Source organism: Ursus arctos, unplaced genomic scaffold (genome assembly GCF_023065955.2).
Source record: "Ursus arctos isolate Adak ecotype North America unplaced genomic scaffold, UrsArc2.0 scaffold_4, whole genome shotgun sequence".
NCBI classification, from domain to species: Eukaryota; Metazoa; Chordata; class Mammalia; order Carnivora; family Ursidae; genus Ursus; species Ursus arctos.
Genome location: NW_026623056.1, coordinates 45,235,427 through 45,523,784, shown reverse-complemented (window position 1 = coordinate 45,523,784; position 288,358 = coordinate 45,235,427). Strand labels below are relative to the sequence as shown.

Here is a 288,358-nt window from a genome sequence, read left to right as displayed (position 1 = left end):
ACCCCTTCTTATCATTACATTAAACAGTTTACTTAAGAAATGTATGCTTCATGGGGTACCTGGGTGGCTCAGTTAGTTAAGCATCTGCTTTTGTCTCAGGTCATGATCCCAGGGTCCTGGGATCAAGCCCCACGTCAGGCTCCCTGCTCAATGGAGAGTCTGCTTCTCCCTCTCTCTCTCCCCCCTCCAGTGCTTGTGCTCTCTCTTTCTGTTTATGTCTCTCTCTCTCAAATAAAAAAATAAAATCTTTTTTTAAAAAAGAAATTTATGCTTCAGGTACTTGAAGCTTGGTGAATTTGGTGGTCTCTGTGCCTAAGAGAGGTGTTGTTCCACTAGGGAACACAGTTATGGTTATCTTAAATGGTAGCTCAGACTGGCAGGTGGTTATTTTGTGTGCCACATTAAACCAACTACGAGAGAAAGACTCACTGATTGGGTGATTGATCTCAGTTAACAAGTAGAAATTGGTTTTCTGCCTCACAATAAGGGAAAGGAGGATGATGGCTTGAACTTAGGGATTCACTGGGCACCTCGCAGTACTCCCTTGCCCAATACCCTGGCTAATGGTAAACAATCTAACAAATACGGAGCCAGTAAAAATGAATACTCTTGGATTTGCATTACTCAGGATGGTAAAAACCTCAGTCAGAGTGCTGATAAATAGTAAGGGGATTGTGCTACTTTATCCGAAATACACTGGTGATGGTTAATGATTTATATTTCTGAGGAAAAGTGTGACTGAATTAATACCACCCCATTCCTGTGTAGGGACTCAAGATTTTCATTCAGACAAAGCATTGAGAGTGAATGCTGAGAAGCAACAGAGTAGTCTGTGATGGATATTCTGTCCCATGAACTTCAGCCTACATCCTTCTTCACCCTACTTCTTGCTCTGGAAATGTCCCCTTTTTGTGGTTTCTATTTGGGTTTAGTTGATGGAAGGCACTAAGGCAAAAGACATCGGCAAAGGCTATTTCCTCTTCCATAGGCTACAGCTCTCGTCAGGCTTCTCTCTCCCTCAGCTCTGATAGCCGCTGCCTCCCCTTGTCCTTCATGCACAGGAGTGGTAATATCTTCCTGATGTTTCTAGCCCCAGGGTGCTTCACCACCCTTGTTAGTTTCACTTAACCCTGTCCACAAATGTAAATCATGGCTTCATTAAACTCTTTTCAATCACCCTTTTGAGGATGCCATCTGTTTCCAACAGGAAGAATATTCCAGGAAGTGACCTGCTATATTCTAGGAACAGTTATCCTCATATTTAAACTACCAACCTATTATCACCTATATCCATACCTAAAGGTGCTGTATTTATATGAACATGGTTAGGTGGTTCTTACCCCAATAACCTGGAGCTTGGCCAGCTCTGCAAAAGATGAAAATTGGATACAGGTAGCATTGTCACTCCTTCAGGGATTAATGATTTCTTAATGCCTCTTAAATTAGCCATGATTGCAAAAACCAACAAGCAAAGTCAAAAGAATTGCAATTAAAAATGAAAGGAGCTCAACTGAAAGGTGACCTTAAGTCATCATGCTTATAAATTAGAAGGATACGAATTTGAATTTGTGACTTCTGGGGGAGATGACAGAGTTGCAGGACCCTAAGCTCACCTAGTCCTACAGATACAACTAGATAACACCTACATAATTATAAATAACCCAGAAAACAAAAGAAATAATGGCAGAACAGACTCTCCAGAACTAAATGTAGAGAAGAAGCCACACTGAAGAAAATAGGAAGAGCAGAGATATGGTAGGGAGCTAAATGACCTATGAGACTGGAGTGGGGGGCACCACTGACTCAGAGAGGGGAAAGCAATAGACTCTCACAACATGGAGCTTGCATGGGGAATTCCCATAACATTTGGCTTTGAAAACTGGAGGGACCAAATTTGAATTTTGCAAGTTCTCAGAATCAGCAGGACTTAAAACTGGGAACTTTAAAATTCAGCAGTCTCATCTCTGGAGAGTCAGGAGGGTGAGGGGGAACCAAGTCCTCAGCCTTAAAGAGACAGCATAACAAACAGCCCCACAGATATACAACATAGAAACAGCAGTTTGAAAAAGGCCAGGGGTATATGGAGAGAGATTTGTTTACTAATCTCAGAACATGTGCTGGAGGGGCAGGCATCTTTAAGAGATTCTCCAGAAACAAAGAATACACAGATACCCAGGAACTGGTGTGGGGCCAACACTAACTATCTACCTTTCTAACAGTGCCCTGCACCTGTGTTCTACTGCAAACATGCCCCCTCCAGCCAGGACTGAGCTCCAGGTCCCCCTCACATTGGGCCAGTGCAAAACTTGCTAACACCACTCATTCCGCCCCCATGTTCTCCTGCAGTCCTGCCCCATCCAATATGCTCTTGGCCTGAGTCCTTCCAAAGTGGTGTCACTAGCTTGTCAGGATGCAAGCACCACAACAGGGGTCAGCACCACTCCAAAGTGACACCTGCCCTGGGGGGAGGGGAAGATAGCTACACATAGCAGTCTTCCTGCACCTCCAGTGTTGGGCTGGGGACAGACATCTGATCCGAATGCAGGCTACACCAACCAATGAAAGCTTCTCAGGGGACAAAACAGAAAAAGTGCCCTGAAGTTTGATGCTACTGCATCTCTGGCGAATGCCTCGTCTGACCCAACTCAAACCCAGTGTGGCCCCAGACTGGCCCAGTAACAACACAGGGACCAAACACTGACCACAGCAGGCAAAGAAAGCCATTGAAGACAACTGGACTGAAGGCAAAAGCAGCTCATCCACAACAGAAAGACACATAAAACACACAAGGTGCCCTTGAAGCACCAGATTCTGATGAACAAGAGACATTACACTGCAGAGCACTACAGACTTCTTCTTCATAAGGACACTATTCTCAAGAGCAGGAAATATAGCTGACTTTCCTAACACACAGAAACAGATACAGAGAGTTAGAAAAAATGAGGGGGCAGAAGAATATGTCCCAAAATGAAAGAACAGGACAAAATCACAGCAAGACACCTAAACAAAATGTATATAAGTAATGTGTGTGACAGAGTATTTAAAGTAATGGTCATAAAGATACTCACTGGACCACAAAAGAGTGGAGGACCTCAGTGAGACTCTTAACAAAAAGATAAAAAACATAAAAAACAAAACCAATCAGAGATGAAGAAATCAACAACTAAAATTAAAAACACACTGGATGGAATAAATAGTAGACTAGAGGAAGCGGAAGACCAGATCAGTGACCTGGAGGACAAAGTAATGGAAAGTAATCAAGCTAAACAGGAGACAGGATAAAAATGAAAATAAATTTAGGGAACACAGCAATACCATCAAGCATATGGGAATTATAGGGATCTTAGAAGGAGAAGAGAGAGAAACGGGTAGAAAATTTATTTGAAGACACAATAGCTGAAAATTTCCCAAATCTGGGGAAGCAAACAGAAATCTAGACCAGGAGGAACAGAGAGTCCCCAACAAAATCAACCCAAGGAAATTTATACCAAGTCACAAAGTAATTAAAATGGCAAAAAGTAATGATAAAGAGAGAATTTTGAAAGTAGCAAGAGAAAAGAAAGCAGTTACATACAAAAAAAATAAAAAGTAAAAACAAGTATATCTATAAAAATTAGTCAAAGGATTCACAAAATAAAAGGATGTAAAATATGATGCCATATACTTAAAATGTGGAAAGGGGAGGAGGAGTAAAGAATGGGTTCACGGGCACCTGAGTGGTCCAGGCCATTAACCATCCCACTCTTGCTTTCTGTGCAGGTCATGATCTCAGGGTTGTGAGATCGAGCCCCACAGTAAAAATTTTCCCAATGTAGAGCCTGCTTAAGACTCTCTTTTTCTCTCTCTGCCCCTCCCCTTCACTCACATGTTCTTGCTAAAAAGAAAGAAAGAAAGAAAGAAAGAAAGAAAGAAAGAAAGAAAGAAAGAAAGGAAAAAGAAAGGAAACGAAAGAAAAAAGAAAAAGAAAAGAAACAAAGTTCATATATGAAAAAAACCATGTCTAACATCATACTCAATGGTGAAAAACTGAGAGCTTTTCCCCTAAAGTCAGGAACGAGACAAAGATGTCCACTCTCACCACTTTTATTCAAAATAGTACTGGAAGTCCTAGCCACAGCAATCAGACAAGAAAAAGAAATAGAAGGGACACAAATTAGTGAGGAAGCAGTAAAACTTTCACTAGTTGCAGATGACCTGATACTATATATAGTAAACCCTAAAAACTTCACCAAAAAAACTACTAGAACCGATAAATGAATTCAGTAAAGTCTCAGGATACAAAATCATTATACAGAAATCTGTTACATTTCTATACACTAATAATGAAATAGCAGAAAGAGAAATAGATAAAACAATCTCATTTACAATTGCATCGAAAATAGTAAAATATTTAAGAATATATCTAATCAAAGAGGTAAAAGATTTGTACTCTGAAAACTATAAATGATGAAAGAAATTGAACATGACACAAATAAATGGAAAGACGTTCCATTCCGTGCTCACGGACTGGAAGAACAAATATTATTAAAATTCTATACTAACCAAAACAATCTACAAATTTAATGCAATCCCTACCAAAATACCAATAGCATTTTTCATAGAATTATAACAAATAATCCTAAACTTTGTATGGAACCACAAAAGACCCTGATAGCCAAAGCAATCTTGAAAAAGAAGAATCAAACTAGAGCTACCACAATCCCAGATTCCAAGGTACATTACAAAGCTATAGTAATCAAAATAGTATGGTACTGGCACAAAAATAGACACGTAGATCAATGGAACAGAATAGAAAACCCAGAAACAAACCCACAATTACATGGTCAATTAATCTTTGACAAGGAAGGCAAGAATATACAATAGTAAAAAGTCTCTACCACAAATGGTGTTGGGAAAACCAAACAGCTATATGGAAAAGATTGAAACTGGATCACTTTCTTACACCACACAAAAATAAACTCAAAATGGATTAAGGACCTAAATGTGAGACATGAAACCATAAAAATCCTAGAAGAGAGTACAGGCAGTAATTTCTCTGACATCAGCTATGACAACATTTTTCTAAATACGTCTCCTAAGACAAGGGAAGCAAAAGCAAAATAAACTATTTGGGCTACATCAAAATAAAAAGCTTCTGCACAGCAAAGGAAACCATAAATCAAACAAAAAGGCAACTTACCAAATGGGAGAAAATATTTGCAAATGATATATCAAATAAAGGGTTATTATTAACATGTATAAAGAACTGATACAACTCAATACCAGAAAAAATAATCCAATTAAAAAATGGGCAGAAGAGTTGAACAGACATTTCTCCGAAGAAGACATCCAGATGGCCAATAGACACATAAAAAGATGCTCAACATCACTGATCATCAGGGAAATGCAAATCAAAGTCACAATGAAATGTCACCTCAGACCTGTCAGAATGGCTAAAGTGAAAACACAAGAAACAAGTGTTGGGCAAGTATGCAGACAAAAAGGAACTCTTGTATACTGTTGGTGGGAGTGCCAACTGGTGCAGCCACAGTGGAAAATAGTATGGAGGTCCCTCAAAAAATTAAAAATAGGGGTGCCAGTCAGTAAAGCATCTGCCTTCAGCTCAGGTCATGATCCTGGGGTCTTGGGACAGAACTCTGCATCAGGCTCTCTGCTCAACAGGGAGTCTGCTTCTCCCTCTCTCCCTCCCCTCATTCATGCTTGTGCACTCTCTCTTTCTCTCTCTCTGGAATAGATAAATACAATATTTAAAAAAAATTAAATATAAGGGTGCTTGGGTGACTTGGTCGTTGAGCATCTGCCTTCCTCTTGGGTCATGATCCTGGAGTACCGGGATCAAGCCCTGCAACAGGCTCCCTGCTCAGCCTAGAGCCTGGTTCTCCCTCTGTCTTTCACCCAGCTCATGCTCTCTCTCTCAAGTAAATAAATAAAATATTTAATAAAAAAAAATAAAAATAAAAAATTATAGAACTACCATATAACCCGGTAATTCCACTACTAGATATTTACCCCCAAAATACAAAAACACTAATTAGAGAAGATATATATATACCTCTATGTTTATTGCAGCATTACTTACAATAGCCAAATTATGGAATGAGCCCAAGTATCCATTGATACATGAATGGATAAAGAAGAGGTGGTATATATATACAATGGTATGCTACTCAGCCATAAAAAAGAATGAAATCTTGCCATGTGCAATAACATGGGTGGATCTAGAGAATATAATGCTAGGTAAAATAAGTCAGACAGAGAAATACAAATACCATGTAATTTCACTTATATGTGGAATTTAAGAAACAAAACAAATGAGCAAAGAAAAAATGAGACAACCAAAAAAGAGTCTTAAATATAGAGAATAAACTGATTGTTACTAGAGGGGAGATGGGAGGGGACATGGGGAAATAGGTGAAGGAGATTAAGAGTACATTTATCTTGATGAGTAATGTATAGAATTATTGAATCACTATGTTGTATATCTGAAACTAATACAATAGTGCACGTTAATTATACTGGAATTAAAATTAGGAAATATAAAATAATTTTTTTTAAGATTTTTTTATTTAGAGAAAGGGAGAGCATGTGAGAGCATAAGCAAGGGGAGAGGCAGAGAGGAAGAGAGAGAATCTCAAGCAGACTCCATGCTGAGCACTCAGAGACTGATGTGGGGCTTGATCTCATAACCCTGAGATCATGACCTGAGCCAAAACCAAGAGTCAAACACTTAACCCACTGAGCCACCCAGGCGCCCCAGAAAATATAAAATAATTCTTTAAAAAAGAAATTTGAATTTGTTATTCCGAAACAACTACATACTCAAAATATGCAAATTTTAATTTAAAATAAAACAACAAATTTCTAAATTAAGTACCAATTTAAATCAATAACACGAGTAGAAGAAGTTGAAAAATTGCTAATAGTTTTAAACTAATTTTTTTTAAACTTTCAGAGAAAATTAATTCTAGGACTCTAGCTTAATGTCCTAAGAAAGCAATCGTGTAGAATATACAGGCTGCAATGCAGTGTGCCGTGTGGGACCTCCCATGCCCCGCCTACTGTGCAACTGCTAACGGACGGTTATGGGTGCAGAGGACACAGATGATACTAAATAAAAGGGTCTCTCTGAAAATAGGCTAAATATTTTCAATAATACATCCTTCTGAACATGGGAATGCCTTGATTTCAGTGAGTACCCAGCTTTGCCCTTCCTCCCACCCAAGGTTAAAATAGGAAAAACCTGAGGTTTCTCACTAACCACATCAAATCATAGGTTTCTGTGCATCCAATTCTACAGAAGATATGAATTACACATCGATGTTGTGTTGAAGCATTTCTGAGACAAATTAAGGAATGAACATGTAGGATAAACACTCCACTTTCAGATAATCAGATGGAAAACAGAATTTATATTTTAGTCTTTATTGTTTTAAGTCAAACACTTATTGTCTAGCACAGGCTGCACCTTACTGACAGTTTACACCTATTAAGATATAATGAAATGGAAATCCCTCTGTATGAGTTCTTTTTAAAGAGTCAAGGAAAGACCATGCATAGAACCAGGTATATTCACATATGATGGAATAAATGTAAATTTCTTCAAGTTTATTATGCCATGTTGAATTGTTGTTTTTTTTATGCCATGTTGAATTCTTATGCATCATAAACAATAGGTTACAAACATGACAGTGTACGAATTCATATCTGCTAAGTTTTACTTTTCTTGTTTAGGGCAGATTCATGTATGTATAATATGGAGGATAAACCATAGCAGAAGGTCTGATCCCAGTCCCTCCTCCTGTCTCTGAGTTCTACATCATTTTCTTATAGCAAGTATCCTTATTTTTTTAAAGATTTTATTTATTTATTTGAGAGAAAGAGAACACAAGCGGGTGGGGGGAACAAAGGAAGAGGGAGAAGCATACTTTCTGCAGAGACTCAATTCCAGGACCCTGAGATCATGACCTGAGCTGAAGTCAGACACTTAACTGACTGAGCCACCCAGGCACCCCCTTATGGCAGGTATACTTAAAGGGACCATCAACAATAGCCTTTAGTGAGGGAAAGTTTAATACAAAATGACAAAGATGGGAACTACAGAATGAGAGTTTGGCAGTCTGGTCCTTTTCACTTGATGATGTAATGAGAGTTAGTCTTATGGGTATTATTCTGAAATTGTAACAATATAACAATATATGTGATCTAAGGAAATCATATCTAGTGATAAATTTTGCTACTACATGTGGGTTTTCTCATAATTTTTTTTATCCTGATTTTTTTAATAAAGTGGGAAAACCTCATAGGATGCTTAAGGGAATGTTTTGAAATATATTCCTGCTAGCGACAAAAAAAAAAAAAAAAAAGATTCCAACTTCTGGCATGGATCTGTTGTATGGAAATAAAGTTTCTAGGATTAAGATATCCTGGAATGAAGTCTTTTCTCCATTTTTGTAGGTATTTTCTTATATTCAGCATGTACTTCTGTAAAAGTTTGTAGAATTTTTCTAACAGAATTCTTCTGTTTGTAGAGCCTGGAAACCAGCATGACTGAAGTCACTGAGATTAGTAAGACATTCTGGAGGGAGGGAGTGATATATATTTCTTGTAGGGAGAAAATTTGTTAGTGTTCATTCTTAACTCTTTACAAAGGGCTCATAAAAAAATTATAAGAAGTAAATAAAAAGAGCAGTAAAAAGATGAAACTATTTGAGAAATAAGTTAATGAGTTAACAAGTTATGATGAGTTAATAAGTTAAGATATCATGACTTTATAGCATATTTTGCTTATTTCCACAACCATTTCAAAATGGAATATAAGAAGCATGCAATAGAGTTGAGACTAAATCACAATGAAGTGATTGTGAATAAGCATCAACTGGCTGGCCACTTCCAAAAACCATTCTTAATGATATTACACACACTTAGCCTTTCAGTTTCCAAGGATATGCTAGAAAATGGAAAATAAATGAGGAAATTTCTGCACAATAACAAATATAATAACTAAAAATTAATCCCTGGATACTTTGAAATAACCAAATAGTAGGAACCATAGAGATAGAGACAAAATTCTGCAACCTTGACTTCCTAAATTTCATCAAATTACAAAATGGGTGAACTACATCTTTTTCATTTGTTTTATTGGAAATGACCCCATATTTTCACAAAAGCTCTACATTTAAAGATGAGGAAAATGAGTCACAAATTTTAGGTTGGTAACATATCTAGCTTTGATCTCTCTGTCTACCTAGCCAGCTCCCGAAGTCAGTTATAGTACTCACCATGTGAATGGGATCAGAGAAAACCAACTACCTAGACAAGTTTTTTTTTTTCTTTCTTTTTTTTTGGGAGGGATTGGTGTATTCAGACTAATCAGGAATATCTCCTACGTATCTTTATCAAGTAAGAGGCAATACCAAGAAGCTCAGAGAGGATAAGCGATTTGCCTAAGGTGGCAAAGCCAGTAAAAATGCTATGTCCAGTGTTCTTCACCATTGATATAAGTATGGGAAGAGCCTTCAATAGTTTAACAAAACTGGAACATCAATCTCTGGATTGATTGTCAGTGAATTGGATAAAAATTACATGAAATGAATCAGACTCCTTTTTTTGTGTGAACGCTGAAAATAATTACAGATAACTGCAAATGGAGCCTGCATATTTGATGTGACCAGGAGGTTTAAAAAAAAGAAAACAATTTAAAATAGTTTGGCAGCGAGTCTTATCTTAATTAGCTTAAATAGTGTCCATAGACAATATCAAGATACAAGAAAAAAATTAAAAATTGAAACATGTCCTCATTTTTTTCCATGGTGCTTTATACCTGCAGCACAAAGGGGCAACTTGGTTTCAACTAAACACTCAAACTCCTCATTGAGTAGCTTGACCTGTGGATTACATTTTATTGTGTATATCATAGAATTCTATAAATTCTATGTAATTCCTCAAGTGTACTCTGAATACTTCATATGTACCAAACATAGTGGTGGGGATTGGCATATTAGAAAAAAATTCAAAGTATGATGGTGTTGCTATATATTCACCTCCTCTGGATTTTGAATGAATTTATCAGAATTCTGTGGCAAAAAAAAAATATGAAAAGAACCAATGATAGCTGACAGTAGTAAAACATGACTGAGTTTTGATCGATTAGTCTCACAGTTATACACAAGAGAGGCTTTCCTTCAGTGTTCACTATGAGAACATTAATAAAAACATAACACAAAAATGGTCAGCTCTAGACTGCTGCCAAAATATAAAGAAAACATAGGTAATTTTTCTACAGGTATTGCTAGCCACCATTACTCATCTTTTTCTTCCAGGGCAAACATTACATTTAGGTCTACCTCTTGGTGTTTGGAAATACGGTTTGTGGTTTCTGTGTGTTATTCAAAAGGCCCGGATTCATATTTGGTGGAACAAATCTTACGTGTATTATAAAAGGCCAGTAATTTTGATGTCCAATGATTCTCTCCCCCCTCGGCTGCCCACCTTCACTTTCTACACAATACCGTCTAGTGCAGTGCTTATCAAACTCTGGTCTACGTCAGAGTTTCCCCCAGGAAAAACTGTCAAAGCCCAGACTTCAGAGACATACCCAGAAATTCTGATTCATTTGCTCTTAGGTGACAATCAAGAATTTTGCATTTTCTACAAGTTGATACGAATGCTGCCAGTCCTCCAGTCAAATTTTGAGTGGCGCTGCTCTAGTGGTTTACTACTGCATGTGTGCTCAGCAAACCAACAGAACCACCACCACCTTGAAATTTGTTAGGAATTCAGAATCTTGGACTCCACTATAGATGTTTTCCTCAAACAGTACCATGAGGGGAAAATACACACCCATACAGAAAAATCTGTCATTACTCAAGAATACACAGTGAAGACTCTTTAGGTGTCAAGGATCTGCTCAGTTTGCTTGCTTCCAGTTTAGGTTTCTATTATCAAATACACTTCTTGAGTGCTTGTGGTAGTTTATAAAATTAGCCATTATACTTGTAGCTCCTCCCAACAAGAGATGGAGTCTGTTTTCTCACTTCTTTAATCAGGGCTGGCTATGTAATTGGTTTGGATCAATAGAATGTGCTGGAATTGACACTGTGACTATTACAAACCAAGGCCTCAAAAAGCCTCAGTTTCTTCTTCTACTGTTCTAGAAACTTCAGCTGCTGCGACCATGAAAAGAAGCTGAGGCTAAAGCCGTCAGGATGTTGTGGAACATGTGTACCACTGTTGCCTCAATCAACAACCAGCCAACCTGCAGAAACAGAGCTAGCTGACTGGCAGCTGAATTCAGGTACATGCAAGAATCCAGCCAAGATCAACAGAAGAATCACCTAGTTGATTGCGACCAGTACAGCTAAGCCAAAAACTTACGAGCTAAATAAATGGGTGTTGATTTTTACCAGTAAGATTTTTGGTGGTTTTGTACAAGGAAAAGGTACTGATACATGCTTCACCTTAATAATTCTTTTTAAGACCTATAAAGACTAAAGAGTATTATGATAGAGCAAGCTCTGAGATTTCTGTTATTTCTAGTTGCTTGGCTCTGTTTTTCCTCACTAAGGCAAGACATAATCATTGACAATGGATCAAAGACCGAATCATAATTCTTCTAGCAAATAAACAAACAGCAACTTAAAAAAAAACTTCTTATTTTTGTACATGACATAGAGGAAAAATATCAATCTTTGAATATGTTCCTGAGGAATATGCAAGAACTAGTTTGTATATCTTAGGAAATCCAAGTCGGTGACCCGGAGAAGCCTCAAGTGTGGCTGACATATAGGCACTCATAGCCTCTTATTTCTTGGAGTCTCTTCAGTACCTAGGGCTTGGAAGCTCTCACTCATTTACTCAGGTTCGTTTGGGAAAGTTTAGCTTCAGGGCTGGATATGTTTCTCGTACAAGATAGTATTAAATATAAAAAGGCACCAATTATTCTCAAATAAATTCCTTGTATTAGCAAAATTACCACCAATATTCTAATGATTTTTTTTTCAAGTAGAAAAGCTAATGTTTGAGCTCATTTTGGTAATATAAACAGGTGGAAATAACTTAAAGAAAAGAATTTTAAACAATAGTGATAATGGAGAATTAACCTGAGAAAATACTACAAATAATAAAAGCTACTAAAATTAAATCAATGTAAAATTTTTCAACAATAGAAAAATTAATATTTAAAACTAATACCTGAAATTAGACCCTATTCTATCTGAGAACTGAACATATGATAAAGGATACATCATAAATCTGCATTCTATAACATGTTGAAAATAGTATGAAGCTATACTTCTCCAATAATGTACTACTGTTGCTTGAGTAGAAAGACAGAACGATAAAAAAGAATACAGATTAGAACATGACTAATTAAGTATATGTTAAATGAAGTTGACATTTTACATAAGTGGATTAAAAATGACTTGGTCAGGGGTGTCTGGGTGGCTCAGTCTGTTGAGTGTGTGACTCTTGATTTTGGTTCAGGTCATGATCTCAGGGTCATGGGATAGAGCCCTGTGTCAGGCTCTGTGCTTAGTGTGGAGTCCGCTTGAGATTTTCTTCCTCCCTCTCGCTCTGTTTCCCTCTCCCCATACATTTTCTCTCTCTCTCTCTCAAATTAATAAATAAATCTTTTTAAGAATGACTTGGTCATTAAACAGTATTCCGACAACTGGGTACACATCTGAAAAAATTGTTATTTTCTATCATGTCTTGCATATAAAATACATTCAGATAATAAAGATTTAAATCTTAAAAGAAAAAAGTTAAATATTTAAAATGGAGAGACTGGAAGAATCGTCCTTATTATTCAACTTGAAAAGACATTATAGAGTATGACAATAAAATCAGAAGCTATTAAAGAAAAAATGATATAATAAACTACACAAATAAAACATCTGCTTGGCAAAACATAGTATAAATAAAATCCAAAGGAAAAAAAGAATAAATCTTGAAATACATAAAAAAGAAATTTTTCTCACAGAAAAAGAAATACAATGGCTCTCAAATATATATGAAGATGTTAGAATCTCATTCACAATAAATGAAAAATTTAAAAAAAATATTCATTTTGTTTTGTCAGATAAGCAAAGATCAAAAACTTTTATTATTCAGGGGATATAGGGAAACATGAGAAAGTAAACTGGTATAACCTCACAGACAGCAATCTGAAAATATCTAACAAAATTGCAATCCATACGTCTTTTACTCAGACTTTTAATTTGTGTCCTGATTCCCCCATGCCCGCTCCTCAGGACACAAATTAATTAACAGAAAATGAAAACAAATGGGAATTCACCAAAAAAGGAAATCCAGTGACGAAATATATTTAAAAAATTCACCCAAATTTATCATTACAAAATAAAAATTAAAGTAATAATAATTTTCCTATAAAATTAGCAAAAATTTTTAAAAATCAAATTAACCCTAAAACACTGTAGTTACATATATTTTTAAAGAAAATGATCAGGCAATATATAATAACTCTGACAAATATTTCTCTTCTCTGAATCTCTACTCATGAAATTAACTAATAATTTTAAAGAATTTGTACATGCAGATATTCATAGTAATTTTATTTGTATTATCAAACAGCTGGAAACAACTGAATAACTATTAAAAAATAATATGTCATTACAGGTAATTAGAGTTGGGATTTAAGTTTGGTTAGAGAAGAATTAATTCAACCATTCTCTACCAAATTACTTTATTGTCAAAAGCAGAGTATATAAAAATCAGAAACGCAGGTCCATTGGCGTGTAACCTTGAATCAGAAAAATAGTAAGACTGAGATAGCCCAACCCAGTCTATTGCAGTTGAGTATTTTGAAGAAAATCAAGAACATGTTATATAAGTTTTGCTGGGTTAACACGTAGGTGTCCTCATTTATAATAACTCCCTTACTTAGTGACTCTCAGCTTTTCCTCAAAGTCCCAAATTCTGATTTGGTATGTTAATATCAAACAGCTCCTAATTTTTCAACAGAGTCTTTGCTGATGACAATTGTTTATCACTTTCTGACCTGGCCAATAGGTGCATAGGAAGGTAAGAGTCAACTATCTCAATTAGGAGATGTATATATACAATGGAATATTTTGCAATCATTAAGCGTTATGTTTGCAAGGAGTTTTTAATAATATGGAAAAATATGCCATCAATAAAAACAACTTATAAAGGAAGAAAAACATTAAAAAGAATTAGCAGTAGCAATCTGCGATGGCAAGAATTATAATTTATTATATAAACAACTTTTCAAAATGTATGTATTAGTTTTAGAATAAAATTATGTTTCATTTTTAAGTTTTAAAGTGAGATTTTTTAATAATTTTGATTTTGAGGACTGGTCAATGAAGATTTTGATTTTAAGATTTTGAGGATTGGCCAGTGAAGAAAACTTTGGCAAGATGTGAAGGAAATAATGAAAGATGTTGACAAATGGTTGTTGTCTCATAACCCTGGGTCCTCTTTCTGACTTTCCACCACTCTTCCCATTTCTCTGCCATTCTCAATTATTTTTCCTTGTTAATTGGTTAGTTCCACGGTTTTCATTTTTGCTCCTTTTTCAAAGTCATAACCAACTATGAGAGTTTCCTGATTCTAATGTCAGAGCCAATCTGGCATTCATTTTTCCTTCTGGAATATATTCTCAATAAATATTTTCATGAATAGCAAATTTTATGAGTAATGGGAAATATTCTTCTATTTTAAACAAATTATATCTTCGCCTACATTGTCTTTGTTCCCTGATTCTGGAATTCTTATAAGGAGAATATTGGCTTTAAAAAGTCATCTTGAATAGCACTTCACTTTTCTTTCATATTTACCATCTCTTTGGCACATTTTCACCTATGTTAGGGGAGATTTCCTTGATTTTAACTTCCAGATTGCCAGTTTGGTCATTAGTCTTAATCAGTTATTATTTCATCTGTTCATTAATTTTATTTTCAAATTTTAACTAACTTTTTAATTTTATTTTTAATCTTCATAATCAGATTTTTAATTTCAAAGAACTCTTCACCATTTTTTGCTCCTTTTTCATGGTCTTTTCTAGTTTTACTACTGAAACATGTTCTCAAATATCTCAGATCATTTTAAGTTCTCTCCTTCATCCTCCAGGAGCAGTTGTTTATCTTGACACTCTTATTCATGCTATGACTATGACTTAACCATTTGTGCATATTGCTGCATTAAGGACCACTAAATAATAGATGGCACAGGTTTCATTTACATTGTGTAAGTCTATTTCCCCAATAGGTCTCCTCCATAAATGGGAAAACTGAAAGCACTAGATTTTCTCCTTGGGCAACCCTGGAAATGACTGTTCACATCTCCAGTGTTTTAGATTCTTCTGTTTCCTCAATTGTTTTCCCTAGTGGCCCTGTCTTCTGTCTTCCAAGGTTTTCTCAAGATTTCTGTTCTTCTCTTGATTCCTTTCTTGGTTTTCAATGGTTAGGGTTTTATTCTTTTTCTTCATTTATATATTTTCTCCCACTTTACTTAGACTTTCAAGGGAGATGAGATAGATGAATATTCTCAATCTAGTATCTTTATAGGTCTATGTATATTTCATAAGTTACTTATCACATTCTGTTTTGTATTATGTTTAATATATGTGTGTCATCTAGCAGACATAAGTCTCTTGACCTTTCTGGCTCATTATATCTTTTTTTTTTTTTTTCTCTCAAAACATATATTTTATCACTCCTCTCCGCACAACTTTGAGCACCTTTGTCTGGCTCATTATATCTTAATCACCATACCAAACAGAATACTGAGAAAAAAGTTTCTACTAACTAAATGCTAACTGCCAAGTCCTCCCAATGCTATCTCTAAAATATATTTTTCAGATTTATTTATTTATTTGAAAGAGAGAGAGCATACACGCACATGTGCCAGTGGGGGGAGGGGCAGAGGGAGAGAATCTTAAGCACACTCCCCGCCGAGTGCAGAGCCCCACATGGGGCTCGATCTAGATCTAATGACCCATGAGATCATGACCTGAGCCAAAGCCACAACTTTTAACCAACTGAGCCACCCAAGTGCCCCTATTTCTAAAATATTTTTATATTTAGTTCTTTCATTTCATCCCCCTTACAATCTTCAAACTTTGATCACCTATTTCTTGACATATTTAAACAGCCTCCAATTGTTCTCATCACTTCCAATCTCTCCTCTCTCCAGGCCCTCTTCTATACCACTGCCAAGGTTAATCATCCTGAAACCCAACACCAATTATATAAATGTATAATATTTATAATTTATATATAATGTATATAAATAAACACGTTTATTTATGTATACACTTATACATAAATGAATATAAGTTATAATCTATAGTATTGTATACAATATATAACTATAATATATAACATATGTAAATATATAATACAATAAAGTATATAATATATAATATAAAATATTAATATATTATATAATATATGCATTTATTTTTATATAAATGTATATATAAATAATATATATAAATCATAACCTATGATATTATATATAATATATATATTTGCTCCAAAGTCTCTATGACCTATTACAGCAATTCCAAAAATTTAGTCTAATATCCAAAATTCTCTGTCACCTAAGTCCAAAAAGTTTTGCCACTTAAATTCTGAAGATTAAGATTGCCCTGCAAATTGCCTTTTTAACAAAGTACTTTCTTCTCAAACAACCCCCGTCCATTCTGCCTTGCCCATTTTCACACGTCCAAATCCTGCCAGCCTTCAAGTGAAACTCAAATGCCACCACCTCCACAAAACTTCCTCATCTCTTCTGTAATCTTTCCTTTCTCTGAACCTACATAGCTCCTAATCAGTATTACTGCTATAAAACTTCTTCCTTTTGGAGGATTTTTTAAATGTATATGTCTGATAGCCAATCTCTGACAACAGGCTTCTTGTCTGAGTCACTATTTATACCAATCATACACGCTAACACAGGAACTTGTAGGGTTAAAAATAATTTTCATTAAAAAACAATAAAATCAGATATCAATTACTTGCCTTAATAAATGGAATAACTCAGTTAGAAATTATTAAAATCCAGGTAATCCCAACTTTATTAATCATTGGCCTCCAAATCATTCACTATTCACCCTTCATAAACTATGCATATTAGAAGCAAAAAAAAAAAGAAGAGAAATTAAAGAGCTAATTTATTAACTGATCTTCTTTTGAATAATAAAATGCACTTCTTTTTACACATAGTAGAATCCTGGAGGACACAGTCTTTCATTATTCACAGTTACATAGACCTCTGGTTATTCATGTTTGTTTGTTGGTTTGTTTATTTGTTGTACTCCTTACATTTATAAGCAGTCAAAATGTGTAATACAAAATGAAATTTCACTCAGTCATTGGCTTTACCAAAGAAACATACTATAAAAGCTTCAAGCATAATCTTTGGCAGATACTGCTCAATAAGTGTTGACTATGATTGTAAATTCTTGTGTAAGTATTCTTCACTTTGAAACAAAGCAACACATTAAAAAACACGTTTGCAACAATGATAAAGATTAAAATTATTAGATTCCATCAGCAGTGGGCTCTTGCTCCCTTAAGTCTAAGATGGAAAGGGCAACATAGGAGCCTCATGAACTCACTTCCTCCCATGGATACACAGAATCTACATTGCACATGGAGAAATTCACTCTGAAAGAAATGCAGAGCCTAGCTGAGTGACTCCTACACTTTGGGCGAATGAGAAAATATCCATATCACCCACACTGAAATGTGTAGGACAGGCTGAGACACACTGTCATCATAAATTCCACCCCTGACACAGTGCTATCAGGAGGAAACTCTCAATTCCCAGCTTCTTCTGAGGAACAAAGTGGTTGGGCCCTGCATCTAGCATCCCAGCTTGTAAGACTCCCACATGAAGCATAGGCCCCCAAAACAACTAGCTCTGTAAGCCAATGGTGCTTGCACCCAGACAACCCACAAGACTATTGCAAACTAAGAAACAGATTTTAAGGGGCTTTCTAAGGACTCGCAGTGGCTATCCCACCAGGGCTTAGCACAGAGGGAACAGACAGAAAACCAGTCTCCTAGTTTTCCCTTCAAGGAGGTCTATTGGTATACTTTAAACGCTGCTGCTTGAGGAGGTCAGACTTCTAATTTAACATGCATTTAGGTTCAGACTGTGATCTTCCCCAGCGACCAGGGAAGCCTCTGGATGCCTCCTTCTCCCTCTAGGCTGCTCCAGTTGCCACAACATCTCTGGAAAGAGCCCACACATATGTCTGGCACCTCAGCTTTTTGTGGCTACAGACCAAAGGATGGGCTGCTGGATCACCTGCCTCTGATGGCCAAAAGGGCTTGCATTCACGAATCCCACAGAGCTATAGCAAACAAAAAGGCAGTTATTACAGATGCAGGAACATCATAACCACTCCCCATCCTCACAGCTAAATACCAGGCCCAAGACAGAGGAAATAGGCCAAAAAAGCTCACCTCTCAGTTTCTTCATTTATCTTAAATGTAAGTGGACTAAATTCTCCAATCAAAAGATATAGAGGGGGTAAATGGATAAAAAGAAGAAGACCTATCTGTACACTGCCTACAAGAGACACATTAAATGTAAGGACACACACAAACTGAAAGTGAAGAAATCAGAAAATATATTCCATGCAAATGGAAACCAAAACAAAGCAGTGGTAGCTATACTTATATCAAACAATATAAGTTTTAAGACAGAAACCATAAGAGACAAAGAAGGTCATTACATAATGACTAAAGGGTCAATCCAACAAGAGGATATAACATTTGTAAATATTTATGCATCCATATAGGAGCACCTAAATATATAAAGCAGTATTAATAGACCTGAAGGGAGAAATAGACAGCAATACAATAATAGTAGGGATGTCAGTACCCTACCTTCAGTGATTGATAGATCATCCAGAAAGAAAATCGATAAAGAAACATTGGACTTAAACTACATTAAGACCAGATGTACTTAACAGATACTTACAGAACATTCCAACCAACAGCAGCAGAATATACATTCTTCCCGAGCACATATGGAATATTTTCCAGAATAGATCATATGTTAGGCCACAAAACAAGTCTTAGAAAATTTAAGATTGAAATCATATCAAGCATCATCTTCTACCACAGGGTAAGAAACTAGAAATTAATTATAAGAAAGTAAAAATTCACAGTAAAATAGAGATTAAACAACATGCTACTGGATAACCAATGGGTCAAAGAAGAAATCAAAATAGAAGTCAAAAATTATCTAGAGACAAATGGAAATGCAAAATTTATAGGATACAACAAAAGCAGTTCTAAAAGTGAAGTCTATAGTGATAAATGCCTACATTAAAAAGAGAAGAAGCAGAAGAAAGATCATAAATAAACAACCTAACTTTATACCTCAAGGAATTAGAAAAAGAAACTAAGCCTAAAGTTAATACAGGGAAGGAAATAACAAAGAGCACAGTGGAAATAAATTAAATGGAGACTAAGAAGACAATAGAAAAGACCAATAAAACTAAGAGCTTATTTTTTTGAAAAGATAAACAAAACAGACAAATCTTTAGTTAGCCTTACCAAGAAAAAAAGAGAACTCAAATAAATAAAATTAGAAATGAGAGAGGAGGCATTACAACAGATTCCACAGAAATACAAAAGATCGTAAGGACCACAATGAACAATTACTTATACTCCAAGAAATTGGATGACCTAAAAGAAGTGGATAAATTCTTAGAAATATACAACTACCAAGACTAAGTCATGAAGAAAGAGAAAATCTGAGTAGAGCAATTACTAGTAAGGATATTGACTTAGTAATCAAAAACTTTCCAAAAAACAAAAATCTAGGACCAGATGGCTTCACTGGTGAATTCTACCAAACATTTCAAGAAGACTAATACCAGTCCTTCTCAAACTCTTCCAAAAAATAGAAGAGGAAGGAATACTTGCAAACCATTTTGTGAGGCCATCATTACCCTGTTACCACAACCAGACAAGGACACTACAAGAAGAGAACACTGCAGGCCAATATCCCTAATGAACACAGATGAAAAAATTGTAAACAAAAATCCTCAACAAAAATATTAATAAGCTGGGATGCATGAGTGGTTCAGTCAGTTAAGCGTCTGCCTTCAGCTCAGGTCATGTTCCCAGGGTCCTGGCATCAAGCCCCATACTGGGCTCCTTGCTTAGCAGGGAGCCTGCTTCTCCCTCTGCCTGCCACTCTCCCTGCTTGTGCTTTCTCTCTCTCTCTGACAAATAAATAAATAAAATCTTTAGAAAAACATACTAGCAAACTGAGTTCAACAATACATTGAAAGGATCATAAACCATGATTAAGTAGGATTTATTCCAGATATGCAAGGATAGTTCAACATTCATCAATCAATCAATGTAAGAGACCACACTAAGAAAATGAAGGATAAAAGTCATATGAGCACTTCAATAGATGCAGAATAAAGATTTGGCAAAATGCAACATTCATTTGTGATAAAAACACTCAACAAACTGAGTATTGAGGGATGTACCTCAACACAATAAAGGCAATTTATGACAATCCCACAGCTAACATCATACTCAACAGTGTAAAGCTAAAAGCTTTATCTCTAAGCTCAGGAATAAGATAAGAATGCCTTCTCTCATCATCTTTATTCAATGTAGTACTGGAAGTCCTCGCCAGAACAAGAAGGCAAGAAAAAGAAATAAAAGGCCTCCAAACCAACAAAATGAAAGGCAACCTATAGAATGGGAGAAAATATTTGCAAAGCATCTGTCAGATAAGAGGTGAATATGCAAAATATATAAGGATATCATGCAACTCAATAACAAAAACAATCAGACTAAAAAATTGTCAGAGGACTTGAGTAGATAGTTTGCCAAAGAAGATATACATATGGCCAACAGGTACATTTAAACATATCCAACGTTACTAATCTTCGGGGAAATGTAAATCAAAACCACAATAAGATATCACCTGACACTTGTTGGAATGGCTATCACCAAAAATACAAGTGATAAGAAATGCTGGCAAGGGCATGGAGAAAAGGAAACCTTGCTCTATTGGTGGGAAAGTAAACTGGTACGACCACTATGGAAAACAATATGGAGTTTTCTCAAAAAATTGAGAGCAAAACTTCTACATGATCCAGCAATTACACTTCTGGATAACTATCCAATTAAAATTAAATCACTATTTCAAAGCCTTATCTGCACCCAGATGTTCACTGCAGCATTATTTACAATAGCCAAGACATGGAAACAACCTAAGTGTTCAAGGATGGATGAATGGATTAAAAAATAAACCTACAATGAAGTGTCACTGGCTACAATAAAAAAGGAAATCCTTCAATGTGCAACAACATGAATGAACCTTGAGGGCATTACATTAAGTGAAATAAGTCAGACAGAGAAAGAAAAATGCTGTATGATCTCACTTTTATGAGGAATCTAAGAGAAACAAACTCATGGAATTAGAGAATAGATTGATAGTTGCCAAGGGTAACGGGTGGAGGAAATGGGTGAAGGTGGCAAAAGAATATAAACTTCCAGTTTTAAGATGAATAAGTTGTGGAGATGGAATGTACACCGTGGTGACTATAGTTAAGAGTACTGAATCGTTCACTGAAAGTTGCTAAGATCTTAAAAGTTCTCACCACAAAGAAAAAAAAGAGATAGCTATAGGAAATGATAGATGTGTTAACTAATCTTCTTGTGGTAATCATTTCACAATATATATATCAAATTATCACTTGTGCACCTTAAAATTGCACTATATTATATGTCAATTATATCTCAATGAAGTTTGAATAAAAAAGAAAATTTTAAGACAAAACACAGACTGGCCTAGAGTATATAAAAAAATACATGTCTAAGAAAGATTTTTATTTATGTATGTATAAAGAATTTTTACAGAATCTTGAATGTATAAAGAATTTGTATCAGAACAAAACTAACACTTAAAAATGGACAAAATATTTGAACAAACATTGTATCAAAGAATATATACAGAGGTGAGAAGTAAATACTTATAAAGATGCTCAAAATCTTTAGTCACCAGGGACTTTTCAGCAGAAATAATCTTGAGGAAAAGTGTTTTAACTTTTACATAATTAATGATATATTCTTATGTTCAGTCTTTTTCGTAAAAAGAAAATGAAGAACAGTGGGTAACCTATTGCGTGTGTTTGCATTTATCTTTTAGAAGTATAGCTATTGAAAATGCAACTATTGAAAAACCCCTGGAACCCTGCGCAAATACATTATATATTCTGAGGTCAGTCGATTCATCCAGAATGAACTATTGTTAAATATGAAAAATGCCAGTGATCATTAACTGATAACATGCTGTAATTCTTCAAATGTTTAGTGATCATGTCATCTCAGAAATGAATGTGTTGAAAATATAAAGGCAACCCTCTACTAAAGTTTCTAGGAAAGATGCCTCTCTTATTCTCCCATTTTTATTTGGGCAAGTTTTGGCAAATATCTGCTAGAAGCATCTGGAAGGACACAAAAGATGATATGGGTTTCCAAGAACAAGCTAGACCAGCTGGCTTGCCAAATGTCAGCATATGGGGGTGGGGAGGGCTGTTTTTTTGATTTATAATGGTTATGCTCTGTGGGACGAGTGGTGAATACCTCTGTTAAAGAATACCACTGTATATCTAAGTTTAAATTCATCCTCATAGTTGTATAAACGACTTAAAAGTGCAAATAAAGACGTAACTTCCCCACGCGGAAATTATTGCTAAAAACCAATATTCTTATTAAAATAGTCAACAACATATGGCAGGCCTAAATGTCAGTTACACATTTATGCCAGTAAATATTACTTTAGGGTCTACAAATAAAATGATACTGCTGGCAACTTCTTTAGAATGGATTTTCAATCACAGCACTTTATGAAGATGAAAAAACCTTTTTTTTTTTCCAAGTTGACAGGTTGGTGGTGGTGCTACCATCAGAAAAGTGCTTTCGCGAAGTAAATCTATGTCCAGATTGAACGCTACTGTGACAGGAGAGATGTTCAGCAGACTGTCTGAGTCCCACAGTATACTTCCTGGGAAAATATATTCAATTCTGATTTACCAAAGGTATAGGGAAAGTGTCTAAGACATACAGCTGTTTACCACTTTGTGGTGAACAGCTAGACACCAGCCGGGATGCAAATTAATTTGTGAAGCAGTTCAGTATAGGCATACAACCCAGTAATGATGTAACAAGGAAATGTATACTCGGAACACATTGTCTAATGGATTTGGAGATATCCTCACTGAATACTAAAAAATAAAGACAGCAGGAATGAGAAAAAGCTTTTCAATTGTGGAAAATGCACATAAGAGACTCTCAATTTTTTTGGCAACTGTAGTGATAAATGCTTTTTCCCCATGAAATATTGACACCGAAAGAGAAATGTCATTGCTTCCTGCAGAACCACCTCATGTCCTGGATTTTCCTAGAAGAGAGAAGTCATATGTCAAGCAAAATATACTGTCACCCTGGTGACTGAAATATTGCAAAAACGATTTCAAAAACAAGTGTACTGTTTGTGGCCTGGAAAACTCCCACACGTGGCACATTCTTTTAGGAAATTCCAAACTTTGCCTTTCTATAGAATATTTGCATCCAACAACAACAACAAAAATGACATGTTTCTAAACATATCCCTTTAGTGCATGCAGTGTCTCAAACTTTACTGTGCCTAAGAATCACATAAGACTATTTTTTAAATGCAGATGCTAATTCAGCAGGATCAAGGTAGGGCCCAGGACCGCATTTCTGATCAACTCTTAGTTGATATCGATGCTGCTGGTCTGCGGATGCACTTTGAACAACAAGGCTTTAGAATATTCTACACTGATGGCTGAATACTGTAAAATCTATCATCTATTTGGGCAGTAGCATTCTGTTAGTATTGAGGAGCTTTTGTTGTTAAGAAAATAATATTTGAAAATACAGCAGCCTATTCACTTGAAAAGTATGTAACTGGGAGTTGATAGGAAGGATGAGGACTAAAGTGGACTCCAGAGCCTTAGAAGGACTCACAGGGAAAGCCTTGGCTGTGAATACGAAATGGCCACAGTCAGTATACCATCCTTCTTTGTTTCCCAAAATGATTGAATGTAATTTAATCTCGATCTCCCTCTATACTTCTGTGCCGCTGCTTGAAACCCTTTTAATCGTGCATGTTTTCTGGGGCTGCATAACAAAGTACCACAGACTGGGTGGCTTAAAAGAAAAATTATTTTCTCACAGTGTTGAGGCTAGGAGTCTGAGATTAAGATGTCAGCAAGACTGGTTCCTTCTCAGGCCTCTCTCCTTGGTATGTAGATGGCCCTCTTCTCCCTAAATTTTCACATTGTCTTCCAGCCATATATGTCTGTGTCCCAACCTCTTCTTCTTATAAAAACTTATAAAGACATATTGGATTAGGGCCCAATCTTACGACCTCATTTTAAGTTAACTAACTCTTGAGGACCCTATCTCCAAAAACAGTCACATTCTAAGTACTGGTGATTAAGACTTCAACATACAAATTTTGAGAGAACACAATTTATGTCGTAACAGTCCATATACATATAGAAAACTGTAAAGGTAAATTATTGGTGTATATTTGCATGGGTACACTGACTAAATTATACTGGCCGAAACTAATTAAATTAACATGAAACTATAATAAAAAATGATATCAGAGTCTTCATGGTTCTCCTGGTCTTGGTGCCTAAAATGAGGACTTATAAAGTGTGATCTATCTGATCTGCAAAGTAGTAGAAAATGGGAGGCTTTAGGTGACATAGACAATAGACATGTTCTTGTTACTCTGTCCCAAATCTCTGAATTCAAATTTCACATAATAGTTTACCAGCTCATTTAGTTTTCCAAACATAAGACATAGCAGTTTATAATAATACTAAGATATTGCTTGCCTGTTTCACTGTGTTAATATTTGCTCTGACGCTACAAAAACCAAGAGTGGGTGAAACTATGGATGCCTAAGTACAAAACAAAGCAGTGACACCAAATAGAATTAGTCATCATTATATTCTTCACTGCTACACATTTGCAGTAAAAATGTCAGTTTCACTTAGGAATGTCCTTAATGAAGCAGTAAAAATTATTAATTTTATTTCATTCCAACCCTTGAGTGCATGACTTCTTAAATATAAATCACTTTTGCTGTAAACTGACATATGATGGTTATCTGAAGGAAAAAGCTCTTGTGCAATTGTTGGAGTTGCAAGCTGAACTAGCTGCTTTTTTCATGGAGCACTAAATTTACTGGGAAAGACCATGGACAGATAAACCACGGTTATTCAAACTTGGGCATTTGGCAGATATTTTCTGAAAAATGAACATAGTGAGCCTGACACTCAAAGGAGACAACTGACAGCATTTATTGGCAAAGATAAAATTTGAGCTTTCAAGCAAAGACCAGGATTTTGAAAAATTTATATTTGTCTCTATGAGCTGACACCTTGTCAATACAGAAAGACTTTTCTAATGAGATTAACAAATGTTACTATTTAATAATGCATAATAAAATGTTTCAACATTTGGAAATCTGCATAATTCAATGGGCCAACATTTTCCAAATGACAAATGCATGATGTTACAAAGTCAACCATGGTAGACTATGCAAAGATGGTCTAATGATTTTAATGTAACAGAGTCAAAAAGCTCATTGATAAGGTTTGAGTTTATACACCGCAAGTAACTTCTAAGAAATGACCCACTTGTAGAGTGGGGTAATGTGAAAAGAGTATACAAAAATTGCTTCAAAAAAACTATTAAAATATTTCTTCCTTTTCCAAAGACATATCTTTGTAATCTTGGCTTTACTTTGTTTATTGCACCAAAACAACATATCTTAATCAACTGAATGCAGAAGCAGCTATGTGAATACAGCCGCCTTCTATGAAATCAAATATTAAGTAAATTTGAAAAAAAAGTAAAATAATGCCACTATACTCATCTTTTTTGCTTTGGAAAAAAAAGTTATCTTCACAAAATAGTTTTTATAGTAACATGTAATAGGTTAATTATTGCTATTTTCAAATGAGTTAATTTTTAATTTTTCAATATTAACTTCTAGTACAGTAAATATTAGTAACTATAATCCACATAAACAAAACTCTGTCATCTTCAATAATTTTTAAGGGTCCTCAAGGCCAAAAAGTTTGCAAATCACTGCTCCAAGTTAATGCACTCTTTTATTCTGGTCAGGGATTCTGCATAAATTCCTATGTAGCCTCCCTTTCTTATGATATGAAGTAGACCAAGCATGAAGTTCAAAGAGCTCCTTTTATATCTCTTTTCCCCCAAACAAAATAGAGCTTGCTCCTTCCTTTCCCCAAGAGTAAACCAACCGTAGTTGTCTTTTCAGAGCTGGCAAAAGGCTCAGAGAAAAAGGCCTGTTCAATCTAAAACCTTGTTCTCCAATGAGAAAAAGAAAACCTCTAACACTTATTATACTTCTCTCTGAAAACATAGTACAGAATTATTCCTGAGGAAGACTTTGTTCTTCCTTCCTGGGCCTATTCAGCTTTCTAAAGGCAGGTGTTTCCTCAATGAAAAGCTAAGAATAAAGCACCATAGTAAGAGTCGAAGAGATTTTGAAGGAAGAGAGACTTGTCCTCACCTGGGTCTACTTTCATCATCACTGTCATAATCCTCACCGTCATCACCACCACCACCTACCACACCCATTTACACAATACTCATAGCTACTGAGTCTTGTATCTTACCTTCCAGGCACTGTGCTAAGTACTTTATAAGAATTAACTCATTTAATCTTTACCACAATCCTAGAAGGCAGATATATCATTTCCACTTTTCAGATAGGAAACTGAAACTGGGAGGTTAAATAAATAGCTCACAGCCTCAGCTAATAAGTGGGGTTATCTGGGATTTAATTAAACCAGAGTCTTAACTACTCAGTAGAAAAGCTCCACTGCTTCCTATCAAGTTTATGTACAGGGGGATTAATGAACATCATTCTGAGAGGCCTCACTTGCATTTTGTTTTTGTCAAAGCCCCATTTCCCTAAAGGATGGGTAAGAAAAGGGGTTGCATTCAAAAATCAATGTTTACAACTTTGAGAAGTTATTCTGGGAGACTCCTTGTTATGACAGAAGCTTTATTTCAAATAATTTTTTCTATTTTTTAATTTTATTATGTTATGTTAGTCACCATACAGTACATCCTTAGTTTTTGATGTAGTGTTCCATGATTCATTGTTTGCGTATAACTTTTGTTTCTTTGTTTACATACTAACATTGTAAATGAGACCCATTGTTGCATGTGGCTTTCACTTGCTGGTAAAAAGAAGCATAAAAGTTTGCCTGGTAAGACATTTCTTTTATCAACACAGAATTTAAGGAGGTCTTTATCATGTGGAGTCTTCTATGAGAGATTCCAGGTTACATAATGGACAATGTCTTCAACTATCATTTCTCAAGCAATAAAGAAGTGTTGTTCAAATGGCCATTTCTTATATCGACCCTCTATAAAAGCTGAGAGCATAACATTAAATCATATATCCATGAAAGTATTTCTGAAAGGAACTAAGCTAATATCGCTCAGGTATGTTATTCTGGCTGACCTGACTTGATACAGAGACTTAGCTCAGAAAACCTAGAGAAATGAATAGTTAATATATTCTTAGCCTCCATTATTACAACTCCATAGAGCTGATGATAAGTGTTGGCTCACAGTCAACTCTTGATTAGACTTCCTGACATTGCCTGAAGAGGTGATATTATGTTTTGTTTATTAGAAGAAATCCCATGCTTTAGATGCCAAACATTCAGGCAGCCAGAAAATCCGTTTTAAAAATTTAGGAGCCTGTCATATTCTTAGCACAAGAAACATTCTGAACTATACCTGGTAAATCTTAGGCATACCTTGGGGTTTAGCCTCACTTTTTTTCTCTCAGAGGGACAGACATTGAATCTATCTAAATCCTCCATATAGACATGGAATAGCCCCAGACGCTGAGCCCGAGTTAGGGTGAGACTGGCCCTGAAGGGGCAGATTATAGAAGGAAGGATGCCTGGAGTAAAACGCGATCAAAGAATCACTGAAGTTTCCATCAGAAGGGGCTCAGTGGAGAGGCGGAACCCCAGGAAAAGTCAGCGAGACAGAAAGCAAAGTTACCACAGTGGATAAAGGGCTTCCAAATAAGGAGGAGATGCTGGGGCCAAGGTTCATTTTCAAATGTCTCCAGGCCCATTGTATTTGAAGAAAGGGATTTGTAGCTATGACAAGACTGCTCAAACAAAATCAGATTACAATCTCAAAGAAATACTCAGTTGAGACCACCATCACTACCAAGTCTCCCTTCCTCACCCAGGGAAATAGGGAAGAGAAAGTCTTATTATTTCCAGAATAAAATCTTATTGGGACAGGTTAAGCTAAGGATTATAAACGTCAAATATTTTTATTTGAACTTACTTAAAATTAGCAGGAAAAATCTTGAGGCTACAGAATACAGTAATGCCTGCTATATTAGTTTCCTAGTGCTGCTGTAACAGATTACCACAAAGTCAGTGAGTTAAAACCATACAAATTTATTACTTTATAGTTCTGGAAGTTAGAAGGCTGAAATGACCATCACTGGGCTAAAATCAAGGTTTTGGCAGGGTTGCACTTCTTTCTGGGGGAAGCTCTGGAGGAAATTCCATTTCCCTGCTTTAAAAAAAAAAAAAGATTTTATTTATTTATTTGAGAGAGAGAGAGAGAGGGCTTGGGCACTTGAGTGGGGGGAGGGCCAGAGGGACAAGCAAACTCCCCTCTGAGCGCGGGCCAATCCACCCTGGGCTAGACACCAGGCTCCATCCCAAGACTCTGAGACCATGATCTAAACCGAAGTCAGCCTCTTAACTGACTGAGCCCCCCAGGTGCCCCTCCCTGCCTTTTTTAACTTTAGAGGCTGCCTTCATTTACTTCCGGCTTCCTCGTTTACGTATAAGGACCCTTGTGATTACATTGGGCCCACCTGGATAACCTAGGAAGCTCTCCCCATCTCAGATTAACTGATGAGCCACCTTAATTCCATCTGCTACCTCAGTACTTCTTTTCCATGCAACAAAATACATTCTCAGGTTTCATTATAAGGAGGCCATTATTCAACCTACCAATAAAATTTACTTAATGATGTTTATTAAAATGAGGCCATAACCACAAGCCAGTAGAGGGAGATTTGAAGGGATGTAAGAGCTTTTGACAATGCATTTGCTCCTTGAATCTATTAAAACAAACCTTTCTTTATGATAGGAAAGCTCTTTGACCTCTGGCAAACAAAGAAATTCAAATTTATCTTAAGAAGATACAGCGTAAGTACAAAGTTAACTTAAATGTTGTAATTAACTCATGTCAAGATCCCACATATTAATGAATAGATAGTTCCTGACTATATATCAATAAACTTGTGAAAGACCCTTACATTGCTCTTATATTCCTCTTAACATAGTTTTATACATTTTTTGCATTATAAACAATTTTAATATTGATTTATTCATATAATGTGTCAGTAGTCAATAATGGATTATAGGTATGTAGTCATTGTGGAAGATAGTATGTCAAGATTCTATCTTAAAATTTGTTGAGAGGGGTGCCTGGGTGGTTCAGTCAGTTGAGTCTCTGTCTTTAGCTCAGGTCATGATCCCAAGGTCCTGGGACTGAGCCCCTCAATGGGCTCCCTGCACCCCTGGGAGCCTGTTTCTCCCTCTCCTTCTGCCTGCCACTCCCCCTGCTTGTGCTCTCTCTCTCTCTGTCAAATAAATAAATAAATACATAAATAAATAAATCTTAAAAAATTGTTTTTGTTGAGAAAGATGTTAGAATTGCATTATGTGGGAATATCAGGATAAAGTGGCATTCTAATCTGGAGTAGATAAAGAATTTTTCATTAATATTAAGTATACTAAACTTTGAGTCCATCTCGAAGAAAATATGTCTGATTTTTACTTACGGCAACAGATATGGTCTAATCATTTAGTTTGAGACTGAGAAATTCTTTTGACAAAAAAAATTCTTACATCCTTTTCAGCTTTAAAATTTTAAAATCAATGAGGTTACTGGATCAAGCTGTAAGAAAATCCTGGAAGTTAAGAAATGCAAATGAATATGTCATAAAACTGTAAAACCTAGAGAAATAGTATGCCTAGTCATCATTAGATGATTTCAATCAATCATTTATCTTCAGAAGTAATTCCACGAGAAATAGCATTCCCCATTGTACCTTCATTATTGAATTGGAACTGATGGCTGAGCCCAAGACTCCCATTGATTTAATTCAATTTTTTAAAGAATAAGTTACTTATAAAAGGATTTTAACCTAATACATTTATGTGTGACTTCATCTGAATTCCATTTGAGGTGTTGTCCCTCTAACTTTGCCAATTATTTTCATTCTATTTTGTTTTATTTTTTTTTTCAACTTCCTGGAAGTCTTGATCAAGAAATGGGGTTGGGAGAGACAGTTTAAGCACAGGGCAGTCAAAATTAATTTATTGACAGTTCTTTCTAAAACACAACTGAGAGGATTTGTCATAATTCCTTGGACTCAGAATGTTATTTGTGAAACTAAAGCAACCATTTCTCTATTTTAACTTTCTTCTGTCCTTTGGTCAGACCAAGTGACAATATGGAGGAAAAGATTAACAGTTATGGGGATTGTGGTCATTTTCAACCTTGACTAAAATATTGCTTTCTAGAATTAAACCAACCAAACAAACAAAAAGATTATTAATATTAAGAAATAGTATTAGGCTTCTAGTTGGAAATAAACCTTTAGATTTACCCCATACAACATCTGTTGGAGAGATACAATTTTTAGTGCACATTGGTAATTAGTCACCTGATGCCCAACTATGTGCATCAAAACCGCCTTTCCTTACTTCAGTGTTCCAATTTCACTGGGCTTTCACCTTCTTGCATGCAGTCATGTGCTCAAGGAAGGTGACTTGATCCCCAGCCCCAATTCCTGCTCCCTTCCCCATGAGCAAGATGAAAGCTATAACATGGACTCCATTATCATTTCTCCTGTTGTTTACAAAGCCCTCAAATGCATGTAAACTGTGGAAGACCTTGAAAAGAATACATGAGTCAAGACAGCAAAATAAACAGTGTTCCTCTACTCTTTCACTGTCACCTTCAAACTACCTTCTTCCTTTTATATATCTGCATGAATCATTAAGTCATAAATGCTTGTCTCAACCTTGTAACAGAAGTAGGGACACAAAAGAGGTTAAGTTACTTACTGTATTTCTCAAAAGTATTTTAAGTTGCTTAGCTTCTAATTCTTTCATTTCTAGCCAGTCTTTTTTATAGTAACTACCCAAACACCTGCTGAGCGCTTGGGAACTCTCATTCTTAGCAGGGCAAGGCTCTGCAGTTGCTTCAGCTTGAAGACAAGAGAAGTTGGCAACTCGGTTGACATACACCTTTTCATAGTGTAGTAGAAAGGGGGAGAAATCCTACATAAGTAAAAAGGTGATGGCAGACACTTTCATTGAAGAAAACCCTTTGATGAGCCATGGCAGATCTTTCAGGATAAGAAGTATCAATATGCCTAGACAACTCGAGTTGTAGTAGCCTCCACAGTAACAGGAAGGCAATACAAGAGAGGAAGTGTACAAGGAGAAAAAAGGGAGAAAGAGACAAAGAGAAAAAGAAACCTGATTAGCAGTCTTCTTGCTACCTATCAAACCCTTCCAGCACAACTCTAGTTCAGTCCAGAAGAAAACTTTAAGGGTCATAGAATATAAATTGCCTCTTTGTTTGCTGTGATTTAAACAAAAACACAAGAAAAAGAAAGAGCAACAGCAATAGCACCACAGCCTCTATTGCTAAGATCAAAAGTCCAATATTTTAGAGACTGAATTCTAAGCATCTGTAAATAGAAGTAGTTTCATTACAATGAACATATCAACTTGAATTGGACCAGAATGGATAACATGGGATACAGGAGGAACAACATGGATTGAAGAAACAAAAAGACCAAAGACTATACAAGAGGTAACAGATCTGGACAGCTACACTAGTAGATTCACCAAGTAAGCAAGAAACAATCTGTACAAAAAAGCAGTGTAGTACAATAAACTGGACATGGGTTTTGTCTTAGACCTGAAACAGGTCTGGGATTAAAATGTTATTGTTAAATATTTGCACTCATAACCAGACACCTCTGGTTTTTTTTACAAATCTGTATTTATATTTTGCTTCATATATTTTTATTTATATTAACAGACCAGTTTTATATAATTGATTAAAATGTATTTATATTGACTAATCCTTTTGTTGCCAGTATATCATTCTGGGATAAAGAACAACTTCAGCTCTTGCTAAGGAGAGGTAGTTAACTGTGTTGGACTTAACCAACATCTCTTTACCCTGGTGCCCTAACTGGGTAGATATATCCCTTACATTTCATTTCACCACAGGGCTGTGGGCTTGAGAAAGGATAACCTGAGGCATTCTGTATGTTCCTGATGTATATTAAGCCTTAATAAATTATGTCATCTTTATGCTGCAGAAACCCCTTGAACAACATTTGTGCTAAAATTTAACATAACATATACCAAGGGTTGCCTGGGTGACTCGGCTGAGAATCTGACTCTTGATTTCAGTTCAAGTCATGATCTCAAGGCCATGATCTCAGGGTTCTGAGATTGAGCCCCGCCTCAGGCTCCAAGCTGGACCTGAAGCCGGCTTAAGATTCTCTCTCTCCCTCTCCCTCTACCCCTACCCACCCCCCACTGCTCGAGATGGCTTTCTCTTTCTCTCAAAACAAACAAACAAAAACATAACATATACCAAAACATTTCATCCATTTACAAATCTGTCCTCATATAGATTTTCACTGTCTCTCTTTAGTACAGCTTTTACTGGCTGACAACTATCAGTTGTCTGAAAACAAGCTCTGGCATACTCTTTACAATGTAGACATGTGCCATGAAAGGGTAGAACTTAGAGTTGATAAACTGATACTAAGACATATTATTTCAAATGAAATTGTTACAGTTGTGTGTGCTTTTCTCAACCGACCCTGCCCTCTAGTATCTTTCACAACTCCCCTACCCTGTCTGCCAATATTCAGCTTATTAGATTTGATTGAAATCCTTTGATTTGCATTAAACAGTTTTTGTTTGTTTCTTTTGGCTTGAGATTCTGTGATCATTGAAAAAATGCTAATGTCGTGTAGACCAGCCAAACACTTTTGCTCATAAATATTGGATGTGCTAGTATTTTGCATGTTTCATACTTCTTTTAAATTTAAATTTAAATTTAAACGGAGCATAGTGTCATTTACTCTCATTGCTCACTGAACAAGAAATAGAAGTGTAAAAATGACGATATGATTGTGATCTTTTTAATATTAAATATCAGTAATTTTGTGAGAATAAAAAAGAAAAATATATACTTCTCTTTGTGCTTAGGTAAGGCAGAAATGTCTTGAAAAGAAAACATTACTTGCTGACATTGTTTGCCAAAAATTTCAGTAAATTATTTTACTAAGGATAACATTATTTATCTTCCACTCAATCATCATTCTCTTCAATGATTTTTTTTCATGTTTAAAAAAATCTCGATTTTTGGTCAACGGCTTGGCTTCATTCATTATCTACAATGTCCCTGAATTAGTAATAAAGTAGGAAGTTGCATACCAGAGGCTTTGTAATATTCTTAAGTACTTATATGAAGCTCTGTATATGACAAGCAATTTATAATATTTTATATTTCTTCTGAACATCCTAATCTATAACCCATATTTTAAAACAAAAGCCAATGGAAGGCTATATTATTTTCAACAGGATAATAAATGGTAATATCTTACAATAATATAAAAATTTCACAAATGCAGGTTATGTTTTCAATTTAACAGTAGCAGTATGATAGAGCTACATAAATAGACACTCATTTCATCCATCTATTCTATTTTCCCCAAATATTCTCAATTTGATTATCTATGTACATATTTGCCATGATTTCCAACTCACTCTGGACTCAGAACATTGCAGAACAGTGTTGCCTTCAGATTCTTCCCTGAAGAAAACCTAGAAAGTTCTAAATGGCCACTCAGACAAACAGACCTGGAAAAGGAGGCCTCTGAGCCCCTCCTGCAGTACACCACCAGATACAAGACGGCACTCTCATAGCACTGGAGTCAGCAGCCTCAGCCTAGTGAGAAACGGTGTGTGTGTGCCCAAGCTTATGTGACCCTCAGTTTTTTCAAGGCCCCTGGAGGCGGAGGGAACATGTTTCATCACCACCTACTGACTGAGGTTGAATAGTGAAGTGGACAAGAATAAGAAGTGAGTGTAGCTGCATATGGTTCCTGGTTCTGGCACTTACTTTGTGCCTATTGACAACTTGTTTAGCTTTTCTGAACCTCTGATTCTCCCAGTATGTAAGCTGGAAAAACTTCTATCTAATTAGTTCTTTCTGATAATGAAATAAGAAAATAGATGTACAGGATAGCTGCCAGAAAAACTTCAATAAACACTAGCAATTATAGCGTTTACCATTATAACACCATTAGGGACCCTCGCATTAGTGTAAGTCATGAACCTGGACCTTAAGTTACTTATCATCCACTCGGGAGCCTTAAAACCTTAAAACTTGTATTTCATTGCTTTCATGTTTTTGGTATATCCACTTGATCAAGGATTTTATTAAGTGCTGATATCACAATACAAGGCAAAAGACTCCAGCATATAGTGGAAAATGACACTTCTGGAGTCAAATATTTTGAATATCAGATCTGTCTCTTACATGTGATTTGGGAAATAATTTAAATATCCTAGTTTAAATATTCCTAATTTTCTCTCCTTTAAAACAGGAGTCATAATAGGGATTCTTTTTGAGGATTGAGATAATGTACTTATTTAATATACAATAAACATGAAATTAATATTATAGAACAGATGGAAAAAAGAGAAAGATGAAATGTATGACACAAACTATAGGATTTAAGAGAAACAAGAGACCACATAGGCCAGCATTACTGAGGGAAATAGCATTAAAAGGTAATATCATTACTGGGCTTTAAAGCCAGAATAGAATTTGCAAGCAAAGATGGGGCCAGGCTACAGAAGCAAATTACAATGTGAAATCAGATTGTGGACCATCTTGAATGACCCACTTGAGAAGAGTGGATTCAAACTCCATTATCCACTGCTTCACTGAGTCATGTGGACTAGGCTTTCACTTTCAAGTCCTGTTCAAGCAGAAGGCAGTGATCTTCTCTTCTGTTGCCAACACTAGCCTTTCCATTATGCTGGATTGTGCCGATTTTTTAGTTTAGAAATAGCAATAAGATTCTAAGTGCCCAAGGTAGTGTTCGTGACATTATTACTCCCGAATAACCACAAAAATGTCTCTAAGATTACTTCCCTGGGATGAGTGTTAATTTCTATAAATTGCTTACTGGTTTAGTGTTAACAGTTTTCAAAATTCATCTTTTAAAAAGGAATCCTTTGAAGCCATGGAAAAATACCTAAGATTTAAATGGAAATAATTGTGAAATGTTTCTTCTGTCTGAAAGAATTTTTCAGACTCCTTAGTATTACTACTCAGATGCTGAGAAGTAAGGATGGCATTTCATTTACAAGCTATCACTAATCTTGTGGGTAAGAAGTATTATCATGTGTACACCCAGAACACAACTTGTCAGTGGTATAATATGCTGACTTTAGACTGTTTTCCTATAATTATGGTATGGGGTACTTTGAAATAAATTACAACAATTAAAGAAAAAATGTTCTACCTAAATTGTTTTTAAAATGGAGACTATAGAAATAATCATAATTAATGTTATTTCTTAAATCACTGAAAATTATGACAACCGTGTAATTGTTAGTCACAATGATACATATTCTGAGTATTTCCCTTAACAGTGTTATCAATTAATATAAATATCCTGCTAATGAAGTGATATATACTTATATTCATTACTACTTACTGCATTATGAATATCATATATGTCCTTGTTTTATAATACAATAGACATAGATATATTGAAAAGTAAGAAATCCTCAGGAAATATGGAATATTTACTAAACAGTACTGTCTTTAATAAATATCTAAAATAGTCTATAAAAACTGGATATATTTCTGTAGAAAAATCAATGAAGCTTTACCCATCCACTAATTTGACTGGCATTTTGTTTTTGAAAGAGCAATTGAATAGGAGATTACTTAAAGGCTTATTTTGTGCCCTGATTCCTGTGAATATGAATATGAAAGCAGGGGGTGATATATGTGAGCAGATTTAACTTCACTAATTTATTCAGATTAATCAGGGTTGATTATCAACAATGTACAAAGAATCTTAATAACATGAAAAAATATATGGGTAATTGCCAGGCATTGTCTTGTTAGAATAAATAGTAGTTTATAACACAAAGTGACTCATCAAAAGAAAATTAGAAAACATGCAACATACCCAGGAGATACAAGTTATCAGCAACATCTCCTGAATGGTTTTATCCTAGATTTCCTTAAATCATGGTGTCTGTAACAGAGCAAATGCTGTTACTGCTACTTTTCCATGGTCATAACCTATTTTCTAATTTTATTTGTCATGATCTGGGGATTTATACTCAATCTCTTATTTTAATGCCTTAATACATTTATTCTTCCTAATGCCAGAGTGGTAGCCCAGTTTAACATGGATCCTTTTACCACTTTCCCTTCTAATGCCTCAACTTCTACTTTATTGCTTTGAAAATAAAATATGGAGGAGAAAAAAACTGCCTTCCGTGTCCTGCTACATTACATCATCAACTACCACAATCTTGCAGGTTTATTTACTGGTCTTCAAAAACATAGGAGCCAGGGGTGCCTGGGTGGCTCAGGGAGTTAAGCGACCTACCCTACCCACTCTCGGTTTCCGCTCAGGCCCTAATCTCAGGGTCAGCATTGAGCCCTGCCTCAGGCTCCTCCCTCAGCCTGGAGTCAGCTTGAGATTCTCTCCCTTACTCCGTCCCTTCCCCTCTGCCCCTCCCCCTGCCCCTCTCCAGGCTTGCCTGTGAGCATGCTCTCTCTCGCTCTCTCTCAAAATAAATCAATAAAATCTAAAAAAACCAAAAAAACAATGAGCCAGAGTCTTCAATTAACAAAAGGGGAAGCAGCTTGTTGTTTCAGGTATTTCTATTTATCTCATCACAATACCCTTTTGATACCTTCTTTGTTGTAAAAATCCAGTGGTTTTTGTTGTTGTTGTTTTTTCCCCAACTCATTTAAAATTCCCAGTGATATCTAGCTTATCTTTCTGAGTTTCGTACCATATGTTCTTAGTCACTCATTCAAGTCTGCATCTGCTCATTATCTAGTATACCATGTCCTCAATACCAACTCTGAAACAACTGGAGTTTAGTGTTAAGTATTTGTGTGTTGCAGTAATGAATCAACTTCTGCTTCAATTTACTATGGTTTTTTTTTCCTTAGAGAGAATTACAGCAGTATACTTAGTATATTAGTGAGTTATATTAGTACATACTTGGTATATTAGTGAGTTTTGACATAGTATTTCAACCTGGGAAGTTCAGCTACAGGGAAATTCATTATCATTACCCTTCTCTGAACTTTATACTATTGTATCATTCATTATCTCTACTTGAAATATAATGAATAGTATATAAATATATTTTTCCTGATCTCTCTTAGGTTCCTGTCAACCAAAATATTTTTAAAAATTGAAAGATGTTTGAATATATACTTTAGAAGTAGGGCATGCTTACAGACTTTGTTCTCACTTTTTTCAAAAAATGGTAATTCTGATGTGAAAGCAAACATTTGAGCATGATACCTCAGTTCCCCTTTAAGAGGGCTAAGTATTAAAAAAAAAGAGTTCTGAATATTTCATATATTTTAGTTACATACATAGGCAAATTGTATCTGAGGCACCAATACAAATTTCCAGAAAAAAATTATTAAAGAATATAACAATAGAAGTTAGATTTTTAGATATAATAGTTTCAGTCTGTCATTTTCACAGGTGTCTGCTAACACCTTTAGTGGTTCACAGAACCTTAATACGTATTTGTTGAATGAATGAATGAATGAATGAATGAATCTTAGGGTGATTCTGGCTTTGTCTGGAATCTGGGATTCTTTGAGGTTCTGCATCTGGTGATATGCAAATTGCCCACTTTAAACTTGTGACGTATTGGGCAACCCAGACATATGGGAGAATGAACTTGTACAGAAGGCTTGGGACTCGGGAGAGGCAAGCAAAATTCAAGTGCTTGTAAAAAACTCAGTCATCAGGAAAAAGTATATTTTAATGCAATATTTTTTTAAAAATAAAATTAATGTGAAAACATACAAAATGAAAAAAAAAATTAGAACGTTAAATGATGGCTGTTCCCATTACTTTGAGGATCAGATGAAGTGCTGGCCTATGGGTTCCAGAGAACAATCCGGAAGTGCAGAGAGTGGTAACATCCAATGGGTCTCACTTTAACCAATGAAAGACAAGAGGTAAGAAAGAAGGAAGCAAACAAACTCTCAGTTCTTCTTCCTCCAGCTGACATGATTCTTCCAAGTTGTACTGTTTCTATATGGCTGCCCTGAAAGATACCCCCTGAGGCTGAGTAGCCAGCTGTGTCATCTTGTGAAGCTGTTCACAGCTCAAAACAATGGTCTAATACTTTCTTTCCCTCCTTTCCTGTCCTACTTCCTCTTTCACACACTCTTTCTGCCCTGAAATCGCACCTTTCTATAAAGTATAGCGCATAACAGATTGTTTTGTAGGGAACCCTACCAGCTAAGACTACAGGTGAGTACGACATTGTCCCTGCCCTCAGCGGTTTAACTGCCAAGTGAAATCTACCACAGATAAATTCAATAGATAAATTCAATGTGGTGCAATTGTGAGCTCTGTGAGCCCTCATGAAGAAGAACCAGGCACGAGGTGAGATGAGTGAGTTTTGAAGAATGAAAAAGAGTTTACAGACAAAGAACCAGCAGGTTAAGTATATTGCAAGCCGAGAAGGAGAGTAAACAAAAGCAGAGGAGCTGGCAGGAAACAGCATCTAGAAGAGCTTATTATGTTCTCATGCATTACAAGGTGCTTGATTAAAATATCTTTCTAGAGACCTCATTCTCATTAGCTCTAAAACAAAGATTAGAATATGTCTACTCCATAGTATTACTAATTGATTAAATAAGGGAATACATGAAAAAGCCCTTAAAAAAGTGGCAAATACCAAGATTCTCTCCCAGCTTCCATATGTGGCTGATACACTTTTAAAATCTTATTTTCAAAGAAATACACTGAGATTGCCACTCCATCGAGTCTTTTCCATCTTTGGACAAACCGTATTGCATGTTAGTAATTTGAGCTATTTTAATATGCATTTCCATTTAAAACTGACTAGTAAACATCTGTTGAACCGCCTAGAAAATGGATTCTGAAAATGAACTTAGTGACTTAATTTAATAATGTGCAGGAAGTCATCTAGCTATCAAACCTCAAACTTGACATAAATAAATTTTTTGACATTTGTGCTTTTCCATTTTTACTTTTTTATTAAAAGAATCTATACTTGTGCTTTATGGACCACTGAGCAAAAATTACTAATGCTGCAACTCTGTGCTGTTTTCTCTTGTTTTAATAATCACTTTCTGAAATTATTTTTACCATGTAACTTTTTTTGTTTGCTTTGTAGGAAACAGAAGTGCCAAAAAGTGGGGTTTTTTAACCTATAATTTTTCTGGTTAAAAATATCTTTAATAAATTAATGTATATACCTATTCTTTTCTACTAAAGTGCAAAACATCAACATACCTTGTAGAGGCTTTATGTTGGCTAAACAACTCTTGTGTTTTCATTACTTCATTCGATAAATATTAATTGCTAGGTTCAGTACGAGGTTGTGGGGGTTTTTTAGTATACATTCCCTTATATCAGTTAAGTTCTTTGGATCTGAAATATGGAAACCTGTTTAGAGAATTTAAATAAAAAGCAGGATGTGACAAAAATGAATGTTACGAATAATTATGCTTCAAGGGTTTAAAATAAGATACTGCTATGGACTGAAGCCCAGGAAGATGATACATGAAATAAGAGTAACATAAACACAGTTGAAAAGATATTCTAGCTGCAAGTTGTAAATCCACATAATCTGTCACATGATTATTATCTAAAGTGGGAAAATACCTGAAACAATAATGGGCTGATGCTGCTTTATGTATTTTCATGGTTTAATCTCAAACACACTGGGAATATGCATGTGAACTGGTAAAAGTATTAAGCACTTTCCTAAAAAAAGAAAAAAAATCGAATAATCTAGGGTCTGTATATATTCTACTACTAGGTATTTGCCCTTATAGGAAACCAAATAGTAGACACTTAAAAAGAGGTTGTGGGAGAGAAATTAATTCTATAATATGTCTTGTGGGTTTGAATTTACCTTTCTCCTCTTTTTTCCCTAATCCTTTTGAAGATTTTTTCATCACATTATTATAAGGAATCCAGGAAAAATAAATAATCTGCAATAACATAAATTCATAGATCTTGTATGCAAACTCTAAGTAATCTATACTTAGTTTCTCCATGCATGAAGAAACAGCAGTAAATCTTGCAGATGTTTTTTCTAATATCCCTATCTATACCAGTAATTACAAGCAATATCTCAAAAACACAGTTGCCGTGTTTACACCCATGTTATAATATCAAGCTTCTGTAATCATAGCTTAGTAAGTTAGGAAAGAATTCAAATAGGATTTTTGATTCCAACAAAAATTAAGTTCTGAATATTCCACTGTTGGTTTGCAAATTGGCCCCTGTACACAGAACACGAGGAGAGACAAGAGAGAGGCAGCCACTCCTGATTGGCAGGCGGCGGGTTTAAGGCGCAAGGAATTTACAGGCTAGTCTCCGCAGCCACAAGAGGACCTCTGCATCCACACTGCAGAAACTTAAAAGTTTACATGGAGGCCTTACCTGGGTTAAGCCAAGTGTAGCATCCAGGTGGTCTCAGCTCTCTCACGACTGTGTCCCGGGAAATGGCTCTGGCACTGGGAACAAGGGCTGAACGGGCATTCCAAGGATGGGATGGGGGAGGAGCTCCCATCCCCCGCGGCCAGTTTATGGGTCAACCCGCGGTCATGTCCTCTCAATGACCCCCCTCCAACACTCCACCCGCAGGGACCAGCTCTTACACTCTTACACACACCCCTCTTCCGCAATGGGCCCTGAGCTGTCAGAAACGGTTTTCATTAGCCTGGAGGTGACTCTTCGGGCGGCTCTCTGGCTATAATGGAGGATAACCACCCCAACCTATGGGCACGTGCAGGAGAAAACACAAGTAAGATAATGATTCCCAAAATAGGTAACAAGTGTTTCCACCAAGAGCTGCATGATCCGAACCACTGATTTATTAAGTCCCCTAAGCTGAGGTTTGGTCACTCAGGGTGTTCACTTGTGTGATTTAATAAAGATGATACATTAGCAAACTCATCAGGTATGAACGCACAACATCCTGTTTAGATAATAGCAAAGGTGCCTCCTTGAGAGGCAGTAATAACATCCGAGGCCGCTCTATTTGGAGGACAACTTTTCTCACTAGAGACATTTCAGTCTTCAGTACAGAGCGCCTTGTGCCTTTACCGACTATGATTTTTTTTTTTTTTTAAGATTTTATTTACGTATTTGGGAGAGAGAAAGCGAGCAAGAGAGAGCACCAGCAGGGGAAGGGGGAAAGGGAGAAGCAGACTCGCCACTGACAGGGAGACCCAGGTGGGGCTCCATCCCAGGACCCTGAGGTCATGGCCCCATCTGAAGGCAGATACTTAGTGGACTGAGCCACCCAGGTACCCCACTGGTCATCTTGTTTAGTGTTTGCTGGGTGAATTTTTTAAAGGGCTCCTATGTGTGCTGTAACACCCTTCGAGGCCAATGGAGCGAACGAGGATGCCGGCCAAATGATTGTAGCAGTGGAGAACAATGTGTCCATCTGGCTTTGAGGAGAGGGAAGTTGGCAGCTTTAGGAACTTAACCTGGCTGTATATGCCATACATGTTGGCTGGGGAAGCAGCATTGTCAGGCAGTGTACTGGGAGTGGGATGTGCCAGACCAGGACTCCCAACTTCTCCCATCTTTCAATGGTGTCTGTTCCATTCCAGGTATAGTATGTTTAAACAGGGCCAGCTTGCAGCCAGACAATAGGATCTCAATGGAGACTGAGTAGTTCCCCCTCATCTAGGAGTGCAAAGTAAATCACCCATCCCAGTGGGACATCCTATTGAAAATTCCAGTAGATAACACCTTTCCCAGGCATAATGGGGCTTGGTGCTCTCAGCAGCATAACTTATCGAACCAATGTGAGAGTCTGGGCAATGGCTACTTCCTGAGATTTCTGTAACTGTATGGTGCTGGATACCTCAGCAGAGGTCCCCAGTCTGGCATATGGAGCAACAGGCCTACTGGTTGATCATTCATATGTATTAAAGCCTCGAAGAGCACATTAGTCAACCCAACCTAGGTGGTTTTACCTATTAGTAATTTAATCTGCTGCTTTAATATTCCATTTTCTTTTCTGCCAACCATGCTGCTTGTGGGTTATAGGCAAGACAGAATCTCCATTTGGTGTCATGTTCTTTTGTCCAGTCTTGCATATTATGACCTTTGAAATGTGACCCCTGGGGCACCTGGGTGTCTCAGTCAGTTAAGCATCTGATTCTTGATTTTGGTTCAGGTCATGATCTCAGGGTGGTGAGATCAAGCCTCACATTAGTTTCCGTGCTGGGCCTGGAGCCCGTTTAAAATTCTCCTCTCCCTCTCTTCCCCTCCCCCTCACCCCCACACACTCGCACGCGCTCTCTCTCTCTATAAAAAAAAAGAAAAAGTGACCCCTGCTCACTGTCTATTCAACAAGGGTAACTGTATATACTGTACGTGGCACTCAGCTTCTTTAATCCCCTAATGGTGGCAGCCTGGTTTGTGCAATTAGAACCCTCACTTGGGTGGGGGCAACATAATCAACCCCTCACTGGTTAGGAACTCCAGTGGATGGCCCCAGAGTCCTTTGGCAGTTGCCTTGGGTTTTGTTTAGAATACACAGGACGTGCTGTGACTGCATTAATTAAGTCACTGTATTTCAAGGGCAATCCAGCATCTCTGGCAATACACCATCCCACCCAGACTCTACAGTGGTCACTCTGGCTTTGCACCCAATCTACTGCAAGGTCAGTTGCCCAGGTCAATTGTACCAAGCTAGGGTAGCAGTTTCCTGATTGCCAGGGAGCATCAGTGCCTTATGAGCTGAGACATGGAAGAGAGTGAAGACTGCATCAGGCTCTTGCAGGTGAACACAAATGTCTTTCCACATATCCTGACCCCACAAGGGCTTATTCATGATTATCAATCCTGTGGCTTCCCATTGTCCAAGTCATAGGGTTAATCCCTTTAGAACAGCCCAAATGTCAGAACAAAGGGGTAACAGGCAGGGCTCAGGAGTGATCACCAGCCAGTCTGCTCTGACCTCAGCCCGCTGGCTACGGCGGTTGGCTTCTGTTTCCATCGTGATGGTGTTGGGCTGAATAGTGGCTGCAGTCCCCGGGGGCGGGTTGCCCTGAACTAGACTGAGTGTTTACCAGGCATCAGTGGGAATCACCCCTCTCCCCTACAGGCCGCAGGGGCCCCCACAGGAAGAAGGGCTGGGGCATTTGGAGGCCCTACCTACTCTACAGGGCTTGGTTTCGAGAGACAGCGGCCCCCAGAAAGGCTGTTCCTGTGCTGCAGATGGACAGGCATGCCACCTCGTCTAAGTGGGAGTTTGAGCCATGGCTGAGGTCGGTCAACAGAGCATATTCTCCATCCACACCTCGACAGAAGGAAGTTCTTACCATGACAGGCTATTCCTTCACCAGAGGCTCTACCTGGAGGAGCACCGTGTACTCTGCTAGGAGCTGGTGCTCTGTGAGGCTGTACCACATGTCTGCCCCTTCCAGAGCGGGGACCAAAGTCCTAGGGGTTCTCTCTCATCTGTTGTCTCTGCTAGTGCCCCCCCCCCATACCTCCTGGAGTCACAGATACATCTAACTTAAATGGTAGCCCAGAGCTCTACTCTGCATCACCAGTATTTCTGCCTGCTCAAAGGCAGCTGGCTGCTCTGATCCCCAGTCCCACAGGCCCTTTCTTTACAAACTACAGAAGGGGCAGAGGCACTGCCCCAGGTGAGGAATCCACGTCATCCAAAACCCCCAATTCCCTATGGAAGGCTTGTACCTCTTTCATGTTCTTAGGGGTTGGATAGGCTTATACCTCCAACCATAGCTTCTAGGACAACAGAACCCTTACCCAACCAACGCTCCCCAAAACTTGATGGCAGTGCCTGGACCTTGACTTTCCTGTTTCACTGCTTTTCCTCTCCCTCACAGATGTGCAAGAAAGTCTGCACAGTGTCCTGCAGCAGGGGCAAGACTTCATGTGTTAACATACTGACATCTGGAAGAAAATCAGGGACAGATCTCAGGCTACCATCCCGTGACATACCGGGGGCTGTGTAGCCGTGGGGAAGCAAGGTACACTGTTGCCCTTCTCACATGAAGGCAACCTTATCTTGTGACTCAGCGGCCAGGAGTATACTGAAAAAAGCATTTGCTAAGCCCAGTACAGGCTGGCACAGGCCAAGGAGCATGGCCAAGGTCTCTAAGATGGTGGCAATGCTGGGCACAGCCGCCTGGATGGGAGGCACTGCCTTGTTCAATTCTCAGTAGTCCACAGTCATTCGCCATGAGCAGATCATCTGGCTTTCTTATCGCCCATACCAGGCTGTTGAAAGCACAAGGGGCAGGGCATAAAATACCCACTCAGTGCAGTTCTTGGGTAGTTTCTACAATTTCCTTATGCCCCCCAGGCAACTGATATTGTTAGACAATTAACATTTTTTGTGAGTTCAGTAGACTTAGTGGTTCCCAGTTGGCTCTTCCCCTTAGCATTAGTTTGATTACTGTAACCCAAAGGTACACTTTGCTGAAGAGATTTGCAGAGCTTGGTCTTGTAAGTTATCAATGCTCAATATGTTCTCTGGTATTAGAATGATAAAGCCTCATATTCTCATGGAAGAGAACACCCAATTTGCAGTGTCAAAGGGACCTTTCTGATCATATCGTTTGCCCCTCAAAACCCATAGATGGTGTTGAGGGGGCCAGAAAATTTGAGGGTTTGTTACCTTGTATTACAGTACCTTTGGCTCCAGTAGCAACAGGAACCAGCATATTTTTTTTAAAGAATTTATTTATTTATTTGAGGGAGAGAGAGCACAAGCAGGGGGAGGAGTGGGGGAGAAGCAGACTCCTGGCTGAGCAGGGAGCCCGATGTGGGGCTTGATCCCAGGATCCTGAGACCATGACCTGAGCTGAAGGCAGACGCTTAACAGACTGAGCCACCGAGGCACCCAGGAGCCATCATTTTTAATTTCTGCATGGATATTAGCATCCCATGCCAAGTGCTAGGGCAGACTAGTGTATCTTGGCTTTCATTCTTGTACTGACCGTGGCCTAATCAGGCCCTTCAAAAAACAGGGGCATAGGTTGCCTGTCTCATTCCCAACACCCTAAGGATTTGTTATACAACCTCTATAGATTTCCAGGATCCCACATGCCCAGTTAGATCCCCCCTCATTGGACCAAGCATTCCTGCAGGCTAGAATAATACAATTTATAAGGAAGTGAGTTCCTTGAACCACTGAGAACCCTTCAGGTGTTGCCAGAGGGCAGTGAGTGGTAATGTTTTCCTTTTCTCTGCCTTCTGCCCAGTCAGAGAAATGCCATCGTCCCCCATATCCCATAGCCAATTAATCATGCTGGGATAGTTTCCTGGGCTTTTTGCTGGAACTTGGTAGCTATATCAATAAACTTAGAAAGAGTATATTCTCTCATGAACATTTCCTGAATTAAAGGCTGCACCCTAGCTGGGATTGTTGCTGCTGGGCTTTTCTTCTCCTTTGTATTAGGGGTCAACCTGCACAGGGCTTTGCGTCTGTTTCATTGTCCATTACATCCTCCTCTTTGTTCTCCTCACTTTCCCAGGGATTCCACCTCTTAGTGTCCCAATCAGGCTTTGTCACATGTGCTTGGACCTTAATCCACAGCAGCTTGAACCCCACTGGCTTTGCAAAACAGCCAGCTAAGGTCTCCAGTCTATTATCCTGCTCTCCCACCTTGTCTGCCGGCCCCGAAGCTAGCATAGTAGTAGACACCTGCATGTCCTTCTCTGACCTCAGATCTTCCTCCAGCTTTCTAACTTGAGCTTCAGCCTCTAGTTGGGCATCAGTATCCAGCCAAAATGCCCACATAGAGGTCAGCCCTCTGCAGCTCCATTCACTTCCTTCTCTGCCTCAGTGCACTGTGCACAGTTCATCAAATAAACTCATTAGACCAGCCAGCATTATTGGGGCATCTGTACTCACACAAGGGTCCACAAGCATCTAACATAAGGGCTACCCCCCCAATAGAGAGGTCAGTGGCCAACGTGGGGTTTCCCCCAGGAAGCCTCTTTCCCAAAACCCGTTTCTTACGTATCCTGGCTGGCTCACCAATTGTTGGTTCTCCAAACTAGCCCCAGAGACAAAGGGCAACAGAGACTAAAGAAAGAGGCACATCTCTCCAGATTGGTAGGTGGCAGTTTTAATAAGCAAGGGAACTTACATCTGAGGCTTGTCTTGGGCAGCTGGAAGTATATCTCGTCATCTGCCCACCAAAATCTCAAGAGTTTATGTAGAGGCCTTCACTGAGTTCAGTCTTGTATTCAGCCCAGATGGTCTCAGCAACACCTACTCTGAAGACTATGTCCTTGCAACGGCTCCAGCTATGGGCAGACATACATCCCAAGGACAGGGAAGGCCGTGAGGAACCTCTGGTTGCCTGGGTCTAGCTCACAGGTCAACCAGTGATCACGTCTTCTCAGTAACTTAACCATCATTAACTATATTTGACTAATCTTTATTTATATATTTAGTTGTTTGTTCTATTTTTCTTCTTTCTTTTTTTGCCTTCTTTAAACATAAAATCAACTCCATTTTGTACATTATCTAGGGATGAACCATTTGCTCATTATATACGGTTCTTAATTACCTCTCTCTGCGTACCCATTTATTCAGAATTTAAAGAGTTCAAAAATAACACAACTGATCACACCATATATTGCAGTTCTGAATTAGGCTGGCCTACTATATCATTCATTAGCTATGTGATCCCAAATTCCTTAACTTCTCAGAGTCTCAGCTTCTTCAATATACAGGGGAAAAGTAAATCTACCTCATGGAGTCACCATGAGCAGATGAAATGAGATTACACACATTAAGTAGCACCAGGCCTAGCACAAAGCACACTCAATACATTTTAACCATTGTCATTATTTTTTCAAGTATTAATTATTCTAAAGCACTTTTTATCAGAGTGGACATTAAAAGTTTAGTACAACTCAACTCAACAATAGAGAAAACACATTTTAAAATAAAATCCTGTGAAATATCATAGCTAAGCATCATTAATTTAAATAACCATTTGTTAGTATGTTAATAGGAACTCAATACAGTTTAACATTATTGTTGTCATTATTTTTAAAACTATCCAAGCCACAGCCCCTTTTTTGTTAAAGTAGACAGTTGAGAGCTGAGTACAAGAAATTACATTAGAGAAAACAAACGGTCTATTACAGTTGCTGTGGTACATTAACATGAACATGTGCATACACATGGGCGCGTATCTGATTGTTGGCATATTGCCAAATCAACGGCTGGTAAACAGCAGGATTTGTCTTTCAGATAATGTAATAGGATTTATCAATAGCCAACTATATTTATCCAGGAAACTGTGAATTCTATCTCTGTACTCTACTGTTCCAGTATACCTAATAAAAAACAAAAACAAAAGCAAAAACTTTTGACAAACATTTTCTTCTGCTCCTTATACTAAACCTGATTCTGATGATTATTTCAGATCCTCAGAATAGCAATGATCACTCAGAGCAATCATACTCACTACTCTGGGGGTACGGGCATCACTTAAGAAGGCTAGAGGATATTTTAGCCAATATAGTTCCAAGAATTTGAAAGTAAAGTGATTTTGCAACAAACTAGAAAATCAATACATAACAACAGTGATTAAATGCTAAATCACCTGAAAGAGACCCAAGGATCTTGATAAAATATAGTATCTTATCTATATATTTATTTATGTCTATGGTATTTAGTATAATATATCCACAGTATACTATATATATCTATAATATCTCTATACATTCATAGTATATATAAATATATGTATAATTTATAGTATACTCTCTATATACTATATGTAAATATAAATATATACACATCTATATATTATATATACCATACTTATCTTTAGACATATATGTATATAAACTATGTGGAAAGGTAAATATGTATTTATACTCATATATATCTGTACTATATATAGCTATACTATATATACATATACACATCTATATATACTATACATATATCTATATATAGCGAGATACATAAATATGTATATACAAATGGATATATACACATAGCTATAGTTGTTCAGTCCTGTATATATAGTCATGTGTGTATATATATAGATAGATACAGATATACTATAGATAGTATAGTACCTGCCTGCCAACAACAAGCAACAACTTGCTAGCCATGTGAGTGAGCCATCTTGGAACGGGGATCCTTCAGGTTCAGTCAAGCCTTCACATGATTGTAACCATAGCCAACATTTTCTCTTAGCCTCATGGGAGACTAAGAATTGCTAAACCAAGCCACTCTCAAATTATTGATCTACAAAAAAACAGAGATAACAAGTGTTAACTTTTACTAAGCATTAGGGTAATGTGTTATACAGCAGGAAGTAACTAATACATCATTCTAGTTGGTTTTTCCAAGTAATGAAACTATAACCAACTGTGAAACACTAAATTTGTATTCTCAAAGAGATCAATGAAATTATACAATATTTCATAGTACTTCAACATGCTGCTGTGTTGAGAACCACATTACTGTCTAGGTTCTATCATTTTGTAACAACCCCCTAATACCCCACAGGGGTATTAGCCCTTTTAGCAATAAACATAAAATCATCTTTTGCTTCCATTTCTTTCTCCTTGTTTCATTAGCCTACTCCAGTTATTTCAAACACAATATCCTAGGAAAGGGTGGACTTCGACATCTTTATCACACTGTTTCACCCCATAGCTTTTAAAGTGGCTCTGTTTTTTTGATATGAGAAAGTTCTTCACAATAGAGCTCAGAAACTTCCTATATACCATCTACCATGCAGTTGTCTCAAGTTAAAAATTAAGCTGGGGAGAGTCAGGGGTCTTGACTGCTCCAAACTCCACTCTGGGCTACCACAGGGTCTGTAGCCAAGAGTTCCAAAATTCTAACTGATGGAAGTACTTAAGGCACATTGTTTCTATGCTTCCACTCACTAACAACATTGGATTGAACATCTTTATGTGCCAGGTACTGTGTTAAGTACTGGAGACCCGGCAATCTTAAGGATCCTTGGTTTTATTTTCAATTGCTTTTTCTTTTTTCCCTTTCCTGTAAAGTGCAAAGGACAGAAAAAGGAAAGCAGAATTATTTTCAAATGTATATAAAGAAACATATTGTTAAAAATTATTAAAATTTTTATAACGTGTTATTTATAGCATTTATAATGCAGTACTCACTTCATAATGCATTAATGCATTACAGGGATTAGTGCAGGTAAGCGGCCCCTCCGGCCTCAGTATGTCATCATTTGCTGTCAATAGCTGGCAATTGCCATCAATGCCAAATGAAACCCTGACAGAAAATTGCCAATAAGGTGGGGCTATTTATGACAAAAATGAAACAATCACCATTCTGTGACCAATACAAATATCAATGAGAAGAGTACAATGGGGAACAACTGAAAATTGTGAAAGTAAACGGACCATAAATACTTAAATGGATTTTCAAAGATTTTTTCCTGCCGTGTCTCCAGATTTGATTGATCTATACTACCTGCCATATAAGCATCTAGGAATTTATTTTGCTTATTTTTTATCAAACAGAAGAATCCCATAGAGTTATCATTGGCAGAATTAATTATGCCTTAACATCTATAAGGGTGTTGGAATTCACTCTAGAAATATTTAAGATTCTTTCCTATCTGCACTGCAAACAGCAAGAAAGCGTTTATTTGCTGATAGTAGATATCTCTCAAGTCTTAATCTAATGTAGGTAGCACCTTATGAAGGAATGAATTTTGAAAGTGATCAGTCATTCCAAAGAAGAACTACTAATTTCCTGTTCTAGCCACCTCAGAAAGACGTCGTTGATGTCATACAAACTATCCAAGCTTAACATCCAAATGAGCATTGCCGGAGCCATGAAATTGCTGGTCAGACAGCATGACAGACAGTGGTAACATTCAAAACAATTAGCAAAGTGAATGGCATTGGCATCAACCAATCAAAATTGTCATTGATTACAGTGCTAAAGTGGGGTTTGAGACCTCTTGCTATCCCATGAGTTAGTCCAGTGTAGGGATGAGGCAGCTGAAGTTGGGGAAAACATATTCAGGGGAATTTAGGTCAGGAAATATTAGTAATAGGTACAGAGTTATTTCAATATTTGAATAACTGGTATGGCTATACCACATATGGGTGGAGTCAACATGGTTTGATTAAAGGCAAAAAGGAGTCTTTAAAATTTTTCCAAAGATATCGTCACTGCCTAAACTATGTGTGGAATTCCTTTTTGGAAATGCCTTTAGAGCCAGTTTACAAGCTTGTACAAGTAAATGTCTCATTATTTCATCACAACCCATTTTTGACCAAAAATGGTATTATACAACTTGTTCATTTATATTATTCACTATACTTGGCTCTGAGTGGCTTTTAGCTATTTCCAAAAATCTGACTCAAATTCCAAAGACAAAGATATATTGAGGATTTATTTTACAGTGCTTTATATAGCATCTAAAGCAAATACGAGTGAGGAAAAATCAAGTTTACTAAGTTCCTATTACATACTACTATAGTAATAGAAGCTTATGTATAGTTATCTCATTTAATTTTACATTATTTTATTTTACACTGTTGATCCCTTGGGATTCTGACCTCCAGACATAAACAAAAATTTCAGAACGAAAATTTATAACTCTCTAGAGAGATTGACTTTCTCTTGTAGGATATTCTACTTCCTAATTATAACTTGTGACTCTAATTAGTAGATTCGTGGCTAATAACATATTGAAAGAAACAGGACAAAGCTTCCAAATATCTTAAAATAAAAGGCAGCTAAGATTTATTGAGTGCCCATTACATGCCAGGACTATCACATGTTACAACTAGTTATTGCACATATGTAACAAATTTTAGAAGACTCTATATTTGGCCTGGCAGTGTGTTACATTTCTTCATCTCTTGGTATTAACCAATTGCTAACTGAAAAAAAGTTTCTATTGTTGTATTTTTTAACTTAACATTTTTAAACACCTACTATATAATAGACATGTGTGAAATTATTAAACATTATATTATTTAACCTCCACAATAAACCTCTATAAAGTAGGTATTAAACTATTAAAATCCCCATTTGATAGATGAAGAAAGGGAGACCTAGTGATGTTGAGAAAATTCTCTATGGTTACAAGGCAGAACCAGGAGTTTAACCCAGATACCTGATTCTAGAACCATGTTCTCATCACTACACTGCATCAAAGGAATCAAGGAGAACATTGACATAAGCTTGCAACTTGTTAAAATCAGAATTGTTGGTTATATGCTTAGTACAGACTTAGTGCTCTGTTGTATGACTTGCATACAGATGGGCACAGATGAGTTGACCTACCTGGAGGACAGATGAGAGAAAGATGGAGCTTGCATTATGTGATAGAAAGAGTACTGAGGTGCCTGGGCTGCTCAGTCAGTTAAGCATCCGACTCTGGGTTTCAGCTCAGGTCATGCTATCAGGATCCTGGGATCAAGTCCTGTGTCAGGCTCCACACTCAGCAGGGAACTCTGCTTGGGATTCTCTCCTGCTCCCTCTCCATCTGCCCCTCCCCCTGCTCATGCTCACGTGCTATCTCTCCTCTAAAATAAATAAATAAATCTTAAAAAGAAAGAAAGAAAGAAAGAAAGAAAGAAAGAAAGAAAGAAAGAAAAAGAGAAGAAGGAAGGAAGGAAGGAAGGAAGGAAGGAAGGAAGGAAGGAAGGAAGGAAGGGGAAGGGAAGGAAAAGAAGGAAGGAAGGAAGGAAGGAAGGAAGGAAGGAAGGGGAAGGGAAGGAAAAGAAGGAAGGAAGGAAGGAAGGAAGGAAGGAAGGAAGGAAGGAAGGAAGGAAAGAAAGGAAAGAAAGAAAGAAACTCCCCAACATCCCCAAAGTATCTTCTCTGACATCTGGTCCCAGATTGGCTAAAATTCTCTCTATGAATCCATCTTCTGGGTAAAATGATGATTATGCTGTCTTGACACATGTATTGAGAACTGCATGTCACAAATAATTAGTTACTTATGTACTTCAAATACAGAGTTTTGAAAATTGTTTACTTTTTAAATCTGTTTTTTCAGAAAAGGTTTTGTTATTCAATATATACACTCAGAAAAGAAGAAATTTATGTAATCACCACCCAGTAAATAAGTACATCAATGCTAGTAATATTGAATGCTTTTTCCAAATCTTTTCTACTCCCTTCTGCACAAAGACAGCTACTCATTATCGTAACTTTTGAGATTTCGTCTCTAATTTTTCTTCAGTTTACTATTCATGTAGTTATTCCTAAACATTAAATTTTTTAGTTTTGCCCTTTTTTATAAAACTTTATGCAAACAGAATCATCCAAAGTATATTCTATGACTTTCTTATTTTTTAGCATTTCTGTGACATTCATCTATGTTGATGTGTAGCTTTATTTATTTTTGTGCCTATATGGTATTTTGTTGTACATCTCCATTCACTTATTCTGTCTATTATTGATGGATAATTTAATTATTTCCAGATTTTTTGTTAGTAAAACAATGCTGCTATGAATATTCTTGCACAAAGTCTTCAGGTGCACATTTAGAAATAAGTCTTTCGAGTACATACCTACAAATAAAATTGCTCTGTCATAAGATATGGTGGAGATTCCTCATTACTATCCACTCTCTTCCTATTCTATGAACACAGAACACTAAAGAAGACATTTCCCAGCCTTCTTACAGCCATTTGCCGTCATGTGACTAAGTTCTTGTCAATGGAGTCTAAGTAAAATGGAAATAAGACTTTCTAATCTAGAACTTAACAAATTGATGTGTACTTCCTTGTACTCTCATTCACCTTCCCTCACTCTGGGACATTGATATGCCTGCAATCCAGGTTATAGACCATACCAACATGGACTGTAGCCTAAGAAAGGGTCAACTAATGAGACAGATGAATTCTCAAATGACTGTGGAAGAGGTCCCCCAAAAAACTGACTACTGACTTGGAACTATTATATGAAAGGCGAACACCACTGGGATTTTATTTTATAGCCTCTTGGCCTCTTTACTATGTAATATATTGCATATGCTCATGTTTAATTTGACTAGTTCATGTGCAAATATTTTCCAAACTGGTTTTGTCAGTTGGCACTCCCATCACTAGACTATGAGAGCTCCCATTACTGTAACTCTTCCCTTATATTTGGTACTGTCATTCATTTTAACTTTACAGCTCCAGTGGGTATCAAATGCTAGCTAGCTCACTGAGTTTTAAATTACATTTCCTTGATTACTATTGCTAAGTTTTTTCAAATGATTTTCATCCAAGCACATTTCTTCTTCTGTGAAGTACATGTTTAAGTCTTTTTGCCCATTTTTCCATTGATCATCTTTCTCTTAATAACTTGTAAAAATTCTTCATAACTTGGGGGAATATACTAGTCTTTTGTCAAATATATATATTGTAAATGTCTTTCATTCTGTTTATGTGGATTGGTGATGTCTTTGTTTTAATGAAACCAAATGTCTCAGCTTCTTCCTTCATTATCTGTGCTTTCTTTCTTCCTTTTTGACACTGTGGAAGAAATTCTTTTCTTCCCTAACACCATGAAGATATTAACTGATGTAATCTTCTAAAAGCTTCAGGCTATTGCTTTTCACATTTAGTTCTTTGGTTTACTCCCTCAAATTGTGATATGCTTTTTTACACGTAATAGTAAAGGATGGAATTAAACTGGCAGATAGAAATTTCAAATAATCATGGGTGTGCCCATGGGCAACTGTATTTCACATGAACAGTCATTAATGTGTATTGAAAGGGGGGGGGGAGATTAGGAACAAAAGGTTGAAGGCATTGTCTCCAGAATTTTCTTCATTGTGAATGAATAGAAATAAATATTAAACACCGCTGCTAGATTACTCATGTACAGAACAAGCTGGACCTGGCTTATCAGTGCCTCATGTGAAAAAGATGTGGGGTTCTTACTCCACTTCTAACTTGTTGACAAGCTAGACAACTCCCAGCTGTGTGACATGATTGTCAAGAAATCTAATACATTCTCAGCCTCCATTAAGAATAGAATGCCCAGATCATGGAAGATAATATCTTCCCTGTAATCTGTACTAGTTAAGACAACAATTAGGCTATTGCATCTTTGTCTGGTTTAGCTCTTGAAGAGGCACAGAGGTAAACTAGATATTATCATGAGGAGAGAAGTCAGTTAGTGATGGGGTGAGAAACCACTATAGGTAAAGGGCAGTGGAAGGAATTGGAAAATCATAGCTTGCAATGAAGAAGATAGGGATGGGCTATAATCACTGTATTTAGAAATTTCAAAGATTTTCTTATGAAAGAGAGGGCACATGTCTTAGTCAGCTCAGGCTACTATAACAAAATACCATAAACTGGGTGGCTTAAAAAACAGATGTTTATTTCTCACCATTTTAGAGGCTGGGCATTCTAAGCCAAAGTGCCAGCAGATTGGTTCTTTGTGGGGGCTCTCTTCCTGGTTTGCAATGGCCCCCACTTTGCTGTATGTTCATATGTCCTTTCCTCAGTGTGTATTTATGGAGAGCAAGCTCTCTTGTCTCTTCCTCTTTCTTTAGGGCACTAATCCCTCATGAGAGCACCACTCTCATGACATCATGTAAATTTAATGACCTGCCCAAACCCCATTTCTAAATAAGATCACATTGAGAGTTAGGGCTTCAATGTATGAATTTAGGAGGACACAAATGTTCAGTCCATAGCAGCACATGTATATACTATGTTTCTCCAAGTAAACACTGGGGACGGATGGAGGGAAGCTATCAGGAAGCAGGTTATTATAAAGGGTCTTTATAGAAGGTGGACAATATGTCTTCAAATAGAACTAGTTGACTCAAGAAAGTAGTGATCTCCTTCCCCAACATTGATAGCATTGAAATTGAGTCTGAAAGACCGTTTGTCAAAGATGTTATTAGTCACAGGTTATATTTATTAGTGGTGGCTACTGGCAAGGAATTATTCCATGCACTCTCCCTGAATTTTCCCATTTAATAGTCACAGTGGCCCTAGGAGATAAGATCTATTTTTACACCATTCTTAAATGAAGGTCCTGAAGCTTAAAGAGATTAAGTAATTTGCCCAAAGTCACATAATTTGTAAAAGGCAGAAAGCACATCTGTCTTATGTCCAGAGACTGAATTCTTACCCACACTGCTTTTCACTCGCCCATGTTGTAGAAAGATTTGCTTCACTAGGAGAGAAGCCGTAATATGTGGCCTTCCAATTCTGAGACTATTTGATTCTAACAAAATAAAAATATATTACCTAGGAAGCATAAAACCGTATGGAAAGCAGACACCAGAGAGAATGGAAAAAGGGACAGGTAAAATTTAATGAGAGAGGAAAAAGTCTGGAAAGATCCAAAGTAAAAGGCACTGGTCCAGGAAAAATACATTCCTGGCTGGGTGTAGGCAGGGGGTATTTCCTGAGGGTTGTGCACATCTGAGAGCAAAATGAAGGGGGAGTAGGCAGCAAAGACATAAGACATACAAAAATACTCCCTGCCCATAGCAAGAGGCATCATGGGAAGATCTGAAATTAGATTCCGAATGCCGCCTTTTACTGATACTCAGAAAGAACTAAGGGAAACATCTCCATATCAAGGGTCCAGGGACCTTCAAGGGCTTATTTTTATTTATTTTTCTTGTAATTAATTAATTAGAACCCCTCAATTACAAAAAGCAGTAGCAGAAAGATGTTAATCAGATTCAAATGGACAAGTGGACCATTTTCGAGCATTCATTCATTCATTCACGTTGTGTATTCATTTAACAAATATTTACTGAGTGCCTTCTATTTGCTAAGTACTTTTTTTTGGCACTGGGGATACAGCAGAAAAAAAGGTGGTACCCACCTGCACCTCCCCGCCTAAAATAATTCCTTATCTTCACTGAGTGTATTCTCTGGAGCAGAAAAGACATGTGTGAAAAACCAAGATGAAAATGTAAAATGTAAAGTGCATTAAAGTGCTAAGAAGAAAAACAAAACAAGGGAAAAGAACAGGAAGTGAGCATGTATGGAGAATTGTTGAAAATTCTGAAAGATTTTCAGTTAAATATTCAAATTAAAAAGGAGAAAGGAAAATGGTTTAGAAAAGGATGTGTTGCACCTGGGTGGCTCAGTCGACCGACTCTTGATCCCAGCTCAAGTCTTGATCTCAGCTCAGGTCTGGATCTCAGGGTCATGAGTTCAAGCTCCACACTGGGATCCATAATGGGCATGGAGCCTACTTATAAAAAAGGGGAAGATGTGTTGAAGTCCATGTGGTTTTAAAGTTCATACTTATGAATCACAAAAACTAAAAGATTTTTGTGGCAAAGTGAAAAGTACAATGGGAAAATCGCTTCCCTTATCTTTTTAGAAGATTTTATTTATTTATTTGAGAAAGAGAGAAGAGAGAGCAGGAGCGGAGGAGGGGAGAGGGGTGGAGGAAGAGGGAGGAGCAGACTCCCCGCTGAGGGCAGAGCCCAACTCAACGTGGGGCTCCAACCTAGGACCCTGAGACCATGACCTGAGCTGAGGACAGACGCTTAACCAACTGAGCCACATAGACCCCCTCACTTCCCTTGTTTTATCCACATTTCCTCATCTTTAAAATGGGAATGCTAACATTAGCCCTCAAGGCAACACAGGTGTGTGTATATCTCAAATGGACATGGCCTTCAAAATATAAAACAATGTATACATGTTACTTCACTTTACAACAAAAAATAACTTACATTTTTGAAAATGTCCTCTGAATCTCTGAATACATCATGCATATATATATATATTCAACTATATATATACATATATTTACTCTGAATCTCTGAATATGTAGATACATATACACTCACACATACACACAAGCCCACACACATGTTGCATCCATCCCATCTCATAGCTCATATAATCCACCTAGTACCAGTATTCTGACAAGGAATAGGCACCTCTGTGTTGGAATCGGATCCTTTGAGGCTTCCAGGAATCTCTCAGCAGACCAAGAGCAGCTCATTCCTTCCCCCCTCAGGTCTTCCTGGATTACTGAACACTTTGCACTTTGCAAGCGTTTTTAGTCACCTCTTGAAAAGCTGGTTTCCTTCCTCCATCCAAGATACTCAACAAAATGGAACTTGTCAACTGTGCTTATGGTAATAAATCTCCTTTCCAGCATTTCTCCTGACATTCTAATGCCTTCCTGAACATAATAAAAAGGTCATTTTCCACCTGAATTCATCTTCTCCAAGCTACTTTATATTTCTGCAAATCCAAGTTTCAACAAGTTTGATTTCATTTCTTCTACAGTATTTTATTTGCTTTAACCAAGCAAAAGATCCCCACTGCAACTGCAACCCTGCGCTCTCCTCTAATTGCTTGAGTGGGGATTATGTTTTATTGGCTGACTGTATAATGTGGATACACTGTGAAAGCCGAACTGTTCCTTTTTTTGAGTGGCAGAGAATTAAATGCTCCCTTTCAGATATTGTCCAAGGATTTCTTATGATTTTGTTTCCCACATCAGTTCAATAACTTTCTATGTATCAATTATGCCATGATCAGTATTCTCACCTAAACATAGAACAATCTCCCAGAACCACTCAGACATGAGCAGGCTTTTCACTTTGTGCCATCAACTCCGCTGTACTGTCAGGTATTACAAGTCTGTCTCCGGTTTCGGTTTGGAGAGGAGCAATTCAAACAGCAGCCTTCCAGAAGTTGCATATTCTTGGTTCCCAAGGAGTTCCTTCCAATTAAAGTAGCTGCATGTATCCTTTGCAGGTCCAGGTATCCATTTCAGTGAGATCATTGGTAGACATTATTATCTGGAAAATAACTCCACTTGTAATGGACGTTTATGAGGTGAGTGGGGCTCCTAGGAGCACTCCCAGGCAAAAAATTGGGAAAACCTTGGACTTCTTCTTGCCAGTGATAATGACAGGACACACACAGTACTTGTTTATTCTGTTTAATACGTTGGTGACATTCCTCTCTGTAGGTCAGTCCATCCACTTTCGGGACATGATGAATCGATGACTTCTGAGAAAGCAGGTGTGGTGGCCCTTCACTTAGAGGAATAGGATCCCAGGACAATTTGCCCAGACCTCTGCTGCTCGAAGCAGGAGCCACGCGATCCTGGGGGCGGGCGGTGCCCCAGGCGACCGGCCCAGCGCGTCCACCGCTAGGGCGCCCCCAGCCGGGCCCTCCCGGGGTCCAGCCGGTGCCTCCGCCCTCCCGACCTGTCAGCCAAGGACGACGGTCGGCGTCTGTCCCGCGGGATATGGACGGGACGGTCCTCGGCCTTGCAAATCACTCTTTCTTGACGAGGAAGGTGGGAGTACCCTGCCAACTCTCCAGTAGTATCGGCCGGTCCTCCTTCCGGCCTCCGGGCTCCAGGGACCCGCGCGGAGCGGAGGGAAGGAACGGGGAGGGAAGGACAGAAAGCCGGAGGGGGAGAGAACTAGGTTAGCGTCCTGGCCTGTGCGGACTCCGCACCAAACCCAAGTTTGGTCTGTAGCAACGGTACAGTGGCAAGCTGCTGGGGGCCGGGAAAGACGCAAGCCTTGGACAGCAAAGGGGAAGAAAACCCTAAGACTCTGTTGCAAGAAAGGAGGAAGAAGAGAAGACGAAAGCATCCCTCTTTTTCTTGTTTTTTTTTTCTTCTCTTCTTCCCCCCACCTTTTTTTTTTTTTTTTAAGCTACCAAGTGCAAAAGGGAATCAGCCGCCACTCTTGAACTGGGGAACATCCCTTATTTAATGAAAACAGGAAAGCGTTTTTTCTTTTTCTTCTTCTTCGTCTTTGAAATAAATAGAGTAGCACTGCTTCTCTCTCTACCTCCTCATTCTTCTGCCCCAATTTATTTTCTCATATACCACCCTCACCGCACCCCTAGTCTAATTCCCTGGTCTTTCCGACTAATTGAAAGAATTTGTCTCAGTTTTTAAGTCCTGTGTATCAGGTTTTTATCTGCTTAAATGCCTTCAGAGTAAGCTATTCCACTAACTTGGACTTCCATTAGTCCAAGGGTTTTCATTAATAAGTGAGCTCTGTCCCTCCCTCCAACCCCTCCTTCCCTGCAGGAACACACATTTTCATTCCAAGCCCCATGCATTCCAACCCCTTGCTGGGTTGCTTGCTGTTTTGCCCTCAGGCTCTCCAGGCACTTCAAAGAAGTTTGCTTTGACTGTCCTTAGACCCAGGTGGTGCCTAGTGGTGGGGCTGCTCTCCAGACTGGGAATCCGCACCTCTTCATACTTTTTTTTTTTCTTCCTGATGCCTGTTTCAGTTCCTGATAACACAAACAATTGAAATACTTAGACAAAGCTGTGAAGCAGGGTGATTCAACTTGTGATCTGCACTCCCAGATCTCTCCTCCTCTCCTCTCTCCAATCTCTCCCCCCTCCCCTCCTTTTCATCCTCTACTCCCCCCTCTCCATCAGCACCTCAGTTTCTGGCATCCCAGAAGTTAATTCAAAATCGTGGACTCACATAAGAGAAAAGAGCTGGTAACTATCACTTCAGCTGTGCTGTAAAGTAGCACAACATTCAATCAAGAAACATGCGTTGCACACTTCCTAGGTGCCAGACACTGGGAAGTGGTCCAGCGACTGGTAAGTGTGTTTCTTTTTTTCATCACTCTTTCTCCTCCTGCCACTCTCCTAGCTCTCCTACCTCCCCTATTGTTATCATCAACATTATATTTATAATATTCATTCAGCCCTTAAAGTATGCCAGGCATACAGGTAGGAGCTTTACACACATTTTCTTTTTTAATTATTATGCAGACTTTTATAATGGAGGATTCCATTTTATAGGTGAGAAAACTCTAGATTAAAGAAGTTGAGTAGCTTCCTCAAGCTCATATACATAGTGTGTACTGGTGCAGGGGTTTGTCAACCAGACAGTCTGACTCCAGAAGTGGTACATCGCTTCTAAGGAGTCAATGGAGGAGCCAGACTTGTAAACAGATAAATATAATTCAAAGAGGTAAGTGCTAGCATTGTAGAAATACAGAAGCAGCATGACTAACACTGCCTAGGGGGATCAGGAAAGGCTTAAAAGCCAACTGACTTGTGAGGTGGGTCTTGAAATAGGAGTAGGAGTAGCCCAGGAAAACAAAGAGGCGGGGGTGGTTGGTGCATTTCAGGCTGAGGAGCTATATATGCAATGCCTCAAGTTGAGAAAGGCTGCCTTGGTATGTTTAGGAAGCAGTCAGTTCAAGCTGATTACAGCATAGGGCTCATGAGACAGTGTTGTGATATGAAAGTAAGATTGTCAAATAGGAAACTAGGGGCAAGAAGGTCAAGGACTAGAGAGTTTGCTGGGAAGTTTAACATTCATCTTAGAGGTAACATTATTACAATGGAGATTTTAAAGAAAGGGAGTGATACTCTCAAATTTGTCTTTCTGTCAGACTGTCCATCTTAAGATGACCAGGGGAAGTCTGGAAAAGGGAAAGTAGAGCCAGATGGCAGGGTACTGGTTGGAAACTTGCTGTACAGATGATGGAGTCCTGAGCTAGGAGTTGTGAGACTGGAAAGGGGGGATTTTGTTCACCAAAGAATATTGGCATTAAATGTGCTACCTGTTTCTAGAACAAAGAACTCAGGCACAGAGAATTTTGTTCAAAATAAAAAAGGCCTTTTAAGAGAGCACCAAACCAGCCCTTTTACTTTTATAGGCATAGTGAAAGTCTGTGAAGCTTAGGAAGATTAAACCACACAATCAACTAGTGGAAGAATGATCATAGCCACCTTTTATTTAGAGACTACTCTCCACATACGTAGCGTCTTTTAAAACATTTGACCCTCCTAACTTTTAAAAGTATAAAGCTACTCTTAAGTCCATTTAACAGAAGAGGAAGCTGAGGTCAGTAACTTGGTAAAGCCTGCAGAGATAATTAGAGACAGAATGGGGATTCAAAACTAGAGTTATCTGATCCCAGAGTTCCCACAGTTTTTCTATGTTACACACTGGGATTGAAATTTAGACATCCTTACTCCTACACTGCTGTTCTCTTCACTAGCTGTTGCTTCCTTTCTCTCCTGCAATGTGCTGTTTAGGAATCATTGGGCACACATTCCTGATATCTGAATACCTATGCTGTAAATATGCCCTAAAGTAGCATTTATTGGGGATTCATTGTCTATCACATACACTAAGCAAGATACTATGATGATCCATTTTTAAAACTGTGGCTTTTACAGTGAAAGAAAGAGCAAATTACAAGTGACATCAATATGCAACCAGAAACATAGCTGATCAACACTTGGAATGGTACAGACAGGAAGAATCAGGGCTATTGGAGAAATAGCTGATGTTAGTCAGCACTCTCCTGTGCCAGGGGCTTGATGTGTATTATTTTAATTAAGAAACACTGACTTAGGTGAAATAATTTGCTCAGTGTCACATAAATACTAAATGGATGAGCCAGAATTGGAACTCTAGTTTATCTGACACCCAGCTCGGGCCCTTCAGCTCTGTTGGAGAGGTTGGTGAAGACTGAAGTTGGTTTCATGGACAGTAGTACCCCGTAAATGTCTCACAACCAGCTCTCAAACATGAAAGTCAAAACAGCTCTGGTTTGTAGTGCAGCCAATTCCAGTTTCCAGAGAGTATAAGTAGCCCAGTTACTTATAGTAGATTTCACGCTGTCAGTGTGACATCACTGAAGTCTGCATTGGGAAGTGATGGGGGGGGGGGGTCTACAGTACATGCAGCTGTAACACGGAGGAGGAGGAGACCCTTGGGCAGTATGTTAGAAGAGAAGTAGATTTGGGGTGATTCTGGGAGAAAGAAAGGGTAGTGAGCTGGAATGAGGATTGGGTTAGTTATATTCAAAGAAAGTGGACAGATTGAGCTAATTTGTGGTTAGATCAAATAGAAAGTGTGATTTAGAATTGGCTGGGGGCAGCTACTTGCTTAAACTTTGTTATTGCTGAGGGTGGAAATTTGCTTGAAAAAAGAGACCTAAAGGTTGACTTATCTGAAACTTTCAGCAGACACTTGCCTAAAAGACTGATACAACTGAAAATATACTCAAAAGACTGAAATCAGGGCTAGATGAATCAAAAATATTGGCCAATATGGATTTCTGGCTAGTTATCTACTTTTTTCTTTCTTTATGGCAAGGACAACAGCAGAATGATGAAGGTTATAAACTGATGGAAAATGAACCTTAGCAAATATACAGACAATAAAGATGAATAAAGTTACTCAGTGCTCACTTTCAAAAGAGGTCCTAAGGGGTACCTGACTAGCTTAGTCAGTAGAGCATTTGACTCTTGATCTTGGGGTTGTGTGAGTTTAGCCCCACACTGAGTGTAGAGATTACTTAAAAATAAAAAATCTTTAAAAAAAGAAAGAAAGAAGGAAAAATACAAGACAAAAGAGGTTCTGAAGAGACAGGTTTGCTCTGTGAGACCATCTGAATGTACCTTATAGTGACCTCGTATCCACAGGAAATCAGTATATTTGCAAATACTTCAGATATTTATCTTGTTACTTTAATTCACATCTTTTGGAGCATAAAGCAACACCAATGCTTCTCTTATTCCTACATAAACAGATAGTGCATAGAATAGTAAGGAGAAAAAAATGTTAGCAAGTACCTGCAAATGATGCCTGTTTTCCCTCTGTGGCAATAATCTAGCCCTTTAAAAGGAGAAAGGATGAAAATAAAATTAGTTACCTCGTGATGCAAAAGATTTCTGTCCCCTCCCCGATTCCCCAATAACCAAATGTTCTTATGCACAATCTCAGCAGAAAACATAATGATCCTAAGAACCAATAAAAAATAATATAAAGGAAATGAAGTGGAGGTCTACTGTTTTTGCCTGCTCTTTGGAGAATGGCCCCCATACCTGTGATTCTGAAATATCGTCAAGGATGCTGCCCACCTGCCCTGGGTTCAGGGGTGGACATTTGCCGCGGGCCTGGTCAGTCATGGTTCTGGATCTTCGAATTCACAGTAAATTACTCAAGTCATGAACAAAACCACTCAAACTTTTTTTTAATGAATGAGAGGGTATCTCTTCCTTTAGAATCTCAATCTCTGTGGGTATAGGTTTAGGTCTGAAAAGAATCATCTTTTTAGTATGTGGGCTGCAAAAGAGGAAATTGAGAAAATAGTCGAAGACAAGCAAAAGCATGTCAAGCTAAGTTATAGAAAAAGAGCAAAGAGCCTTGACAGCTTTGCTCAAATGCCTTGACCCTGCTATGCCTAAACATATACATACTTTTGGAATTCCCAGTCATTTAATCCAATAGGTTACCTCTTGGTTGCTTTTTTTTTTTTTTTTTTTTGTTAAACTCCTTGGACTAGAGTTTTTGTCGCTTTTAGTTGAAAGTAATCTGGCTATTAAAAAAACCTTAGTAAAATGTCCCCAACCTGATGATAAACTCCTGCTGGCAGACTGGAATTATGAAAATAATGTCTCCCTAACTTAAAAAAAAAAAGCGGAGGAGAGGGAATGGGAAATACCAAGAGCTGTATTTCTTTCTTGGCCTGTATTCTAAGATAGGTTAATTTATTTTATTTTATTTCTCTGATCTGTGACTCATCTCTCTTTGGACATCTCTTTCTTTCATTGGCACACAGACCACAATACAGTCATTTCTTTATTCATAAATTATCATGGCTTTGTTATCTACCTCAAAATGCTGAGCCCTTCACAGAACAGGCAAAAGACAAGGTATTAAGTTGGGAGGGAAAGAAAGGAGAAAGAGATGCTGATCATTTTAGAACTGAAAGAACAACTCAGCACCAGCTCCTTTCTTTTTAAATTTCATGGCAGATACTTGAGCAGATGGTGAAGAATCACCTCAACATAGAGTCATTTGGGATTTTTCTTAGTTTTTCTGAGAAGATCCCAGAAGTTGAAGACTGTAGGAGGGACAAAGTGATAATAGAAGATGATGTCGTCCTGGTCTGAGGAAAAGACCCAAGTAACTAAGGGCTACTTTCTCAGGCCCCGTGAGTATAATTCCCCCTCTAATCAAGCTTCTCAAGTTGCCCTTTGTTGTGTCTTTGCCTTTAAAGGTTGAATTTAGTGTCTATTTAGTCCTGAAGTCAAAATTTGTCTAAGCCCTGAAAAAAAATCTAAGAAATAACTCTGGACCTTTCACTCTTTTGAAATGTCCTTGAGCCTAGGAAAAATAATTGAGAGTTATACTCTTTGGGGATTCTCTTGTAACTCAATATGTTAACCGCCTCTGGACAAAATACTTCACTCTATAACTTATGTCATCCTCTATAAAAAAGCAAATCACTTTCCTTAGGAGATGTATCAATTAACCAGTTTTAACAGAATTTCAAAACTGGAAGCAATAGCCAAAAATTATTTAATTTACCAGCTAGAATACATCACAGAATTCTGCCAGCTAGACTACATCACAGATTCTGGTGATTTCAATGAAAGCAGGTACATGTTTATAAATCTTTTCATGCTTTGGCTTATATAGCTTTTTAAATATGCACTGCATTTTCTCACAAGCTTTTCACCTTGAAGTACAATTATTAAGTGAATTTCTTGCCCTTACAAAGAAAAGTAAACACATTAAACACCTCCATGCAAAGTTAAAATGCTGGACATTAGATTAAATATTTGTCCTATAGCACTGTTAACTTAATAGGTTATGAATCATGTGTGTTTGTGGAATACATTGCTTTATACTTTAATTTTGCCAAATCCACCCTGTAAAGAACAAAGTATAAAGAACATTGAGGCTTAAGATCTTGAATACTGAACCGCCTCTGTAGACTTTGCAATATTGATACTGCATCCATAGTCGTGCCTTAGTGAAATGTTATTCAGAACATTATTCAGAATATTTGTTCTGAAAAGAGTTTGGATAAATGCACCGTATTTGAAATTGATTAATGCTGTCTGATATGCATCCAAATTTTTTATTATTCTGAAAATTTGACTTAAAAGTTATAGGGTATCTTGTGTATTTACTGTAACTGAAAGTGGATCATTTGCATTTGAGCATAAGTGGTAGCCAAAGCTGTGTTAATTTTGGTTAACACTTCTGACTTCTGGGACCTGTGTTACCTCATCTGTCATATGATGTAGTTGGATTGGCCCAGTGTTGGTTTTTTTTTTAAATTTCTTTCTTTTTAAAGTTTATTTATTATTGAAATATTGTTGACATACAATGTTAAACTAGTTTCAGGTATACAGTATTAGTGATTTGACAATTTTATGTATTACTCAATGCTCAGCAGAAGTACAGTCACCATCTGTCATCATACAACATTGTTACAATATTATTGACTATATTCCTATTCTGTACTTTTAATCTCCATGACTTACTTATCTTATAACAGGAAGTGTGTACCTCTTAATCCCCTTCACCTCTTTTGTCCATCCTCCCATTCCTCTCCACTCTGGCAACCACCAGTTTATTCTCTGTATGTATAAGTCTGTTTCTATTTGTTTGTTTGCTTGTTTGTTTTGCTTTTTAGATTTCACATATAAGTGAAATCATATTGTATTTGTCTTTCTCTGTCTGACTTATGTCACTAGACATAATACCCTACAGATCCATCTATATTGTCACAAAAGGAAAGATTTCGTTCTTTTTTATGACTGAGTAATATCCCATTGTGTATATATACCACATCTTCTTTCTCCATTCATCTGTAGATGAACATTGGGTTGCTTCCATATCTTAATTGTTGTAAATAATGCTGCAATAAACATAGGGGTGCATATATCTTTTCAAATTAATGTTTTTGTTTTCTTTGGGTAAATACCTGGAAGTGAAATTACTGGATCACATGGTATTTCAATTTTCAATTTTATGAGAAACCTCCATATCATTTTCCACTGTGACTGTACCAATTTACCTTCCCACCAACAGTGCACAAGTGTTCCTTTTTTTCCATACCCTTGCCAACACTTACTATTTCTTATCTTTTTTTTTTAAGATTCTATTTACTTATTTTTATTTTAGAGAGAGAGAGAGAGAGAAAGAGAGTGTGAGTGGGTGGGGAGACAGAGGAAGAGAGAATCTCAGGCAGACTCCATGCTCAGTGTGGAGCCTGACAAAGTGCTCGATCTAATGACCCTGAGATCATGACCTGAGCCCAAACCGAGTCAGATACCCAACTGACTGAACCCCCCAGGTGCCCCTTTTGTCTTTTGAGTCTAGCTATTCTGACAGGTGTGAAGTGATATCTCTTTGTGGCTTTGATTTGCATTTCCCTGATGATTAGTGATGTTGAGCATTTTTTCACATGTCTGTTGGCCATTTGAATAGACATTTGGGAAAATGTCTATTCAGGTCTTCTGCCCATTTTTTTAATCAGGTAGTTTTTTGGTGTTGAGTTGCATAAGTTCTTTGTATGTTTTGTATATTAATGCCTTATCAGATAGATCATTTGCAAATATCTTTTCCCTTTCAACATGTGCCTTTTTGTTTGGATTTTCTAACTATTCTGAAAAGCCTTAAAGTCTGAGGGAGGCAGTAAAACTTCAGGTTGCTTGTAAAACTTTAGCTAAAGAAGCCCTACCTGTATCAGTTTATTAATTACCTTGCATAATCATTTATTATTCATCCATGTATTTATGAATTGATCAAGTAATTAATCAATTAGTATTGTGTGCCTACTATATGTCTGCCTATTCTATGCATATAGCAGACATAAATTTTTGTTCTTGAGTTTTCAGTCTAGTACACAGAGGCAGATATTCAATATTCAGTGTTCAAGATATATAAGTTAAATATATATTATGTTATATGGTGATAGAGTCTATGGAGAATAAAAATGAAGCAGAAAAGGGGATAGAATATTGGGGCTGGGGATTGAAATTTTATTTATTTATTTATTTATTTATTTATTTATTTATTTATTTTTAAGAGAGGGAGTGGGGGAGGGTAGGAGAGGGAGAGAGAATCTTTTTTTTTTTTTTTTTTTAAGATTTTATTTATTTGACAGAGAGGCATCGAGAGAGGGAACACAAGCAGGGGGAGTGGGAGAGGGAAAAGCAGGCTTCCTGCTGAGCAGGGAGCCCGATGTGGGGCTTGATCCCAGAACGCTGGAATCACAACCTGAGCCGAAGGCAGACCCTTAACGACTGAGCCACCCAGGCGCCCCGAGAGAGAGAGCCTTAGGCAGGCTCCACTCCCAGCCTGGAACCCCTCATGGGGCTAGATCTCACAATCCTGAGATGTGACCTGAGCCAAAATCAAGGGTCAGATGCTTAGCTGACTGAGCCACCCAGGTGTCCTTCGGGATTGAAATTTTAAATAGTTGCTCATGGAAAGGGTCAATAAGAAGGTAACCTTTGAGGAAATACCTTGAAAGAGATGATGGAGTAAGTCTCACTAATAGCTGTGGAAAAAAACCCCAAGGATTAGAAACAGCAAATGCAAAGTCTCTGACGTGGGGATGTGGCAGGTATATTTAGGAATAGTGAGGAGACCACCATGGTTTGAATGATTAAACAAGGGGGAAACAAGAATTTGGACTTCAGAATAAGCCTACCTTAAAAGAAAAAGGTTTATATTTAAATAAAGTTTGAAAACTCTTCACCTAAATTACTTGTGAAGCTCTGAAAAGCATTAAAATTTTAAGACTCTTTCTTATATTGCATAATCAATGAGCCTTTATTCAGTGTTATTAAGCCTCCCCCCCCCTAATTATTATCACTCTTTCAGGATTATATGTTTATCTAAGTATTTCTTCTTCATACTTTCCTTAAAGTCAACTATCTTACTTGTTTTAAGGGGAAACAGTATGGATAAACTGAAACTTGTATTTAATTAATTTTACTTCCCATAAGTCCACTAAATCCATGGTGATTTGCTGGTTTTTTTTTTTAATCAAATATACATTGTTTTCATATTTCTATAGTCATTATATGTCCACCTCAAATTCCTGAATGGAATTTTCATAGATTGCAATGGCTAGTAGGTACGTGACAAAGTAAGTAGAGATAACTCTGGAAAACTTCATGAGAATAATCAAGTTAAAATTTCCTTTAACATATCAAGCATCTGAATAACCACATTTTGAGTCATGTTTTACTTATTCAAAACTGAAAGAGCTATTTATTTCAGTTGAAAGTTGAAAATATACAGAGAACTTTGAAGAGAAACTCTCAAGTTATAAGGTGAAAATAAACTGGTATACTTTTTGAGTAAGTTTTATGCACCTACTGAAATCACTAATGAATTATAAGAGTTTGATACATGAAGAGTTTTTGACGTTCATTTTATTGTTATAGCTAAGTTTCATGGTTAAATAGCTTAGCAAGACTCTTTCTTCCATTCCTCATGTCTAAGACAAGAAGGAAAATGACTAAGTGGATTTCTACTTTGAAATAGCTATGCATTTCTTTTTGTACCCACACATTGAGCAATCTACTGTCTGAAATAAGAACATAGTGTTTACCATAGGCTTTGGAAATTTTTGCCCTCCTGAGCTCCAGGGATAAATCTTTATTAGCTAGAATTATTGAGGACATGAGTTGCAAGATTTTATTAATACAATGACTGATATTAATGTTAACAATTGAAATTAAACAATAAAATTCAAGGGAATATTTCTTAGTACGATGGATACCCATCTGTCCTCCAATCCATATCTAGAGTGATTTTAGGAACTACTGACTTTAAAAAATCTTGGGGTCAGAAATAAAACAGTTTTATCTTATACCTACATAATCTCTATGACTCTTTAAAATAGTTGTATCTTCCTAGACTTAATATAAATCCAATTTAGCCTTCTGTTTCAATCTTTGTCATCAGTGCATTAACACAGGTCCTTGCCCATCTCCTGTCTAGTCATTTAGAAATTTTGCTAGTCAAGCTTCTATTCTCAGCATGCTGCCCCCCTTCCCCCCACCCCTGTCCTTTTTTTAAACAAGAGGCATGTCCCTTTATGTTTTATTCTCATTAATGTCAAATAGTTTTTAATCACTCTCTTCCTCCCATAGATTAAGTTTCTTCACTTTACATTTCAAAGTTTTCACTATGGTGACTAAGACTTGACTCATTCCCCTTGCCTTTCCTAAACTTTAGTCTGCCTAGTTGTGATATTGTGATTTATAACAAGAAATACGTATCTGGTCTTGGACCCATTCCAGTCACAGAGCTCATAAAACCCTTGGAATTTTTTAAGCGATAAGAGTGATAAAGGTGTCTTTTGTTATGTTAAGGAATTACTTTGGGAAAGCCCTGGGGTAATCTAAGGAAGGAGGCTGGTTGCTAGGAGACCATGTGACTAGAGGGTTGGAACTTTTAGTCCCACCCCTCCTGGGAGGAGTGAGGGGCTCAGAGACTGAGTCAAATCACCAGTGGGCAATTATTTAATCAGTCATGTCTGTGTAATGAAGCCTCTACAAAAACCCAAAGGACAGGGCTTCTAGGTTGTTGAATATGTGGAGATGTGGGGAGTTGTGTGCTCAGAGAGCATGAAAGCTCTGCTTTCCTTCTCACACACCTTGCCATAACGTATCTCTTCCATCAGGCTGATGGTATCTCCAGAGAGATACTGTCAGAATTGAGTTGAACTGTAGGACGTCCAGCTAGTGTCTGAGAATTGATTGCTGGTGTGGGGAAAAAAAAACTACACATTGGAATTGATACCAGAATCATACTAGTCTAATCATTTAAGATCCAGTTGAAACCCCTTTCATCTCTTTATATCATTCTTCTTTATAAGTTTGTTTCAAGGTTTATGTTCTACAAAAAATAATAAAATAAAACAAAACCCAGCAACCCAACTCTTTCTCATCACTTACCATTCAAACATAAATATTTATAGAGTGCTCAGTGTATTTGCAAAGTATTAGGTAGAAATGTGTAATCACCAATGGGGAGGTGGGGGGAAGAAGGTGAATTAAATTTGTTGCATGCTCTTGAACTGCATACAAATTTTGTTCAAAAACTAGGATGACACACAGAGCCCTGTGATATAAGGTGGTAGGAACAAATGTCACAAGTCTCCAGTGCCATCTCTGGTGAAATTTCATTTCCAGTGAGAAATTGTTTACATTAGAACAATAACAACAAAAAATCATCTCAACTTTTCAAATGTTCACATGGCTGACTTGACTATGTTGTCACATACTGTTGGTTAATGTTTTAATAGAGGGCAAAGCGTCCTGGTCTGAAGCTTAGGGGTCCTGGGTCCTAAGTTCTCATCTCAGTGGATTCTAAGTACTGTGCTGTGTCACTGCTTTGAACATACTGTCCTGACTGATTTCTTTTATACTGACGATGCAAAACTCTTTTCACGTTCTTGGTAATGTGAAATATGTTTTTCTCTGGCTGAACATTGTTCATTTTGTCTCTTGTAGTAAGAAGCACCCAGCATGATGCTCTGATGCATGACTAAACTGGTAAATATTATTGGAGTACTACGTATTCTCAGTTGTAACAAAAGCAATTGTGATCCAGATGCGGCTGGAAAAGTTCTTCCTCTTAAGAACAAGAGAAGATGGATCCAATCCTCCATTCCCCAGATTTTGAAGGACAAAGACTCTCTTCGCTACATTATTTTGTGGGGCTTATATTCTCAAGTTCCTTAACTCTGAGTTTTTGCTTATGGTAAATGATTTCAGTGTAGAAATGGCCTTGACATCTCATATGCACTGTACCTGGCTCATACAGATAGGATGCACTGCCTGATTAGTTAATTTCCCCAAGGAAAATGTGTTTGAGTGTAGGAGATTTTATTAAAGTTTTCAGAAAATGAAGAAATTTATATCTAAATCAAGCCTCCCAAACAAAAAAAAAAGTCATAAATTTGTTGTTAGACATCTCTGGTAAGCAAAGTGGATAATGATGAGCAAAGTGGATAGGGATGAAGCTCTAAAATCAAATATGTTTTCCTCTGGCTGAACATTATTCATCTGACCTCTTGTAGTAAGAAGTAGCCATTATGATGCTGTGATGCATGACTAAACTGGCTGGTAAATATCATTGGAATCATCTAGAATCAAAGGGCCTGGGGTAGAAAAGACGCTTTACCAATACTCCGAATCATTATGTGACCTTCATGTCTCTGGGCTTCAGTTTCTTCATGATTAAAATGAAGATGCCAACAGCACCTACCTCATAGGATTTTTTTGGGGGGGAATTATTTCATTAGTTCATATATATTGCTTAGAATAACCTAACATACTGTAAGTGATCAATAACTGTAACTAATTAATTAAAGTATATTTAGAAGCCTTCAACCATTTCCAACTCATATGATTTAGTCCTTGTCCCCTCCTTTCTCTATCTTCCCTTTTACTCCCCTGTTAAACTCATTTTTTTTTTTTAAAGATTTTACTTATTTATTTGACAGAGAGAGACAGCCAGAGAGAGAGAGGGAACACAAGCAGGGCAGTAGGAGAGGAAGAAGCAGGCTCCCAGCGGAGGAGCCCGACGAGGGGCTCAATCCCATAACGCAGGGATCACGCCCTGAGCTGAAGGCAGACGCCTAACGACTGAGCCACCCTGTTAAACTCCTATTTATTTTTATTATTTTGTAATTCCTATTTTGATTTTTATTATGTTGTCTGATATAGAGAGTAGTATGACCATCCCTTTTGTGGCCTTAACTATATATTAACTAATAGCCCTTGGAGTTACTGTTAAAAGTAGCTTATCAAGGCATTTTCCTAAACTCTGACATATTCCTCTGTAAAAGGGACTCTAAAAGCAAGTGACTCTACAAATATGTATTATACATACACATATGTGTGTGCATATATGTTGCTTTCAGAATTCCATACATGTGCATGGATGTGCAAAATATTTTTAATGTATAGAATATATTTTGATCCAATCTAGCTGTACACCTTGGTACTCTACTATGTCATCAGACTTTAATTATGAAAGACTTTTGTTCAAGGTCGGTCACTGAGTAAGTGCAGAACAGAGATTTTAGCTAGACTTGGACTACTCTCCAAAGCCAGAGCTCCTTCTATTATACCTAGCCAGTTATTTGTGTGATCTCGGTTAATCCTCACCAGTCTCAAGAGGGTGGCACTATTGTTACCACTTTTTACAATTAAAGACACTAGGCTTTGAGAGGTTAAGTGAGTTGACCAAGATCATGCAGCTAGTAAATGTCAGAGCCCAAGTCTGTCTGTCTTTTACAGATCTACTTTTTAGCAATTATGCTGTTTTAACTCCCACCCCAAAACAAAGGGGGTCAGGTAGACAGAGTGGGGGCCCCAGGTTGAATATATAGTTAGGATGATTTGTTGTAGTAGAAGCTACTTAAAGTTGCTGTTAAAAGAAAAACAATTTCCTGAAGGAATTCTAGGAGATCCCTTCGGAATGCTAACAATTCAAACTTAGCTTATGAAACACTGAATTAAGAGGCATCCACCTCCCAGCATTAGCCTTCCTATTGGTTCACAAGATGCAAATAAAATGTTAATGTTAAATCCAAGCAGGAAAAACTACTTATTTTGAAAGGAAAAATATAAGAGCTCTACTCTAGAATACTGTTGCTATAAAGAGAACCGGGAGGACAAGACAGGCAGGCTTTTGAGAAAAATCATAACTGAAGATGGAGCTTAATAGTTTCCAGCATAAAAAGATAAAAGAATTCAGCGATCACTGTGTGTGTATATGTGTGTGTGCGCGCATGTGTATGCTTGTTTTAATAAGCTTCTCCTGCCGCCAACTCCCCTCACCCCCATCTAGCTGGTGACTTGAAGCCTTCTGATGAAAGCGCAGCATGTGACGATTACTAGTTGGCATTCTCTGCTAGAGACTAGCCTCACACAGGGGTGACCCTGTGATGCACGAAGGGCTATTTAATGCCCCGGCGAAGTGGTTCAGGGACCACGATTTTATTATGCTTCCGGGATTAGAGTTGTGATCCCGCATCCCTGATTTACAGCCACTTAGGGCTCCGACAGCTCCACCCCGGAGTTCCAGAGGAAGGTACTCCTTCATGGTCTCTGTCTGATCCGAAAAAGACACAGCTTCCCGATGTTCCGCCTGAGAGATGGTTTAATCTTTAGAAACTGCCAGAGAAGCCTGTCCATCTGCTGGGATGCCTGGCTTTCTGGAACGGACGAGGAGGAGCTTGGCTTTTAAAATGAGTAACTTGAGAGGATTTTCTGTTTGTAACTTAAAAATCGCCGCTTAATTCAAAATAAAAAAAGACGCACGCTCTGGCAAGTAGACACTGGGAAAATCCGTGTGACGAAGTCTGGTCTAGAAATTCCTCATTTAATTTCCCCCGGGAAAGAGTAAATGTTTTCTATTTGGTACCGGGCAGTCGACTCAAGTGATCTGCCTTCAAAAGAAGGTGTATTCGAGAGGTGGGTTGGGGGGAGGAATTAGCCCAGTATTTGGATTGCCCCCGGCCGAACAGTAGCTGTTCCAGTTAACTCTCAGGAGACGAGAGTCCACTTCTGCCACCCCCTCCAGACTTTTCTTCCTTCTCCGCTCCCGCCCTTAGACCCAAGTCGCGCCCCCCTCTCCGCCTCGGTGAATTCTCCACCCCCACGGTCCTGCCCCACTACTCTTCATTGAAGATGGAGGCTGCAACATCATCGCCGAATAATCCCTGAGGAGCGAGCCACTGGAATAGGAGTCTGGGGCAAGCGTTTTTTGAACCCTGGCGAGGTTCGGCGGCCACCAAGAAATAGTAGTCCGCACCGAGAGGGCGAAGGTGAACGCACTGGAAAAAAGCAGTCCCACGGTCCCACCCCAGCGCGCGCGGCTCCTGTGTCTGCTCCCTATTGGCGAGCGCGGCCCCGGGGGCGGAGCTACAGGAAAGCCCCTCCTACTCGGGGCCCAGGGATCCGGCGAGCACCTCCCCCGCCAAGTGCCAGAGCCGGACTCGGTCTGCGACTCGGTCCTGCAGCGCCTCTAGGCTGCAGGTCGGTGCTCCAACCACCTGCTCGGCGCTGAGTCCTGGGAAGCGGGGAGGAGAGAGGAGGGAGGAGGGAGGGAGGAGGGAGGAGGAGAAAGGCGGCTTACACACGCCTCCCAGTCCCTCCACTCAGCAGCCCGAAGACCGCTGCCGCCGCCGCCGCTTTCGCTGCTACCGCTCTGCCACCTGAGGAGACCGCCTGGACTTGCCGCCCGTGTTGCCACCCTGGGCGATTCCTTCTTAGCACCGGGCTTTTTATGCACACTGCCACTACCATTATTATTATTATTCCAAGAAAAGGAGAATAACAGACCAGCCTAAAAGAACCACGTACACCTTTCCGAAATACTCAAGTGTCTCCAGGGAAGAGAAGGTCCTCGGTGCCGGGAGGAGCAGCCCGGGGGCCAAGGGCAGGTGCTGAAGGGGAGGGAGGAAGAGTTGGGGCACTGCGTGGTGGAAAGTTGCTTGCGGCGGAGACCCAAAGGTCCAGCGCCCACAGCCCAGGGGGGCGGTGTGTCTGGGAGAAGCCGCTGCCCCTGCGTTCGGACCTGCGAGCTCGCGGGCAGCGCGGGGCCGGGGACGACGCCCCCTCCTGCGGCGCGGACTCTGTCGGTGGCCCCCGAGGAGGAGGAGGAATATGGAATCGAAGGCGGGCCCCTCCTGCCGTCTAGTCTTCTGCCTCTTAATCTCCGCCGCTGTCCTCAGGCCAGGTGAGCAGGCGCCTCAGAGCAGCCCCAGGCCGATGTGGGCCGGGGGTAATTTCCTACGTTCCCCGCCGGGGCCTCGCACCTCCGGGGCTGTGCGCCCGGGCGTTTGGGGGAGGTAAGGGGACGGCGGTGCGGGCACAGAGCTGGCCCTGGGTTCAGTCACCTGTGCCGTACGTTTGGGCCCGGCCGGTTGGCTCAAGTTTGGGCAGCGACTGGGGGCATTGGGTAAATCTGCAGGAACTTTGGGTGCTGCGGGGGTTGGGGCTCCAGGGGCCGGTGGGCAGGATTCTTCTGGTTCTCTCCCCTTACCCTGCGGCTCCCGCCCAGGCGGCGAGACCCTGCCCTCTGACAATTCCAGAGCCTAGGCGGCGAGACCCTGCCCTCTGACAATTCCTTCAGTCTCTGGGTATCAAACTCCACGTCACTGTGCTCGGGGCAGTTTTCCTTTCGCTTAGCTCGGAGGCAGTAACTGCCCGCACTTTTTCGTATTAAATCCCCTGGTAACTTCCCCTTGGTGAGAGGTGAAGAAGGGAGGGGTGGAAGAGAAAGGGAGGACTTTGATCACTCCCTTAAAAACCTCGAACAGCTTAAATCGTGGTTTGAACGCCCCTCCCCCATTGTCTGGGTGGGTAGTGAGTGTAGGGGTGGGTGGTGGTAGGCACAGAACACAGCCTGAACTGGAATTTGCAGCCAGGGTTGTGAGACCTTAGTGAGCGATTTGTGGATTTTTTAGGACCTGTGATTCAACCTCGGTTTTCAGTTATGTACTGAGCCTCAGAAGAAAAATAGGCAAAATCCCCAATAACTAAAATATCTAGCCGGGAATCCCTTTCCTACCCTAGGGACGGCCCCTGGGGCTGTCATCCTGAGACCCACCGGTCGGCTGACGCGAGTTGGTCCTTACAGGGCATCTTGTATGTTCGCCATCGGTTGATGGAGCATCAGGTTCATTTTATCACTAGACGTGAGGATTTTTTTGGAATTTTTTTCTCCCTTTGAAGTTTATCTCTAGCCCTTCGTAGATAGACATTTGCAAGTGAAACTCCTACTTCCTGGTGGGGTTTTTTTTTCCCGGCTTCTGTTTGTTCTCGTGCCCTTTTGTTTAGTTTTTATTAAAGAAAGACTCACTTCCCTTTAGCATCTCTAATTTCTGCACGTCCCTTCAGTTGTTGGCAAACTGAGGCCAAAAACAGGTTTGAAAGCCTCTGGATCTCTCCCAGGAAGAGAGGGAAAGTGAGGCTGGGGGCTAGAGTCTGAAGATCACAAGTGTTTGTGAACTGTGTCGGCTAGTGGTGGTGGTGTGGGGGAGGGGGGTGCCCTCTCCGGATCTCTTTATGATAAAGTTACATTTCTGGGTGAGGTAATGAGCTCACCTGCGGTTCTGAGGCTAGAGAAAGAGGTGTCTGTGACAAATCTCTGGCTCTGGGGCGGAGCCTGTGAAACGCGAGTAGAACCGGATTTAAAGCAGGTGGGGTGGCTAAGAACACCCGGTGGTGGGAAGGGGAGACCCCCTTGACTTTGGCAACATTGTGTATTTCACTTTTTCAAGATCCCATTGTCCGATGTGGGAGGGAAGGGTACTCACTCGGGAGCCCAGGGGAGAGGAGGGTTGATGGGGTGAGGTCGTTAGTAAAATGCAAAGATCCGCCCTCCCACAGTTGGTTTTCATTTCAACCCTCCCGTAACTTTGAGAGTGCAATCTCACCTACACCCACACCCCGGGACCACTCGCACACGCCCAGTTCCCTTTTCCGTGCGGTCGCTTTGCGATTTATTTTCCGTTGAGCCACCTCGGGGGACAAATTTTTCCTCACATGTAACTGCTAAAAGGGGAAAGCTTCCGCTTTCAGACTTCCTTCTGCGTGATTCTTTTGGAGCCGCAAGCTCGCGTTTCCAGCCAGTACCCGGCTGCGCGCTTTCGGTGAGCTGGGAGTGTTCGCGCCGCGCTGCCGACCTCGGCTGATCCGAGGGTCAGAAACCTCAGCCCCTCCGATCAGTGGTTTCTTTGAATTTATCAGGCTGGCATATGCGCGGAATTCTCGGTGCCGTGTCACCGTGTTTTAAAAGAAAGGGTAGCACTAAAAGCCCCTTGTCCAGACTCGGGACACAAGTCCTGCAAGGGAAGTGCGCCTCCTTCGGAGCGTCAGCATAGCTGAGCCCGGTGGGGCCGCAGTGCCAATGGCTGGCTTAATCAAAGACGCTAACTGACTTACCCGCCTGCAGCCCTTCATTTCCGGAGCACTTTTCCTACTCTGTGTGGAGATGTAGAGAACAGAAATTCGAGTTTGTGAAACTGCTCCCGCAGGTCTTTTGGTCTGTAGTCTCCACATAGTTATTGATATGGTTTAGGCAAGACATGTTACCTGTTTTGAAGGGAGTGGGAGAATACGCATGAACCACAGAAACTGAATTCGGAGATAAAGGCAATGAAATAAGTGCTCAACATCCGAGGAAACAAGAATCTCATTATCCTTGTAGAAAGAGCGTCAGCCTGTGGTGACATTTTGTATTGCTTTAAAAAATGCTTTCCTTGATTATTTACAACAAGGAGGTGGGACCCTGCAGTTAACTGTTTCTTCTCTTGGGTCATTTGTGTGCACCCCCCTCAGGATTTTTTCTTAATTTCTCACTGATACAAGGTTAATGCCAAGACATAAGCACACTTAAAGTTTTTTTCTCCCCACAGTGGGATATTAAGTTCTCAACACATTGAGTTTTACCTCAGTAGGCCTTGGGGAAAGCATCAACTCAGATAATGCCCTTGCAGACTGCCTGGTGTGGGACTACCAAAATTTATTAATTTAAAAACTGCAAACTGCTTAGTTGCCAGTAAATATTGCTTTTTCCTTTATGATTTATTTAATCCAATAGCAATTTACAACTTAATGGGGTACTATTTTCAGTAAACTGCTTTTCTAGGCTTGGCTCAGCATCATTCATCTTTGGGCACTTGAGCAAGTTATTTCACATATTCGGGCTTCTGCTTTCTCATGTGTAAGTAAAACAATGGACTAAGGATCTACTCTCTGAGATCTCGTTAGCTCAAAATTGTTTCTAGTGACCTAAGGTAAAAAACTGATTTGGGCAAGGCAGAGTCATTTTCTAATGCTTTCAGACAGACTGAATGGATACAGTTCATATAAATTGTGTTGCTAGAAAACGTCAGTGGAACCCAATTTCGTATTTTCCATCGTTTTTCCTACTTGTATAAATCTATTATAATATCTTGTGCTTACTCCTCCAGGCCTGAACAGGTCTATTAAAAAAAGAAAAAAGTGTGGTAGAGAGAAATTAGTCTCTCACTGTCCTGGGAAAAAAAGACCCCAACAGTGGGAAAGATTTTTAGGTCTCAAAAAACCCCATTAGGGTAACCCATTCCTCCTGGAAGATTGCCTCTATTTAAACTGCGTATGTGGTTCCTAGAATGAGATGTTAAGTGATGGTTGATGCTAATATGTTCCTGTGACAAAGCCTGTATGTACATCCCAAAGATGCCCCTAAACAAAATAGTTGATTTGCAAGGTGGTTTTAAGTGCAATATAGAAAGAAATAGAAAATAGTAAAGTTTTACTGTGACTTTAAAATCTATACAAATGCAAAATATTTTTGTGACAATTCCAAACTTTTTCCGACTTTTTAGAAAATTCAACCTAGCTTATCTTTTTAAATAGAATTTTGGAAGAGAATGCTTGTTTGCTGTTAACTTATTATAAAGAGGAAAATCAATAAAAACCTACTTCAGTAGTCTTAAGTGTTACCAGAAATTACTCTTTTTTATTGGAGTGAACACTCATGTGTTTATTTTTCAGTTACTCCATATAAGAATGTTCTGACTTTGGGAAAGCTATTTTTCTGTTCCTTCTTATTTCCCATTTGTAAAATTTTCTCAATTTGTAATGCATGGTTCTGATTTTGATGAAACTAGTAATTCCCTTGCTCAGCATTTTGAATTTTTCAACTAAAACATGCTATATTAATTAAGACTTTTATTATATTGTTAATAGAAAAACACTATTACATTTAATTATCACAATTGTTTTAAGTCAGGCAAAAATGTCTGCTTTTTTTCCCTTTTTTCTCCTTTTTCTTTTTTTCCCCTCAAGTTTTCATGTCACTAAACATAGGCCTTTGTAAAATTGAGCACTAAGTTGTCAGCATTACTTGGTGTTAGACGGCCGTATTTTGTCATACAGTATCTTAAATGCTTTATAATCACCTTGTTTCATAGTCTTAAACACATTTCTTTCTATTCTGGCCATTTATTTAGTAAAAAACACCAAAGAGTTCTAGCTCTCTGAAGCTGTTAACTCAGGCAGACACATGCATATATATCCCAAATATGCAGAAAAGCAACGTAAGTGCAGCTATGATGAAATAGCATGTATATGGGGCCTGGGTGGCTCAGTCGGTTAAGCATCTGCCTTTGGCTCAGGTCATGATCTCAGGTTCCTGGGATTGAGCCGCGCATTGGCCTCTCTCCCTATGTGATCTCTCTCACTCTCTCTCAAGTAAATAAAGAAAATCTTTTGAAAAAATTTTAAAAATAGCATGTTCACATAAAAACTTGAATTTAACTTTCCTAGTCAATTTTATTCTTCATTGTTAGGTTTTCACAAAGGCCCATTTCATTTCTTATACATGAATGTATGTGGCATATTAAGAAATGAGCTAACTCACTGGAATATTAAAGGAAGTTTCCTTAAGAGTGATATATGATGACTTAATATTTATTTATTTATTTACTTACTCTTGGATATCAGCTCCTTTTTATTTTCAACAAGAGATAAAAAAGGACTGGAAAAATGTTCATTTATATTTCTCATTTTTTTAAATTGGGGTAGAATTTTCCCTATGGAGAACAAAGTCACGACTAACATGTCTTTTATATTTAAGAAGAGGATATTATAGACTATTGGATAAGGTTAAATCCTACAGTTATTGCAAGTATCCTTATAGTGTACAAAGTATTATTATATATTTGGAGTTACTAATATTTTCCACCAGTTGATTTCTCTCTTTAAATAACAAAATTTGTATGCTTCCCTGCCCACCTTATTACTAGATGTAATATCATATATATTTCAGCTAGGACTAGTTCCAAATGTGCTGTGGTATTCGGTAATTGTTTTATGGTAACCTGTTATCATGGTCCATTATTGTAGTATGTGTTCCAAGAATGAAAGTAGCTTTTAGTACTTACTCTCTTATTTATCTAGTCAGTTCTCAATTATCCATAACATTCAGGGGGAAATCAGTCCAATCCAAAACAGTTCTAATCAAAGGATTACTTAATTTGACTTTGAGTTGAAGTATTTCAATGAACATGCCTGTGTCTAAGAATTAATAGTATTGCAACATAATGAAACGAAACTGCAGGAGAATAGATTCATCAGAAATTAGACCCCTGTCCGCCTTCTCTGGCTTGCTAGCCACCCCCCCCCCCCCCCGCCGCCTTACACCTTTTTTCCCTAAAACTGCCTCCTCTATTACTCCATGAGCCATACATCCCAGTATAGCCACAGCAGTCCTGGTTTATCCTGATGTCCTGATTCAATTATTAATGGTACCCTGTTTCACCCTCGAAAGTGCAGTTTGGATGACAAATTACATAGCCACCATAATTATTAATGGCTTGCTTGTTGGTATGTCTGTCTTAGACTACTTAACTGTAAGTACTCTCATCCTGACAAAGTGCATTTTCTAACTTGTTTTATCTATCAGGTACAATGAAGTATCAATAAGAGGCCACAAGCCCCTTTAATGTCAAGTATAGGAGAGATGTGAGGTTATAGCCTGGAACCTCAGTATGTTGTAGTGGGTATAAAACATTAAGGATCCCATGGTTTGGAATGGAGACCAAATTGACCTGAGATACCAAGAGAATAATGGTGTTTGAAATTTACCTGGGAGCTATACTCCTTGTCTAGGGAAGGCTGATTTCAGTCTGATTCTGACATCCTCTCAGCCATTTGAACAATTCCCATTCTGTTTTTCTTTGAGGTTTCTCGGTAGCTCCACTATTAATTTGGATTTAAAAATAATTATCAGGGATACCTATGCAAATGAAGGAAGCTCTTAAGTCTTTTTGTACATGTATCAGTTACAACTGATCACCTGACTTGGGGCAGCCAACAATATGGCTAGGACAATTCCTGCCAAGACTGACTATTCCTAATTAGGCACCCCTGTATTATTTGGTCCATCTATATAAGTGTTTCAGGTACTCAGAAAACCCTAAAAGGGAATGGAGGTAGGAGAGGTTGAGAGAATATTATCTAAGCACACAAAGTAAAGGATGCCATGGTTTTGTCCTCATTAATAAGTCAGAATGAAGGGAGAGGGCATTCGTTGCTGTGGGTAAAACTCTTGTCAGCACATTCCCAAGTATTTTCCCTAACGGTCGGAGGGTTTATGGGTATGGAGTTTACCTAGTTCCAAATCAAGAAGAAGACATAAAAATACGTGTAGCTAGCTACTCTTATTAAATTTTGAACCATAGTATATCAATTAACTATGCTGTGTAATAGCAACTCCAAAACATAGTTGTTTAAACAGCAGCCATTTTATGCAGTTCATTATTTTGCATTCTGGCAACTTAGTCTGGAGAGTTGGGTGTTTTTCTGATTTTAGATATCTTCATTTTACTATAATCTGCTCCGCGTCAGGCTAGGCAGCTTTGCTTCTGGGAGTTGGCTGGGTGTTCAGGGAAAATTGACTCTTCTCCGTGGTCTTTCATTCTCTAATAGGCTTCCCTAGGCTTGTTCTCTTGGTGGAAGCAGGGTTCTGAGAGAAAACAGAAATACGGAAAGCTTCTTCTGGCAAACCATCACTTCTGCCATAATCAGTTGGTGAAGACAAGTCCTAAGCCAGCTCAGATTCAAGGGTGGGGGAATCATCTCCTCCTACTGAATGGAAGGAGCTAAAAAACACTTGGCAAATAGTGTGGATAAAGACCAGGAGAGGGAATTAGTACCATTTTTGTAGTCAGTCAGCCAGTGGGGGATTTGACAGCAGTGAGTATCCTTACTTAGCCCCGTATTCATTGTTTTCACCTTCCTCTTCCCAGATCCTTTGGCAAGATCTATGAGAGATTATAGAGGCTCAAGCAGTGTTAATAAAACCACTATTCTATGCCTGAACCCTATCTTCTCCTGGAATAAAATTATGGAAAGTTAAGTGTGTGTGTGTGTGTGTGTGTGTGTGAGAGAGAGAGAGAGAGAGAGAGAGAGAGAGAGAAAAGAGAGAGAGGGAGGGAGGGAGAGAGCACACACAATTTTGAAGGGTTAAAGGCATGCAAATCATGGTCAGAAGTAAAATGTGATAGAAGAGGTATTTTTTTTTAAAGATTTTTATTTATTTATTTGAGAGAGAGGGAGAGAGGGAGAGAGCACAGAGGGAGAGTGAGAGGGAGAAGCAGACTCCCTGCTGAGCAGAGCACCCGATGCAGCTTGATCCCAGGACCCTGAGATCATGACCTGAGCCAAAGGCTGATGCTTAACTGACTGAGCCACCCAGGCACCCCAGAAGAGATATTGTTGGAAAAAATGAGAAATTGCCTTAGACGTTCATCTGGTTCGGTTCTCTTATTTGACAGCTGAGATAGGTGAAGCCACAGCTTAAAAGATTACCTAAGATTCTATAGGAAATTAGCCAGTTTCTTGAGACAACAATGTTCTTAGTTTCATTTATGCCTTAACTCATTGATTCAAGGTTTGGAGTTATAAAGGACCTTAAAATTACTTAGGTACTTGCCCAAGTGTCACATTGTTGGCCAGTCCAAGGTTAAAACTCATGTTAATTAACTAGAAACTAATATATCACTGTATGTAAACTAAATGGAATTAAAATAAAAACTTAAAAAAACTTGTAAAAATTAACCATTCAGCATATGTAACAGCATTCAATAAATGCTTATTGAGTGCTCAGTATGTGCAAAGCATTGTGCTTGGTGCAGGGGATACTGCAATAAACTAGTTACTACACAGTTAGGGTCTTGTCTCTCCAAGAAATTATGTGCTCTCTGGGAAATAGACATCAATCAACTAATTATATAACTTGCTAGAAGTTTTGCTAGGTACTACAAGAACAAATAAAGAGCATTTTACATCAGAATGGCCAGATTTGGCCTGGACTGTAGGAAAAATTTGGAAAGGTTCTTTCAGGAAGTAACATCTGAGGTATGTGTTGAGGAATAATCAAGCAAAAGATACGGGCTGAGAGAATAGCATGAGTTAAGATGTCATCATGGGAAGGAACATGGCTTCTTTTTTTTTTTTTTTTTAAGATTTTATTTATTTATTTGACAGAGATAGAGACAGCCAGCGAGAGAGGGAACACAAGCAGGGGGAGTGGGAGAGGAAGAAGCAGGCTCCTAGTGGAGGAGCCTGACGTGGGGCTCGATCCCATAACGCCAGGATCACGCCCTGAGCCAAGGCAGACGCTTAACCGCTGTGCCACCCAGGCGCCCCTGGAACATGGCTTCTAACTCCTGGAGGTCACCAGGAATTCGTTGAAGTCCTTCAAATACTTTCCTGTAATTTCCCTACTTTACTCACCAGTTGAGGAGTTAAGAGAGGATCTACTTGATCTTATTCAAATTCTCATATATAAGTAAATATTTGCATATATACTTCCCCCCTTTAAAAAATCAAATGGGAATATAATATAAATGCCATTTTGTACCTTTCCTTTTTTACTTAACAGCACATTTTGGAGAATAAGGGTTTACCCCATATCAGCACATATAGCTCTACCTCATTTTTGAAGGTGTATTGGATTTTATTGTACACACCGTAATTAATTTAACCATTTCCCCAGTTCTTGGAAATGGAGAATGTTAATAGTCTTTTTGTTACAAACACAACTGTAGTGAACATCCTAAAACACGTTCTTGTTCATATATGCCATTATGTTGGTAGGAAATGTCCTGAATGTGAAATTGCTGAGTCAAAGAATATGTGCATTTTTCATTTAGAAAGAAATCCTGAAATTACAGTTCAAAGAGTATATACTGTATTGTATATTTGGAAGCTGCTAAGAGAAAAGATCTTTAAAGTTCTTATCACAAGAAAAAAATTGCAACTGTGTGGTGATGAGATGTTAACCAAATTTGTGATAATCATTTTGCAATATATGCATATATCACTGTGTTATACACTTAAAACTAATACAATGCTATATGTCAGTTATATCTCAATTAAAAAAGAGTGTATATCTTTAAAATCCCAATGAGCATATGGGGATGCCCCTTCTCATATTAATAGTACAGACTTAGGGAGGGAGTATAACTTTAAAGAAAAACAGGATAATAGGTTGATTCTTATGTATTTATAACTATGGGGAAAATGAGAATTATAGTAATAATAGGCACACACATGCTCGTATATAAGGCAAAAGCTTTAGATAGTTTGGTGCGTAACTTTATGACACATGTATAGGGGCTGAAAATGAGTAAAAGAAGTGCATTTATTATGAATTCTTGTCATCGCTCTTTCCACAGAAGATGGCTAACTTTTAGAACATAAACTATATAAGTGTAAGTTCATATTTCCTTTCATTTTGGAAGGTTCATACTCTATGGGATCAGATTAACTAAAGCAGTGGATTAAAAGACAACAACATGTGAGCCTTAAGAATGATACTGTTTTATATTATACCAATGGTTTCCAAATATTTGTGTTAGTTCATTGTAGGTACAATATACATTGTGTAGGCGGATTAACCAATGCCATTTTGTAAACCCTGCATAACAGGTCTTACTAAACAGATTTCAGTTATTTTTAAGTAAGTCATATTTTAAACAATTCTTCCAACAAGTTTGTTTTAAAAGGCTCGTCACAATTGCTTACTAGTGGATAAAAGTATCATTTTCTGTAAATTTCGTGTCATTAAATATGTTTTACCCTGTAATTTTTATACCTATTATGGAAAGGAGTAAAACATTTTTTATTACAACTTCTATATAAAAAATATAACACTATGTCTATGAAGAGTTTTCAGCAAGTATGTGCTGAGAATATATATATATATATATATATTTTAAAGATTTTTATTTATTTATTTGACAGAGATAGAGACAGTCAGCGAGAGAGGGAACACAAGCAGGGGGAGTGGGAGAGGAAGAAGCAGGCTCTTAGCGGAGGAGCCTGATGTGGGGCTCGATTCCAGAATGCTGGGATCACGCCCTGAGCCGAAGGCAGACGCTTAACGACTGTGCCACCCAGGCGCCGCTGAGAATATATTTTTTAAACAAGGCAACAAATACTCATAATGGAATTAATATTAGTATGCACAAACTGTAATTTCAAAAATAAAGCAGTTTCTGCCTAGCATTTAGTTTTAAATATTTCAGCTTGTGGCATTTTTACGTTATTCTGCAAGCATTTTCTCTACCTGGTGATAGGTACGACACTTTCCAAGAAAAACGCTTCTGTTGTTTATAAGACATAGGTTTTATATTTTTGCAGAGATGGGCTTGGCTCTAAATATGAATAATGCTTTTGCTGTCTAAGAGTAAAATGTAATACATGTTTGGATTTACCCTGTTGGATTAATCCTTTACTCAACCCAACTCTAGTGGATGGTAATCTAGTTCTCACATAGAAATTTTCTTTTGGAAATGACTGTTTAGTATGAGATAAAATAGCTTTTCTTATCACACTAGAATGACAAATAAGTATCTGTTTATTAAAACAAAACCTGCATCTGCTCAGCTGTTTTTCTCTTTGCTGATAAGAAATATGTCTCCTTTCTAAAATAAATGATAAAACAATAAAAAAAGAGTAGAGTTTCAGGGCATGGTTTAGAGGTTATCATTTTTTAGAATTGATCCAAAATGTTTGGTTAGAAAAGATTTGAACTGCTTGGATAGTGATTTTATTATAGACAGTATGGTGATACCTCTATGATATTAAAAAAAAATAATTCTCTGCTTAATTTTTATGGAATGTCAGTGCTCATGGATTTCACAGACTGTTAATACATAGCCTAGGTCCTGTTGCACCAGAGTCCAAGTGCTTGGGTGGTGGATCTGAGCATTAGTTTGATTTTCTAGCTCTTGTCTCTGTTTTCTGATTTGTAATATGAGGATAACAATATTACCAGGTTCATTTGATACGGATATTCCAATAAGGTAATGAGTGTATAGCATTTCTCAGTGCCTGACACATAGTGGACTCTTAGCCAGTAATTGTTATGAATCACATTTTTTAGTAATCATTTAACTATAATAATGTCACTTTATTCACATAGAAAAATATGTGAAAATACCTCATTTTACTGATTCAAAGATATATTTCAGTTCCATCTAAGTACATTTTGGGGGATTTCCATAACAAAGTTGGACTTCATATTCTTATTAGAATGTTTCATAGTCCCAATATCTGTCAAGCAATTTCAGTTTTATCAACTCAAGGAAAACAAAAGAAAAAAAAAACCCACAAATTGAAAATTACAATCTTAAATGTGATTCCTGCAAGCCAAAACTATTAAGAAAGAATACATGCTCTAAAATTATAAGGACATCTTTAGTTTATAAAATTATCCTTAGAAATTGATATTATATATGTGTTTCTATAATTTGAAAGATATTAGACCTTAGAAAGAGAAAAAATTTTACTATTATAATAATTTTGATGATAAAATTATGATTTTATATACAAGGCACATTTTCTCAACTATAATTCAATAGAGGGAGCTTCACTACATTCCTTTTGTGAACACTGTAGGGTGCTTCTATTTATTATGATTTTCTGGTGGTGTCTTATTTATTTATTTATTTATTTATTTATTTATTTATTTTTTAATATTTTATTTATTTATTCGACAGATAGAGACAGCCAGCGAGAGAGGGAACACAAGCAGGGGGAGTGGGAGAGGGAGAAGCAGGCTCATAGCGGAGGAGCCTGATGTGGGGCTCGATCCCATAACGCCGGGATCACGCCCTGAGCCGAAGGCAGACGCTTAACCACTGTGCCACCCAGGCGCCCCGGTGTCTAATTTAATAGTGAAATTATTAAGGATCTATAATTTGAATGTTAACGGTATTTTAGAAATTGAGCAATATCCTTATTAATGGGATTCAAAAATGTTTCTACAAATAATATATGCTTTAAAATCCTAGTTTTTAGTTCTCTGTATCCTTTGGATAATAAATCACTAGAAGAAATTAAAATAGCTATATTCCTGTAAAGCAAACTTCACTCTAATGTAGCAAGGCATCAAAGGAGAACAAAGTTTATTTCTAATGATAAAATACTGAATTTTTTGATACTACTTTTGTGTTATCTATTAAATGGAAATGGCTGTATATTTGAATAAGAGAGAAGAAATAGCTGGTATTTTTCTCAGTTACTCTGCCTAGATTTTTTTTTTAATTTAAATTCAATTAGCCAATATATAGTACATCATTAGTTTCAGATGTAGCGTTCAGTGATTCATCAGTTGCATATACACCCAGGGCTCATCAAATCATGTGCTCTCCTTAATACCCATCATCGAGTTACCCCATCCCTCCACCAATCTCCCCTTCTGCAACTCTCAATTTGTTTCCCAGAGTCAAGAGTCTCTCATGGTTTGTCTCTCCCTCTGATTTCTTCCCGTTCAGTTTCCCTTCCCTTCCCCTATGATTCTCTGTGCTATTTCTTACATTCCTCATATGAGTGAAACCATATGATAATTGTCTTTCTCTGATTGACTTATTTCACTTAGTATAATAACCTCCAGTTCCATCCACGTTGATGTAAATGGTAGGTATTTATCCTTTTTGTTGGCAATGCCTAGATTTTTAACCAAACAATTATAGATTTCTACATGGAACCAGTCTACACTCACGTCTTTCTCTCTCTTTTATTTTCCCTACTGTCCCCTTGATTTAGATACTCCAGCTATATTGTCAGTCTAAGTTGATTCATCACCTGTGTGTGACCCAGACAGTTAATTTACCTTTTATGAGATTCACTTTTGTCACAGAAGTATTGTATCGTATGATTTCTAAGATCTTTGAAGCTTAAAGATTCTAAGATTCAAAGTTATACGTTGATTTAGAGAAATTTGTATAGGTTTGAATTGATGGTAAGCAGTAACTTTTATTGGAGGTCCAATTAAGAAAAAACCATTTAAAATGATGATCCCCAGTTTTTAAATTCAAAATAGAAATTATTTTATTGCGTTTTGCAGAAAATTGTATAATCCCACACATTAGACCTCCTAACTTATTACTGAAATGCTATCAGTTAAAGAAATGGCCCAGTTCTCTCGCATATTTAAGAATCGCCAATGCAGAGGCAGCTTTTAAACATTTCATCTTGAAATAAAATGCGCTGTTAAGAGAGCAGCCTGGGGATTGAGGCCTGTAGCTTACTCATTATAGTTTTAAGGATTCTTTAAAGTAAGTAATTGTTTTATTGTGCTTACTTTCCATTATAGATCAGAGTTTGAGAATGTGGCTCTGGAGCCAAATTGTGTGGTTTTGGAGCCCATGTCTCTATTCTCTACCTAAGAATCAGGTGATATGGTCAAATGGCTTAACCCTTCTCCTGTCCTAACCTGTGCAGTAGGGAGAAGCTCATTCAACAGTGGTTGTCAAATAATAAGCTCTCTATAAATTGTTAGTATTATTCAATTATTTAATCTCAGTTAATCTTTCCACCTTCCCCAAAATATGATTATAAATCCAATTTACTCCCATGAGTACATAAAAAAGAGAGGCCTCAGGTTGTTCAAAATTATGAAATTGCCAGCTGTAGCTCCTCTTCACTACACCTTTCTCCCCCATGCAAGAAATGACGTATAAATGACAGTGACGGCATACTATAACCTTGAATCTACTCACTTTATAACACAAATAAGTCATCCACAAATTCCCAAACTTTGTCCACTAATTAGAAGTATCATATTCATTATAACATAATTCTCATCTGATAATGAAACATCATTGCATTGCAGTTCTGAAGTTGAAACTTTAATTAATTAATTAAAAGATTTTATTTATTTGACAGAGAGAGACACAGCGAGAGAGGGAACATAACCAGGGGGAGTGGGAGAGGGAGAAGCAGGCTTCCCACTGAGCAGGGAGCGTGATGTGGGGCTCGATCCCAAGACCCTGAGATCATGACCTGAGTGGAAGGCAGATGCTTAACGACTGAGCCACCCAGGCGCCCCTGAGGTTGAAACCTAAATTTAAAGGTGAAAACGAGACACCTTGCAAGCTGTTGTTCACAGCATCTGAGAACATACTGTTTTAGGTCATTAGTGTAAGTAGTCAAGAAGTAACTTAGGAGTATGAAAGCATGTGTGTTTAAGATAAGTCTATGGCTCCCCATTAGAATAAGGATAAAATACAAAATCCTTAGCATAGCCTTAAAGGTTCTAGTTGCATTTTTCAACACAATTTCTTGGAATTCCATGACCCAGCCATACTTCTAAATGTGCCATTGCCTTCTTCTTCCCTGGCACTGTCTTATTCTAGAACACTCTCTGTCACACCCTCTCCCATCACCTTTTCTTTGCCTGAATAACTAGTACCCCCATCCTTCAGAACAGAGTTTAGATTCCATCTCCTCCAAAAATTCTTCCCCGATCTTGGTAAAGCATCCATCCTCTGTAGTTTCAGAGCTCTCTCTACTTATTGCCTATTTATTCTTGCGATTCTTCCCTTAAGAAGATTTTGAGATCATCCAAGCAGGGGCTATGTCTTTTTAATCTTTTTGAAACTCCGTGTCTGCTGATATATAACATATCCCCAGAACATATATGATGATTGAATAAATGGATTAATAAAAATTAGAGATCTTGATTAATGAAACTTATTTAAAATTGCAAAATATATTCACAAATGAATAAGAAATATTTATAGTGACATAAATTTTCGATTGCTTTTAGAAACTTAATTCGAGAATGATGTCTCCTGCATTATGGTTCTTAACAAAACTCCCAAAAACAATATTTGCCATAGTCTACTCAAGCTATGCAGATGACGTATAAAAAAGAAATGGAATTGAGTTAGTATCCATCCAAAGATATTCTATGCTTATGGTTTGGAAGAACCAATATTATTAAAATGTCCATACCACCCAAAGCAATCTACAGATGTAATGCAATCTCTATCAGAGTACCAAGAGAACTGGAGTTTCACAGAACTAGAACAAGTAATACTAAAATTTGTGTGGAACCACAAAAGATCCTGAATAGCCAAAGTGATCTTGACAAAGAAGGACCAAGTTTGAGGTATCATAATCCCAGATTTCAAGATCACTACAGTGCTGTAGTAATCAAAGCATTATGGTACTGGCACAAAAGTAGATATATAGATCAATGGAACAGAATATAGAGCCCAGAAATAAACCCATGCATAAATAGTCAATTAATCTTCAATAAAGGAGGTAAGAATATACACTGGTGAAGAGACAGTCTCTTCAACAAATGGTGCTGGGAACCTGGACAGCTGCAAAAGAATGGAACTGGACCACTTTCTTAAACTATGCCCCCAACTTAACTCAAAGTTGATTAGACCTAAATGAGACATAAACATAAACACAAAACAACATTTCTAGAAGAATACATAGGCAATAATTTTTTTGACATCAGCCGTAGAAACATTTTTCTAGATATGTCTCCTCAGGCAAGGGAAACAAAAGCAAAGTTAACCTACGTAAGTAAAGTAAACAGCTTTTAATTATAAAAAGCACAGCAAAGGAAATCAACATAATGACAAGGCAACCTACTGAATGGGAGAAGATATTTGGAAATGATATATCTTATAGAATTAATATCCAAAACATATAAAGAACTTATAAACTGAACACCAAACAAAACAAAACAAAACATCCAATTAAAAAATGGGCAGAGGACCTGAATAGATATTTTCCCAAGATGTACAAATGGCCAAAAGACACATGGAAAGATGCTCAACATCACTCATCATGGAAATGCAAATATAAACCACAATGAGATACTCAAGTCAGAATGGCTAGAATAAAAAAGACAAGAAATAAGAAGTGTCTGCAAGGATGTGGTGAAAAGGAAACCCCGCAGTTGGTGGAAATGTAAATTGGTACAGCCACTGTGGAGAACTGTGGAGGTTCCTCAAAAAATTAAAAATGGAATTACTATATGATTCAGTAATTCCACTACTGGGTATTTACCCAAAGAAAGCAAAAACATTAACTTGAAAAGATATATGCACCCCATATCTATTGCAGCATTATTTACGACAGCAAAAATATGGAAGCAACCCAAATGTCCATCCACAGATGAATGGATAAAGAAGATGTGGGGTGTATATATCTATATCTATATATTACTCAGATGTATGAAGAATGAGATCTTGCCATTTGCAGCAACACGGGTGAACCTAGAGGGTATAATGCTAGGTGAAATAAGTCAGAGAAAGACAAATACCATGAAATTTCAACTCATGTGGATTTTAAGAAATAAATGAACAAAGAGAAAAAGAGACAAAAATCAAGACTCTTAAAATACAGAGAACAAACTGGAGGTTGCCAGAGGGAAGGTGGAGGGAAGGGATGGGTAAGATAGATAAAGGGGCTTAAGAATACACTTACAGTGATGAGCACTGAGTAATGGACAGAATAAAAGGAGAAGGAGGAGGAGAGGAGGGAGGGTGAGAGAGAAGAAAGGTGGGAGGAAGGAAGGAGAAGAAAAAGAAAGAAATGGAAAAATGGAATTGAGTTAGCCTAGTTTTTCTTCCAGTTGCCAATCCAGGCTAACATAAAATAAAACTTTGATAACTGTGTTCTTCTAGAGCTTCTGTAAACATTGAATATTAGATGTAAGATCATCCAGAGAAATAGAGAAATTAATTTAAACTAACTTATTTTTAAAACTGCCAGTTTTCCTTGAATAACTCTAAGGATACCTTTTCAATAGGCAGTACATGAGAGGTAATATTTTTATTTCTCTTATTTTTAATTCTTAGATTAAACCTGTGGATCGGGATGTTTTCCAGAATATGGCAAGAAAGAATATAGAAAAGATTTCATGAGAAAGTTAACCAGTCATGCAGGCAATATTTAATATATCTGTACCACAGAAAATACATGTGTATTGTAGGTCATCCCTTGAATGCTGTTAACAGTAAAATATTAGCAATAATTTGGAGAAAGTCTGGTATTACTTTTGCAAAAGCATTTTCTGTTGAAGAATTTTTAAAATTCAGACACAAACCCAAGAAAAATTCATGAAAAAAATGGAAATACTTTATTTTTACTGCAAAACAAAACTTGTGCTCTTGCAACTAACATATCATTTTAAGAAATAGGCCATTACTGATTTTAAAAAAAGTTTAGAATTGGAGTTATCACTGTATCTCATTATTTGATGATATTTGATAGATGCAAATGTAATAATTTTAAGTCTGATGCCTCTTCCCTGGGCAAAATAATTTTGATATCTACAGTCTTTTTACTTAAAGCTTTTTTCAGAGGTCTTAATTTATTTCTTTACCTTACTTTGTATCCTTCCCAGTTACTCTGAATTTTAACATCTCTTGTTCCTTATAAAAAATCCTTTTAGGAATCTTTTACTTCTTAAGTCTTACAGTCAAGTTGTCTCCTGAGTTCCCACCCAGAAATTTTTACATTTTTGTAATATGTTATGAGAGTATTTATCCAGATAAACCAGTATAAATCCAGCACGTTGTCAGTGGTAGGTCCCATTTATTGAAAACCTTCTATACTACATATATAATAGTACTTCACAAAAGAATTACCAATATATTTGTATAACCAATTTTAAGTTTAACAACAGTACTTTTTTGTTTTTTGAATTATAAAATCAAATCCCACTTTTAGCCTTTTCAATATAGGACTTTGAATGCTGTATGGCATATGCATCAAAAAGTAGTCAAAGCTATTATCAAATAAAGGCCAAGTAAGTGGAACTTTCTCTTTCTTCAAATATATAGAAACTGGTTGGGCTATATCAATGACCTCTCAAGAGTCTGGATTAATCAAATAGGCTACATGACAATTAAAAAACATTTTTTTTACCACTAGAAAAAATGTTATTCTTACATTATTCCAAATGTTATTCCATTCTTATGACAAATATTGCCTGGATTCTTGGATTCTTGGCATCTAATGTAAGTTTCACATTAACAGTGTATGACCCCACAAAATAATCTTCCTATAAACATGTAAGACAATATATAAACAATTGAGTTCTCGATTTTCTATGGAAACAGGGTCCAGGGTTAATGTGGTGAAATAATTTTCATCATCAACAAGCCCTATTTTATTCTATGTAAATAGGTTTGAAAAGTTAAGTTTTACAGTAAAGGATGTGATCACAGGAAAAGTGAGTATTCTGTAACGAGAGAGGACAAGTGATGTTTAAGAGGATAGATTGTTCTGCTGAGGGAGGTACAGGAGGGAATGAGAGGACCTCTCTACAGAAAAAAGAGAAAGACGAGACCTGGAGACTAGCATGAAAGGGAAATTGCTATTTAAAAAAAAAAAAAAGATACGGCCACAGATTATTTATGTGGGTCAGTAGCATTATACTATAAAACAATTTTTCTTTTTTGGCGTTGCTGAGACACCTAATTGTTAGTACATTCTAGTAATTCCAAATTTGCATCTCTCCTGTTAGTAATAATCACTACATTTCTTACCTTGAAGGGGGAAGAGCAATGGCTGTCTAGAAACTTCTTACAGAGAAATTTTGATGCAAAGCTCTCTTGAAATCCTAAGAATTATTGACCAAATTTAGTAGTGCTTGTCAAATGAATTTATGGTTCTTTATCAAAGTTTAGAAATCTGAACGGCATTAGTTTGCTAAATGCTAGAGATAAACTGAAGCTGAGTTAAGTAATGGTAGGGAATATCATTAGTAATATAATTAAGTAAATATGCAATATGCCTATAAGTTTCCAACTGACCGTATGTGTGTATACTCAGGTCTGTGGGGAGTGCGGAAGGCTTGTCCATACAGGCTCATGGCTGAGCCAGTGAGAATGTAGGAAGACAGTGTTTTTGAAATTCCTTCCCCACTGAGGGATGGAGCATATATTATTAATACACTATTGAATGAGCTGCTCTAAACCCAGGGATCAGTGTGTCTGAGGTAAACTTGAGCGTTGAGCTTCTTCTTGCCTTTCCCCAAAGAGTGGGGCTAGGGCTGGAATAGAATTTACTTCCCAAGTTTGTAGAGGAAGTTAAAATTAGAGAAATGAGTGTAAGAGAGAGATACGTGGGTGATTGCTCAAATTCTAGGAAGGGAAGTCTGATGACTGAACAAATTTGAAGGAACAAGAAATGGACATTGGAGACGCAGAGTTAGGAAGACAAAGAAAGACTGGTTTAGAACAGGTGCCTGCGCATCTGCTTGGAACCAACTGCACAATGGTTCATGCATGGGCCAACTGAATAGAAATATTCAAGGCCAGCATGAACGAGAAATTTGGTCCTAGTTACCCTTTCTTTTCCTTGGTTTATTCACAAATAGAGCCCGATGAAATCCATTTTCATTGGCTAGGGACATTATTTCCCATGCTTAGATTTTGCAAGACTATCCCTCACACCCCACCTTCCTACTCCTTGCCTCATATTCCCTACCCCTAGATATTGACTCTGTTTCCTGACAGTCTAGACCTGTCATCACATTAAAGTAAATATATACATTTATATTTACTTGCTTTCTCAATGAGTTGTGGACTTTTTTCTATAAAAAATTAAATTAATATGGAAAGGTATGTTATATTTTTTCCTATCGAGTTAGGCACATCTATGAGAAGCATGATTGCTTCTCACACATGAAGCTGTAATTCAGGAACTACGAAATGATTGGTATCTTTCCTTCTTCAAGCACAGTCTCCAATATTTAGAATGCTGTCCTTCTGAACTTAATCCTTTAATTTGAAAACAAACATCAAAGGTACTGGGAGCAAATCACGCAGTAAACATGGATTTTCCCAGTACTTTGAATCTCACTCTGGTTAATATCATATTAAGTGTTAATGATATTTCAAACTGACACATTTTGAGTTTTGACTCCTCTTTTTACACCAGGTCATTTTTAAAATAGAAATTTAGGGATTTCTCCGTAAGAGAAATAGAATAACAGAGAAGTAATTACATCTTCCACAGCAGTATTTAGTAGTCAAACAGGCTAAGCTTCCAAATGAGTTTGCTATAGGAACGGCAGGCGGAAATAAAAATAAAATAGGCTTCTCCACCCACAGAAAGAAAAAAAAACACAAACCAAGAAACCATCAAACAAAACCCAGAAACAACTTCAAGCATAAGATCATCTTTTACTTTACTTTTTTGTTGGTTATTTACTTTGCCTTCTGGAAATATTGCACAATCTATTAGCTTTTTCTCTTTGGATGTTGCAGGATACAAAATGTACTGCTAACTTTTAAAAAATAAACATTGATTCTCACAACGGAACCAGTGAGGACTTTTTAACCACATAACTACATTGTTCAATGTAGTTGCTTCACAAATAATAAAATAAAATGAAAAAAAAGTTACAGAACACAGGCCCCATTCAAACACTCCATACACTCTACTAACTTACTATTTTGTGATTAAACTAGAATACATTTAATAGTGAGTGTTGGTTTATCACTGTTGAATCAATAGCAGTAACCAGGACTAGGAACTTTGCTTCTCAGTGAGGTCTGACTTCCAGTGAGCTTTGGCAGATAAGGCAGATGACTGGAGAGGGAATATGAGCCCCAGGTTTCAGTTCTGCCTTTGTCAGCAGCCCTGAGATTTTGGTTAGTCACTTCTTATTTCTGTTTTCTGTTTCTTTGCTTATTCAATGACGATATTAGGTTAGAACTGAGTGGGCGTCCTTCCATGTGATTATGAGTATTGTGTGATTTTATTCCACTGCCAAATAAAAGTAATCTTTCCATTGTCTCTTTTTGTATGATTTATACTTCTTTTGTTCTCATCAGTATGCTCAATTAAGAGCTAGCCATGTAACATTTTCCAGATTGAGATTCCCAGTCACAGTGGACCATAAATAAAATAATTGAGCCATAGAAATAAAGAATACAATATAGGCAAGTGTTAACAGAGTGTGAAATTATGATAGACAAAGAGGCATACAACTTGTGCTTTAGTCAACACTGGACAAACTTTATAAGAGTACAGTATTATATTTCATTTCAGTCTCCCTGTTTTAAATAAAGATACAGAGAAGTTGAATTGGTTCAAGAGAAAAGCAGTAAGATTGTTTAAACCTTGTATAATAGAGGTGTTGAGAAGAAGGGTCTGAATGAAGAAGGAAGGGAAGAGGTGAATTAATAGCTGTGATGAGGATACTGATTCTTGAGTTCCTGTCTCCATGGACAGCTGTCCCACAACAATAATAACAAAACAGGATTCAGCTGCTGAAGGAAAAAGCTGGTCTCTTGACTTTGAATTTGCTACTTTTGGACAAGACTCAGAAACTGCTATCTCTGATAGTGTTACAAAGTGTTAAAGCCACTTGTCTGTCTGGGATTTTTATATGTATTCCATACTCTAGTCAGAGATTTTCTGATGTTTCTTTCAACTTACAGACGAGTATAAAAGAATAATAAATGTGTTGATGAATGCTTCTTATCTGTAAAGTGATAGGAAGAAACTAACTTATTTGGTTCGAATGTTCTATGATCGTTGAGTATTGGGATGTTGAATCTAAACCTTAGCTTAATATTGGATTATAGAAATATTCTAGGAAAACCTATTTTAGCTTAAGGAATCAGGCTTTTTTTTTTCTTTTTCTTTTAAAATATAAAATGGGTATATTTGGAACTCAGTAATTGGATTCTAGATGGTTCTAACCACACCCTGTGGGTCTTTTGTTCTTCAGGGCTCGAAGTCCTGAGACTTTATAGTCAAGACTTACAGACTGTAAAATTAAATGGTTATATTAAGGATTTTGTGAAAGAAAAGAGGAAGAATGAATAAGTATAATAAATTACTTAAGTGTGCAAGTAACATGGTGTTCCTGTCAGTTTCCTTATCTGTAAAATGAAAGGAATAACAGTAATTACATCAGAGGTTTGTTGAAAGTACTAAGTGAGATAATCTTTGTAAAGTGATTAGCGAAATGAATGGCAAGTAGTACAGGCTTTGGAAATTTTAACTGTTATTATTATTGCCATTATTGTCAACATCTTAAACTGGATTTTTTTTTTTTAAGATTTTATTTTTTTATTTGAGAGAGAGAGCGCGCATGAGTGGCGGGGAGAGGCAGAGGCAGAGGGAGAAGCAGACTCCCAGCTGAGCAGGGAACCTAACATGGGGCTTGATCCCAGGGTCCCAGAAGCATGATCCCAGCTGAAGGCAGAAGCTTGAGGGACTGAGCCACCCAGGTGCCCCTAAACTGAATATTTTAATATACTGTACCTTCCAAGAGAAAGTTCAATATGACACATATTCAAGTATAATAGGAAAGTGGAAAAAATTACCAGGTAAAGTGGAAAATTATCCTACTACTTTTCTTTATTCTTTGTTATTTTCTCTATTTTTCTCTATTCTTATTTATTAAAAATATAATGTGAATGGGTCGCCTGGGTGACTTAGCCGGTTGAGCCTCCACTCTTCATTTCGGCTCAGGTCATGATTTCAGGTTGTGGGATGGAGCCCCGTGTTGAGCTCCATGCTCAGCCCAGAATCTGCCTGAGATTCTCTCTCTCTCACTCAACTAAATATGTATTTAAAGATTATATTTATTTATAAGGTTGAATAGTAAGAAGAAAGGAGTGGCAGGACAATATGTATGGTGTGCTCATTTGCAGGAAAATGTATTTAAAGAGACATAATCATTTAACATGTTTGTGTATGCATTGGTATTTTCTCCTGAAAAATATACAAGAAGCTTTAATATGGCTATCTGTGAAAGGAGAGAGTGAGGATAGGAGATAGGAGGGAAGCCTTTTAAAAAAACTACATACTCTTTTTTAACCAGATCATTCTTCCTGTGATGTGACTATTTATAATGTGCACATTATTTTTAAATGAACTACTAGTGGGAAGATAATTTTAACAATGATGCTATTACCAAAACTGTTGAAGAGATACCCCTCCCAAGTAGTAATTTACTTATTTTGAATTAAGAAATTAGGACTTTTAGGGGCGCCTGGGTGGCTCAGTCGTCAGTCGTTAAGCGCCTGTCTTTGGCTCAGGTCATGATCCCAGCTTTCTGGGATCCAGCCCCGCATCAGGCTCCCTGCTCAGCGGGAAGCCTGCTTCTCCCTCTCCCACTCCCCCTGCTTATGTTCCCTCTCTCGCTACGTCTCTCTCTGTCAAATAAATCAATAAAATCTTAAAAAAAAAGAAATTAAGACATTTAATTACATGTAGTGCTATCCATAATTATGAAATTTTAGAATACCAGTTATACTCATTTTTATGTTTCTTGCTTCTCTTTCCCTTCCTTTGGCACATGAAAGTTTTCTGATTTAATATGATAAACCTACAAACATATTGGAATTAAAATGATCCTTCATGTTTATTAGCATTTAAAGAAACATCAGTCCACATTTAAGTTTAAATCACATTTAAGATGAGATTACAGAGTTTGCTTGCTGATTGGTGTTTTGAAGTGATTTGCGAATGTAAAATTGTAAGCCTATTTGATGACTTGTGAAAGATTGCTCAAACATATCCTTAACAGATTTACACCTGTGATGGCTGACAAGCAAGTATGAGAAGAAAACATGCAATGAAAGGAATTTAAATTTTTTATCAGTAATAATTTTTTAATACAAAGGTTATTGAACTATGTTTAATGGAATGGATTATTTTAGCAGCTGGTGGCATAGTAGTCCCAGAGAAATGTTTCCCAAATTCTTGTGATCCCAGTAATGAGACCATGATCAAATTCATTTGTGAAATGGTGTATACATACTTACACTTACTCTTGGGATTCACAATACAAGTAAGCTTTGCTAGTTCCTGATGTAAAGAAATTTGTTTAACATTGTTTTATCTGATGTCTAATTGGAGACACTTGAGGAACCAGTGTGTAGGAAACATTACTGTAGTCATGTCTACAAATAAAATACATTATATTAATATATTACATAAATGAAACATGTTATCCAGATTTAGGATTATTTAATTTCTGGCATTTTCTAGAATTATATTTCTGCATTATAAAAAATAATATGGCAATATAGAAGAACAAAACAAAAGAAACCAACTGTTCATTTGTATGAAAATGCAAGTAAGATTTCTGCATGATTTGGAATTTATTCATCCAAATTTTAATTTTATGCTTACCTAAATATGGGTAATTTTATTTTATTTTTTTAAAGATTTTATTTATTTATTTGAGAGAGAGAGAAAGAGAGAGCGAGCATGAGAGGGGGAAGGGTCAGAGGGAGAAGCAGACTCCCTGCTGAGCAGGGAGCCTGATGCAGGACTGGATCCCCGTTCCCAGACTCCAGGATCATGACCTGAGCCAAAGGCAGTCGCTTAACCAACTGAGCCACCCAGGCACCCCTAAATATGGGTAATTTTAAATTTGAGGAAGTAGCCAATAAGAATGATATTATTAAAAACAATAATAATTATTATTAATATAATAATTATAATTAATAATAGAATTATTATTTTTTGCCTGGTGTCTTGAATACTTCACATCTGGATGCTAGAGGCCTCAGAGATTTTTAAAGATACAACCTTACTACACAGAATATAGAAAACTATTTTTCTCAATCATAGAAAGTTTCAAAGCATAGGTATCTATAAGTAAAACATTTTTGTTATTCTAATTTAAGGATTGCTTAGAGAAGTAGAGTACTGTTAGATATTATCTTTTCATTAGAGTTTCAGTGGAGGAATTTATCTAGAAATCTTTGCAACATTAAGGTTGATTCTTTTTAAGTATAGATTCATAAAAAAACATATTTATAACTTACCTCATTTAAAAAGACACCACTTGGCCACAGTCTCCTTGTAGCTATTACCTCTGGCATTTTTCAGATCACTCATAAAATGATACTTTTAGATTCTGGCAGTCCCAGTGATGGTGTCTTACTTTTAGATCGTGTTCTGGCATTAGAAATCCAAATTGTTCTGATTTCTAGGTCCTCCTTTGTATCTGAGATTTAGTTTACAGCTAGTAAAGAGCTAATTTAAAAGAAATTAGACTTTGAAACATATGTGAACATGTTTTAAAAGAAACAGCCGAAGGAATAAAATATTATAATTAAGACAAGGAGTGAAAGTTTTGTTGTTTTGTTGTTTGTTTTAAATTTAAAAAATATAATGAACACCTGCTTGTAAGTAATCAACAATTCCAGAGTATTTAAATTGACCTCACTGTCAAGCATTGAAGCCAGGCCTATTTAAGTAAAAGTGCTTTAAATTTATGAGCTGGGATGAATAGTTTATGAAGGGCACTAGGAATCCCCTCAAACTGCAATAGTAATCTAGCAGCTATAGGAGCAAACAAAAAGGCTTGGTGTGTTTTCACATATAGTTCTGGTCCATTTCCCCAAGAATGCCCCATCAGTAGCCAGGGTACCCCGACACTTTCACTAAGTGTGGTAACAACATGTGAAACACTTTAAACTGAGAAGAATTAAAAGTAATCCTTAGATAATTGAACCCTCTAAGAAAGTACAGACTAGTTTGGGACAGTAGGTTGATTGTATTTCGTTCTTTTACTTCTCCATGTGTGCCCATAACACTCGACTCACTACCTATGTCTGTCTGTGTCTGAGATGTCAGACTGGATGTGTGAGGAAGGGGAAGCACAGACATTTTGAAACATTTCTGGTTTCTTGTTGCAGACACACACAGTCATGTTCAGGAAGTCGCTGCTTTCACTCCAGATACCTAGGCTTTTCTAAATCCCTGATTCCATCTTCAAGAAGCCCATAGAACATTTTCTGTTTCTTTGCTGCCATTTACATTTACTAAGGCCTCAGAGATTTTCTTTGACTCCTTCAACCTAGGCTGACTTTGGAAAACTGACCTTTGTCCCAGAGGGTTTTTAAAAAACTATCATTTTTTTCCCCTTTGTTCTTAACTATAGAGAACAAACTGATGGTTACCAGAAGGAAGATGGGTGGGGGGGATGGGCTAAATAGGGGATGGGGATTAAGGAGTGCATTTGTTGTGGTGGTGAGTACTGGGTGATGTATGGAAAGGCTGAATCACTATATTATACACCTGAAACTAATATTATGCTGTATGTTAACTAACTGGAATTTAAATAAAAACTTTAAAAAAATTTAAGAAAGTGCAAGACATAAAGCGTATTCCACAAAGTACTCCTGAAAATTATTTACCTAATTTCATAGTTACATTGAGTATACTTAAAACTGTGCAGTTCTGTGGCCTCCGGGAACTCATGCGTTTATTGCCAGGAGCATTTATTTAGTCTGGGAAATGATTGGTTTTTTTCGTTTTGAGATTAACTGCAGCCATACAGAAAGTGTGGCAAGCCAATGACTACATTTTGGAAAATAATTTAATAATTCAGTAGCTTACAGAGATTGCCTTTGCTTTTTCTGAATTCATCATAGTGGATTGGTAAGGTTTTGGCCAGTGTAGTTATCCTTTCCATTAATGTGGAAAGTACATTTTATAATTGGTGAAACAAATGCAGGGTAGGTAATATTGATCATGGTTTATATAGTTTTTCACAATATAATTAGAAGCATAGTAAATAAAGTATGTATCACATGCCATAAATATTAAACCCAAAGCTTATACCTTTATCAAATGACCTTCCTGCCAGCTTGTTGACAAAGGATTTGTACTATAAAATTTTTTAATGGTTCCTTTGGCCCCCTTATATTTTTGCATTAAAAAATATGGTTAGTATTCACAAGGAAGTATGATTTTACATTTTAGTTGAACAGTATTCAATGGATCTTTTTTAGAATGATGTCCCATACATTGTCATCCTAATCCTATGTAGTATAATAAATATCTAGAAACTTTTGTCCTTGGAGAATATACAGAAATACAGAAATCCAAAGCAACAGTTAGGTTTCCACTTCTCACATGTTGATACACTTTCTTACTAAATTGTTCTCTGTGTATGCTGATGTGATATATTTTTTCTATATGATTTCAAGTGACTTTTCTACATTAGCTTTCTATTTAGATTATTTTCCCTGGAAATATGCTTTTCTTTTATTAAGTTAAAAGCAAATAACTAGATATGACCCATGATTCTGGTACCTGTATTATTTAGGATATTTTATTGCAGTGACATATAGGATCTGGTCTATAGGATCTAGTCTAAACAAAAATGAGGAATATATTATAATATATTTTATATAATGTGTTTTATTTAATAATGTATTTTACATAGTAATATATTTTACATAATGTATTTTATAATATAACATAATATGATATGATATAATCTCTAGGAACTAATTAGAATCAAGGGCATGATTGCTTCCAGGTCTCTCAATCTCTTGTTTCTCAGTTCTTTTTACATGCCTTCTTCTGTCTTTTTGTAGACTATCATATTTTGAGTATAATGTCATATGGTGGTCTGTAGCTCCTGAATTTAGTTTTCTTCCACTAACAAACTAACCACCATCTTGGTTTGCCTAGTTTTGATTCCAGATTTGCATAGAAAAAATTCTGATTGGCTCAGTTTGGGTCAGGGACCAATCAACTATTACTGTAGGAGGAGAAGTTGGCAGATTTCTGTGCAGTTTCAGAAAAACTGAGGTTGTGGTAACAGAAAGGACTAGGCAGGCAAAATAACACTTGCTTACTATAGCACCTTTTAATTTAATTAACTTAGTATTTATGGAATCTCTACTATAAGCAAGTCATTGCATATAGCTATTATGCTGGATAAAGATGAGTAAGACATAGTATCTGTATTCAGAAAGTGTAGGAGGACACAGCTGCTGCACAGGTCATTAGAGTATGGTGCAGACAGAGAACGGAGTTTGGTGATGGTCAGAGGGAGAGAAATAGGAGGTTAAGAAGGTAAGAGGTTTGATCATCTTGAGGATTTTTGGAATAGAAGAGATCTAAATATGTGTGGGGCCCAACAGAAAAAGGAGCAAGCCAAAGGGGCAGAATTAAACTTGGAAACAAATGGGGATAGATTGATCAAAGTGTTAAAAATTGGAGGAAGTGGAGGAGCCAGGAAATGGAAGACTGCTTAGGAATTTGTTGGGCTTCTTCAAATATGAAACCAAGCGATGGATAAAGGCATTAGTAACAGTTGAGTCATGAAGTAGAGTTGTGCACTTGATAAAATTTTGGACATTCTTCAGCATTATCTATTACCTAGGATATAAAATATCATGGAACCATAGCTTCCCCACTGCCTGGTCCTCTGTTTCTTTGGTTCTTTTCCCCTGTTCTTGATGCTCAAGAACTGTTGGCATGGTTAATCCTAGAGATGACATCCAGGAAAATAGATTGTCTCCTTATGGGTTACCATTTCTTTGCAAAGATCATGGTTTCTAGATTCATTTCTTAGCAGTTCTTTTGTTACATGTTAGCATGTGAAATAATATTTATAAAAAGGATATGCATATCACTAGGTGGCATTAAAGTGTTTGTTAACTTACTATTTGTTGGCCTTCAGACAACTTTTAGCTCATGGTGACAGGTTTCCTATTGCAGATGAATTGAATTAATTTTTTAAAGTAACATTTTCTGGTGAGACTTTATCAAATGGTATGTTAGAGTTCAAATGTATTACTTTGCCAAATTTCTCATTTTTCTACTAACGTTTATAATTCAAACAAAAAGTACAATAAAAGCATGTCTTTGAAAATTGTACTTTGAGGAATGATGATGGCCATTACTCTCCCCTTGAGGTTCATAAATTTTCTTCTTGGCATTGTTCCCTTATTTAACTGGCAATATAAGTTTACAGTTTACAGATACAAATCCTATTTTTTCAGGTTTTTATTTCCATTTTCTATAAACAATTATTTTGAAAAAATAACGCATATCTTTTGCAGGTTGTACACATGTATATGTGAATTTGCCCATACACAAATTTAAAACTATGTACTATGTAATGATTTTCACAATACCTTTTTAAAGAATACTTTGTTTTTCAAATCCAGCTGACTCTGAATTTGAGTAAGAATTGACCCATTTTAATGAAGTCTTTAAAGAAGTTTAATTTATGTTCTATAAGTAAAATTATTTGCCAGCACTAAAAATACCAAATTTTTTTTAAGAAAAGTTTTTCTTTTTAATTAAATCAGTCAACAAATATTTATTATTTGGGGTTAGCTATTGTGCTAGGCTGAGCTCTGGGGATACAGCAGTGTGGTCCCGTGGGACTTTCATTTCGGTGGAGCGGTGGTTCTCAAACTTGAACACATATTAGAATCACCTGGAGAGGTTGCTAAAATGTAGATTGTTGGGCCCAACCCTTAGAGTTTCCAGTTCAGTATTTTGGTGTGGGCTCCAGAATTTGCATTTCCAACAAGTTCCCATATGTGTCTCATGCTGCTGGTCCTGGAACCACACTTTCAGAACAGCTGTACTAGAGGAAGACAGTGCTGTCTGTCCACCAGTCTACCCTCTGCCCACCCACACCCACTGCAGGACCCCCTTTGTACTTACTTCCAGGAATAAAATGTTTTCTATAAATGCAATTTGGTGTGTGGATAGTGGCACAAATTACGTAGGTGCTTACCAATTACCGAGAAATTTAAAGGTCAGAGAGATGTAACTTTCAAAGACAAAGCTACCTTGTTAATCCCAATGTATAAAAATGTATAATCAGATATGGCCTGATTTCTAATTTAATCATCACTTTATTTCAACATAAAGCTTTTCTTTCTGATCTTTTGGTAACCCTCCAGTTTTCCATAGTCTTTTAAAAGTGATGGCCAGCGGTTCATTTACTGCAATAATTAAGATGGAAAGCGGCATGCCAGCTGGAATGACTACACTTGTGTTTGTTGTATAAATGATTTTCCTAGTATGAAAGGCTCTTGTATGGTTCTTTATTTGGTCATATCTTTTGTACCCTAAACCATTAAACATAGCATGTTTAGGAGAGATATTTATAAAGAAGCTGATAATATTTACCAATTTTTAATCACCATTAATTCATGTCTGCATTTTTCTTAGCACTGGAGATTGCCTTTCACTGTGTTTCTTCCGCCAAGAGCAGCAGAAAGGCCTTCTAGCCTTCATAAACACCCCCCCCCCGCCTTTTTTTTACTACCTTTACACTCTCTTTATTTTGTTCCGATTCTCAACCCTTTCCCTTGTGAATTTTAAGTGACTTTGGGCAGTTCACCCAAAGTACATAGAAACACAGCTTCCAATGTGAATTTCTTACAAGGCATATTGAAATTCCCTTAAAACACAGATAGCAGTAGACTTTTATCATTTAAAAAAAGGCTACTTGAGTTTGATGGTCTTTTCCATTACAAAAATAAACACATCTTAGATTCAACAGAAATTATTCAGATAAAGTTTGGACACTGGTCACCTTATTTCTGTATCTGTCATAGTACCTAATACATTTCAGTATGTATTTGCTGACCTGACTTTTTTGTTCTATGCATTTTAGCTTCAAAGGAAATTGCATGTCTGTTGTCATTCTGAGACTTAAGATAGTCATTGTTGCTATATTTACAATACTCATCTCCATTTTAAAATGATAAATCTGAAAAGATAAATAAAAATACAACACTATGTCTGAATATTAATTTAGTTATTATCCATATGCCAAATAACTAGTTAAATTAATTTATAGTAGCTAACAAGAAACATTTAGTTGCAGTAAGTATATATTATTGTGTATATACACATATTAGACCTAAGTAGATTTATTGTCTGCAACTCTTGAAATGTCCTTATCAGATTTCAGTATAAAGAAAAACAGTGAATGAAATAAACAAAAGACTGTACTTATTGTCATTAATATTAATTATTATTAATTATATTAATATTAATATTAATTTCTCTATCTTATAACTATCTCTATATTATGATAGTTTTGTGCCTTTGGTCCAACCTTGCAGGTTAGATTTTCTGACCACCCAAACCTTGAATATTTGCCTGCCTTGGAAAATCTGAAAGAGCTGGTCAGTTCACACAAAGACAACAAGGGTCAGTCTGTTTGGAAAACTTTGGCTTTCTTTCAGCAGAGTAGCTATTGGCCTAAGAATACAGAGTATTCTTACTCCGGTTAAAATTAACTTGTTTAGCAGACAGGCTGTATCCCTTTATGTAAACACTTTTTTTAAAGTAGCAAACATTGTCCTAAATCACCTTATCCCATCTCCTACTACCTTCACTTACTTTCTCTTACTGACTTGGCAATATCTTTATTCTTATTCTTATATCAAATCTGTTATGTTGTCATTACCCCTGTTTTCAAATAATTGAAGTTAAAAGCATAAAGCTTAAAGGAGTAACTGCATTGTTTTGTGAAGGTGGACAAAGTTAACTTAGGTGTCTTAAAAGTATAAAGGAAGAATAAAAAAAGTAAGTCTCCCTCTTTTGGATCATTAATGAGAAGATGAAGTATTCTTCTTACAGGATGTAGATACCTGAAATCTTCTAATTTGCCATTGGTAAAACAGATGTTTTATTATTAGGTTTTAAAAACTGTTTTTTGACATCTGCTCTAAATGTCATTTAATTAATAAATAACAAACAGAAACAAAGGATAGTCGTTGTGGCACTACAGTTTTTTAAAATTTAATATAAAAATTTTTAACGTTACTCATTAAGTAGTGGTGAAGGAGAACATTTCGGTAATAGACTGATCAAGCATACATAATATATCCTTTTTTCCTTAGCTTGATTTAAATATAATTGACATGTAACCTTATAAATTGCAAAATGATTATCACCGTAGCATTAGCTACCATCTCTATTCTGTCACATAGTTACCGTTTCTTTCTTATTATGAGAATATTTGAAGTCTACTCTTGGCAATATTCAAGTATATGGTACAGTAGTATTAGCTACAATCACCATGCTGTGCATTAGATCCCAAACTTGTTCATTTTAAAACTTGGAAGTTTATACTCTTTGAGCAACATCTCCCCTTTTCCTCCACCCTCAACTTTTGGCAACTACCACTTTACTCCCTGCTCCTCTGAGCTTGTCTCTTTTAAATTTCACATACAAGTGATACTATTTAGTATTTGTCTTTCTCAGTCTAACTTATTTGAGTTAGCCTAACACCCTTCAGGCCCACCCATGTTGTCACAGATGGCAGGATTTCCTTCTTTCTTGGGTAATAATCCATTGTGTGTGTGTGTGTGTGTGTGTGTGTGTGTGTGTGTGTGTGTGCGCGCGTGCATACATGCCACATCTTCTTTATCTATTCATCCATTGACAGACTTATATGACAAAATGTCTATCTAGAAGAATTGGCACATTTTAAGACAGAATTTTCCATGAGTATAAATGAAATCACTAGATTTTCTAAGAGTAAGTTGTTTTACTTACTTTCCATATCTTGGCTATTGTGAATAATGCTACAATAAAGAGAGGAGTGCCAATATCCTTTTGAAATCCTGTTTTCATTTTCTTGGATATATACCCAGAAGTGAGAATGCTGGATCATAGTACTGCTGTTTTTAATTTTTTGAGGAATCTCTATACTGTTTTTCATAGTGGTTGTGCGCAGCATAGTGTATCCCTTGCATTTATATAATCATTTTGTTAATGCTTTTCTGTAATTTGATAGATTCAGAAAAGCAATGCAATGATAATAAGAATGTTTAACATTTTTCAGTCACAGCTTCAGAGATGAGTAATAAAAGGCCCCCAGAAGTTTGATATAGAGGAAGAACTCTTCCCAGACAGAATTGAAGAAATATTCAAATGAAAGATTTTCTGAAGATGGGATGGTGGTAGGTAGTGGAGGTGATGGTGGAATTTGTTGGGTCAGCAAGAAGAAAAGAGAAACTGTTGCTCAGAGACTGGGCTCAGACAGACCAGGGATTAAATTCCTGCCCATTCATCAGCTAGCCATGTGCTTTTGAGAAAGTTACTTCAACCTTTTGATCCTTTTATTCCCATCTCTAAAATGAGGAAGGTAATACCTTTTTATGATGTTATTTGGATCATTAAACTTTTTAAATGTGTGTTAAAGCATTTTACACATGCATTAGGCACTCGCTAATGAGAGCTATTATTAAAGACTCTTATTATTAAAAAGAAAAGAGAGCAAACTACCATGAAGGAAAAAGGAACAATTTCTGAACTGTCAGAATTATATAGCACATGTAAGATATTTCCCATGGAAGTTGGACCTTAATTAGAGTATAATGAAGAATTGCTGTAAGCATCGATGATTTCTTAGAAATTGACAACTGGCTTCACAAGGAAGACCCACATCCTGTTCAGTGGTGATTCCCTTTTGTGTTGAATAGAGATGACTGGAATTAGACATTAAATTGCAAATTGAGATGAGTCATCTCCCTGGCATTTATATCTTATATTTGATGGAGCGCCACTGAGACTTATGAACCTTCCTGACTTCTGCATACAACTACTTGGGAAGCTCCTTCAGGGATGACACAGGAGCAGTGGAGCAGAGAAACAGGACAGAATTTTCAGGAGAAAGTAGTATTCAGATGCCTTTGTCATAAGAAATGTGTTTTGCTCCCAGTGCATTCGTGGTGGCTATCAATATGGTTGTTTGTTCATTCATTTGTTCAGTAAATTTTTATCAGGGGTTTATGTTATTAATGAGGAGCTTTGTTTGGAAATACAATAATAACCAAGATAGCAATAGTCCCTGCTTTCAACATTATAGAGTGTCTAAAAATTTTTTAAAAAATTATTCCAACTCTTTCAGAGGGCATTCTGCATACTAGGTAGAAGAAATTATGTAAAGTTGCCACTCCCTTCTTATAACGCTTTTAATGACCACTGCCTTTCTCATTATTAGGTGTGACTGGGTGACTTAGATGTTCTGAAGCAAAGTAAATGCCTCTAGATCAGTGGTTTTCAACCCTGCACTTTGAGGGTTTTAAAGAATACCAATACCTGAGTCTCACCACAGACAATTATATAAGAATCCTGAGGCCTAGGGTCCAGGCATCAGTATTTTTTTTTTTTTAAAGCTTGGAGTTGATTCTAATGTGTAGTCATGATTGAGAACTACTTCTTTTTGTTTGTTTGTTTGTTTTTAAGATTTTATTTATTTGAGAGAGAGAGAGAGAGCATGAGTGAGAGAGAGAGAGCACAAGGAGGGGGAGGGGCAGGGGACAGGGAGAAGCAGACTCCCCGCTGAGCAGGGAGCCCATGCAGAGCTCGATCCCAGGACCACCACACCATGACTTGAGCCAAAGGCAGGCACTTAACCAAGTGAGCCACCCGGGCGCTCCAGGAACCACTTCTTGAGAGAGAAAAATAGAAAAGAGAAACAGCAACAACTATATAATTCTGGATAGTGAATAATGACAAACACCAAGATGATAAAAGTAATACTTCTGAAACTTTGCCAAACTTCCCTCTCTTGTGTTTCAAGTAGATGGCTTATGCAGAAAGCAAGGAAAACAACTTACTCGTAGGTAACCTAGTGATTTCATTTATACTCAGTGAAAATTTCTGTCAAGAAATGTATCAGTTGTAGACACTTTGTCATCTTAGGCATTTCCTATCTATCCAATAAGTGGGTGACTGTGCCGTACTTGGTCAACAGGAGCTATATGATTACAATGGATTTAGGCCAGACTGATCTATATATTTAAGATAATAATACCTACATGAATTTGAATTTGGCACTTGTAACTTTAAACTACTGGCTTTATTTGATCTTCAGAGTCACCTTTGGTGTTGTAACAGGGCCCTCTGAACAGTAGTACCATTTGCAATTTCAGTCTCTAAGGTCGCCAATCTGGGTCACCCAGAATTAGCACAATGGAAAAGGCAGGCTGAACAGGCTGCGTTAGAAATTACAAAGGCAGGTTGTCTTAAGCTGGAGGAAAGGAGGTGGTGTCTGCTGTGATGAGCACCATAAAATCCATCAGAGACTCGCTTCAAAGCCAATCATGGCAGACGAATTAACGTTCACTTCTCCTTTGTGTGTGTATGTGTGTGTGTGTTTGTATGGTGTGTATGTGTGTGTGTACCCCAGTATTGTTTGTGCCTCCATGGAGATAGGCTTTACTAACTTGGTTTATGGTCCACTGTTGGTTTATTTGTAAATCTGAATGCTAACTCATTTATTCTGTTTACCTTCTTGAGGCAAGCAGGCTTCAATTCACTTAACAGCATGCTAGCGACTCAGAGAGTGTGAAATCTAATCACATTTTGACCCATCCTTCAATTGCTTCATATCCACACTTTAGACTTTTTATCTGTGAAAAAATGTTTGATGATGCCATACTCCCCCATGGGGATTTGTTTGAGGAAATATTAAAATGATTGTGGGGCACTTTGAAAATACAAATTGTTATGAAAAAGTAAATTTTCAAAGTTTTCTTTGATATCAACCTACAGAGAAAAAAGGTAATATTTCCCATTATAGGCCTTTTAGAGTAATTTAATATTTGGTTTCTCTTTATAATTTTCTACATACTTGCGTACAATACTTCTCCTAAACCATTAATGGAGTTGGTAAACATCGTATAATATTGAAGGATATTTCTGTTAGGCAAACTTTCAATTATTCATGTTAATGGGAGAACGTTAATGCAGCTCTTACAAAATGACAGACTGTCACAAGATCTCAGGAAGGATGAAGGGCCAGAAAACCTTAGAGGCCCTGATTTGTATATTTGTTGTACTGTTTTTGTCAACTGTGGATAATAATTGTGGTAAAGGTCTTGTGATCAGGGAGAACCCAGCTCAACTGGCCAAGAGGAGCTGGGAATTGGGAAAAGGTGAACCCTAACCCTCCAAGGCATTCCAGTTTACTCTGAATGCCCCCCTTGATAGAAGAAAGTTAATCTATTAGGGTATAATAACAGTAGGCCAGAAATCAAAGACGTAATAGTATTAGTAATAGTAGCAGTACTAATAGTAGCAGTAGTAGTAGAAGTAGTAGTAATAGCAGTAGTAGTAGTAGTAGTAGTAGTAGTAGTAGTAGTAGTAGTAGCAGCAGCAGCAGCAACAACAGTACGACAGTATTTGGAGCAGTAAGAATAGTATCAGCGGCAACAGGAGAAAATAGCTAACATTTATTAAACTATTTATTTACTACTATGTGCCAGGCATGTTTCTAAGCTCTGTACTTATTCTAACTCATTTAATTCTCACAATAGTCTGTGCAACATGGGCTGTTCCCACTTTATGGGATATTATGCATGAGAACATTATTCATCAAACACAGCAAAGGGCTAAAGGGAAAATTGGTGTTCAAAGTTTAGAGATGCTGGTTGGTCATCTGAAGAGACCTTTACAGGGACTTCTTAGTCCTGCTGCCTTTAGGGTAGCAGAAGTGCTCAGGTCATTCTCTGAGTACATGGCATAGACAGCTTCCAATGCCAAAGAGCAGAACCTTGTAGAAATCTCTGCAGTCCTCTCTTTGGGGTCTCATAACCTAGGAGAGAAATATAACCTAAAATGTAGGAGTAAAACATATTTTACCCTGAAGATGAAAAGTATAAGAAGTGACTTAATCACACGTGAAAACTTATATTGTAAATAGGAACAAAGGGGAAAAATTTCATAGTGGGAAGGGCGTTTCATGAACTGAAACAGATTGTCGAAAGAGGAAATGGAATCTTTTTCCCTGGAGATATTTAATGTCAGGACTAATGGCATTGGTATAGGATGATATGAGTAAAACCTGGAGAAAGAAGGATGAACCTCTAGAGTCCTTTCAGACCTATGATTTTATAAAGTAATTCATGCATTTTTAATGTCTTGGAGTAGTACTTATAATGGAAGAAAGAGATCCATGTGTCCAAATAATTAGAACTTCAGTTTCCTTCAGCATTCTACCTGAACAACCTTGAAGACTGTGGCAAAAGAAAATAATGTGAAGGTCACAAAGCATTAGAAATAAATGTGCTTTATTCTCACTGTGAACTCATACGGGAGATAATGTTTGAATTATATAATTATAATTAATATGAAATGTAGTACTCAAAGTTTAAACCAGTGTATTTCCACAGTAAAACTATTACAGTAAAACGAAGTAGAGTGATTTGTAATTAAAACCAGTGAAATTAGTGATCAATAGCACTTATTTTCATGCAGGCTATTAATCTTGTACTTTTATATTTGGGAAATACCGAACTACAATTTAAAATTGTATTTTTTAAAGTGCCATATTATTTCCTTTACACATGAGATGATTTACAATCTTAAGTGCTATGTTCTACCGAAGAAAAATGACTTAGATATAGTATCAGAAGTCAACATGAGCAGAAAACAAATGAGGATTTTGTTTAGCTTAAGAAAAAATTTCCTTAGCCCCTGATTTAGGAAAATACTAGGAGAAAAATGTGAAAAAAAATATGAAACATATATTAATGTTCGTCTAGTATGTTTAATATTTTATTTTAGATACTCAATAAGAGCTGATGGGTGTGTTAATGAGTATATTAATTAGAATTTCTCCAGAGAAACATTTTAAAGTAAATGATCATAAATCATGGATTTATACTCCGCATTATATGAAAAATAGTAATAAAAGGTTTATCTAAATTTAATATTTTCAGATGCTTAAGATTTGCTGAGATTATATGAATATGTGCATATAGTTAGGAAATATATCTTGCCATTCCTGCAAGCTTGGTTCTAAATCAGTATTCTACTACTAGCTAGCATTATGACCTCGGATAGGTTTAATAACATCTCTGAGTTTCCATTATTTCATCCTTAAAATGTATATAATGATAGTATTTACCTCAGTATTCTTATTAGGATTAAATTAATTAGTGAATTAAATGCTTGGCACAGTGACTGATATCTAATATGTTAGTGAAGATGATATTTTATAATTATATAATTTAAAATATATCTAACACCATATATTTTAGATTAAGTATTACAGGTTAAACAGTTATAGAAATGGTATATTTGTATAGTAATTCTAGTGTTAAATTTATATACAAATTTGCCGTATAAATCAGGATACAAAATAGTTTCTTCATCTCCTCTATACACACTCACATCATTTCAGTCTTGCAGAACTGGGGATTTGTGCTGTGGCCTAAAACATGTCTAGACTCTATAGTCAAACATATCTGACTTCTGGTTTCTGCTCTGGCACTTAATAGCTGGGCCCAGGAGACGTTACCTGTTCCATCTCTGACCTTCAGTTGTCATTTGTAAAATGAGAGAATTGATATTTAACTAATACATTATTTGAAATTATAGACATAATGTCAAGGATCTCTGTCGTTGACATAGAGCAGGCTTTTTTTTTTTTTTAAGATTTTATTTATTTATTTATCAGAGAGAGAGAGTGCGAGAGAGCACAAGCAGGGGGAGCGAGAGCACAAGCAGGGGGAGCGGCGGGCAGAGGGAGAAGCAGGAGGAGCCCCATGGGGTACTTGATCCCAGGATGTTGGGATCATGACCTGAGCTGAAGGCAGCCGCTTAACCTACTGAACCACCCAGGCGTCCCACAGAGCAGGCTTAATACTGAATAGGTATGTGTCTGTAGCTCCTCCTTATTGCAATATGTGTTTTTGATCATTGTAGGCTTCCTTTGAATTACAATCTCTTTTATTGAAGAAACAAAAAAAATTAGAAAATAGAATGTGTAATATATTTGGCTGAAATTTTGCGCTCACTAAATGGAGGAAAGTGGTATAGTACATAATTAAATTTACTTAGGCCTAAAATGGACATGATGTTATTATCAAACATTTTTCAGTTCAATTTAGCAAATGTAATGCCTACTATATGCAAAACATCATGTTCAATGTTGATGAGGGGGATAAATGTAAATTAGATACAGTTCTGCTATTTAGTGACTTAAAATCCAGTGATGGACAAAAACACAGTAACATAAGCAGTAAAAGTGCTTGAGGAAATGCACATTCAAAGTGCTATGAGTTTGGAGGAGAAATATCGATTTGTTTTAACTGGAATGAATTGGGTTGACCTGTGAAGGATGGGAAAGCTGCTGTAAAGTTTAAGGGCACTCTAGAAAACAACTTGAACAGACTCAAATTTGAGAAAACCCAAGAGTATATTTACGGAACTGGAATAAAAGTTATGTGTGTGTAATGTGTGTGTGTGTGTGTAATGTGTGTGTGTGTGTGTGTGTGTGTGTGTTTATTTGTAAGAAATGGACTAAGTCAGAGTGTAGTGGGAGATAAAGTTCAAAACTTAAGTTGTAATTACATTGAACAAGGATTTGAATTCTAGGCTGAGTGTGGAGTTTATTTTGTGAACACATCAAAGGCTTTTTTGACTAGGGGAATGAAAAGAGCCAACTTCTGTTTGAGAAAAGCAAGTCTGACGCTTGTATTTAAGATATAATTTTCAGAGAGAGAGTGAAAGTAGCGGGAACGTTCAGGAAGCTATGATAAAGGTAAGAGCAAGAGGCAAACTTGATCTGATCCCAAGCAGTGTGAGTAGAGCTGATGAGTTAGAGTACCAGCAAGAGCCATGTCAGCTCTGATAGTTTTGGCTTCTCTGTGAAGTACTTTTTTGCATGAACTGTCAGGCTAGTTGCCTGCAAGTGTTGCAATGTTCTCCTTAGAAAGCATGTTGGAGTAGTTGATGGATGTCCATTTTTCCATGCTTATTTACTGAGAGATTCTGGGCAAGGTGCCTAAATTTGCTCTTTTTTGGTAAATATAAATTACTTGTCTTCATCACTTTGGTTTCAGAGAGATTTTAAGGATTAATTAGTTGAGATAAAGTTCTTTGGAAAGAAGAACTACAGAACATATGGTTGTCCTGAAACAAATAAATCTTATAGATGTCTCTAGGTCCGTGCTTTGGAAGTAAATTTTGAAAAGGCAGAGATTGTGTCAAGTGAAAGATAAGCAGAGATCACTAAATAATAAGCCCCCCAGGACCAGCTTTTGCATAGGAAATGAAAATTTATGTCCACTGACAACAGTTTGCAGATAGACCCTTAAGAAAACAACCTGCTGATTAGCCTCAGAGCCACATTAATGCCAACTATGGAAACATTTATTGTGAATGACTACCTTGAATCTAAGTGGCCGTATAGAAATTAGTTTTATTTGAATCTATATTCTTTTGGTTATTACTGATAGAATTATGTGTTGTGTTTTTCCTGTCATATTTGTCTTAGTCCCCTCTTTTTCTTTTTAAATCGTCTCTACAAATATATGTCCAAAGATGTATCTTCATTATATTTTTATCAATAGCTTTTCTTTGATGCAACCATAAATGGACACCAGTAACTTTACAGAGAACATTCATCCTATAGGTTTTATTGTCATTCTATAGGTTGTATAGTTAAAATGTAGTCAATAATCAATTTTAAGATATTTTGGGGCCTAAAGTCAGTGTATGTTTTTATTTTATTTTATTTTGTTAATATTTTCCTATTGATATTCTTTATTGCGTCTCTCTAAGACAATCACACAGTCGCTTACACTATCTACCTGCCAACAGACAAGGCAGATGTGCTGGGTAATGCTCTTTGGGGTAGTCTTCCAACTCTCCTGCTTGTTTCCAAATTCGGCCCATTTCCATTAGCTTCTACCTGGCTCCTGATTCTTTGTTCCATCTGTTATTCCCAACTTGACCTTGCTCTCTCTTTTTCAAGGATGTAGTGTTGACTCTCCTTACCAGTGATTTCCACTGGAGAATAAATTCATTGGGATGTCCCCATAGGACCTCAGACCAAACTGTCTTTTTTCCAAATACTGTCTTTTTTCCCCATTTAATCTCTTTTTGATACTCTTTTATATCCTATCCAGTTGGCACTGGTATATACCAGCTGTGTAAGTTACTAAACTTTTCAGTTCTTAATTTTTCCACTTATAAAATTGAGGTAGTAACTACTTCGAAAGGGGGAGGGTTGTAAGAAAATTACGTAATACGTATAAAGCACTTAGCACGGTTTCTGCCACACAGGGTTCAACAATTGGTTATCATCATCATCATTATTAATGGTAGTAACACTGTTATTATTCTGAAATTACCCCTTTTGCTGCTCCTTCTATGTTCCCAGTCTTGGTAAGTGGCACCATATCCAACCAACTTTTAGACCAGTATCTGGAATTATCCTTGACACATCTCCATCTGTCATATCCCACAATCAAACAACAAATTCTGTGATTCTGCTTTCTAGCTATCTGTTGCATCTCAACACGTATTCTCCATTTTTATACATACCCCTACTCTTAATTTAAGCCACTATTATTTCTTCCTTGAGCTACTGCAAATAGATTCCTAACTCATTTCTGACATTTCTCTTGTAGACCTACAATTTATTCTTATATTGTAGTTGGATAGATCTTTAGAAAATTCAAATCTGATCATATTAACTTTGCTTAAAATATTTCAATAACATCTCAGAACCTCTTATAGAATATCAAACATCCTTGATATGAGTGATTAGAAAAGCCCAGCAGCATGTGTTCGTTGCCTAATTCCCTAGTGCCATTCATCTCCTCTGTGCCAAGCTTCAGCTTTATTGAACTTGCTTTATTTCCCCAAAAGTCTGCCTACCCCTCTCTCACCCAAGGCCTTGACACACCAGTTCCTCTGCCTCTAACGCTCCTGTTTCACCTGGCTAACTTGTACCCTTCAGGTCTAGTGGCTTTTCTAAGAAGTTCTGATGATACCTTCCTCCTCTTCCACTCTACTTCCTACCAATCTATTATTATCTCTAGAATTTTTACACTACCTTCACTGTGTTGTATTTACTTATTCCAGGTCTGGTGTTCTCCAGCTGATTCTTAAGTTCCTTGAGGACAGTGACAATTCCATTTTTTCACCACCTTTGCCCAAATACATAACATACATGAGTAATGGGTATTTAGTTAAAAAAAAATACTGGATGAAATTAATGAAGTATAGTGAGAAGATAATAGATTTATTTTAACCATTCAGATCGGAGCTCAATCCCAGCTCGATGACTTGCTGACTCTATTATCTTAAACAAGTTGTTTAGTCTCAGGTTTTGTTTTGTTTTTTTTTTTTAAATCAGGAAATTGGGAGATAATTATACTCTCCTCATGATGGTTATGAAAGTTAAGTAAGGTAATATATGTAAAGCATTTAACATAGTGTATTTTCTATAAATGCTACTTCTTCTTTTTCCTATTTATATTTAGAGTTGCTCTTTTGAAGTAGTAGCAGTGATTTTGAAGTGTGAAGCATTCATGCCCTGTTACTGTATATTCTCCTAGGACATACAGAACACAGTTTGCTCCCTTTTTTTCAATATTCTTTGAATGATTGATGATGAGCCATTTTAGTGTCTCTGGGAATGGAGGAATTGTTACCCCACCTTTTATTTTACAGGAATGAGTAGTATTTTCTTTGCTGTAACTTGAGGAGAAAGGGGTGCTCTGGTGGTTAAAAGTACCAGGAAAAAAAAAAATTGTTCTTTTCCTGATTAATTTAAGAGGTCTGATTATATTATGCTTTGGTGCTGACTCACCCTGAGTGAAGACTTGGTATTTCATTCTCATTTCCTTCTATGATATATGGCTATGCTCATTCTTTCTCACAGAAATCTTTACATTCATTGAGTATAAGCTTTAATGCAAATCAGGTGTGTTTTGAAAATACCTCTTCATTTTTTTAAAGGTAAAACAGAGAATAAAGGGGTTGAAGAGGTAACTCTTGGTTTTAAGAATATTTAAGTATGGGGGTGCCTGGGTGGCTCAGCTGTTTAAGCGTCTGCCGTTGGCTCAGATCATGATCCTGGGGTCCTGGGATCGAGCCCCACATTGGGCTCCCTGCTTACTGGGTAGCCTGCTTCTCTCTCTCCCTCTGCTGCTCCCCCTGCTTGTATGCTCTCTCTCTCTCTGTCAAATAAAAAAATAAAATCTTTAAAAAAATATATTAAAATTTAATCTTCACCAGCTGTCCATTTAAAATTTTTTATTTCTCGCACGGGGGTAGTGTGTACATTGGCTAGCTTTAGAGTGAGAATTAAATGCTCAAAAAGCTTTGAAGTTAATTTTCCATTAAGAAACAGCTGAGAGGTTGAGTGTGACACCATTTCTTCTTGAATCTGCAGTCAAGCAAATGTGCGTCCTTCAATCAGTCTGTACTACCATGAGATTAAGAAAATTAATGACAGTTCAAGTTCACTTCATAGAGCGAACTTTTTTAAAAGCATGGATTGTAATGATTTCATCTGGTGTTTTTTGTTGTTGTTGTTGTTCATTTGGTTGGTTTAGCTTGGTTTTGCTACTGAGTTAATTTGATGTGTTAAGGCTGATTTGCCTCAGAATTTGTAGGATTTTAGCATTAGAAAGCTATGACCAAAATACAAACGAGGGGTGCAGCGTTACAAAAAATATATTTAGGACAAAAGCTATTGTTTGATATTTTCTGTATTCAGTTGTATCTTTGGTTTCTTTTTTTCCTTTTTTTTTTTTTTAAGATTTATTCATTTATTTGAGAGAGAGTGAGAGAGAGAACGGGGTAGGGGCAGAGGGAGAGGAGAGGGAGAATCTTAAGCTGACTCCCTGCTGAGCGGGAGCCCCCATGGGGCTCAGTCTCACAACCCTGAGATCATGACCTGAGCTGAAATCAGGATTCAGACGCTTAACCCGCTGAGCCACTCAGGCGCCCTTGTATCTTTGGTTTCTTGAGTCTTCTAAGGATTCACTCTACAAAAAAAATGCTACTTTTCAGAAATGGAGTTTTTCCCAAATTCTGTTATTTTATACCAAACCCTAAAACATTTCCTTGCATTTCTTATATGTTATCCACCTACTCTTTCATTTCTACCTTTTCTTGCTCTCTTACAAATAAACTTTTCTTATCAATTTCTACTTCTGTGTTTCTTTGAACAGTTGATACATTCTTTTGAGATCATTTCCCTTTTCCCCCAAATACCAGTGCATCTACAGCACCTCTGATTTTTATAATCCTCTAAAAGAGGGTGCTAGAAGATTAAAAATTACCATATAATACCTATATATACAAAACAGTAATTTTCCCCTCATTTCTCCCAAAAATGTAAAATCAAATGAGGTGTTAACGTTTGAATTATTATTTATTTCCTTGAAGGATACAGTGAGGCCAAAGAAACTGAATTTAGGCAATAATTTTGAAAAATGTTTAAATTCAATTGGCAACGTGATTTCTGAGTCACATTCAGATCGGCACTGCTTCTTTTCAATCCTTGTTTCAGAAAATTGTGACAAGTAGTTAAGTTTGGGCTATATAAGGTATATCTAATAAAAATGAAAACAAAAAAACAGGGGTCAGGGAAACACTAAGGTTTCTGGAGCACTAATGGGAAAATGAGGTAATAAGTCAAAAGAGAGCTGTATAACATTCGCCTTGAGAATTGGTCAACGTGATGCACCAAATTACATTACAAGGAGCACAATAAGTCTGTGATGTTTCAAGGGTCATTTTGACAGGGAGAGTCCAGAGGTAAAGAAGGAAAATGAATATAAAGTGCTGAATTTTGTTAGGCCTTAAAGTTGATGGTAATAAAATTCCCTATAATGAATTTTTTTTTAAAGTAGCACACTAGAAATTATAACTGGTCCCAAAAGAGTCTTATTTTTCCAGTTGAAGTAGTTGCTACCAGTCTGAGACTTAACAGTATGTTGTAGTCAAAATAAGCAGGTGGTTATGAAAAATTAAATTTCCCTGGAGAAATGAGTAAATAACGACATGCAAATAAGTATAGTACCACATAGTTCACATTGTGAAGAAGGTCACATAATGAAGATAAATTCAGTTTCATCCCCCCAGTTGAATGTTTGTTGTATCCCTACTGTGTGCCTGCCACAGCTGTTGGTGCTGTTCTAACCATCTCGATCTCTCTATGGGAGATGGTTGGGGCAGAGAAAGAGATAAAACCTTTTCATATGTATATACATAATGCAAAAGATTTTTTTGTGGAATTTTTAAAGAAGCACAAATATTACCTCGTATTTTATTTTATTTTATTTTATTTTATTTTTATTTTTATTTTTTTTTTAACAGGGAAATGACAGTCTCTTTATTTTTTTTTTATTTTTTTTTTTAATAATGATTTTTTATTATATTATGTTAGTCACCATACAGTACATCCCCGGTTTTCGATGTAAGGCTCGATGATTCATTAGTTGTGTATAACACCCAGTGCACCATGCAATATGTGCCCTCCTTACTACCCATCACCAGCCTATCCCATTCCCCCACCCCCCTCCCCTCTGTAGCCCTCAGTTTGTTTCTCATAGTCCATAGTCTCTCATGTTTCATTCCCCCTTCTGATTACCCCCCCTTTCTTTATCCCTTTCTTCCCCTACTGATCATTCTAGTTCTTATGTTCCATAGATGAGAGAAATCATATGATAGTTGTCTTTCTCTGCTTGACTTATTTCACTAAGCATTATCTCCTCCAGTGCCGTCCATGTTGTAGCAAATGTTGAGAACTCATTCTACCTCGTATTTTAAAGTCAGAAAGATTAGCAAATATTAAATGCTTTTTATAATTCCCTAATACTTGTAAGTGTTCCAGTTTTATCACAGAATGGTGATTTCTCTGGCATCTTGGAAAGAGCCACTGTTGGATGTTCTTCTTCCTCTCCCATTTTTTTCTTCCCCTTTTCTCTTTCTTCCTTTCATTTCTTCTAATTATTTTTTCATCACTTATGAAGGTGAATTTAAGTTGCTTGCATACATGCACATTAGCACTTACATTTTACCTATAAGGTAAAAGATCAGAAATGATTTGAAAGAATCGTAGGAATTATGATGCCAGGTGTATGTCTGTTTGGTCTGCCATAATAAAATCCCATAGACTGTGGCATAAGCAACAGAAGTTTATTTTCTCACAGCTCTGGAGGCTAGGAAGTTCACGATCAAGGTGCCAGACAATTTGGTTCCCGGTGAGAGGTCTCTTCCTGGCTTTCAGATGGCGGCTTTCTTGCTGTGTCCTCTAATTCAGGGACAGAGAGAGAAAGAGGGAGAGAGAGAGAACTCTATGGTTACGATATCACTTTTTATAAAGACACTAGTCTTGGGGGTTCGGGGCCTCAATTTTATGAATTCATTTAACCATAATTACCTCCTTGTAGGTCCTGTCTCCAAATGCAGTCACACTGGGAGTTAGGGTGTCAACACATGGATTTGGGAGGACAATTCAGTCCGTAGCAGCACGGATACACAGGAGGTCGTAATTGTCTTTGTTCACTAAGTATATCATTAGGCAACGTGCTGTACTTGAAAGAACCTTGATTTAGTGTCACAGAGTATGTTGAAATGCTCCACCATATGCCAGTTAAGTAACTTGGCAAACTGCTTAACCTCCCTGCATCTCAGTTTTCTCATTGCAAAAGCAGGGTTGACAAAACCTTCTTTTTAGTGTTGCACTTTATGCAATGCCTGACGTGTAGAAGGCATCCGTGAACTTCATACTCCTTTCTCTTCTAAGTTTCTTGAATCTAGTGGAACGAAAGAAGATGATTGCGTAGATTCTATTTTTTAAAATAAATGGGAAAAACGGTTCACATAAAGAGAGCGTATTTAGTTCCAATTTTAAGGAAAAAGTAAAATTTGGAAGACTTTGTGGAACATAATGAATACGTGATTTTAGCCACAGTTAAGTATGTGTATACATATGTGTGTGTGCGCGTGTATACATGTGTGCGTATATATACGCACACATATTTATATACATGTATATAATGTATATATATTTCAAATGAACATTTTTTATATTGGTTCTCAATAAAAGCTTAGAACAATCCATCTACGTGTAACTCATTTAAGTCATGCTTATGGACATCTAAACAGATGGGATGCTTTCATGTTTCTGATGATCCAATGTCGTATTAGTACAGGGGTTCTTGGTATTGATTCCTTACATAGATTGCAGTGTCTGTTAATTGTTTGAAAAATTTGTGGTATCTTATCACTTGCATTTGTGAGAAGACTTTTTATTGCTTTTCTTAGTTTCTCAAAAAGGCATTTACCTCTGAAAGGAGGAAAGCCAGTATCATAGACAGAGCTTAAAGCACTGAGTGGAAGTGACAGCTCACACATATCTGTGGCCTCTTCTCTCAAACACCAGACATACGAATTGTACTTTGGGAAGAACTAGCTGAGAGCTGAGTTAGGACCGTGCTCACTGAGAGTCCCCAAGATTCCTTCATTCCGCAAAGAGCGTACAACCTAGAAAATAGTCCCCTGGAGTGCAGATACTCAGGACCCAAATGTGGAAAATAAGTCTGCCTTGTCTTTTTGCTCCAGAAGAGGAAGATTTCTCTTCTTCAACTTGCTATATGTAGAACACTTGCAGCTTCTGATGCAACAGTTAGGCTTTTCTTAAAAAAAGTGTTCGGTCCCTAGATACGTAATGTCATTTATTATATTCTTAGACTTTTAATTGTAGAATACTGAGAAAACCATTTTAACATAGAGAAATTCAAGGACGAATTCTGCATGCTTGGTATCTGCTATGGAAGAACCTGATTTGGCTCTAAGAATGTTTGCCTTAAAGAAATATTGTGTCTAAACATCAGTCAAAATGAATTAGCTACAAACTGAACTCCCAGGTTGCTGAATGATTTGATTTGCTGGATGAGAATATTTGAAATTATATACTTGAAGTTTGGAAATTATGTGTCTCATTAAATAGTAATTTTTGTTGTAACCATCTTTCTTAGTACACAGAGCACTTATTTCTTAATGCCACTCCTAGGGCATTGAGTTTGGCCGTCATTTAGGAAGAGCTTAGCCTGTTGCAGCAGGTACCAGGTTTTTTCCCTGGGCGCACTCACAGTGCAGCTGAAATGACACACATATTCACAACTAACTATAATGCCTTGGGAATGAGGGTTATAATGGGGATATTGCTATGGGAACATTGATGAGGGAGCAATATATTTCAGTGGAGGTGTGGAAGGTGTCTGGGCTGGAGAGAGAAAGGTAAAAGTGGGGAGATATATTATCCCTGTGGGAGTATGGAGTAAAAGATTCAGGGATTTTAGACACATTTTGGCTGTATATTAAGCTAGGAAATCAGTGATGGATTAGTGGCAACTTTATTCTGAAGCATTTTTTTTTTCCAGGATTGGCAACGTGTGAGCAAATGATTTAGTAAACATTTGTTTATATTCCTCAGACTCTACTTAAAACATAGTTTCAGATGTTAGGTGTTTTACTTACGTTATCTCCCTTAATAATAGCAATAACCCTCTGAGGTAAGAGTTGTTAGCTTTACTTTAGAGAGGGAGAAATAGCTTTGGAGAGAATAAGCAAAATGGTTCTGGTTACTCAGTTAAGATTCACCACTAACATTCTAGCTGATTGAATTAAACGTAAGAGAGGAACCTATAAAAATGAGGAGACAAATTATGGAATTGATAGAAAAAATAGCATCTGTGCTGTTTCTTTTGAGGTCCATAAAAAATAAATTTAGTCTTTGTGTTGAACACAACATTGAAAATACCAGATCTTAATGACCACATAATCTATTTATAATAAGCTTTTATCATGAAATGCCAGTAAAATTGGTAACTTGGAGAATTATTTTTCTCACTATTTTTAAATAGTATCTATTCTGTTTCTCAGCCCCCTCTGGCCTAATGAAGAATCAGAAAGGGGATGGTGTCTGATAGAAAAGTGCCACTCTGAAAAGTGGGTTAAGACTTGTTACCCATAGAAATCCTGGTTTTCACAACCTTTCCCAATCCATGGCATTTAAAGTGGAACTCCAAAGAAGTGCTCTGGTTGAAAAAATTCCTGGGAGATTTTTGTTTATTTTTGAGTCAAAGGCTTGATGACGATAAAATATTTTATTCCACTTCTAGGACCTCAGTTTGAACAATTTTGGCCTCTCCAGGGTGACAGTACTTTAAAACAACTAGTAATTTCAACATCATTTTTAGTGGTATTGGTGTTGCAGTTGAGACAGAATGTGTTGACTTTCCTCTTTTTACTTGAATCAATGTACTTTATGGAGACGGATTAATGAATTAATGCTTCTCAATTTTTGCTTTTCCTTTGAGGTATCTTATAGCCTTGGGCAAAATATGCACTCTTCTAAACCACAAATGGTAAATGGAAAAAATTGTGCCTTTTTCTCTTTATGGGGGCTGTAGCAATCATTTAATGTGTGCAAAATGCTGGATGTTATCATTATGGTAAAGTATTGGAGTTCTTTGCTATATTATGGAGCAGAATATTGAACAATAATAAGATAGAACAGCTTTTCAAACAATTGGTGTTGTAGGCACTGAGGGTTAGGAAATTATGCCAGAGGAGCTTGTGTTTTCTCTAGTCACTTCCTAAAGAGTCAGTGGGATGCAAAGTGTTTTGAGTTGGGGAAATCGCTAATGGACAGAAAGAGCAAGTGTAGTCATTACTCTAGGGAATGCCTAGTTCAACAACTGAACACACTTTCCAGGAATTACTAGACTCATAACTAACATTTGTACTAGTTCTGTTTGAAAATATGATAGCCATCCCACTTCACAATATTGTATATAGGTAGGTCATATAATTTTACTATACTCTTCTAATGTAAGTTTCTACCCCTTGGTAATGAAAGCAACAACTGGCAGCTAGTGCATTTTTGAAAAAGGTATATGAAATAGAAATGTTGTACAGGGTCTTTATTTATATATTAGAGATGATGAATCAAAAAGTCTTTTGAATGATAACTTTATCATGATAATTTATGACAAACATTGTATTATACTATCCTAGTTCTTTACTATAGTATACTTCATTCTTTGGTAAATCCCATTCCCATACACAAATACCCAATATTGAATAAAAATATGTGATGCACTTTTTTTAGGGCCTATGAAAAAAATAAATATTGTGACAAGTGACTGTTAGCGTTGTCAGTGGATTCTCATTTGTGTACAGATTCCTTCAGTGGAGTACAAATAGGGACAAAAATTTAATAAAGACATTAGGCTGAATCAGGTATCCTAGGTAGGATTTCAGTACTGAATAATTTTTTTTTAATTGCAGGAAGTATTTAATCATGTCTTGCTGGTTTTTTTTTGTTTGTTTGTTTTGTTTTCTTTTAACATGTGTTCTGTCAGAAAAAAACAACCACATATAATCAGGTATTCTTAAATTCTGTACATTGTGCTTCCATCTAATTCTCTGCCAGGGCTATGTTTATTTCTCTGATAACTAAGATTTGCATTAGTTCAGTATTAATCAAATTACTTTAGTTGGTCACACAGTATTGTCACACATTTAAGTAGAAAATTGTATATAAACATGTCATTTTATTTTATTAACTGATGCTTTTTTCATTCTATAACATAAAGGGAAAAAAATCCTTAATATTTGAAGTCCAAAGCAATCACCACTTTTGTAAACCTTGAGCCCACAGTGAAGAGTTCATGTACTTTTCAGAGAGGGAAAGTAGAGCCTGTAAAGCCCTAATTATATACTCAGTAACTGATTTATGGTGGCTATTTTCAATTGACTCAAATGAGCTACCCTTATTTACATAGGTTGGGGAAAATAGAACTTGTCTTTTTTTTCTGAAGAAATGCATTTTTATTAAAATTTCAGATTACTCATTTATTCAGTAACATTTGTGGTTACCAGGTGACTATTCTAGATACATCATTTTTTTAGTAGTAAAGATTGCCAGCTCGGAAGCCACATATTACTTTACTAGGAAACTGCTGTAGCTTTCCATGCCACAGTTCCCTTATGCATGAGAAAAAGTATCTTCTATACTTCATAGGGTTCTTGTATCAACATTAGAATGGGGCTTGAGCCGCAGTGTGCTCTCACTAAATTATATGTATTACTAACTATTATTATGTCATTTAATCCTCCCAGAAAGCCCGTTGGGTAGTTATTCCCATTTTACAAGGAGCCAAGCTATCCTAAATTACACATCTAGTTAGGTGTTGAATTCAGATTAACATTGAGAGTTTCTTTTTTTTTTTTTTAAAGATTTTATTTATTTATTCGACAGAGATAGAGACAGCCAGCGAGAGAGGGAACACAAGCAGGGGGAGTGGGAGAGGAAGAAGCAGGCTCATAGCGGAGGAGCCTGACGTGGGGCTCGATCCCATAACGCCGGGAGCACGCCCTGAGCCGAAGGCAGACGCTTAACCGCTGTGCCACCCAGGCGCCCCAACATTGAGAGTTTCTTAAATCCAAAATCATGTTCTTTATATTACACTGAACATGAGAAGGCATTTCAGAGCTAAAACATGCCGATATAGGAATAAGAATTTTTATGGTACTGTACTGAAGAATTAGGTGCTTGATTTTAGAGTTGTGGATAAATAATACTGAATAGTTGTAAGGCCAGTTTAGAGAATATCTTAAAAGACAGGCATTGTAATTTGGGATTTGTTAAGGCTGGTATTTGAAGGCATTGATAACATTTGGATATTTCTAAAGGTTACAGAAGAAGGCAAATTTTTTTTTTTTTTTTAAAAGACAAGGTTTGCAAGAGAAGTGAGGATGACTTTGCAGGAATCTTGATGTGAAGTGACAGCCAGGCTAAAATGGCATCAGACAATGAAACCATGTTCAGAATACCATAGACATTTCAAAGAAACAAATGCTTTGCTGATAGACTGGCTGTGATAGGTGAAGAAGAGGAAAGCGTAATTTACTTTCTAACCTGGGAGACTGGTTTCATTCATTTAGGATGAACAAACCAAAGCTGACCACCTGCGAGGCATCTGCCATTGTGTTAAGTACAGTGATAGAAGTAGTAGAACTGGAACTTGAACCCTGGGTGTTTTACATGGTCTCTACTCTTCGTTTCACTGGACTGCCTCCAACCTGTGGGTGGCAGCTTATTCAGCTACTCTGAGTCTCATTCTAGAGAGAGGAAGAATTGGGGTGCCTGGGTGGCTCAATCGTTAAGCGTCTGTCTTTGGCTCAGGGCATGATCCCAAGGTCCTGGGATCGAGCCCTGCACTGAGCCCTGCATCGAGCCCTGCATCGAGCCCTGCATCGAGCCCTACATTGGGCTCCATGCTCCACTGGGAGCCTGCTTCTTCCTCTCCCACTCCCCCTGCTTGTGTTCCCTCTCTCCTGGCTGTCTCTCTCTGTGTCAAAGAAATAAAGTCTTTAAAAAAAGAGAGAGAGAGAAGAAGAATGAGGCTCAAAGATGCCTCAAGTTATCTTAACAATAAAATGAAGGATCAGTGCTTAAATTCAGAACCTTTGAAATCTTCTACAATTCCTTTAGCATAAGTGATAATCTCTCTGAAAAAATTAAGTTTTTACTTGAGTTCAGCCTGTCCTACCTGCTTATGTTTGGTGACACATTGGTGACACAGTGACTGTGTGTGTGTGTGTGTGTGTGTGAGTGTGTGTGGCATCTAGCTAGGTTTGAGCAGGATAGGGAAGCCAGTATTCCCTCCTCTCCCAGAGTGGACTGGTCTATCAGAGGAGAAACTACCATTAGAGAATCTTGCACTTTTAGTGCTTCTGCTGAATACTTTTGATTCTAGAGAACTGATTTTTGTTCTCCAGCAATGATTTAAAGACTAATTTATCATAAAAATTGAATAGATTATACTGTAAAAATCATATAATTACTCCTCTAAAACTACAGATGAAAGCAAGCACAGGAAATTATACTGTAAAGTTTTTAATTAGCTTCTGATTAGCTGTAAGCTTATGTTTTAAATGTACCATGTGGTACCTTATAATAACTATGCATAAATTAAATAACCACTAATATGTACATGATAAAAAGATTAATACTACAGCGACTAGGCATTTTTGCTGGCATAGTTTTGATACTTTTACTGTAAGTGCACGTGGATGCCGTAGAGTTGGAGTTTCCAACACGTGGTAATTGGAATGGCAAAATACTCTTTCCGAACATGGGCAGTAGTCTTACCTAGTTACCGTGCAGTTGGTGATTTGTTCATCTCTTAGAAAATGAGGAGTCTTTCTTTCAAAAATGAGATCCTTGGAAGACTTCTTTCTTTTCATAGGAGATCTGTTCCTCCAGTTGAAGGGAACACTAGCCTTAGGATCATAGCAAAACTAAGCTCTATTTTGCTATTTTTGTAGGAGCTGCCCTGTCTATGTTCCTCATTTTAGGGTTATAAACTGGAAACTTAATTTGAATGAGAGTCAGGGTATTTTTTTTCAATCTATATTTAGTGAGTTTTAACTTGCTGAGTGACCTTGGGCAAGGCATTTAAGCTCTCTGGGCTTTAGCTTTCTATTTGGCAAAATTAGAAGGTTAAATTAAATGATCTTTATGGTTAGAGTTATAGCAAAGGAATCATATTTCTATACCCATTCTGTTTTTGAAGGTTCTTGGCACCTAAGTTCTTTCAATATTATCTTAGAAATCAAAAATATTTAGAAATGTTTTTAAAAAAGAAACCCCTCAACATTTTGACATGAAGAAAAACATTCAGTTGCTTTCCAGTTATGCAGATTGGCTTGTTACCTGCTTAAGCAACTAAGATTCTTCTGAATTACACTTTGGATCTCATTGGGCAAAATACCATAAAATTCATAAGCCTGTCCAGAATTCAGTAATAGTTAGATCCAATCCCTGGACATATGTATTGGGACAATGATGATTATTTATATCTTTTTGGTTACTTTTAGGATTAACAGAATATGGAGGAAAGACTATAATAGCTGGCAAACAAGATTCAAGAGTGTATGTCTTTTCATGTTTTTGAATAGGATTTTCCACAGGGTCATAACTGATTTTGGATATGGTAAAGTAGGTCTGGCCAATGCAGACTCATGACTCACTTCAAATACAAAATGTAAATTAGCATATGAATGTCTCCCCCCCCCCCCCCCCGACATTATAAATATGGCCAGGATTATCAACAAAAAAGAATCATTAGGAAGACTTTAAAACTTATTTTTAATGTTTCTAGTATTGATTAAATAAAAGCACAATATAACAAAATATAGGCAGTTTTGCACTTTATATACAGCGATCGGGATATTTCTCTAACATTGGACCAGTCATTCCTTCTGGAGAGATAACAGAGATTCGGCTACCTCCTTGATGCCTGGTGGGATTGTCTTAGAAGGGATCCTTAAGGAGTGGAGAAGAAAGGGGGGGACAAAGCAAATCATTTTCTTATTGTCACCACTGTCCATACTTTCCAAAGGACCTTCTCTAGTTCTTAGTAATTCCTTGCACACTGGGGAAATGGAGGGAAAGAAAATACAAGCGGGATCGGATATGTGGAGAGAGAGAAGTCAGGGTAACTGGGAGAGCAGAATGGCTGGCAAAGGTAATCTCTATCACTCTTTTACCAAAGGACTCCCACTGGCTGTTCTCCTCCCTTTACTGACAAACTTGAGCTGCCCTGGCCCCTGTTGTAACTTCCTTTCCTCTGTAATAAAGACGTAGAGGAGAGGGAAGGAGGAAAAGCTGGGAGGCAGAGAAAAAAAGCGGGGTGAGGGGAGAAAGGCACCCTAATTTAGATCACCTTAAAACTTCCATTGCTGCCACTTCTTGCCCTTTTTCTCCACAGCTTTAACATCTTAGGCTGAAGACTGCCTTTAAGTGGTGAAGGAAAGAAAGGGGAACATGGGGACCCGAAAACGTAGCCTCCTTCAGTGTCCCCATTCTTCATCTCTTTCCCTGCGTTGTCCAATGCCTTATCTAGAACAACGCTCCTAACTCCTGAGATTCCTCATCCATTGCTTCACAATGTTCTTTACTCCATAGAAATGTAGGCAAAATTTGGAGTGTCTTTGAGGGTTTGGAGGCATAGGCGTCTGTAGTTTATCAGATTCTTAGATGCACTCTGACTTCATTTTGGCTCAGCATAACCTAACCCACCAGTGACTGTTAACTCTTCCTTGGCTTCTCCTTACCAACTCTTTATCAATACCTTGTTTCTATGGGCTCTTCAAAAACCTCATGTGCATTAAGTTGTTTCCATTAGAAAATGCCTGCAAATTTTGTACAAGTTTCCAGACAAAGCATTTCAAGATTAGAGACAACCTATAAAACTCATTTAAAATAAAATAGTAGGGAAACCAAATGCTGGGTTGGAATAATATGTATTTCATCCTGCCTCTCCATGGCCCCGACACAAGAATTTTAAAAAAGAAAGATATTTTAAAATCCTTCATTCGTAATCTTGAAGCATCTGAACTAAATATTTGAATGCCTAGAAAGACCTGGAGTTGCTATGTGCTTTTGCGATCACACTACTCATATCCTTTGTAAACTCCTCATGACTGAGTAAATATTATCAGACAAACCTCGAATTAGAAGCTTAGGTTTTTGACCAAAAGATTTTCCAGGGTTAAAAGGTCCTATTGACAGAATGTTCCCCTTAAGGTTTAATGAAACTGGAAACAATAAAGTCTAAAAAGAAAGCCATGCACATCAAAAGTTTTCTTTCTATCTCTTAACTTTAATTCTCACCATTATATCCTTGAAACACGTTCTTTTCTAACCTGAAAAGAAACCAAAGTTCTTCTTTCCAAAATACTGTGATATTCATGTTTTCTGATGCTGGAAGAGATTAGGTGAGTACTCCATACATTTTTTTAAAGTACTGCATATAATGGATGTATTATAGGTGAATACTAGGAATGTGTATACAGACACCATTATTTAATTTTCTGCTAATCTTGTTAATGAGGGAATTAGATATTAAGCAAAGTGCAAGGACTAGACATTATAGTCCTGACTTTAATAAGCATTTTAAGTATTTTAAAAGTTAACTTGTGAAAGACCACTGGTCGGTCTGTAGACCATTATACAAAGCAAGGGTAGATTAATATTACTAGTGTCTGAAATAGTTAATCAAAAAATTTTATTAAAACTGGAAAATGCGGTCATGAGGGCACGCAAGAAAACAAAGCAGCACAGCAATGCACGGAGGTTGGTCTCCAGACTGGAACCGGCATAAACACACCCTGAAGAAAGGAAGAAATGAATCTTTAATCTTCATGACATAGTAACTTACATTTCTCTAGTGATCCTCTTCACACTGGACATAAAAGAAACACTCTCAATGAATTTATGTTGATATTCTTATTTACAGAAAAAAGATCCAATGTGATATGATTCCACGTTCCTACCATTGGAATCTGTAATCTTTGCTTCCGTATCATACCCAACTTCAGCCAATAAATGGTAAACCAACATTTTAAATTGTTCAACACTATTATTCTATCTGCAAAAGTCTATTTTGCTTTTTAAAACTTAATATTAGATTTTAATCATACTTTCTACCACCCTTCCTTTGGTTGCCACATCAGTAGATGAGGAGAATGAAAGCATCTGTCTGAAGCAAATACACTACAGTTCATCGCCAAACAGAGATTCCCAAGAAACCAAACAGAAAAGGGATAAAAATGAGAGGCATGTTTTATTAGATGTCTTCTACACCTGCTTCCTTCATCTTTTAGGCTTGTTTACCAAAGCCCATTGGATATCCTTAATTTTCTTAAAGCCACAAGGCATATGAGCTAGTGGTTATTTTTGTCACTGCACTAGACACTTGTCTTATAATATTAAATTATTAAGGATAATGGCCTCATATTAAAAAATAATAACATTCTATATGTAGGGGAACTCTATGAAAGCTTTTTAGCTGAAAAAGGTTATAGTTGCTAGGCAGATTGGTTATTTATTAAGCTAGCATTGTAAATAAAAAGAGTGTTTAAACAGCTGGTATCTCTGTGATCCTACCATTAATCTTTTTCAAAAAAAAAGTGTGACAAGAAGTGATATTTAACAATAGTTTTAGAAAATGATAATGAAAACCAATTGATTATGCAACTTGCATTTTACTTTCAAAATTATATTAAAATAGTATGCAATCTACTCATTTAAATTCATTTTATAATTAATTATTCTAACCTACAAAATTTATTTTATCTTTCAAAATGAGATACTATATGTTTATTAATGATCTAAATTAAATTAGGAATCTGTTAAAATGAATTTCTCTATAATACTGTTTGTGAAATTACATATTTTCTGATTTTGTAAAAAACCATGCCTGAAAATCTGATAGGACCTAACTAGATAATGAAAGATAAAAAAAAAAGCAGATCAACAATACATAAACAAAAAAGTTGTGTAAAGTCAGCCAAAACCTTTGCTCTGCACAGTACAGCAGTGAGTGATAATTTACCAAAAATGCGTACTTTATTGATACATATCTTAATGGGCACTATATTTTTAAATGGAAGTTTAACCTTAGAATATTTTGGGGTTTGTAGAAAAATTGTGAAAACGGAGTTCCTATACATGCCACACCCAGTCTCCTCTCCTGTTAACATCTTGCTTTAGTATGGCCCATGTGACACAACTAATGAAATGATAATCATTACATAATTATTAACTAAAGTTCATACTTTATTCAAACTGTCTGAATTTTTACCCATTTTTCTGGAACATTAGGATACCACATCATATTCAGTCATCGTGTCTCTTTAAGCTCTTTGGGCTCTGACAGTTGTCCAGACTCTTCCCCCTCGTTTTTTAAATGATCTTGACTGTTTTGAGGAGTACTTGTCAAGCGGTTAACAGACTATTCTTTATTGAGATTTGTCTGATGTTTTTCTTATGATAATACTGGGATCGGAGTTAAGTTTTGGGGAGGAAAACCACACAGGCAAATGCAGTTCTTATTATATCAAAGGTAAATACTATCAACATGATTTATTACTACTGCTGTTAACCTTGATCACCTGGTTGAGTTGGGTGTTTGTCAGATTTCTCCACTATATTACTCTTTTTCCCTTTTTTTATTGTGTAATCTTTGGAAGAAAGGCGCTATGGGCGGCCCGCACTTAGGAGTGGGTATTTATGCTCCGTGTCCTTGAGGGTGGAATGTTTACTTCAATCATTTGGAATTATTCTGCATGGGAGATTTATCTATTCTCCCTTTTTAATTTTTTCATTTGTTTAATTATGGACTCACGGATATTTATTTTATGCTTTGGATTATAGTTCATTACTATTTTACTTAGTTGCTCAAACAGTTTCAGACAGTATCTTTTGAACTATTTATTTATATTTGGAAGTTTCTAGCGCAGTGCCAGAACGGTAGTAAATGCTCAGAGCATGGTAATTTAATGTGAACCTAAATGTAGAAATATGCTCAAGGGCTATTTCCTAATTAAGAAACAGAAATGTACTTTACTGAGATGAACTTAAATTGTTAATTACAGATCTCTACTTATGCCCTTGGAAAGAAAAAGAAAATGAAAGGAGACATAGTTTATAACTTAGATATTACTGCGTAATGGCACATTATAAATAACCACCAAAACTTAGAGGCAAACAACAGTAAACATTTATTTAGCTCATGAGTCTGTGGGATTCAGCTGATGTGGGATGAGTTTGGCTGGTTTTGCCTGGGTTATGCATAGGTTTATGTGGCAGGTGTTGGGAGGGACAGGAAAGTGGTTGGGGTGGGTCAGCTAATGCTAGTTACGCCTCATGTGGCGTAATTAGGGCAGCTCAGCTCTGGTCCACTGTTACCTGTCATCCTGAAGGACGATGGCCTGGATATGTTCTTACGGCGACGGGAAAGAGTACGAGTGAGCAGAAGTATGTAAGTACTTTTCTCAAGCCTCTGTTTGCATCTTGTTTACTCTCATTCCAGTGGCCAAAGCAAGGCACCAGGTATGCTCAAATTTGAGAAGTGGGGAGAAAGAGATTGTGCCTCCCTAGTAAAAAGAACTACAAAGTCACGTGGTATATGTGTATAAAGGAAGGGATAAAGAATAGGGCCATTAAAGCAATCAATCTATCATTCATAACTATGCAAGGGAAAATGTCTAAGCCCTCTTGGTTGTGTGTTTATTGTTTTTGAAATAAGTTCCCACCCTGTTTTTGTTATGAATTATGACAGTAAGTAGAAGTGCAGCGTGATCATTAACTGTCATATTTCAAAAGCTGTTCTTTCCAAACTGACGACCAAATCATTTAAAAGTATAAGATGGTAATTTACTTTTCAATTCCACACACATCTTGGATTATAATGAAATCTTATTGAACAAATGCTTTTTAATGGGGTATTTCCAGTATGAATGAGAACTTCATGCAGCAAAACTTGAAGTATAATAATGAACAGTTCTGTAAAATGAAAGAATTAGCTAAGCCGATAAATCTCTTCCATATACATTTATACCAGAATTAGATATATGAATAATCTATTCTTCGTGAATTTTTAGGAAAGGGTAAACTCTTACTTATAAACAGATCTCCATGGAAATGCTCTTTCAAATAGTTATTGACAATTGCAAAATATACAACTTGCAAATTAGTTGTTTTAGTGTTTGTTTAAAATGAGATAAGCTTTTAAGAATTCATGCATATCAAATCCTAATTTTTTTCTGTAGAAAAATTGAAGTAAAACAAACTGAAATAAATCTCTTTTTTCTCAAAGCCATTTGAAAATAATGTATGAGCTGTAATTAAACATAAATTTTATGTTTGCATCTTAGGTGCTGAACACAGTCCTGAAAGAAGCAGTTTCTGTTACACTTCCCTTAGGTAGCTGCTTATACAGTGCTTATACAGGCCGCACTCTGTAGGGGGAGAAAAAAAGATAAAAGAGGCTTCCAGTCCAGGGACATCTGGGTTGAAATCCTGATTCTCTTTTGGTTTAGCAGGGGTTTTAACCTCTGTGAGCCTCTTTTTCCTTATCTGTAAAAAGGAAGTGTAATGTCTATCCCATAGGATTTTGAATGAGAATTTGTCGATATGTAAAATGTCAAACTTAGCACAGTGCTTCACACATAACAAGCCCCTTACTAATATTCTGGTATCACTGACTTCCAAGATAACACATTTACATTTATTTCTTACCTAACATCCAGATAGCTACCTTTAAAGTTTTTTGTCCTATGCTGGGATGCTATCCTCACTTTTAGGTTATCTACCGTATACCACCACTTTGTAGCCAAATGTAGGCTTGGGAAAATGTATCCTAGAAAGAAAATCATCCTCAGAGTTTGAGCAAAAGCAATGACTAGCACAAACAAGTTATGGTATTGCAAGGATTTATATACATTCTTGTTCTAATCCCATTCTCTGAAACTTTACAGGAGCATACATTAACATTTGTTTGATACTGATCTACCCCATTAATATCAGCATGAAAAAGATTTTCATGTATATGTGTATATACACACACACACACACACAAATCAAGCTGGAGAACTTTGTTCAGAACACTTTGAGCTTTGAGAAATATTTACATAGTAAAGAGAGCAGGATTGCAGATATTCAAGTTCAGTTTAAATATCACTTTTTCCTCTTTCCAGAGACATGAAAACTCTTGCTTATGCCTTTAATAATCAGGCAGTCCTGTGAGGTACATTTCTAAGAACTGTTCTTAGTTTGCTGTGGCCGTATGCCACAATATCCTAGATGATTCCAGGTCCTCAACGCCAAAGTCAGTAATGGACAAACAGGCTCAGTAGATAAATACATGTTTGATGTGCACTTTTCAAATCAGAGCTTCCCCTTGGTTCAGTGAAACATTCTGGTATCCCAGCCAGGGTTTTTCACTACAAGAGCGTGAATATCATATTGCATAGAATCTGGGAACAAGAGCTATGTCGAAGCTGCCACATTCCTCCTTTACCTGTTTAGATAGTGCTGAGGAGAAGGCTTAGGTCTCCAACAGAGCTTGACGTTACTCCCATCGTGGTAAGAGATACATGCACTCTCCCAGACAAGCTGACGCAGTGAAGACTGGACTGTAGACAGTGTATTTACATTTTGCGATGGGCATATGATGAGCAAATCTACCTTCTAGTTTGTATCCCACTGTGAAAAAGTGCTCTGAGTCTGTTCTCAGAAAGAAGACTGAGTGAGAACAATGGAAGTGTTTCTTTATACTCTGATTTCTCTCCCTTAACATCATTTATTTCATTGTCATGCCAGTGGGGATATATGGAAAGGTCTCAATTATCAGATGGAGTGGTCTTAAAATATGACTAAGGTGCTTTTTTTTTTTTTAAAAGATTTTATTTATTTATTTGACAGAGATAGAGACAGCCAGCGAGAGAGGGAACACAAGCAGGGGTAGTGGGAGAGGAAGAAGCAGGCTCATAGCAGAGGAGCCTGATGTGGGGCTCGATCCCAGAACGCCGGGATCACGCCCTGAGCCAAAGGCAGACGCTCAACCGCTGTGCCACCCAGGCGCCCCGACTAAGGTGCTTTTGATATGAAGAATCCTTTATGATTCATTTCAACTTTAAAAATCTCTTCTCCCCATGAAATGACTTTCCCTTTTAAATTCTTTGGTATTTATGGAATTAATAATGTGTTGCACTAATACAAAGCCTTTCGTCCAGAAACTTCAAAGCACTTTTTATTTGTCATATACTATGGTTATTTCATATGACTATACATAGCTTTTATGATTGATATTGAAGGGAGAGAATATTAAGAAACACAAAGCATAATTTTGGGAAAAATTTCAAATATATAAGATCTCCTCTTAATTAACTGTAGTAGTTTTTTATAGGTTATGGTAGACTGAAATATGCTTCCACTTAAAAGTTAGCTTTGCTAAGATCCATTTGTTTTAAATTAGATTTTAATTTAAAATGGTTTGTCCTTATTTAAAAAAAAAACCCATAATACAAAGAATATTTTGTCTCAGATTTTGAGTTTCCTTAACTAAAAACTTCATATCTTCACATATGTAAATGTATTCTACATTGGTCTTTTAATCCTCTTGGGCAGTTACTAAAGTAATTCATAGACCTGTTCTTCCTGGTAGGTAGGGATAGATTAAATTGCTTAGGACACTTAAGTAGTATTGAATAAATTAAGTTCCATTGACCTAAAGGATAGCTAATTCTCTAGAAATGAAGCAGTTTATTTCATGACTCTTGTATAAGTTTATGTTGGAATTTTGAGGGTGCTAATGAAATCACTGTTAAGTGAGCTCTTAGTTCATAGAGCACACCATGAAAATCTTCATCATTCATCCAAGTGATAATACATGTATGCAGAAATTGTGAACCAGTTTTCTGCATGTGAATAGCATTCTGAGCTTACATAAATACTTTAAACTCTTGTGTATTTTATTCAAAAGCAAGTTTCTGGAAATAAACTATAGTGTACAAAAAAGTAAAATCATAGTATGGTTTGCTCTGTTATAGTTCTTGCCTCTGTTACTAGCTAGGACCGGACATTAGGCAAGCCCCTTGACTTCCTTCAACTGTAAAATGAAAGCATATATGTTGATAATTCCTGAAGCCATTTTAGGTTTCTATATAATATAATAAATTGTAACTCTTTCTAAAATATGGAGTATTCTTTCTCTGTTTTAAACCATGCATATGGTTGTCTGTTATTGACCAAAAAAGTCATGATTAGTTATAACTTACTTTAGTTTTATAATTAGCAGTGTTGAAATCGGTAGCAGATCACACAAGGAAAACTAAACCACCTAGGGCTGTTTTGGCACAAAAATAAATGCTATTCTTTCTTCTGAAATTTTATCTGAGTAAATGAAAAAGAAGACACAAACACTGCTGGACATTTTTTTAAATTTAAATTCGAATTAGTTAATATATAGTATAATATTAGTTTCAGGAGTAGAATTTAGTGATTCATCGCTTACGTATGATACCCAGTGCTCATCACAAGTGCCCTCTTTAATATCCACCACTTATCTTTCTATTTATTAGACTATTCATTTATTTAAGAGAGAGAGAGCGTGCGCAAGCACAAGCAGGGGGAGGGTCAGAGAGAGAAGCAGACTCCCTGCTGACCAGAGAGCCCGATGCAGGGCTCCATCCCAGGACCCCAGGATCATGACCTGAGCCCAAGGCAGATGGTTAACTGACTAAACCACCCAGGCACCCATAGCCCATCCCCCTGCCCGCCTCCCCTCTAGCAACCCTCAGTTCGTTCTCTGTTTTTTTGTTTGCCTCTCTCTTTTTATTTCCCCATATTCATCTGTTTTGTTTCTTAAATTCCGCATATGAGTGAAATCATATGATATTTGTCTTTCTCTCACTGACTTAATGTGCTAAGCATAATACACTCTAGCTCCATCTATGTTGTTGCAAATGTCAAAATTTCATTTTTTTTTATGGCTGAGTAATATTCCATTGTATACATATGCCACAGCTCCTTTATCCATTCATCAGTCAATGGACATTTGAGCTCTTTCCGTAATTTGGCTATTGTTGATAATGCTAATGTAAATACTGGAGTGCATGTGCTTCTTCAAATAGGTATTTTTGTATCCTTTGGGTAAATACCTGGTAGTGCAATTGCTGGGTTGTAGGGTAGTTCTATTTTTAACTTCCTGAGGAACCTCCATATTGTTTTCGAGTGGCTGCACCACATTGCATTACCACCAACAGTGTAAGAGGATTTCCCTCTCTCTGCATCCTTGCCAACATCTGTTGTTCCCTGTGTAGTTACATTTAGCTGTTCTGACAGGTGTGAAGTGATATCTCATTATAGTTTTGAATTGTATTTCCCTGATGATGCGTGATGTTGAGCATCTTTTCATGTGTCTGCTGGCCATCTGTATGTCTTCTTTGGAGAAATGTCAATTTATGTCTTCTGCCCATTTCTTAACTGGATTATTTGTTTCTTAGGTGTTGAGTTTGATAAATTCTTTATACGTTTTGGAACTAACCCTTTGTTAGATATGTTATTTGCAAAAATCTTCTCCCATTCTTTAGGTTGCCTTTTAGTTTTGTGGATTGTTTACTTCACTCTGCAGAAGCTGTTTATCTTGATGAAGTCCCAATAGTTCATTTCTGCTTTTGTTACCCTTACCTCCAGAGACATGTTTAGTAAGAAGTTGCTATGGCCAATGTGAAGGAGGTTGCTGCCTGTGCTCTCTAGGATTTTGATGATTTCCTGTGTCACATTTAGGTCTTTTATCCATTTTGAATTTATGTGTATAGTGTAAGAAAGTGGTCCAGTTTCATTCTTCTGTAAGTTGTTGTCCAGTGTTCCCAACACCATTTGTTGAAGAGAGTATCTTTTTTCCATAGGATATTCTTTCCTGCTCTGTCAAAGATCAGTTGACCATATAGTTGTGGATAAATTTTGAGTTTTCTATTCTGTTCCATTGATCTGTGTGTCTGTTTTTGTGCTAGTGCCATACTGTCTTAATGACCATAGCTTTGTGATACAGCTTGAAGTCCGGAATTGTGATGCCTCCAGCTTTGCTTTTCTTTTTCAGGATCGCTTTGGCTATTTGGGGTCTTTTGTGGATCCATACAAATTTTATTATTGTTTTTTCTAGCTCTGTGAAAAATGCCAGTGGTATTTCGATAGGGATTTCATTAAATGTGTAGATTGCTTTGGGTAGCATAGACATTTCAACACTGTTTGTTCTTCCAATCCATGAGCATGGAATGCTTTTCCATTTCTTGTGTCATCTTCATTTTCTTTCATAAGCATTCTGTAGTTTTCAGAGTAAACATCTTTTATCTCTTTGGTTAGGTTTATTCCTTAGGTATCTTATGGTTTTTGGTGCAGTTGTAAATGGGATCAATTCCTTGATTTCTCTTTCTGCTGCTTCATTTTTGGTGTGTAGAAATGCAACAAATTTCTGTATGTTGATTTTTGTACTGCTGGACATTTCTAAGAGTACACCATGATTATCACTATTTTTCTCCTCTGGCTACTATATGACTCAACATCAGCATGGTACTATTCATTTCTGTGTACAGGGAGAATAAGTAATCAAGTAATTAATGCAGTGGTATTAGAGGATATATTTGTTAGGATTCTTCAGTTGCAAGTAATAGGAATGCATCTCAAGTGAAATTTATAAAAATGAAATTTATTGGATCACATAAGTTCAAAATAAGGGGTTAAAACTGGCGTCAGGTCTAGGAGTCTAGAGCTTAGATGAGGCTAAACTATACATCATACCTCCCTTGGCTTGATGTTCTTTTGACTTAATTTGGACAACTTCTTGCCATGGTATGTTAAGATGGCCAGAATGACAGTCCATCCTCTCAGCACCTTTAAAAATTATAAAAAGCTCTTTCTTAATATTTTCAGTAAGATTTGTTTAGCTGAGTCTCCTTGGCCTGGTGAAGATCACCATTTATATGGCTCACCTGGAGGACTCTTACTATTGGCCAGATTATATGTGTAGTTATCTCTGGAGCCTGTTGAGGTTGAGATTGGTAATGATGTCAACCTGCTTGAATTACATAGGCTTGGGGAATGGGGAGGCGTGATGATGTCGTGACAATCAAGGTACTGTTCTCAGAAGAGTGAATGACTGCTGGGTTGGCTCAAGCAGTAGATACCCATTTCAGTACAGAGTCAAAGAATATGAAAAGGAGAAGTCAGAAAGGAAAGCACCATTCTTTCAACAGCTATATTTTGAGCGTTAGTATGTGTCCTATGCACTAAGTGCCCAGAAGTTAATGAAACAAAAATCCTTGCCCTGTGTTGCTTATTCTGGTGGGAGAGATAGTGTTGTATGTTGACTTCTGGCGAAATATTGGTGTCTTGGTCTGTTCAGGCTGCAATAACAGAATGCTATAGACAAGGTGGTTTATAAACAACAGAAATTTATTACTTACAGTTCTGGATGTTCAGGATCAAGACACCAGTGGTTTTGGTGTCTGGTGAGGGCCCACTTTCTGTTTCAGAAATGGACATCTACTCTTTATGTTCTCATGGGGCAGACGGGACAAGAGAGCACTCTCTGATCTCTTCACTTCTATAGCCAGTCTATAGGGATACTAATTTCATTCATAAGAACTCTACCCTTATGACCTAATCACCTCCTAAAGGCCCCACCTCCTAATACCATCATATTGGAGGTTAGAACTTGAACATACGAATTTTGAGGAGACACATTCAGTCCATAATAATTAGTGTAAAATACCTCATGATATGGGAACTGTTTGGATTTCAGTTTGATTCAAGGCTGAATTTGCTTACTTAATTCTTTTCTCACCACTATCTAGTATAATTTTGAGGACAAATGCTAAGGAATGTATTTTATTCCCCTAACGATTGTTGTCTATAATAGTTACAAACCTCTGAAAATGGAATTTTTAAGTCTACTTTATGTCATACATTTTATTAAATATAATAGGCTTTATTATTTTCTTGAAATTCTCAGTACTTAGATATTATACATCAGTCCTTAACTATCTGGCAAGTGTAGATTAATGAGAAAAATGTCAAACTTCTGTCCATATGATGAATTGTTCATGTACTAAAGATACTACATTAAAACATATACAGATAATGTTCTATTACCAACTAAGGTATATGGAATTGGGATGTTATATGGCAATTGCAAAATAGGTGAAAGTGTCTGTTCTTAGTGCCAGGGTGAGATGGTTGGAGAGTTTTAGATGGTGAGCAGCCAAATGTTGAAAGTAGACTTTGGCTCTCTGCTTGCTAGTACTTAGGGTAATGAATGAAGAAATTAGGGTGAATGACAGAGGATTTGTACTTCTCGGTAGTCAGAAATAAAAGAATTTTAGAAACCTTAACTGTATGTAAATAGGTCTCAGAGTAGTTATTTATTAATTATTAAAAGCACGTAGATCATTTGAGAGCCTTATGCAGTTGATGTATGCTTCAGTTGCATTATCAATAAAAATGGAAAAATAAAACAAAAACATCTTATTGCTTTTTTTGCATATATTAAAAATCATACGGAATTCACCTTCCACATGGTAAGTATTCAATAAATTATACTTACTATGATCTGGATAAAGAAGTGTTCTCTTTCTAAAATGAATTTATGATTCTGTTGAGAAGTCACAATACAAGTAATACAAATGAATGGGAATTGAGGATGTGAAGAATTTGGGCTCTGTGGAATTTTGAGCTTCTTGTATTCTAAAATGGAAAGCTGGAACAAGCGTTGATCTAGAATTTAAAAGGTCAGGCGCACTACGTTCTGGAAACAGGTATTTAGCGCACAGAATAAATTCAGTCCTAAGGCAGGGTGAGTAACTTCTGTGATCTATTTTGTATTTCCTGAAGGAGTGTTCCAGGCTGAAGGTCAGGGCAAAAAGTACAGTTGCTTCATAGAGAACAGAGTCCTTGTGGCCCTAGAACTTGCTATTTTTGTTGTTCTTAGTGCTTATTGTTGTTCTTATTGCTAATATTTGGCTATAACATGGAAAAGTGTGGTTATAGGAATGTTTTTACAGCTCTAGTCTGTAAATATCATTAAAAAGTTAATAAATGTTAATATATTATTATTCTAATACTACAACTTAGTTTTTTTGTCTGAACTAATATGTACTATTTTTGTGCATAACAGTAATTCTCCTCCTTGGTTTTCAGTTTGTCTTTAAATAAAGTTAGTTATGTGAAAGTTCCTAGCAGAGTTTGTAGAACAGTGCCCACTCTCTCTCTCTCTCTCTCTTTTAAAAGATTTTATTTATTTACTTGAGAGAGACAGAGAGAGTGCGCACACAAGCAGGGGGTGGGGCAGAGAGAGAAGGAGAAGCAGGCTCCCCGCTGAGCAGGGAGCCTGACCTGGGACTTAATCCCAGGACGCTTGGATCATGACCTGAGTTGAAGGCAGATGCTTCATCCACTAAAGCCACCCAGGCACCCCGGTGTTCACTCTCTTTTTGTTAGTTTTCTTCTTTACTCTGCTATATCTTCGTAAGAAGAAAATGCGTATCAATAATTACTATATAAAAAGTAAAATAGGAAATGTGAGTTAAGGTTTCCATGATTATATGTTAATGAAAGTAATGTAAATAAAAGGAAAACTAAATTAAGTTACATGGATAACATCACTTCTAATTCTCTTTTTAAAAAACAAAGATGGAAAGAAATGAATAAAAATAAACTACATTTTACTTTTTACTATAAAATTTTAATATTAATATTCAGGTATTTTTTTGAAGATTTCTTAAGAATAAATTTTTATATGATGCTATTCTTTATTCTTAAAAAGGAAATTATTTTATTTCAGCATCTTCGCAGTTTTGTTTTCACATCATCCTTACATTATGTTCGGTAATTTCTGAAGGTGCATGCTATTTCTGTTCTCTCACTTCATTACTTATTTAGTTCAAGGCATAAATCAATATGTTGAATTAAAAACCCTCAACCTGTAGCATGGATCATCATAAAGATGGTAGTTACTTCCCATTTAGCTTTAGAAGTTCAGAATACCAAGTGAAACAAACTATCGTGGTTTTTCCCCTTGATTTATGATTATAAAATAAAATATTTAGAAATAATTTCTTAATTGGTCACTGTAAATAAAAATTACTCTAGCAATATTTTGATAGAATTTTTTTAAATGAATTTTTGTCAGAAAACACTGTTGTGGTTGATTGAAGTGCTATCTTTTAGTCTTTAGTCTCATTTGTAAATCTTTTTTTAAAAAAACAAATAAAAATGACAAAATCTAGAAGATGTTCTTTTCCACTGGTGCCTTTGTAAAGATAAACAATATCGAATGTTAATGCCTTAGAACTAACTCACCAACTTGCTGAGTTGAAGTTTCGTAGAACTTGAATAGTTTTCTTTCCCTAATGATTGTTTTAAATTCTTTTTTCCTTATTTCCATTTAAATACAAATGAGGACTTTTTTTTTTTTTTTTTTTAAGATTGCAGCATTTGACTTATCTTGAACTCAAAAGAATATGTTATCGGGTACCTGGGTGGTGCAGTAAGTTAAGTGTCCAACTCTTGATTTTGGCTCAGGTCTTGATCTCAGGGTCATGAGATTGAGCCCTGTGTGGGGCTCCGTGCTCAGCATGGAGTCTGCTTGAGATTCTCTCTTTCTCTCCCCCTCTCACTCATTCTGTCTCTCTAAAATAAATAAATCTTAAAAAAAAAAAAACATATGTTATTGTCACACATCGAGTAAACTTTTTCTTTCTAAAAATTATTACACAGTATTATTTTATTCTTATAGGGAAAATAGCAGTTATATACATCATTCGTTCACACAGTGTGTAAAGGCCACTTGCAAGTAGCTCTATTAATCAATGAAGATTAAAGTGATCTGGGTAAAACTCTTGAGCAGATAAGGAAAGAACACACATAGGAGTTGTTTAGCTGTGGATTTATAAGGAATAGCACCTAAGTCAACTCCCAAGTCAATCTCAGGACAGGAAAATCAAGAGAACAGAAAACAGGAAAGGAAAGCTCCATCTAGGAGGTAGTACTTGTGATAAGCAAAATAAATAAACCATTTGCCGAATAATTCTAATGCTTAAAAGCAAAATGGAGTTGTTGATTATCTACTGTCCATTCTAAAGTAGCACATGGTATTTTCAGATCTGCCCTATTTTGTTTTGTTTTGATTAATTTTTGGTGGTTGTAATGGGAGGGAGGGGTATGGGTTGGGAGAAAACATATTCATGTTATAACTTCTCGAGGTCAGGGGCTGGAGAGTGTCTCCTATATGTCCCTGCTTTCAGTACTAAGCTCTGGGGCCAGCAAATGCTGAGTAACTTTCAATTTAAAAAAAAAGTTGGCACAGTCTGTAAAGGGTTGCCAAGTTACTGACCTCTTATCTCCAACATGCCCTGGGGAAGAAGTTAGCAAAGAGCACTAGTCCTACCGTCTCCTGTCACTAATCAAGATCCATTTATGTCATTAATCCCCCCTTTTTTTGAAAGCAAGTCAGGCAGGAAATTTAAGTCATTCACACTTCTCCATAAATTACCTCTATCAGATAACCAAACAAATTGCTTTTCTTTTTGTGCTATTTCATATCTCCTGCCCCAGGATATATTTTTCAAGCGGTAGAGGAGAGGTGTGAGTTTCTTTGGGAGTCATGGCCATTTGGGTCTTGGTGTATTGGCTTGGGGAACAGATTGAGAGCATAGAAACACAAGAGGAGGGTGAAGGTAAAGCAGAGAAAAAGCACTGAGAAGAAACTTTCTCTGTTTTATTTTCATCTAGTGTTGATGTGTAAGTTAGAAAATCCTTTCAAGAACATTTGTTGTAAATTCCTTATGCCAGAGCTAATGTAAAATAAAAAGACCCAAATTTTTGACTTGGTTCTGTACAGCAACCATAATCACTGGGTAATAAACAGAATTCCAAATATCGTTTGAATATTTGCCAAAGGCCAATGACACTTTATGACCAAACAAGAATAAAAGGAGATATGTAAGTTCTAAATATTTGACTTTTCTTGTGGGCATTTTTCAGTCCAGAACTAGCATTGGTTCTGTTTTTCATGTTTACTCATATTATTTAACTATGGTAACTAAATGGTCTTGTTGCAGGATTTCTTTCCCTTTAGTGCCCGCAGTTCTTGGTCATGCCACTTCGAAGAATGAAAAGGTAGACCAGATGAAGTGTGGTGGTCAGCAAAGCAAAGTTTATTGAGTAATAGTAAAGTTTATTGAGCGATAGTACAAAGCTCCCTAAGAGGGAGGGGATCCAAGAGGGTTGCCACTGGGGTTTCTAAGTCTAGGGGTTTTTATGGGCTTGTTGGCTGACTGTTTTAATCTGATTAATCCTCCATATGCCTGTCACCTGATCAGGTTTTTGTCATCTCCGTATCACGTGATAAAGGGTGGAGAGCTCCTTTCAGGGTGCTATAAAATCCTTTTAAGGGTGGTTTCCTCTTAGGGTGGAGGAGGGGGGTGCCATTGTCCCTGCCTGCCCTTCTTCCAGCTAACCTTCATTAGTCTCAATAATGTAGTTGCTACTGTCATAGAGGGGGAAAAAAATTAATCTTCTTTTCAAGGTTCTTCTAGCTGGACCAAGAATTAAATTGACATCAGACAGATTAACAGGAGAAAATCAAGTTTAATTTCATACATACAGGGAGCTCACATAGATATGAGTTTCCAAAAAATGTCAGGCATTTGAGGTATATATGTCATCCTGGATTAGGGTAAGTCTGGGACTTTAAATGGAAGGAATGAATTCACAGGAAGATAAAAATAAGTAAATGTTTGGTAAACAAATGTTTGCTGGGCCATTCAGAAACAGTGGAACATAGAGAGGACTTTGATCAAGGGGGCTTTGCGAGGTTCCCTCCTATCTACCACATCTATATCATATTATAGTAGTTATCTGTGGTGATAGTTCTCTTCCTGGGTTCTGGAGGGGTCAGAATGTCTTCCTGAGTCTTTTGAGCCTTGATTGTTTTCAGATTGGCATAATCTGCATGCCTAAGTGGCCCATATTGAGGTGGCCAACCCTTGGCCCTTACACTACAATGGCCAGAGTTCATGGGTCGCATCTGTGGCAATGCTCTGAGTAAGGTTTCTGCTCCCGTTTTTATAAAAAGGAAGATTGACTAGAGGAGAACATTGCCACCTTTTTCATTATGAATAGCTCATTAGTTCCCATGTCAACTTTTCTTTGCTTTTAATCAATTGAAGGAAAAAGGCTTCACAGATTTTCAGTAGGAAACATATGGAGCTGTAGCTCATCAGTAATGTGTGAACTTACATTTAAAGGTGCAGCTGACCTTGACCGTGCATCCTTCCCAAGTTGCCTCTTGTAAATCCTGTGATCAATAAATGAAATAGTATTTCAGTGCCTTCACAACTCACCTTCAAATGTCTGTTTTTCCCACAGATCATCTAAGCTTCTGGAAATCTCTTTTTCCCCCTTTTAACAGGCACCAGTTCTCTTTACAAGTTTCATAAAAGAGGGATTTAGCCATTTCTCCTCAATATTAAGTTATGACTAAAATAATGCATTAACAAGATGGGTATTTTAAGAAATCCACCTCTACTCAAATATCTAAATAAACGCTGTGTCCTTCTAAGGAGTCACCCTGAGTGGCAATGTATTTATTCTAAGGATGTTGCCATTGCATGTACGTTATTGATGTTCTTTTGGAATGGCATTTAGAATCTGTTTTCACATTTCAATACTTTATACTTAAGCCCTGAATTTTCATTATTTACTCTCTTCATCAGCTTTTAAAAAATAACCAAGGGTATTGAACCCACACAAGTATAATTCTTTTTCTCTGTATGTATTCGTGAATATATTAGAACGAGTACAAGATTAGAGATGGGTTGAGATTGGATGAGATTTCATATTATTAAACGGGATTAGAATATGACTAGAACTAGTCTATCTTGGGCCTTTATACTCCTCTTTTGTCTCTTGGGTGTGAGGTATCAGGGCACACTTAGGGCCATCCTAACTCTTAGAGACACCATGGGCTTAAGTAGAATGAACTTTATTATTTTCAAAGTATATTAAAACATTGCAGGATGTTGGCTAAGTAACTTGTAAAACTTCTTTCAGTATGAGAGAATAATGAAAATGCCTTTTTACTTTCTTCCTTAAAATAAGGGAAAAAAGATGTAATATTTGAAAAAAGATTTTTTTCATCTTTATTTTTTTTTAAGATTTTATTTATTTGAGAAAGAGAAAGAGAGAAAGCACACATGAGCAGTGGGGAGGGGCAGAAGGAGAGGGAGAAGCAGGGAGTCCAATGCAGGGCTCAATCCTAGGACCTCAGATTCATGACCTGAACCGAAGGCAGACACTTAACCGACTGAGCCACCCAGGCACCCCAAAGATTTTTTTTTTTAAAGAAATTTCATTTTGAAATAAGTAAAACTACAAGTACTCAGGTTGGAAGAGGCATTTAATATATTAAAACTTATTATTATAAGAGGTAGAAATTACATTAATAAAAATAATTCAGTTTTTTTTCTCATTTCTATTTTGAGTGTACTCTTAAGATAGCAAGTATACAATTAAAATGTTATATGTATTATTTGGAAAATAAAATTGAAACATTATCCATTTAATCACTGGTTTTCACATGAAGACAAACATACCATGAAGACAATCCCCCTGGTTGAGTTAAATCCTGATCCTTAGAGATATTTTTTTAAATTTCCTAACTCCCCAGCTTCCTCTGGATCTGATATATCTCCTCCCTGTTCCCTTCACTTCTTCTGTGTTGAAAATCTTACTGTGCATGTGCAGGGTTTTTGAATGGAGTATGTTCTATAAATAAGCTTTCTAAAAGCTGAGAAAATACCAAGAACCAATGAATTAAATCATGCCTATCTAAAATACATTGAATAATACTAAGAGGTATGCAATAGAATTTAATATCTACTAATTAAAACTATAGCTGGGTTTTTCCCTTAAAATAATAGACTTTTAAAACTAGGAAACATATATAAAAATCTAATTTAAAATGATTTCTCTTGAAATTATAATATGTAGGCTTGGATCTTAAATGCTGGACAAAAGTAAAATGAAATGTCTTTGCTATTTAAAATAGGCATAGACAAATTTCACATGGTTCTGCATATAAACTTACTGATATGCATAATTTCAAATCAGGCCAGTTATAGCTTTCATTCTTTGAACTAAATTCAAAACTCTAGTACTTTCACAGTATTAGAGAGAAAAATCAAATGTTTCTTTAATGCCTACTTTCATTCAATCCATACCCAACTTTGAGGGACTGCTGTCAACAATGCCAAAAACAGGTACTTAGCATTTAATTACATTCCTGATATGATAAAGAGAATCTGTGGTAATTGTATACCATAGTCTAACTGCTAAGCCAATTTTATACCTTTCAAATAAATTAAACTACCACTAGCTTCCTAAAGAGTCTTTAAAAAAATTGACTGTAAGAACAGCATGATTTGTTCATCATAGAGCAAGATACGTCATTTTTATAGTGCATTCAAAATAGAGATGGTCATTTTTTTTTAAAGATGGTACTGTGATTTACTTTTATAAGTAAACAAAAATATTGACCAAACGCAATGTAAAATCAGTTCAAAAAAAGCCCCAAAATACTTTTTCAATTTGGTTGAAAGATCAAAAAATAATTAAAAGTGCCATGACTATCTAAATCAGGACCCTCCATTGTACAAGGTATTTATCTTCACAATTAGAACCAAAATGCTTAGTGATATTATTTTAGTTTACATATACCTTTAAAATGTATTTATGCTCTTTATCTTCCTGTTCTTTTATCTTCCTTTAAAAAAAAAAAGATAAGCAGTCAGGTAAACAATCACTGATGTAGTTTTATATTATAATAAATTATGACACCAGTCTGTTTTACTGTTTTATCTTGGCAAACATGAACAATGACCTTGCCTTTGAGAATATTTAAAGCATTCCTGGAAAGAAATTATACACACACACACATACATACATTGTGTGTGTGTGTGTGTGTGTGTGTGTGTGTGTGTATATATATATATGGCTAAGTATATATTTATAAGTATAAATATATATTTATGCTAAGTGTGTGTGTGTGTGTGTGTGTGTGTGTGTGTGTGTGTGTGTGTTTTAAATGGCTCATAATTCCAATTACATTCAGGAGACAACCAAATGTTTCGTTGACATATAGTGTATTAAACAAATTACTTTAGTGACTTTCATATATCTTAGCCTAAAAGGCAATTATAGTATTTATAATGAGCTCAGAGAACAACATTAAAAAATTGAGAAATTAACATTGAAGTTATAAAACAATTAAAGCAGTCTGCCACACAATTTCTAAATAGTCATATACAGTAAATGTCGGTTAAGTAATACAGGAACATGTATTTTTATCTTTAAATTTTGGAAGGATTTGTTTAGAGAGAAGATATAAAGAGTTTTAATTTCAGTAAAGGAGTAGATTTCAGAATTTTAAAGAGACTGGGTATATTGTTAAAGGTAAATTACCACCTCTCCATTAAAAGGGAGAAAAATTTATGTTTATAATTAAAAAAATAAAACTCTGAAAACTGTAGCATGTTTTTGACAAGTGTTTTGCTTTTGTTATCAAATAATGCTGGTATTTGGCAGTGGAATGGGATTCATTTTTCTTTATAACATAGTTACCAATAAGCACATGTATAGAATGAAAGAATGTATTTAATTTTGCCTTTTTAATGTTCTAGGAGTAGACCAAAAATATGAGCAAGAAGTTGTTTGATAATTGTGATTTTATGTTTTTTCTTTTTTCTTTTTTTTTAAAGATTTTATTTATTTATTTGACAGAAAGAGAGACAGCCAGTGAGCAAGGGAACACAGGCAGGGGGAGTGGGAGAGGAAGAAGCAGGCTCCCAGTGGAGGAGGGAGCCAGATGAGGGGCTCAATCCCAGGACCCTGGAATCACGCCCTGGGCCAAAGGCAGATGCTTAATGACTGAGCCACCCAGGCGCCCTGATTATATATTTTTACATATGGATCTCTAGATTTCTGCAATTGAATGCATTTAACATCAACTCCTGATATATAGCCATCACCACCACCCACAAAAAGCAGTTGGGATTGTGAAGTTCTAATAGTATGGGAGATGCTTTTTTGCCCGGGGCGGGGGGGGGGGGGGGTTTGCTATTTAAATATCATCTGAAGCTGAACTGTTAGTGTTTTAGTGAGTCCTGGAAGCATTTTATTTCCAATTCAGAGATCTTGTGATCAATTTAAAGCATTTTCCATATGTACACACGCATGCACGTATGCACACACACATATACATATATATTTCTCTAACATATATACTGATAAATAAATTTGTAAATATATAGAAATATATATGTCAAACATATATTTACATTTCTACCATTTATAAAATTCTAAAGTTAAAGTTTTACAAGCAGAAATAAATAATACATAAAACCTTATGTAGTATAAGATTATTGGTAAGTGACTGATCTGATTAAATTCCTTTAAGCTAAAAGAAAAATGTCACTTGCAGTTTTTTAGTCTCCGTTAAAGAAACAATTCCAGTAATCTTCTGAATCCCTTTTCAGCCAACAGCTCTGTAACATCTTGCCTCGACACGTGATACTGCCTTTTTAGCTAATTCCAACTTAGAGAGTTGAGTAACCATGGCTCCATCCAATTTTCCACATGACATCTGTGGTAGCAGAGGCATTCACAGGACCTCTCTCCTGGAGAGCTCTCCCTTAGGTGTAGCTTGACTTTCTGTAAGAAAGTCATTGACACAGGAACCAGTCAGGACTCTGCATTAGGACTAGAAGCTTCCTGGGTTCAGATGCTGACAAGGCCATGTTTCTTATCTTTGAGATTTCCTGCCCTTCCCCCATGAAGCTGTTCCTCTGGGCTGGCAGAGAGCTTGCCTGTGGACTGGAGGGTGACAGACCCCCCTTTGATGATGAGCCTCCACAGGCACAGGGAGCCGGCTCTTGCTATTCATGGAGCTGCACAGCTGTGGCAACTGGATCCTGCCCCGGTGTCAAAGTTGGGGGCAGGGCTCCAGTTAAAGCAAAAGAGAAGACCATTTAAGTACAAACGAACTACTTTAGGCTCTCTGAATTTATTGTCCCCCCAGTTGCCCTGATTTAAGATCCACCCTTTACAGTATTTTACTGCACTGTCAGAGTTGACCATCTTTTCCATAGGCTCATATAAAAAAAACAAAACACAAAACACCACCATCATGTTTTCACACCTAAAAAGACACATTTTCATGTATGAATTGGTTTTTGAACCTTTGGCATTAATATTTTCACAACTATGTGTTCTCTCTTTCCTCTTAAACCGTGGGTTCAGCATGAAATAAATTCTTGTCGATTCATCTACGGTACGATTGCATGGTTTGCCTGGCTGCGGGTTGTGTGGAATAATAATATTCGGTGGATTTTTCACCTTGTTTTGCGAACAGAAAATTGCATGGTTAATGAATAAACTGTTCAAATACAGGCATGTTCACCACGTATTCTTAGAATGACACTCAAGAGAATCTGTAGCCGGTGGCTATTTCTAGCTGTGCAAAGCCTAAGAAGTTCAGAAAGAGTTAATTCAACTGTACAAATGAATATGCTAATCAGGGCATAATTTACCTCTGAAGAAACATATTTATTGTGTCTTCTATTTGATTAGATGGCTTCAATGTTCAATTAATCAGTTACCTTTCAATATCATTCCTGAGAGCTGCTTAATTAATCTGTTGCACTGCAACCCGATTCATTCTACTAGCAATTCCTCACCCCATTTCAAATGACAAAACCCAGGAACTGTGCCACGTAAAGAATTTATGTCAATGTCAAGTGAAGGTTGATAAGTGGCTGACTTTTTTTTCTTTATTAGGTTAGTCAAACCAATCAGCCTTATAGGATTTACATTTGTCAAAAATTTTTAATGCGTTGAAACTAATGAGAAATAGAGGAGGAAAATCATCAAGAGAATGGTGGCATTGTTTGTATGTCTCAAGGGCAGCATTCTCCTTTCATCAAATGGATTGTTTTCTTGTCTTTTTCCAAATGGTGAGTTTAAAAAATAGTGCTAATTGAACCCAAATTAGTGTTCTACGTGTTAACTGCCTTTTGGGCACTATTTATTGCTTCCCAAATGCTATCAATAAATCATCCGAATAATAGTTCTATGAATATTTATCAGATAATAGTCAGTTTGAAGTTGCTCTATTCACAACTTAGAGTAGCCATTCCCATGTAATTGTTGAGATCAACCCACCAAATAATCACAGGTTCACAGGTTTTTCTCTCATCTGCTCCCCACACTTGGAATCTCCCTTTTCTTTCCTTTCTTTTCTCTTGATACTGACTGAGACTCCATATTACCCTTCACCGTCACTCCCTTTTGCTCTGCAGAAGCAGAAGCATTTTGGTAGAAGTTGGACCAAAATTGGTATGCAGATTTCTTACCATGCTCTTTGTCTTGCCAATGTCGTAGGACAGCTTTCATCTCCCAATATCACCTCACAGAGACCCACTTAGCTTCCCAAGAAGGGTTTAAAATATTTTGAGTTAGTGGGCCTGTGTGGCTCAGTCAGTTAAGCATCTGCCTTTGGCTCGGGTCATGGTCCTAGGGTCCTGGGATCCTGGGGTTGAGCCCCACATTGGGCTTCCTGCTCAGCGGGGAGTCTCCTTCTCCCTCTACCTTTCCCCCTGCTCAGTGGGGAGTCTGCTTGTCCCTGGCATTGTTAGGTGCCTCTCCTCTGTAATACTATCATTGGACATATTGCTATCACTGTGCTTTCAGTATTATAATTATTTGTTTAATCATCTTTGTCCACCATGGTTTTGAAAGCTCCTTAATGGCAATGCCTATGTATTACTCATCTTTTAATCTCCAAAATTTAGCACAGTGCTTGGAAAATTATAAATCAATAAATATATCTTGAATAGTATTATGCTAAAAAAAAAAAACCCTTTTAAACGACATACTTGTTATAAAGATAAAATACTAGTTTCTTAGAGCTATTTCTTATAGCCTTCCTGACCGTACATGCGGTTAAAAAAAAACAAACAACAGCATAATTTTATAGTCGAATCAGCACATTGCAGCCCAACATCTGCAAGTAGGGAGACTCACTTAATTCAGAGATAAGTTTTGGAGGAATGGTTTGTAAGTCATACAATCTTAAGAAGTTATTTCAGCCAAATGTTTGACATATCTTAAGCAGTAACAAGTTCAAGGTTATTTTCTCTGGGAATTTCCTTGAGTGCAGTAGTTTTTTGATGCTCCTTTAAGTGAGGAGCCATATGCTTTACCCATTAGTGAAACTGAGTGTACCATTGACTTTTGTAAGAAAGCCACACATATGTGGGCCAACCCAGGATTCTACTCCTGCATGGAGAGAAATGTTGACTATCATTAAGCATGCCAGAAATAGGGTCCTAGTTGTTTTTAAAATTTTTAATTTTATTTTTGTCTCTTTCTTTGATTAAGGTATTGACTATCACTTTTTGCTATTCTGTGAACACCTTTCTACCAAAACATTTCAGTTTCTAGTTTAAGTGGGATTGCTAAGCTAAATATTTAAGCTGATTTTTAAATTATCTAAATAAAAATAAGATGTACCTCAGAAAGATGCCAGAGAACTTTCTGCTAAGCATGTGTTAGCTAAGGTGGATATTGAACATGCTTTTCCTCCTGGATTTCCTATCTAGATGAAGCACACCACTCAATTAATCCAAATTACAAAACAAATATTTATGTTTCAGCTTTCTCTTACTTCTTCATATCCAGTTATTCAACAAGCTTTGCCATTTCACTTCTGAAATAGCTCTGCTCCAGTTTTTCAACTGTCCCTTTATTTGAGGCTCATATTGTTTTATGTGGACTCCTGCAGGAATTTCCTGTCTGGTCTCTACCATTAATCTCAACCCCTCCAGTCCAGCCATTACACTCACCTCTTGGAGACTTTTCCCCAGTACAAATCCTTTTATAAATATCTAACACCCTTAGGATAAAAGTCAAACTCCTTATTCACTCATTGATTCACAGAAAAATTTAACACCTATTATGTGCCTGCACTGTTGTGGGTACTTAAACACATACAGAAGCTTTCCAGGATCATATTTCTTAAAGTCCTGCTTCATCTCCTAGCATCTCCCTAGGTATATTATGAGACTACACTTATCATTCAGAATTGCACTTTGGAAAACAGTGTGGAGGTCCCTTAAAAAGTTAAAAATTGAGCTACCCTATGATCCAGCAATTGCGCTACTGGGTATTTACCACAAAGATACAGATGTAGTGAAGAGAAAGGCCATATGCACCCCCGTGTTCATTGCAGCATTGTCTACAGTAGTGAAATTGTGGAAGGAGCCGAGATGCCCTTCAACAGATGACTGGGTTGAGAAGATGTGGTCCATATATACAATGGAATATTACTCAGCCATCAGAAAGAACGATTACCCAACATTTGCAGCAACATGGAAGGGACCGGAGGAGATTGTGCTAAGTGAAATAAGTCAAGCAGATAAAGACAATTATCATATGGTTTCACTCATTTCACTACAGACTCTTCTTGAATGCAGAATGTTCTTTCATACGTCCAAGGCTCTGCATGCCCTGGTCCTTTGGTGTGAAATGCCCTTCCTTCCTTGGCCTTCAAGGTGTATCTCCTACTCTGTGAGGACTTCTTGCACTGCTGCCCTATCTGGGCAGAGATAGGAACTTTCTCTTTGTGTCCGCGTAGTCATGCTTTCTAGACTTAAATGCTCGTTTTAATCATAATTGTAACTGTTTTCTTGCGTTACTTTCCTAATAGACTGTGAAGACCAGAGGTATTATCTTTTCATCTTGGTATCCCCAGGGATTTACAGAGCATCTGACAAATAGTGAATGTTGAGTTAACATCTTCTGAAGAAATTGCAGAATGGTCACCTGCCTGCTTTAGATGGGCAATAAACTGATGGTGCCACCGTGATCCAAACCCTATTGTATGTCATGGTTACTTATAAAATTGTCTTCTTTCTCTTCCAATTAGAACGTAAGCCCCTGTAAGGCAGGGAGTTCTCTCCCCTATGGTACCTAGTAAAAGCCTTTGCACATAGTAAACACTTAGTCCGTAACTGTTGAATTGAATTTTAAAATCACTCCAGTAAATTTCCCTGTAGTTTGTTTGAACTTCCAAAATGATGACTTCATTGCTGTATGTTCATTAAAGAGGTACAAAGAAGGAACTGCAGAACTTCCTAGGGAAATCATTTCTCCTCTTACTTCCTGTTCTCCTCTGGTTTCTCACCCACTCTGATTGACGAAGCATTATGAGCCAGAGAAGGAACACAAAACTGTGGGAGGAAAAGCTGTACCATACAATGGAGGCTCCACAGAAATAAAAAGTCATTTGGATTTTTTGATGGCAGAAAGAGATTGTAGAAAATTGTTGGAAATATTAATTCAAGGAGCATCTAGGGTGAGAGGAGACAGAAACCGAGAACAGTGTCGCGGGGGGGAAGGAAGGAGTCAAAGTGAGGCAGCTTTGACAGTCTGTGGTGAATACTCTCTCTGGTATGACTAATTGAGAATTGATTGTGCATGCGGAAAGGTTATGTTTTATTAAGGGAAACCTTTTTCCCTTTTGTCTTTATGAAATCCGCTCTTCTGCAGATGTTACTCCCTTCCCATACTAAAGCCTCATTAATTTATAATTCACCACATTGCTTTAAAAGTGCTGTGCAAATTTCCTGTTTCTCTCACATACAGTGCTTCTAATAGAGAAAGTCAAGTAGGATATAAGTTGAAATGCTGCTTGTCTTGAGGGCTGCATGCCAGACTTGCTGGTGCCAAAACATTTCACCAATCGTCTCTGAGATCATTGTAAATGTTTCCAAGTACCATTTTGCAAGCTCCATGAAAGTGAATTTAGTCTCTAAAACAACTCTTTTACTGTTGACTATAAATTGACTCTGGTTTCTACAACCTTAAGTCAAAGCTAAATGGAGTCTTCTATTGGGGCTCTGTTAATTTTTAGGACAGGTTCCCTCACACAGAGAGGGGCACCATCTCACCAAATGCAGACTCTGAGGGCAGAGGCAATAGAAATGGGAAGAAGGAAATTAAGCCCTCCTCCACCATCCTAACTGTTCTCTCTGTCAATAAACCTGAAACCAATGCTTACAGAGGTGTAGAAGTTAAAATAGCTTTTCATTTCTAATTGTCCAACATGCCATTAGTAAAGATCTAATTAAAGAAGGAGTAGGTTGACATCACTTTTCATTGAATCCCACTTTATAGATACAGAGAAAACAAGAAGACAATTTGACAATTTAGATAATTTTTAAAAATTTAAACATCTTGAATATGAAATGCCTAAGAGTTATATAGAAGGAGACCTCAGGTCTCTTTAGAGACATCAAGTAAGTTTGGAGGGTGTGTGTGTGTGTGTGTGTGTGTGTGTGTGTGTTTGTGTGTTTATGTATTTGTGTTGGGGTGGATACATTAGCGTGGACTATCATGCAGGGGTTAAAATTTCACATATCCCACAGATTCCGGGCAGAGAACATAAGTAAAGCAAGCTAGGTTGGGACTGACAGAAATGTGTGCCTGGACTAAAGGGACAATAGCCATTCAGCCCTGGTTGATCACTACCAAACAGGAATACAGGCCTCGTGTGACCAGATCTAATTTTTTTCCAAGAGAAGCTAGAAAATGACTTTTTTTTTTGGTCATACAATCTCACATGAATATCTGTAACTAGCCAAACATTAACATTTTGTGATGGTCAAATAAAACAGAGGAGACAAATTCAGCTACAAGTTTGAGACTTCTGGGTTGCACTTTTATTGGGGAATGAAGACTTACATTAGGTTAAGCAATTACAAGCATAGTATAAGCCATTACATAATTAGATGTTAAATAGAATGAGGTATCATTTGACAAATTTGTAAGTATAGAAGGGGAGGGATCAATGTTGGCTGAAGTTAAAACAGAATCGTGTGAAGATGTGGGATGTCATCTATACCTTGAAGAATGGTTGCCTATCAGTGGCAGTAAGAAAGGGAGAAAGCATTTGAAGCAAGGAAAGTAGTAAGGAGTTCTCCTGTATGGAGTAGAGATGGTAATTTGGGGACAGTGAATAGCTTATACTAAATGGGAACAAAGAAAGGACTAGACCATTTTTCTAACTCCTAGTTCATTGTTTTCTCTACCATACTCTAGTACCTCTTATCTTGACCTAGGATAAAACAGAAATAATTATAAATTAGGTAAATATTTACTAAATACCAATTATATGCCAAGCACTGCTCCAGGCTCTGGACAACAGTGCTATATACATGCTATTTACCTACTCTCCCATGCAAATGGACACAAATCAAATCCAACTTTATTACAAATTGATCCATGAACAGTCATATTAGATACACTTTAATTATTCTAGAAGGAAGTGGAATCACTTGAGAATTTCCATAATGCTGGAAAAGTATAACCAAAAAACAATATTTTGAATATGAGATTCTATATTTTGTCAAATACTCATACCAAATATTTTTAGACACAAATGAGTATAAAATAATCTCATGTTCATCTACAGTTTATAAGAAATTAGTAGTGGGTAGCCAAACCAAAATAAAAGTTTGGCCAGTTAATGAATACATCCCATTCAAGAGCCATCACATGAATACTTATCATTAGGACAAATGCTAAAATCAGTATAAAAATATTTTTTTTATTTTGCTTTCTTGCCTCTCATGCCCTTTGAGAAAGAGGTAATATATTTTCAGAGAGATAAGTAGGGAGAATAAAAAAGAGAGAAAGAACAACTGTTTTGGATAGCACAATACTGGTATCCCCCCCAAATATTTTTGATTGTATAAAACATTTCATTTTATGAAAAAATATTATGCATATATAAAAATTACTTAGCTTTCCAGCTTCAGGAAATGCCTTTATACTCTCTAAAATAGATAACTGATGAACCACTAAATTCTGTGCCTAAAACTAATATTACACTGCCTGTAAAATAACTGGAATTTAACTAAAAATTTAGAGAAAAAATATGATAATCTGTTTTTATAGTTAAAATATTATATATCAATGGGCCTAGATTTAGTAGTGTAAAATATAATGGATTTAAAAAATAATTACATTGTTAATCAATGAATACGAGTACATACTGCGGGAAAATTTATTCATGTCCATTGTCCGTATCAAAGTAAACTGCAGAACATAAAGCTAAGAAAAGTCTGTGTTGATGTTTCAAATTCAGTATCACTCTTAAAACATGATCAAACAGTTGAAAGCCATTCCAAAAGCATTAGTTAAAGTCTAGGTAGTTTAATATAAAATATGTACTTATGAAGCTTGAATTGCATAGTGACATTTAGTTCAAAAATGTTATACTGCTGGCCTAACCTTTCTATCTGTTTCTCATAGTCGTCTTACCTAGGCACTTTTCCAAGACACACAGAATATTAGCTGTGCACTCTCTAAATTTAACTTGAGAATTGAGAGAGATCAGATCCATATGTACGAGAAAAATAAAGTGTCAGCATGACCATCTTAAATCTGTATCTTGGATATTATTTTTAAAAGCTACTCCTTCATAGCTGATATACTACATAACAAATAGAATGCAATTGGACCTTATTTTGTTGCCTATCTTTCACAAAACCATATTTCAATCATGAAAAGGAATACAAATCAATATCACTTAATAATTTCGATTAAAAACTATATACCCAAAAGGAACATCCCAGTATTTGAATTTCAGTAGTATTTCACCTCCCTCAGTCTGATTTCTGCTGTGTCAGCACAACATTATCTCGGGCAGCAGCCATTAGGATGGTTGTTTGTGTAATGTTGGCTCTCTTGTGTACATTTTACTGCTTGCTCTGATGGAATTTTTATCTTCACAAATATATTTCCTCATTTGTCTATTTCTGTGTCCAGTAAGTCTACATGCTAAGAAGATAAAGGTGCAGAAACCTTTAAGTTACTTAACTTTAAAAACAGAATTTTCCAACAGTGAAGAACTCCATGCACTTTCTTAAGGCATTTTGATAAAACATGAAACTTTCTTGTTAAGGTTTTTGATTTGCAGTTTACAAGAATTGAGAGTTTGGAGGGTTTTGAGAGGAGGATTATTCGGTGGATACCACCTGCAGCATAAGGCTAGCCTAATTCTCCTGAAAAGTTTAAAATTTGAAGTTACTCTAAAAAAATCCTTTGTTGACTTTTAGCAATAACACAGTTGTCGACCATATTTTTTATGGTGAATGTATTATAATGTGTCACTGTGGAATGTTAAGGCCATGGATTCAGAGATGCAAAAAGCTATTTTTTAGAAATTTGGGGGATTTTGTTTGTTACAGAAATATTTTCCCTGAAGTCACTTAGTCAATAGAAGGAATAGCAATTTCCCGGGGACTGCAGATTACTTTATCCAGATGATCGGCAATTTATAAAATTTGCATCCTTCCTAAGGAAGGTTTTTCTAATGCACAGATATTTTTTTCACTGCAAGCAAGATTAAAATAAGCTAACAAAATGTGCGGTTTTGTCATACTTAGTGCCTTTAGAATATCTACTGCTCTCAAAAGAGTCAATCTGTTAATCTCCATAATCAGTGCAAGGGAGTGCATGGAGCAGAGACAGTCATGTCTAAAATAGTTAAATATGTGAGTATAATGTTATAAAGTTTCAGTAAATTCAAAATTTTGAACCAAAATTTTCATTGAAACCTTCTACTTAGAGGAGTATTTGACTCTATGAAATTTAATGTAATGGAGCAATAGTTGAAAACATTTAGTAATTTAGTAATTGTTCATATTGTGCATCATCCTTGTTCTAAAATGTGAAATTTCTGTGTATAGGTCTCTTAGTTAGTTTAAAAAAAATAGTAAGCATTTTAGTAGGGAAACTTTTTCTGTTTAGCTAATATGTATAAGGGACTTTTGGTTACCCACAGCCGGCAAATCTCAATCCACAAAGAGATGACAATTGTCTTTGAGTGAGGAGCCTAACTTTTCTTTATATTTTCATAACTATAGGCACACTAGGACAAATAATAAATTGTATTGCTTTTGATGCCCTTGGATTAGTAGAGTATATTTTCCACTTTATAGGAAACCTTATTTTATCATCATCAGAAAATAAAAGTCTTATCTAGGAGTTATCCTTCCCAGAAGAGGTGACTACATTTGCTGACTAGTAGCATCTTAATATGAAGACTCTGGTTGTCTTTGGAAAAGTCCCTACAAATAATTTTGTGGTGGACATAATTAACAAGAAATGAAAGTGTAAGAGAGTAGTTTGGGGGATGAAATACCAGAAAATACATGCTACCCTTTCTAAATTATTTTTTTGAGATACAATTTGCATTTAGATCTTAACTGTACAACTTGATGAGTTTTGATGAGGCGTTCAGCAGTGCAACCAGCAGCCTAATCAATATATAGAACATCTCCATCACTTCACCCAATTCCCTCATGTTCCTTTCCAGTCAATCTCTTCTACTGCCTGCCCAGGGACAGTGTTACAATTTCAATCATCACAGATTAGTTTTGTCTATTCTTGAGTTTCTTAAACATGAAATAATATGACACATACTTAGGAAATTTTGATAATGAAATAACTGAGAAAAAAAATACTAATACCTAGTCATTAAAAAGGGGAAGAAAGCTTTTGTCAAGATAGAGGAGACTTGTTTATATTGTTCATGGGCTCAAGGAAAAGAACCTGTGTGGAGAAAGAGCTAGAAGATTATAGAGAAAGGGCATAAGGTGTGATTTTCAAAGAGTAGAAACATTTTTCCTGAGCTGGAGATAACAAGAAAATATGTAAACCTGAATTTATAATGGTATCAGTCCAAAATGTTACATTACTTTTTCCTGAAAATTCCTAGCTGCTAAGGAGAAGGTTCCGGGGAATTGAAAGACATGATTTAGCCAGGATTGGTTATGGGCAAGATGGGTTCAACAGATAATAAAAAATGTAATGATAATTAGAGCATAATGTATGTGTGTGTGTATGTGTATGTTTATCTATCTATCTATCTATCTATCTATCTATCTATCTATCAAGAATTGGTAAAGGTCAAGGGAATGGCAATTACTATGAGTAAGACATTTACACCCATTGGTTATTTGCGGTTTGAAGCTTGTGACCACTTTTAGCATAATGGCTGGGAGTAGCTATCTGTGGTTTATACTGAATTTCTTAATCTAGCTTAAAAGAGGCAATGTGTTTATTTGAACACAACATGGTTAATAAATCCTTCAGCAAGTTTAGGAAATTTTTATTTTGGTTTCTACTCCTACTGTTACTGTAGATAAACATAAAAATGCATTTGTTAATGAAATCCAAAAAATATGAAATTTTTGTAGTTTTTAATCCTTCATAAAAAGTATCTGGATCCCAGATTAAACCTGACCAGAGATCTAGATCACTGTATACTACCAAACGAGGTAAATACTTCTGACTTTAAACACCAGGAAGAATACAGGAAGAAGAAGGCAGTTGTCCTTCAAAACCCAGCTCTACAGTGGTTTCACTAACAATCAGATTAAGTGATGCCAGTTTCTAAATTGCCATCTATTCCATAGACACTAATTTTACATTCATGTTTTATTGAAAGCAGTCTTTATGTACAGTCCCTGATATCTAATTTAAAAAAATTTCTTCCACCATTTATTTCTTGGTCTGTAATTTCTAAGTCAAAGAATGTGATGATAGCTGCCTTGTTATCCCTATGCCATGATTGTCCTTTCTTAATTCTTCAACATTTTGGGGGAGCTTCTGTCTTTGTAGACCCAGATTTTCCTAATTTTCAGTGCTTTCTACACCTAAAAAGTGCCTTTCTCTTCATCTTGAATGCTCTCCAAAAAGCCTGGATGAAAAGGCCAGGGTGACTGTACTCTTAAGTGCAAATCACAGCCATTTCATGAATCAGGGGCCAGAGATCAGGCAAAAGCACTCTTTAAGATTATGCCATCTTCACATTTTTATTTAATGGTTACTCATTTATTAAGGTTGCATATGTTCTAAATATTCTGTTCCTTGTGTAAGAAGTAGTTAAGTGCTTTTCTTATATCCATTTGTTCTTTTTATATTAAAAAAAATTCTGGCTCTTCCCAGCTCCATTAGTTATCAAAACCATTCTTTTTCATGTGCCAGGATGCAGCTCAAAGGTTAACTTGTCCATCCAGCTTAATCAAGAGGTGATTGTACTCTGCTATCCCCGAGACATGCAGAATGAAAAGGTTATAAACCCTGAATGTTTGGAACATTGTTTCAGCACATATTAATTAGTGACAAATAACCTGAATTGATTCTGTCTAGATTCAGGTCAAGTGAGCAAGCAGATATTTGACTTTTAGCCTTAGATGCTAGAAGCCTGGCTGTTGGATTTTTCCAGCATAGATCCAGGGTCTAGTATCAACAGCTTGAATGAGTTAGACTTGTGATTTTATCAGTCCCACAGTGTGTGAATGAGTAAAGTAGGCTCTGCAGAAGTGATTTACACTAAGCAAGCTCATCAGAAACTGATTTATAGAGCAAAATGGCATTTTATCAATTTGTGATGGATTAGAAAGAGCATGGACTTTGGATTCATGTAGAATAAGGTTTAATTTTCAACTTCACCGTTTAACATCTGTGTAATTTTGGAGGTATAATTTAATCCCTCTGAATTTAATTTTTCTATTTGCAAAATGAGTATAATACTTAATTCAGGACTCTTCTGAGAATTATATAGGCTATATATGAAAATACATAGGAACCTCCCTGGACTATATCACATGCCTGGTAAATACTGGGGTTTTTTCTTCACTACTGTTGAGACAGAAACGTTTATTTAATAAAACTTTGCACTTGTGGATAGATTCCTTCAGAAAGTCAGTCTACAAATTAAATATTTCATGAACATGGAATTACACAAAGGGTAATATTTTCTTCTAGTGGTAGCTTAATGAATTGATCTTCTTTAATCTAGGACTATTTCTAGACAGACAACTAATGCTAGACATTAATCTTTTTTTTTTTTAAGATTTTATTTATTTATTTGACAGAGAGAAAGAGAGAGAGCAGCAGAGGGAAAGGGAGAAGCAGTGTCCCTGCTGAGCAGAGAGCCCGATGTGGGACTCCATCTGAAGACCCCAGGATCATGACCTGAGCTGAAGGCAGCTGCTTAACTGACTAAGCCACCCAGGCACCCTAATCTTAAAAAGCTCATCTGTGTGTGGTGCCAGAGTGGCTCAGTTTGTTAAGGGTCTGACTATTGGTTTCAGCTCAGGTCATGATCTCAGGATCATGAGATCAAGCACCGTGTCAGGCTCCATGCTCAGTGGGGAGTCTGCTTGAGATTCTCTCTCTCCCTCTCCCTCTGCCCCCCTCCTCCCACGCTTGTACTTTGTTTTTCTCTCTCTCTCTAAAATAAATAAATCCTTTAAAAAAAGCCTCATCTATGCAGATTGTGAGAAACACACAGGAAAAATTTTACTATGCAGCTCTCCTTTTTCAATATTCCTTATTAATGCATAATTCTCCTATTATAATCTTTCCTAGAAGATGACATTCTTAGCTAATTGGGCTCCTAATATTTTGTGACATATTTTTGATTAAGAAAATATTTTAGGATGTTCAGCGAGGTTTAAAGATACCTTAAATTTATCAGGAGTGAGTGAGGCATGGTTTCTACAAATTTATATTGGTTCATATTAACTTTAATTTCAGATGATTTTCAAGCCCTCATTCTGAAATAAGAAAACTTACTTGGTGCCTGCGGTACCTAGTAACAATTTTGGTTATGAACAATCCAAATGAGGAATCTCATTTTTTAAAACAGCACTGTGGCTTTTAAAATCTTATTTGTGATTACCACTATCTCAGACATCTTGTAAAACTTCTTCCTCATTTTTCATCTCTCATTTTCAACCTTTCAGCTTTGTTGAAGTCTGGAAGTAGGAATTAACTTGGGAATTCTTACCTATTGCCCCGTGAGAAAGTAATAGTAATTTATACCCACTCTCAAGAAGTTTGAGTATGATGTGGCATGTAGGCAATAAAGCGACAATTACAATAGAATGTGGTAATTTCATTACTGAACAATGTATCTGGTGTGGTAGGAGCACAAATTGCAGGTTTGGGAGAGGTAGGGTGTCTGATTCAGACTGAACATGTATTTGAAATTTAGCCAAGAAATAATGAGACACATTTTACCAAACTCTTCACTTTATTACCCTACTTCTCTGCCGTTGCTACAGACTAGGTTACCTATAAAATATGTAATAAAACAACTTTAATTGCCAGTTAATAAAAACAAGTAAGAGGTTTGGTTGCTCAGCTGTGGTTGGTTAGATAGTAATGCTGAGAGATCTGATAGCATAGCTCTGACTACTTCGTACACTTCTCAAGTAATATCCTATAGTGAACTTTTTATTTTTTTATTTTTTTAAAAGATTTTATTTATTTATTTGACAGAGATAGAGACAGCCAGCAAGAGAGGGAACACAAGCAGACGCTGTGCCACCCAGGCGCCCCTCTTTTTTTTTTTTTAATTTTTTTTTTAGATTATTTATTTATTTATTTGACAGAGAGACAGCCAGTGAGAGAGGGAACAGAGCAGGGGAGTGGGAGAGGAAGAAGCAGGCTCCCAGCGGAGGAGCCAGATGTGGGACTCGATCCCGCAATGCCGGGATCACGCCCTGAGCCGAAGGCAGATGCTAACAACTGCGCTACCCAGGCGCCCCAGTGGACTCTTTTTTAATGGTCAGAGTGTGTCTATAAATTTGACCAGCACCCATTCCTTTATATTAATTTTTGATAAAGGAATAGAAAATCTGAGTGATCTTCACATCCTGTCAGCATTGCAGGAAAATCAACCCACAAATAGGCTTGCCCATTGAGAGAAGGCTGTGGTCCCATACCTACGATGGGTAGTACATGTGAAAAATTACTGGTATAATTTACTTTGCCATTGCTTTCCCTTTCTGAAAAATAGCTCCTCACTAACAGAACTGAACAAGACCATAAACAATGACCAAGAGCACATAAAAAATACTATTTAATTCAGTTTTGTATACTTAAAATGTGAATCTGGCATGTCTGAAAAAGTGATGTTTAAGCAAATGCTGTATGTCCACTCCAGCCTCTTATTTTAGATATTATATTTTTCAATACCAGAATTGTATTTGGTTCCTTCTTATTTCTTGATGTCACTTCCTATTTGTCTATTGATTTTTAGCATAAGTGTTTATGTCGTCGAGCATAGTTGTGGTAGCTGCTTTAAAATCCTCGCTGGCTAATTGTGAAGTCTGAGTCTCACAAGGGCCAATTTCCTTTGATTGTCTTTTCATTACATGTGAGCCACATTATCCTGTTTCTTTATATATGTGGTAATTCTGAAGTGTATACTGGGTGTGTGAGTTATACTTTGTAGAGACTCTGGATCCTGTTATATTCTCCCCAAGAATGGTTTGTTCGTTTTATGTGGCAGTTAATTCCAAACTTTTTATCTGTTGGTGTGGGTAGTAGCTGAAGTTTCTGTTCAGACGTTTTAGCCCTAATTGGGCTTTTTAGAATCTCCAAAGCTTATGTATATAGGTCAGGTTTCTGCTAGGTATCAGGTAGAGTTTATATACAGTATTTGTTTCCCTCCTTCCTCCAGGTCTTTCTTTTCCAAGACTTACCCCCTCGGTCTCCAGATGCTATTGTATCCCCATATGCAATTAGTAGGCCAGTAAGAAATTGGGTCTTACTCTTATTTATAACTTGAAGACAATGGAGAGAAACAAGAAGAAAGGAGAAAGCAGAGAGGAGTTGAGAGTTGAACTAAGAAACAGAGAATGGCACTGGGTGAATTCAGGCAAGTTTCCTGGTTGTACAGGCCCCCTGGCTTGAGGGCCACATGAATAAATAAGATATGTGCCATATATATATATATATATATATATATATATATATATATATATAAAATATATTTATATATTTCATTTCATAATTTGTCAATTTTAATTTTTACATGCAGCAATGTTGGTCTGTTTGGAGCTCTAGAATTAGAACTCTACTCCAGGTTTTAAACTGCTGTTATATCTTCTAGAATGCTATCTTCTAGCACTTGTCAAATTTATTTGATATTTACCAATTTAGCAACATTTTTAGGACCTAATTCTGGTCCTGAGGAATTACTTTCTTATTGTTCCAGCTGATAATGTGATTTCCGTCTCACATTGGAACATAAACTTATAAACTGTCTGGCTTTTGAACCTCACCGAACCTCAGTTTTCATATCTATAAATAGAGAAATAATTATCCCAATAAACACTGTGAATTTGATAATGCCATACATATGTGTGCATGTGTGTATTTTTGTGTTTAGATGTGTATGTATGCTGTGTGTATACATATATATAGTATTTTAATGTGGTTGATAATTGGTAAGTACTCAAAAAATGAAGTCTAATTTATGCCTACAATTTTTACCTAAATTGAAAGCGATGCATTTTTTAATTGCTCTCTAACGTCTTAAAAAGCAGGAACCAGGTACCAAAATTCAAAAGTGCTTTGTACAAACTAGGTTAATAATATCATTTAATACATAGATAAACTGAAAATCATTCTAAGAAAAACCTAGATTACTATGTAGCTTCCCTGTCCTCACCTTTGGATAAGCATTACATCTCTGTACACTTCAGATTAAGAAGGTGTATAACCTTTCTCATCCTAAAAGCTATTTATATTTTCACCAGGATGAGAAAGAACTTAGTTAACTTATAACTCAAAAGGGCCCTTATTCCAGGTTCTTCCATGCCATAAACCTATAGGCATATCTTGTTTTATTGTGCGTCACAGATACTTTTTTTTTTTAAACAAATTGAGGGTTTGTGTTAACCTTACCTCTACCAAATTTATCTGCTCAATTTTTCCAGTAGCATTGCTCACTTTGTGTGTTTGTGTCACATTTTGGTAATTTTCTCAATTTTTCAAACTTTATCATTATATTGTTATGGCAGTCTGTGATCAATGATCTTTGATGTTACTGTTCTAATTGTTTTGGGTCACCATGAACCACACCCATACAAGATGGCAAACTAAATCAGTAAATATTGTGGGTATTCTGACTGCTCCACTAACTGGCTTGTCCGCCATATTTCCCTCTTCTCAGGCCTCCCTATTCCCTGAAACACAACAGTATAAAAATTAGACCAGTTCATAACCCTATGTTGACCTTTAATTGTTCAAGTGAGAAGCAAGAGTTGCACATCTGTCACTTTAAATCAAAAGCTGAAAATTATTAAGCTTAGTGAAGAAGGCTTGATAAAAGCTGAGAGAGGGGATCAAAGCTATTCCTCTTGCTCCAAACAGCAAAATTGTGAAAGCAAAGGAAACGTTCTTGAAAGAAACGAAAAGTGCTACTCCAGTGAGCACATAAATGATAAGAAAGCAAAACAGCCTTATTGCTGATACGGAGAAAGTTTTAGTGGTCTGGAGAGAAGATCAAACCAACCACAACAGTCCCCTAAGCCAGAGCCTAATCTAGAGCAAGGCCCTAACTTACTTCAGTTCTAGGAAGGCTGAGAGAGATGAAGAAGCTGCAGAAGAAAAATTGAAAGCTAGCAAATGTTGGTTCATGAAATTTAACAAAAGAAGCTGACTTCATAACATAAAAGTGTCCGGTGAAGCAGCAAGTGCTGATTTACAAGCTGCAGCAAGTTATCCAAGAGATTAAAGATCTAGTTACAATCATTAATGAAGGCAGCTATGCTAAACAATAGATTTTCAAAGTAGAACAAAATAGCCTTGTAATGGAAGAAGATGTCATTTAGGACTTCCGTAGCTAGAGAGAAGTCAGTTCCTGGCTTCAAAGCTTTAAAGGAAAGCTGATTCTCTTTTAGGGACTAACTTGAAGTTGAAGCCAATGCCCATTCTGAAAATACCAGGGCCTTTAAGAATTATGCTAAATCTACTCTGCCTGTGCTCTAGAAATGGAACAACAAAGCCCGATGACAGCACAACTGACTTACAGTGTGCTGCTTACAGTGTGGTTTACTGAATATTTTCACCCTGCTTTCGAGACCTCCTTTTCAGGAAAAAAAAAAAAATCCCTTTCAAAATTGACTGCTCATTGACAATGCACCTGGTCACCCAAGAGCCCTGATGGAGATATACAGTGAGATTAATTGTTCTCATGCCTGCTAACAAAACATCCATTCTGCAGTCCATAGATCAAGGAGTAATTTTGACTTTCAAGTCTCATCAATCTTGAAACATCATGAAAGATGTTTCATAAGGCTGTAGCTTCCACAGATAGTGATTCCTCTGATGAATCTGGGCAAAGTCAACTCAAAATCTTCTGCAAAGGATTCCCCATTCTAAGAACAATTGTGATCTATGGGAAGAGGTCAAAGTATCTACATGAACAGGAGTTTGGAAGAAGTTGATTCCAATCCTCATGGGTGACTTTCAGGGCCTCAAGACTTTAGTGGAGGAAGTAACTGCAGATGGGGTGAAAATAGCAAGAACTAGAATTAGAAGTGGAGCCTGAAGATGTGACTGAATTGCTGCAAATTCATGACAAAACCTGAATGGATGAGGAGTCGTTGCTTATGGATGAGCAAAGAAAGTGGCTTTTTGAGATGGAATCTACTTTGGTGAAGATGTTGGGAAGATTGTTGAAATGACAGCAAGTACTACATACATTTAATTGATAAAGCAGAAGTAAGGTTTGACAGGATTGACTCCAGTTTTGAAAGAACTTCAACTCTGGGTAAAATGTTACCAAACAGCATCGCATGCTATAGAGATATCATTCATGAAAGAAGAGTCAATCAATGCAGCAAGCCTTATTGTTGTTATTTTAAGAAATTGCCACAGCCTCCCTAGCCATTAGCAACCACACCCTAATCAGTCAGCAGCCATCAACATTGATGCAGGATCTTCCACAAGCAAAATAATTACAACTCACTGCGAGGTCAGGCAAGAGTGTTTTTAAATTAAGTCATGTACATTTTTTAGAAATAGTGCTATTGCACACTTAGTAGACTATACAATATAATGTAAACATAACTATTATATGCACTGGGATGCCCCGCAAAAATACTTGATTTTATTGCCATATTCACGTTATTGCATTGGTCTGGAACCAAACACGATATCTCTGAAATATGTCTGTGTTTGTGTCAAGAAATGAATTAATTAATAGGATAAGCAACCATGTTACTGAAAGTTAGGAAGCAAGTATTTAGAGGTTAAATACGAAAATAATTCATATTTTGATGATCAAAAAATGTGCATGTAACTTTAGTTTAAATTTATTATAAAAAGGTTAACTCTAGTTTTTCATGATTTTGTAACACTCAGATTTGAAAGAAAGAAAAACGTGAGGAGAAAAAAAGCAAGTTATAAATGGGACTTATTCAGAAGATAATCTTGTATGGCATTTCTTAAAGATTATATATAATCAGTTCAAACTCCTATACCATCCCAGAAAGATACAGTGAGAATTGTTATTCCTAATGATGATTGAGTCACATGATGTAATTCATCAAATATGTACATTCTCCTAAACCAAGGAAGGGATTAAATCATTTTCAAAATATTTTTAAGAAGGATTAAAGTTAAAAAAAAATATTTTAAAGATTTTATTTATTTATTTGAGAGAAAGCACGAGTGGGAGGGGCAGAGGAGAGAGAGAGAGAGAGAGAATCTCAAGCAGACTCCCTGCTGAGCACTCAGAGCCCAACATGGGGCTCGATCCCAGGACCCTGATATCATGACTTGAGACAAAACCAAGAGTCAGATGCTTAACCAACTGCGCCACCCAGGCACCCCAAATTTTAAAAATGTTTTGTCTCCTCGGTTTACTCTAACTTCATAAGAAAAGTTAGTCAGAACATCCCTTTTTATGAGCATTGTACTATTCATGTATAAAGAATTTCTAATTTCTCTTTCTGCTATTTTCTTATTAGTGTATAGGAATGCTACCTATTTAGGGGCATTCATTTTGTATCCCTCCACTTTACTGAATTTCTTTATTACTTTTAATAGTTTAGGATGGAGTTTTTTAAGGTTTTCTATCTATAGTATCATGTCATCTGCAAATAGTAACAGCTTAACTTCTTAACCAATATGAATGCCTCTTACTTCTTTTTCTACTCTGATTGCTGTGCCTATGACTTACAGTACTATGTTGAATAAAAGTGGCAAGAGTAGACATCCTTGTCTTGTTCTTGACCTTAGAGGGAGAACTCACCATTAAGTATGATCTTAGCTGTGGTTTTTTCATATATGGCCTTTATTATTTTGAGGTATGTTACCTCTAACCCCACTTTGTTGAGAGATTTTACATAAGTGAACGTTGAATTTTTTTTTTTTAGATTTTTTTTTTTTTATTCGACAGATATAGAAACAGCCAGCGAGAGAGGGAACACAAGCAGGGGGAGTGGGAGAGGAAGAAGCAGGCTCCCAGTGGAGAAGCCTGATGTGGGTCTCGATTCCATAATGCCGGGATCATGCCCTGAGCCCTTAACCGCTGTGCCACCCAGGTGCCCCGTGAATGTTGAATTTTGTCAAAGGCTTTTTCTACACCAATTGAGATAATCACATGATATTTATCCTTTGTTTTGTTGATGCAGTGTATGATATTGATTGATTTGTGAATATTGAATTATCCTTGTATCCTTGGAATAAGTCCCACTTAATTGTGGTGAATGATCTTTTCAATGTATTGTTGTGTGCAGTTTGCTAATATATTGTTGAGGAGGTTTGCATCTGTGTTCATCAGGGATATTGGACCGTAATTTTCTTTCTTTTTTTTTCCCGGTGTCTTTGTCTGATTTTGGCATTAAGGTCATGCCGGCCTCATACAATGTATTGAGAAGTTCTTTTCTTTTTTATTTTTTTGTAGTTTGAATATGGAGTAGTTTGAGAATGATAGTTGTTAACTCTTTAGATATTTAAAAAATAAACTCTGTATATATTTTTAAATAGAGGGGTTATAATCCCCCTCTGGAGCCATCTGGCTCTATTTGTTGGGAGGTTTTTGATTACTGATTTAATTTTTTTACTAGTAATTGATGTGTCCCAATTTTGTATTTCTTCCTGATTCAGTCCCAGAAAAGTGATGTTTCTTCTAGGTTGTCAAGTTTATTGGCATATAATTTTTATTGGCATGTAACTTTTTATAGCAGTCATTTATAATCCTTTGTATTTCTGTGACATCAGTTGTAACTTCTCTTTCATTTTTGATTTTACTTATTTCAGTCCTCTTTTTTTCTTGATTAGTTGGGCTTAAGGTTTATCAATTTTGCTTATCTTTTTGAAGAGCCTGCTCTTGTTTCATTGTTCTATTTTTTCATCTCTGTCATTATTTCTGCTCTGATTTTTATTATTTATATCCTTCTACTAACTTTGGGCTTTGTTCTTCTTTTTCTTTATCCTTTAGGTGTAAGGTTAGACTGTTTATTAGGGATTTTTCTTGTTTCTTGAGGTAGGTCTGCATCACTGTTAACTTCTCCTATGACTGCTTTTCCTGCATCCCAAAGATTTTAGAACATCATGTTTTCATTTTAATTTGTCTCCAGGTATTTTGTGATTTTGTCTTTGCTTTCTTCATTAATCCATTGGTTGTTCACTAAGATGTTCTTTAGCTTTCCTGTGTTTGTGTTTCTTCCAGTTTTTTTTTTTTCCTTGTAATTGATTTCTGGTTTCATTCCATTGTGGAGAGAAAACATGCTTCTTAAATTTATTGAGACTTATTCTGTGGCTAATGTGTTATCTATCCTGGAGAATGTTCCATGTGCACTTGAAAAGTGTGTATTCTGTTGTTTTGGGGTGGAATGTTCTGTGTATATCCGTGAAGTGCATCTATCTAACGTGTCATTCAAAGCCACTGTTTCCTTATTGATTTTCTGCCTCAGTGATCTATCTATTTATGTAAGTGGGGTGTTAAAGTCTCCTACTATTATTGTATTACTGTCAATTTCTCTCATGTCTGTTAATCTTTGTTTTAAACAGTTAGGTGCTCCTATTTGGGTGATAAATATTTACAGTTGTTATATCCTCTTGTTGGATTGACTATTTTACCATAATGTGATGACCTTTTTTGTCTCTTGTTACATTCTTTGTTTTAAAGTCTGTTTCGTCCAATTTGAGTATTGCTACCTCTGTTTTTTTTTTTTTTTTTGCCCTTCTATTTGCATGAGTATTTTTTTCTACCCATCCACTTATTTTTTTTTAAGATTTTATTTATTTAGTTGACAAAGAGAGAGAGAGAGAAGCACGAGCAGGGGAAGCTGCAGAGGGAGCTTCCCCACTGATCAGGAAGCCTGACATGGGGCTGGATCCCAGGACCCTGGGATCATGACCTTGAGCTGAAGGTAGATGCTTAACTGACTGCACCACCCAGGTGCCCCTCTACCCATTCACTTTTAGTCTGTATGTGTCTTTAGGTCTGTAGTGAGGCTCTTGAAGGAACCGTACAGATGGATCTTGCTTTTGTCCACTTAGTCACTCAGTGTCTTTTGATTGGAGCCTTTAGTCCATTTACATTTAAAGTAGTTATTGATAGTCATGTACTTCTTGCCAGTTTTTAGTTGTTTTCTGGTTGTTTTTATAGTTCTTCTCTGTCCCATTTTTCTTTTCTTCCTCTCTTCTGTTGTGTTTTAATGGCTTTCTTTAGTGTTACTCTTGGATTCCTTTCTCTTCATTCTTGTGTATCTATTATAGGTTTTTGGGTTGTAATTACCATGGGGATCTTATACAACATCCCGTGTACATGGCAGTCCATATTAAGGTGGGTGTCACTTAAGTTTTAACACATTTTAAAAGCACCAAATTTTTATGTACTCCATGTTTTATGTATACAGTGTTATATTTTACATTTTTTAATATGTATAACCCTTGACTTATATTTTTAGATATAATTGATGTTACTATTTTTTAGTCTTTTTACTGGCTTTATGAGTGATTAATCTACTGCCTTTACTATGTGTTTGCTTTTACCAGTGAAATGTTTTCCTTTCATAATTTTCTTACTTATAGTTGTGGCCTTGTCTTTCCACTTAAAGTTAAGTCCCATTCACATTTTTTGTAAGGAGGATTTAGTGGTGATGAACTCCTTTAACTTTCATTTGTCTGGAAAGCTCTTTATCTCTGCTTCAATTCTTTTTTTTTTTTTTTTTTTAATTTATTTATGTGACAGAGAGACAGCCAGCTAGAGAGGGAACACACTCTGCTTCAATTCTGAATGATAGTCTCGCCAGGTAAAATGTTCTTGGTTGTAGGTTTTTTCTTCTCAGCACTTTGCCACAACCTTCTGCCCTGCAAAATTTCTGCTGAAAAAAAATAACTGATGGTCTAATGGTGTTTTCCTTGCATGTAACTATTTGCTTTTCTGTTGCTATTTTTAAGATTCTCTCTTTATCTTTAGTCTTTGCCATTTTAGTTATTATGTGTCTTGGTATGACCTCCGTGGATTCATGTTGTTTGAGGCTCTCTTTGATTCCTGAACAGGCGTGTTTATTTCTTCCTCAGATTAGGGAAGTTTTTAGCTATTATGTTTTCAAGTAGGTTTTCTGCCCACTTATCTCTCTTTTCAACTTCTGAGACCCTTATAATGTGAATGTTGTTATGCTTGATGATTTGCAGATGTGCTTCAGCATGCATATAGATATATATGCATATATAAAATGTATGCTGTTCACCTTGATTTCTTTCCGTTACCTCATCTTCCAGAGCACTGATTCATTCTTCTGCATCCTCTAATCTGCTGTTGATTCCCTCTAGTGTCTCTTTCATTTTAGTTATTGTATTCTTCAGCTTTGCCTGGTTCTTTTTTATCTCTTTGTTGAGATTCTAAGTTCATCCACTCTTCTCTCAAGTCCTGTGATTATCTTTTGTGACTGTTACCTCAAACTCTTTATCTGGCATATTGCTTATCTCTGTTTCAGTTAGTTCTTTTTCTGTGGTTTTGTCTTATTCTTTCATTTAGAACATATACCCTTATTTCCTCATTGTGTAACTTGCTATGTTTATTTCTATGTATTAGGAAGTTCAGCTACATCTCTTGGTCTTAAAAATAGTAGTCTTGTGGAGAAGGAGTCCTGTGATCCCCCTGTAGAGCAACTCCCCCTGGTCACCAGAATAAGGTGCTCCAAGACTGTCTCCTGTGTGGACTCCATGCACCCTCCTATTGTGGCTGAGCCATGATTGCCATGGGTACTCTGATGGGCAGCACTGGACCTTATCTCAGCTGACTGCAAAGACCTGCTTCACCTACTGTGGCTCGCTGGTGTTCAGGTCTTTGTTCCCTGTGTGGCCAGTTGAGAGGGTAGGCTGAAATGGACACAGGCTTGCTGGTGGGAAGGCCTAGCATTTAGCTGTCTTTCTGCACTTAGCTTTTGGACAACAGTAGTGTACTGATGGGCAGGGTTTGCTCCTTGTGCAGCTGAGAGGCTCAGCTGTGGGAGGTATGGATATCCTGGTGTGTAGAGCTAGCTTCCCTGTTCCCCAGGACAGGAGTCACTTTCCAGGGGCTTCAGTTTCAACCAGGGCTGCCTTTGGGTGTGGTGGGGTGGGAGCTGCCTTTGGAATGCTGAGGCAGGGCACTGGATACTAGCAAGATAGATGGAGAGTGTTCGCACTGGCTCCCACACTGTCAGGCTATCTAGACTAAGGGAGGACAAGAGAAGTGGTGCTTACCAGCTCCTTTGCTCCCTGAGAAAGCTTCTGCAGACTCTTGCCTCCCTGGCACACATCCTAAAATTAGTCAATAAATTCCTTCAGACTTTTCAGACTACTGCTTCTGTGCTGTGTCTTGGGCTGAGTTATTTGGTGTGCTGGTTCTTTCATAGCTTGGACTCAGTTTCCTATTGCCCTACAGCTCTCCTGGAGTTAATCCCTGCTGGTTTTTAAAGCTCCTCATTTTGAGCCACTGGTTTTTAAAGTTTTTGGAGTTTAGCTCCCCCCACCCCCTGGGTTTTCAAAGCCAGAAGTTAAGGGACTATCTCCCCACTGTGGGTCCCAGGGCTGGGTGTGCTGGTAAGGGGTCTAATCCCTTCACTCCTCTGTACTTGTGATGTTTCTCCCATTTGTGGTTAGTTGCACTAGAGGCCTGGTACCCGTCTCCATCCTTCCTACCTTTTTTGATGTGGCCTTCTCTCCACATCAAAGATGTGTGGAAGATAAGTGTTGCAAGTCGTTAGGTTGTTTTCAGAGTTAATTTCCATACGTGGTGTGTGCATGGGATTAGATGAGCTCAGGATCCTCCTACTCTGCATCTTCCTTCACCAGTATTTATTGTATTTACTTTGATGCTGATTTGCTGTTCTCCCAAAAGAATGGGACTGGGGAAAGGCAAAGAAAGAAAATAAGAGAGCATTTATTCTTATATGTGTAGGTCAATTTATGGGTTTATCTTTGTTTAATTTGAATATTGGTTGGAAGAGTTTATTAGCATAGAACAGATCCAATTTGATAGAATGGAGAATAAGATTTTTATTGTTCAACAATTAAATAATTCTCTTTTGGAAGCCATAATTTAAATCTTATCTGGCCAAACTGTTTAGAAAAGAAAAAAAAAATCATATGAAAAAGAAATTTATGGGAAGGAACAATGTCATTTTCTAAGAACATCTTGGCTGTAAAAAGCCTGATTATTATCCTATAAAAAGGTCAGCAAATGGAAAATGGGTATAAATAAAAGGAGACAACTTCAGCAAGACAAATTTGGTGCTGTGGAGAACTACATGAATGCTACATAATGTTAGACTAGTTATTTTCTGGGGAGAAGGCTGTTAAGGTAAGACAGCTTATAAAATTGGCACTGGAATTGATCAGCTGACATTTAAAGTACCAAATTTTAATAATAATAGTAATAGTAATAATAATAATGAAAATAATAATAATAAAAAAACTTCTTTGAAGCCAAATATCTTTTCTCCTATATGGGTAAAGTGTTTTTCCTTCTGGCTTCTTTCAAGATTTTTTTAAAAATTGATTTTCTGAAGTTTGAATATGATATATCTAGGTATAGATTTTTGGCATTTTTTTCTGCTTGCTATTCTCTGAAATTCCTGGGTCAGTGGTCTGTGTGTTAAAGGTTATTTTCAATTTCTTATGAAAACATCCATAATGAAGTTTTGTTATAATAGTTTTTGATCAATATTTAGGAATGTTAGGAAAGACTGCAACATACCATGAGATTGATAGATTACTTATCTGTTTTCTTGTCTAAGCAGTGGAGAAAAGTGGCACATCCTCACTTTCTGTAGAATTTTATCTTGGCACCTTTTTTTAAAAAAGATAATTAATTAATTGATTGATTGATTTAGAATGCATGCACACATGTATATAGTGGGAGGAAGAGGGACAAGCAGCTCTGTGCTGAGCAAGGAGCTGGTTGCAGGGCTTGATCCCACAACACTGAGATCATGACCTGTGGCAAAATCAAGAGTCTGACTCTTAACCAACTGAGCCACCCACACACCCGTATCTTGGCACTTTTATGCTTAAAACAGGGTTATCTAGAAATTGAAATATTAATATCCATCTACATTTTTAAAATGACACTTTGTTACATTATAACTTACATATGTCTGAAACTGAGGTTCATGTAGACTAAGCAAAGAATGTAAAATTCATGTGGGCAAATAGCACATTTATCTTGTTTATCCTTGTATCTCTACCAATTACCATAGATCCCTATACATAGGCAGACCCTTGTACTGTGTCATTATCAGTTGCTGCACCTTTGAAATCTTGGGTTCAAAAATCCCATTTTCTAACCACAGTGACATATCCTTCTAACTGAATTTCTCTACCTTACTCAAAAAAGTCTTGACATGACAAGACAATAGTTTGAAGATCTATCAGCCTTCTGCTATATGGTTCTTACTCCCTCCTTTCCCAGCCCCTTGATCCTATGGTCTTTAATTATAATTAGATCCTTAGAAACTCTAACTTACTTGTCCCTTTTATCTTTATTTTTCTTACCTAGCAAACTCCAAATTTCTATAAATTCAGCTGTCTACCTACCCTGGATTTACATACAAACTGAGCATAGCTGGAGAAAAATTATACAACTGTTATGATTAGTGTCATATAAAGTGTATGACCATGATCTCAGATGAACATTCACCACTGCTCAGGAATCCTACAATATAGCCCTAGTAAGCTCTTTTCTCATGTGCTTACATTTTCTTACCGAAGCAAATTAGGACAAAGAAATATGTGTATAAGACTCCCATCCACAGAGTTTCATGGCACATTTCATTTCCTACACCATCCTCTCCTACTGAAGTCCTGGAATGGTATTTAGGTCAATTAAGCCACTAGCCCATGTGGGCTGCTGATAATAAGGGGAACAAGACAGTTTTCCCTTAAAAGTTAAGGTGGCTGTCTTCAAATGTCTGTCATACCAATTATTTACAAGGTTGCACTCAGGTTGAAGCCATGGTTTTAAGTGTCATTGACTACTTAATTACCACTCCATCACTGTGGCTGTGTACCTGGGGTTGTCAGTACCACAGGTAGTGGTTAGGTTTTGTAGCGTTTGGTTTCACTCTCAGTAATTGGGAAGGTATCCTTTGAGGTTTTAGCAATTACCCAAAACATATGCTGTTTTTCCAACAACATCAAATAGATTATGTAGACTTTGTTACAAGAATTTTGATGCTGTTCTGTTACTTGCCCTCTCATAATTTTGAATTAAAAATGTAATTAGACACTGAACTGTTAGTATGTACTCTGCATGTCAACTCCTCTGCGATGTTCATGCTGCAGCTTCATGTGTTTATGTATGTGCTCCAGTTTCTTCCGCTGCAATTCTTAGACTAGATTGAGGTATTCTATGGAAAATTTTATGAGAATGTATTTTCTCTTGTTCTGTGAGAGTGTGGTCAGTCTGTTAAAATTCCCCCAGAACATGAGGTTAATACCTAAGAGATCTATAGCAACTGTATGTAACTTCATTCATAATTGGTCTCATTTGCTAGGTAGCTCTGTTCTCAATGACAAATGAAAACAGCCAGACTTAAGACTTTTCTTATTTAAAAAAGAAAGAAGTTTTATTACTATTTTACATTTAAAAGTCATTTTGGGGCGCCTGGATGGCTCAGTTGGTTAAGCATCCAGCTTTTGGTTTCAGCTCAGGTCATGATCTCAGGGTCCTGGAATTGAGCCCTGAGTCAGGCTCCCCACTCAGCAGGGAGTCTGCCTCTCTCTGCCCTCCCTCCACCCCGCTCATGCTCAGTCTCTCTCTAAAATAAATAAATAAATCTTTAAAAAAAATAAAAGTCATTTTCTCTTTTCATATTTGGGAGTAAGTGATAATCTACCTGCTACCCTGATATGAAGAGCATTGAGATCATTGACAGTAGACAAGCTGTAATTCTAAATTATAATATTTCAATTATTATTATAATGCATTTATAAGAATTACTGTTTTTAAGTCTCCTTTGGCTACCCACTTCTCTTTATTTGTGTCACATAAAATGCTTTACAGGTTCCAGCCAGTCCATTGATACAACTGTCCAATTGAAGATCATCCCTATAGCAGCTCAATTAGAGCAAGTAATGTCTGATTATCTAGCAGCTGTGTGGAACTGTGGCTGGTGGAGTCATCTAATCATACAGCTAGAATAGCTCTGCCATGTTCTTGTAGATAGAGCCAGAATCACCTACCTGGTCCCCTACTATGGCTAAAAACCCTGCAAGGCATTTTCTAACCTACTGTGTCCCTGAGAGTGTTTGATTACATTGTCAGTAGGCAAAGGGGGTATATTTTGAAGGCTGGAATTTGAATTTAAATCACCAAGCAAAGTCTATTAATGCAGAACTTTTAAAATTTATAGTTTCCTCAATGAATACATTTTAAAATGGTACAGATAACCCTATATAATATCCTTCATGTGAGGTTAGCTTTTATGCCAGCAAAATTTAAAACGAATTTTAAAAAAACCACTCTGGTTGCTCTGAGGAGAAATCACTCAGGTAAATCTACAGAAATAAGACACTAAATTGCAATATGTGTTCTGTTCATCTGTTTCAGTTGTGTATTTGGTTGAAACTAATTTGCTGGTTAAGTTAGCATTTCCCTTTAAAATGGCCTTTTATCTGAGTAGATAAAACATATCTATAACTTTTCATTGACTGGGGCATAAGCTTTAAATATAGAAGACCACACAGACACACACACAGACTCACACAGACACACACAGACACACACACACACACACACACACACAGAGTTTGGCAGTAAAGTTTCTCAGTATCAAATATAACTACTTATAAATTTCATGCTTAGCAAAAATATCAGATTATTTGAATAAGTCTAAGAGAAAACTCTTCTGAAATGTCTCTGATTATTGGACTAACTCTAAAAACTTAAATAACTCCTATCTCTTGTAGCTTCTCCCAATTTCTCAGGAACCTTACACTCTCTAGTGTCTGTATTCTCTTCCTGGACCCACATCTTTGCCATCATCACCATGCTCAGAATTCTCCATCTTAGAAAACGCATTTCCGTAACCCTACTTTCCTCCATTCTTTGAACTGCCACTTTCTTCTCTTCCTTTTTTATAGCCAAATGTCTTGTAAATGTTTATCTATAATCAGTTTACTTTCTAATCATGCCTTTCTCTTCAGGGTCTAGTTTATCTTCAAGCTTCAGCCCTCCTTTAGCACCTCCTCCCCAATTAAAAGATTTCTCCTAAGATCAACAGAGTCCTATATTCCTAATGCAGTGGGCCTTTTGAGTTTTCCTTTTGCATGACTTCTCTGGTGCATACAAGCTACTGGCAATTCCTTCCTCCAGATTGTTTTCTTGCCTTCCGCTCTGCACAACACTTGCTTCATTCCTACCCCTGGATTTCCTTTGCTGGCTCACTCTCTTATCTCATCTACCTAACCTTCAAATGCTGGAGTTCCTTGAGCCTCAGGTGGCATATATCTATACCAGTTCTGTTTCTCTCATGTCCTCATTTGCAACCGTGGCTTCCATTGTCATCTGTTTGCTAGTGATCCTCAAATTTACACCTCTGAACTAAAACATTTCTCTGACATCCACTTCTGTTTTGAGCTGTATACCTAAAAATCTTCCTCTGTCTCGTAGCACTCCACCAAAATTCAATTTGTCCCAATAAGTACTCTGTAATTCTTCCACAAATTTCTGCCTTTCCCATTTTTTTCTTTAGTAAGTGCCATCACCATCCATTCAGTTGCTTAAGCGAGAAACCTGGGAGCCATTATTTATTCTGTCCACTTTCATTCTCCAAATCCAGAATATCTACCATTCCTTTCATTTTAAATCCCCTGTCTAAATGTCTCAAATGGCAATCCGTTGCACCTGGGGGAGAAACCCTTTTATTTGGTCTACTGGGCTCAGCTAACTGCCTGTTAAACTTGCAGACCATATTCCCTTTCTCCTGTACTCCATTGACAAACCCTTTTATTTGGTCTACTGGGCTCAGCTAACTGCCTGTTAAACTTGCAGACCATATTCCCTTTCTCCTGTACTCCATTGACAGGCCTTTTCTCTCTCAGACACATTTTCCCTTTTCTGATTCACAACCTTATGTCTTCTTGTCTCTACTCAAAACTCTCTCCACTGATTAGTTAATTTTTATTCATTCTTCAAAGCTCAGTTCCATTTCCTGTCACTGGAGAATATCTACTACATGTTTTGATATTACCATTTACTATACTTTCATAGCACTTTTGTAATTAAATAGCGAATTTTTATATTTGTATTTATGGTCTTACTTCCCCACTAGAATATAAAATTTATTAGAGCAGAGAATCTGATTATATCCCTAACTCAAGACATAATGCCTCATATGTAACATAGAGGTTACTTTAAAAAACAGCTATCAAATTAATAAATACCTAATAAATAAAATTCTTCTTCTCTGTTTAGATTTTTAAAAGATGTTTCAAAAATTAAAACAATACAAATATAATGTTTGATTATATGCCTAATAAAAATAAATATTTAGAGCTTTAACTATCAATTTTTTTTTTTAAGATTTTATTTATTTATTCGACAGAGACAGAGACAGCCAGCGAGAGAGGGAACACAAGCAGGGGGAGTGGGAGAGGAAGAAGCAGGCTCATAGCAGAGGAGCCTGATGTGGGGCTCGATCCCACAATGCCGGGATCACGCCCTGAGCCGAAGGCAGCCGCTTAACCGCTGTGCCACCCAGGCGCCCCAACTATCAATTTTTTTAAAGCTCTTTGTTATTCACACTTAAGAGATTGAATTAAAACTGGTTTTGTTGATTAGGTTGCAAATTGTTCAGTTACTGTATTTTAAGTTGTAGAATAATAATTTATAAAGACTTTCTTTTATTGTACAACATTTATATATATTTAACAGGTTTCTTTTTATGATTGATTGGATATAAACAAATAGGTTTACAAATAGGTATAATCAATGAAAAATACTAAATACTAAATACTAAAGACTAATGAATTTTGCAAAATTAAAATCTTTTTGAAAGTGTAACCCATTTCATAATTTTATTTTTTTGGATTTATATCCCTTTCTTTTAAGGTCTTAAAGCAAAAACACAAATTCTGCATATTTAAGTATCCTAAAGATACTCAGGAGACCCCAACCTATTGTTTACCTCTGAGCTCTTTTCAGCTCTGAAGTTCTGTGAGTACTTGAGTATAATAGAGTAACACATCATATGTGTTGTTTGGGAAGGTTACTTTCTTCATAAATCTGTTTCATAAATAACTAAAGCTTAGCACTTTAACAAATATTTTTTTCTACATATTTTATTGTTTATTGATTCTAATTTAATTCCATAGTGGTCAGAAATCATGTTTTTTATTATTTTAATACTTTTACATTTGAGACTTGTTTTATGATGTAACATATGTCTGTCTTGGTGTTAGTAATACATGTATTTGAAGGTTGTACATTTTGTATTTGTTAAGTGGAGTATTATATAAATATCAATTAGATCAAGGTAGTTGATAGTATTGTTTAGATTATCTACATCTTTACTTTTTTTTTTTCTTGGTGTAGTTATTCCATCAGTTGTGGAGAGGATATTAAATATCTCCAACTATGATTGTAGAATTGTTTATTTTGCCCTTTAAGTATACCACTTTTTGCTTCATGTACTTCCAAGGTCTGTTATTAGGAGCATATACATTAATGATTCCTGTGCCTTAGTAATTATTTTATTGCTATGAAATACCTGTTATATTTAGTAGTACTTTAGTTTGGATCTATTTTATCTGATATTAAAATAGCCACTGTGTAGTTTCTTATGTTTACTCTTAACATGTGAATATTTTTTCTGTAAACCTAATTTGAAATGATCTGTCTCTTTATATTTGGATTAAATAGCCATTCCTTATGAAATTAGATGATGTGTATTGATTCCCTAAAATCCCATCACACCTAAGGTCTACATCTGCAAAGCTTTGAAGCAGCTTGTATAGTGTGAGGATTCTACTCAACTGTGGCTGGTCTATTCCTACTCCATACCACGTACAATCTGAAGTGGGTCAGCTTTTACTCATAGTATCTTTACATCCCAAACTACTCATCCTAATGATAGGAATATGTACAATTTGGCATAATATGTTAACAAACAAAGACATCTAGGAAAAAAAACAGTAGAAGTAAGAATATTTTGAAAGTTTATTCATTCATTGACCTCAGATTTCTGGTCTAGTTAGTATTTTTTAAAGTTCTGGTTGTTGGAAAGAGAGAGAGAAAGATGGAGAGAGAATGTGTGTGTGTGTGTGTGTGTATTGTGAAATCTTTGAAATAGTTCCTAAGAAGTGGTTTGAGAAGGGAGCAGAATTCTGAGCCATTGACTTAACAGAAAATCACAGAGCTCAGATCCAAATCCCTCCAAAGCATGGCTTCAATATGGCAGTCGTCCGGGATTGTTGAAGGGGCATACTGGGCTAACATGCAGCAAGAAAAGATCTTGTCAGGGTGAGGGCTTTTCTTCATACATAGAATAAAGCTTGACTTTTGATTTTTTAAACTTTTGTGTGCTGTTATTTTGAACCTCTTGTGTTTATGAAATAAAATTTCACATAAAATGTATTTTCTGAAACAATTTATTTATGTTGGAAAATGCTTACTAGAGATACAAGCACTGTCATTTGTTCCCTAGTCTTACACAGTAATTCAACAGAATTGCTTGTTTGGGGATTCTTTCCTTTGTTTCCACTCTGGTGGAGGAAGGCACCAGAGAGTGAAATCCTGTTGTCTGATTGATGAGATTTTGTTCAGGCTGTGACAGTGCATAACTCCTCTCATTGCCCTATCTGTTGACCCCCGGAGAGGCTGAGAATAGCACAACCTTGGGACATAAAAAGTTTTCAGGTTTTTTTTTCTATCACTGTTTACAACAATAGGAACCATCAGCAGCCATGATAGTGGAAAATGGAATGTATTTTTAAGCCAGAAAGTAAAGAGAAAATTGGTGAGTTCAGGTTGCTTAATGGGGCCAATAAAGCAAATGCCATTAGACTTGGCAGTTATATAAAACATATAAAACTATTCTGTTTTCCCAAACCAAAAACTGAACCCATAACTATAGCCCATAATCACCTTTTCAACATTACTCACTGATTGCAAGGGGAACCAGAGCAGACTTAGCTTGTGCAAGCTTAATGCTGTTCAGCTTCCCACACTGGGAAAAAAAAATGGAAGTTTATTTTTCAGTGATGGACGTGATGGCTTTCCTTACCTTTCTGAAGGACAGAGCATTCATAGCACAAGTTATAGGTTACCAAGTGAAAAATGTAATGTTAGGCATTAAGAGAACTTAAAAGTAAGTGAAAAGATGTTAAAAAGTGTGTAATTCTGAATTAGTACATTTTTCTTCTCTTTTTCAGAAAGACTAATTCTATAAGCAATCTGGACTAAATACAGACTTTAAATGATGCTTTTACCAAAGGGGACCAATAGGGCAGAATTTTGGCTTATTGAATTTCCCCATCTATTTCATAAAGTAAATTAAGCATGCAATGGCACAAATTTAGGGATGAGAGCTTTTCTTGATGGAGAAAAAATAAAGCTATGTTTTCCCTTTGTCTATTGTTTAGGTATTTCTTAGTCTTTGTAAAAATCATAAAGGTGTTATTTGAGTTGTTAGATCAATTCATTAAAGACAGATTGTATGTTTAACTTCAAAATGAGAGTTAAATTTTTTGGCTTCTTCACTATTTACTGAATCATATCTGGTAAATAAAGAATATACAGAGTTATTACTCGATAGGTATTAAAACTGTAGACTAACCCTGAAAAGAAAGTGTAATGGAAAACAAATTTTAAAGAAGGGTCAAGAAATGCTAGGTGAAACTTGATCACTTTTTACTAATATTAATTCATATTATAAAGAAAGTTTCTAAGTTCTCAAGGGGAATTTATTTTACAGAGAATGTATTAAGGAAAGTTGGAGGAGGATGATGATGATGATGATGATGATGATGATGATATTAGTGCATAGTTTGTCCATATCAGAACAAATAAATCTGGAAAGACCACTGGAAAATCCTGTTCATTTTGAGTGTCACCACATAGCCGAGACGAGCCCAGAACTGGAGCATAGTTCGCCAGGAGGCTGAGACTGAATGTGATCCTATTATAGCTGTCAGTATGTTTGTGTAGCCCATACTTTATATTAAAACATAATCATCTGAATTCATATAAAAGCTTATTGAACAATGTAATCTGCTATTTGATTGAAGCCTCATGTTTCATGATTTGTGACTAACGTTTGAAACTTTTGACTAAAGTTTCTCTATGAGTCATTACTTTTGTAAAACAGAGATCTGAAGTCCTTTAGGAAAAATTGTACCCAAGATCATCTAAGCAGTCATGGCTTCCTGAGGAGTAGAAAAACCAAATTGGTCTATGTGGAAATCACAGAATTTCCCTTGTCAACTTCCAGTTTTCTCCAGCTACTCAATCTAAAGAGATGAACAGAAAACTAAGTAGAATGTAAAAGAAAAATAAATTTATTCATTACCTAGGTTTTCATACTTTAGGTAGACTTTTTTTGAGCCCAGCGTAGGTAAAATTCTTTTCATATATGACCTTTCCTGGAACATAACATGCATTATGTATCTTTTTGTCTGTATTTTTTTGACAGTGAGCTAAATGAGGGTAGCATCTATGTTTTAGTCATCATTCATGTGTTCATTCTTGTTCTATTCATTCATCAATAAATATTTATAGAGCACTTACTATGTGTTAGGCATTACAATGAGCCATAGTAGGATGGGGAAGGTGAGGAGGACACAGATGACAGATATTACCCATGAAAGATGTTAGGATGACTTCGTGACTGATTAAATATAGAGAACTCAGGGTGGTAGAGAAATCTAGAGTGACACTCAAGTGCCCAATTTGATTGCCAACATAGATTGTTGAATTTGTAATCAAGTAGAAAATGTAAGAGGAGAAGAAGCTTATGGATGACAGAGTAAGGAAAATAAGAGAATCATCAGTTCGGGTTGGGCCATATTAAGTTTAAGGTGTCCATGAAATGTTCAGGTGAAGAGGACTTGTGAGCAATTGAAAATATGGGTGTGGGTCATAAGAGCGTGGTCAGGGCTTTATATGCAATTGGAGAGATCCCCACAACTGGATGCAGTTCATATAACCTAAATAGCCAGGCAGAGAAGGATAAAGAAGGAGCACGCAGGGTAGAAAGTAGCAGGAAAGCAAGATACCATGGAGGTCAAAAGCAAGGAGTGTGTATTATAGAATACATGTGACCACAAGTTACATTGTGGTGAAAGGGGTGAAATGAGCTACATACAATAATGTGCATTATTTATTTGAGATATAGTTTGGTATGTACTGAGTGCCAGAGATTAGCCTGTCTGGGATTTTACAAAACCCAATTAAGTGACAAGTACCTTTTTAACAAGTTGTGTGTTCTTAAACAAGTCTCGATGTCTCTTTATCTTTTTTAATTTGTAAAATTTAGAAATTCAATAAAATGATGTGAAAGCTCTCTAATATTTTAGATACAGCACTGGAGAAAAGCAGCAAGACACTCTTAGTTGAAAGCAATTTCTGAGGGAATAGAAGTAGACAAATACAGCCATCATATGTCAAGTTCATACTATATATCAGAAAAATCAACTGTCTAAGAAAATATTAAAATCATATAAGTAGGAAAGTTACAGAGCAACTATTGCCATTTTTGTTCTACTGGATGAGTTATTTTCATTATATAACAGTTGGAAAACCAGATCAAGAAAATCTATAATTAGGGTTTTGGTGATGTTTTCCTTCACAAACTTAACCCAGATGCTTCTTATATGATTGACACACCCATATCCAAAGGGAAAAATGTTAAATATGAATGATTCCAGATGAACAAAGGTCAGTGAATCACATTATTATTACTAGTGAATATTAATACATACCTTCATGGGAACTTTTTAAAAAGGTCTGTTTATTGAATTTTGCAGTTAACTGAAAAATATCAACCCAAGCTCAAGCTTTTTTAACCAAAGGCAATGCAGATGACTTTGTATTATCAGGACTATGACGACCCGAAGAGTTTGGTACATAGTAATAGCAGGGTCAAGTAAATGAAGGGAGAGGGAAGATGAATCATTAACATCCAAAGGCATTTTATACATGATGATAATTATCCCCAGGTGCTCAGGTTAATATGCTTTCAGTGGAAACATGTGGAATAAACAGCTGTCATGGATATGTGCCACCAAAAGGAAAGCTTTGCCTAGCCAGAGAAACAATTGGGAGGCTAGTGAACCATTTTGTGCTTATACTTTAGGAAAGCAAATACTTTTCACTGGGACCATAAGCAAAATTAAAACCAGGAAGGAGTTCTTTGGCAAATGGTAGAAATCTTGAAAACATACTCAGTATTACTGAGTGTTCCATAAATATTTGCTCAAAAATTAAACTGTAACTTTTTATTCATTGTTCACATTTTAACAGTTAAATCTTGAGTTATGAAAATAAACTTTGTTTACATATGGAGATAAAAATAAAAGTAGATATTCTGACAGAACTCAGTCTTGTATCTTTAATGTGGCATAAAAAGAAACCTGTAGATGGTGTGTCCAAACTGTTGTCCATCAGTGATCACACACAGACTGTTCCTGGTCAAAAAATATACTTGTGTTTTGCCTTGAGTATTCTGTGGATATAAGTGTGAAAGAAATCTTGTGATTACAGTTCTGAAAGGAACCCTAGTAGATAATCTCGTTTATTTTTGAGACTCCAGATAGGACTACATTGTGTGTGTATGTGTGAGAGAGAGAGAGGGATAGGGAGAGGGGGAAAGGAAGGAAGGGAGGGAGGGAAAGAGAAGGAAAAAAAAGAAGAGAGAAGTACATGGAAAGACCATTGCATATAACCAAAAGATACAGAAGAAATCCACCTGATCTGTGCTTCCCAGAATGCAAAAGACACACTAAATCAATACACTTTAGTCCAGAAAGTTGTGATATAAGGTATATAAGAAGACTGAGAGATGAATTATGTCAACTATCCACAATTTATTCATTCATTCAATTAATGCATAATGCAGGCCAACTATCTGGGTTATTAAATGATAATCATGGTACTAATGAAATGATATATCTACCAACCTTGGTTGTAGGTCAAACTATAAAATTGCCAGTATGTGCTCATTTTTTTCTTTTACCTCAGAAAAGCCTATTTCTTATTTTTGAACTTTGTATTTATCACTGAGTAATGATAAATGTTAATTGATAGCATGTATAGGCATTTTAAGAAAAGCACAAAATTATATGAATCAAAATAATGGTGTGTGAATTTAAGGTTTGCCTCTGCTATACAGATTAGCTCAAATTATGTCAATTTACCAAAAAGACTATTTCTTAAAACCTGAGTGAAGCAAGGACTTGCTTCTCCTGATGGTTTATCAGCTGCCCAAAAAACAAGATCAGATTTCTTACTAGAAAGTTACTGCCTATAAAACTTTTTAGGTTAAATAATTGTTTCAATAATTTTAACTAAAACATTAAAAGAGTTTATTTGTAGCAACTTTGAACTTTTCTAAATTTAATGTTTTTAAATGAAATCCCTGATCCTCCCATGCTTCATGAAACAGCATCCTGCTGGGCAGTGTCATTACAGTGATAGTCCTACTGGGAGAGACACCAGTCCAGTTTATACAATGAAGATCTTAATATTGTGATAGATACTTCTAAAGCTCAGCTTGATTTTTAAAAAATGCTTTCACGCATAGTTGCTTACTATACTCAGCTGTTGGAGATGTTGTGGCACTTACTGAATTTTCACATAAATTGCTATTCTCTGAGTAAGACTATTATACCAGCTTTTAAACCCTGATATATTTTCTACCTTCCAAATGGGCATTCAACAAACCTCAGTTGTGTCTTTATAACTCGGTAATTCTTTAAGGGGGAGAGGAGTAGAAAGAGAGCAAATTGTATGACGAACTCCGTATTAAGGACAATTAACATTTGTTTTTAATAAGAGGAGAATATGTTCTACATCCTTTTGAATTCTCATCATGCATCTTAGCAAACATGCATCTGTTAATAATTGCACTGGTTGTTTACTATATAATTTACCACAGGGCAGGATGCATATATAGTTAAATTAATTCACTATATATGGGGCATTTAGGAAGGTCAGCTTCTGACAATTAACCAATCCAAAGGCATTCCTAAAATTACAGATGGGAAACTTGCTTCAGGAAATAACTTCCATTTATCTTTCAACATTAATTTTCAGATTGGTTAGCTTAAGGTCTAACTTTAAAATGGATGGATTATATTTTGAAAATAAACACTTGCATTAAAATTAGGTTATTTTTACCAGTGAATTATTCTTGTGCTATCTCTCTAAGCAGAGTACAAGACATATTTATTTATTTAGTTGCTATGCCAGGCTAAGATTCAAAATAGGTTACTAGTGAAGGAAGAAGATTTGCCTAGTTTCGTAGGAGTTTTATCTATAAGCCCTATAAAAAGGAAAGCTTTCGTTTGAGGAAACCAGCTAAGATTCACGAGTCATACATTTTGGAAATGGAATAACTATTTTTAAAAAATCTAACTGTAAAATTGTGAGGGCCCATTGAAAGAGGGCCACCTCCCATTTTATTTTTCTAGTCACATTCATCTCCCAGACTCACATAGAGAGGTATGCCTAAGGGAGGTTCCAGGTAAATTAATACTTTTTATTACTAATTAGGGTTTAAACTTAAATCCCTATGCAATCTCTGCTCTTGGCTAGCTGAGCTGAACTTCCGCCTAATGGAGTGTACAGCTAGCATAACGCCCAGACTAAAATCTAATTTGTGGGGTCAACTCCTGTTCCCCTTTCCCTGCTTTATGTCATAGGCTTGTGAGAAGGAAATGAAGTGTTCCTGCTTATGTTCCCCCATTAGTACACAGGAGGAATAAGAGAAAAACCATGCAAAAAGGACAAATAATCTAAGAGCTGTAGCAGGTCCCAAGATAGGGACACTGGAAACAGAAGAACTCTTAATTTTTTTTTCTTTTATTAAAAAGCATGATCTCTTACAATCTTGCCTTTGCCATGAGTACTGACGTTAGTACTTACTCTTAAGAGTTAAACGTGGATTCAGAGAAGGAGGTGGAGCTGAGTGTTTTTATGCTAACCCCAGAGAGGAGACCAAAGACAGACAGAGTAGAGAGCAAGACCAGCTCAAGAGCTAGTAATAGAACAGGGAAAGATTAGGTTGCTGGTTTAAGAAGCGTTCCTAGACTGAGCCAGCAAAATTCAGGTTGCTTCTTGCACTGAGTGCCACCAACCTGAATGTGATGGTTAATCCAGACAGAAATGGAGACCAGAACTGCAGGGGAAAATGAATAAAGCTTTATTTTAGACCCAGGCCCAGGAGCAAAGATGGAACTAAATGTGAGACTTAAATTAATGGGAACCTACTCCAAGTCTTGATAAAGATATGTAGAGTGAAATCTAAGGGAGAATAAACCCACTAGATAGCTCTGACACTGACGTGTGGAAAAGGGGTGAGTGCATGAATTTCAACAGAAAACAAAGCAGAAAAAAAGAAAAGAAAAAAAAGAATTGAGTTATCATCAATGAACATGTGGATGTGTGAATAAGACAGTATAAATCAAATTAATGCTTGATTATTGTGGTAAACCAAATCACTTCACCTCTCTGGACTGCAGTTTTCTCTTCTGCAAAAGGAAGGGAGCAGGTTGAACCTGATGATAGCGTTCCTTAAGAATTTAAAAACCCATGATTCTTGGTTCTAAATTGAGTTGAAACTATTTGTTATCTATCCACAAAAAACTCACTTAAACTCAGAGATTTTTTTCATAAAGATACAATTTTTGCTAAGGGTATGTCATATAATGAAGATACTCCATGAAGGTAAACTGAGCAACATTAAAGGGAAAAATTCAGATTCAAGAACAGAAAATCCTGATTTCTCAGTAGTGAAAGCCTTTTATTGGTGAGTATTATGTTTTAAATCAGTGCTTCTCAAACTTAATGTGCATATGGGCACCTGGGTGGCACTGTCAGTTAAGTGTCTGACTCTTGGTGTCAGCTCAGGTCATGATCTCAGGGTCATTAGATGGAGCCCCACATCAGGCTCCATGCTCAGTGCAGATTCTGCTTAAGACTCTTTCTCTCTCTCCCTATGCGCCTCCCCCCTGCATATGCGTGTCTGCTCTCACTCTCTCTCAAACAAATAAATAAATCTCAAAACTAGCGCATAAAGATCATACAGAGATACTGTCAAAATAATGATTCAGTAGGTCTTGGGGATGAGAGTGGCATTGAGCTTTTTATTTCTAACCAGCTCCTATGTAATGTCAATAAGTACCACTTTTTTTTTCATATTATATTCTGATAGTTTAAGGTGACAAAAGCAAATCCATGTATGCCATATTTATTAAGCCAGATTTTTACGGTGATACTTATCCAGAACTAGCTCTGCATTTATCCCTAAAGCAAAGAGGAGAAAGTGTTCCGGGACTGAGATAATGAAAAACAAAAAAATTAAGAATCTACTGATTTAGGTTTTTATGTGAAAAATTAAGACTGCTAGGTTTTACATCTCAGTTGTCTGAGTCCCTCTTATGATTTAGTTCATTTTAGTGGAAGACAGTTTAGATTGGCAAGGACAGGAAGGGAAATCATTAAACCAGGCATACTAAAGAAATGATGGTTGACAGTGATGAAGGAGACGAAAGAATCAGAATTTACAAAAACACAGCAATTCAGAAGGCACTTAGTGGGTGGTCTAGCACATTCAAACCACAAAGTACCTCCAAGGGGATTCATTCTCTTAAATAAAGGACAATAGTTATGGCCCTCATATCGTCAAAAATAGGATAGATTATGTGCAAGATATTACCAAGTTGGATGGCTAAATCAGTGGAGTGTTCAATGCATTTTGGAAAAATTGCCACCCAAAATGTCAAAGCATGCTTTGTTAATATCATTTTATAATTAAATGGCTATATTTTAGTTAACTTGAAAATTTTCTCATCCAGAACATTTCATTCCCCAGGGAAAAATATATATAAAACAAGTGTCAGTGTAAATATATGCATTTATATGCTGCCTTCAGGCATAATTCAATCCATTTTATTGGACTGAATATAAACTGTGTTCTCTGAAGACTGTGTTGGCATAGTGTAAAGACTTATTACTGTAAAAAAAGAAATTTATCTGGGTATTTTTTCCCATACATCACTTGAACTCACTCAGCTGGGTCACCACCAAATGATTTTCACCTGTGTTATTTTTCACATTCCAGTCGTTGTGCCAATAGCACTTTAGAAGTAGAGTTAGTGCTGCCGCTATCAGTTTCGACCACTCAGATCTGATTACAATGTACATTTTAAGATGTTTTGTTTCCCTAGCAAAGTAACTAAGGAATTTGGAGAAGTGAGGCTCAAAAATATATCTCAGGCTGCAAGTGGCCTCTCTTCTAAAAGTTCTCTTTATGGAGAGTTTCTAGGTAAAAAGTGTCTTCCTTATTTAGGCATTGTAGTCAAGTTTGTATTATCTCACATTTCTTAAATACCAAATCTTTGAGCCTCTTCTGTTCCTACCCTTTCACATTCAGTTGATGCCTTAACGGTAGAAGAGTGATGCTAAGTGACCATGTTGGATAAAATTATTTTAACGCTTAATGAAAGATATCTGGGAGATAAAGATACCTGTTCAGGTTTACTTTGTGACACCAAATCCTCTTAGCCTGTAGTACCTTTGAAAACAGGAGTAAAGGTACTGTTCTTTCTTAAGTACACACTTGTATCCCATGGCTCTTTATTTCCTGTGTGTTTTCTGTTATTTGAGATGTAACTCTATGTGCATGTGTGTTGGGGGGGGGGAGGGGTTGTTGAGAGGAATGGTTGAGAACAAAGTATCTATATACTATATATATATATTGAGATTTAGGATTTGGGTTTCTAAATGTTCTCTCCATGTACAGTTAAATTAAAAAGAGACTTCTATTGGACTGCTTCCTTCTTCATCATTTACTGAATTGAACTCAATAAATCTTGGATGTTCTTGGCGCTAATCTTTCTGAATACTATTATCTTTGACCCTGCATGGGCTCCCATAAATGAAAAATGAATTTCCAATATCTGCAGTTTCTACTTAATTTTAATCTGTAATTTGAATACAAATCAATAAGGAAGAATTCTCCAAAGAAAAGCCAATTTGTAACAGAATAACACATACTTTGAGGCATTGTGTATGTTTGTGTTTATACTCAGGACACTAGTCTATTAAAGGACATAACAATGCCATGAGAAGATAAATTGAGCATGGCTGGGGCATTGTAGGAAATCTACTTTGCCATTTATCGATTACATGTAAACCAGAAATTGCATCACCTCTACATATTTTAAATAGCTAAATTTATTGCTGAAAAGGCTCTTGGTCAGATAATACCAGTTATTCTTTTGATGAATTAACTCTTCCCATGGGGTCCTAAAGAAAAAAAAATACAGAATTTACAAAAGAAGTAATGATCACAAATGATTTCTTTAGATTGGTAGAACTTTTCTATCACTGTTTCTCATTATTCAAATAAGTTCAATACAACTATTCATCAGATGTGTAAAAATTTGAAAAAATTTGGGAGAAAAAACTAAAAAGTGATGTTCATAAGGTTATTGGAGGGATAAGAGATATGCCTTATCATACTTTGATTTGTTTGTGTTAGAAAATAGAAACATGGTTTTGCCTAGATTTGTCTACAGAAAGTATTTATATAACCAAAATAGAACTGTGGACTTAAGTTAGATTTGTAAGGTATCATTAGTCAGTCTGTGTTTATTTCCCTTTAGCAGGTTTTATGTATAAATATTTTCAAATTATAACCCAGGATATTTCAAACAATTTTGGTGGGTAGCTATTTGAATCAACATGGAAACTCTTAGAAGAAAAATGAAATAATAGGTTAGTGATATAATGCTATAAAAAATTGGAAGTGAAATAAATTGTTTTCTTCTTGAGGTGTTAATTTTTCCTACTGAAGAAGCATATTCAGAACTATGGGAACAAAAAAGGGAATGGAGAGAAAAATGCAAGAAAAAGCAAGGAGAAAGAGAAGCATAGAGATATAAGAGTTGTGCTCTAAAAACACTTTTTCCAAATCTCAATTCTAATCTGACTTCAGTGAGGCTTAGCAATTATAAGTATTCTCCCTAATACATTTTAAGAACATTTCTATGTAAAGCAGAAAAATTATTTTATTTTTCTAGTGTTCCTGGTTTTACAAGTTAAGTAGTTTGATATTTTTGAGGTTCTATACAAAGTAAATTTCAAATTAAGTATAGATACTAGGTGTACACTCTAGATTACTGTTCTCGGCACTGTAAAATGGGGGAAGCACTGTGTGAGTGAGGAACTATGAATTGTAGAAAATCAACATCAACTGGCTGGGATGGCCTTGTGCAAATCAGTCATTTCCCATCTCTTCCTCTCAATTCCTCATCTGACAAATGAGCAGTGTGGACATGTGTTGGAGGTCAGAGTCACAAAATAATACCTAGGTTGTAAGAGTCTATTAAGTGTAGGACCACACTACTGTCAACAAAATAGTAATGATAATGATAGTAATAAGAAAGGAATAACATTTATGGAATATTATTCTGGGGTACCAGCCTGGGATAAGCAGAATATTGACCCCACTCAAAGATGTCCACATTCTACTCTCCATAACCCAAGAATATGTTGCTTTACATGGCAAAAGGGATTTTGCAGATGTGGTTAAAGTTATGAACATTGAGATGGGGAGATTATCCTAGATTTCCAGGTAGGTCCAACATAAGTACATGAGCTGCTAAAAGCAGAAAAGCTTTTGTGCTGCCGTGAGGAAAAGATGTAATATTGTTGGCTTTGAAAATGGAGGAAGGGGCACAAGATGAGGAATGTACTTCACGCTTTCTAGAAGGCAGTGGTAACAAGGAAATGGATTCTCCCACAGAGCCTTCAGAAAGGAACATAACCCTGATGAGACCTTGATTTAGCCCAATGAGACCCATGTCAGACATCTTACCTCCAGTAACTGTGAGATAATAAATTCTTATTTTGTAGCCACTATGTGGTAATTTGTTACAGCAACAATAAAAAATCTCATGTGTCAGGCTCTCCACCATGATAATTTAAATGAACTCATTTTGGCCTCACAGTGACCCTAGGAAATAAAGACCATTATTATCCCCAGTTTACACAGGAGGAAATTAAGGTTTTGGGTGTTTGAGTGATCTCTCAAGCGCACAGCTTGTAAATGATAAAGCCAGCATTTGATCCCAGGACTGTTTTGTCTGACCAAAGATGATGTGTTTTAAATCCTCCTATATATCAAAACCATTTAAGAGTTTCCTGTTCCACTTCCCTGCTGTAGAATGAACCATTTTCTCTTTTCCTTTTCTCTATTTCTCTCTCTCTTTTTTTTCTTAGTAATTGCACGCTGGGAAGAAGAGGGATATCTTTGTAAGGATTTGGGGTCCTTTAGAAAAAAATTATTGCATGCTTAATGTAAAATTAGTTTTAGGTCTCTTTCTAGTCATCAACTTCTACTTTTCTCATAATCAGAATGATGTGCTAGTATTCTATGAGAACAAAGCATGCCATCACTAATCTGATATATTCTAGAACATAGCAAAGGATCTTTTGTTTGATAATGAAACTTCCATCCTTCCTTCCATTCTCCCTCCCTCCCTCCCTTTCTTTCTCCCTCTCTTTCTTTCTTTCTTTCTTTCTTTCTTTCTTTCTTTCTTTCTTTCTTTCTTTCTTTCATTTTTTTCCTAAATAACTCATTTACTTAAGAAGACAAAAAGGTTTGATCCCTCTTTAAAAAGATATGTTTTAATAGCAGTTTACCAGGCCACAATGCTTTCTTTTTATGCTGATGCCCCTATCTATTTATCTTCTCTTTTTCTTATTGCTACTCCCAGATGCCTCCCTTCCTTTTGGTGCTTTAATGCATTTCTCCTTTCGAAATCTTTCCTTCCTCTCTCTTTACTCATTCAGGTTAGGAGAGTTTGTTTTGTTTTGTTTTGTTTTGCCTGAGAGCTTTGAACATTTTACATTCTCTTCATCAAAATAACACTTCTTCCATGTCTGGCAGCATCTAAAGTGATGAACTCATGATGAGATCTCTTTACCACTACACCTGCTAGGACATTCCATGTCAAAAAGCTGAAACAACCAGAAAGTAACTTAGTCCTTTGGTTTCTTCTTTGATACTTCAAGTCCTTGAAGCCACGTAGGGGCTGGCAGTTATCACAGTGCCTCGTTAACAGAATCCTCTCAGATATATCTACAGTCAAGACAGACATTTGGTGTGGAGAGGGGGAGAATGAACAGGGTGAAATTTGTTCTGTAAAGGGAGAAAAAAACTTGAAGATGGGCATAGACAGAGGGTATATCTGTGAAGAAAGAGTCCTGGTACAAAAAAAAAAAAAAAAAAATGACAGACCCAAACTCAAGACAATAAAAGAGTGAAAACCCAAACTTAAAAAAAAAAAAAAAATCTTTATTTAAATTCAATTTTGTTAACATACAGTGTGTTATTAGTTTCAGGGGTAGAGTTTAGTGATTCATCAGTTGCATATAACACCCAGTGCTCATTACATCATGTGCTCTCCTTAATGCCCATCACCCAGTTATACCATTCTCTACCCACTTCCCTTCCAGCAACCCTCAGTTTTTTCCTATGATTAAGAGTCTCTCTTTTTTTTCTTTAAGATTTTATTTATTTATTTGACAGAGAGACAGCCAACGAGAAAGGGAACACAAGTGGGGGTTGGGGAGGAGAGGAAGAAGCAGGATCCCAGTGGAGGAGCCAATGTGGGGCTCGATCCCAGAATGCCAGGATCATGCCCTTAGCCGAAGGCAGACGCTTAATGACAGTGCCACCCAGGCCCCCCTGATTAAGAGTCTTTTATGGTTTGTCTCCCTCTCTATTTTTATCTTATTTTATTTTTCCTTCCTGAAGACACCAAACTTTTAAAAAAGAGAAACACAACATGAATAAGAATTTATTTTTGTATGAAGAACCTGAGCTTGTACTGAAAGTATGGAAGCAGGGTGGAGTACATTTTACACGGCAAACATGCAGAACCAGGTTGTGTCTAACATTAGCAAGTGAGATCAAAGTGCCGTGACTCCCTTTGACTGCAGATAAATAATTAACAGAGAATGTGTTGGTTGTTCTACCTAAAGGTACAGGAAAAGTTAAGGGCATTGAAAATCACAGAATTACAGAATATGTTTTACATTAAACAATGCATATAAACTTTTTACAAAGGAGAGCTAGACCATTTCTGCTTTCTCCCTCTTGCTTGTTCTTAGCTTCTAACAACTGGTTGTTCTTAAAGCCTAAATACCTCCCTTCATGATAAGCTCACAATGTTTAGCAGAAATGCTTGTAACTCCTTTTTAAAATATGTGGATTTTGAAGATACCCAATCTTTTTTTCTATCAGAAAAACTTAAGGGATCTATGAAAAAATAAATATGATCAGAAAAGGTCTTCTACGTGTGAAGCATTGCACAGCATAACAACAAAGTCCAACAATGCATTGCAGTTTCTCAATATTAAATGTTTGTTACATAGAGAAATATATTTAAATTTTGCAAATCAAGTGAATGATTTTATAGCCAATGACTTTAGTTTATATAGTAGTGCAGCACTGCTGGTACATCCTCAAATTAGTATGTTTTATATTATCTTCTTCGTGTCATTGAAATGGATTAATAGTTTACAAAAACATAAAAATGGTAAGTTATTTTTGTTTCAAGAATTTACAAAGAACTTTGCTTCTTATTTTGTATGCACAAAGAAAAGGAGAAAGAAAGGATAAGGATAAAGGGAAAGGTGAAAGGAAGTTAATATTTTAAACACTATCACCTAAATAGGCTTTTAAAAAAGCTTCTCTAAAGAGGAAATATCTATCGTATATCTTCCATTGTCTTCAGTTTTGTTAGACTTGGTATACCAGTTACCACAGACATCACTCTGTATGCCCTCTCGCATTCAGCATTCACCATATGGTCTTTTAACATTTCTTGGTTTTTAACCATATTAACGGAGCAGTGACTGAAATAGATAAGGCTGTCTTTAAGTAAAGTTGTGAGGTAATTTGTTATTAATAGAAGAGGTCCTTTTTAAGAGAGTACTTCTACCCCGCTCAGTGAGGATAGATACTCTAGTTGTCTAATTAACAAAAATCTGTGCGTGGCTCTGTGTGTGTGTGTGTGTGTGTGTGTGTGGCAAAAGTGTAAGGAAGAGACCAGAAAGAGCAATGAAGAAATATAGTTAAGATTAGCCCTCAAACATGAATGCCCTGAATAATTTTTTTCCATCTCTTCTTTCACCCTATTATTGTCTTCTTACTATTCTTAGTCGCTAAAGGAAAAGGTCTTCTACCCTATTTTTGAATTCAATCAATGAAAAAAAAAAAGTTTTATAGTATCCTTTAAGGGAAAGAATTCAAATAAAGTGTACTGTCCATCTAAACCCAGAGAACCATGAGGGTGTTTTCTTTTTATTTTCTTTAAACAACAATGAATCATTTTCACTAGGAAAAGGGGACTTTTAAAAGGTCACGGAATATATTCAAGATTAGAAATGATTTCTCTCTAGACAGTAAATAGAAAAGGAGGTAGAGGAGGAGGGGGAAAAGTATTCACCAGTCATTCCAGATAATAAACTAACTTCCTTTAAGTTCTCTTTGTCCTTATATTTGAATCTGGATATATCAGAATTGGTCACCACTATAGTTTACATTAACATGAAAAGTGTAATGCAGGTTTTTTTTTTTCCAGAGAAAATTACTGTCTAGACATGTCGTGTGCTTTAGCTATCCCTACCTTTTAAGTGAAGACACCAAACTTTGTTAAATAAAATTCCTTTAAAAATAAATGCGCTCAGATGCTCTCCAGATGTCTCCATTCCTCACAGCATGATAAACACCCATCAAAGTTTTACAGTGACATTTCCAGTTTCAAATATTCTGTTCTGCTGTCGCCATAAATGCACTCATACTTGACAGACTATGTCCCAATTTTTCATTTGGAAGATATGATCATTGAACTCCTATGTTGCCAAACAGAATTTTCTTGGTTCTTACTGTTTGAAAGGGACAATTGAACTGTCCTTTGTGAATACCTACCATGTGCCAGAGTGATCGATGTCCTACATTCATTATCTGCTTAATGTTGAAAGGTACAATTATTTCCATTTTACAGATTGTGAAGTGGAGAGACATGGAGGTTCAGAAGTATATTCAAGATTGTACAGCTAGGAAGTCATGGTGGTAGGGTTCAAACTTGAACATGTGAATACCAAACCTCTGGGTTTCCTCCCTACTCTCTATTATATTCTGCCTCACTATTTAGTACTTTCTGGTCATACTGAAATGTAAGACATCAGCATAATTGAGAAGTGTTCTAAAAATTAAATGTGTGAGTACTGTGCTAAGGAACGTAGGACTTAGGTTCTCAATACTAAAAGAAAAGAAGACTCATGATGCAATTTGTCTTAAGTTTGATAAACTTGTTTCCAGCATGTTGTGTTTGTGTTTGTCAGCCTGTTTTGTGTGTGTGTGTGTGTGTGGTGTGAGAGTGTGTTCTAATTATCTGTTTACTAGTATATTATGTGTTTATTTGTCTTGCTGTCACCTGATCAGTGTGATAAGATACTAGTTTTGTTCTATTAGTGAAGATTCTAGGAGTTTTGTGCCTGAACCTGGGAGCAGTTGGCTTTGAAGGAATCGAAAAAGCTTTTCCACATAAAGCCTTCAGAGGCACAGAATGATCTATTAATGAAACAAAAGTTGACATAGAAACATTAGTTTAACAATTACAATGACCCCTTACTAAATCCCTCTCTGTTGTTGTATTCTTGCATACAAGAATAAATACGGGATACGATACAATGCCTTTAGAATTTTTCCCATAGATTTAGTTCCACCACAAATTGCTCTAAAATAGAATGAAACAGTTTCTCCAATATGTTATATAAATATTAATGTCTTTCAGAGTTTGAATTGTATTGATATATATTCAAGATCATGTATATGTTCAGCAATAGGAAGGGCACAACGTATCTCACCTTTCTTTACGCACATGAATGACAATAAATTATGAGAGCGTAATGTCACAAAATTACTTCTGAGTTCATAAAAGTAGTTAAAATGTACCTAAATAGAAATGTTGAAATCACTGTATAAATCCAAGCAAAGTAGAATTTTCAAAGCCATGTAGAATGGAGATCCCATATCTTCAATTTTGAAGAGTTAGAAAACAATTTAAAATGTGCATATTTTTTCATACCCTCTAAGAGTAAATGACTTTAGGTAAGAGGACACTAAAACGGATAAGTGAATTACCAGTTAAGACAAAAGATCATACTAGAATGTTAAATTTTAGCTAAGGAAGAATGTAGAAATGATGTAGGTTTTTGTTCATACTGTAATATTGTCAGTTCAGTAAATGGGCCCCGTGAGAAGGTATGTTTTGTTAATTCTTTCCAAATTCCCAGCCAAAAATCTCACATAGTTTTAACATAGCTTTGATTTCCAATCATGCACAGAAAAGCCTTTTAATCCCAATCCCTTTTAACAAGTTAAAAAAAGAAATGTTTTTTTGCCTTAAAAATGTGTTCTATAAATTTGTTTATGTCTATCCTTTTACATACCAATTAATTTCTGTTCATTGATTAAAATCTTCTGGGGGCGGAGAGATGGTTGTTTGGTGTAATTGACTTATCAAGTGTAAATGCAATTGATTAAGTAGGGTAAACATTAGTAGGGATGGCAAGCAGAACCAAACACATTTCCTTATGATCCTCTGGCAGAAAGCTGATGTGATTTCTAGAGAACAGCAAATCAAATATGGCTATTCCTTTCTTGTACATTCTTCACCACCCCAGCCCCCATTTAACTGTAGCAATCTCTAGGGAGAACTGCTTTTTAAAATGGATTTTTGGAACTGCTATACTAATAAATACTGGTCTTTTAAATTAGTATAATATAATACCTGCTGTCTTACCTAACAATAACTCTGTTTTCAGAACCCATTTGTAGAAGGTCAGTGTGTTGTTGACTGGCTTCACTCATAGTCTGCTCAGGGTCCTCATTACAGGTTTTATTTAGGACTCATACCAATTAAAATCTCCCAGTGTATTTCTTAGATGTGATACTCGATTTACCAGCACAGTTTTCATATTAATTGACGGTAGAAATTCTTCTCCAGAATTCTACTCCCCAGGCGAAATATGTGAATCATCATGAATATGTCATGAGAATAAATCTGCAAATATTTAAGTTAGTTTCTCCTAACCAAGGGAAAAGGTGTACTTTACTTTTTCATTATTGTCAAGTATAAACATGTTGCGAAGTGGTTAGGTAGTAAAGAGCTAAAGTAAGACAGACAACTATTATTTCATCATGTTATTCAAATGAATTATTTTAATCTCAGGGTCATTGCTCCATTTTCTTTCTATTCCAGTATGGTCATTTGACAAACGAGGGAATGAACTAAATACTGTAATAGGCAACCTTTTTTTTTTTCCCCTGTTCTCAACTCCTAAGAAGAATTAAATATCAAGTCAAAGCATTCACTCAAAATATTTGATATTGATTGTGTTGGTTAGTTGACAATTATTTAGGGGAAATAGTAATAACTTTTTGACTCACACCATCACTTAGAATAGAAGTGACCAATTTAGTCACACTTGCCCTGATGCCAGACAGCTGGAATTGAAAACCTATGCTAACTGAACCACAAACTAATTGTAGTTTATATTAGGATGTGAGGAAGCTATTGAGAAACAAAAAGTTACCCTGTTTCCTTAATATTAATATTGCAAGAACGACTAACTTTTCTTCTAGTTCCCCTTCCTTCCTCCCTCCTTTCCTTTCTTCCTTTTGCTCACTTCATCCTTCTCTCCCGCCTTTCTTTTTTCTTTTCTTTTTATTTTAGGATTCTGTATTTGCAAGATACATGTTTTATGTGTGTGGTTAGTCCAGATGACATCTAAAAAAAATCAGTATATCTTTTAAAATGTTTCCTCTCCAACTTCAGAAACTACGGAGAAAATATTGATACAGTATTTACAGTTTAATAGTGGGAAAGGCAGTCACTCTATTTCATACTGTTTTGCATGTCATAGTAGATACACTTGAAAATGTATTATCTTCATCATATTATTTGTGTCCAACTTCTAAAAACTCAGTATCTTAAAAATACCAAGGTGATATAGAGCAAATGCATGGTGTGGTGTTAATAAAGAGAATATTGGATTTAGAGTCAGAAGAATTGTTTCCTTAAGTCAGTTCTGCCATTAACACTAAAAATTATCTGGTTCTCAGCCTCTTTGTTTGTATGATGAGTTACCAGCAATGAATAATCTTTAAGGTTATTTTGCATTCAAATGTACAGTCTCTAAATCACTAGACATTTTCTTATAAAAGCGTTAATAACAGATATATTTCATTGAGCCAGAGGCTTCTTATCTGCCATCCTCAACCTTTCAGAGCCCAGCCAAGAACTCATGGGAAACGCAAAGGTTCTGGCAGCCCAAATAAATGCTGATGTCCATGAACTAAACCTTCTTTCTAAGGAAACTCCTTGGGGTCCTCATCCAGAGACTGTTTACTCTTTAAATAGAATCTCTTTTTAAGTTTGATCATCTTGTTTTCAAAGGCCTGGCACTTTAGTGGCAAATTGGAAAGGGACTACAAGGCAGTCACAAAATGGAACAACGTCTGGGAAAGTGCTTTGCAGGCGCTGAAGTACTATGCACGTGTGAGCTGTTCCCATTACCAAGAGTGACAGCTGACAGGAACTCCGAGAGAAAAGATCAATCATTTCAAACAAAACACAGCAGTTGCAAAATCCTGTTGGGGTGGGGCTGTTTAGTATACTGGCAAATTGGTCTAGTCACTTCAGTGGTTTCCAAGCTCCTCTGTGAGTTACAGCATAGTATATGCTTATAAAAACAACTGAGTTATCACAGAAAAGTTCATTTATATTCTGAATGATATTTGGTTTAAGATATGATGTACTTGGAAAGCACATGTTTAAGCACTATATAAATGTTAGTTATAATTTGATTTGAAGTCAGGAGACTAGGCAATGTGGTACAAATGTTTTCCATCTAAGAAAATTAAAAATTAAAAATAAACATGGTACATAAGGGGTTAGATTTCAATTACGTAGAAAATTATATCTAAATAATCTTGAATACATGAAATATTACTGTAATGTTTAAATGCAGTTAATTTTTTATTATCCACAATGGAAGTAATTAAGATAAAATAATAATAATTCATTTTGTTCCGTATTGAAACCAAGTGATTCTGTGCTTGGTTCAGAAATGTCTACAACGTGTTTTTAAACTCATGAGCTCATTATGATAGTACTTTTGGAGAAATATAAAACATGGTATATCCTAATATTCAAAACATTACACATTGAGGCAAAGTAATAAAAATTTTTTAATAATTCTTAAATGATAGTGGTTAAGCAATGTAAAGCAAACTCAAGGTCTATCTAAAAACACTTATCAGTGGATACAGAGATAAAAACCAAAGCCAAAGTTTGTTTGTTGTCATGTTGCTAAAATATTCATTGGAAACTCCAACAGCAAACTAAGCTATAAAATGAACATAAGAAATCTGATGTATTTTATAAGCTTTTGCCCGTCTAGACTCAAAAGTAATATGGCTTCGGGGTGCCTGGGTTCAGCTCGGTTCTCGATCTCAAGGTCATGAGCTTGAGCCCTGTGTTGGGCTCCACACTGGGCAGGGAGCCTGCTTAAAAAAAAAAAAAAAAAGTAGTATAGCTTCAAATCCCAGTTGAAAATTAACTGTATGCTTTTCTCACATTGGGAAATGTGAACCCTAGAATATTTAAGCCTTGTGTGTGAATAAACTAAGGCCCAAGAAAGCAAGGTCATAATGATTTAGAAGTAAAGAAGAAACAAGAACCCAGGTCTTTTTATTCTGGTATTCTTTTAACTAGGAGTTACAGAACTGATATTTGATACTGAGATTTTTAAAAAAGATATCTTATCATCTGTTACATAATATCAATGGCAGACATTTTAAGAGTTAACAGTATGGTGAACATGACAGTCCATGATCCTGGGGGCTTGATGCCATAATTTTGGAAATTGTTTCCCAGAGTCGGGGCATTTAAGGAGAACACAGAAAAGCAACTGAATGGTGAATAGGAGAAAGGCTATTAGCCAGATGCAGGTTATTGGGATGGATTGACTTCAGACAGACCAGAGCACAGATTACTTAATTACCCTTTGTACAGCAGGGGAAGTCAGACAAGAATACCAGAGGCTGAACTCCTGGCTACCAGCAACTTTCGAAAGAAATATTTGAAAGATATATAAGTAATATTTTCCACTCTCTCCCTGTATATGAAGGACAGTGTGTATCTAGTCAAAAGTGAAATTCACTAGTAATCAAAGGTAGTGGCAATTGTCCTTGGCAACTATCTTTGGTCACACTCTCACTTGAATTGGAATGTTTAAACAATAACATCACAGTGGCTTTGCACTTTATATCAGAGCTTTGGAAACACTTCTGGAGTCCCTAATAAATTCAGAAACTGCTCTAAAAAAGCAAAATTAGTGGTTACTGAAAAGCACAATATTGTAGGTATTTTTATTTTATATTTCATCTTGTGGTTTCTTTCTAATTGGTAGCAAAGCCTAAACAGTAAGGAAAAACACAGCAATATTTCGTCAGGACTATTTAGCATCTAGCTTTCAGCGTTTCTCTTTCTGTAGTTTGTAGTGTTTATTGAGAAGGACTTGTTGTGTTAAACCCAAAATGCAATTGGTGTTTAGAAATCCAGGCACCTCACACCACCAGTTAATAATTTGCTTTGGACTGTTCTTCTCATTTAGTCTCAAGCTTTTCCAGAGAGCTAACACAAAAGGGCAGCTTTCCTATCTGCCTAGTGAGGGCGTGCTTTCACACATATTGTGTGACGTGCTTCTGCGGAGACTAAGTATTAGCTAGCTGTTCTTTCTGTGAGCAATGTACTTATCTATGTTGGGAAATGTGAACTTTGTAGTTGCGCAGTACAGCAAACTTACTGAAGCTCGTGTTGTTTTCACTTTGGCAATGTCTCCTCTTTACCATGCTGCTTCTTCATTCCAATCCCTGCTCTATTTACTGTGATTATATGACCTAAACATTTTAACTTTCTAAAAGGGTTACCTTTCCCAAGTCCCTTTGCTGGCTGGTTATCCTCCACACCACTGCTAAAAATTTCCAGTAGCAAAGATCTGACCACTTCACTGCCATCTTTAAATTAAACCAACAACCAAAACCCATTTATTGCCTCTGAATTCCTTATAGGAAACAGTCCAAAATCTTTAAGCTCCTATTTAAGCGCTTTTAAAGTCTCACCTGCACAGCTCCCTTCCCAGCTGGATTTCCTTCTCTGTCTCTCCATGTCCTAAACCTCAGCCGCACTGGCCAGACAAGATCATACCTTTCACTCCCAGTCTTTCTTCTGCAGGAGTTTCCTTCATTCTCCTTTTCATCTGAAGAAATCCTCCTCTGTGAACATCAATATGAATGTCCTTTCTGGGTAAAGCCTTGTCCAGTCTATACAACAATCTCTCCTCTACTTCTACGTTTAGCACATGATCTCTTTTATTCCACTAAATAAGAGCCAAAGAAATATAATAGCTATCCTTTTTTGAGCTTTATTGGGGTATTATTGACAGATAAAGATTGTATATATACAAGGTATACAATGTGATGTTTTGACGTACATATACATTGTGATACCCATATACATATACATTGCATTCAATCTAATTAACATGTCCATCACCTCACAGTTACCCTTTGTGTGTGTGTGTAGGGCATGGGAAACTTGAGATCTATTCTCTTAGCAAATTTCAAGTATACAGTACATAATTATTAATTATAATTACCATACTATGTATTAAGTTTCCAAAAGTTATTCATCTTATAACTGGAAATTCCTACCGTTTGACCCCTATCCCGACTTCCCCCACCCCAAACCCTAGTAACCACATTTTACTCTCTTTTCTCTAAGTTCAACTTTTTTTGCTTTTGTGTTTTTAGATTCCACGTCTAAGTGACATCATGCATTATTTTTCTTTCTGTGCTGACTTATTTTACTTAGCATAATGTCTAGGTACATCAGTGTTGTCACAAATGGCAGGATTTCCTTCCTTTTAAATAAGGCTGAATCACATTCTTGTGTGTGTGTGTGTGTGTGTATACACATATACATTTTTTTAATCCATTCATTCATTGGTGGACACTTAGACTGTTTGCATATCTTGACTACTGTGAATAATGTTGCAATGACCATGAGAGTGCAAATATCCCTTTGATATAGTGATTTTTTTTCCTTCGGCTATATAACCAAAAGTGGGATTTCTGGATCGTATGATAATTCTAATTTTCATGTTTTTGAGGACCTCTATACTGTTTTCCATGATAGCTGTACCAGTTCACATTCCCACCAACAGTGTATGAGGATTCATTCCATTTTCTTCACATCCTCACCAACCCTTATATTTGACTTTTTAGTGACAGCCTTCCTAACAAGTGTGAGGTGATATCTCATGGTTTTGATTTGTATTTCCCTAACAATTAGTGATGTTGTGTATCTTCTCATAATAGCTAATATTTATTGAGCTCTTGGTGTATGAAAAACACTCTTTTAAGCAATTACACATTATTAATTTATTTAATATTCACAGTAACCCTATGAGCTTGATACTATTATTGCCTAACATCTAATAGTTGGGAAACATGATCACATGTAGGTTAAATAACTCTTTGAAAGTCATGTACCTTCCTAGTAACAGGGCTTGCATTATATCCATGCAGCTGGAGACCATGCTTTGACCACTATGTTACGCTACTTGTTTCATTTCATTTACCTGTTCTGGATTTTAATGTTTGTGGAATGGATAACTTACTTATGTTTGCATGCCTGGTAGGAATATAGTATCTGGTGTATTGTAGCTAATCAATAGCTTTATGTCCAATGTGTTTGAATTAATATGAAATGGAATCTTTTGGATTAAGAAAAATTCTGTTTTCGAAAGTCTATAGAAACAAGGAATTATGTAAGGAACAATTAAAGAGAAAAATCAGGAATGTTTCCCAAAGGTCAATAATTAAATACTTATTTGGTATAAATGAGATGCACCCCATGGCTCTTGATGTTTAGCATATAATTTTTTCCTTTTTTTTCTTTTACAATATCTCATTTATATCAACAGTGTTGAATAAATATTTAGCCCATATTTACTGTAGTCTGTTCTTCAGGCACATCATAAGTTTTCCATTGTCAATAGATTGCACTGGCTTTGCCATATACATCGTCATAAATTGTCTTGTAGCTACAAAAGTTTTAGAATGAATAGCATGCTTCCATAATAACTTTCTGAAGTACATGTGTATCAGTTATTTTCATTAACCATATCTGTTTATCTTGGGTAACTGTTAGGTAAGATGTTGTATTGGAAATTTCCTTTGTAGAGTAGCTCCCAGTTTTTAAAATTAGAAGAATCAGTGGGTTTCTTTTCTTCTTCTTTTTTTAAGATTTATTTATTCATGAGAGAGAGAGAGAAAGGGGAGGGCAGAGAGAGAGAGGGAGAGAGAGTCTTAAGCAGACTCCGCGTTCAGTGTGGAGCCCAATGCAGGGCTCGATCTCATAACCCTGAGATCATGACCTGATCTGAACCCAAGAGTATGATGCTTAACCGACTGTACCACCCAGACACCCCAGAATCAGTGGATTTCTGAATAACAAACTGTAAGGCGTACTGATTCTACCTAGAAGGTATGTAATATATTCTTACTGATTGAACATGTACCATTAATCGTATTTGTATGTTGAGGCTGCTGACAATTCAGGAATGATAAAAAAGAAAAATTTTGAAGTTGATTCTAGAGACATTCTTTATCATCTGTTCAATATACACAGAGAGGCAGAATTGTGGTTAAAGAACACACACTTAGAGCATATTCTTATAGGACTCTTCAGAGTGAACTAACTTGAAAATACCATTGAATTTTCAAACAGTAACACAGTCTAAACATTTCAGGCTTTTTAATTTGCTTTATTTGTTTGTTTTCTAATTAATTACTTCTACAGGGGAAAACTTTAGGAGTACTTTCAGCTATAGAACTCAAATGAGATTCATCAACAAAAGACATAGACTCTAAAGCTGTGCTGAGACTCTTACAGCTCATTTCTGTAACCCAGCAATCTTTTAATGTATAGGAACAATGAACCTTTTTTTAACCTTAATGACATTATGGTCTTTCAAAGGTGTTAAAAATAGCAGAGCCAAAGAGGTAATCTAATATTCAGTTTAGGGGAATTTTGAGTGTCATTATCTCCCTGAGCAGTAACCATGAACAAATGATCAAAGACATTGTCTCTTTTCAATGGAAAGATGAACCGAATGTATTAGCACCTCAGTGGGATTGGGAATATGTGGGAAACATAATCATAAAACAGCAATTGCTGGGCTGCAGCACAGCCACCCAGGACACTCTGTTCAGCAGGGGTCTTGGTGTTGTCAGCACCTGCTGTTATCTATCTGGGGATTCAGCAGCCTAGATTGAGATCACCTTTGCTAGTGGATGCAAAGCTTTGCCCTTGATTTTTATGTCCTTCCCTCTACCATAAGCAAGGGAATTTAGATAAGATTGTCTAAATATAGAATGCATCCCATAGGCCGAAGAAACTATATGCATCAATTTTTTAAGAGTACATTTTATCTGTTTTAGGTTTATAGAACAGAAAGTAGAGTTCCCACATACTCCTGCAAGTCTCTCCAGCCCCCAGTTTCCCATTATTAACATCTTGCATTAATGTGATACATTATTACAAGTGGTGAGTCAGTATCGATACGTTATTATTATTAACTAAAGTCTACAATTTACATTAGAATTCCCTTTTTGTACCGTACATTTTATGGGTTTTGACAAATGTATAATAACTTGCATTTAGCATTATCAGAATAATTTTACTGCCCAGGAAATTCCCTGTGCTCCATCTACCTCTCCTTGTCTCCCTCTCTTCAAACCCCTGGCAACCACTGATCTTTTTACTATCTTCATAGTTTTGTCTTTTCTGTCATGTCATATAGTTGGAATCATGCAGAATGTAGCCTTTTCAGATTGGCTCCTTTCACTTAGCCATGTGCATTTAAGATTCCTCCATGTCTTTTCATGGCTTGATAGCTCATTTCTTCATTTCTGTCTATTGTTGAATAATATTCCGTTGTATGGCTGTACCATAGTTGGTTTATCCATTCACCTACAGAAGGACATCTGGGTTATTTCCAAAATTGAGTAAGTATGAATAAAGCTGCTATAAACATTCATGTGCAGGTTTTTTGTGAACTTAAATTTTCAACTAACCTAAAAGTTGTTATTCTGAAAAGTTTTTGTTTTTTTTTTGATGGGAAGACAGGTTTTTAAGTTAGAAAGACTTGATATGAATCCCAACTTTTTCATTTTGTTCATCCAATAATTTTTTCTTGGTAGTCTATTATCTCTACTGTGCTGGATACATAAATAAAGTGCTATTCTGCCTGGCAACTGAATGCCTCGTCTACATTAAAGGACCTTAATATACCTCTGGTTCCTTACGTGAAAGATGTCTACCACTTCAGTTATTTGCAGTTTTCTATGTTATTTTGAGAATTAGGTGAGCTATCATGGACAGGACTCAGTTTATTTCTGGCAATAATGGTCAACTGCTACATAACATCTCATTGAGAGAGAGATGATCAAATCTATTCATTTGTTTTCTTTCTAGTCCCTCCAATCTATAGATTTTTAAATATTTAAGTCTAAATATAGAAAATATTCTAATACTTGTTGAATAACATTCCCAAATTAGCCACAGTATAAAATGAAATAAAAACACATAATCATTTTCTGTGTATCTATAGTGATGAGAATTGAACATGAATTCAGAATTAATTTTGAACTCTGGCTCTACTACATACTGGCTTGGTCATGTTCATTTACTCTCTTGGCTTTGCAGGGTGAACAGTATGTAATCAGTAAAATGAGGCATCATAATGTTTCTTCACTATGCAGGTTTATTTGCTTATCGTACAGAACTTTTGTGAGACTCAAATGCAAAAATGCACACTATATATAAAAGAATTTTGCAAACTACAAAGCACTATTAAAATGTCCATTATTGGGGCACCTGGGTGGCTCAGTGGGTTAAGTGTCTGACTCTTGGTTTCAGCTCAGGTGATGATCTCATGGGTCGGGGATTGAGCCCTATGTTGGGCTCCCCCCCTCAGCGGGAGTTCGCTGGAGATTCTCTCCCTCTGCCCTTGCCCCCACTGGCACAAGCTCTCTCTCTCCCTCTAAAATAAATAAGTAAATCTTTTTAAAAAAATAAAATGTCCATTATTATTACTATTATTGCTCTAAATTATCTTTATTTTTAACTTAGCTAACCCCTTACTAAATCAAGTATACTTTTTTTTAACTGCATCTGTACTAAAATCCCAATTGTCTTGAATCCAGTAGTCTACTAAAGTCAGAGAGTCAATGTAGTTATGTTCTGCCTAATTTCTCCCACATGTTAGCCAGGATCTTTTGAGAAGCAGATGTCAAAATGGATTGAACATGTAAGGATTGTACTAGGGGAAACACCTATATCAGAAAACAATGAGGAAGGAGCACGTGGGTGGGGAGAATCGTCAGAGTGCAATGTGAATCTGACATCAGGGGAAAGAGAGACAGAAGGAAGATTGGGTGGACACATTCTACACTGTTGTGTAGTCTAAGGAAGTTTCATTAGGGAAATGAATTCCTTGAGCCATAGTCAGCCCTCAGAGGAGTCCCTTGCCTCCCAGAACCTTGCCTGTCTTATAGACCTACTCTGCTCAGTCTTGAGCTGGCAGGGGCACAGGGAAAATGTGGCCTCAGCAGAACTTAGTGACGGATTTCAGAGCAGGGGCAGTTGAGGTCCCTGGTAAGTTACACTTTCTGTGGTTGGGGGTCTGTGAGGTACGTCTTCATGTCCATCACACTTCATGGTTTTTCCTTGAATTATAAAGAGGAAGCACTTACTAAGTTGATGCTTAAATAAGAATGTGAAGCTGTGAAGCAGAAGCAGGTGAGATACGATACAAACTTTAACAACCACGGAAAACCAACTGAAGGTAGGCCCTGTAGAGCCATTTTTCTGCTGTAAGAACTTATTTTTCTTATCTAGGTCTTGCTTTGTTTTGTTTTGTTTTGTTTTGTTTTGAGGGGATTATCTTGTCCATGATAGCTAGTCTTCCAGAAATCCTTCTGGGGGGTCATTTAATAATTTCCCAAATTACAGCATAAGTATGGCACATTTTTAAGTTAACAGTTGGCCTCTGGCTCTCTAAGGCAAAGTATTCAGTGAGTTAAAATCTTTGCGAGTAAAGGAAAGTTTCAAAGCTGGAGGCAACTTCAGGTCCAGATTTTACAAGATATTTAAAGCATTCCTCCATCTGACACCCTTAGAAATGATAAAACTACCTTTCAATACAGCTTCCTATATTTTTCATCTCTACTCATTGCCTTCCTAAATTATCTTGTTCTCTTTCCCACTTTTCCTCCCACTCATCAATTAAGAATAATGACTGTCAGGGAAAATGGAATATATGAAAAGTTATTGTTAATATTAATAGAAGACAGTATTGTCTCTCTAAGTTTAAGCATTCCAGAGTTATTCCATTGAACCTCTACTGTGGGCAAGCTGTAATGGGTATTGTTTTGCATGCTTACTTGGTCCTCGAGGTGACACAAAATCTGTCAATGCTGGAAGATGATTTCAGTTTCATATGACAGATTATGCTGATTTTCTAAGCATATGCAACTATTTGTTTTCTTTTAAAATTTTATCTTTCCTGTGGCTTTAATCTCTTTTAAAAATTACCTTGGACAAATGTTTCTATTTCTTCTTCCTCCTCAAAACTAGAAGACTAGATCTTCCAGTAAACTGAGTTTAATTCTTAAAGAAAGGGAAACATGCCATAAAAAGCCATCTTTTTTTTTTTCTATGACCTTACCTTATATTACAGCCCCTCTGGGGAGATGTCAATTAAAGGCATGAAATTTACACAAATCTAAACCTCAAAAGTCAGCCAGCAATCTGTACCAAATCTGTGGGAAAACCTATTAAATAGCTTTTTAACCTTATTTCTTACCATGTTTGATTGTACAAATCTATTTCCTCAGGAGACATAGGCAATGCTAATTGGGATTCGTGTGAAGAAAAGAGCAAAAAGCTATTTCAACCTACGTAAACATTTTTTGATACCCAGTTAGACACTTGATGTGGAATACACCAGTAACAACCCTACTGGACAAGATCGCTCAACCAATCAAGGAGCAAAAGTCAACTACTCTGCTCATTCAGTAGCCCTAATAATTTATTTGCTATCCCTGGTTAATTCAGCACATCAATTATAAAATAAAATTCTCCAATGCCATTGAATATTAATTGAAATGCTAAAGAAATACAATTAACACAGCTGTTATTAACAGAAGCTCTCTGTGAAAACAATGATGATCTTATTGACTAGAAGTCTTTCTGATATATTTTTTCTAAGGCATTTGAGGAGTATTAAAGCTATTAGGAATTTGTTGTTTGGGGGTTTGGAAGTGTTATCAAGGACAGCTTTTATTTTCTCAAGTCAAGAAGTCTTTTTGTTGTCATGGCATTAAATTATTTGCAGAAAACAAATTTATTCTGTCACAATAATTATGAACTCTTTCTGAAGACAGACTCTAGTCTAAATTCCAAAAGTTTCCATTACTTCAGATGATGCAATTAAGGTCTTTTGTGAAGCGTAGTGCCTGTTTTCCTGTTGATAGTGTTTTTCTCTTGATAGTGTTTTCATGAATACAGTACAGTTATTGTTCTTGTTAAAATAATTGAATTGTATTCACAATTTCAATACAACTTATATGACAAAATGCACAGAAAAATGTAACTTTTCACCATTCAAATAGAACTGATAGTCTGAATTAGTTAAATCTGGAATTTCATGCTGAGAAAATGTTCAGAGCAATGGAGCATAAATGTATTCGTTTTTCCTTTGCATTATTTTAACCTGGAGGAGTGTTCAGATGTTGGTTTCTTCCATCTCCCTTTTTAGTTAAGCTAGTTCCCAGATGAAGTCCTCAGAATATGGACAGAGACAGTGCAGAAACTAATAGGGAAATTTAATTGGGAGAGGGGAGCAGAAGGAAAATAACTTGCTATCAATTTTTTTCCATTGTATTGACTGATTGTATGAGTGGAGGACTCTCCTTATATAAGCATCTTAAAGACACAGCCTCAAGTCCTAGGTAATTAGAAGTATGAGAGTAAAGAATAGTTAACTTTGTGAACTTCAACTAACATAAATTATTCATTACACAAATGCTTTTAATTTTTATAATGAGTAACTATATAGTATAAAATATATTTAAACATTCTCGTGTTTAAGTCTCTATCACTATGACTGTCTATTTTAAAATAAAATATAGAACACTGTTCTTTTCATATATAAAATTAAAAATTTCAGGTTCCATATAGTCTCCCTGTCCCCTCCCCCCTCCCACACATACAGAGTGTTAAGTGTTTTCATTTAATTTTGTCCCCACGAAGGGACCAATGTTTTGGCATTTTGGCATAGACCCCATAGGCTCATCAAAAGCTCATCACTGGGGAATGATGACTTTGTAAAACAGAGGGTCCTTTGTGGGACAGATGTGTGGAAATCCCAGTTTTACCCTCAGAGAAAGAACATGAAAACAGTTGCCAAAGAAACCCTAAATCCTGGTGCTCTTAGTGACATTTCAAATGTAAATCTAGATCTGTACACAGGTTTGCATGTATGTTATATTGTATTAAAATTTTTTAAAATAAAAATAGCATTTGGGGGGGGACAATTTTAAGATACTGATTTTGAAACACTACAGCACCCCTCATCCCTACCTCACTGGATTCCCTAGAATTTCAAAGGGTAGTATATGGTTTTCTGGAATGTTAAATGCAGAGAAAAGAATATGGACTATAAGAATATGATCTTACAGACTTCCTTTCGATGTGCAGTGGAGCTTTATTTTACCCATTATTATTGAACTCCTGTAATCTTCATGATGCTGCAACAAGTTTCAAAATGAGAAAAATAAGGCTCTTCCTTCAAATAGGTTGCAGCATAGTGGAGGAATTAAACCAGTAATTTCTCCTTTTTTCAAAAGGAAATTAAGTTTTTAAATGCACGAATAAATATGCATATGTTTAGAACTTAAACCATGAAAACAGTTTTTGTTTTGTTTTTGTTTTTGCATATGCTGATCACCTACCCTAGAACACTGCTTGGTACAGAGGAGGTACTCAACGGTCAATGAATGAATGAATGATAAAAATCATAAATACTGAAATATAGAGAGAGAAAAATCGTGTGTTTGGATCCTACTGCTTTCCCATAGGTCAAGTAGAGCAGTGTATGGATATACACTTTATTGCACCTGTACTAATGAACATTTAAGTCCCTCCAGTTTTGTTTTTTTTTTTACTATTTAAAATAATGCTGTATTATCTTTGTATACAGTTGTGCGTTTGTGCAAAAACTTTTGTAGAATAGATTCCCAGTGGTAGAATTACTGCATCAAAGGCTATTAGCATTTTTAATTTGACAGATACCATCAAATTGTGCTTCCACAAGTTCTAGTCAGTTTAGAATGAACCTTATTTTATTTCATTTTATTTAAAGATTTTATTTATTTTTGCAAAAGAGAGAGAGAGCACGCATGAGCAGGGAGAGGGGCAGAGGTAGAGGGAGAAGCAGACTCCTTGCTCAGCAGGAAGCCTGATGTGGGACTGGATCCCAGTACCCCAGGATCATGACCTGAACCAAATGCAGATGCTTAACCAACTAAGCCACCCAAGCACCCTTAAATATTTTATTTTTTATTTAAGGTTACTTTTGATCATCTGATGAAAGCTTTAAATTCTCTTTCTATATGAACAAATGTTTTCATATCCCACAGTTTGGGGGTTTTTAAAGTAACTGTAGAGTTGTCAGACATGCCCTAGCGATCATTCGTGTAGCCCAAGTTAAACTCTAACAAGCACAGTAGAATCTTTACATTTACGGATTTAAAATTCATGAGGTATCTCTCAGAAAACAAAAATAAAGATTCACAACATAAATCACTTCTGTTGCTTTTAAATAGTTTTTAAATAAACTTTTTGCTTATAATTTAAAAGTGGCCCCAAGAAGAATCCAAATGTTAGTGCTGGTGATGAAAGTAAAGAGAAAGTAGAGAGATCTAACAGTTTCTTGCATTTTATTAGGGAAATCTTATGCGCATTTATGAGTTTGAGAAAACTGCCGGTCAGGACATGTTCTTTATGAAGATGAAAGATCTACTAGTAGAAATTACTGTAATAAAAAAGGAAGTTTGCCATAAGAGAGAAAACTAAGTGCCACTCAGTGCCTCTGCATGGTCCCTGGCTGAGACATGCTGGTGAAGTAGTTCTTACCGTCCTGTTCACAGAAACCTGCACTCAGTGTTCAGGTCAAATGAAATTACCTGGAAGGAGCCTTTACCAATATCCTCAAGCTCATTGCAGGAGCTCCTTGCTCTGCATTTTCCACAGCACTTAGTTTACAGCAGCTCATGATCTTGAAGGACTAGAGCTTGGCATTTTATATATATTTTCCTCCACAAAGACTAACACTTTACCTCTAGTAGGTGTTCAGTAAATACTTTGTTGCATGATCACAGAATAGATGATCGTTGAGATAGGCCTTAAAGGATATGTACGGATTCAACCAAGGCCCAAGGAACACGGATAAAAATGAGGCAGAGATGGGACAAAGCCTAAACTAATTGGGAAGAGCTGTGACTTCTCCAGCCTCATAGATCATTCCATGATGAACAATCAGGCAGTGGTAAATTGAGAGGATAGTTTTCAGTACAGGGATGCAAATACTGATACTGTATTTTAAAAATTTTGTTGCTTTTGTAGATCTCCTTTCTATGACATAATATAGGTTATTATATTGACCTATTGTTTACTAAAAAGATAAAGAATTCAAGCATTATAATATACCAAACTCGGCAGTGAAGAGCACATATATTAAAACATATTCTTGGGTACTAGCAGTATTTTATAATTTAGTAAGATGGCCCTTTCCCCTCTAAATGTTATTCCACAGTGCCCTAACCATTTACCTAAAGATATACTATAATCCATGTATAGAATTGTAGCAACTGGGGGCGCCTGGGTGGCACAGCGGTTAAGCGTCTGCCTTTGGCTCAGGGCGTGATCCCGGCGATCTGGGATCGAGCCCCACATCAGGCTCTTCTGCTATGAGCCTGCTTCTTCCTCTCCCACTCCCCCTGCTTGTGTTCCCTCTCTCGCTGGCTGTCTCTATCTCTGTCGAATAAATAAATAAAATCTTTAAAAAAAAAAAAAAAGAATTGTAGCAACCGCTAGAAGAAAGAGAAAGAAAGAATCACCATACTCTTTCTTTATCTGTAGGCATTACAGAGTTAGACCTACATCCTAGTATGTGACACTGGTGAAAGACTGTCCAGAAAGCAAATTTTGAATAAACATCTTCCTTTTGCAGATTCAGCAAACAACCAGCTTGGTCCCCAAGTACCCATTTGTTGAAGGGAAATTGAAAAAGAGAGTAGGAAAACCCTTTTTTCTATTTCTCAAAATAACATATTCCATCAGATGTCTTTGCCTTTCTGCCATCCATTGTGAATTACTTGGGAATTACAAGCCCTGTCCCTCTCTCTCTCTCTCTCTCTCTCTCAACCTCCCTCTGTCTCAGTTCTTGTTATATATCACATGACCTTGACAGAAATCTTAAATTCTTATTTAATGCCATAAAGAATAGGAGGAATTATGAAGTACATTTGCCTCATTGAGTCATAAAATCACAGGTTTGAAAAACACTTTAAAGGTATTTAAAGGTACCTATTTCACCCTCTATCAGTAGATATTTTATCATATTAAATAAAATACATGTAATATGTGTAGCTTAGAAAACCTATATAGTATGTATAATTTGTACTTGATTGTGATACATGAAGTAGATTTGCTAAAATAGAGTATTTTTTTTTGTAATCTCTGTGAAGAGATTGGATCTCAAATCTTTGGAGTCAGGACTCTATCTCCCTGTCACAGTTGAATATAGTATAGGATGTTCTGTGAGGAAAACAACGTTGATAATAGCTAAGTGTTATTATGTGTCACTTCCTCCTCCACCCCTCTCTTCATATTCCTTGGTTATTTAGTCCTGTACTAAGATTCTACTTTACAACAATGAGCTCTTTAAAGGAAACCAATCTTATGGAATACAGAAAGCCAATAGTAGAAGATCTAAACTAGCAGTTTTCCACTAAATGGGATTTGGTGGGCAGTTTTGCTTTCCAGGGGACATTTGTCCTGTCTAGAAATTTCTTGTTGCCATAGCGGGGGTGGGGGGGGTGGGAGGGTGCCACTAGTATCACCCAGTGGGCAGAGGTGAGGGTGCTCTTAAACATCCTACAATACATGGGACAGCCTCCCCATGGTAAAGATTTTTTCAGCCCAAAATGTCATTAGTGATGAGGTTGAGAAACACTGCTATAAACTGATGTTAAGAAATACTTTTGTGTTTAATTAGAGTTATATGCATCTTAATTCATTAATAAAGCACATAGGGACACTAGCATGTTTACCTGTCAAAATCAGTCAAATAAATATGAAAGTAATTTCTAAGGATAGCTTTCTCACTTCTACTTGCTTCCTCCCCAACAATTCATCTGCGTGAATCAATTTCTCTGAAATTTCTGTAGAACCGTAATATAGTTCTCATGTGCTAAGTTCTGTGCCAGTTGTGATTGTGAACAACCCTTCTCTGGCACCTAACAGAGCTACAGAGCTCAGAACAATGCTTTTAAGGATGATGATGCTATCGAAGTATCAATGCAATAAAAAATAATTAACCACGCTAAACTTAGACAGCATGTGAAAATAGACTCTTTCATTCTCATCCTCTCTTCTCATCCTCTGCTTGAAATGTAGTGGCAGGTTCTGAATTTTAAGATCCCTCCACTCAAATGTCTATATATCAACAATGCACAGAGAATGATCACTCTGAACTTAGTTTATACAGGAAAAGTGTATTCACCAATATGGACGCAATTATTACATTTTTATTAGTTCAGTTAGAAATAAACTGTGTTCACCTAATTTTGAAATTAAGCCAGAGTCCGTTTCAGTGCCTCCTTAAATTATTTCCTGTACAAAATGCATAACCATAGCTGTGTTGTATTTATGATCATTTGTCTGAGATTTGGTACATCAGAATTACTGGGCTAAGAGATTTTTCTTATGCTGTGCTCTTCCCATTGTGTTTTTTATTGAATTCTCCTATGTAACCTTTTTAGTTCTATTGTTCTTTATCTTTAGTTAATAACTCTTCGTAAAAACTTCTTAAATAATTACACTGCTTCTCGTGTGTAACACGTTTTTGCATTTTATTTTATGTTGTGACATTTTGATAGCCATGGTAATGTTAATAATTCATAACAATACCTTACATTTATAGAACATATTTAATGCAGAAGGTTTTTAGCCCAGTTTAAAATATCTTATGATATATACATACACACATAGATAGAACACGTACCACACAGAAATGCACACTTGTGCACACACTCATTCCTTCTATATTTTATATTTAACTTCTTTGAGGCAGGACATCATAGGCATTCTATATTTGCAATAGTGTCCAATAATCTCTAGGCTACAAAACCATGAACAATTTAACCAACTAATATTGCAGGGAGAAAATTGCAGGGGAGTTTTTGTGAGTTAAATTCAGTTCAGACTTGGCAAATCAAAGATAAAATCTTTGCTTCTGTGAAAAGTATAAACAGAACCATTTGTGTTGACAGGTACTTTGGGTCTCACTGGCACTTCATCTCAAAGGCTGAGACATCTGTAGAAATCAGGATGCTAATTCATCACCCAATCATAGTGATTTTGTAGCCACTTTCTCTCTCCAGGGCTAGGGATATTAGCTCTACCACAGATTGAAGCCTTGAGTCTTTCTATCAGATGACCCTGGAAGTTGGTATACTCTTAGAAAAGAGGAAAGTTGATAACTATAGCAAACTTGATAATTATTTCTGAAATCTGTGACTCCTAATGCAGTCCAGCTGATTTTCATCCTGTGTGCCCTAAGCCTAGAGACTGGTGCTTCTGTCTGTAATCATTGGCCTTTTACCTACTGCACTCATGCTTGTCACACGTCTTATTTCCCTTAGGTTTCTTATGCTCTAAAGAGTCCTGTCCTGGCTATTTGGGATATCAAGCTGTCATTAAAAGACCCAAACTCACGAATTCTCGAATACTTTTCAAAACAGCCCTTTGCTTTGTGGTCATCACAGTAAGATAAAGAGGCATTTCACATTATTTGTGCTCTGTGATCTGCTGATGATAATCCTTAATTTCTCCTGAAATTAGTAATACAGTTTGGTAGGCAGAAATATTCTCTTCTGTAATTTCATCCATGAGCTCCTATAAGAATGTTTGCTTTGTGTTTATTTCTCTTCAGAAATGAGTGCCAAATGCCATGCAAGCATTAAGTCCACATTCTCTGCATATCAAAGGCAATCTAGGACAGCCTTTAGGAGACTATGTGCTAGGAATAAGAATTCCCAAAGTTCCAATGGTACCAACTCCTCCCTGATTTTCAAAGATGTTAATTTAATAACCAAAATGGAAAGGACTTCAGAACATTCAACTGAGATGCCAGGCATTGCCCCTGGGGATACAAAGATAAGAATATATGGTCCCTTCCTTGTTGTCGCACTTCACTAAGCTAATAACACAGGATGTACTTGAAATTCCTATAGCTTTGAAACCTGTTAGAAAATTTGGTATCTATATAGCGCATTGAAATTCTATAAGGAAGAGAAAAGAAAAATGGTCTGTAAGAAATAGCAAAAAATTACATTTTTTTGCATAAAGAATTTTCTTGTTTTCCCTGTGTACCTGGCAAAGGATTCACCTCCTTGGTACCTAAGCTCTGCAAACTGTTTTCACTCCTTGACTAACCATGGGAGTACTGCCAATTGTCAAAAGAAGGTGTGCTTTTACAAGTGATAGGAGAAATTAGAGGGGCATGTCCTGCCATAATTTAAGTTATAGACCCAGATCATCTTTGAGTCGTTACATATTCAAGTGACTTGCTTCATACTGGTGAAAAAACAAAACATTAAATCACAAAATTGTTTTCTTGGGTTGGCATATCTGTGCCGGTGCAGTGCATGAACAGATCTTAAAATACATGATTAAAGTTCCACATTTAGCATACGAAGTATTGTAGAAAACAAGTACTATACTGAGAAATAATTTCTTAATTCTCACTAGTTTGCATATCTGCAACCACATATCTAAACTTACCTCACAATTTGTATTTTAACAAGGCTGAAGAGACCATGTCTTCATTTATAGTCTTGCTCTGCAACAGCTTGAAGTTAAAAGGAATTAAAGTTACAGTATGGGAAACACTAAACAATTTAAAAGCTATTGAGGTAATTTTTATTAGAATACTGAACATACGATAAACAGTTTTGGTAAACTACTTTTCTCCAATAAGAGTGAAAAACACATTATCATGACTTAAACTTTGTATTCTTTATTTTAACAAATGTTAAAAATGCCGGAAACTAGTTGTTTTGAAGCATATTTACTTGAAGTTTGTGTTTCTTGTAATGATTTTGTTCACTGGGGCAAAATTGCTTTAAAGAGAAGTACCTTCCTCAGTCGACAGAATTTTTAAAAAGGCATTTTATTACCTTTTTGTCTTTACCAAGGTTAATGATTTTTATCCCTATATGAAATTTCCCTATGCATTGTGATTGATGGGTAACAGTGAGAGATAATGTCCACTGTCTTATTTCCTCAGAAAGTCATAAAATGGTATTTGTATTTCTAATGGCCTTAGCTTTGCACTTCAGCACCACCTGGTGGACAAAATATCTTTTTCCCCCTCTACAGTTTCAGATTAAGTTACCCTGTTCACACTATATCCAATTATGATATATCTTAACAGATATTTAATTGTTAATTATTTAATCTTAAAAACCACTGTGAACAAAATAAGGTAAAAAATTCTGAGATGTTTCTTAAGTACTCTTGTCAAGTTAAATGCCTGAGTTTTTAAACTTCATGAATATATACAGATTTGAATAGTATGTTTCATACTTATGCAAAAGTTGTGGGGTTTTGACATTTTAATTTTTTGTCATCTACATTTTTTTCTCAGTAAAGAATTAAATAAGACCAGGAAGTTTTCTGTACCTTAGTAGCAAATTATGGTTTAAGTTACATTGTCTACCCAAAATTCAGGGTAACCCACTTAGTAAACACTTTACAAAGAATTTTTATACTACAGATTCCTATCTTTTAAAATATTTTATGCATAATTAAAATTAAACCTAATATAGTAACCATTGCTACTATAAAATTAGTCATTTTCCTACTTAAAATTAAAATTTAGTTGTGGTCTTATTTGTGTTAGTTTAGTTTTAGTAGTTTTAAAATTTTTTTCCAGAAGATAAATTTGACGATATTTTCAAATGAAAAACAAATATATTTAAAGCTAGTTTTGAGAATTTTAAACATGGTAATCTTTGTGCGGTCCCACATGTCTATGAAATGTAATATATATATATATTATGTATAATACATATATATGTATTGTATATATTATACATATATATGTATATTTATATACGTATAATATATATATATAATATATATGTTTTCTATGACATATATATTTAGGAAAAAAAATATACTTTCACATTCCACTATGTTCCTTTGTAGCACACACTTGTCTCTTCCCTGGTAAAATTGAGGGTCTATAAATTTGAAATGTATGACATTCAAAGGCTTAGTAGCTAAATGAGAGTTGTTGATATTTAAATAGGAAATATGTTCTAGCTTCATACTTTTTGTAGTCATTTAAGATAAAATTATAATAGATAATCGTCAGAAAGGCACACAGCCTGAACTGAAGTTATTTGCTTAGTTACTTCAAGGAAACACTTAACATCTTCTCTCTCTCTCTTTTTTTTTCCTAAAGGACTTGGATGGTATAGTGTAAACTCAGCGTATGGAGATACCATTATCATGCCTTGCCGACTTGATGTACCTCAGAATCTCATGTTTGGCAAATGGAAATATGTAAGTGTCACCTACTTTGGACTTGGCTAATTACTTCTAGTTGTTTTGTTGTTGTTGTTTTGTTTTTTTGGGTTTTTTTTTGAGATAATATTCCTTCTGTGAGTAAGTGTGAATTTCAAATTAACATAATGGCAAATATTCAAGTATGGGTACAAATGTAGGAAGGTAGAATTATGTGTTGAGTATCTCAAAAGAGTAATTCCTAAGTCTTACATAAGAAGTGCTATTTTAAAATAAAGCCAATAAACACGTAATTCTTAGATCATATTAGTCTGAAAGATTTAACCTTAAATGTTAGAGGCAGAGGAAAAGGCAGAGTTCCAGAGTAAAATCAGTGGCGTATAGAAGAGAGCTTAGTGGAAGTTGGCAGCCTTTCTCCACATACTCATGTCTGGTGTGGCTATTGCAAAGACAAAATACAGCAGTTGCTAGAGTACCCAAATATTCATTGGGAGTTAGTCATCAGCATTAGAAGCTTGTTCTGATGTTGTCTTAATGCTGTGTTGATGCGGCAGGTCCTTTTTATATGTAACAGTGTTCATTTTACTCCTTTCTTGCAGATAGCAAATCATACTTTCTCAGATATGGCAGATGGGTCTGGAAATGGAGGGTAGAAACCCTGGTAGATGATGTGGGGTGGCTAGGTAACATCGACTGATAAAATGTTTCAATTTAATTACGGAAACCAACAAAAGGTTTCTGTGTGGCACAGTTTCCTAATGCTGAATCACATGAGACTCATGGTAGTTTGCAAGTTTAAAGTAGACATATGCTTCCTTGAATACTATGGCAGTTTTTCTCAAGTTCCTTGAAATGTTAAAAGGTATTTTAATAGGAAAAAAAAATCTGATAGTCAAATAATTTTTGAAAACTTTATCACAGTTCTTCTCAGAGCCTCTCATGCACTAAGATGTGTTCTGAACTGTCCATGCTTCATTCATTTCTTAGGTTTTTTTAACCACCCAACTTTTTCTCTCAAATATCTGCAAGAACAAACATGCAGAACGCACTTTGAGTAATGGGCCTAAGATTGCACCCAAGGAAGGGGTAGAAGACAATCTTCAAAATGCGGGTTCTTAAGTCAGACCCATATGTTCTACCATATACTTGCTGTGGGATTCTGGACAAATGAATGAATCTCCATTTTCTCATCTCTATAAAGGCGGTAATAAGAATAGTCTTCCCTCAGTGGTGTGAGGGTTACATGGAATAATTCATAGCAGAATATTGACCCAGTGCTTAGCATGTGGTCCGTGTTCTGGCTGTGGGGCTCAAAGCTCATGTGCCTGTGGGGAGGTCATGTGACAGCAGAGGAAGGGAGTGAGGTGGCCCAGCACTGCCCTGGACTCTGCTGATACTTGGCTCACGATGGGAATTTTGAACTATTTCTGGTTTACTGTAAAAGTGGAAATAGGAAGTTAAGGCCTATGAGGACAAGGTCTATTCACACCTCTCAAACTCCAAGCGAGACTACCACATGCTTCACCGGTTGAGTCAAACTTACTGCCAAAATAAATGGAACACAGATGGTGAAAAACCATGATCATAGGCATTCCTGATGATAATTCAGGGAATAATTTTCACCCAAACTGAACTGGTACAGTGGTAGTGGAAACAATAATGACAATTTTCCAATTCTTAATTAAAGCAAAAAGCTTTGGCAATACACGGATGAGATCATTTGAAGTACCATGTGCTCTAAAGCCAGTGTCGATGTGCAGGCATCGTCTACAAGCTCTAATTTAATGAAAGCTGAAAGACAAATGGTAGGTTTGGAAAGAGTGAAAGGGGGCAAACATAGAGAAAGGCTGGATTGGCTTCTCCCCTCCTGCCCGGTCATCTCCCTGTGAATGGAGATCATGGTTCCCTGTGAGCCTCTCCGCACTTCATCCCCACCTCTTTTTTTTTTTTTTTTTAAATGTTCAGTTAGCCAACATATCATACATCATTAGTTTTTGATGTAGTGTTCAACAATTCATTAATTGCCTATAACACCCAGTGCTCATCACAGTTTGTGCCCTCCTTCACCCCGTCCTCTTCTCCAGCATCTGCCTCAGTGCTGGGACAGAAGGGGCATCTAACAGCTATGGAGAATGCTGCAGTGAAGTCATCATGGAGCCAGACTGTAGAGCTCCAGCCTCTGCTCTGCTGAGATACAAGAGCTGGGCCCTTGGACAACGTATTTAACCGACTTCTGTCTCTACTATATAATCTGTAAATGAATCTAATATTACAAATCTAACTTACAGGGTCGTTGGGAGTATTAAATCTGTTACTACGTGGAAAACCTAAGGAAAGTACCTGGCATATGGTTGATAACTATTATTTATTGCATGAGTGTATGGATACAGAAATATAAGGGACTGGTTTAACATATTTCTCTCAGTGAAGGAATGATTTAGAGCAAGGATTTGCATTGTAAACCTGTGACAAAATTAAAAAATTTAAGGAGAAGATTTTTGGTGTATTCAGATATTCAACCAACTAAAACTTTTGGACTCTAAAATTGGCTTAGTAATTGTCTTGGCTTGCGGTGCTGTAACAGAATACCATAGAGTAGGGGGATTCAACAACATCTGTTTATTTCTCACAGTTCTGGAGGCTAGGAAGCCCAAGATCAAGGTGCTGGCAGATTCGGCTCTTTGTGAGGGTCCTTCTCTTGATCTGCAGACAGCTGCCATTTTGCTATGTGCTCATATGACCTGTGTTTTCATGGAGAGAGAGACCTCTCTTCCTCTTCTTATAAGGGTATTAATCCTATCATAAGGGCACCATTCCAGTACCTCATCTAAAGCTAATTACCTCTCAAAGGCTCCACCTCCAAATATCTGCACACTAAGGATTAGGGCTTCGACATATGAATTTGGTGGTGACACAAACATTTAGTCCATAACAGTAATAAATATTAATAATTTTTAAAATGTAACTCCCCATAGTACCTTGGAATTTGCCATGCACTTTAAAATGTTTTATCATATTTTATTTTCTCAAAGGCCTTATGAGGTAAGTAGAAGAGGGATTGGCTCCTATCTTAGATTAAATTGCTTATTGGCTAAGAGAATTTTTGTGGGAGCAAAGGAAGAGATGAATTATATGTCTCATGCTCTTGCATAATTGTCCATGCCAGATTATATTTTATTTTGATAATAAGTTTTTATATGAAAGCTCTTTGAGCTAAGTTTTATGACTCAGATAGCAAAACTATGGATTTTAGTGATTAATCTGATTCCGTTGCTTAATGGACATGATTGTTTCACAAGGGCAAATACCGTTCCTCCATCAAGACTCATTAAATTATATTATGAGTAAAGGTCAGCTCTGTCAGTTTTGGCTGAAACTGAAAGGTGTGGATGTTTAAAGTATGTGGATTAAAGTAATGAATATACAAAAGATAACTGCCCAGGATTTCTAAATGAGTATTTGCAGCCCACGTGTATGCTTGCTGTGATGGTTAGCTGAATATCATTTTGTGCATTTGTGTGTTTGTTTTCATCTATTTTTGTTTCTTTTAAATTAAATACACTGCCAGCCTTTGTTGGTTTCAGAACAGTCACTAATTCTGTCCTTTGGATACAAGAAAAGTTCAGATTCCAATAGCTCTGTCTTTCCATTTTCATATATTTAAACTGATACCTGTAAAAGAACTTACAGCCTCTCCTCTTATGATGAGTAATTTTCTATAACCAAAGATTTATGTGAGGCTCATATCCAAAATTATTCCTTTTGGACAGAACTATAAATCTTGGTGGAAGAATATGGCCAAGAAATTTTGTTATTCTGGATGTAATCCTGAAACATCTGAATATGCTTGTTTTTAAAATGTATTGTTATTTTAATTTTTAGGAAAAGCCCGATGGCTCCCCAGTATTTATTGCCTTCAGGTCCTCTACAAAGAAAAGTGTGCAGTACGACGATGTACCGGAATACAAAGACAGATTGAGCCTCTCAGAAAACTACACTTTGTCTATCAGTAATGCAAGGATCAGTGATGAAAAGAGATTTGTGTGCATGCTAGTAACTGAGGACAACGTGTTTGAGGCACCTACAATAGTCAAGGTGTTCAGTAAGTAGTCTGCAGTGTAACTGCTAAGTGGGATTGATGGCTGGTACTAGAAAATGTTCTTTAGAAAGAAGAGTGAATGCTCTGTAGTGTCTCCGCAGCAGGCATCTCTCTAAGAGGACTTCTAACGATCTTCATTCTGCTCATGCATGCTGTCAGGGAGGAAAACAAAAGCCCTGAAATTCAAATAGGAGTTTTGCAGTGAGGAACTAAAAGAATATTCTCTGTTGTTTTGTTGGGTAAAATTTCCTGTGATATGAAGTACTACTAAGTGAACACTGGCATGTGATCTTTAACTTTCACTGACATGTACAAATAAATATTCTCTGATATATGCATACATATGTGATACATACATAGAATCATGCTTGTCATGCACACATGTATGTATTAGGCTGAACCATGTAAAATTAACATTTTGATGGGGCGCCTGGGTGGCACAGCGGTTAAGCGTCTGCCTTCGGCTAGGGCATGATCCCGGCGTTATGGGATCGAGCCCCATATCAGGCTCCTCCGCTATGAGCCTGCTTCTTCCTCTCCCACTCCCCTTGCTTGTGTTCCCTCTCTCGCTGGCTGTCTCTATCTCTGTCGAATAAATAAATAAAATCTTTAAAAAAAATTAACATTTTGATATATTAAACAATAAATACAGGTAAATCCAAACATCTTATAACTTAGAAATGTGTGTGTGTGAATATATGTGTGTAAATAGTATTATACACACACAGACACACACATCTATCTATCTATCTATCTATCTATCTATCATCTATCTATCTCCTGGCCTTTAATAATGTTGCTTTAGTTCTTCAAAGTGTTCAGTTGGTTTAGAAAATTGCCCCCAAATAAAAAAGTTACCACACCCTGAATGTGTATGTGGAATACATCAAGGGGAAAGAGTAGAGTAGGGCTGGAAGAAGAGAAGCCAGTGGAAGAAACTTGGAGTAATTACTGTAGGCATTATGGCAGCGTTACTTTGCCCAATGATAACATATAGTTAATATTACTGTGCACATAGCTATGCAAATGAATGACTTGAGAAGTTCTAACTAAACATTTTATCTTTTAATATTCAAATTAAAAAAAATCCCATCTCCTGTTACATCATAATAGAAATTACAGGGAGAAAAATAGGTCTCAAAATTTTCAGAATGCCAGTCTTTTTTAATTAGGGAAGAAGGTCTCACTTTTCAGTGTTTTCCCTCTGCTTTCTGATAACGTGGCAGCACCTACAAATTATTAAAATAAATAGGGAAGAAAGAAGCCCAGAAGGTGACTACAGCAAACAACAATGGATTTTTCCCATTTCTCTTGTATTAGCCTGTGTGACTAAGTAGCACTGTCCCTTAAGTATTTATGTAGATTTCAAAGCTCCTGTGGGCTCATGACATGGATTCAGAGAATTTTTGTACTATCAGAGGAAACCTTTGTTCTCCAGAAGAACCTTGTAAAAGCATATTACATGTTTCAGTTGATTAACTTTCAGCTTAGAAGGCACTTTCCAGAAACCATCCACCCTTCTCAATCATTTAACGAATCACATCAAATTCCAAGTGTTTGCCAGTCATGCCTTCCATTAAATACCCCAAATAATCTGCATCCTTTATTTACCAATGTCCCATTTTTTTTTCTTTCTTTTATTTCACTATGATGTTATTAGGAAGATCGATGGTGCACTGCTAGGGACACTTTTTGTAAAGAGAACAACCACAACAATTTTTTAAATTAGGCCATGATGTCATAAATATAAGTACACAGCAAGAATGTAAGATAGTAGGTAGAGATTAAGTCATAGCACCCTGAAGGTTATGTGTATTGCTTTGTCATTGTCAGGTTTCTTTCTCACTGTGTTAAAATTCTCAAGTATCAAGCTAGTCTACAAGAAAGTTGAGAAAATCCAGGTTGTTTCCTTTAGAAGAATCATTTGTGACAATTTTCAGAATACACTTAAAGAAAATACCATACAGCAATCTAAAAAAAAAATCCAGTTGGTCTACTTTGATAAAAATTTGTAAGCTATTTTGGAATACAGGAGATTTTGATGATGGTGAAAACAAACTCACACCCCACATACTGGCAGCATCCCCTGCCCCCTTCTCTTTTGAATGTTGTTGAAAACAAAGTGATTCTCAGAAACAGAATTTGCATTCCAGGCTCTGGGCCAGGGAGAATTTAAATAGACAAGTTACACACTCTTGAAAATGGCATTTTATGCTAGAAACCATGGGACCCTCCAAGTCCAATTAAATGAACAGCACAGCTCATGATAAGGAAAGTATTTGCAAGAGCATATAGGGGCTTTAGCTTTTTAAAAAAATAATGAATTTACTTTGGGTCACATTTTGTGAAGCAAACAGCAGCTGTGAAAGGGAGACTTTTATTCTGTGCATGGGTATATTGCAGTCACTTAAGAGTTACTAGGCTCGTCAATCAGTGCTCTGTTTCCTTCTGTCGAATCACCTAGCAACACGCATTGTGTACTGCGGAACTGAGTATGGTTGACGTGAGCTAATCCCAGATCAGCTTGCTGCAGAGTGCCATCCTCATGGGCAAACTCAGACTGTTCTTATTCCAGCTGGAGGCCATGACTGATGACTCCATTACCTCTGGTATAGGTTTGTTTGTTTAGTTTTAAATTATACCTCAGATACAATAGCCATGCCCATAAAGCACCCCAGGTTCAATTAAGTCACATTCTTTATGGCCACGAGTACAGCTTTTTTAAAAAAGAATTGAATGACATCAAAATTAAAATGTGTTTGCATTTAATGCACATTTGAAATTAATAAAAACATTCAGAAACATCAATAAAGGCTTCGAAGTTCCCAAAGGTTTGTTTCAGTCATTGTGCAAAAGTTCCTCAGAGGTCAAATGGGTACCCAGATTGCCAACTGGCTGTCTGTGCTGGAACAGAAAAATCCCTGACTGGTCATCAGAAGACCTGACTTTGTTAGGTCTGTTGCTAATTTCTGACCTTGGGGAAGTTCACTGGGCTGGGGCTGCTTCTCTCATCAACAGTAATATAAGTGCTTTGAATTTGAGGGTGGTTTTCCTACTGTGTTCCTAGGATCCTCCTGAGGAGCTCCTGAAGAGGGTAGGAGAAGGGGCGGCACTGCTCTTATTAGCTAAAATTCCACCCATGCTACATTTCAGTTTTTTCATGGTAATTCAGGGAGTAAAAAAAGGGAAAACGATTCCAGCTCTAAACAAGCATTTGAAAACCACAGTCGAGGCTAATCTGTTAACCCTCTTGTACTCTTGTCTGTGGCATTAAAAGGAAGACTGCTTCCATGACATGGAGTCAGTCTACACTTGGACCAGTTCTTCCCTTAGTATTGGGCAATGCAGGTTGACTTCATGCAGTTAGTTACAGCTTTCATTTGGACACTATTCTCAGTGTTTTATCACAATTGAGCATCCTTCCTCTCACCCTCCCTATGCAAGTTAATCAACCTGCAAGGATTTTTTTTTTTAAATGAAGGCAGCAGAAAATGACCTATTTAACAAATGAGACCTACACAGTATATTTTATTTCAATTCTTTAATATAAAAAATACCTTTCCCATCTCATGAGGAAAATAAACAACGATTCCATGCTAACAGTTGTTTACTTAAAGTACACCAGAATTTATAAGAGTTATTACGGACAAAGTACTAAGGGGAGAGTTCATGAGTCAGTGTAAGCAGTTAGCCTCTCTTTTCTTGCCTTCCTCCCATATCAAAGTGAGCTCTCCTATGTGTTGATTTTGGTAGTAACACTGTAGATTGTGGGCAATAGAGAGCAGTTTTGCCTTCATCACTTCATCCTCAGCTGGCTGTGATACCCTTGACAAAGTTATTTTAATAATGCAAATAAATCTGTTCTGTGACTTTCCCTTTCAATTCTATACTTGGTTATGAATCCCTGAATTATATTAAGGCATAATTCATGGAAAGTTTTTTTTTAAACACTTTGGAATCAATATGCAATTTTGCTAAAATAGTACGTGTCCTCTTTTATAGTCCTCCAACTAATATCCATTGATTGTTGCAAACTAATATAAGAGAAAACTACATACAAAATATCTCATGGGTTTGAAATAAAAGTTTCAGAGAAAAGAACTCAAAAGAATTGCAGTAGTACCACCATTACTTCCACAATACCCACTGTGTCTCTCTTCCAAATAAAAAGATGAGGTGTAGACTAAAGAGGCCTAAACTTTAAACATTCTTTCACCAGGTTTCCTGGATTTTCCACAGTTTCATTTTCTTGATATAAGTATAAATTTTAGAAAATATTTGTGGAAGGAACATATACATGGCCATGTGTAAAGGACCAACATTTGTAACACACCAAGTATTTATGATCTTATGTGCACTGATAAAACATCAGAGGGTTTACAAAGCAGAGAAATATATATATTCGCCTAAGAGGAAGTATGTGCCTGACTGTTTTGGTGAACTAGAATGTAATGCAACTTAGCAACACTGCCCACCCACATTTTGTATTAAAAGACTCAAAAAAAAAAAAAAAAAAAAAAGAACCTCAGTTTTTCCAGATGATTTTTTAAATCTCTTTTTATATTCCAGGCATAGATACTACTGAAGGGGAAACAAAAAGCCACTTGTTCTTTTTCTCTTGTTAATTTTGACTCTTGATTGACTACATAAATTAATATTTTACCTCTCTCAGAAAGGTATCATGAAACACTTGATTTTAGTTCCCAGAGAACTTTGGCTTACTTACTTAAGCACCGAGAATTTTCAGTTTGTTTAAATATTTTGGATACATCCCTCTCTCAGATATTTTAGACATTTGTCTTAAAACATAAATTCAGAACAGAATTTAATGGTTTATCAGTAATTTGGAGTTGTAATTGAACATTAATGGCGTTACATTAAAGTCGTGGTAACACCAGTGCTTACTGATACGTGGAAGGCTTTAAGCCCCTACCATATGTTTCCCAGAAATTGCTGTTTATTTTGACTTTTGGTCCGTTTTTAATAATTTTTTGGTCACATTTCTAACAGTCAGGAAATCAGATGTCACTTCTTGTTTGCATTAATGTAACGGTCTCTGTTCTACTTTTCTATTCTTCTGTATTTCTTTTTTTTTATTTTTCTATCTTTCTTGTGTTTTGTTTCCAATCTGTGTATTTAGAAAACAATCCACCTTGTGAAAATTGAATTAGAATTATGTTTCTAGAATTAATAGAAGTAGGCCCTCCTATAATTAAAGTGCAAAAGTTGAACACATAGGAAGATTTACTATTATTATTCATTGTTCCAATTTCTAATATAAAACAATTGCAAAAGGGAAATTAACTCTCCATAGTAACATGAAGAAGTTTACATATTTTTTACATACAGTCTTGGTGATAGCCATTTTGCTGTTCCAGAGGCTTTCTGTCTTCATCCTTATTTTCTATAATGGTCTGAGTAGGCAACATGTCTGATAATGGAATTCCAAATTGAGTAATAATATATAAAAGCCAACTTAGTCTAGTTTGGTAATAGAAATTAAAGGTATTGGAGATGGTATACAATGAGACTATGAATGAAAGGATTATTGGTTTTCTTTATTTGTTTATATGAGAATAGAATAGTTTTTGCTCCATGAAATTCACAAAAGTCAGTGACAAAGAGGCAATATCCATTTTCTGGAGACTAATTGTTAGACCTAATTAAAAAGTAAAAAACCCATCAGTGATAGATAACTAACAGCGAAGAGTAAATAACTTAAAATTTAAGTTTGAATAATACCTTGTTGCTGTGATTTTTAACCAGTTCTTCCTGAACACTCTCTTAGAACGGATGCTTATAGAACTTCTTGTGTTTGAAATGCTTCTGTCCATTATCTCAGTTCCAAATTTGAAGGATTTCCCTACATTTATAATTTCATAACATGATTTCACTTTAAAGATAAGGTTTGAGATACACAGAAAACTTGAACTTCTATATCCTGTAACTCCTTTTAGTCACCATGATTTTAGAACCATTATTCTTAAACTTCAATGTGCCTGAAAATCTTATAGAAAGCTTATTTTAAAAAGTAGATTTGTAGGACCGTGCCTAGAGATTCTAATTCTGGCCAGGGAAGGCTTAGAAATCTGCATTTTTAATAAGTACCCTTTGTGGATTTAGGTCTTCATCTAAAGGTAGCTGGAAGTCATTAATATGTAGAAAGTACACATGATAATCAATTGGCAATAATATTCATATTTAGTATATTAACCTCCGTTTCACTGTCAAATCCATATTTACTGCTTATGAAGCATTCAGAAGACATTACCAATGTTTTACTCAAAGGAGTAATAAGCATTTAAAATAGTATTTAATATAATAAAGCAAATACTTGAAAGGGAGTGGGCTAACCAGATTTCTTAATTACAGATTATATGGGAATGTCTTTTTTATTTTGTTCCTTGTTTTTGTGCTTTGAATAAGTGAATTATTTTTCTATAATCCAAATCACAAATGTCCTTTTATTCTTTCTTGTGTACTTAAAACCTTTCTCTGCTTGACTTTAGAGCAACCATCCAAACCTGAAATTGTAAGCAAAGCGCCTTTTCTCGAAACAGAGCAGCTAAAAAAGGTAAGACTTAGTCTGATTCGTTGCCTTCACTTAGCCTAATGTTAAATGTCTTCTCCTGCCCTCAGATGCGAGAACAAATAAGATAGACTTTGTTCTTGTGAAGTTAACAGTATTGCAGATGCCAGTCAGAAAGTCTGCCTGAGTTAGAGTGGGAACACTGAGGAAGATGTAGTCATTTCCAGAAGGGGAAGGGGGGGGAGGTGAAGAGGCATAAGTCTTTCTTGTATGAATGAACTGAATATTCAATGGAGTCATGAAAGATGAGTAGATTTTCTTCAAACTAAAGGTAGAAATGCTTTCCAACAACATGAAATAATATGACGTGAACGAGAATAGCATTTTTAGGAAACATCGTGTTATTTGAGTTGCTGGAACTTTGTGTGGTAAGACGGTAGGCAAGAGAGTGCAGTAAATGATAAATCTGGAGAAGTACAGAGAAGCTGGATTATGACAAGCCTTATGTCGTGGAGGGAGTTTGCACTTTATTCTGTTGGCAGGTTAAACTATTGAAAAGTTGAAGTAAAGATGTGAGGAAGATCAAATTTAACAGTCACATTAAGAGGTGTGAAGAGAGGCTGTATCGAGAGGGGACAAAGCTGGAGGTTATATTTGGGCACATCAACTAATAATCTTATTTTCACTAAGTAAAATACCTACATTTTCCTTTGTGAAGAAAAAAATACAAACAAGTTAAAAGTTCTTTGAATCAGATTAAATTTTACTTCATAATATTATTTGATAAATGCTAAATATTAAAGTTATAACACATTTGAAGAAAAGTGGCGGAAAAATTACCATACAGATTTGGTAAGTATATGTATCTGAACTTAAGGTAGAATGAAACAGAAGAGGTAGCCCCACTTTCACACCGTTAATGATTCTTGCATGCTGAGATCTGTGAAGCATGGGAATAGCCAATGTTAATGTAGTTATGTTATTTACTTAATGCTAAAAATGAATTACGTCAAAATGAATTTGGTAATGCTTTTAGACAAATGTGATTTTATTAATAGTGGCAGCATCTATTGCATATTTTTAAATGGTCAAGACCAGAATTTTAAGTACAAGGCGTTGTTTTTAAATGCAAGAAAGCATGTATCCAGTCCCCAGTCAGTGCTTGGATAATGAATGGGTCAGGAAACCTTTGGGAGAGCTGCACCCCCTGAGGAGTCCAAAGCTTTCAAATTGACAACCACTGATGGAACCAGGGTAGCAACATTTCCTCTTCATTTTGCAGTTGGGAGACTGCATTTCAAAAGACAGTTATCCAGATGGCAACATCACGTGGTACAGGAATGGAAAAGTGCTACAACCCCTTGAAGGAGGTGGGTAAGAAGTGGGCAGTAAATTCAGATGACCTGTTTTGACTTTCTCTTGTCTGGGCATTCCTTAGGCCGCTCTGCATCTAAATGCATTGCCCTTTTTGACCTATGGCTCTGTGCTTTGTTCCTTTAAGTAACCATTAAGTCATTAAGTGATTTTTTAATAACATCATTTTAGTCCTTGTGCAGAAGAATCAAGAGCAGAGAAAAATTATTTCTGTATATGGCATGTTCTAGAAGTTAATGAAAGTGAGTGGGAGATAGGATTCCAGGATTCTATTTCTGTCTATGTCTCTGATTTCATGGTTTTGAAAAGACATTCTACCTCAGTACATGTCAATTTTCCCTCCCGTTAAATACAGTAAGAAGGACAAAACCACTTCTCAAGGTGTTGCGACATTTAACAAAGGATTGTGATTTTCCAATGAAAGATGCTATCATTAATGTTCTTATTTTCTTCAGTGGTGGTCTTAATTTTTAAAAAGCAAATGGACCCAGTAACTCAGCTCTATACCATGACTTCATCCCTGGAGTACAAGGCAACCAAGGCTGACATACAAATGCCATTCACATGCTCTGTGACATATTATGGACCATCTGGCCAGAAAACGCTTCAGTCTGAACAAGCAATCTTTGATATTTACTGTAAGTAACTCAATATACAATTGTGTAATTTTAATGTCTTAGAGTATTCATATGCTATTAATTTTTCAAGTCCTAATCCACATGCTCTTTGGATTGTGCTTTCAATCCCCCTTTCCTGTTCTGCAGTACTCAAATAATTTCCTTCTCCTTGGAAGACCTGTAGAAAAAACGCTTATCCTATCTTACGATTCCTTTCATTTTCCCCTCTGTCATTTCTGAACATCTCTTCTGTATTCTGCTAGATGCTAAGTTCCTTAAAGGCAAGATCTCTAACTTAGTTTGATCCCTTCCGGTAGTCCTCAGCCTGGCTCATAAGCTATGAATTTTGTAGGAGTTAAAAATGCCATCTGATTACTTTCTGAATGAAGGACAGAAGAATAGAAGCTTATGACTGATTGGTCTTCTAGATGTGGGATTTCCATTTTAATGAAAAAAATTATTTTAATAATGAGATCAGTTACATAAGTTTAAATAGGGTATTGTATTCCAAGACATTTTGGTTAACTTTATTTCATAGATTTGAAACACAGGATATTAGACTAAAAAGGAAGCTTCTTGATCATCTGATCTAACTCCATTATTTTACTAAGCATAACGTGAGGCCCAGAGCCTTGCCCTAAATTAGCTGTAGAGACTGGGCTAGAATTCTTTTCTTCAATGCTATTCTCTGTCCTATAAGACAGGTGCCAAGATTTGGAGCAAACAGGCTGATAGTCCAGGTCCAGCACAATCAATTTCTGTGTCTTTCTGGAAGAGTAGCTGACTGCTATAGGTCTCAGTTTTCTTATCTTGAAATGGAAAAAAAACTCTGTGTTGTTATGGAGATTAAGTGAAATCACAAATCTAAAATAACATCCTATATTGCTTATTAAATTCTTGTTATTAAGTACTATTGTTATTACTATATGATCATTATTACTACATACGCATAGAACTAGAGATATTATTTTTGGAGAAATGCAAGAAAGAATTTCAATAAATTATTTTAAAAAAAGAATCAAAACTTCTTGTAATACTGTCTTATGTGGTAGAATAACCTAATATTTCTATGTGTATTCTGGAGGAAGAACAGAAATGCCAGTTGAGCCTTTGTAGCATTTTATCTCCTCTACATTTCTGTTTTGGTTCCATAAAGTGCAGAACCTTATATAAGAACAAAACCGACATTCCACTTGCCCTAACAATAAGGGATTGTTGTGCCTTAAACTTTGTATCTAAGTTTCAACTTATATACTGACTTAAAATTGAGGATTTAAAGGATTTCATTATGTGCAACTTATCTGAAATCAAACTATTATTTCTGTAAGTAAAGGCAGAATTCTGTCTGTTCAAAAATGTTGAACTGGAAATAAACTATCTTGGTGTAAGTGCAGGAGTACAAAATAGGAAAGAGCATCAAGATGAGTAATAAGGACCGGAAAAGTGGCTTCAGAAAAAAACAGGAATGTATGTTATCAGGCATGAAGAGCTGGGTAAGCAGAAAAGTCCTTGGATGAATAAGAAGGAAATGATTTTACTGTGGCTGGCTGGGGTGGGGGGTGCATTTGGCACAGCTTTTGAGAAGCCGCAATGTATGCTTCCTGGTAAAGATATAAAAGTGCTTAAGACAGAGTCCTGACATTCAAAGAGTTTACTACTCCAACAGAGCAATAAAATACCTACATCAGGAGGAAATTGTAATTGTCAGTGCAAGGTTGCAAGTGGTAAGTGACACTCAGAACTCAGTGAATAGCCCTAAGAACTCAGATGTCCAAGGACAGTGATTCTCAAACTTCTGTGTGCATCAGAATCACCAGAAGGACTTAGAACACTGATCACTGGACCCTGCTCTGAAGTTTCTCATCCAGTAGTTGTGGGGAGAGGTCCAACACTCTGCATTTATGCTGGTGATCTAATGCTGCTTATGTGAGGACCACACTTGGAAAACCACTACTGTAGGTGACTTCAGAGTGGAGAACGAAGGAGCTAAACAGAAAGGACAGAGTACATTCAGAAGGAAGAAATTTGATCAATTCATCTTGAGGAAGATGCACTAGTCCACTCCTGCCCTAGTCTTCCTTACCCTTTCCAGTCGGTAATGAAGCTTTATAGAATCTAGCTCTTCTATGTTTATCTGATTCTGCCTTCTGATGCTGCCTGAGAATATGCCACCATTCTTCATTGCCAGTATTTCTGTGATTTCCAGAATAATACTCCTTTCTGTTCACTCCAAACTGCCCTCCAAGCTGCTGCCAGAAATCCCTTTTTAAAAACAAATGTGACCATGTTAGGTTAGTGCTATGATTACAATTCTCTAATAACTCCCCAGATCTCTCAGATTAATCTTCATACTCCCTGTTTTTTTTCTTCCAAGTTTTTATTTAAATTCCAGCTGGTTTACATACAGTGTAATATTAGTTTCAGGTGTAGGATTTATGATCCATCACTTACATACAACACCAGTTGCTTATCACAGCAAATGCCCTCCTTAATCCCCATCACCCATATAACCCATCCCTCTGCCCACATCACCCCCAGCAACCCTCAATTTGTTCTCTATAGTTAGAAGTCTGTGCTATGGTTTACTCTTCTCTCTCTTTTCTTCCACCTATGTTCATTCATCTGTTACATTTCTTAAATTCCACATATGAGTGAAATCATATGGCATTTGTCTTTCTCTTACTAACTTATTTTGCTGAGCATAATACTGTCTAGCTCCGTCTGTGTTATTGCAAATGGCAAGATTTCATTCTTTTTTTATGGCTGAGTAATATTCCGTTGCATATATATACCGCAACTACTTTAATCATTCATCAGTTGGTAGACATTTGGGCTCTTTCCATAATTTGGCTATTGTTGTTAATGCTGCTGTAAATATCAGGGTGCATGTTTCCCTTCGAATCAGTATTTTTGGATCTTTTGGGTAAATACCTAGTAGTGCAATTGCTGGGTTATAGGGTAATTCTATTTTTAACTTTTTGAGGAACCTCCATACTGTTTCCTGGAGTGTCTGCACCAGTTTGCATTCCCATCAGCAGTGTAAGAGGGGTTCCCCTCTCTCTGTGTCCTCACCAGCATCTGTTGTCTCCTGAGTTGTTACATTTAGCCATTCTGACAGGTGTAAGGTGGTATCTTATTGTAGTTTTGATTTGTATTTCCTGTTGATGAGTGATGTGGAGCATCTTCCCATGTGTCTGTTGGCCATTTGGATGTCTTTGGAAAAATGTCTATTCATGTCTTCTGCCCATTTTTTAACTGGATTATTTGTTTTTTGGGTGTTAAATTTTTAAGTTCTTTATAGATTTTAGATACTAACCCTTTATCAGATATGTCATTTGCAAATATCCTCTCCCACTCTGTATGTTACCTTTTAGTTTTGTTGATTGTTTCCTTCACTATGCAGAAGCTTTTCTTTTATCTTGATTAAGTCCCAATAGTTCATTTTTGCTTTTTGTTTCCCTTGCCTCCAGAGACACGTCCAGTAGGAAGTTGCTATGGCCAATGTCAAAGAGGTTGCTGCCTGTGTTCTCCTCTAGGACTTTGATAATTTTCTGTCTCATATTTAGGTCTCTCATGCATTTTGAATTCATTTTGGTGTGTGGTGTAAGAAAGTAGTCCAGTTTCATTCTTCTGCATATTGCTGTCCAGTGTTCCCAACACCATTTGTAGAAGAAACTTTGTTGAAGATTAGTGGGTCTATGTCTGATTTTTCTGTTTTGTTCCATTGATCTACGTATCTGTTTTTATGCCAGTACCCATACTGTCTTGATCACTATTGCTTTATAATACAGCTTGAAGTGCAGAATTCTGATGCCTCCAGCTTTACTTTTCTTTTTCAAGATTGCTTTGGCTATTTGGGTATTTTGTGGTTCCATACAAATTTTAGGATTGTTTGTTCTAGCTCTGTGAAAATTGCTGGTGATATTTTGATAGAGATTGTGTTAAATGTGTAGATTGCTTTGGGTAATATAGGCTTTTTAACAATATTTGTTCTTTCAATCCATGAGCATGGAATGTTTTTCCATTTCTTTGTGTCACCTTCAATTTCTTTCATAAGTGTTCTATAGTTTTTAGAGTACAGCTCTCTTACCTCCTTGGTTAGGTTTATTCCTAGATCTTAATGGTTTTTGGTACATCTGTAAATAGGATTGATTTCTTGATTTTTCTTTCTGTTGCTTCATTATTGTGTCAAAATGCAACAGATTTCTGCCTGTTGATTCTGTATCCTGCAATTTTGCTGAATTCATGTATCAGTTCTAGCAATTTTTTGGTGGAGTCTTTCAGGTTTTTTACCTAAACTATCATGTCATCTGCAATTAGTGAAAGTTTGACTTCTTCCTTGCCAATTTGGATGCCTTTCATTTCTTTCTTTCTTTTTTTTTTTTTGTCTGATTGCTGAGGCCAGGACTTCCAGTACCATGTTAAATAACAGTGGTGAGAGTGGACATCTCTGTTCCTGAGTGTAGAGGAAAAGCTCTCAATTTTTCCCCATTGAGGATGATATTACCTGTGGGTTTTTCATATATGTCCTTTATTATGTTAAGGTATGTTCCTTCTATCCCTACTTTGTTGAGGGATTGAATGAATGTTGTACTTAGTCAGGTGCTTTGTCTGCATCTATTGAGAGGATCATATGGTTCTTATCCTTTCTTTTATTAATATGGTGTATCACATTGATTGATTTGCAAATATTGAACCACCCTGGCAACCCAGGAATAAATCCCACTTGATCATGGTGAATGGTTCTTTTAATGTAATGTTGATTTGATTTGCTAGTATTCTGTTGAGAATTTTTATGTCCATGTTCATCAGAGATACTGGCCTATAGTTCTCTTATTTTAGTGGAATCTTTGATTTTGGAATCAGGGTAATGCTGGCCTCATAGAATGAGTTTGGAAGTTTTCCTTCCTTTTCTGTTTTTTTTTTTTTTTTTTTTTTTTTGGAATAGTTTGTGAAGAATAGGTATTAACTCCTCTTTAAATGTTTGGTAGAATTCCCCTGGGAAGCCATCTGACCTTAGACTTGTTTGTTGGGAGATTTTTGATTATTGATTCAATATATTTGCTGGTTATTGGTCTGTTCAAGCTTTCTATTTCTTCTCTTTCAGTTTTTGTAGGTTATATGTTTCTAGGAATTTATCTATTTCTTCTAAATTGTCCAATTTGGTGGCATATATTTTTCATAATATTCTCTTATGATTGTTTGTATTTCTTTGGTGTTGGTTGTGATCTCTCCTCTTTGATTTTTAATCTTATTTACTTGAGTCTTTTCTATTTGAGAAGTCTAGCTAGGGGTTTATCAATTCTATTAATTTTTTCAAAGAACCAGCTCCTGGTTTCATTGATCTGTTCTGTGTTTTTTTGTTTGTTTTTTTCTAGATCACTTATTTCTGTTCTAGTTCTTATTATTTCCCTTCTTCTGCTGGCTTTAGGCTCCATTTGTTGTTCTTTATGTAGCTCCTTTAGTTGTAAGGTTAGGTTGCATATTTGAGATTTTTCTTGCTTCTCGAGGTAGGCCTATGTTGCTATGTACTTCCTTCTTATGAACACTTTTGCTGCATCCCAAAGGTTTCTGACCATTATGTTTTCATTTTCACATGTTTCCATGTATTTCTTTATTTCTTCTTTAATGTCTGGTTGACCCATTCATTTTTTATAGAATGTTCTTTAACCTCCATGTATTTGTGTTCTTTCCAGTTTTTTTCTTGTGGTTGACTTCAAGTTCCATAGCCTTATTATCAGAAAATATGCATGGTATGATCTCAGTCTTTTTGTACCTGTTGAGGCCTGATTTGTGACCTACTATGTGATCTGTTCTGGAGAATGTCCCATGTGCATTTGAAAAGAATGTATTTTCTGCTGCTTTAGAATGAAATGTTCTGAATATATCTGTTAAGTCCATCTGGTCCAGTGTGTCATTCACAGCCGTTGTTTCCTTGTTGACTTTCTGCTTAGATGATCTGTCCATTGGTATAAGTGAAGTTTTAAAGTCCCCTACTATTAATGTGTTATTATCAATAAGTTCCTTTATGTTTATTATTAATTGTTTGATGTATTTGGGTGCTCCCATGTTGGGGGCATAAATATTTACAATTGTTAGATCTTTTTGTTGGATAGACCACTTTATTATGATATAGTACGACTCTTCATCTCTTGTTATAGACCTTGGTTTAAAATCTAGTTTGTCTGATACAAGAATTGCTGTTCCAGCTTTCTTTTGACATCCTTTTGCATGGGAGATACTTTCTGTCCCTTCACTTTCATCTGCAGGTGTCTTTAGGTCTGAAATGAGTCTCTTATAGGCAGCATATAGATGGGTCTTGCTTTTTTTATCCAATCTGACACCCTGTGTCTTTTGACTGGAGCATTTAGTCCATTTACATTCAGAATAATGATTGACAGATATGAATTTGTTGCCATTTTATTACTTGTTTTATTGTTGTTTCTGGAGATTTTCTCTGTTCCTTTCTAGTCTTTATCACTTTTGGTCTTTCTTCCCCACTCAAAGAGTCCCCTTTAGTATTTCTTGCAGGGCTGGTTCAGTGGTCTTGAACTCCTTTGGTTTTTGTTTGTCTAGGAAACTCTTTATCTCTCTACTATTCTGAATGATAACCTTGCTGGATAGAGTATTCTTGGCTGCAGATTTTTTCCATTTGGTGCATTGATTATCTCTCTGTGGAGAGATCTGCTGCTAACCTTATTGGTCTTCCCTTGTAAGTTAGGAACTTCTTTTATCTTGTTGTTTTTAGGATTTTTCTTTATCTCTATATTTTGCAAATTTAACTACACTGTGTCTCAGTGTTCACCTGCTTCTGTTGATATTCATGGGAGTTCTCTGTGCCTCCTGGATTTGGATGTCTGTTTTCTTCCCCAGATTAGGGAAGTTTTCAGCTATAATTTCCTCAAATAATCCTTCTGCCCACTTTTCTATCTCTTGTTATTCTGGGACTCCTATGATACAAATGTTATTATGTTTGATGGAGTCACTGAGTACTTTTATGATCTGAGATTTTTCTTTCCCTCTTTACACTCCCAATTTCAATATGCTTCAGACTCTTTGTAGCCATGGTCCTGCACTATGTCTCAATCTTTATCACTTCACTGTATCTTCTGCAGTCCTGTTCTGTTTTCCAGATTCCTCCTTTAGACAACTACTTACATTCCTATTCATTTACTGGCACTCCTTACTTTTGTTTATTAGCAAGCACCTATTTATTCTTTAAATCCCAGCTGTAGCATCAATTCCTACCAGACACTTCCCGGTCTCATGCATCTATAATCTACCAGTGATCACATCATATGCAATTTTTACGTTGTTATAGTCTTAATTATTTGAAGTCATTATAAGTAGATTGAAAATCATGCTGTTTTCAACTTTATAACTTCAGCACTTAGTGCCAGCACAAAATAAATATTAACTAAACAAATGAATACATGAGTGGTCAGAAGATAACTGGATATGGGACAAAGAAAATTTGAATAGACTCTTGGTTATTATGTAGTGATATATAGAGAGTAGTGAGATGTACTTACCTGAACAGTTCAAGGCAATCATGGGTACCTGCTTAAGAAATTTTTATTTCAGTCTTCACATATCATTGTAATTTTCAAAACATTACTTCAGAAACCTGATTTAGAGGAAATATATATATATATATATATATATATATATATATATATATTTATAAATATGAAGGAGTGGAATGAGGGACTGTCTAAAATTTGATGGCAGTGTTTCAGGTATAGGTTAGATCTTGGACTATGGAAGTATCAGTAGGAATAAAAAGGGGAGAATCAGATGCAAAACATAGTATTAATCATTAAGACATGGTGGCAGAGTGGATAAGAGAAAGCCAGAGTACCTGGCAGAATGATTTACTAATGGGCAGAGTAGAATTCAGAGAAAAAGTTCAGGGGCAATGGGAGAGCAAGAGATTGTTAATTTTGTTTGAGGCATGTAAGTTGGACATCCAGAAAGTTACTGTTAAAACTCAAATCTCTCTGATCTCAGTGTAGTTCTTCAGTTCTCTAACACAGAACAGAGCCTATTGAAAGGGAACACAGAGAAGGGAAGTTTTGAAATAAAGCAAGAAGTCAGACAGATTGTGATCCCTAGCTGTTCCGGTGTCAGCTTTGATTGAGTAGTCTCGCAGTGACATGCAGCAGGCCAAAGTAGTCAGCGAAGGGCCACATAAAAGAGTGAAGTAGGCATAGAAATGGAAGGCCAATGAGGGGATGAAAAACAGACTTTATTTACCTTCCAGCTTTACTGGAAACTGTAGTGAGGAAACTACCTTGGGGAAATTCAGAAAAACTAACAAAAAGTATATTAAAACAATCACTGTTTAGCTTCAGAATGTTCTGGGCAAATAGTCAGAGAGGCCCAAGCATGAAGAAAAGGCAACAAAGCAATCTAAACCCTCCTATGTTTTTTCTGCATTTGGATATTAAAAAGATACATAAATGATAGCAAGAGATAAGAAAAAACTTCTGAAACTACCACTTATTTGTTTTAACAAAATAAGTTCATAGATTATTATTCTTTTCTTATTCTTATTCTATTGTTCTTATTATCCAGCTGTTCTTATTATCCAGCTGTATGACAAGCTATATTAGAAAGTGGGTCATTTTGGGGTGCCTGGGTGGCTCAGCCATTAAGCGTCTGCCTTCGGCTCGGGTCATGATCCCAGAGTCCTGGGATTGAGCCCCTCATTGGGCTCCCTGCTTGCGGGAAGCCTGCTTCTCCCTCTCACACTCCCCTTGCTTGTGTTCCCTCTCTCACTGTCTCTGTCAAATAAATAAATAAAATATTAAAAAAAAAAGTGGGTCATTTATAACTGCCAGCACCACTTCCTCTTATTTTCTGCTTGCTAGATATTGTCCTTTGTATCTAGCCTTTAATTTCTTTAGTGTTCTACCGTTAGTAGTAGCCTCTACTAAAGAATACCCTTTAGCCCTATTTTCTCCATAAAAGTGACCAAAATGGAATGAAAGTTGCACCTTTGCTCCAGTGAACAGAACAGAATTACAATACTTTGACAGTCCTGTTGATTGTTTTAGGGTGTCCTTCAGTTCACGGGATTCTTCTTTTTGAAAACTCATCTACTCTCCTGCATGCCAGAAATCTTGCTGGCATTGCTCAGCTCATGTCTCTTTTTTATTTAATACAAGGTATTATTAGTAAGATGAGTGTAGGGGTGCCTAATTGTTTAGCTGCTATGCTTGCTGATCCGGTCTTTCCAAACTATGGGGTTCATATAGTATAGTTAAATGTCCTTATAATGAAATCATGCAGTGAGATTGTTCCTACTGGTCTTTTACTCATAAAATAATTATGGTCATTCCTACCTCAGTTAAAGACATTTTGCTAAGAAAAAATTGGTTTTTATGTAACAGGGTCTCTTTGTAGTTTTCTCTAACCAAGATTAGTACTTGGTATAGCAAGTAGCTATTAACTTCAATCCCTCTATAGAAGGATACATTTAAGTAATTACCATTACTAGCTTCTTGAGGAAATTGTGTATAATTTAGTCATTTGTATTGTATGTACAGAGTAATTTGGTACTTGATGAAAATGGTTAACTTGTGTCTGTGACTCTTATAGATCCTACTGAGCAAGTGACAATACAGGTGCTGCCATCAAAAAATGCCGTCAAAGAAGGGGATAACATCACTCTTAAGTGCTTGGGAAATGGTAACCCTCCTCCTGAGGAATTTTTGTTTTACTTACCAGTAAGTGCTTAAGGATTATTACTTGAGCTAGACTACTATCAGTTTTTCCTGTTGTGTGGCAGCTGGCTGACATTAAGAATTATGTGTAGCTGGGTAGCTTAAGAGAGAAAGGTGTTATTCTTGGGGACAAGGGACACCTGTAGAATGTCCTTTGAAAGGTTGTTTTTTGTTTGCTTTGTTTTGTTTTGTTTTGGCACCTACCAGTGATCTTGACGTTTTTCTCAGTTTTAAGAGATTTCAGGGAAAAAAGGGTAAAAAAGCTTATCATAGGAAACCATAATTACCAAAACTCTAGTTTGTATTATCTAGATAAGTTATTAGAATCTGTTCTTCAGAAACAGATAACTCCAAAATGAAGAATGATGACAGCAATGATGTAGATTCTAAATCTACCCACAGTGCCTTCCTGAACACATCTCTGAACCTCTGAAGTAGGACCATTCTGTTGCACGTTATATTAAAGCTAGGTGCCCTATCTTGCCATGGCATATGGTCTTGAAGGGTAGGCTCCTCAACTTTTATCAATATGATAGCTAAAAGGAATGGTATATAGAGAAGATAATTTGGAGCATTCCTCTAGGATGTGTTCTAGATATCATGGTAGTATGGAGTCAGACTAGGAGAGAGCCTTTGAGGACACTTGTCTGCTCTCCCAGAGCTCTTCCTAGGTTTGTGTATGACATAACCTTCCATTGAGAGAAGCCGTATACAACCTTATATTGCATTTACTTAAGGGTTACATTTACAAATGTCACCCACTACCTTTCTCAGCAGCATTTAAGAATATCATCTACTACGTTACTCAGAAGACTAATATAGCTGATTGCTTTTAGACTTAAATGTTGGTAGAAAAGTTTGTTTCTCCCAATAGATAATAGTATGTTCTTTGAACAGTATGTTCAAAAAACATACTGTTTTTGTCTCATATGCAAATGAACTTCTGAATCTAATTATGTTTCTACTTTGGCTATCAGAGATGAGAGCCAAATTTGTGTCTTAGCTTTACAGCAATATCTGATGATTATTGTTTTTTTGTTACTATTTGCACCTAGTTCATCTATATTCTTTCTAGTCTTAGTTTATTAATTCTTTTCTTTTTCTTCACTCTGTAAAAAAAAAAAAATCCCCCCTCTCATTTCTTTCTCCCTTCTTTCCCCTCCCTTCCTTCCTTTCTTCCTTTCTTTTTTTCCTCTCTTTTTTATTTGGATATGTGGCATGATTTCTTTTAAACTGCCTCAAATCTTTTTGTTGAATTAGAAGACATAAATAGAAAATGAAATATTAGATTTTTTTAAAAAAAATATGCTTTAACTCTCAAATTCAAGCCATGCTGTCAATAGAATAGATGTCATCAGTATCATGTTTATCAGCTCCTCAATTTCCTTAGAACCAAAATTGCTATTATTTTTCCAGAAATCAAGCAACACAAACTCTGCTCTCATTTGTCCAATCATAGAAACACATTCCCTTTTTTTCTTACATAAGAAAATACTGTTTTCATCAAGAAATACAACTCATCTCACTGTAGCTACCAAGTGTAATCATCTGACATTTTGCCTCTGTCAAAAGGGACAGCCTGAAGGAATAAGAAGCTCAAATACTTACACATTGACAGATGTGAGGCGCAATGCAACAGGAGACTACAAATGCTCCCTGATAGACAAAAAAAGCATGATTGCTTCAACAGCCATCACAGTTCACTGTAAGTCACCTTATTCTTCATTACCAACTTCACTTCAAAGGCCTCTAATAGTCTAACTTGGCTGTCTTTCAAATAAATTGCAACTATGTTTTTCTTAAGTAGGGTGGTTTCAATAGACTTACTGAAGTGCATCAAAGCAAACTCAGCTTTGGCCCAGATTTGCACTGCAAGATTGAATCTTGAGTGGATCTAATAAGTGCAACTTTTGGCAGTGGTAAACGTCCATCTTCTTTCTGAATGTCTTCAGTTTGTGGTATCAACAAAATATTCATGTGGATCTTAAAGAAATTACTCATTTTATATTTTAAGAAAATATTGAGATATTCTCAGAGTTCGCAACGTTAGCATTTGGCCCAGAAAAAAGTGTAGGTTGAGTATCTTTATTATTATTTTTATTTTTATTATTATTATTACAGAATAACATTAGCACTGAAACCCAAGCAACACAGTTACTATAAACTCAACTTTTGGAAATAGCAGAGGTAGAGACCACTGAAAGCCATTTATTGGCTTCTATATAGAAGAACAGAAAATTTCTGGAAACAGAAACTCTTCAAAATCACCCTAAACATATTCATTTACTCTTAACCTGCTTTTGATCCCCAGATACTCCAAAAGTTATACTTCAGTATGATGGGAAAAGAGATACGTGAAAAAGAGCACTTCCGGTCCTTTATTTTGTAATTTCTGACAGTCTGTATTCTTGATATACCTGATGTATTATGGAAAGGGGGAACTAATTTCAACTGCTCCCCAGTAACACCAGAATTTACAGAGTGCTTTAGGCAAATGTCAGTCATGCTTAGAGGTATAGGCCAAACTTTCTAGTAAGTCCTTTGTACCCAATAACACCTCTTGACGTGCTCCACTGAAATACAGTTTCTCTAGACATGATGTGCTCTAATCCCATTGAGTATGAGGGGTTTCTTTGTTTCAAAATTGAAAGAGAGTAGAAATCATTCTGAGGAAATGGTTCTAAATCTCTCATTCTACCTATAATGCATGGAAAACATACAGGATAGTAGCTAAAACTTTGAGGGAAATACAAGGAGATAGATACATTGGGGAATAGAATAACCAGATGGTTGCTTTTGAGTGTCTGATGTTGGGAGCACACCCTGGGGAGCCCTATAAAAATAGAGGACTGTTAAGAACTGTTCACAGCCAGGCCATTTCTCTGTTTGTGCCATATTCATGTTGTATAGATCTGAGAGTGTCTGCCATCAGAAACTGGTTAGAAAGAAAGCTGCAATCTCTCAAGATAAAAACAATGCTACTTTTTCTCTGAGGACCAGTCAGTCCTGGGACCATTTATCCAGCCTGTTCCATGACAAAAAAAAAAAAAAAAAAGGGAAGTGAGAGAATACAGCCAGCAGATAGAATTTCCTGTGAAACAACTCTCTGATAGCATTATCCATGAGATCTGTGGGCCAGTAACCAATAATCTAGTGCTTAGAGATGGTACAGTAAGCTTATGTTTAAGAGATGCCAGCTACTCGGGCCCTAGAAGGAAAGGGGCCTTATTTTATCGCTTGTAGATCAGGCGGGGAGGAATAGTTGGCAGAGTAATCAGGTAAATGTGGTGCACCCATATTGTACTGCAGCGATCAACTGTGATAAAGAAAAACAAAATTAAACAAAAGTATGTAACAGTTTAATTGGATTTCAGTGCACTTAATTGGATTTAAATGCTTTTTGGTTTTGAAAGGTAGACTATAACATCGGGCTTTAAGGCCTATATTTCTCTTTAAAAGCTGAAGTAAGGATTACAAATAAATGAAGATTTTACTCTGAATTACATGAAATGAAAACATAAAAATCCTGCTTTTTGCCCATTTATCCTTGATTGCTTGTTTGTTGTCTGAAAACAAGATTTGTCTCCTTTCCATAGATGACTGAAGGGAGTGTGGCTAGGGAAGCACCAAGCCACACTCGCACATGTTTGCAGAACAGACCCCTCATCAGGGCTCTCCGCCCGCACGTCTGTAGTTGCTGATGAAGCGTCTGCCTGTCCTCTGCCAATTCATGCGCACATAGATTCTTCCTCAGAACTTCCCAAGTCCATCATCAGCCTTTAAAATCACTTCTTTTATCTTCTCACTGGCACGTTAACTGTCCGACTAACAAAAGCTTCTAACTCTCCCTGAGTAGGGTTTTCATCTAAATGTAATCAATCCAGATTTTCCGAGGAAATGCCACTTTTCTCTGTGATCATGCATATTTTAATATTAATGAGAAACTGTGAAAGCGTGCTTCTGTCCTTCATGCAGTAATTGTTTTCCAGAGCATGCACAGTGACAACTCAAGGCACGGGTCCTCCCTTCATGGTTCTTACAATCAAACGGGAAAAACAAGGATTACAAATGATGTTGGCCAACTATCAGCCAAGTGCAGTTATAACATGTAAAACCAAGGAGAAGCAGGGGGTGCAATAGGAAATCCCCACTGCCATAGAATAAAGTCTCAGCTCTGAGCATGGCAAACACAGTCCTTTGTAGTCTGGCCTCCACTAATTATATAGATTTGTCATTCATGTGTTATAACCATTCATACCAGATTACTCACTGTGGTGAAGTCTGCTGTACTCTGTCAGCAGTTTGCCTTTGTTCATGTGCCAAAAGTTTTCCCTGTATCTCCATTTATCAAAGCCGTTCTCAGGTGTCAGGGACCACAAGCAGATACTGCCTCATATACAAGCCTTTATTACTGCTTTGCAACCCATTTTGGCTCTGTTCTCTACACTCCCAGAAGTCTTTGCTTCTACCTCCGTTTGTAGCCCTTCCTTTAGTTTTTCAACAAATACTAATTGAGCTTCTAATCTATAGCGTGTATGCTAGTAGGTGCTGATTTCATGCTGCTGTGTGTCAGTCACATAGCTGAGTGCATATGACCTCTACCTCAAAAATTGTAAATTGTCAGCTTATAGTCATCTCTGTATCTCCCATCAGTGCTCGCTACTTAGTAGCTGCACAATAAATGTTTGTTCTGTTGAATTAGGTTTTCCTCATAGAGATCATACTGTGATAGTAAGATTTTTGTAGAAATTACTTTCCATCTGAATGATTATACCTACTTAGATGTGTTTGTCCTGTTTTTAAAAAATGATGTCTGCTGACAGTGTACCTAACAATAGATCTTATTTAAAATTTCAACTGCATGAGAAGTGGAATTGTATTTTTTTAAAAAAAAATCTAACTACTGTAGTCAATTCTCTCTAAGAAACAGATAGACTACCTCATGGTTTTTCAGATTATCACCTGCTGTCTAAATATACTTAATTTGCTCCTGGCATGCCTTACCAACTCTTTTTATAATATTTACCTAGTCATCATCTTTCTTTTCTTCCAGAATTGATTTAAGAATTATTTTTCTTAGGGTAATAGACCCGAGGGGAATAGTTCTATGCACTCAAAACATCAGTCATGTTAAAGGCAAATAAATGCATAATCAGTTAGATTGACCATTTCCTTGTCCAAGCTGGTCTCAAACCTGGCTTGAAAAAGTGGGCTGATTACACTACAGTTCAGTTATTATTATTATTTTTTAAAGATTCTATTTATTTACCTGACAGATAGAGACAGCCAGCGAGAGAGGGAACACAAGCAGGGGGAGTGGGAGAGGAAGAAGCAGGCTCATAGCGGAGGAGCCTGATGTGGGGCTCGATCCCGTAATGCCGGGATCACGCCCTGAGCCGAGGGCAGACGCTTAACCGCTGTGCCACCCAGGCGCCCCACATAAATTAGTTCTGAATTTTGAATACAGTTAGAAGGATTTTTTTTTTTGGTCTTTTATCTTTTCTTCTCCAAAATATTTTGACTGTCTTCCTTTCCTGGAGTTTACATTTCAAGCAGATTTTCTGCTTCACAGATTTGGATTTGTCCTTAAACCCAAGTGGGGAAGTGACCAAGCAGATTGGTGATGCCTTGCCTGTGTCATGCACAATATCTGCTAGTAGGAATGCAACCGTGGTATGGATGAAAGTAAGTCGTATTTCTTGGTAATATTACACTGTTTGGACTGACTAACTCTTTTGCATTTAATATGACCTCTAAATACATATACTTGTGGGTAATATGTTTATACACTCACACTCATGCTCTCTTTCTCTATATTATATTCGTGTTAATGATGTCACAATAAAATTTTAGAGGTACTCAACAACAGTATGGCATCCATAATTTGATTGTCTGAAATTTACTTTGGGACATTGATTTCTGTGTATCTACTAAGGAATTCTACACATACACACATGCTCATGGACCCACACATGTATACGGTTCTATGCTCTAGAGCTTAACAATTTTCAGTGTGTTTTAATCCACATTATTCTCACACGACATTTGTAAAGAACCCTATGAAATACACAGGATGTTTTTTATTTCGCCATGTTATTTGGAAAGAAGTTGAGAGGAGAGAAATCAGGAAGCTCTTAAGTGGTAGAGTTAGACTCAAACTCAGACCTTACTGGGTTTAATAAATACTGTGCTCTGATCACACAACTTTCAGCCTGCAACTGAGCCTAAGTGTCTGAATGTGAGTTCATTGAATTCATAGCACCTTGAAGGTAGAGATCCCTTTTCAGCCCTGGGCCATAGTAGAGCACCTGGAACACAGTGGAGTTTAGTCAGTATTTCCTGAGCGAGTGCCTCGAGTCTTGTCATTGTCTGAAATGTAAGCCATCACTGGGAACCCAGTCATTGTTACCTTTTTAGAGTGAGATAGTAGGATTGGTGCTTGGTGATTTGAGACAAGGTTATCGCCAAAGCGAAAGGTTGTAACTGTAATCCCACTATTCAAGTCCTCGGCTAGTATATCTAAACACCCAGTGCACGTGTTGACAAAACACATACAAACCATTTCACATAGGAGTTGACAAGAATTACTTTATAAAAATTGTGGAGAAATGTATCGTTAGCATTTCTTCTTGCTGAAAATATACATTATTTTGTATTGCTTTTTGATCACTTTTAACACTAGATCCTCTCTGACTTGCTTTCCTTTAAAGCGCAGTTTCTTATTTTATTCTCCTTTAATTGGAGCCTCATCACCCTTGTTGTTTCACTCAGATAATTAAAATGTCACCCTGTAGACTGCATATTTGTAGTAGTCCATGGTCAAAGGGCTAGACACATTCTAGGCAACTAGACTACTTGGTAATCACATAAGCACTTGTTGCTTCACTACAGGACTAGAGAGACTAAGTTTACGTGGCTAAACCGGTTTCTACATCAACTGCAGTCACTGTTGTTCATTGAATGCCGAATGTCGGTAGGGCTGATCAGGATGACCTGGCCAGTGGTTAGCTGATGGGGAGTGGAGAAAAATTCATAGTGGAGAAAGACCACATGATGTTAGGATTGTGTTTAGTTGCCTGCTTAAAATTTCCATTACTGGTAAAATAGCATTATTTTCTGTATACCAAGTGATTTTTTTTTTTTTACATTAAATGCTGCATTTCCTTTGTTCATAGAAATTAGGGTAGGAAGCTGTTAGTAATGATTTCTTTAAAAACATTTTGTTATAATTGCCATGGCTCTGTAATGGATCCCCTGTCTTGATAAACGCATCCTATCAAATGGCTTTCTGGCATTTATGTCTATCATTGATAACATAGCACAGATTTCCAATGCCTTTCAATACTAGTTCATCTACGTTTACTACAAGGAGTAGCTATTATCAATTAAGAACTTTCCTTTATGTAAATACATTATACTACTTACATAATTAAGTCATCAAATAATTCAAGATTATTATCCCCTTTCAAAAATAAGGAAACTGAGTCTCAGAAATGTATAATTTGTTCCAAATTACAAATTCAGTAAATTAAAGAGTCCGAAATAAAACTCTGAATGTGTAAAACTACAAAGGAAAAGGGAAATTATTTTTGAAAGTGTCTGAAGTTAAGAAAAAGGAACGTTCATTTTCCTTAGATCTGGAAGAATAATTTTAGGCTCCAGGATTATCTAATAAATATGTGGAGAGTTGCATTTGAGCCATATGAAGTAATTAGCTTTTTGTTTAATCAGGACAACATCAGGCTTCGATCTAGCCCATCATTTTCTAGTCTCCATTATCAGGATGCTGGAAACTATGTCTGTGAAACTGCTCTGCAAGAGGTTGAAGGCCTAAAGAAAAGAGAGTCATTGACACTCATAGTAGAAGGTAAGAAATACCTAGCAATAATGCAGATTTTTCTTTGAGAATTTGATATCTGGTTTCTTTTATGATCTTAGTGTAACATCTTATTTTGATTCTAATGATATTTTAGGAAAACCGCAAATCAAAATGACAAAGAAAACTGATCCCAGTGGACTGTCTAAAACAATAATCTGCCATGTGGAAGGTTTTCCGAAGCCAGCTATACAGTGGACAATTACCGGCAGCGGAAGCGTCATAAACCAAGCAAGTATTTGTCCTCTTGTTAGATGCCGCGCTTGGCCCAATGTGGGGTTTTACTGAAGTGCCTAAGCTGTAGGCTAGCTTGTTAGCAACATGAAATTTGCAGTATATCCTCAGAGGAGGCTTTTGCTAACTTCTTAATTTTTCCAAAGGAAAGAACATGGCTCAAAGAGAAATTTTAAATCCCAGGGCCATGGAGAATGGGAGAATCATTATGTTGTGGTCAGTATCTGTTTTTAAAAGAATGTAAATTGAGTGTTGTTCCGTGGTCATTAGTTTTTGAAACTCGGGTGATTAAAACATTAAGGTATACACTTTTCTGCATCATAAACTTACACATCTGAGTATAAGTGGCCTCCATTACTTTGCTTACTTATGCACGTTAAGGGATATTTCTTCTTAAAACTGGGCCCTGGGGTGTGGTGAGGAACACAGTCACCGTTTGTGAACATATGGTCTAAATTATGTATGCCAGGCCTAGGGCCAGAATAAGACTAGCTAAATATATAGTGTCTAGGATGTTTCCTTCTAAACAAAAGTAGACATCAACCAAAGTTTAATATTTGTAACTTTGTCAGGACATTTTAGTAATAGTAATAGTAAAGGGCTAAGAACTTATGGACACTACCAATAATTTTCTCTTTGACAACAACAAAAAAAAGAAAAGAAGAAGAAGAGAGAGAATCTGGCCTGTCACTAGGGGTTCAGAACTATCATCCCATTAAACTGCTAGTTTGCTTGGGTTACTGACATACTTGTTAATACCATTTTCTCTACAATAGTCTTCATGTCCCTCTTCTCAGTGGAGCCAGTTAAAGAGTCTTAAGGAACACCCAGAGGCGCCATTTGATTATCTGAATCTTCTGTGCTGCCTTCTTCCCAGCTTTGGACCCAATGGAAATCCAGGAAGGCATTCATAAAGCAGAGTTGCATTTAGTTTGAAGTTAAAATTCTTTCTCTGAAGGGAAGTTAGTTAGGCTGCTGATCCAGCTTATACAACGTAGTTTTGCAGAGCAAGGTGAAGTTTGGTTCTTTCAGCTATGGGTAATGCATATATATTTGCATAACTCTTAAGTATGGAAGCTTCCCAAAGGATTGGACATTCTTGAAGCAAATGACTCCTGATTTTATTTGGTGTAATGGGAGGACACAAGGTTGCGTGCATGACAAAGGCAAAATGGCTCTGGACACCTGAACTCTAAGGAAATGCATTTTTCTTGATTCAGACTAAAGACCTGAAATACCTGAATTGCTGACAGTGTACAGATCTGGGGGGGGGGGGTTAGCATCAAAAACGACTGTTTCTGGGGCGCCTGAATGGCTCAGTCAGTTGCGCCTCCGACTCTTGGTTTCTGTTCAGGTCATCATCTCAGGGTTGTGAGATTGAGCCCTGTGTGGTGTCAGCCTCTGCACTCAGCAGGGAGTCTGCTTGAGATTCTCTCCCTCTCCCTCTGCCCTCCCCCTACCCCTTCTCCTTCGCGTGCATGCTCTTTCTCTAAAATAAATCTTCAAAAATGACTTTTTCTTTTCTATTTATCCTTTTTGCTTTCTAGCTAATTAAATAATAATTATAGCAAAAAAGAACCTTTGGGTACTGGTACTACAAGCATAGAAAATAGAAAAATGAGCACACAATAAATATGTGGTGAATGAACAGATACAAAGATTTAAAAGGCCACTCAAAATGAATATATTTTATAGAGATAAAACAAAAACAAAGACTGAGAAAGTCATGTGAAAAATACTAGTGGGAAGTGGAAAAATAGAATGTGAACTTACTATGAGGATAAAAATAACAATGTCATTCTTCATTGTCAAGGAGAAGGAGTGATTCTGAGCCACTAGGTGATGTGTTATTTTTCTTGTTCTAGGTTTGTGCTGATCCATCTGTAATCTTTTATTTGTTCCCTCCTCAAACACATGGTGAATCTGTTGTTTTATAACTACTGATGCCTTTAAGCACTCCTGCCCCAGGGACTAGACAATATCCCTAAGCAAGAGACTATCTCTTGTCCTCAAGGCCCTTATCGTATAGTTGAGGAGAAAGCAAATAAAGAACAAGGTAGGACATGGTGGGCATAACACAACTCAGAAAATAGCTCCAATACGTATTTGCTTTAGTGCAGTTGGGTTTAGGACTCAAGTCCTGGGGAAGAGGTTAAAGGGAATTGTCTCAGGGCACATGACTGGCTCAGTCGGTAGAGCATGTGACTGCTGATCTCAGGGTTCTTATGTTCAGGTCACACGTTGGGTGTAGAGATTACTTAAAAGAAAAAGAAAAGAAAGTGAAGGGGCTCCTGGGTGGCGCAGTCGTTAAGCGTCTGCCTTCGGCTCAGGGCATGATCCCAGCGTTATGGGATCGAGCCCCACATCAGGCTCCTCCACTATGAGCCTGCTTCTTCCTCTCCCACTCCCCCTGCTTGTGTTCCCTCTCTTGCTGGCTGTCTCTATCTCTGTCAAATAAATAAATAAAATCTTAAAAAAAAAAAAAGTCTATTGATCAAAAATTAAAAAAAAAAAAAGAAAAGAAAGTGAATATCTCTTATTTTTGGAGGAATTAAATGTAGTGATTGTCCTCGTTAAGACCTCACAAAAACCAAATGAACTTAGCAGTCACTAAAAAATAACCCATTCTCTGTATTTTAGCTCAGGAAACAAGAAAAAATTGTGTGATTTTTCCCATGAGCAAATCATACATATATCAGTACTTAGATTTAATGGTTTAAGGTAAAGGAATCAACCCCTGAAGTGAAAAACAATGACATAATTTACAAATAAGAATTAAATTCTTGAGTTTATTAAGAGAAAATTAGTGACTAGTTAATGACTAATTATTTGAGACAAGTACTATCATGCCCAAATATTAACTAACATGATAATCAAAAGAGAAGAGTTTAATTAATTATTAGAATTTACGACAGGAGCGTAAACAGAAATTCGGTTATGGATTCACTAATCTTCCTCCCTGCTGTAGATATAAGCCTGATTCGGTCTTTATCGATGACCTTACATGTACCCTGGAACACCAGGTAGCACTACGAAGCACCTTCCTGTTTCACTAAGAATTACTCTTTTCCAAGGTTTTAATCCATTTCTATTTCTAAACCCATCTTCCCTCTTCTTTTCCAGACAGAGGAATCTCCTTATATCAATGGCAGGTATTATAGTAAAATTATCATTTCCCCTGAAGAGAATGTTACATTAACTTGCACAGCAGAAAACCAGCTGGAGAGAACAGTAAACTCCTTGAATGTCTCTGCTAGTGAGTATTTCATTTCTGGCATTAAAAAAAGTAAGAAAATTTGAAGTTATTCTTCATTAGTTTAAAATCTTCAATTCCATCTTCCTGTACTGCATTATGGTAAGTTTTATGTATTTATTTTGCATCTGGTATCATCATCATAGGCTCTTTTTTTTTTTTTTTTTTTGTCCTGGTGTCCATCCTTGTATTATCCTTGTCTGGACAGTTGAATCATTTCATGCTTTATGGGTCAGAGACCTTACCTGGTCCGGGAATATTTCCCAAGAGCAACAGAGGATAAGAACTGAGTTATTGTTATTTAATCCACTTTTTGTGTTCAGAATAGAGATAACTCAAAGATTATCTTAAAGCATTTTTGTCACGGTTTTAATTTTGGTAAAATTTTAATTCCCTTTAGTCTATTATTTTTATCTATTCCAGTTCTTTGTGGTATTTATCCTGCCTTTATTTTGAATAGGAATGCCACATGCATAGTCATTTAGCAAATTGGTAGTAAAACTGATAATAGAATTTATGAAATCCAGTTTCAAAATTGATAATTTTGAATATCATATTTAAATCATAGCTAAAAATTAGATAAATGAAATTATCTTACAAAGAGAAAAAAATCTGACATGCTGAGCAGCTTTTTCTGAAAACAATTGTCATTTAATTTGAAGTTATCCATCATCTTCAATTCTGTCATTGTTCCTATTGCTGTGTCAACCTTCAATCAGGAGAGGCCTTGGAATGAGGCTTGGTTAGGGACAGGATGCTAACTGACCTTCCAAACTTTTACTTTTTAGTCAGTTGGATTCCCATATGTAACACTAGCAGGATAAGGATATGCTGGCTAGAAGTAGCTGGAGCTAGGAAAAAATAATTGTGTAAAGATAATGGTCCTTAACAGAATATGACTGGAATATAAAAAGCCCGATGGAGTGACAGGAGAAAAGAATCAAACAAATTTAACTTTAAAATAGGTGCATTGACTTCTCAAAATTCAATTTAGCAAGTATTGATTTGTCCTACCTAGAAAGAGAACTTATCCTTTCTTCCTGAACACAAGTTTTTCTTTTATTCTAACCCACTGAATAGTGGCTTCTAGACCTTGCAGTGGCTTGATGAACATTTAATACAGTTTTTTTTCAAATTTAGTGAGCACCTCCTGAAATTCCAATATAGTATGTATGAGAAGGGGTCTGGGAATCTGCATTTTAACAAAAGTCACTGAAAGTTCTGGTGCAGGTCCATACAAGCATATTTATGTAATTTAATATTAGGTGATAATCTAACGCATTGGCGATTCTTAAAATGGGCCAGGAGCATGGTGCACTCAGAGTCATTTGGAGGGCTTCTGTGAACATCACAGATGATGCCTCTTTGCCTCTGAGACATCCCCAGTTTTAACCTCCGCCCCCACAACTGTGAGAACATCTCTAATGACAAGTCCCTGATACTGGAGGATAAAAATGAATTTGCCACTGAGGCAGGAGAAGTTGAGAAACACTGCACTATAGATTTGATAGATGGCAGCTTGTTTCTCTTAAAGAAAAAAAGTCCTATTAAAAGGTGGTAAATAGTGGAGAAATTAATATGGATTTCAAATTAACACTAAAGCTTGTCAGTTGTGAAATTTTCTATGGTAGATTAATACCTTTGCAGTTTTAACGACTCTCCTTAAAACAAGATTAATTTCTTTGTAGGGAAGTTCACGCTCTATTAAATGTAAATTTTTTTTTTACCCTTAGCTGTAGAATAGATATTTTATCTTTGAGTATTATTACATCATACTATAATGGTAAAGGTGACTTTCATATATCAACAAATTTTGTTTTTAATTTCATATTCACATTTTTCATTTCAGTAAGTATTCCAGAGCACGATGAGGCAGACGAGATAAGTGGTAGGTACTATGCTGCCGACTCTTGTTCCTTGACTATCAGCTCAAGATTTATGAAGTGTCATTGTATAAGTAATTTCTTAGCTGCCACAATTTTGACTTGAATTAAAACAGCAAATGAGACAAGATAGTAAGAATGCTAAAAAATTTTATCTTTTAAAAGCACAAGTTTGCATGTTACTCCTAGTAGTAGTAAGCCTTAATTATTTTTAATAAGAAATAATAACCAGATTAACTTCTTCTCAGAAATCCTTGGCAGTGTCTGTAACTGCATGGGCTTTTCTTCTCTGTTGTAGATGAAAACAGAGAAAAGGTGAATGACCAGGCAAAGCTAATCGTGGGAATCGTCGTTGGTCTCCTCCTTGCTGCCCTAGTCGCTGGTGTGGTCTACTGGCTGTACATGAAGAAATCAAAGTAAGTTGCGGAAAGAAGACCTTGTTCACTGACTTGCACTGGGAGAGTTATTAATACAGTGTGTAATGACGCTCACTTGAGCCGGGCATATAATTTCTGTGATGGGAAAGATGTGTCCCCCAAATCAGGCTGAGGATCATGTTTTGCTTTCAGCTCACAGTGAATGCTTTGCCAGCGTCGGAGAATTGAATTGGGGTGTGGTTTCACATGTGTCCCCTTATTTTTCTCAGTCAGTAGTCTAAATTCAACTATTTGATTTTTTTTTTTCAGTGCTAGGGGGTTTTTAAAAAGCGTATACTTCCAAAAGGTCAGCTATTCTAAGCCATGTGGCTGAGGTTGGTGGAGAGGAATTAAAAGTGGTTAGTACATCCTGCCAGGTGTCTGCGGTGATGGGACTGGCCAGCACTGAAACTGTTGGTGAGGTAGTAGTATCTTGTCACTTCTCTGTTCTAGTTAAGTCACTTTGGTCCATAAAAGGATCTAATTCAGAAAAAAAGAAAAATGTGTCATTATTTTATCTGCAATTTAAAAAGAAAATTAGACCAAGTACCAAGACTACTTTAAAAATTATTTAGATGGTGTTTAGATTAAAAATTATTAGTTGTAGGGGCGCTTGGGTGGTTCAGTTGGTTAAGCGTTTGCCTTCGGCTCAGGTCATGATCCCAGGGTCCTGGGATTGAGCCCCACGGCAAGCTCCTTGCTCAGCAGGGAACCTGCTTCTTCCTCGCCCTCTGCTTGCTGCTCCCCCTGCTTGTGCTCTCTTTCTCTTACTCTCTGTCAAATAAATAAGTAAAGTCTTAAAAAAATAAAAATAAATAAAAATTATTCGTCGTAAATAATGTAGATGGAACCAACGTTACAAATTATCTAACAGTGCTTTATAATGGTTTATAATCTGATTAACCAGTGAAGATTCTTAACGTACACACATGCCGAATATTCCTCATCACCCCAGATTTGACCCCAGATTTGGATGTGAGTGCGTAGAGATGGGGTCCTAGCATTTGCATTTTTAAAGTTTCATTAGTGATTCTGTTTCAAACATGAGGAAATTGATTTTTGCGAGGGCATGTGTAGAGCTAGTGGCAACTTTGGACTTACTTTCTTGATGTCTGATATCACCCCTTTCAACAACTCAGGTAAGTTAACTTAAAAGAAAATCAAAAGAAAAAGCAGACTCAATAAGACCCATGATCTTACCCTCTAAAGAAAGCAATTTCAGTAAAGAAAGTAATATTCGAATGGAGCTGCCATCAAAGGGAGGCAATAGCTCAGAAATTTTTCAGGTCACATTGTATGAGCACGTACTGAGCTGTGTTTTGATCCTGCAACTCATCTCTGAAGTGGATACTGTTATTACTCATATTTTACATTTGAAAGAATTAAGGCAGAGAATGGTTAAATGACTTGCTTAGGGTTACACGGTTCCTAAGGGCCGGGGCTGTGTTTGATTTCGGACAGTGCTGTGTTAGCATCGGTATGCTTCATCACTAGGTCTGATTTTCTCTCACCATGCCTTTTCCTCTGGGTTTTTTTGTTTTTTTGTCATGTAAGGCAGAAACTTGTTCCTGGTGTGTGTTGTAGTTGATGAACTCATCCACTCTCACACTGGGGTACAGTCACTTCTGATCTCGGCACCTCGCTCCTCCATCTTGAGCAGTCCCCACTGTCACTTGGTGACAAATATGTTCTTTTTCTCAGCAAACGTTTTACCTACCGACACTTCATGTGGGCTTGTGTCTGTGGTTTCTGTGGAAAATTTAAAAGATTGCCTGTACCATGTGAATGAAAGGAAATGTAAGCAGTTGCCCAGAGGCAATATCTTATTAAAATTCTCCTTCTATGTATAAGTTTCTTGTTGGTCAAAATCCTATTCTCTCTTTATAATCCACTATAAGGTACTCACAAATATAACATCTTGGGCCTGGGGTATTTCCATTTTATTTACTTAGGATTTCTGATGCATTCCAATGTAATTTTATTTCTTAAAAGAATAAAAATGAAATTTCTCTGTATCCTGGAATTGAGCTGAAAAATAAACAGCAGTTTTCTACATTTTGACCAAATAAATGCTAAATTTTTGGAACACCCCCAATGTTCTTAATCATCCTATTCTAATTGCCAGGATCTCATTAGGCGCCATTTATCCTTCCGTGAATAAAAAAAATTATGTGTGTGGGATTTTTTTTGTTGTTACTTCATTGGTTATTATCATATGGTGACTCAGAATTAAAATCATGGATAAATGAATGCTAGACACTCGGCTTCATAGTGTCTTTAGGTCAAGGGTCAAGACTTCATGGATTTCCTTTAAAGTGCCTCATTAAAGTAAGTGTAGATTTTACCATGTGACTTGAACATTCGTCTCAGTAACTGTTACTTAACTAAAAAGTGCATCAGTTTGCCAGAGTTAATATTATTTGTAAGCAAAGTAATAAATTGCAACTCTCATCCCAAGCATCAAAGTGTTTTTATGAAGAATTTGTGAAACTCTTAAGATTTGCTAAGTGTTCTGCATTCCTGGTAGGTTATTCCTTGCTAGTGCCCTCTGAGATGAGCCAGCATTTTTGCAAGATGAGTTATTATTAATCCCCATGTCCAGAGTAAGTATACTTTCATAACAAGAGCTTTCAAGTTAAGAATTGCTAAGGCCATTTTTGGATCTAGTATACTCTTTCTTCTTTTCTATTCTTCTACTTCAACTTTTCAAATCAATATGAGGATTTCATTACTATCTTTAGCTAATTCATCACCATCTTATGTGGGTAGGAGAGGTTTTTTTTATAAAGATACGGTCCAAAGTTTTCCCCCAGATACATACCCCTATGTTTACCATCTTGCAAAATAATACCATTAACGATCTTGTGAGTCACCATTATGGCAAACACTTTGAACAAAAATTATGAGTTAAACGTTTTATTTAAAAGACTCAGTGATACAGCTCGCAGAGCAGGGAGGTTTAAACAACATTTAGGGGAAGTTCTCTGCATTGGCATTTTTAAAAGTCAGTGGGGAGAGAGGAGAGAAACAATCTTTTATGCCCAAGGAGAATTTAAGAGTGCCTTTGTTAACGTACCTAGCGATACTTCACTAACATGCATTCCCGATTCCATTGGTATGAGCTACATATTTTTATATCTATTTCAGATATGGAGGACTGCAGCAAGAAATGCTTAGTAGTTGTACTTGGCATTGGGATCTGTTATATTCATTGGAGAGAAGGACTCATGATTCTTATGCTGCTTTGAATCATAAATTCTCACTGGAAGCTTTTTTCTTTACAATGGCTATTTTTTGATAATGAAAGTGGATGACTGATCATTTCCCATATTTGTAGGGTATTAATTCACAGTTCTAGGCAAAAAGCATTAATTGACTCAGTCTGCTTCATGTCTAGTTGTTTAACAAATAGGAGAACATTAAAGAACTAGGACTGATTCAATTATTATTTTTTTATTATTTTCTCCATTTCTCTCCATCCTGTCCTCTGAACATTGTTTTTAGCTGTGCAGTAGCTCTGCTGCTATTTGAGTTCCAAATCCTCTCTTGCATATCTTATAGTACAATCATTACATAATAATAATAACAGAATAATAAAAAATAATGAAATAATAATAATAATGAAAAAAGAGCCAAAGATAAAGGAAAAATATAAAGGCAGCATGATATAGCCACTAACTTTTTCAGGCATTTGTTAAAACCATAATTTCCAGGTTGGTTGCATTTAAGAGACCCCTGACCACCATACTTCGTATCACTAAACTGAAAGTAAGCACTAACCAGATATTTGTCATCTCAAAATACACATGGTGTGAGTCTTGGAGACTTACCAAGAGATTTATCTTTTCTAACTGTGGAACTCATGACTATTTTCATGAAGTTTTTATGTAAGTATAAAACTCACAAATCTGTTGTTAGTTCTTCCTTGTATGATGCTTTATTATTCCAGTCCTGTCTCAGAAAAAAAAAAAACAGAGATGGTCCTACATTGGCAAAAAAGACTAAAGAGGACTTGGCTTAAACCCTGAAGTTTCAAGAAACAATGTTATTTGTTTCTTAACAATGCTATTAAGCCTTTCTAAGATTTTTCTCATTAATATCTCCTGATACATGGAAGATCTTGCAAGAAAGTTGATTTTAACTGAATTCTATTTCCAACCTACTCTAAAATTAAATGTGTGTTCCCATGAGGGAAAATCAACTCCCCACTGAATAATTTGAGAAGATAGTGCTTGAGGACCATCTATAGCACATTTCTCATGGCTTCCCTCATTTATCACTACATAAGCACCTATTAGTCTTTTTTCTTATTTTTTTAACTGAAATCCTCAACAATTTAAGGAGTTAAGTGCAATTAACCCTATTTCACAGTGTCCAAGTCTCTATGAAATTAACCTATTCAAGATAATACATGTAGTATATTATTCTATATTATCACATATCATTTCAAATATATTTTGTTGCCTCAAGACTTCATTGGAATTAAATTTTCATCTCTGACTTTGATTGCCTGCTGGCATTTAATATAGTGCAAGGGATGGGAGAGTGTGCCCTAAAGTACAGGGCTGATGTGGCCTCTTCCCTTACATTAGAAATTGGGCTAATCCAAATTTTGGGTTCTTTCTCTTTCCCTACCCGTAGTCTAGCAGGCAGCTGGAAGAAGGAAGAAAAGAAAATGTCCCATTACTCTATCAAACTGTAAATAACAGAGTAGACTAGAGGGGAAGTAAGATAATTTAGAAATGCTAGAATCCCCATCCAGTCAATCACAAGGTCACTGGCCATTCGAAGGGCAGAATCATCCATCCATGACCCTCCCCTCTCCTGCTAGGTACTACTTGAAATGTTTCCAGAAGAAAGGGCTTGCTTCAAAATATAATATTTTCAGTTTTTAAAATCTTTCTAGCTTTCTGTATACGTGCATTTCTTTCCTCTTTTTTTTTTTTTTTTAAATTTAAATTTCAAGTGTGTTCTCTTCAAACATGAATGGAAGCCCTGTTCCGAGAGCCGGGCTATGTGCTGTACCAACACTACCCCCATTAAGGAAACACTTTGAATTCTGAGGCTGAGTGCGTGCAGGTGGCATCCTGTTCTTGTGCATATTCTTTTTTTATGTTTAATTAATTGCCCAATTGTTTATATAATGGATGTCCCCATATTCACCATTGGCCTAAAGGAAAGGCCGTTTTTTTAAATTTTTACTGAGGGGGGCGCCTGGGTGGCACAGCGGTTAAGCGTCTGCCTTCGGCTCAGGGCGTGATCCTGGCGTTGTGGGATCGAGCCCCACATCAGGCTCTTCCGCTATGAGCCTGCTTCTTCCTCTCCCACTCCCCCTGCTTGTGTTCCCTCTCTCGCTGGCTGTCTCTATCTCTGTCAAATGAATAAATAAAATCTTAAAAAAAAAAAAAAGAAAAAGAAAAAAAAATTTTTACTGAGGACTTAAGGATTCCCTATTTCAGTGGAGCGTTTCTTTGGAGAGTCTTAGAAATTCAAAGGATATAAAATGGAAAGTAGTAATAATAAGACCAACTCTTTATTCTTCTTTTCCTTTTTCAAACCCAGAAGATGCTGACAGCTCTTCTGAGATGCAGGGACTAGAGCCCTCCTCTCCTCTAACTCTTTAGTAAGTTTGGCCTGGGAGGAAGCTCACTCTGCTGAGAGCTGTGACCAGGGAAGAATGAAAAAAAAAAAAAACTGTTCTCTTGGATATGAACTTAATTACCTGCACAGGTGTCAACGGCCAGTTTGCTGAAAGTGGCAATTCCACACTCTCAGGTCCCGGTCTTCAATCCTGGTAGCCTTGGTGCCCTTCTGTGGTATCTGCCAGGCCTGCTATAAATGAGAAATCACAGAAAATGTCCCTCTACCTAGGAAGTGTTAGTGATTACTCATGCTCCCTCTAGAAGAGTTTTCAAATTTGTTATACATAAACCTCCTTTTGAAACACCTGAAATTTCATGAACTTTTTCATGTGGGAATTATTTTAAGGGGCTTTTGTTTTTGTTTTTCAACTGTACAATTCCATTTTAACATTCTATCTTTTCAAATGATACCACCTCCCAAGATGGTGATGTATTGCTTATGCCTCCCACTCTCACCCTCCTTCGCTTTGCCGACCTCCTTCATCCCCCACTAAATATTTTTTTCATTGGGATATAGTCGACATACGACGCTGGTTAAGGTGTACAGCATGTTGATTTGATACATTTCTGTCTCATGATAGGATTCCTGCCAGAGCGTTAGCTACCACCCCCATCACGTCACATGATTATCATCTCATTTTGCGGTGAGAACATTTAAGATCTAGTGTCTTAGCAACTTTGAAGTATTAAAACGAAGGCACACTTTGTTCAGACACCACCATATTAGTCTCCTACCTCCTTTGAAGGAGATCTCGAAACAAGTCTATAATATTGAGGGAAATATCACAAAAAAGTTGGTGAATATTCTGAAAAGTTATTTAAAAGCAACTTGAACCCTTAGTAGGCACTGTACTTACAGAAATAACAGCACAGAGTTGAGACCTAAGTGTGAACTCCCTTCTGCTGCTTACCAGCTCTGTGACTGTGGGTGGCAGCTACGTGACTCTCCTCGGTTTGGTTAGTCTGTGCTACCTGCGGGGGGCTTTCCTAGACACCATCACATTTACCCTCTCAGCGGCCCTGCTTAGCAGATCCTGGCACCCCCAATCTATAGGTGAGCAAGCTTGCTTCCAAGGAGGTATTTATCCAAGGACTTGTAGCTCAGACTTGACACATGAGGATGAGAATCCAGGCCCACCGACCCTAAGGCCAAGACTTTTCTCCATGCCTCACAGATTAGACGAGAGGGTCACCCACTTCTAGGGCTTCTTCCAACGTTATTGTGATTCTACGATTTAAATTTTCTCTCATATTTAAAGTTACAAAAAAGCCAAATAATGAAGAAAGTTTAAGACAACCATAAAAATTTTGACCCACGTACTCACTCTTTATAAATGCCTAAACTTGTCCTTCAAATCAATTGACCCAAAAATATTTTGCTGAAGAGAATGATTTAAATACATTTGTCTTCCCTTCCGGTAGTAGATGCATTTCTAACCTCTGTAATTCTTTCAAATCTCTGAAGTTTTCCAAAATTAAAAAAAGTTACATTTTATATTCATTTTTACCCCATCAATTTCCAAACCAAGCCAAAGTAATCAGAATCATTTTTAAAGGCTTTTCCCTGCTAGAGAGTGGGGTCTCAGTAATAAAAATGGAAAAATTAATAATAAATGCATGTAAATCTTATATATGTATGCTCAATGAATACCCCCTCCCCCACCAGCCACACTCTTACTATTTCTATTGAGTACATTTCACAGTGGTTAACACTTAGCATATTTGTGTAACTGTGTAACGTGGTGCATGATTCTGGAGCAAGACCCCTGACGTTTGAATCCTGGCTTTGCTACTTACTAGCTGTGTGATCACAAGCAATTTTATCAGTCTCAATGGAATATAGACAGAGATACCCTAACGCTGAAATAATTTCCTATCTATGCCACACGTAGAACACTGCCTGGCACATTAAGGCATTATGACAGGGCTAGCTGTTACGATTTTGGAGAGAGAGATTAAGAAAAGAAGGAAAATGCTTGCTTTTCATTTACCATTTCTTACTGGTTTTTTATTTTGTTTTATGAACTTTAAAATAAGAAAAAACAACTCATTTGAAGTTACTCAACCCTCACTTGATGAACATATTCTACAAATATTTCATATTACCCCTAACAACCCCTTTTTTTGTAATTGTGAGCAGTGATCTTCAGCCTGATTTACCTGGACAAATATATTCAAAGATACTGTGATTTGCCCTGAATAGAGCTTCCCTAGAGATAATTCTAGTCACTCCCTTCCCCTTGATACCTCCTCCTTTTTAATACAACTTGAGGAAACCACAGAAGCTACTCTCTGTCTCTAGACCAATATATCCACCCGGAAAGTAAATAGAAAGGGAAATACAAATAGTATGCAGTTTTTCACCGCACCTTTTGCCTGGTTCTTTCCGTTCCTGCTACAATAGCTTTTCTCAGTGTAATGTTTTTGTGTTAAGGTAAAATATGCTTACAATAAATGTGCAATTAAATCTGCTTTGATAAATGTAATACCCCTTTTTGAACATTACTCCAGTTACAAAATAGAGCATCCCATCACCCCAGAATGTTCCCTTGAACTCTTCCCGTTCAGCCCCACCATCCACATTCCCTTGGGCAACCAACGTGTTGATTGTTATCACCAGAGATTACGTTTGCCTAATCTTGAGCCTCATATAAATGGAATTACACAGAATGTACTCTCTTGTGCCTGGCTTCTTTCATTTAACATAATGTTCCCGGGATTCATGTATTAATGATTTCATTTTTTGAAATTACTGAGTAGTGTTCCACTGTTAGAATATGTCACATTATTTTAATCCATTCTGTTGTTCGTGGACATTTGGATAGTTTCCAGCTTGGGCTATTATGAATAATATGGCTAAAAACAACCTTATACAAGCATTTTTGTGGGCATATGTTTTCATTCTCTTGGGTTAATATCTAGAAATGGAATTGCTGGGTCATAGGGTAGATATTTTTCATAAGAAATTGCCAAACAGCTTTTCAAAGTAGTTGTCCAGTTCTCAGCTCCTACCAGCTGTGTTTGAGAGTTTCAGTTCTTCCACATCCTTGCCTAAATTTGGGGTTGTCATTCTGTTTAATTTAGCCATTCCAGGAGGTGTGAAATTATATCTAATTTTGGTTTTAATTTATATTTCTCTGAGACCTAATGATTTTAAGCTCCATGTACTTACTGGTCATCATTTCTTGTGCAGCGACCATTCAAGTTGTTTACTTATGATTTTACTGGTATTTGGGGGTTTTTTTGTGAATGATGTAAGAGTTCTTTACATATTCTGTATAAAAGTCCTTTGTTATAGATACATTGTGACTGTTTTGTCCTAGTCTGTGACTTGGCTTCTTTTTCTTTTCTTAAGGATGTCTTTTAATGAGCAGAAGTTTTTAATTTTAATGAAAAACAATTTAGGAACTTTTTCCTGTTATGTTTAGTGCTTTCTGTGCTCACTCTTCAAAATCTGTGCTCACTTTTCAAAATCTTTACTTATCCCTAAATGGCAAAGATATTTTTCTGTCATTTTCTAGAAACTTTGTACATTTGGGGTAAGATAAATGTGGTCTGTTTGGTTGGTTTTTGCTTTTCCTATACATATATTTGTCAAGTAATTCCAGCACCATATGTTGACCTTGGAACATTTGTAGTACTAGTGGTAGTAGTGGTGGTAATAATAATAATATTAGTAGTAGTAATAATATAAGTCCTTCAACTTTTATGTTCTGCTTAGTTAGCAACCTTATTTCTTTGCATTTTCATATAAATTTTAGCAACTTGTTAATTTCTACCAAAAAATTAAGAGCTCTGTGGGATTATAGTTGCTTTGAATTTATAGATAAATTTGAGTAGATTTTAATCTTAAACTTGACCTCTTATGTAGCCTTCCAACATATGAACATCATATATCTCTCCATTTACTCTCCATTTTTTCTTAGCAATATTTTATAACTTATAATGTAGATATTGACATGTCTTACAAATTTTATTCTTATGCTTTATGTCCTTTGCAGCTATTATAAATGCAATTATTTTGCAATTTTTATTTTCCATTTTTATAATAGTATATAAAAATATGATTAATTTTTTGTTGTTGAAATCTGTATAACCATCTTCTTAAATTTGCCTGTTAATTCTATTGGTTGTTTTGTGAATTTCTTAAGATTTCTATGTAAACAATTATTTCATCTGAAAGTAGAGATAATTTTACTTCTTCCTTTCCCTTCTGTATGCTTTTTATATTTCTTTTTCTTGCTTTATTGCACTCATAGAGACCTCCAATACAATGTTGAATAGAGCTGTTGAAATCCTTACATTTCTAATCTTAAGGAGAGAACTGTTCAATATTTGTTATTATGTATGATATTGGCTCTGTGTTTTTCATATATGCCTATGCAAAGTTAGCCAAACTGTGAGGCTAAGGTGCAGTCCTTCCAACTGCCAAGACTTCTGACCCCAGATGCAAGGAGTTAGGGTCCAAATACAAAATTAGAGAAAGAGTCTACATAAGAACACCCTCGCTTCTGATACCAATCCAAGTTGAGGGGTTTCCCAAAACCACGCTCAGCTTTGATCAATTTTTAGAAATACAGAGTTTACTGGAACCTAATATACTCTCATTTATGTTCATTACAAGTAATGGATATTGGCCGAGGAAAAGAAGTATAGGGCAGAGTTTGAGCAAATTCCAAATATGAAGTTTCCTTTGTCTTCAAGAATGTTACTCTGCTGGCATTCATGTGTAGCGAAAGCATGGAGTATGGCCAGTCTCAGAAGCTCACTTGAGATTCACTGTCCAGTTTTAACTGGGGCTTCATTATATAGGCATTACTGATTGACTACTTGGCCATTGTAGTTAAACTCAATTTCCAGCCTCACTCTTCTTTAGAAATCAGACTGATATCACATGACCTAAAGCTGTAAATCATATAGTTGCTCTTTCGGGTGTGGCCAGCCCCCACTCTTAGGCCATTGGGTGTTGATGGACCTATCTTGAGACATCATCTCAGCATAAACTATCAGCTGTGATTAAAGACGCCCACCAGGAAAAGAAAGCCACTCCTAGCATTCAGAGTATTCTAACTATTTAGAGATTATTTCCCAGGAACTCAGGACAAAGCCCAGGCCTCTTTTGGGACAAGACCAGATTCCTTATTACACAATGTCCTTTAATAGGTTAAAGAAATTTTTGAAATATTCCTAGATTACTAAGAGTTTCTATCACAAATTACTGTTGAATTTTCTCATGTTCTTTCTACATCTACATTACACCTACGTTATTTGTACAAAAAAACCATACTGTTTTATTATATTCTTTACTCTGGTAAATTATATTGATTGGTTATTGAATATTAAATGTCCATCTAAGTTGACATTTTTGCAAAAAGAAAAGGTATCCATAGAATTCAGATTCTGTAGAGATAACACTTTGTTTTTTAATATTGTTAATTTGTATTTTGTTCCTTTATCGTGCTCAGTCTTTTTAGAGAATTAATTTTCTTAATAATTTCAAATAACTTTATTTGTTTTGCTTTTATTTCTATTGCTTATTTTTAATTTTAATTCTTTTTGCCCTTAGGATTACTATTCTAGTTAGAGTTCAACTTTCTCTTCTTTTTCTAATTTCATAAAGTGAATTAAAACTTTAGATAACTGATATTAGCCTTTCTTCTTTCATAACACAAATGCTTAAACTATGAATTTCATTCTCAGCATTGTGTTAGTTGAATTCCACAAACTTCAGTATGTTGTATTTTCATATTCATTCAGCTCAAAATATTTTCAGATTTCCTTTTCGTTTCTTTGGAGCCATGTAACTCCAAACATTGTTAAATTCCAAACATTTCTCATTGACTTCTGATTTGTTAAGCTTTCACAAGCTTTTAGTCTTTTGAAATGCGTTGAGATCTATTCTTTTTGGCCTACCATGCAGCCATGCAGTATTACTTGGTGGATGCTAGATGGACACTTAAAAAAAAGTATTTGGTGGTTGATGGGTACAGGGTTCTATAGCTGTATGTCAAATTAAGGTAGATAATAGTCTGTTTATATCATCTTATCCTTACAGAATTTTTTTTCCAATTATATGAAATTACTTCACATGTAAGAGGGTTATAAGTATACACTTCCAATACTAGAGCTAGCTCAGTACTTGTTACTTCATCATGATCGTGCATATGGGATTTTGGTCCATTAATTCTATCAGCTTCTGAGACAGGGGGGTATTACCTTCTCTAAATAAGATTGTGTGTTTGTCTATTTATTTCTCCCTTTAATTTGGTCAATTTTTGCTTTATGTTTTCACTAATGACATACAATTGTTATGACTTCCTTACGTATCACACCTGTTACAACTATAAAATGTCTCTCATTATTGCTGTAATGTTCCTTGTGTTGAATTTTACATTGCCTGATATTAATAGAGATATACTGCTTACTGTTTACATGTGTATCTTTTTCTATCCTTCTATTTTCAATTTTCTATTTTTGTATACTTACAGTACATTTCATATACAGTAAGGTTGATCAAACTATGACTCTCAGGCTGCTGTCCGATTTTGTAAATAAAGTTTTATGGTAGCACAGCCATGCTAGTTTCTTTTCTTTTCTTTCTTCTTCTTCTTTTTTTTTTTTTTAAGATTTTATTTATTCATCCATGAGCAGAGGGAGAAACAGGTTCCCCATGGAGCAGGGAGCCAGATGCAGGACTTGATCCCAGGACTCTGGGATCAGGACCTGAGCCAAAGGCAGATGCTTAACCCACTGAGCCACCCAGGCGTCCCCATGCTTATTTTTTTTTTTTTTTTACATACTGTTTGTATTGTTTCACACTATGAGGCCAGTGTTGAAGAGTTGGAACACAAACCATATGGCCTACTGCCCAAAATATTTACTATCTGGACCTTCTAGAAAAAAATTTATCCCCATGGAATGTAGCATTTAGTTATTCTGCTTGCTTAGTACAGTCTGACAGTCTTCCTTTTAATTGGAGGATTTAGCCAAGCTACACTTAAGTGTTGATGTAATTACATTTAAGACCACCATCTCACTACTTGTTTTCAGGTTGTTCTCTCTTCCTCTTGTCCTACTTTCTTTTGAGTTACTAAAATAAATTTTAGTATTACATTTTAATTCTCTAATGGCCTTTTAACTATACCTCTTTGTATTCTTTTATTGTCATTGCTATAGAAATTACCATAAGAGCTCTTAATTTACAACAATCTACTTATGTAATAATATAGAACCCTTGAAACTTTATAAATGTATTTAACCTCCTTCACACAATTATAGTGTGATGGATGTAATATATGCAGTCATAATGGATATGACAGCAATAGCAAAAAGGATGGAGGAAATTAAATGAAATTATAATTTTTTTTTAAAGATTGTATTTACTTATTTGTCAGAGAAAGAGCACAAGCAGGGGGAGCGGCAGGCAGAGGGAGAAGCAGGCTCCCCACTGAGCAAGGAGCCTGATACGGGACTCGATCCCAGGACCCTGGGATCATGACCGGAGCTGAAGGCAGACACGTAACAGACTGAGCCACCCAGGTGTCCGTGAAATTATACTGTCTCAAGGGTCTTTTATAATGCTGTATATATCACATTAAATGATTGGTTGTCTTTATAAAAAAATTGTTTTAAATAGTATTTATAGGAGCGCCTGGGTGGCTCAGTCATTAAGCGTCTGCCTTCAACTCAGGGCGTGATTCCGGCATTCTGGGATCGAGCCCCACATCAGGCTCCTACGCTGGGAGCCTGCTTCTTCCTCTCCCACTCGCCCTGCTTGTGTTCCCTCTCTCACTGGCTGTCTCTCTCTCTGTCAAATAAATGAATAAAATCTTAAAAAAAATAAATAGTATTTCTATTTTACCACATATATATATATATATGTATAATGTGCATTCATTCTTTCTTGTACATCTGAGTTTCCATGTAGTGTCATTTCTCTTCAACCAAAGAACTTCCTTTAAGACTTCTTTAAGGACAGGTCTGCTAGTGATGATTTCTCCCAGTTTTCCTTCATCCAATTTAGTATGTCTTTATTGCCTTTATTCAAAACGTCTTTTTACTGGATATAAAATTCTGGGTTCCCATTCAGTTTTTCTCTGCTTGACTTATTTCATTTAGCATAATACCCTCTAGTTCCATCAATGTGTATGCAAATGGTAGGTATTCATCCTTTCTGATGGCCGAGTAATATTCCATTGTATATATCAAACAAAGTCTTCTTTATCCTTTCATCTGTTGAAGGTCATCTCAGCTCCTTCTGCAACTAATGAATCATTGAACACTACATCAAAAACTAATGATGTACTATATGTTGGCTAATTGACTTAATAAAAAAAAATTCTGAGTTGAGGTATTTTTCTTTAAGCATTTTAAAGATGGTTGGTTATCTCTGCTATGCATTTTTTCCTGATGAAACAGCAGTAATTCGTGTCATTGTTCCTCTGCACAAATTTTCTGTGGCTACTTTCAAGTCCTTCTCTTTATATTTGCTTTCAGTTAGTTTGATTATGATATGCTTAGGTGTGTTTTTCTTTGTATCATTCCTCCTTGGGGATTACTGAGCATTTTGGATCTCCAAGTTAATGGACATCAACAAATCTGGGAGTATTTTTCATTGTTTCTTCAAATATAGTTCCCGCCGCATTGTCTTTTGCTTCTTCTACTGGGACTCCAATTACACATACATTAGACTGTTCAGTATTGTCCCACAGGTCACTGAGGGTCTTTCTTTTCCCTGTCATCTTTCTGCTTTTCAAAATGTTTAATATTATGTTTTTTTGTCCTCAAGTTCACTGAGGCTTTCTTCTGCTACGTCCTATCTGATGATAAGACAATTCAGTGAATTGTTCGTTTGCAGTATTGTAGTTTTAAGTGGTAAAATTATTTTTGTTTACATTTTTTTGCACTGAGATGTCTGTCTGTTCTCTCACTGTCACCACATTTGTCTTTATGTCATTGACTATGTAATACAATAACTGATTTGAAGTTCTTCCCTGCTGTTTCCAAAGTCTGTGTCATCCAAGGACATTCTCTGGACTTTGTATTACATTTTTCTATTCTTCAAATGTATGGTAACTTTTTAAAATTATTATCCTATATTAGTCTTTTGGGGTGATATGTTGTAGAGATTCCACTTTCCATTGTATTCTTCTATAGGATATGGATTGTTTTTCCTAGCAGACAATTAGATTTCTGGCTGATTTCCTTGATTTTGTGAAGGTGACATTTTGTTTTATATGTCATGTCTGTCTTGGTTGAATACTGAGACTCAACACATAGTCTTTGCTTGGCTTTTCTGCAAAAGATTGATATGTTTGCCAAGGACTTTTGGTTTGGTGAGATTCAACTCCAAACTGTGTTTCCTTGTGTCAATAGTAGCTAAAATCTATGTCACATTTTTAAGCTTCCCAGCTGTTGCTTTCTGCTTGGCTAAGTGAAACTTCTCTCCTCCACACACACAGTTTAGGGATCATCCAAGGAGCTTATTGTGGTTTACACACGTTTGGGATTCTCACCACTCGGGCTCTCTTCTTTCTGAGATTTTTTTCCCCTTTACTTTCAGTGTTTGCTCTAGTTAGCCTATGTCTCTCCAGCTGGGAAGTGACATCAGAAGAGAAGTTATATAAAATAGAGCTCACCCAGTATAAGGGTCAAATGTCCTTCAGTTTCTATTTTCTTTTTGTCACCCTCTAGTACAATCAAATAGTTTATTCTTTATTTTTCTGAGAGTTTATAATTGTTATAAATGTAAGGATTAACAAAACACAAGGGTTTTGGGGTTTTTTTTTTAATCATTAATGGTACCAGAGCTTCTAATAGTCCATACTTTATTTCAAAGTTATGAAATCCATCATGTCCTCAACCATACCATAACTTCTTTCTTCCCATATAGGTCAAAGAAAGTTAAAAAAGTCAAAATTGCAAAATTGATTTATTGCATTGCTAATTTTTTTAATTTAAAAATTTTTCTTTTTTAGAATATGCCTACAGAACATTGACTCTTTTATATGTCACTCTCTAGTGGCCCCAAACAAGTTGGAATTTTCACTTTAAAGGCAAAGAATAGTGGTTAATGAAATGAGTTTGAAAGAAAAAAGAGTAAGAGGGAGAGATAGTGAAAGAAGTCTAGAGAAAAGGAATGTCAGAAAAATCGGAGAGGTGAGACAAGGCAAGGAGAATAAAAGGAAAGGGGAGAAGAGGCTTTGAGACTCATGTGGCTTTCCTTGATTACCACAATAGCGTACTGACTTATAGAAATTATGGTTATTACTATTTATTAGAATATATAGTTAGAAGCGCTTAGAATAATCAGGGTATGTGTTTATGTATATAGTTTTATTCAGTTTTATTTGAAATGACTGGAATAAGGAATCACCTAAGTACTGTCATTTCAACATAGTATTCTCTCTATTTTGCCTTCTGTAAAAAAGCATCTGGGTATGTATGGACTTTATACTGGTGAACACTAATACCATGAGGAACAGTGGAAGGAAATACATATGAGATGTGATGAGGTCGGTTAATTCAATTCAGTAAAAGAAATGTCCTTTGGTTGCCTACCATATTCAGTCAGTATAGTATGTGCTGTGGGTAAAATAGAAATAAAGCATAGTGTTTATTCTCAAGGAGTTTATACTCAAGTCAAGGAGATGAAAGAGATTGGCCACATCTTGAATTGTCATGAGACAGATGGCTAGAGATCTGGGTGGAGACTCTCCAAGGGAAGAGCTGGATCTTTCTGTGTTTAAGGGCTGAAGAAAGGGAGACTTACCAGTATCTTAATAAGAAGCCTGAGAGGGCCATGCCTTAGGAATAGGGGTAAACCAAAGGTAGACTCTTACTAAAACTGCAACTGAGCCTTAACCCAGCCCAAGCCTAGACTGAACTGGAGTCATTGTCCCCTCACCCTATCGGCTTAACAAAGAAAAGAGAAATCTTACCTGATGGAAAATAACTTTGTGTGGAGTCACTACAGTTCATTTATATAGACGGTGTCATGGAAAATGAAAAGGACTGGCTGTGCAAAGAGTCAAGAAAATACAATCAATAATCAAGAGAAAAAGTAGACAGGCAGACCCATGCATGATTTGGACATTGTAGTTAATAAATAGACAAGGACATTAAAGTAACTATAGATAATATATTGAACGTGGAAGAAAAGATGGTCTAAGGAGATGAATGGAAAAGATAATTAAGATTTTTTAAAAATATTTTAAAATCAAATTGACATTTAGACCAGAAAAATATTGTATTTGAAAATAAGCCTTTGGTGGATGAATTTAAAAGCAGACTGGCAGGGTGTGCAGTTGGTTAAGTGGCTGACTCTTGATTTTGGCTCAAGTAAGATCTCAGGGTCCTGGGATTGAGCCCCGCCTTGGGGTCCATGTTCAGTGGGGAGTCTGCTGCTCCCTTTCGCTCTCTCCCTCCATCCCCTTGTGCTCGCTCACGCTCTCTCTCTCAAATAAATAAAATCTTTAAAAAAATAAAAAAGTAAAAGCAGATTGGCCACAGCAGAACCCAAGAGAAGTAAATTGGGATACAGATCAAAAGAAAACACCTCGATTGAAGGGCAGAAAGGGTAAAAGAATAGATGAGGCATGTAAGAGCCAAGAAACATGTGGGGCACACACAGAAGATCTAACTTATGTATAAGTAAAATACCGCAAAGAACAAGAATGCCCAGCACCAGTAAAATAAATAAATAAATCATCATGTGTTCACGCAGTCATAAGCTCTGTAGCAATGAGAATAAACAACCTATAGCTACAATCAACATTATCCGTGAATGTCACAAACATTAGTTTGAGTTTAAATAAAAAGCAGATGGGAATGAATACATGTGGTACGATTCCATTTATATACAAATTACAAGGACAAGTAAAGCTTTCTGTGAGAATTCAGGATTGTGGTAACCATTGGAAAGGTGGTAGTGACTGGAAAGGAGCATAATGGGGGGACTTCCGGGTCTGCAACTCTTCTGTTTCTTGAGCTGGGTACTGGTTACAGTCAAGCATTCAGTGTTTGAAAATTCATTGAATTGTGTGTTTATGATAGATACATTACCTTGTGTAGATGTTAGTCTCCAATCAAACTTTTTATTTTATTTAAAGATTTATTGTATTTGAGAGCGAGAGAGTGCTCGGGAGCACGGTGGGGAGGGGCAGAGGGAGAGGGAAAGAGAGAATCTTAAGCAGGTTCCACACTGAGCATGGAATCCAATGCAGGGCTCAGTCTCCCAACCCTAAGATCACGACCTGAACCGAAACCAAGAGTGGGGCACTTAACCGACTGTGCCACCCAGGCGCCCCCAACAAAACCATTTTTAAAAGGATTCATAGATTTATTTTAAAAGGAAAATGATTCATAGATTCATAGAAAGTTCAAGCTTTATAAAAAGTCCTTAGAGAACATCCTAATTCACCATTCCTCCATTTTACTGTTGAGGTTATTAAAAAACTTTATGTTATCAGTTAGATGATGTGTTAGCCAAAGAGACTAAACCTCAAATTATCTGTGATACATACAATGTGATATAAATAATGTAGACAGCATATGTATGTTACACTTTATATATAAAACTATTTTACATATATTTTATTATATAATATATATTTTATATATAAAATATATGAGAGAGAAAACGAGGCCATCTTCTTCATTCTTCCATTTGCCTGGAAAATACATATGATAAGGACGTTGTCATTCCCCATGATGTACCATATTACTGCAAGATGGAAAATATTTATGTGATACTATGATATAAGTCAAGACATAGAATCAAACTTACATGTCTTATTTACATTTTTAAATGTCTGTTGAAAATTCTAGTACATATTTTAGCACTTAGTCATGTTGGCAGAGTTTGAGCTTGCTCTCCTGCCTTATGAATGGACTTAGAAGGCTGTAGTTGAAGCTAAACTAAGAATTTTTAAATCACAAATTAAATTAAACTTCTGCTAAATATAATGAGTGTCCCAGTTTAAATGAGCCATATGTCTTTATCTCACTCGTACATATATCATATACCATTACATATCTCTTTCTAGTAAAGTTGTGATTCTTAGCAAATGACTTAAGGAATTCTATTTCAATAACAGAAATACTTTTAGGGGAAAACTGTTAAAAAAATTTTTAAATTGTAAAAATTCTTTTAGGAGAAAATTACGTTTAGGGGAAAAATGGAGTTTTCTCCCCAGTTTCCTTAACACATCTGGATATATATAATGTATTTTTTTTTCTTAAAAATAGAAATACTACTAGGACTTTTATGGCAATGATAATTTGAAGTACCATATCACAGCGGTTTTGTTGATGTGCTTAGGACAGGGAGGGAAGGAGGGGGAGTTAAGGAAGGGAAGAAAGGAAGGGAGGAAATGGTACACTTTTTTTTTTTAGGTTTATTTATTTATTTTAGAGACAGGGAGAGCATGAGCAGGGGGGACGGAGAAAGAGGGAGAGAGAATGTGAAGTAGACTGTGCTGAGTACAGAGCCCAACGCCAGGGCTCGATCTCACGACCCATGAGATCCTGACCTGAGCCAAGACCAAGAGTCAGACACTTAACCAAGAGTGCCACCCAGGCACCCAAAGGTATACTTTTTGAAATACAGTTAACGATTTTTCCTGAGTTGTCCCAAAACCAAGGAATTTAGCTGTGCGCATAAGAACACCTGATTTCAGCTCTTAAAGGATAGAACCCAGTCGTGTGTAACTTGGGCATGCCACAGAGCCACCAGGAGGTCTCGTTTATCAGATTGCTGGCCCTCCCCCCAGAGTTTTTGTCTTCATTGTTCTGTTGCAGGGCCTCAGGATTCCCACGTCTGCCAGTTCTGGGGTGGGGGGGGGGTGATACTGCCGGTCCAGGGCCACAGTTTGAGAGCTGCGTTAGCTTCTGCTGCGTTAGCTTCTGCTGCCAGTGTTCCGTCATACACTTGGGCCCCTTTCTACTCTTGCTTTTGATGTAATCGATAAAACAATTGATAAAGCAAGATACAGGGCATTCGCTCAATCTGCATGCATAAGAGGTAATGCTAAAAGGGAAAGGCCCTAATAAAACTCCCTCAGAAAAATTCTGTAGCAAGTTTCTACCCAAAAGGAAAATTTGGATTATTCAATGATAATAATTATGTCCCAGAAAGTGGAGAGAAAAATAACCCAGCCAAAAACATGATGCAACTAAGTTTGTATAGTCTGTGTTCAAAATAATCGATTGCTTTTTCTCCTGCCATGTATTTAATGCAACTCCACTACCAAGGTAATGGCACTGGAATGTGTTCTGTTACCAGTCAAGGCTCGCTGCTGTGGAACTGTTCGCTGCGCTGGTTTGCCTGTGTTAGATGTAAAACGTTCGCTTTTCGAAGATGCATTAGTAAACCCTAAAATTGAGAAGAAAAACAAAGTTTAAAAAAAAAGAACAAAGTTAAATGCGCGTGTGTCAACATGATGATATTTATCTAATTTTCTTAACAGGACTGCATCAAAACATGTAAATAAGGACCTTGGTAATCTGGAGGAAAACAAAAAGTTAGAAGAAAACAATCACAAAACAGAAGCCTAAGAGAGAAACTGTTCTAATTGTTGTCCAGGTGGGTAGGCTGTGTGAGGTTTCTAGAAATAATTCCCAGGCAAGTATGACATATACCAGGACAGGAAAGGGAAAGCCTTGATGTTAAAACACTTCAGAATTGCTGCTTTCGAAACAGGAGGAGAGCTCCTGCAGAGGACACTTGGGGGACTCAGAAAGGTGTTCTCAGAAGGGTGGAATTTCAGTGGTCTCCCCATCCTCTCAAAAATAACCATGATCCTCTGAATAATTAAGTCAGTTTTGGGATTGTAACCATCAATTAGCATTTTGTATTCTGATGCCAAAAATTTTGCTGACTGCGAAGAAGCTTAATTTTATAAATTGATATTTTGCTTGGATGAGAGCTGATTCTATTACTTCGAATTTATTTTAAAAAGCAATTATGAGAATACCTTTTAATTATAAAAATTTTAATCTAGGGATTTAATCCTTAACAAGTGTCCATGTATATATGCAGCCATTTCCCAAACTATTTTCATGAAAAGCCTAACAAGTTTGTGTAGACCCACAAACACTTTTGTAGACAGTATGCATATTATATATGTGTGTGTACATATATGTATCTACATGTGCACATACATGCATGTGTGTGATGGATATATGAATGTTACATATATTGCATATATTTATATATAATAGCTTTATGAGTGTGGTTTTTAAAGACAATCTCAAAAAGAAGTCTTCCATGGTATTGCCACTTGGAATTTGAGCTTTTCATTTTTATTTATGTTCTCTTGAGCCAGCCAGAAAGAGAAGCCATTTGGACAAATGATTTTGTGTGTCCTTGAGAATAACTGTTGCTGTAGCTTGCTCATCTGATGTTAAAATCCCCAACAACCACAGTAAAACTTTGGTTCATTATAAATAAAGCACAAGTCACAATCTGAGTGGGTCACCCAAGGCAGGAAGCATGGGAAAGAATTATAATTGGAAGGATGCACACAGGAAAGAAAAATAGAATAACTGAAATAAGACATTTTTAAAATCTGAAAAGCAAGACCTCAAATGGATCGGGTGAAAGAAGTAAGAATTCGGTTCCTTCCCTGTCCTGCTGTCCATCGGAGGCCAGGCAGGCAGCATCCCCGCCTGCTTTGTTTTTTTCTGCCTCCGTAGAGTTCATTCCTCAATCCTTTTTAAACATAGATTTTGCCTTCTGTTTTCTTCAAAATTAGAGTGAATTCGCAAAAATTAAGCTTAAAGACAAAACCTACGGAATGAAATATTTTCCTGAAAAAACCTCTAATCTTCATATGAATTAAGCAATTTTCATAAAAATAAAGACTCTCAACAATTCCAAAAAATTATTTATAGAAGGGCAACAACAATGCCTGGGGCTACAGATGGATTCAGGGACAATGGAGTTTTATGAAAGGCTCCTAAAAAGTAATTCCTATCACTTTTAGTACAAAGCATCTGTTGATGGTGAAAAATGATTGCTATGGTAACTTACTAAATCGTGTTTTTTTTCATCATTTCAGAGAAAAAAACTATATAGACCAATTGAAGCATGAACGTGGATTGTATTTAATACATATACAAAGACATTGACAGCAATTCATGGTTCAAGTATTAAGCAGTTCATTCTACCAAGCTGTCACAGGATTTTAGAGAATTATCTCAAGTAAAACAATGAAATGAAATTACAAACAAAAACAAGTTTTGGCAGCCATGATAATAGGTCATATATTGTGTTTGGTTTGATTTTTTTTTCTGTAAATGTCTGCACTGAGGATTTCTTTTTGGTTTGCTTTTTATGTAAATTTTTTACGTAGCTATTTTTATACACTGTAAGCTTTGTTCTGGGAGTTGCTGTTAATCTGATGTATAATGTAATGTTTTTATTTCAATTGTTTATATGGGTAATCTGAGCAGGAACATTTCTGATTCTGATTGCTATCAGTAATGCCCCCAAATTTTCTTGCAAGCACCTAAATCCCAAAGGTGGCAGCTTGTGAAGACTGGGGACGCACACATTGCTCTATTCAAAAGCTGTGATTTTTTTATCACAAGGGAGGGGGAGGCGGAGAGTCAGACTGATAAGCAGTAGACGAATTGATTCTGCGCACGCACCACCAGCTGACTCTCAGAAGTAAATCACACATGCATATGGACACACACACATAATAATGGTACTCCCAAACTGACGATTTTGCCTATTCTAAACAAGACGTAACACTGAATTTGGGTAGCGCTTACCTTTAGAGACACCTGCTAATAAATTATTTTCTGTCAAAAGGAGGAAAACCAATGTGTGAGAGACAGTTTGGAAAAATCATGGACAACATTCCCATTTTCATAGATCACAATGTAAATCACTGTAATTAAAAATTGGTGTTAAATCCTTTGGGTTATCCACTGCCTTAAAATTATACCTATTTCCTTTAAAAAAGATACCAGTCAGAATTGGAGATTTTTAACAGTGGTCATTATCAAAGCTGTGTTATTTTCCACAGAATATAGAATATATATTTTTTTCGTGTGTGTTTTTGTTAACTACGCTACAGATATTGAATGCACCTTGAGATAATTTAGTGTTTTTAACTGGTACATAATTTATCAAGCAGTACATGAAAGTGTAATAATAAAATGTCTATGTATCTTTAGTTACATTCAGATTTGTAACTTTATAAACATGTTTTATGCTTGAGGAACTTTTTAGGGTGGTAGTATAAATTGGAAACTTTTTGAAGTAGACTGGATGAGGGCCAGTAGCTACTTGTGACTAGACTTTTAAACTTTGCTCTTTCAAGCAGAAGCCTGGTTTCTGGGAGAGCCCTGCACAGCCATTTTTGTCCCAGGATTTACATAACTTTACAGGAGAAAAAAAAAACAAAAAACAAAAAAACCATCAGATTTCCAGGTAAAGAACTGTATTCTTCAGGAGGAAAAGGAAAACTGGTGTTGGTGTTTTAAACTGATGGAATACAAATTATGAAGGCAATGAAAAATAAATAGAAGATAAAGTCAGAAGGAGATTGGGAATAATATTTTGCCACTTCTGCATTATTTAGAAACACATGTTATTGTACATTTAGTAAACTGTTTATTGTTCTGAGCAGTAGTGACTCAGTTTAATAAAAGCTTCCTATAGTGCACTGTTACGGATTAAATACAGAAAATATCCTACTAGACTCAATGCTGTATAAAATATTATGGGGAAAAAGAAAATATGTTATTTTGCCTCTAAACTTTGATTTATTCAAGTTTTATTTGGCAGGAAAAAAAATTGAATCTTGGTCAATATTTAAACCAAAGTGAAAGGGGAAAAACCAAAGTTACTTGTTTTGCATGGCTAAGCCATTCTGTTATCTCTGTAAATACTGTGATTTCTTTTTTTTTCTTTTCTCTTTAGAATTTTGTTAAAGAAATTCTAAAGTTTTTAAACACCTGCTTTCCACAATAAACCATGAACACTAAAATGAAATTGCTTCCCTATAAATATTTCTTTTCTTTTTTCTTTTGGTGTGGGAGATCAAAGATTCAAAGTCTAACTCCTAAGATATATTTACGGAAAGAAGCAACGTCACAATAGAGAGGGTAATACTACAGTTATTTCTTGGCTTCCACTTGCTATACTTAACTAAGCCCAAAAACAGCTGTCAGAACCTAGAGAACAGAACCTTCAAAACTCAGAGCTCTGCACGGAAAGCAGAAAGTTTGCCGGGGAAAAGGGGGCCAGCATTATCGCTATTGAATCAGCGCGTGGCCAAAAAGCGAAGTCGGTTTGTGTATCGGCAGCCGTGTGCGCAGCGAGGCCGGGAAGGAAGATAACGCACATCCTCACTTCTGAGGCTGCATCTCTCCGAGTGAACTCTGTGGCAACAGGACACAGGTTTTGCCAGTTGCAGTTTCGCTTCCTATCTGTGTATGTGGAAATGGATTAACATACCCGTCTATGCCTCAAAGATAATAAAGATGAAATATGTCTTCACATCTCTCTCACAGCTGTCTTTTTCTTGTCTAAACTAGGCTGTTTATGTGTAGAAAGTAGTCGTCCTTGTTAAAGAGGGGGCGACACTCCTGGTGACTCCCCATAGCGCGGGACCGGGAATGCGGCAGATTCAAGTCGCCCGTGCCTTCCTGTTGTGTCCGGCGGTCCACCTTATCTAGTCCTAGATTTCGGCGGTGATTGGTTCCGTAATGTGTGTGTCTCCTTCTTCAGTGATAGCTTGTCCTTATTGTGGGTGCCCCATGCAGCTGTCCTAGAAACGGAATTCAGAGGACACTCGCCTATTTCTTTACTTCCACCATTAACACACCATTCAGCTTGCCCTTTGCAATTACCTAGGCATGAACTTTCATAGAAATGCTTTCCCTTCAAAATAAGATAAAGCCGGCTGTGTATACATCAGAGGAAGAGATTAATATTCATGGAGCCAATACTGTGTGCTAGGGCTGTCCTACATTACCTTATTTAATCCTTAATAGTTGTAAATAGTATTAAATGTCCCCCATTTAATAGCTGAAAACTAACATTTAGAGAGGTTCCATAACTCTCAAATACATTTAGCTTCTAAGTAGATAACTTGGATATTGAACCTGATTTGATTCTAAAGGCCATGCTCGTAATAGTTTACTATAGCCCCCAAAGTTCTTTAATAAATCCTTCTTTTCATAAGATGCAAAATTGGGAAATAATCATCGACACATGAAAGGGTAGTGTCATCTTTAAAGAATTATCCTAAGATATTCAAATCATAATATTTTCAACTGTATTTGGATGATTGGGTATTTTATTAGATGTGTCTCTTTAAAGCATATATGTTTAAAAGTATTATGACATACATTTGCACATATAACATACATGTGATATATATATATATATATGTCACACTACATTTTTAACCATACACATATTTCTGTCATACACTAAATACCTATTATGAGACAGGTGCTATGTTGATGTCGTATTTACATGGTTTCACTTTAATCCACTCAACATCCTGCCACAAGAGGCACTATCTCCATTTTACAGATGAAGACAAGGTCAGTAACTTTATCTATGATCACAGGCACAGGAGGTGATAGAACCAGGACCTATGTTCAAGTCCAAGTTCTTTACTATATTGTTTATTGTCTCTATTATAAGAACAAACATCTATATCTATGCTCAGGGAGGCTACCAAAAAGATTTATTTTAAATAACCTACTTGATCCCCTTAAGTAACTAACGTAATTCATATATAAAGTAATATGTATTTATTTGAGAGGGAGAGCAGGAGCAGGGGCAGGAGGGAGAAACAGAGTCCCCACTGAGCAGGGAGCCCAAAGTGGGGCTCGATCCCAGGAGCCTGAGATCACAACCTGAGCCAAAGGCAGACACTTAACTGAGTCACCCAGGCGCTCCTCATAAAAAATAAGTAACTAATATAGCAAAATAAAAATTATTAAAAAATATTTAAAATAACACACTGTATTTGGGAAATACGAAGTCCAAAAGGGAGCTCATTTTTTCCCCAGCATGCTGTCTTCACCTATTCATCATCCTTATCATAATCCAATTTATTTTTTCCCCAAATCTGTTCTCTCATTTTTCCTTATAAATGCTCCTCAAATGCACAAATATTCATTGGAGAATGAACACACAGGCAGACAGCTCCAAAAGCAGATTCCGTTCTCAAGTTATCTATCTTGTCCCTTTTTATTAGCTAGCTCTGGAAAAGGTTTCACCTTGTGATGGCCAAGCAGCTGAATGAGAGAAAAGACATCAGTTACACATGTATGTATGTGTGTGCATGAGTGCACACACACACACACACACACACACACACAAGACTTGTGGGCTGTTTTATCCCATTTGGCTGGAAGGGAGGACACAGAATTTGCTTATCAGAAAGGAATTTTCTGGAGGACTACAAAATGTTTTTTAAATAGCTATGTGGTTAAAATAGTCATGATATTTGGTGACAGGCACTCCTAAGTGTAGCAAACAGGGAGGATAGCACATACTGGACTGAATAGTTGCAATGAAATTTGTACAAATGAACCTAATTGTATAAACTCTATACTACAAAGAAATAAATGAGGGTCTCAACATCACAGAGGCTCAAAATACATTATTGGATTCTTTGGGAAAACTTGCATTATCAGAGAGCAGCAACTGGGGGGCTCCAGAAGGGATAGCGTTTGATAAAATGTGCCATTAGAAGCTGGCAGCTACTCAATCTGGACTATTCGTGAGATAAAGTGAAATCTCAACTTTTTCTAAAATTTTTTTTTCTGATTATTTTCTCCCAGGTGAGTCAGGATAAATTGAGCTTCAATTAGCAGTTTAAATGGATGGTTTGATTCATACACCATCTGAGATGTTCATTTCCACAGAAATAATAGTTAAAATTTGGGCAGCCCTATACATTTCTTTGAATTCTCATCAGTAAGAAAACCACATTATTAGTGAAATAAGATGTAGTTACTGCTTGGAAATGGATTCACAGCACTCTCCTTGGAATGGCTCATTAAGGAAATGGAATATTTCTGTTAAGGAAAGGTTTATGTCTAAGTATAAGAGTCGTTCCTTGGATGCTGAACTGTTACTAAAAACTCAATGTACCCAGAAAATGTGGGCTTCTGCGTTGTCGGCAATAACACTAAGTTCCTTGTTCTTAGACTGATTAGCGTTGTCCACCAAAAGCTTTAAAATAGTCTTTGTATTGAGAGGCAAATAGACATTACCTATTGTAGAACCTGATTCCAAGAGGAAAGATTATTTTTAAAAACATTTGCGGCTTCATTTACAGGAGTAATCTTCTGTGACTTTTCTTAATTTAGAGCGCTTTGCTTTTCCTACATAATAGTTGCATATGAGCTATTTAAAAGATGATGGGGTTTGGGTCACATTGGCAACACCACAAAAACAGCAGATAGACCTTACCTCATGTTCCTAACTCATAATCTGTTTTCAGAGAAATACAATTAAATAGTTGCCTATAGTGTCATTGTTACTCTTTCATGTTTTTAGGGAGAAGGAAAGAGAGAATCTCCAGGAAACTCCCTGCTGAGCACAGAGCCCTACAGGACATGGGACTCGATCTCACAACCCTGGGATTGTGACCTGAGCCAAAATCAAGAGTAGGACGCTTAACCGACAGGCACCCCACTCTCATTCTTTTGAGTTCAATTTTTCTTAAATGTAATAAAATGTAATAAAGTTATTAAAATATCAAGGATGCACTTCATGGTTATCACCACAGGATTCATCATATTTTTTGTTGTCCTGATGGTAATGCAATGTATGCAATCGGTGTTCAATTCAGAGGGTTGTGCAGATTCATGGATATTAATGCCCTTGTCTTTGTGGGATTTTGGCAAAATAGATGGAGTGAAATTTCCATGAATCCCTCAGCACCGTTGCCTAGTGACTCTTGGCATTGCACTGAAGAGAAACTGGCGGGGTGGCACTTTTTGCTGGTTCAGCTCCATTGTGCCCCACTCTCACTGTTGGAAGTAGGGTATGTATGTGGGTAGAGGTTGGGTCTTCGGAAATCTGCTTCTCAGCTTCTCCTTTAAAATGACTTCCCCAAGCGTTTGATCCCAGTGGTTAGGAGCAAAGTCGGATGGGCTTTACCAAAATAGTTCACAGCCCAATTTAAAAATGAAAGACCAGACCGGAGCAGCTCAAGTTGGAAAGTTGGATGACTACAGGGAGTTGTTCACTTATGATTTGGTTCCCAAAATGAGCTTAAGTTTCCAGATTTAAAGCCCCTATATCTGTAATTACAGTTAACTGAGCTTTTGCTCAAAGCTGACTCTGTGTGATGAAGCATGTCAGTGACAGTTCACACAGTCTTTCATTTTGTCCTTGGCTCATGTTTTCTTCTTAGAAGCCACTATAGCCGTAGCACAATATGGGCCCTCTCCTTCCTACCCACCCTGTATATTTCAGAAGATGCTTCCTAAAGTTAAATGTTTTTGCAAAGAACACCCTGTTCCTATATCTTTTGTAGTCTGTTTGTTGCATTAGATGTCCTAATTCTCTACTCCGACCTGTCTCCATACCCTTTGCATGTGTCTTTGCAGTTTTCCCCACAAAATGTCAGATCATATTTTTTCACCTCTTGATGTTAGGTTCAGCCATATGATTTGCTTTAGCCAATAAAATCCTGTGGAAGTAACAGTTTGTAGTTTGGAGTCTAGGCCTCGAGTGGCCCACCATGTTTCTTCCTGCCCTCTTACACTGTCATTGCTCCATCACTGCTGTGAGAGGGACAAGCCAAGGCAAGCCTGTTAATGCCAGGAGGAGGCTGAGGACACACACAGCAGATCTGCACCAAGTAAAGTGCTTCAGACAAGCCCAGGCTAGAGCGGGGCTCCTCGCCAACCCACAGCCACCCCAGCAAACCCAACCAAGATCAAATCTACATTGATCTACATACATTGGGCCCCCATCGAGTCCAATCTATGTCAGTTGTCAATCAGAGGATCCACAGACACACGGGCTACAATAATAAGTGAATATTGTTTTAAGCCACTGGGTTTTGATACTGTTTTTAGGCAACAAGACCTGACTGGTACACGTCTTCAGGGGCAGCCGAGTGCCCTTGTTGATTTATTAGGTCAGGATAATATCAAGAACAGTCCTTCCACAAAAAATCAGACACATTTTATTAGAGCTGTGACAATTAGATTCTGTGCTTTTGAAACGTTTCCTCTTTCCTGAGCTTCCTGGGACCAGCATTCACTACCCAGGGCCCCCAGACCCTCTATATGCCATTTCATGTACTTCGGCACCAACAGATAAGAATTGTTTGTAGTGATGCCAGGTAGCTATTTGGAGAGCTTTCGTAACTACATAAATCATATACAAGTCTCTTGGCAGATGGGACACATGCTCTGTTCTGTCTGGCTCTGGTCCGCATTTGTCCTTTTTCATTGTTCTGAAAGTTCAGCATTCAAGACAGTTCTTATAATTGCTCTCTGTGTATGCCCACATAATTACATGCCAATACCTTTCCCCAAATTAGGAATTATATTCAGGCTAGGTATTCTGCTGACACCACATTCCTCACCAAATGTCAGAGTCTCTTTAAAAATAATCTCAGCTCAAAAGGCCTAATTAGGTTTTCAGTAATTCATGTCATTGGTCATTAGGACAGTCACACAAACCAGCAGGTGCCGAGGCACTAAATGGGAGGGTGAATCTAAAAGATCATGGGCACCATCCTAAAAGAAATCAAAAGTTTTCTCACTGCTTTCATTAACCTTTTTCTTATGTTTTCACATTTTAGGCATAGATTCTTGAGACCCATACGGTTGCTCAGTAGGAAGTTCCAATGTAAGGAGAAGGAAACATGGATAGGACTATTTGAGAACCAATCAGGACGCATATTAAACATGCCTACACGTACACCCTCACTGATTTTCCTGCAAGCCATGCGACTGCTGACTACCCACTGCATCCTGGGTAATGTAACGGGGGCAGGTTTGAGGACAGAGGTGGGTATTTTGTTTTTTGTGTCCCCTCCATGGCACAGGACATTTTTGACAGACGGGTGTGCTTGTTGGTTTAATGGGAAAATGACAGTATTTAGAAAAGAGTATACTTTAAATGGACTTCCAAATGAATGGGGATCTGCAATTTATTAGCTATTAGGCCTTGAATGTAACACCAAAACCCTTGAGCCCCAGTTACTTCATCCATAAAATGGCAGCAATACTAATGACTTCAGAGCTTGTTGTCCTTTAAAGAATAAAATGCCCATGTTAAGGAGAAAATGACAACGTCCAACTATTGAGTTCAGATTAGAGATTACTGCAGGGTGGAAAACCCAATTCAGCAGAGTGTAGGTTATAAAGACGGAGGCAGTAGGCCAAGAGATAGGTGTTATTTAAATATGCAAACTAAAAGCCGTATCTTTTCTCGCACTGGGAAAGCAAAGGGTCAGAGAGCTCCACTGAGGTCACGGCACCACACTCGCCTGTGGATCTCGTCCGTTAGATTCGTCCTTGGGCAAACACTTGCTATTCATGGGTATTCCTGGAAATGGTCTTCTCCGCGTTTGGGACACGGTGTTCATTTTAGCTGAAGTCATTTGTGTGTGCTGCTCTCAGCAGAGTAGATGGCAATGTCAAGGTGCGACAGAGGCAGCAGGAGTGCAGTGCCCGCTCTGGGTGGGCACTCTGCATACCGCGTTCATCTTATTTTGTCCTTTTCTACTGCAGTTAGCAGTAATGTGGACATACATGGCCCAGTGTAGGTAAGATTGATGGGATGTTGTTGGGGTCACACGGCCTCTTCCAATTCAATCAGTTTAGCTACTTGCTTCCTTTGTATCTCAGCCTCTTGCGACTCTGTGGCCTGGTATGCTATGGTGGAGGAAAATCATCACAATAAAAATTCCAAATAAACAGCTTTAAATA

At 36.6% G+C, this 288,358-nt stretch overlaps 1 protein-coding gene and 1 long non-coding RNA gene across 6 annotated transcripts; one reads left to right on the top strand and one right to left on the bottom strand.

The window, feature by feature from the left end:
- Positions 1-74,226: 74,226 nt before the first annotated feature.
- ALCAM (activated leukocyte cell adhesion molecule) lies at positions 74,227-278,003 on the top strand. 5 transcript variants are annotated; one of them, XM_057306855.1, is made up of 15 exons: positions 74,227-75,002; positions 221,707-221,807; positions 225,651-225,870; positions 232,377-232,441; positions 233,679-233,766; positions 234,226-234,408; positions 243,991-244,118; positions 245,688-245,820; positions 249,688-249,800; positions 251,847-251,982; positions 252,089-252,226; positions 255,353-255,481; positions 257,328-257,366; positions 257,660-257,777; positions 277,888-278,003. In XM_057306855.1, exons 1-15 carry the CDS (start codon positions 74,930-74,932, stop codon positions 277,973-277,975), a joined length of 1,752 nt encoding a protein of 583 aa, XP_057162838.1. In that variant the 5' UTR covers positions 74,227-74,929; the 3' UTR covers positions 277,976-278,003. The 5 variants fall into 5 exon arrangements, with proteins under 5 accessions (XP_057162838.1, XP_026348400.1, XP_026348409.1 ...); XM_026492615.4 differs by having other exon boundaries at positions 74,252-75,002; positions 252,089-252,222; positions 255,349-255,481; XM_044381745.3 differs by lacking the exon at positions 74,227-75,002 and adding an exon at positions 127,654-133,506 and having other exon boundaries at positions 252,089-252,222; positions 255,349-255,481.
- LOC130542677 (uncharacterized) lies at positions 116,937-123,688 on the bottom strand. Its single transcript, XR_008957380.1, has 2 exons — positions 121,044-123,688; positions 116,937-120,914 (listed from the first exon to the last, which is right to left on the bottom strand). It is a non-coding gene; the product is annotated as an uncharacterized LOC130542677 (long non-coding RNA).
- Positions 278,004-288,358: the final 10,355 nt, after the last annotated feature.

Excerpts from the sequence above, each read along its gene's own strand:
- ALCAM (XM_057306855.1), top strand. The coding sequence starts at position 74,930 with ATGGAATCGAAGGCGGGCCCCTCCTGCCGTCTAGTCTTCTGCCTCTTA. Across the intron at positions 234,409-243,990 it reads AGCAATCTTTGATATTTACT|ATCCTACTGAGCAAGTGACA; the intron begins GTAAGTAACTCA and ends TGACTCTTATAG. Across the intron at positions 245,821-249,687 it reads AACAGCCATCACAGTTCACT|ATTTGGATTTGTCCTTAAAC; the intron begins GTAAGTCACCTT and ends TCTGCTTCACAG.